General features: G+C 51.4%; 7 protein-coding genes across 14 annotated transcripts; all 7 read left to right on the top strand.

Moving 5' to 3' along the window:
* The first annotated feature begins 4592 nt into the window (after positions 1-4592).
* Positions 4593-24408, top strand: NCS1 (neuronal calcium sensor 1). Of its 2 annotated transcripts, none has more exons than XM_061477122.1 (8): positions 4593-4889; positions 17545-17569; positions 18824-18962; positions 19180-19258; positions 19374-19462; positions 19734-19811; positions 20163-20279; positions 20938-24408. In XM_061477122.1, exons 1-7 carry the CDS (start codon positions 4826-4828, stop codon positions 20259-20261), a joined length of 573 nt encoding a protein of 190 aa, XP_061333106.1. In that variant the 5' UTR covers positions 4593-4825; the 3' UTR covers positions 20262-20279; positions 20938-24408. The 2 variants fall into 2 exon arrangements, with proteins under 2 accessions (XP_061333106.1, XP_061333107.1); XM_061477123.1 differs by lacking the exon at positions 4593-4889 and adding an exon at positions 11504-11643.
* Positions 24409-27500: 3092 nt separating this feature from the next.
* HMCN2 (hemicentin 2) lies at positions 27501-62229 on the top strand. Its single transcript, XM_061476628.1, is given in 85 exon segments — positions 27501-27870; positions 28717-28787; positions 29654-29812; positions 29940-30062; positions 30829-31000; positions 31191-31297; positions 31461-31581; positions 31677-31940; positions 32111-32255; positions 32514-32635; positions 32728-33000; positions 33096-33237; positions 33855-33982; positions 34184-34297; positions 34403-34552; positions 35164-35358; positions 35683-35778; positions 36110-36234; positions 36511-36655; positions 36762-36874; positions 37079-37235; positions 37437-37599; positions 38453-38580; positions 38731-38839; positions 38964-39133; positions 39661-39756; positions 39863-40039; positions 40327-40481; positions 40822-40945; positions 41097-41272; positions 41522-41594; positions 42715-42834; positions 42995-43156; positions 43463-43744; positions 44328-44489; positions 44627-44740; positions 44912-44998; positions 45478-45657; positions 46059-46235; positions 46618-46731; positions 47238-47380; positions 47501-47651; positions 47866-48084; positions 48239-48352; positions 48420-48607; positions 48786-48882; positions 49132-49293; positions 49608-49721; positions 49814-49945; positions 50441-50584; positions 50678-50837; positions 51290-51414; positions 51497-51680; positions 51867-51964; positions 52279-52551; positions 52636-52826; positions 52902-52983; positions 53089-53225; positions 53354-53495; positions 53656-53803; positions 54026-54153; positions 54281-54437; positions 54552-54673; positions 54872-55036; positions 55122-55229; positions 55335-55469; positions 55733-55867; positions 55989-56173; positions 56502-56715; positions 56876-57010; positions 57081-57271; positions 57348-57368; positions 57370-57430; positions 57568-57837; positions 58703-58852; positions 59058-59195; positions 59368-59489; positions 59593-59830; positions 59963-59991; positions 59993-60032; positions 60117-60245; positions 60342-60659; positions 60891-61010; positions 61236-61362; positions 61471-62229. Coding segments are annotated over 85 exon segments (12711 nt in total). The 5' UTR covers positions 27501-27635; the 3' UTR covers positions 61814-62229.
* A 735-nt stretch (positions 62230-62964) lies between these two features.
* Positions 62965-88481, top strand: ASS1 (argininosuccinate synthase 1). Of its 3 annotated transcripts, none has more exons than XM_061476523.1 (16): positions 63008-63101; positions 64949-65001; positions 65586-65697; positions 66148-66216; positions 66477-66665; positions 68881-68937; positions 69408-69482; positions 71638-71708; positions 72076-72106; positions 75830-75920; positions 77669-77753; positions 78764-78828; positions 82680-82811; positions 86040-86196; positions 87557-87622; positions 88140-88481. In XM_061476523.1, exons 1-16 carry the CDS (start codon positions 63051-63053, stop codon positions 88192-88194), a joined length of 1359 nt encoding a protein of 452 aa, XP_061332507.1. In that variant the 5' UTR covers positions 63008-63050; the 3' UTR covers positions 88195-88481. The 3 variants fall into 3 exon arrangements, with proteins under 3 accessions (XP_061332506.1, XP_061332507.1, XP_061332508.1); XM_061476524.1 differs by having other exon boundaries at positions 63054-63101; positions 64866-65001; XM_061476522.1 differs by lacking the exon at positions 64949-65001 and having other exon boundaries at positions 62965-63101.
* A 12618-nt stretch (positions 88482-101099) lies between these two features.
* Positions 101100-138513, top strand: FUBP3 (far upstream element binding protein 3). Of its 4 annotated transcripts, none has more exons than XM_061476738.1 (18): positions 101100-101270; positions 107726-107831; positions 113853-113903; positions 114393-114423; positions 116344-116393; positions 117982-118053; positions 118790-118847; positions 121413-121575; positions 122457-122555; positions 124537-124641; positions 125036-125138; positions 125783-125883; positions 127006-127147; positions 131645-131805; positions 132501-132574; positions 133067-133143; positions 136438-136565; positions 137593-138513. In XM_061476738.1, exons 1-18 carry the CDS (start codon positions 101184-101186, stop codon positions 137599-137601), a joined length of 1617 nt encoding a protein of 538 aa, XP_061332722.1. In that variant the 5' UTR covers positions 101100-101183; the 3' UTR covers positions 137602-138513. The 4 variants fall into 4 exon arrangements, with proteins under 4 accessions (XP_061332722.1, XP_061332721.1, XP_061332724.1 ...); XM_061476737.1 differs by having other exon boundaries at positions 114390-114423; XM_061476740.1 differs by lacking the exon at positions 101100-101270 and adding an exon at positions 101653-102041 and having other exon boundaries at positions 114390-114423.
* A 9489-nt stretch (positions 138514-148002) lies between these two features.
* PRDM12 (PR/SET domain 12) lies at positions 148003-155337 on the top strand. Its single transcript, XM_061476670.1, has 5 exons — positions 148003-148516; positions 149349-149539; positions 150427-150582; positions 154275-154386; positions 154874-155337. Exons 1-5 carry the CDS (start codon positions 148303-148305, stop codon positions 155254-155256), a joined length of 1056 nt encoding a protein of 351 aa, XP_061332654.1. The 5' UTR covers positions 148003-148302; the 3' UTR covers positions 155257-155337.
* A 1755-nt stretch (positions 155338-157092) lies between these two features.
* EXOSC2 (exosome component 2) lies at positions 157093-161294 on the top strand. The gene is made up of 9 exons (XM_061476671.1): positions 157093-157404; positions 157482-157583; positions 157696-157741; positions 157992-158081; positions 158597-158662; positions 158809-158877; positions 159722-159898; positions 160084-160212; positions 160494-161294. Exons 1-9 carry the CDS (start codon positions 157280-157282, stop codon positions 160572-160574), a joined length of 885 nt encoding a protein of 294 aa, XP_061332655.1. The 5' UTR covers positions 157093-157279; the 3' UTR covers positions 160575-161294.
* Positions 161295-166939: 5645 nt separating this feature from the next.
* Positions 166940-245865, top strand: ABL1 (ABL proto-oncogene 1, non-receptor tyrosine kinase). 2 transcript variants are annotated; one of them, XM_061476668.1, is made up of 11 exons: positions 166940-168194; positions 222195-222368; positions 223010-223305; positions 229024-229296; positions 233441-233525; positions 233889-234066; positions 236214-236398; positions 238498-238650; positions 239273-239362; positions 239682-239846; positions 242127-245865. In XM_061476668.1, exons 1-11 carry the CDS (start codon positions 168059-168061, stop codon positions 243824-243826), a joined length of 3435 nt encoding a protein of 1144 aa, XP_061332652.1. In that variant the 5' UTR covers positions 166940-168058; the 3' UTR covers positions 243827-245865. The 2 variants fall into 2 exon arrangements, with proteins under 2 accessions (XP_061332652.1, XP_061332653.1); XM_061476669.1 differs by lacking the exon at positions 166940-168194 and adding an exon at positions 212679-212881.
* Positions 245866-247061: the final 1196 nt, after the last annotated feature.

The following is a 247061-nucleotide window of genomic DNA, read 5'->3' as shown; positions in this document are numbered from 1 at the left end:
ATATAGATATATTTAAAACCTCCTTTGTTCTGCTCCAGTTTTAGGGACATTTCTCTCAAAGAGGTTTTTTTCTGAGTGAAAACCTCTGCTGAAACCAAGCAAGGGGTGAATGGTGCTCAAATGACCTTGCCCATCGCATCGCTCACAGTGTCGGGAGCAGCCTCCCAACCTGGCAGTGCTGATGGAGGCTGCAGGCTGTCCCTGCTGCAAAAAAGCTGCTGCTCCCTCTGCGACTGTGATCTTATCTGAGGCAGACACAACTGCGCAGCGCTCGCTTGGTGCTTGTTATGAGGAGCCTCTTATTTTCTGTCCTGAGCAAACACGCTTCTTGCTTCCAGTACTGAGCCCTGGTTGGAGGCTCAGGGTGCCTGGGCTGAGCTCTGCAGTTCCTGCGCTGCGGGATGAGGGGGGCAGGAGCAGTAAAGAGAAGGTGGTTTCCCAGTTGCCAGCTGTGATTTGTGATGTGCCACATGAAGGGTAGCAACACCTCCTCCTGCTTGGCTTTGTCTCAGCCAACTGCTGCCTGCACGCAGCAGGCAACCGGGAGAGCTGCTGCCGAGTTCCCCACAGCCACCCTTTCCAGGTTCCCACATTAGCATGACAATTGCAGCCCCAGAGGCAGGGAAGGGAATGCAGTCTTGGAAACAACAATATGCTAGAAATGAAGAGAGAAATTAATAGCGTAGCAAATTGTAATGCTCAGCGCGTCGGCTGCGTGTCGGCCTTGAAACACAACAGCTCTATGTGCAGCCTTGGCATTGTGCTCATTTCCAAACCTTGCATTGCGTTTGGCCATCATTTCAATACCTGCAGTGGTTTCCTGGGGCAAGAGCCTGCAGGGCACCATCCCTGGCACCCAAAAACCTGGTGTGTTTTATTCCTCTTGCCTTTTGTCCACGCTGCGTATCGACACAAAGATGCTGTGCTATCTGAGATGAGTTTATAACAGTGAGAGCCAGTGGGGCTGCTGGAGTTCAAGTCTCGGGGTGTTTTGGGTTATAAATCTTGATTTCTGAGGGCTTTCTTATTTAGTGGCATATAGCTCAGCTATCAACATGGTTACAGCAGTGACTGCCAGCGCTTGGTGCTTGCTGTGGCCCGTGGTGAGCCCAGGGGCAAAGCAAGAGCAGCACTGCTCATGTCTTGTCAAGCTTAAAAGCTTCAGGACCACCCTGGATGAGGAGCTCGAAGCTGTGGAGTCCTATTTAAAGCTGCTCACATTGGAACCATACACGTATGTGTGTTGTAATCTGAGATTAGGGTGATGCCTGGGGAGCCGAGGTCCGGGCAAGGATGTCCCTGGCACTGGTTGATGCATTCCTGCATTCCCCATTTGTGGCTGTGGCACCGGGATGTTGAACTCATTCTAATGGCATTTCTTTTTCCAAACCCCTTTGAAAAGCACCTCCTTGGTGGCTCTCCGTGCCAGCCGTGACCACGGCTTCTCTGGTGGAGCAGCCAGCACCAGTGCCAACAATTCCTTTGGCTCTTCTTTGAACTGAGTCAGTTCACTTAAGCATTAACCTTAAAATAGCAACTATTTCTGTAGCTGATATAATTAATCTTGTGTGTGTGCGTTCCTTCCCCATCCTAAGCTTTGAGGCTTCACCACTCCCCAGCTGACCAACTCCCTGCTTTGGCACAAGAAGGCTCTTGGCAAATCCTGGCTTTTTCATGGAACAAACACCAAGTGTGGGCTGTGTGTGCTCTGCTCACAGAGGCTGTTTGCCTCCACCACCGCTGTCTCCAGTAGCAGATTCCTTGTTCCCGTGCACCTTCTCAATCTGCTTTTGGGTGGGTGGATGCAGAAGGGGGATGCCCACAAGTGTGGGGTAACACTGGCCCCAGAGGTGGCAGTAACGGAGGGATGGATGGGTGGGTTTAGTGATGCACTAGGGAAAAGGGGTCTGGGGAAGCCTGACGCTTGAGTGGCCCTTGCGTGGTGCCTCATCCAGCCCTGGGAAGGGGAGGAGAGAGGCAAGGGGTGGGCTGGGATGTGGTATTTCTCCTCCCCTTCCTGGGGCAGCTCCTCCATCAATGCACATCCAAGCGTGCAAGTGTAGGATACAGGTCACTATCCCCTCCCTAATTTCCAGCCCTGCCTTATGGCTCCAGCTGTGCAGCAGCCGGGCTCTAGACTGCTGTGCTGGGCTGTTGTACCACTGATGTGTCAGGTCTGAGCACATCAGCGAGGGCGAGGAAGGGGGAAAGCAAAGACCTTTTGCAATGAAGAGCAGAGAGGGAGTACGCTAGAGCGGGGGGGGACCGAGCCTGGCTGCTTGGATGCAATGCTGTTCCCATGGGGTGACTGGAATCCTGATCCATCAATGAGGATGCGTTGGGGAAAACCCCCGTGGTGGTGTCTGAGGATGCTGCTTCAGCGCAGCGAGCCCACGTGGAACAAAAGGCTGCGTGGCTGAGCCTGGCAGACTCGCTGTGTCCTGGGAAAAGGAGCTCAGTGGGTTTATTAAACACTTTGAAGTAAAAACCCGAGGAAGGAAAAGCTCCCTGCAGGCAGAGCAGCCCACGCAGCTCCCAGCTTTTACAGGCAGAGCATGGAGCATCCTCAAGATCCCATCCCAACCTCTGGCGTTGGCGTGGTAGGAGAGGTACCAGCTTCCCTATGAGCACGACCCTGCCCCGACCACAGCACCGGAGCCATCATTTCCATGACAGCACGTTGCAATATGGGGAACAGGCAGCGGATGCACACGCGGTTGCTTCGTAAAGAAGCCAGCCCAGGAGCCCCTGCTGCAGGCACTGGTGGTGGGGAGATGAGAGCACAGCCCAGGCTGCCTTGGAAAGGAGACACAGGGGCATCTGCAAAGCAAAGCTGCTCTCAGGGGCTGGCCCTGGGCTGGATTTTCCTCTCTGAGCAAACAACCCAGCTCCTTCCCCGACGCGCTGACCGCATTCAGCTGGATGGGAGTGTTTCGTGCCCCAGACACTGTTCACATTTCAATCCCGTCAGCCCCCAGAGCCTTTCCGGGCTGGGGCTGTGTTTCTCTGGCTGTAGAAATGTCGCTGCATCCCAGAGAATGCCGCTAGTGGTGTTATTTAAACAATGATGGGGTTAAAGCTGATCGTTAGGAGGAGAAAGTGACTGGCTTGCACAGTTTCCGATTACTTTTCTCCTCTCGTCTGTGTGAGCTGAGCTCTCTCTTCAGCGTTCCCTGTGGTGGAGGCAGGGAAGGGGTTTAAACAGAATTAAATCCCTTTAACATCGGTTTTGCAGCGGCAGAGCTTGTGTTAAAATTGCCTGTGCTGCATGGGGTGGGTTTGGGACCCTGCTGATCCTCTAGCCAGGCACGGATGCAACATGGCTACAAGATGAAGGGATATACTGCAAAAACCTGGTATTTTGCTGATGGACAGGGCTGCACAGGGCCTTTTGCAGCATATTTGGGGCTCAAACTGGAATATGCTGAGGCTTTCATCCCTAAAAGCTGTGCAAATGTTGGTAGTGACTGGGGAGGATGCTGGGGGGAAGGCAGGAGCCTTGATTGTGCTGCAGATCCCCCATGTCCAGCACCAGCACACCCCGGGGACAGCTGGTGCTGGGTGCTGATGGGGTGGTTTATACTCTTCTGCCTTAATGAGCTCATTCGTGGGAGGATGCGTTAAACAGGAGGATGCATTTTAGAAGCATCCACCTGGGGAACGTGTCCCTGGAGAAGCGAGCATCAAACAACCGTTTGCTGGTAGAAATCAGGGTTGAATCATTGCTCCTTTGCCAACCCCCCAGTGTTTTGTGTTGGGCTCTCTGCAGCCATGCAGACAGGTTTGACTGTATCCAAGCACAGCCTTTTCCCTCCTTGGCTTCACCCACAGAAGTCCAGGCATGCCCGGGCAGCTCCAGTGGGGCCTTCATTGCAACACAGGCAGGGAGAAAACTGTATTTATCGTTTGCATCGGTACAGCTAATGAATGTGTGCCCACGGAGGGCTTTTGTAGAGGCAGAAAGCCCTGCATGGTTTTGAGGTGGAAAAGAGCCGAGTGCCGCCGCTTTTAGCACTTGCATGGTTTCCTGGCTGTGCCACAAACCTGCTGTGGGTTCAGTCTGTGGGGTTTTGGGGTTGGTCTCTGTTTCACAATGAGACCTGAGGACCCTGGGGTGCGCAGCACAGGCCTGCCTTCAGCTGGGGGCTGCCAGGACTCGGAAGATGCTTCTCCTCCAGCTGAAGGTGTTGGTGTCTCACCAAGGTCACCCCATCCCCAGGCCCTGAGCTCAGCCCTGCTTGGAGCTGTGTGCTCCCACCACCAGCTCCCCTCTCCCCATCCTCCTGCCCCCAAACCCCCCCGGTAGGACACCCCTCAGCAGCGGGGCCCTGCCACCCATCATCCCCCCCACACTTCCCGACATTTTCCTCCCGTTCCTCCCAGCGGGGTACGTGTGTCTGGGATCCTCCCCCCACCAGGAATACCCCCGATTCATGGAGTGGGGCCGTGCCAGACCCCCCCCCCCTTTTTCCACTCCCCCCATCCCTATCCCGCAGCGCGGGGCGGGGCTCACCGCTTCCCCCCCCCTTCCTCTTCTCCGCTTCCCCCTTCCGCGCTCCCGCAGCGCGGCCGCGGCCGCTCCGCGCCTGGCGGCGGAGGGTGCGCGTAACCAGGGACACGCACACACAGCGCGGCCCCGCGCCCATCGCTTTGCGGCCGAGCCCCGGTAACAAAGACCCGACCCGCACCCCCCTGCATCCCGCTCCATCCCTAGCCCCAGCCCCGGCCCCGCCGCGGGATGTAGCCGGGCCGGGTGCTGGCAGCGAGGCTCCGCGGCGCCCCCGATGCCCCCGCAGTGAGGCCGGGCGCGGTGCTGCCGGCCACCATGGGGAAATCCAACAGCAAGTTAAAGCCTGAAGTTGTGGAGGAGCTGACCAGGAAAACGTACTGTGAGTGACCGCAGCGGGCCGGGGACCGGCATGGGGGGGCCTCGGGCTGTGTTGGGCTCCGCGGTGCCGCTCCCCGCGGCCGCAGAGCAGGGCTGTGATTGCTCCGGGCAGCGGCGGCCGTTCCGCGGGGAGGGCGCAGGCTCGGCCGGGCTTTGTTGCATGGATCCCGGGGTAATAAAGCGCACCCCACACCGGCAGCAGGGACGAGGAGAGGGGCAGGGAGGCGGTGGAACGCTCTGTTCTCTCATTAAAACAACCCTTCGTGGCCTGTTTCTCAGTCTCCAGCAACCGCGGGGCAAGGGCCGCGTCCTGCCTGCCCGGAGCAAGGCGCCTTCCCTTATTAACCCCCTGCTCCGAGCATCTTTGCTCGCAGGGCCCCGCTGCCAGCCGGGGATGCAGGGACCGTGCTGGTCGTCCTGCGGCGCTGCTTCCCAGGAGCCAGGGGGCTTCTTCATAAACAGGGAACCAAAGCGCCTGGGTGGGTGCCTTGCAAAGTTTGGGTGCGTTACTTGGAGGGTTTCCTTTGTTATTATGCTCTGAAGCGGAGCAAAGAGCCCGGCACCAGGGAGTTGGGTGTTTTTCTATGAGTATCTCAGTATCAGTTTAATAACCTGATTTTCTAAGTGAGTGGCTTTCCTGTCTGAACCTCCGCTGTAATCTTATTAACGTGGCTACTGTCTGAGCCATCCAGTTTTAGCACAATCAGATGGGTTTATTTCCCTGAAGGATGCACAAAGGAAACAAAGGGTTTGGTGGCTCAAGTTTCCCTCCCCGCTTGCAGGTCGGAGCTATTCCCCTCCTGTGTAGCAGCCCCGCGAGCTCTCCCCGCTGTCATTGCTGCAGTCCCACGGCAGCGCTTACCCAAAAAGGCAATAGATCAGGATGCAGCAAGTTCTCCCATATGGAGGAGAGGCAACACTGGTGCATTGCACAACCCTGCACGCGGGGCTGCTCTCTGGTCGGGCAGGTTGTCTGCATAGCCAAACCGTGAGCGGTGGGAGGAGAGGTTGGGTACCCCATTGGACTCGGGGGAGAAGAAACAGTGAGAACGTGGCGGTGATGCTGGGCTGGAGCCGAGCGCCGGGTCGGTTTTGGTGTCCTCGCTGCAGCGGTGACCCGCGGCGGGTGCCGCCGCACTGGGTCAGGGATGGTTGTTGCTGTGCTGCAATCACCCGTGTGGTTTGCAGCCACCACGATGATCCAGTCTCCAATGGAGAGGGATCTGGGAAAAGCCGGCCCCAGCGCAGCTGCATCACCTGTGTGCTGGGCTTTCACAGCCCGGGGTGGCTCCTCTCTGCGCAGGGAGGATACCAACCCCAGCGGGGCTGGTGATGATGCCCCATGTCCTACCAGCAACCAAACACAGCACTGGTGAAACCGTGGTCTGCTGGCACAGGGATGCATGAGGCCAGCAGAGGGTCATTGCCTTTGGAATCACTTTATTCCCAACTTTTAACTCCTCTCCTTTGAGTGCTTTCCCCTTTCCATCACACCCCATCCAAGAGCCACTCTGGTCCTTTGATTGCTCCATCAATGACTCTGTGGCCTGTGTGGGGTTTTGCCTGCCTGCTCCAGGCCTCTCAGTGCCTCTTTTTCAAGACCCATTTACCTGTGCAGGTGAGGCAGGAGCCCCGGCAGCCGTGCCGTGGGGCAGCACATGGCCGGAGCCTGGTGCAGCATCCCAACGTGCCCCAGCACCACGCGGCTGGCGATGCAGTGCCCGTCAGGGAGAGCCCTGGCTAATTCCAGGCTCAGTTTTGAGCTCTGCTCATTCCGTCTCTCGTCTCTGGGATTCATGACTTCTGCTGAGTGTTTCTGCCCCTTTTCTGCAGCTGTCAAGGCGAGTGCGTGTTCCCTTGTCTGGTGCCCTCCCAGGCACGTCTGAGAGCCTCTGATTTATCTCCAGGCCCTGGGAGGCTGGGAAGGTATTCATTTCCTTTTGCGCTCTGGGGAATCCAGGCAGGGGAGGTGCAGGTAGGAGTGCAGGGTTGCACTGAGTGCAGTGGGAGGGACTGATCCAGACCCCTGTGTCATGGCTAATGGTAGCTGTACCCACAAATCCATGGCAAACTCAGGAATTCCTGGGATGTTTCTGCTTGGGAAAGGTTTTACTCCACAGCACTGTGGTATTTTGGTACCTTTCTGGCAGTGATCATCCTTCTAAGAGCATCCTTGCCATGTGCTGCCCATCCCGTGTGCTGGCTGCAGGCACTGGCTCTGCCTCATGTGTGGTGCTCTTTGCAGTGCTGTTACAACACATCTGGGCAGATGCCTCCAGGAGCCCATACCTGGGTCCCACACTCATCCTGGGGAGGTTCCCATGGCACTGTGAGCTGTGGCTGTGGAATGTGCAGGGTTTCTCCCACAACGGGGTTTCCTTCCATTGCATCATTTTCTGTCTGTGCCATTTCCAGTCAAAACGAAGCAAATAACAGAAATCCCCTTCTTGGTTTTGCAGGACCAGAGAGATGGGGTTTTGTGGCAAATTTACCTCATCCATGGCACACAGAGGACCCACAGCCTGTGCTGTGTCCCCTCAGTGCTCTTCCAGTGCCTGGTAGCTTCTTGTGTCCCCCAGCCACTGTCCCCTCTGGTCTCTCCATCTCCTCTTTGTGGTGTTTCTCTGGCTTGCCTTGGTCACAGCAATCTTGGGGCAAGCAGGCGATGGGAGCGTGGCACTGTGGGTGCATGGCACGGTGCTGTGCCGAGGATGCTGCAGGCCCTCCATGAGATGTGAGACTTACTTCACTGCAGGTATCCAGAGCAGGTTGTCCCAGGCCCTGCTGGGGACATAGAAGGGCAGAGTCTGTAAACCTCATCTCTTGGCTCCCCTTCTCAATCCACTCCTGACTTACAGTGCTGAGGACCAGATTTGGGTGGCCCTTGGACACCTGAAGGTGCAGGAGGACATCTGAGGGCTTCTTCATAGCGCTGGCTGCCCCAAATCCTGTTGACTTGAGCCCGTCGTCGTGAGCCTTCCAGGATCTCCAGGCACCTGATGCCCAGGAATAGCTGTCAGTGCCAAGCTCACCTGTCTGGCTGCAGGCAAGGATTTAACCTTCCTCAGAGGCCAGGCCGGTGCCGTACAGGAGGGTGCAGGAGAAGCCAACGCTGAGTGATAACAATAATGAATAATAAATCGTGTAATGCCTTGTACTTCCATGGAGCCTTTCATCCCAAAGCTCCTAAAGTGCTTTATGATCATTCATTTATTCGTCTTCCCGATGCCACGTTGAGGTACCTCCGAGATGCAGTTTTGGCCTCTGTGTGTTTTGTCCCAGGAGGTGATAACACCCGAGGCTTGAAGGAGCCACCGTCCTCCCTTTATCATGGCCCCTCTTCGGCAGGGGTTTAAGCCTGGGCTTAACTTGGGCCAGGTGCTTGCTGCTCAGGGCCGAGGTGGGATTTGGGATTGTGCTTAAGAGCCTTGTGGGGCCGAGCGCGAAGGGTTCTGCTAAGCTGGAGCTTTATGAAGGTGCTGGGTACCGCTGCTCCCTGCAGCCTGCTTGGAGCTGTGTGAGGGGCACGTGTGCAGCTGTGGGTGCGGAGCATGTGTTGTGGGTGGAAGTGGTTCTGTATGGACCATGGGAGGAAAACGTGGTGCTGAGCATCCCTACTCGCAGCAGCGGTCCCAGCCACAGCATCCGCAGCCCTTAAAATCATGAAACGGGCTTAAAAATAAGAGGTTGTTTCAGAAGAACACATTTTAGCTCCTATTTTAAGTCATTTTGGGGTGGTTTGGGTTTCAGGGTTCATTTTCATCATGATTTCCCATGTCTGGAACTCCTAACGCTGGATTTTTCTAATGCTGGCTGCAACAGCCGTGCAAGCCAGCTCCCCTGGAGCCATGTAGGTGCAGCAGCATCACTGCTGGCACCGGGCACAGGGTCAGGATGATGGTCCTGAGGCTCTGGTGAAGGTGTGGGAGCCGTGTTGAAGGTACCAACATGATACCCACGGCACTGGGAGGCCCCGAGCTGCAGAGTGGGAGCAGGGAGAAGAGGATGCTCTTTTCCCAAGAACTGCATCCCACCCACTGTGATCTATTTTGTGGATTCTAAACTCACTCTGGCAGCATCATTTTCTGCTCTTTTACAATAAACTGCAGAATTGGCTCTGTGGCTCGACAGTAATGCTCTGAATTAATGGACATTAGTTTAAGAGCAAACTACAAACACATTGATCTGTAGTTACAGGGGTGCATCGTGGTGGGGAGCGTTCAGTGGGAAGGAGAATTCTCCAATTGCAGCAGTTTTCAGCCAGGAAAATGGGTCGGTTCTTCACTGGAAGCACTGGGATGGGCTTTGCTCCATGGTTCCATCCCGCTGGTGGGCAGGAGCAGAGGAGGGACCTCAGTGGCTTCCCGCTGCTGGCTTGTTTTTAGCCTCTGATGTGTTTGTCCTCGGGTGCCGAGTTTCTCTGCTAGGTTGGTTGGTGTTGAAATCCCTCCTGTTGCTCATCTGGCAGCAGCAGGGCAGGACACCCTGGTGGTTACGCACCCGTTGTTCCCTTAGCAGCAAACACTGGGTGAAATACCCAAAGCACAGAGCCCCAGAACAGCCCCAAAGCTCCTCTCGCCCTACAAGCACCCGTTTGGGGGCAGAGAACTGGGGGCAGCATTCCAGGCTGGGATGGGAGCGCCAAGGGACTTGCTCCTGGGAGAGGGGTATCAGGATGCTGAGGCGGATGCCTGCCTGGGTGTGAAGCTGGAGCTGGGCTGCTGCTCCCTGCCTCAAGTGCTCTCAGTGTGTAATAGGATTTGGAAGAGCCCAAAAGAGGAGTTCTGGGGGGAGGACGAGAGCATCTGCACAAGCACCCTCGAGATGCACCGGGGAGAGGGGATAAGAGCAGGTCTGCTCTCCTGTGCCAGCCAGGGATCCTGAGGGAGGGTGATGGATGCGCCGGAGGGATGCTCATGGGCTGGCTTCTGTTTTGGGCCTGTTTTTCCTGCAGCCATGTGGCACCCAGAGCTGCAATGATGGGAGCTGCGTGCAGGTTCACTGCAAGATTGATGTGGACCTGATGTGCTGTCCCCAGAGGGCTGTGGGGGGTCTGGAGGCATCTCAAGCCCCTTCCTCAAGGAGACCCCAACCTGCTCCCAGTGAATCTCGTAACTGGGTATCCCTTGTGCTTGTGGACCTGGGGCTCTGCAGGTAGATGCAAGGGAAGCAAGTTTTGGAGTGTCCTTGAAGCCACTGGGAGGTGGGAAGGGGAATACGTGCCCAAGGGTCCCTCGGGCTCCCTCTGCAGCACAGTGGAGCAGTGGTACCCACCGGCCACGCTGCTGCTGCTGCTCAGGCATCAGAAGAATCACATTTCATTTATCCCCTGGCATGTTAATGGATCTGCTTAACCACTCTCCTGACCTTTGCTGCTGCCACTATAATTAAGGTTGTGAAACACGAAGCTCTGAAGGCATCAAAGGAAGCGGCTGCTTCAGGGAGGAGCCCGCGGATGCACTCGCTCTGTTATCGGGGTGACACTTGCGGGGTCACTTTGTTCCTCCCTCCCCATCTCATCCTCCCGGGTCTTCTAGGGAGCTGGATGGGAAAGGAGCCAGGATCCATGCCCTGCATCCCTGCTCGAGGGCCAGGGGGACTGGGGGTTCTCAGCATGGTGAGCATCACTCCCATCACCACCATTGCTCTGTGTTCCCAAGCCCAGGAGTGCTGGCACAGGACTCAATCCCCACAGCTCCTGCACATTGTTCTCCCTTCAAGGCACGTTTTTGCTTCCTGCATGGCTGGAGAGCTGCCAGTGCTTCATCCATCCGTGTTGCCCCAGCATCTCCTGGTCACTGGCTGGACGTGTGGATTTGCCCTGGGTCTCTGTTACGTGCCATGGAGCAGTGGGTGTTCTGTGCCTCCAGCACCATCCCTCAGTGCAGTGTGGTCCCTGCTGAGATGGGGGGGTGGCAGAGGCCCTGTTTCCACCGAGGCTTCACCCTGCAGCATCCTCTGGACCTTTCCTTGGCTCCAGAGTCCCAAGGCTGAGTCACAGAGACTTCCCTTCCCTTGCCTGGGGCAGGAATCACTCCATGGGTTGGGGCAGCACCTTGGAGCACAGGGCCATGCTGAAACCCCCGGTTCAGGGGAGGACAGAGCAGGGGGACACAGTCAGTGGGGCTGCTCCATCCTTGCTCCCAGCAGCCCTGCGGATGCTCTGCCTTGCCATGGGGTATTGTTGTGTGGGCTCACTGGGAAGCCGGGATTAAACCCAGCCTAGAACAGACCTGAGCCACAGGCTCCTGCTGTGGGTGTGTTTCAGCCCGATTCATTAACTTCCAAACGAAGGCACCGTCCTTTGCCCTTCCTCTGCTGCCTTTGCTGCAAAGAGCGACTGCTGCTTGTTCCCTGAACCCGATCTCCAAAGCCTAATGTCGGGCCCTTAAATATTTAATAAAGTCTAAAAAGGATTTTAACTGCATCTTGGCTTTCCTGTTGGTGCCAGCCCCGGGGGAGATGAGAACAGAGCTGCTCATGGACCTGTTTATCCAGTCTGGGAGCAAGACAGACCACTAATGGCAACCGCCGGCGAGAAGGGTGCCAAACGCACATGCAGTTCTCTGCACATATTGCTCCCTATCTCAGCAGTAACTAATGACACCAATAACGCTGTCGGGTTTGTGCTCTGAACGTCTCGGAGGCTCCCGGACCCGCCGTGCTGCTGCTGCTGTCTGTGTCTGATGGGGAGAGGAGCCAAATTGTGCTTGGGGAGATGGGCAAGCTGGGATGGGGATGTTCCGCTCCGACAGGTAGGCAGCTGCGGCTGTGTTGTGCCTGCGGGGTGAGGCTGCTCCGACATCCCTTTGTGATGGGGTGCTGCAGGGATGGGTGCTTGCATGGGGGTGATCCCAGCACGGGGACACTGCTGGTGTATTGCATTGAGGCTGGGAGCAGGGATGGGGTGTGCAGGGCTGAGATGGGGGCACAGTGATTCGGACACGCTGCTGCTGGTCATCTCTGGGAGCAAAAGGAGATGTCACGGGGCAGGCTTGTGCCACGGTTGTGTCCGTTGGGGTGACCCTGGTGCTGCAGGAGGGTTTTGGTGTTTTAATGCTGCTTCCCCAAAGCTAATGAGCAGGAGCAAACCTCAGCCCTGGGGCTACCAAACCTCCCTGGAGCTGGGGCTGAGCCCTGATGGAGGGCAGCAGAGGGTGTGCTCTGTAATGTTTAACCAGGACACTGGTTGTGTACCGACACCTGAATTTGAATGGGCCCGAGTCACCAGGGCCAAGCAACCCACGTGCCCTAGGTGCCGGTGTGCAGTGTGTCTTAAAGGCTACCGCATCAAATGGGGACCCTGGTGAGCCAGCACAAAGCCACCCAACAACCCCGAATGGCCGGAGATGGTCTTAGCAGCAGATCCTGCCTGTCCCTGTGGAAGAAGCCCCACAGCTGCTGCACTCATGGGCACCTCCAACACCTTGAGGTGCTACTGTGCTCTTGGGTTTGTGTTTTGTAGGGATGAGGCCTGAAGCTGGTGATGACTGCTGAGGTTACAACGTGGTTACCCCCGGGTAACCTGCTCTGAAGGGCGCTGGGTCCATCTCTGACTGATGGGACCACTCTGGGTCTGTGTTTGCAGGAGCAAGGTGGGAAGCTTGCACTGAGCATCCACTCAGGCTGCTGTGCTGAGCTCTGATTGCTGCTCTGCGGGGACCGGGGGCTGATTCTGCTGGTTGAGCTGTGGTGCTGAGCCCCAAATCTGGGTCCCAGGACAAGGAGTGAAATCCAAAGGAGCGCATCTACTGTCACCTGCTTGGCGGGGACAGAGTGGGGAGCTCGTAATTGGTCAATATGATGATGTAAGTGGGGTTTGTAGCAGGTTTGTGTTCAGCCAGTCCTTAAATACGTGTTCATAGGGGCGAGGGGTGAAATGTGTTGGGTGCAAATTGCAGGGTGTGTGGGATCACCCCTGAGCACCGCGGCGTTTCATGCATGAGGGGCCCATCAGCTCATGCATGAGCCCCCGGTCATTTCCACATCAGCACCCAGTAAGTTCATGCATGAGCACCCGATCAGTACACACATGAGTGCATAATTAACTTAACATAGAGCACGGGGTGGTTTATGCATGAGCGCCCAGTTAGCTCACGCTGGATTACACACTGGTCCACGCATGAGCTCCCTGTTACATGCTGCATGGGTGCCCAGTTGATGCGTGTGCTCTCCATCAGTTCGTGCCCCAGTGTCCAATTAATTTCTGCATGAGCACCTGATCCATTCGCACCTGAGTGCCCCATTAGCACATGCACAAGTGTGTCACCTACTAATTACACTAATTCACCCACGAGTGCCCAATTAGTTCAAGCAGGAGTGTGCAGTGAATTCACACCTGAGAGCTCTATTAGCCTGTTGCCACTGGAGTCAAGAGTGCCCATAAAATGGATGCATGAGCACCCCTTTCATTCACACCTGAGCACCCAGGTAGTTCATGCATGAGCACCCAATTAGTTCACCTAGAAGCATCCAGGTATTTATGCTCAATTAGTCCGTGCATGATCACCCGATTTATTTCTGCATGAGTGCCCATCTGGCTCAGGCATGGGTGCTCAGTTAGTGCATGCGTAAGTGCTCCATTAATTCATGCCTGAGCACCCACTTTGCTCACGTGGGAGCACCCACTCTGCACATGCAGAGGTGCCAATTTGCCTTCATCTGAGCATCTGCAGCAGGTTTAGGCAGCCCCAGACCTGGATGAGAGCCCCAGGATGGGGCAATGCTGGCTCCCCTAGAGCAGGATGCGCAGGGACCTGAGAGGACCCCTATAAATGCTGCAGGACCAACAGTGCCGTGCCTTGGTGGGTGATGCTGGACCTGTTGCCAGTGGGTTGGTGGTGGAGGCCAGGCCTGGCAGAGCTGCAGTGCCCTGCAGGGGAGGCAGAGCTGCTTTGTGCTGGAAATTATTAACTGTGGTTCCCCTGATAAGGCAGCGGTGGCACCATGGGATCAAGGTGCTGTTGTAGTGGCTGGAGCACAGGGGGACATGCAGGGGCTTGGTGCAGGCTGGTGCTGGCTGCTACACTGGGGCAGTGCTTGCTGAGCCTGTGCGAACCCAAAGGGCTGGAGCATCATGTCACCTCCTGCATCCCACCACGGCCAGGGGTCTCAAACCATTCCGAATCCATTCACTTCTCCTGTACTCCTTACTGCTGTGGTCCAGCGAGCACCCAGCTCTCCTGCGGGCAGGGCGATGGACGGGGATTCCAGTCCCGGGTCCCTCCTCTCCTGCTGCCTGGCGAACACGAATTAACAGGCTTTGAGCACTGATTAACCAGAGCTGCTTGCTGCAGTGGCAGCTGGGTGGTGGGAAGAGAGGGGAGCACGCAGAGGGCGGGTGGTGATGGAGCTGTCAGTCCTCGCTGCGCCGTTCAGGGTTGATGGAAGGGTGGGGGTAGAGACCTGGGGGGGGGGTTTGGGTGCCGGTAGCTGTGAGGAGGGGGCTGGAGGCTGTTTGTAGTGCAGCCGCATCCGGGGCCTCTGCCCCTCTGTGCTGCGTGAGATGTGTGACTGAATCCCTGCTCCCGGATGAGGTGGGAGCGGGGATGGAAGGCCAAGGGGCAGCTCCTGTGCTGCCCTGGGGTCCCTGTCCGTGCCGGCGGTGCGAGCCCTGCACTCAGCCCTTCCCTGCGCTGGGCTAAGAGCAGCAGAAACAAAGGTGCTGCTGGCACGAGCTGTGTGCGGGGCTGGGCGTGCAGGAGGGTGCCTGCGCCGCGTACCCGGGGCTCCCGGCTCGGTGATGCCCCTTACAGCGTTGTGGCTCAGAATGAGCGCTGATACCCTGCCTTTATTCAGTGCCTTTCATCCCTAAGGATCCCGGGGCACGCTGCATCCTCTAACAAGCTGCTACGTGAACTATTTATAGGCATTCCCATAGCGGCCGCGGGAATGCTGATCCCTGTGGAGCGCGGTTCAGCCGGAGCACGGCGACGGAGCTGGCCCTGCTCCGGTGGGATGCTGCAGTGGGGATGCTGTGGGTCATCCCCGTGTCCTTGAGGAGTCAAACCTGGCGGAGGTTTCTATCGCCGCAAATTGATTTGCATGGGCTCGGCATCGCGCTGTAATCAATGCCAGGGGAGGGAAATGCAGCAGCCGCCACTGCACAGGTACCTTCTATGGGCATGGTTGGGCTCTGTGTGACAGGGAGCTGCAGAGGATGGACTGGGGAGGGTGGAGAGACAGCCCTCGCCCTGCATGTGTCCCCTGTCCCCAGCCCCAGCATGGGCGGTTTGGCCTGGCCAGGAGATTGGGGTCCCCAAGGCTTCCATGGCCACGGGTCCCTGCTGCAGGTGTGGATGTGAGCATCCCTAACCGGTGCCACTGGGATTGTTGACACCCAGCAGGATCAGAGCGGCTGGAAGTGGCAGCACGGTCGTCCTCTGCCTCGGATCCATAACAGAGATGCAGGTACCTGCTCAGCCCCAGCTTTGCCGTGGTGTTTCCTTGCAGAGGGAACACTCTGCCCTGGGAAGACGAAAAACTTGGTGGCAGCAAAGGGATGCATCCAGAGGTGGTGGTTTTCCAAGGGAGATAAGGCTGCATTCCCATCCCAGGGCAAACCCCTCAGCTTCCCAGTGCAGGAGGTGCCAGTGCACTGGAAGAGGGATGCACAGGAACAAATCCAGCCTCGGGAGCCCTGTGCTGACACCTGAACGTGCAGGTGTCACCACACATCCCTCTGCAGGAAAAGGGGAGCCTGCCCCATCCCTCCCCTCCCACCCCATTCCAAGTGTGTCATCAGCAGCATTTCTCCTGTACCAAAAAAAGCACAAATTCCTTAATTGTTTCCTGCTGGAGTTGAAAGGCAGCTCCAGGGCCTGAAATAGCCCAGTGGGAAACACAGCGAATGAGGGAGAGCACAAGGTGATTTGCCTGGAGGGGCTGAGCCCAGCGCTGTCCATAGCCCTGGGCTGCCCCTTTCTCCTGCCCCGAGGGCTGCCTGGAGCCCTGCTGCTCACCCTCCTCCTCCTCCCATCCACCTCAGTCAGTGTCTGCAGGCGACTGGGGCTGCAGAGCTGGTGCCTGGGGCATCCCCCGAGCATCCTTGGGTGGAGGGCTTGGCTGGTGTCCCGATGCTTGTGGGGAAGCCTGTTCCTGTTAGAGACATCGCTCAGCATCTTTCCCTTGGAAGGATGTTTCTGCACAGCCCTTTCTATCGGGAAGGGGAATCCTTCAGGACTGGCACGATTGCTGGTTTTGCCTGCCCCAGCTCAGCTGCTGGATGCAGCACATCCTTCCCAGCTTCCTCCTGCCAAGAGACCTCTGTCTTTTTCCCTTGTCTGCTCTTCCCCTGCCAGGCAGCCCTGCCAAGACAACCCTCCAAATCCCTTCTGCAGCACGGCCAAAGCCCTCAGTGTCCTTCAGCCCAGGTTCTGAGCATCCCTGCGCCTGCCTCCCTTCTCTGGAGGTGCTGTGGTCCACACACCCCATGGCAGTGTGGTGGGTGCTGCTACCCTCCCGGCACAGCCCTGCAGCCCTTTGCCAGCTCCCTGGGGAAGGGGGGGGGGAGATGCTTCCCCGTGCTGAGCCCTTCTTGAGGGGGTTTGCAGGCTCTGTCCCTCCAATGGAGCCTGAGCTGAGATGGAGGGACCCCTTGTATATAGAGGGACAGCAATTCCTGCCCATGGGGATGTGGGGCCCAGCACTGGTCTGTATGCGAGGTGGGGGCCAGCGTGTGTCCTGCAGCCCTTCTGCAGTGTGCACCTTTCGCCAGGCACGTTATAAATCTTTATGAGGGAGAATTGCTTTCTTCTCTTTGCCATGCAAGGTAATTGGCATCTGTTGATGTGTCTTGGGTCTCTGTTTTTATCAGCAGTTTGCACACTGAGACATCTCCTCTCTGCCTCATTATCCCAGCGCGGTCCAGACCTATTGCTCTTGTGTTATTATTTAGATGCAAGATGCAAAGGAAATGACTAATGGGGCTGTTCCCCCTGCCCCTGCCTTCTGGCACTAGGCTCTGTGCTGGCCGAGCACTGCTCTTGCAGTGGGACACGTGGGGACAGGTACCAGTGCCCTGCCCCATTGGGATCCCCAGCATCCTGCATCCCTTCAGAGCCCTTCCTCTGCTGAGGACGTTGGTGATCTCAGCATCTGTGCCCAGGCTGGGGACACTCGGGGTTGCCAACGCTCACCATGTTCTAGCTCTTCACATTTTGGGGGTTTCTTCAGAGCCCAGAAGAGCTTCCTTAGGGCCCTGGGATGGGTTTGGTGATGTTTCTCCGCGTGGTTTACATGCAGGTGGTGCTTGGGGGGACGCTGGCTCTGGGGCTGTGCCTGTGCCATGCTCAGTGTCTTGATGTCGGGGCCTGGCTGGTGCTTGGGCAGATGTTTCCAGACATGTTTTGGTCTGGCCCCTGCGTGATCCACAGCACCTCGCAATGATGGTGCTGCACTCCTGGGGCAGGGAGCAGCACATCTTTGTGCTGTGATGTGGGGGCTGGAGGGACCCCATCATCCACCCGGGGTTAAGCCAGGCTGTGCCTTGATGGCAGCGCTTACATGCAGGGAACACACGGCAGCGCATGGAATGAGTGAGTCCTGGCGCATCCCTGCCAGGGAATCCACTTATGGGAGGTGCAGAAGCGCAGCTGTCACTGGGCAAGCACTAAATTCCTTTCTTTTTTTCTCTTTTCTCCTGTTTTCTCTTGCAGTTACGGAGAAGGAGGTGCAGCAGTGGTGAGTGTCTGGCATGGTGGTGAGTGCTGGGGAGGAGGGATAGGAGCAGGCAGCGCTCAGCTCAGAGAGTCAGACAGCAGAAACAGAGGGGTTTTCCTTGCACACCTTATGGTGTGGCTTGGCTCTGGCTGCTCTTGGCTGCCCATATGGGACGTCGCACGCTCCCTCTTGCCTCTTCCTCCCCATAGGGGTGGCCAAGGCAAGCAGGGACGTAGGGACAGCCCAGCTGGTGGCCGTGGCCCTGGCTGGGGGATGCTGCTGCTGTCCCACCGTGTCACCGTCTGCAGCAGGGCTGGGGCTGGCGGCAGGCTCTCACCAACCCATCCCCTCCACCCCACCGCGCGCGATGCCCTAGAAAAGCCACCGCTTCCCTTTCATCTCCCCACCAGTCAAGGGTTGCTTTCTTTATCTCCTTCTCTCATCCTTCCCCCCCTCCTCGGTGAGTCATAGCTGCAGCAGCGTGAAAAAGATGTCACCGGCGCTTCGGTTTCCCACCTCGCCACCCCCTTCCCCTCCTCCTCCAGCCCTAGGCCTGCTGCAATGGGCGCCTGACAGATCTAAGAGACACGTTGCATAATGTTCACACACCCTCCGTGGTCCCTGGTGGTCCCTGCATGTCCCTGATGGTCCCTGCTTGGTCTCCTCATCCATGGAGCTGGCAAACCTCTTCCCCTGCACCCTCCCGTACGGCACTTTGCAGCATCCAGACCCAGACCGAAGCAGGGATCCAGGGCTTTGGGGGTGTTTAAGTGGTGATAGTGTTTGGGAGATGCCCTGGGCTGGACCACCCTGAGGACACGGTCATCCTGCTGTGCCCATAGCTCCTCGGAGCGGCTTTCACGTGGGGTCCTCCAAATAACGCTGTCATAGTCCTGGGGCTTCAGGCCACTGTGCTGTTGGTACACGGCTGCAGCTCGTGCTGAGTGGGGAGGCTGCAAACTGCCTGTGGGGTTGCTGCTGATCCCAAGTCCCTTTCCTGGCCATCTCCGTGCTGGAAAGCCAGGTGGATGACTTGGTGTAGCCATGGAGCAGCAGCAGAGGGGAAGACAAGCTCTGGCCCTAGGACGCAGCGTTCCATTTGCAGCTTCTTGCTCAGGAGCTGTGTGTATCCAGAGTTCTGAGAGAGGGATGTAAGCACTGCTGCTGACCCTGTGATGCTTCAGTGCTGGAGCAGGTGACTCTGTGCAGGGGCTTTTTGTCTTGCAGGAGGTTTAAAAGACCTCGTGGTGCCCATCCGCTGCCTTTCCTCCACAGGTACAAGGGCTTCATCAAGGACTGCCCCAGCGGGCAGCTGGATGCCGCGGGCTTCCAGAAGATCTATAAGCAGTTCTTCCCCTTCGGCGACCCAACCAAATTCGCCACCTTCGTTTTCAATGTCTTTGATGAGAACAAAGTAAGGCTGGGAGAGGTGGGGGGCACGGTGTGAGGGGGGTCAGGGGAGTGATGCTGGGATGGGTTCGGAGTGCGGCTGCACGGTACCGGGGGAGGACAATATTCCATCGTTCCTCCCTCCCCACGGCCTTTTGGGATGTGCCCCACAGGCATGAGCAGGGAGGGCTTTGCCGGGCAGGGGTGGCAGCGATGCCCTCACCCATCCTTCCCTCCCCCAGGATGGGAGGATCGAGTTTTCCGAGTTCATCCAGGCGCTGTCGGTCACCTCCCGGGGGACGCTGGACGAGAAGCTGAGGTGTAAGTGCTCCCCATGGACACCGGTGGGCTCAGCCCCATGAGGGGGGTGGCATGGGGACAGCTATGGGGGGGGAGGATGCAGTCCCCAGCACCTCGGTATCACTCTGCCTCGCAGGGGCGTTTAAGCTGTACGACTTGGACAACGACGGGTACATCACGAGGAACGAGATGCTGGACATTGTGGATGCCATTTATCAGATGGTGGTAAGTGGCAGAGGGTGATGGGGGCTGTAGGGAGGATGCTGAAACATCCCTGGTTCCTTCCCTGCGATTTTTTGGTGGGAGTTTATGGCCACGGTGGCCAGAGCAGGGCTTGGATCCAGCCACTGAGGATGGCTCTGGTGCCAGAGACGACTCCTTGTGCGCTGTTCTGACGTGGGGGATTTGGGGGAAGAAAACACATCTGCTTGCTTGGAGACACCATCCAGGCTGGGAACAGATGGGTGCGTGACCAGGTCCCATCTTGCTGCCACAGGGAAACACAGTGGAGCTTCCTGAGGAGGAGAACACACCGGAGAAGAGGGTGGATCGGATTTTTGCCATGATGGACAAGGTGAGGATACTTGAGTGTTTTTTCCCCTGCAGCCAAGGGATTTAGGGATCAGTTGTGCCCAATCTCAGCTCTTGCACGTGCCTTCCTTTGGCAATACAAGGTCTCAGCTGTCGCTGCAGACTGGATACAGGATCCCTGTATCTGGGATATCCAGGTCCCCAGTGTGGCATTGCTCCTCCCTGGCTGCAGGCACTGATGGCTTGACAGGGAAACTGAGGCTGCAGTGGTGGGGGGGGACCTGTGTGGGTCCTTGATGTGGTGCCAGGGCCCTGGGGTGCTCAGACCCGGGATGCTCGGTCCCGGCATCCCCCTCACCAGGGCAAGGTGATGCTGAGCAGGGGTGTTTTGCAGAACGCGGACGGGAAGCTGACCCTGCAGGAGTTTCAGGAGGGCTCCAAGGCTGACCCCTCCATCGTGCAGGCGCTTTCCCTCTACGATGGGCTCGTATAGTCCCGGGGCCAAGCGGCGGTGAGTGCAGTGCTGGGGAACCCGGGGGTGCCCCATCTCCCACCTGCTTTGATGCCATTCCCATCTTTCCCAGGGGTGGGTGGCTGGTTCTCCTTATCCCCCCCAAATCTAGCTGGATGGAGATGTTCCTACCCCATATTGATGTGTTTCTCCCAGTCCTCCTGTCCCATAGAGCACTCCTGGACCGCAGCAAATGAGGATGCGGTAGAGTCACCCAGCTGGCAGGCATTTGCCTGCGGCACAGCTCGGTTCTTCCCTGTAGATGTGGCTGCAGAGGAGGCAGCTGGTGCGCTGAGGGCATGGGGATGCTCCGGAGAGAGATTATATTAAATGTTTTATTTATATTGTGTCTCATTATATTGCACCCTGGAGCTGGCAGGGTTTGGCATGGCCGTGTCAGGGATGCGGTGCTTCACTGAGCACACTGTGATCCTCACCATCCCTCATGGAGCCACGCAGATGGGGTGGTTTTGGTCATCACAGCCCAGGCAGTGTCCAACCATGGGTGGCGACGGGGGTTTTTTAACCCCACTGGAGTTCTGAGCCATTCAAAACCATTACTGTGCTTCCAGCCTTGCCCTTCCAGCTGCGCTGGTGCCCGCGGTGCTTTCTGCCCTTATTCTCACCCTGTTTTTCTCCTCCCCACCCTCTCCCGCAGATGCCTGGGGGAAGATGCTCTCCGTGCCATCCGACCACCGCCGCGCCAAGCTTGCCTGCCCCTCTCGGCCTTCCTCTCTGTTCCGCGAGCAGAGGATGCCCTCGAAGCGCGAGCTCTCTCCCTTCTCCGCACTCCGAACCAGCCGCTGCCATTCGCCAACTTCTGCTTTTCCCAGTGCAAAACCCACCTCGGAGCCCGGGCTGAGCGGCAGCGAGCACCCGAGACTGCAGCGCAGGGGGGCAGCGGGTCGAGCATCGCTGCAGGCAGAGCAACCCCCCCTTACCCCGGCCTCCTCGCCCCCTTTGCTCCCCTTTTCCTATGTTTTCGGATGGGACTGTGGATGCGCCGGTGTTGTCCTCTCCCGGGAATCAGCTGGCTGGAGACGGAGCCCAAAGGTACCGGGGGACCCGCACCCCGGGGTGCTGCCTGCGCAGGGCAGGGGAGCCGAGGCACTGACGGCCATTGGGAACACGCAGCGCTGGTGTCGCCAGCCCGGCCCGGCTCTCTAGGGATATATATTATTATATTAATTTTTTTTTGTGAGACAGTATTGTGCTTTTTTCTCTTCTTTTTTTTTTTTTTCTTTTTTCTCTTTCCTTTGGTGGAAAAAAAAAGTGAGGTTTGGTTGTTTTTTTTTTTACATGCCTATCTCCGCAATGGATATCCTTATTTATTTGTTGTAAATGTTGCTGCCGTGTTTAGTCTCTCGCGTGTGTGTCCGACCACCCAGGTGATGATGATACAGGTTTACATGCTCGTACACTATTGCGGGGCACCGGGAGCCTGCAATAACAATGAAGCCAAAAAAATCTGCCTTCCCCCTTTCTCTTCCCACCCCCTGTATCCCGAGCTCCGTGGGCTGGCTGCTGTTTTAAGGGGGTGCTGTAGCTTCGTTTCCTCTTCCTGTTCCCCCCTTTCCCTGTGTTTTTCTGTTCACCCTTCCCTTGGCAATCTCAGCCCAGGCTCTGAGCAGACAGAGCCAGCTCCATCCCTCAGCTGGGCAGGGTGAGGGAACTGCCGGGCACCAGAACTTCCTCATTTCCTTTCCTTTTCCCCATTTTCTCTCTGCATGATGAAGTATTAATGGAACCGAGAGCTGGGTTTTGCTTTCAGGGGGATTCCTTTCCTCTTTTCTGTTGTGCTGATGGTGGGAAGGTCTGTTGGCACCCCAAGGGGGTGCCTGTGAATTGTCCCATATGTGACAGGGCTGAGGGGATGCCCATGGGAATGGCTTGCTCCATCTTCCCCATCCCAGCCGGGGTGATGCAGTAACTCCTGCCCTATGGCTGCCAGGCCAAGAGATGCTTGAGGTGTCTCCTTATCCCCTTGCTCCCTGTTTAGGACATGGGAAGTTTTGCTGTAATCCAAGGGCACAGCTCCAAAGCAGAGCCGTTTGCATCCATGGTGGGAAAAAGCTAGGGAAAAGTGACTGGAGACACCCAAGTGTGGGGCTTGGAAATGGTCCCCTATTCACAAGGGATAATGTGTGGCTTCTCCATCACCTGCCAGCACTCTGGATGTGCTCCAGCAGGGCTCAGCTCCAGGACACAGTTGGCATCTCCACTGGAGGACAAGATGCTGCCGCAGCTCTGTTTCCATCTGCCTTGGTCCCTGCAATGGGGAAGGAGAGATTTGCATCTCATCAGGAGCAAAGTGCAAGATGCCTGTTGGACCCCTAAAGCCACCTGCGATGGCTCTGGTGTGGTTTGTTCCTGGCCCTGTGATCCCAATGCCATGCTCCTACCACCCTAGGGGCTCACCCCTCTGTCCCTGCTCTGGTTGATGCTGGCAGTATCTTTCCACCCGCTGTCTGCTGGGATGTCTGCAGCCCCCATGGCTGGGATTTGTCCCCGTAGTGGTGGGAAGTGACATCTGGATGTGGAGGATGTTCTCCGATGATGTAGGGGATAAGGAAATACTCCAGCCAAGTGATGCTGGTCCTTTGCCATGCAGCCCTAATCCCCAGTTTCGGGGCCCATGTGCTGGTGGCGTTTTCTGATGCCCATAAAAAACACCCTTCCCCATTCCCCAAGGAGAGAGACCTCACGTCCATGTGCAATATTTCTGCCTCTTCTGCAGCTCCTGCCCCTGAGGGTGCCCATGTTTCCCTCCTGGAGGGTGTCACCTCGCTCCCTCCCATGGAAACCCCTTATCCTTGATGCTTTGTGGCCAAAACGCAACTCTCTTGGGTAGATCTTTGCAGTGCCTCCAACTTCTCTAACGCTTGTCTGCCAGACCGGTCCCTTTCTGGTGCCAATCAATGTTCCCATTGAACGTGACACTGCTGCAATCTCCTCTGCTGATAAATGATGGACCCTGTGGTGTTTGACACAATTCCCAGGCAAAGGCAAACCTCATTTGCTCTGATGCTTTGCTCTGAAAGGCTTTTAATTTTCAGAGGACCTGCTGTGCTTTGAGCTCCATCAGTGCTCGACAACGTCTGACCAGGAAGCAGCCCCATCACAGGGGGGATGAAGGACCAACATCAGCCTGGGAGAGCTTCAGACCCCCGAAATACTGACATTCAGTGCCCATCAGGATGGTGCTGACATTCCTACCAGCAACCTCCTGCTGCTGCTGCTGCTGCTGGGCTCAGGGATGGAGCCCAAGGCCTCGGCCTCCCCTGCCCCTAGTTAAATATTTGCACATTATCCAAGAAAAAAGAGCAAAAAGGGAAGAAGTTTTTGGCTGTATTCAAAGCTCTGTGCTGGCTGTGAGGACCCTGTTGGGTTGGTGGCAATGATGAGTGTTGCTGGGCAGGATTGGGGCTGGCTCTTGTCCTGGGTCTTGGCTCTGGCCCTGCAATGGGTCTGTCCTGCCCTGCTCTTGGCATGCTCGGTGTCCCCATTCACATCACTTTGCCCTCAGTATTCCCCCCTGGCTGTGGATCTGGGGCTCTGGTTGGATGCTTCTGGCCTCCCTTTGGGGAGCATTGGTGGCCCTGACTCCTGAACATCACCAGGACCTGCAGCTTCTCTGTACCACCGTCAAGGCTGGAAGCATCTCTCGCTTGGCAATGTTGGCCTTAACCTTCTCGTGCCTCAGTTTCCCCATCGGTGAACTGGCCTGAGGGGTGAGCCATCCCCTCTGCAAAGCGATTCAATGCCTGTGCCCAGGGAGGCACCAGCACTGGATATGGCTCATGAGCTCACGAGGGTTTGGCAGGAGCCACCAAACATCAGGCACACCGGGAGCAGTGCACGAACCACTGCATCGGAGCTCCCGTCAGTGAATAGTTACGTTTGCTCTTCTTCCACCCGCTCATGGTTAAAGCCAACAGCCAGAAAGACCTGGGTCGGTTCTGTTCATAGCCAGCTTCCTGATCCCTGGATGAAAGCAGCTGCACCCTGGTGATGGGCAGGGGACAGCGCAGGGTCCAGCCCCGGCAGCTGCAGTGTCCCCCCCACCTCTCATTTGTCCCGTCGGTGTTGCCCCATTAAACTGCAGTGTCTGCACTTCCCTTTCTTTTCACTCTTCTGTTCGTGCGCTGCCTGTTGCTGCTTTGTAACCGCCTTCCCTTGAGCTCTGGGGCTGGGCTGAGCTGTTCTCTCCCTGCACAAGGCTCCGGGGGCAGATTCCAGTCCCCATCATGGCGCAAACGAGGACCCAGGAGAGATGCAAAGCGGGTTTTTCCTCCACAGCAGCCCTTTAATTGCTGTGATTTGTAACGAGACCGGGTGGCCCCTGGAGTGCTCCCCATGGGGCTTATTGAGGTAGGGGAAGTTTGCTTATGGGGTCCCCAGACCCTCTTTGTGCTGGGTACCAGCTGCATCCCACAGATGCGGGTGCCTGCCTCCCATGCCACCAGGACATGCATCCCAGTTGGATGTTGGGGAGGATGAGGCTGTGGAATCGCCATCCCAGAGCCACTGTTCCACTGGCATGGGGAGGGATGGAAGTAATACCACTGGCTGTGGTGGGGCTGTGCTAACCTGGAGGGTGGAATGGTTTTGGATCTGGGGCTTTGAAGCAGGGCCATATGTGGCATGGGGGCAGCCAGAATCATTGGCATGGCTGCCCTCTTCCCATGTATTTCGGGTTGGGGGGGTTGGATGGGATGGAGGGGTGACCCACAGCCAGCTCGCTGTCCCATTGTCCCCATCCTGGGCTACACAGGGAGACCTGGGGCATTTGGGGAGGGTATCACACACCTTCACAGTGGCATTAGAGGGGATAGGTTCACCTGGGGTGGTGATGGTGGCAAAGGGTTAGGTGCCCTGGTCCTGGTGCACAGTTTGGGGGTCCCCTTGCAGAGCAGTTCTGGGTCTTGGTTCCATGTGCCAGCCCCAGCAGCACTGCAGGGAAGCCGTTTGCCCCTCCTCTCTCTGCTCCTGCAGCCACCAGCCCCGGGTTGGGTGCTGTGTCCTCTGGGACCCCTGCTTGGAGCCCCGGGCTGAGAAACAGCAGCTTCAGCAAAAGAGCCTTTTTTGTAAAGATGAAGCCTGTTTGTGCGTCCGTGCCGGTGTCTCGGCTTGCATGCCCTGCTGCCTTGTCTTGAGATGAATTCAAGAGCAAACCAAGCAAACGAAACGGTTTAATAACGACAAAGAAAACAAAACAGAACCCAGGAACTTTGTGACAGTGGAAATAAAAGCTTAATGACTGTAACGAAGCACCCGTGGTCTGTGATGCGCGGCTCGTGGTCAGGCTTAGCCCAGCCTGGTTTGGGTTGACGGCACCTTAAAGCTCATCCAGCTCCAACCCCTGCCACGAGCAGGGACCCCTTCCACTAGAGCAGCTTGCTCCAAGCCCCTGTGTCCAACCTGGCCTTGAACACTGCCAGGGATGGGGCAGCCACAGCTTCTCTGGGCACCCCGTGCCAACGCACCGGGCTGGGAGCCATCGGGTCGCTTTGGGCATGCATTGGCTGCTGAGGAAGCTGGATATTAATATCCCATAATAGTGCCCCAATGGAGGTGCCCCTTGGCAATCCCCCGGGGCTGTCGGGGTGAGCAGGGGCTCCCATCGGGCTTTTCACGTGCGGTGGGATCGCGTTTGCCGCTCTGCCCTGCCAAGTCCAGAGCCCAGGGCCTCTCTGCCCGCCCCTCTTCGTTTGTCTGCTCTCCTAACGAGGCTGGCTCATTAATTCCAGGCCAGAGCTGGTGTCCTGATGGCCTGAACAAGGAGGCTGTGTTTGCAGGGGGGGGGGCTTGTTCGGGGGTGCCCTGTGCCAGCACATGATGGGGGCACGCAGGGGTTTATCCCCTTGTGCCGTGGAGCGGGTGAGGAGGAGCGCAGGCTCCAAATCACAGCGGTGACCCAAGGCTGTGCCTTGCTTTGCTGTGCCCACCAGCACAAAAGGGGTTAAAGCCCAGGTAGTACAGGTGCTCCTGGCACTGGGAGCACTGGTGAGTGTGGGGAGGGATTAATTTGGTAGTGGGGAGGAACTGCTGGGTTTCTTTGTGCCAGCAGCACTGGAGAGTGGTGCTTGCTGCTGGGGCGCAGGATGGAGCTGGGTGCGAGGTTAGTGGGTTTGGGGGCACTGTGGGGTGGGGGAGCCCCCCTGGGCTTGCAGTGAGTGTGGGGCTGGGGGTGCCAAGCCTGGGGGGGACAAGAGGCTGCAGGTGGGTGGCTGCCGGCAAGCCTGATGGGGGACAGGAGGAGGACAAGACTCCAGCACAGCTCATGGCTCAACCCCATGGAGCAGAGGTGCCATCCCCTGCCCTGCTACACGCGGGGTCCTTACCCCCCCTAAGACTGTGCTGGGCTAAACCCTGCCTTGTAGGGACTTGTGGGGCAAAAGGATGCACAGGAGGATCCCATTGTGCTGTGTGTGGGGTGTGGGATGGGTGGTCCCTACTCTCCCCCAGCCCTGTGTGTGCTGCCAGTGAGGCGCTGGGGCTGGAGGAGGTGCTCAGCCCCCTGGGCTGGATTTGGTCCTCAGTGCACAGCTTCATCTGGAGCCAGCCCTTGGCCGTGGCCATTCCCTGGATCCCGTTGGGAGGGAGTTGAGCAAGAGCAGAGCATCCCTCGGGAGCAGCCATGAGCTCAGCACTCCGCTTTGAGGGGAGCCAGGAAAAGCTCCTGTGCTCTGTCCAAGCGCTGCCTTTCCCAGCCAAGGGCTGCTTTTCCCACCCCTTGTCCTGGCTCCGGCTTTGTCTGTGCTTTACGTGGCTGTTTGCTCCCTGTTCCGAGGGCAGCTGTGCTGGGGAGCACCCCCCGAGCCCCTTAATCCCCACCAGCCCCATCGCAGACCCCTATTCCAGGGAGGCCCCTTTGCCTAGCAGAGGCAGGGTGATTCCTCACTCCCTTTCCCAGCTGGCTCTCCCGCTGCCTGCGTTTGGCAGGGTGTCCCTGCAGGTGCTCAGCTCCGAGCCCCCATGTCCTCCCCTAACCCCCCAGTAGAGCAGGGGCTCTGTGAGCTGGGGTGGGGGGGGCTCTGAGATGGGCAGTGTTTCTGACGATCCTGTGGGCTGCAGGACCCGCTTCCCAATCCCTACATCCCCATCCCAGCTCCCTCCAGCTCCCACCCACCTCCCTGCCGCGTCGCTGGCTCCAAAAGTCCTGTTTTCCCTCCCTCCATCCCTGCTTCCCTCCCAGAAGCTGAACGCTGGAGGAGCTGGTCGGTGGCTGGGTGTCCCCTGCCCGGGGTCCCACTGTGTGTGGCCCCTTGCACCCTGTATCCCTCCCTAGCTCAGGGACGGTGACTAAGGGGTCTGGGAGAAGGAGAGGGCAAGGACAAAGGGGTGTCCCCAGCCATGCCGCCCCATGGAGGGGTGTTTGTGGGTCTCTGGCTGCTGCTGGCCCCCAGTCTCGCCGAGCACCCCCCCAGCTCTGGCTGGGCCACCTTAGCCTTCGTGTTCGATGTCACCGGCTCCATGTACGACGACCTGGTGCAGGTGATGGACGGGGCTTCGCGCATCCTGGAGCGGACGCTCCGCAGGAGCACGAAGCCCATCAGCAACTACGTGTTGGTCCCGTTCCATGACCCAGGTACGGCTGGGGCACAGGGAGGGCACGTGTCTTGCTTGGGGATGGGGCTGTGGGGAGCTGGGGTGTGGTGCTGGTGGAGTTTGGGGCTGGAACACGCACTTCACAAGTGCCTGCGTGTCCCTTCTCTCTGTTTTAATGCCCTGATGGGGATGGCACTGCAGGATGAGCTGCAGCTCGAGGGTATGGTGCTGAGCAGGGCTCCCATCCCAAGCCACCCTGCAGGCACAGGGCAAGTTGGACCTCTCTGCATTAATCCAGGTGATGCTGGCTCTCACATGTGGGTGGCTCTTCTACTTCCAGCCTGTTCTGATCTCCCCAGACTAATCATGGGGGGAATTTCTGTGCAAGTCTATAACGTGCTGCTGCCAGAGGTTTTGGTAACTTACTGCAATCCCAGAATCATTCCTGTCTGTCCCAGTCTTTGCCTTGGGATTTTTGTGCACACCCGTAAATAGCAGTTGCTCTCCAATACATCTCAGATTCCCTACAAAGAGAGCAGGACAGAGGGTTTGTCCTCAGCAAAACACTGAGTTTGAATGAAAGTCGCTGGAGCTGGACAGGGAAGGAGGCAGAGGCAGTAAATGGGTTTCAGCATCGCTTTGGTGGGAGCCTGCCCCAGCAGGGAAGGGTTTGCAGCTCACCCTGGCTGGCTCCACTGGTGTGTTGAGGAGAGCTTTCCATGGGAGCAGCGTTCCCACATCCACGTCTCGCTGGGAGCCAAACCAGGGTAGATGCTCAACCCCGAGTTCCTGCAGGTCCCACCAGGATGTTCAAGCCCGGGTGGGTGCTTGGGAGCATGGCACCAAAGGTGGGAAGGCTGAAGCAGTGTTGTCCATGTGCTTGCAGAGGTGGGACCCGTCACCCTCACCACCGACCCCCGGCTCTTCCAGCGGCGCCTGCGGGAGCTCCATGTCCAGGTAGGGGTCCTCAGCCCCACGGTGCTGAGCTTGGTGCATGGCCCTTGGCACTCAATGGGAAGCCTGGCCCTGCATTCCTGCATGGTGGCGGGCCTCAAAACCAGTCCTTGGTGTCCCCTGGGAGTGTGGAGGGGCTCGGGGCTGACCACACCAGGGTGGGAGTAGAGAGGATGGTGATGCTGGCGCTGTGCCCCAGGGTCCTGCGATGGGGCAGAGCGCTCCCAGTTCACAGCTCAGCCACATAATGGGAATGCTTTCCCCAGGAGAGTTTGCACAGGCTCTCCATGGAACCAAAAATGCCTTGTTCTGGAAATGCTCTTTGAAAATTGAGTTGTTTTTCATATATTTGTTAACGATTTCAAAACACTCTCTGGGAATTCAATCATGCTTTATCCATCCCTGCCCTGCCTCCCATGCATTGTTAAATATCTGTGGTGTTTCCCTTTGGATGCAGCTGTGTTTTGGCAGGAGGTGTGAAGCTGTGGCTGCAAATTGTTTCCCAGCCCTTTGGAGTGCAAAGCCCTGTGGAAACAGGAGCTGGTCCTCTCCGTGCCTCTGTGCTTGCCTGGGGGGTGATGGGCAGGGGTGGGCATGAATGTGCTCACTATGTGAGTCTGTGGGAAGCCAGCAGCATCTGTGAGTCTGGATCCCAAAATGAGTGCTTTAATCACCATTAGTAGTGAGACAGGGACGGGTCAATGGGATCCTGCGTGTCCCTGAGGTCCCATCACACTGCTTTGGCTGCGCTCGGGCTGATTGCATCGAACTGGTGCAGTTCCTCCCCATGAGCAGACGCTGGGTGGGATCCTGCTGGCAGCGGAGCACTGGGTGTCTCGGTGCCTGTGCCACATCCCTCATGTGTGCAGGGTGGAGGGGACTGCCCGGAGATGAGCGTAGGAGCCATCAGGATGGCTGTGGAGGTCTCGCATCCCGGCTCCTTCGTCTACGTCTTCTCTGATGCTCGGGCCAAGGACTACGAGCAGCAGGAGGAGCTGCTGCAGCTGCTGCAGCACAAGCAGACCCAGGTGAGCTGCCTGTTAACGGTGGGGTTTGAGCATCCCCATGGCCGGCTCCACAGGAGCTGGTGGCTGCTCCCTGGATGCACAGACACCCCGCGGCTGTGGGGTGCTATGGGGACCGTTGCTTCTGCAGGTGGTGTTTGTGCTGACGGGGGACTGCGGGGACAGGAGCCACCCCGGGTACCGCGTGTACGAGCGCATCGCTACCACCAGCTCGGGGCAGATCTTCCACCTGGACAAGCAGCAGGTCACAGAGGTGAGTGGAAGCCTGAGGGAGCAGGGATGCCGTGCCCAGGGTGCGTGTGGTCCAGCCCAGTTTGGCTGCTCTCGTATTCTCCCTGGGGTTAATCCTCATGCTCAGAGCACCTCCAGATTGATTGGGAGCCCTGCTTCAGCTGAAGCTGGAGAAGGCTGGCTGCTCTTGAGCGTGCTGCTCCTATGATCCCTGTGATGAGCCCTGTGCAGGGGAAGTGTTTGCTTGGGGCCGAGGCTGGCGTGCTCCCGCTGCTCTCAGCATCCTGGGAATCAGGCAGGTGTCATGGTCCTAGGGAGAGGAGCCTCTGCCTATCCCTGATCTTGAAGCTCTTGACTGCCATGACATCTTGGAGACCTGAGGAACAGCAAAGCGCTTTTCTGCTCATTACTGGGCAGCATCTCCCTCATTGCCCCTGCCCAGCCTCCAGCCGTTGTGTGTTTTAATGGTTTCTATTCCCCTAAGAGAGCTGGGGGTAATAACATCACGCCTGCTCTGAGTGTCTGAGCAGGAGCCACCTGGCAATAACAGTGACACCAAACTACTCAATTCCTTTTGCAACTGCTTGTAGCAAAGTGGGGCTCAACAAGGGCTGCCACCTTGGGCCCACCGGTCCCTGTGCCACCCTTGTGTTGGCATCCAATGGACATGGCTGGGGCTGGTCCCTTGCCTGGGCACCGTTTTGACCCAGTGCAACCTAACCCCAAAATGGTTGTGCCTGGTGGTGAATGGGAATCCAGGTTAATCCCCCCCCTCCCCGTCCCTCCAGGTGCTGAAGTGGGTGGAAGAGGCCATCCAAGCCTCCAAGGTCCATCTGCTGTCCACGGACCATGAGGATGGTGGGCAGCACACATGGCCCGTCCCCTTTGATCCAAGCCTGAAGGAGGTCACCATCTCCCTGAGCGGCCCTGCCCCAGGGATCGAGGTCCGGGATCCAGCAGGTAGGAGCCCAGGGGATGGGAATGGGCAGGGTGTGATGCTTTGCCTCCTGGATAGCCCTCATGCCAGAGGGGAGGCTGGGTGATGGGCTCTGCACTGCAGTGAGCCCTGAGGAAGGGGGCTTCTCATTAGCTGTAGGGACCAGGGGATGGAGCTGGGTTGCCCATCCCAGGGGTTCACTCACTGTTGTAGGAAAGATCCTTGAGAAAGGCCAAGGTCTGAAGGAATTGCTCAGCATCCCCAACTCAGCCATGGTGGTGGCTGTGGAGCCCCACGAGCCAGGGACATGGTTGGTCACGGTAAGCTGGTGGCAAATCCCTCACCCATCCCCTGAGGGACGTTTAGCTGGACAGGCTTTGCCACCCCCAGCTGGGCAGAGGATGCAAGAATGGGCTGGAAGGGGCTTGCTGTTGGCCTCTCCCTTCCCCTGCCCTTGATACATGCCTCTCAATCCACTTCCAGACCCAGAGCAGCGGCCGCCACTCTCTGAGGATCACAGGCATCAGCACCATCAATTTCCAAGCCAGCTTCTCCACCCAGCCGGACCTCGATGCCAGCCAGCCTGGAGAGCGGCCAGTGCACGGTGAGCCTGGTGCAGCCCAGAGCCATGGATGCTGCATCTGGGCTTCCTGCATCCGGGAACGCAGCTGGGTTGTTTCTTCCCTTCCCTGTCTCCAGGTCTGCCCATCTCCGTGCTGGTGAACTGCTCTGGCCTGAAGCCACCGGGGCACTTGCAGGAGGTTGAGCTCTTCAACACCTCCGGCCATGCCCTGCTCTCACTGCCCATGCGGCCCCTCTCCAACACCTCCTCGGGGCAGCTCTGGGTGGCCTCGCCGCTCCACGTCCCCATGGGTGACTTTCTGCTGAAGGTGAAGGGTGAGGATGCTGAGGGCCACCCCCTGCACCGCCTCTCCGGGGTCACCTACACCAGTGTGGTCGCAGGTGAGTGAGTGGTCCCCACAGCCCCCGAGGGTGCTGAGATGGGATCAGAGGCCCCAGCACTGCCTCTGCTTTGGGTTTTGCTTGGGAATTCTTTTATCCTGCTTCCCAGCGCAGCTCTTGGTGAGCTCCTGATGAGTGCAATCCGTGTGTGTGTGTCCAAACACTTCCAGGTCTACCCAAAGTGAACATCTCCAGCAAGATCCAGGCTTACAACCGTGAGCCACAGCTGATCTCCTGCTCAGCACGGAGCGAGGTCCCTTTCCGCCTGCAGCTCAGCCGCGGTAGGACCAGGCTTGGGGAAGAGCAGCTCTTCTGGTGAGCCTTTGGTCTGACCCATGATGGACCTGTGTCGGCATTAACAGCCCTCTGAGCTGTGCTGGCCAGGGGGACGCTGTGTGTTGGATGGATGCCTGCAAGCCCTGAGCATCCCAAGGCAGCAAAGGAAAATCCCATGGGATGTATCTGCACCCTTTTGCCTGACTTGGATGGAAAAAATCCCCGGGATTTGGAGCAGGGTGGTGCCATGGCAGCCATGCCAGGGGGGTGACCCCTGTAGTTTCTCCCTTTTCGTAGGAATTTGGGGAACATCAGCTGGTTGATCCCTGCGGTGTCCAAGAGTGATGAAGGGTTCTATGAGTGCACAGCCAAGAGCAAGGTTGGGGTGACACGGGCTCGTGCCTACATCTCTGTCTCAGGTGGGGACTGCTTGTGCCAAGCCTCGGTGCCCACCAGTCTCTGCTCTGCGATGGGCACAGCCCCATCTCACCCTCACATGCCGTGCTTTCAGAGCCACCACCGCGTCTCATAGCTCCGGCCAACATCACCGCTTCCCCGGGCCAGGACGTGGTCATGTCCTGCCCGGTTCTGGGTGACGTGCCCTACAACCTGACGTGGAGCTGGGATGGGAAGGCGGCAGAGCCGGGGGACGGCCGGACCCGGCTGCTGCTGAACCGCTCGCTGGAGATCAGCCACGTGCAGCCGGGGGACGGGGGCCAGTACGAGTGCACGGCACAGAGCGCCCACGGCACGGCCACTGCTTCCCTCTGGCTCTTCATCGAGGGTAGGCTTTGCCCCGCTCTGGCCCTGGTGATGCCTCACCCCATGGATGGGGGATGATGGCACCCGAGGGCTGAGCCCTTCTCCAACCCCATGCAGAGGCTCCGTGGGTGATGGTCGACGCCAGCCCCCAGCGCTTTGGCAGGGGCCAGGAGCTGCGGCTGAACTGCACGGCCGGGGGCCACCCCCTGCCCCGCACCGCATGGAAGCGCTGGGGATGGGCGCTGGAGCAGGGCGAGAGGTATCCCATGGGGATCTGGGTGCCCCCATCCTCCCTGTCCCACCGGGGATGAGCTCCCTTTATGGAGGTGTATTGATTGATGGAGAGGAGATTGGGGTTGTCCATAGTGCTGGAAGGAGGAAGGCACTGCGATACCCCCGCACCCTGCACCTGAGATGCTTGGCGCTCTGCTAGCCTTGATTTCAGATGTTTATTTTTAAGCCACCCTGCCTTATCCAGGTCACTGTCCCCACCGAGGGCTGTTTGAGGTGCTTTGTACACCCGGTGTGTGCTCCAGTCTCAAAATACTCCTTGTGCTTTCCTTTAATTTCTTCTGCCTTTCGGCTTCCACCTCCCTGCCCGTGTCAGGCTGTGAGTGCTGGAGTGGGCTTTGGGGAAGGTTTCTGTTGACTTTGAAGATGAAAAAGCCCAATTCTCAATGCTTTTCCCTGCTTCAAAGCAATGTCCTTCCCTGCAGCAGCTGATGGGGCTGGCTTTAAGTGCTAAGCCACATCCGTCATACCCACCGCTTGCTGTGTGTGTGGGATGGCCTTAAGCTTGCTCACTTATTTCAACCCGTTTTAAATTGGCTCTGTTTTCACAGGGCTCGTTTTCCCCTCTTTCCCCGTTTGCCGCAGGGTTTTCACGGATGCTCAGGGTACCCTGCACATCAGGGCCGCTATCCCAGAGGATGCAGGGAATTACAGCTGCTACGCCAGCAGCGCGCTGGGCTGGGATGAGCAAGTCATCACCCTGGAGTTCACTGGTACCTGCTTCCCCTTGGGAAAAGCCTGGGCTCAGGGGGATTTATTATCCCTCTTTGCTTCCCTTAGCTGCCAGCTGGCACCTTGCAGCATGCAAGCTATGGGATGGGGCTGTCTGCAATGGAAGTTCCCTTGGGGGGGGGAATGGCACCACACCAGAGCTGCAGGGGGTCACTGGAGCCATGTGTCTCCCCATGGCACAGAGCCTCCTGTCATCCTGGCACTGACACCCAGCCTGAAGGCACTGGCTGGCGAAGACGTGACCCTGGAGTGCTGGGTTTTTGGGGTCCCCCCACCCTACGTTGCATGGTACAAAGGTGAGACTGGGTCAGACCTGGGGGGGGCAAACCCGCTCCATGCAGGGACATCACGTACCGGGTCCCCTGGGGCACTGTGGTGCTGACGTGGGGTCCCCGGGGCAGGTGAGCAGGCAGTGGCCACGTTCCCCCCCGGCACGCAGCGTGCGGTCCTGCGGCTGCAGGCGGTGCGGGAGGAGGATGCGGGGCGATACGGCTGCGAGGGGCTCAGCGAGGCTGGCGTTGCCTTTGACAGCACCGTGCTGGATGTGGGGTGTAAGTCCCTGCCTCTCCTTTTGAGTCCACTGCTCACCCTCCAAGCTCATCTCCCACTTGTTGCTTCCCAAGGGTCCTCTTGCCCCCGGGTTCCTGGGTTTCCCAGCATGCAGCAAACTCAGTGCAAGCAGGGCTGAAGCCTGACAGGATTTCCAAGGGTTGGGAGGATGGATGAGGCTCAACCAGTGTCTGAAGACTAGTGTGGATGCTATTGCATGGGGACGTGGCAGCTGGGGACCAAACTGGGAATGCAAAGTACAAGCAGTGGGGATAGGCAGAGGTGGAGACTTGCTTCTGGGTGTCTGAAAAACAAAGTACTTCAACTGGTACTCAGGGGGGCAGAAGGGATGGAAAAGCCTGGGGAGGAGGAGGAGATGAGGTGGTGTGTTGAGGAAGCAAGGTCTGAAGCAGTTAAAGGTGGAAAAGTGCAAGAGCTTTTGCTGAGTGTAACTAAGGGATGGAAACTGCTAGGGAGAAACACCAAATGCTTTAAGTCAGTCTCAGAACCCTTCAGGGCCCTGCTCGTGGGTTCTGCAGTCCCATCTCTCTAGGCTATGGGGACACTGGGGTGCTGGAGCTGCCTGACCCCTTCTCCGTGCTGTCTCCTCCAGCTGCCCCTCACTTCCCCGAGCCCCTGGGGGACGTGGTGGTGGAGGCCGGGGAGCCCCTGCACCTGCTGTGCCGTGCCGAGGGCTCTCCAGCACCGCGGCTCTCCTGGTCGCGGCAGGATGGGAAGCCCGTGCCGGGCTGGCACGAGCCTCATGGTGTTTCCAGCCGGCTGGAGGCTGCCGAGCTCCTCATGGACAGTAAGAGCCATTGCATGGCACACAGCCCGGGTGATGCTTGCAGTGTCACCCATGGGTGCTTTCTCCCTGCCCACTGCAGGCTGCTGTCCCAGCAGTGGGATTAGCCCCTGCACCCACTCTTTCTGTGGTAATAAAGCATGGACATAGCAGGTTTATTGGCACTTTTGACTCGTGCAAGCTTAACAGCCTGCAAGCCTTCAGCGTGGCAGGGTCTCTCCTCCATTGGATGTGGTGGTGGGGCAGGGAAGGGCTGTGTCTCCCCATCCTGGAGCTCGCCCAGGGCTCTTCAGCCCCACGGGGCTCATCCTTCCCACCATGTTCCAGGCGCCTCGCTGGATGACCAAGCCATCTACATCTGCAAAGCCCAGAATGAGTTTGGGAAGATCCAAGCAGAGATCAAGCTCACGGTCACCGGTCACGGTTTGCTTTTACATGCTTTTCTTGGTGTGTTGACCGTGGCTGCTGCCAGCACCGGCACCCCCGTGCAGCCACGTCTGCTCCAGAGCCGGCCAATGATGCTCAGGGTTGGGATAATGCCCTTCCATTTCTTTTGACTTAATGCACTGACACACACTTGAACCCAAACCATAGATTAATATCCCCCAAAATCTTGGGGGAACTGAGTATAGGAGCTGGCTTATGCCAAGCCAAGGTCTGGACCTTGGAAGCAAGGCGATCCAGAGCTGTTCTGAGCGTTCTTGGCCAGTTCAGCTCCAGTTAATATTGTTTCCCCTTCCTGTCTTTCAAGCAGCCCCAGAAATAGCTCTTGCATCCCCCATGGTCCAAGTGCTCCTAGGCCAGCCCGTGTCACTGCCGTGTGTGATCCTGGCTGGGAGGCCATTCCCGGCCCGACGCTGGCTGAAGGATGGGCAGCCGGTGAGGTTCCTGTGCCCACTGCAATGGTGGGAGCTGCAATCATGGCCCTGTGGCTGGGGCTTTGCTACAGGATGGATGCCCCAACCTCCTGGGGCCAAAACTAATGGTGAAAGATGCCAGGGAAACCCTTGGGTTGGGAGGGTACTGTGGCTTTAACACCACATCAGGATGCTCCTGCTGCTCAAGGTTCAGTTTCTAGCTATGCCCCAAAGACACAGGGGTATGGTGATGTTTGACCCCCGGTCTGTCCTGTTTGTGCTCTCTGCCTGTGCCCAGGTAGCCCCAGGTGGACGCTACTCCATTAGGGCTGATGGAAGCCTGCACATGGACCAGGCATCGCAGGGGGATGCAGGCAGGTACACTTGTGAGGTGACCAATGCCCTCGGCTCACACAGGCAGAACGTGTCCCTGGTCATCCACGGTGAGTGGCAGGGTGCTGGGTGTCCCTGCACCTCCTGAACAGCAAGGCATGGCTCTGGTAAGTGTGGCCCTGGCCACAGGGATGAGATGCTTCTCTTCCTCCCCAGTTCCTCCCAGCATTGAGCTTGGCCCTGTCCTCATCACTGCCACTGAGGGAGCAGCCATCACCCTGCAGTGCAATGCCACCGGTGTGCCCCCCCCTACTGTCACCTGGACAAAGGTGGGTGACAGGGCCAGGCTGTCCCCCTGCCAGGCAGGCTGTGAGTCATCCTTGGTGCAGGGCAATGTGTCTGGAGGGGGTATATATAGCTCATCACTGTGGCTGTGGCTGCCTCTGATGGGTCCAGAGCTGCTGCCTTGCCCTTGGGATGCTCAGCTCATGGGAGACTCTCTGCTGTCTTCCTCCCTTCCCTTTCTTCTGCAGGGCACAGAGACCATTTCACTGAGCTCACGCTACCACCTTGACCCCAATGGGACCCTCCTGATCCCTTCATCCTCCCCTGAGGATGCTGGGACCTACTTCTGCACAGCTACCAATGCAGCAGGCTTCTCCAGCAGGGAGACGCAGGTCTCCATCAGCAGTGAGTGCCCAGGGCTGGCTCCAGCTCCAGTTCCCAGTAAAGCATCTCCAGAGGGTGACTGGTTGGGAGAGCAGGACCTGGGGACTCTCCTTGGGCCACCTAGCTCAGTGCCAGAGGGGTTTGTGGGATAGGAACAGCAGCAATGACGGCTGTGGGGTACCTGAAGCTTTCCTGCACCAGCTGTGTTCCCTTTCCACCCAGCAAAGCCCAGGATCAGCGTGAATGGATCACAGGCATCAGATCCCATAGCCATCCTGGCTGTGCTTGGGCAGGAGATCACCCTGCCCTGCGAGGTTCAGGGCTATCCACCTCCCTTGGTGGTGTGGACCCGGGAGTCCCAACCACTGCCTCTTGCCACCACAAGGTAAGGAGAGTTGTGGGTGCCAGGGCTACGATCCCTTAGGATTGCGTGTCTCTGGGAAGGAATTTTGGGCCATGACCTCTTGGGATTGTGTGAATCCCTTAGAGGGATGCTGGGTCCATGAAGGGACTCAGCTGCTTGGTAGGGAGGTGCAAAGACATCAAGTGCTGATGCTCAGTGCTCTGGCAGTAGCTGAGACAAGCGGTATAGCATTATCTCTGAGACAAGGTATAGCATTATCTCTGCTCCTCAAGAAGAGCAGAGCAAGAACTTTTAATTTCATCAGGGTTTTAATTCCATCATACAAACATTCATCATACATTCTATAATTTCATCATACAAACATCTGCTGAGGTGGAGCAGCTGTGGCCTGGGGAAGCAGGAAGGCATCTTGGGTTTGCTCTTCTTGAGGGACCGTGGTGCCTTGTGGTGCGTTCTTGGTTGACTTGTGCTGCTCCCCACATCTCAGCTGCCTTGTCCTCACGTGCCCGGGTGATTTATGGAAGCACAGGAGCAGGGATCCACAGCCGTGGGCTGAGATGATGTTATGTCTGTGGAACACAGCGCTGGGAGGGAGAGCATGGCCAGCTCCAGCTGCAGGGGCTGTGCTCCATGGGGAACCCTGTCCCCCTGCATCAGTGGCTTGTGCACTGCCTCGTGCTGAGCTCACATGGGGGCTGAGCAAAGGGGATTTGCCCCCATGGACAGCTCTGCCATCCTCCTTGTGCAGGAGGTGACCCTGCTCTTGGCTGTCTCAAAGCAATGGTGATGTCCCAGCCGTTAGCTCCTGCCTAGGGTAGGTGATGGATGACATGCCTGTTCCTCCCATCCAGCTTTTCTGTTCCCTTTCCCCAAGCTACAGCATCCTTCCTTCGGGGTCCCTTCATCTGGCAGAGCCCCGGGTGATGGACACAGGCCTCTACACGTGCACGGCCACGAATGCCGCAGGGAACGCCTCGCTCAGCTACAGCCTGCGCATCCAAGGTCCATGTCTGCTGCTTGGAATGCTCCTCCTGTGGGCTGCGGGTCTTAATGTACCACCGGGATCCTGCCTCCTCCAAGCCCTTGGTAGCTCTCGCATCCCTGTGCCAGGGTCCCAGGGTGATCCCAGGCTAACAGCCTCTTTTCCACCAGTTCCCCCCCAGATGCTGATCGGTGATGGGGAAAGCCGCCTGACGGCTGTCACCAATGACTCCCTGAGGATTCACTGTCGTGCCATGGGCATCCCCCCACCCCGGATCCAGTGAGTATTGCACTGGTGGGTCCTGCTCCTCTTCCCCCTGACCTCCCAGAGGGGCTGCATAACTCCCTGGGGGTGCCCTGCAATGAGAGCAGGGTGGACTTGCAGCATCTCCTTTCCCTTGCAGGTGGCTGAAGGACGGGTATCCGCTGCACGAGCGGGATGGTGTGGTAGTCTCTGAGGACGGTGGGACTCTGCTGATCACCCGTGTGGGGCTTGATCATGAAGGGCTTTACATCTGCCAGGGAAGCAGCCAGGCAGGGGTGGCAGAGGCAGAGGTTCAGGTTTTGGTGCAAGGTGAGCACAGCATCTGGGGTGAGACCCACTATCCATCCCATGTGCCAGGGAGAACGTGGCTGGCCAAAAGGGTGCATGTTCTCTGCCCTGTTTTAGGGAAGTGCAGGGTCACTAGCTTGATCCATTGGGAGCTTTCCCTTTGCCAATGAGGCTGAGAGCTGGTGGGTGCTCTCCAGTGGAGGCTCTTCTCCCAGCCCCATTTCCCCTTTAGCCAGGGAACCCCTCAGTCAGCATTTCAGGATGTGATGCTGAAGGGTGTTGGTTGAGAAACCAGGCAGGGAGTGGAGATCCCTGTGCTGGAAGGATGAATAGCTCATTAGGGCAGGGAACAGCTGCTATAGCTGACTTGGGGAGCAGCACTGGCACCGTGTGGTGATGTGATTCCCCTTCCAGAGCAGGGAATGAGCTCCGGCTGCTCCCAGGACTCAGTACATGCTGAGTGCCCCCGTGAGCCTGGCCATGCCCGTGCTGCTGCACGGTGTGGCTGTGGCCATGCAGAGCTGCTGACTGCGTGTGCTGTGTTCCAGTGCCTCCGAGCATCGAACCCAGCACCGTGGACCTGGTCGTCCTGGAGAACAGCACGGTGTCCCTGGAGTGCCTGGCCTCGGGGCTGCCTGCTCCTGGTGAGCTGCTCCTCTCCTTCATCTCCTGCATCCCTGAGGCTTTCCCGGGTCCCCTTGGCGAGATGGGCAGCAGCATCACTCCTGACAGCTCCCTCCTTCCCTCCAGACATCACCTGGTACAAGGAGGACAAGCAGCTCTCGGAAGGAGCAGGCATGATGGTGTCCAGGGATGGGAAGCACCTGGACATCCAGCATGTCCAGCTCTCTGACACCGGCAGCTACCGCTGCGTGGCCTCCAATGTGGCCGGGGTCACTGAGCTCTGGTACAGGCTGCAGGTGACCGGTGAGTCCCTGGTGAGCAGGGGAAGTGCCTGCTTCCCCCACAGCATCTATCCTATGTGCATGGGACTAATGTGGCTGTACCAGCCCTTGGGACACATCCCTGGAAGACGCTTTAGCAGAGCCATTGTCCTCTGCAATCCCAGCCATGCCATCCCCTGTGTTCATCCCAATGTCCTAGAAAATCATGGCCCAATGGATGGGTATTGCCTGGTCTGCACCAAGGTGTCTCCTACCTGTCCCATCCCTTTTGCACCCTGCTGCTCCCGGTGACACTTCTCTGCTTCCCAGTGCCCCCACGGATCAGAACTGGCCCAAGGTCCCTCAGGGTGCTGGTGACAGAGCCGGTGACACTGGAGTGTGATGCCACGGGGACCCCAGCTCCGGTGCTGCTGTGGCTGAAGGATGGCAACCTGATACCCAACGAAGTGGCGGGTGGCCCACAGGTGAGATAGCTCCTGGTGGAGGGGATGTCCCTCCAGGAAGAGGCTGCTTTGCCTCATTCTGGCCTTTAAAAAAGCAGTTGCTGGAGATGAACAGGTAAAATGTCACCCAGACCTGCCCCGTGTTTGGTCCATGGGAGCATGAACCTGCTCAGTCCTGCACTGGGCTTCCCTGTCTTGAGGGCATAGACGGGCAGAGGGTCCATGGGATGTGACAAAGACGGGCTCAAGGCAGGCTTATGCCCACCCATCCCTGTTCCTGCTGGCTTGCAGCCCAAGCTGCCTGTGAGTTTCTTTGGTTTCATGCTCACCCGGGCTCTCTCTGCATCCCGGGGAAGCACAGATCCTCTCCGATGGGCACGTGCTGTCCCTGCCCACTGCTCGCCTCCAGGACTCGGGGACGTACACGTGTGTAGCCAGCAGTGCTGTGGGGGAAGACAGACACGAGGCTACCCTCGAGGTACAGTGTAAGTACCCCTGTGCATCCCCAGCCCCTTCCCGCCTCCATGACTGTTGGGTTGCAGGTGATGCTCGGGATAATGGGGCTGTCCTTGTACCTCGCATGGGTACCAAGGGGGTGTCTCGGGGAAGGTGTTGCCCTGTTGGTCTGTTTTCCAGTGCCCCCCGCCATGCTGGGTGAGGAGGAGAACATCTCTGTCATCGTCAACCAGACGGTGACCCTGGAGTGCCCAGCTCCGAGGGTCCCCGCTCAGGGGTCCCACTGGCTGAAGGATGGGAAGGTGCTCACACCAAAGCCAGGCATGCAGCTCTCTGCGGAGGGGACCGTGCTCCAGGTGACGTTTTGGGGTATTGCAGAGGATGGGAGGGGAAATGGGGCTGAGAAGATCCCCCCATTTCCCCCTTCTCACCCTTGGGTGCAGAGGGAATGGGCATCCCTCCTTACTGCCTATGTTCAGCGCCATTCACACCCCTCACACTGATCCCATCCCTGTGGCTGCTTCTGACACCAAATCTTATTGGGGGGGGCTGTGTGGGTCCAGCTCTACTGCGGATCATCTCAGTACCTCTACTTGTTCTGGTAGATCGAGCGAGCCAGTGTGCAGGATGTGGGCAGGTACACATGCCAGGAGAGGCACTACAACCTCGATGTGTGGGGTAAGGTTGAAACAGCCCACTGGGGCAAAAATATATAGTCTGTGAGTATATATACGTATACTTTATGCTATGCATATATATACTATATGCTATACTGCGTGTTTGCATTTAAAATATGTACCTGGAGTACCTGAAAAACACTAAGAACACTTGGAAAACACTAGGACCCGAATATTTCAGCTCTGCAAACAAGGTGGTAGGGAATCCCCACCAGCATAGGTGTCAGAGGGGAAGACCCCGATGTTTGCACGAGTCTTGAGGGGAGAGCTCAGTGATGATGCAGATGTGGTGTCTTGGCAAAATTTGGGCAGGAGACTGAAGGGATTTCCTTGGCATTGCCAGGACCCCTCTGTCCTTTCTTCACACTCAGTCAGTGCAGTGGTCACTGCAGGTATCGCTCCCCTTCTCTCCCAGTGCCTGAGGTGTAAGCCAGCGATGATACCCAGGATGGGCACCAGCCACTTTAGCTCTGATTTGAGCATCCTGCAGCCTCCCATCCCATTCAGCACGTCTGCAGCATCGGGGGCTGAGCCAGGGCCTGGCTTTTCTCAGGGATGCTCTAGGCCAGTTGGTGGAAGTCCTGCAGGCAGGTAGCCAGAGAGTGGAGCAGATCCAGTTTGCCTGATCCGGGCTTGTTCCTGCGATCCCTTCCCAGGGAAACGTTTGCACGTCTGGCGGCCTGGCTCGGGTGGATTGTTTGGGTTCTGCTGTTTTTGTTTTCATGGGGTTTCTGGGTGTTGGGGTTTTTCTTCTACGAACTGATATCCCTCCTGGGAAGGAGTTACCATTTGCTAGCCAGCTGTATTTATGAGCAACTCAGAACAGCATCCGAGAATGGAAAGAGTTAGGTAACCTTCCCAGCAAGCAGTGCTACCTAATAAGGCTGCGTCTGGCCAACCAGGGTGGCTGGCATGGGATGCTCGGTTGTCCTCTGCTGTAGGCCACGTGCAGTTGAAAGCATCACTTGCTTAACAGCTGCAGAGTCAAGGTTATTGCTTCCACATGGAACCAAGTGCAGGGGAGTCTTGCTGGTTCTTTATGCATAGCCCAGCTAAGCTGCAGTGGTCAGGGCTCGTCTGGTGCTGTCAGCGAACTGCTCCTCTCCTCTCTTCCCCTGCAGTGCCCCCGTCCTTCTCCTCACTGGAGCCCACCACCATGTCCGTGCTGGAGGGACAGCCCGTCAGGCTGGCCTGCGAGTGCCATGGGATCCCCTTCCCCACCCTGAGCTGGTGGAAGGACGGTAGGGTCCTGCTCCTCAGCCTCATCCCTGCGCACTTGTTGACTCACCAGAGGGATGCTGGTCTCCTTGGAGCAAGGAGTGCTTTGTGTTCAGCAGTATCCAGGTGGGAACTGCTCCTGCTGGGAACCTGAGAGGAGGTTGCTGTCCCTTCCCTGGGTAGGTGAGCCCCTCTCCACCCATCCCGGGAGCCCGAAGCTGGTGGCTGCAGGAGGGAGCGTGGTGTACATGGAGAAGGTGCTGCTGGAGGACAAGGGGACGTACACCTGCGAGTGCAGCAATGCTGCCGGCAGCAGCAGCAGGGAGCATCACCTGGAGGTGCACGGTGAGCCAGAGACACAGAAAACCTGTAGAGGTGGCTGAAGGTGCCATGAACCACCTTAATGCAAGGTCCAGATGGATCCAAAAGCCCACAGCCATTGCCTGCTGCCTTAGGTGCTTTGGAAAGGATGCTGCTAGCTGGGCTAGCTTTGCCCCCGCAGTGTTCCTCTTGACTCCAAGCTGGTTGCAGTTGGTTGTACCTGCTTTGTCCTCTTGCTGTCACCATCCAGAGTGATGCTGTTTGTATATCCCCTTGCACATAAGGGAGTAGCTACAGCATCACCTCCACCGTGTGTCCCTTTGCCCGCAGCGCTGCCGAGGATCCTGGGCAGCAGCAAAGCCCTGAGGAAGGTTTCTGTCATCAAGGCTGGCGAGGTGGTTCTGGAGTGCGAGGCCATGGGGACACCGACACCCACAGTGACGTGGGTGAAGGACGGGCAGCCCGTGGCCGGAGGGGACGGGCTCCTGCTTACAGAGCAAGGGAAGCGGCTGCGCATCCGCAAGGCAGAGGTGGCCCACGCAGGACGCTACACTTGCCTGGTGGCAAACACAGTGGGGCAGGAGCAGAGGGAGTTTGATGTTGCAGTGCATGGTAAGGGTGTGGGATGGGGCTGGTGGTTGTGGGGTAGGGATGCAGGCAGGCTCAGGAGGGTGGCCGTGCCCCAGCATGTGTTTGATGTAACCTGATGTGGAGGAGATCTTGGACAACCAACACATAGGAGGTCAGAAGGGGTATGCTGTAGGAGTAGCCGTAGGACTGGCTCCATCAGGCAGGAGTTTCTTTCCAGGGCCATCACAGCAGACCATGGCACACTTTATAAAGTCATCACTTCCTAAGGCCTTGGTGAAAACTCAGGGGTGACGGCACCAAGCACTCGAGCTGAGAAAGGGCTGAGGTGGCTCAGAGCCTGTGGCCAGCTCTGTGGCACACCTGTAAGCATGGCCTTGGAGAGCAGGTAAGTGGCACACACTTGCTGTGGGTCACCTGTGCCATGACATCTTCAAAGCTGACAACTTCAGATGATGCTGATGGTCCTTCTGGGCTTGTGTCCTCAACGTCTACAAAGCAGGAGGGTGGGAACAAGCTGGATTTACCCAGTTTTCCCTATGTGACTTGCTCCTTTGCTGTCTCGGCTGCTTTGCAAATGGATGCCCATTGTTTTCTGCATCCCCAGTTCCTCCTGAGTTCATTCAAGGACCGACAACCAATATCAGTGTCTCTCTGCAAGGATCCCTGACACTGACCTGCGAGGCCACCGGCGTTCCCTTGCCCACAGTCACCTGGTCCAGGGATGGGTCTCCCATCACCCCCAGCGAGCACACACACGTGCTTTCAGGTCAGGGATGAGGCACGGATGCTGTAAGAGACGAGTGCTTCAGGAACACGTCTTACCCTGACGCTGATGGGTTTAAATGTGGGATGTGCTGGTGCCTGGATTTGGGGCCATGAGACCTCTCTGCTCCTTGCTTCCAGGGGGCTGGCTGCTGAGGCTCACCCATGCCCGAGCGCAGGATGGTGGCCACTATTCCTGCCTGGCCAGCAACGTAGCTGGGGAGGCCAGGAGGCATTTCTACGTGGAGGTCCTAGGTAAGGAGAGGGCTTCAAGGATTTCAGTTTCATCCTTGCAGGAAGAGGCACAAGTTAAGACTGGGCATGGCGGGGGCTGCAGTGCTGGACTCCTTTGTGCCTTAGCATGTGAGCTCAGAGGCTCGGTGAGGCTGTCCAGCTGCTGAGGTCCCTGGTGCCTTGTGTTCCCAGCTCCTCCCCACATTGAGAACATGGGTGAAGAAGAGATCACCAAAGTGCCCGAGGGTCACCCCGTCACCTGGTCCTGCCTGCCTGCGGGTGAGCATCACGCGGGGTGGCACAAGGAGGTGGGAGCTGACCTGGGCCCCCCTTTGGGGTGCAGAGCAAAGGGATGGCTCCAGCCAATGACATGAGAGCAGTTGAAGAGGTTTTTTGGGATGGTTCCTGGCTTTGCAGTTGGGCTGTCCGGGAAGTGCTGGGGAGGGGGAGCCCACGTGGGGAACTTGGTCCACGACATAAGCTCCGATCGCTCCCAGATGGAGCTGAAATTCCTCTAATCTGGTTTCTCCTTTAGTGGTGGGGATAATCAATCACCTCCTACTCAGGACAGTTCTCTTTCTTCTTGCTGGCGCATCCAGCAGCCTGTAAAACCCTGATCCAGATCATGACAATCTTGGATTTGGGCTGATGTTCCGGCTTCCCAGAAAAGCTCCGGCGCAGTGACCCCGGTCAGGCTGTGCTCACACATGGAAAAACTTCACTGTTGAAGGCTAAAACCTGCTTTCCATCCCACACAGGCAGCCCCCAGCCCCAGATCACCTGGCTGAAAGACGGCCACCCTCTGCCCCGTGGGGACACCTTCTCCATATCTCCTGATGGCTCCATGCTCCACATCCCCCGAGCCTCCCTGTCTGATGCTGGCCGCTACTCCTGCTCTGTGGCAAATCAAACCAAGCACTACCTGCTGGACGTTTTGGGTATGAGATGCCTTTGGATGGAGACAGAGTCTCAGGTGTGAGCAGGGGACATGGACTTAGAGGGCTTTTTCATTGCCTACCCCAGGTAGGGGATGAGGATCCCTTGGTATGGGATGACATAAGGTCCTGGACCTGACCCAAAGCATTTGTGAGACCTCTTGGAGGGTCCATGTAGTGCAGGATCCATTTCTGATGTTGGTTTATGGGAAAGGGGTATATACCTTCTGCTTTTGGAGGGCAGCAATTCGGGGCAGAGTCTGAAGCTGGACTTGTGTTGTACATGCTGTGGGGTCAAGTCCAACTCCCAGATCTTGGATCATGCTCTCTGGTTGGGAGGTGAAGCAACTGGGAAGCCTAAGTGGGTGCTAAAGCTGATCAGCTACACAAACATGTCTCTGCAGCCAGTCCTACCTTTGCTGGAGATGCCCACAGTGGTGCTGCTGCAGAAGAAGTCACAGTGATCATCAACAACCCCATCTCCCTGGTCTGCGAGGCTCAGGAATACCCATCTCCCAGTGTCACCTGGCTAAAGGATGAGGTTCCCCTCAAAGCATCTAGAAACATCCTCCTGCTCCCTGGTACTGTGCGGGCATTCACTGCCTGCATGACCACAGTGCCCCCTTGCTGCATGCCTGTGGGATTGGGAGCGGGGCCTTTTGTTGGTCTGGCTGCGGACCAGGGCAATGGGATGGTGAGGTCACCATCCTGCAGGACCCATCAGGTGGATGCTGCTTTTCCATGTGCTGCATCATCGGATAATGGATAGAGCATCCTCAGCAGCATCAGTGGGATAGCACTGATTTCCACAAACCTGGAAACTGGGCTGCAGAAGAGCATTAAACCCCCTTGGGTCAGGCTTGCGGGTGGTCAGCAGGTCCCTTAGGATGCCCTCCGTGCTGCTTGGGGGCAGACAGCTGAGGCTATGAGTAGAGACCCTCTCAGGAGATCCCCTTTGCCCAGGTGGCCACGGGCTGCAGATCCTGAATGCACAGGAAGAGGATGCAGGCACATACAGCTGCATTGTGGCCAATGGAGCCGGGGAGGCCATGAAGAGCTACTCTGTGAAGGTCCTGGGTGCGGGAGCTTTCCATGTCCTTCTTAATTCCTGCAGCGATCCCACCACTGTAACCAAGGCAGTGCTCCTTCCTTCCCTTCCCATGCCTTCATCCCGGGGAACTGCACATTGTGTAGCTGGTGCTGCCACCCGAAAAAGCATCTGGTCTCCCCTGTCAGGTTAAAGCCATTCCCCCTTGTCCTGTCCCTACAGACCCTTGTCAAAGGCCCCTCTCCAGCTTTCTGGTTGGCCCCTTTAGGCACTGGAAAGTGCTATAAGATCTCCTCGGAGCCTTTTCTTCTCGAGGCTGACCAACCCCAACTCTCTCAGCCTGTCTTCACAGGACAGGGTGCACCTGCTCCCACTATGCCACTGACGTGGCACAAAACAGTACTGGTCCCAACACACCCCCAAAGGACACCGCTTGTCGAGTCCATCAGCACCCTGAGGTGCTGCCTGTCATTGACTAGGGCAAAGCAAGGGCAATGAGAGCTCCTCTCTCATCTGTGCCATCTCTCCACACTAGTTCCTCCCTGGATTGCCAGAGACGAGCCTTCAGGGGAATATGCTGTGAAGGAGGTGAAAGCCCGGGTCAACAGCACAGTGATGCTGGAGTGCGAGACCTGGGCTGTGCCCGAGCCCACCATCCGCTGGTACAAGGACAAGCAGGTGAGGCCCTGACTGTGACTCCTAAAAGGAGCTGCTGGCTGGGCTCTGTCCCATTCCTGGCTGTGTAATCTCCTCCTACCATCGTTTCTTCTGTGCCTTGGGGCTGGCGTCCCCGTGCAGCTCCTGGAAAGTGATGGTCACCTCCAGATCCTCAGCGAGGGGCAGGTCCTTCAGATCAAGCCAGCCAGTGTCTCAGATTCGGGCCATTACAGCTGCGTGGCCACCAATGCTGTGGGTGAAGACGACAGGGACTTCATCGTGCATGTCCAAGGTGGGCCAGTGCCCATAGCAGTGGGTGTCTCAGCAAGAGGAGGCGGCCTCGGTGGGGTCCTTGTGGGAGCAGAGCAGGGTGTGCAGGAAGGGAGCTTGTACCTGCAGGAAAACCAGCATCTCCTTGGCCCCGGTCAGGCCTGGGCAGATGCTCTGGTTGCATGTGGAGGTGTGAGTCCCCGTTCCCCACAGCTGACCACAGCCTGTCCCCGCAGTGCCACCCCTCTTCCAGCAGCAGACAAGCTCCAGTGAAGCCCTTGAGGCCTTCTACAGGGAGGAAGACCAGGATGGGGAGGTGACGGAGCACCGGCAAGCTGTCCTCAACCAGCCCACCGCCCTGTACTGCGACACCAATGCCATTCCACCTCCCCAGCTCACCTGGTACAAGGACGGGGAGCCCCTCTCCCCTGGCCCGGGCGTGCGGATGCTGTTAGGTAATAGGCATGGACCCCCACTGTGGGGTTTGGACGGGGCTCCTGCAGAAGCTCTGTGGGTTGAGAGCATCCACAGGATGGAGGAGGTTGGATCCTGCCTGTGGGACATGCAGGGGTGCAGAAGGGACCCTCTGACCGCTGCTCTTTGCCACAGGGGGCCGGGCGCTGGAGCTGCTGGCAGTGAGGGAAGAGGATGCGGGCAGGTACACGTGCGAGGCAGCCAGTGCAGCGGGACGGGGCCGCCTGCACTATGAGCTGGAGGTGCTGAGTGAGTACGGGGCTGGGGCAGGGAGAGGATGGAGGCACCCGGCAGCCCCATAACCGCCTGCTTCCAGCCGCCCCGGCCATCCACGGTGCCACGGGGGACCTGGCTGAGGAGGTGACAGCCACCATCAACGGCACCGTCCGCTTCCAGTGCGAGGCCACTGGGCACCCGGTGCCTGCGGTGTCCTGGCTCTGGAATGATGTCCCCGTTGTGGCTGGCCCACGGCATCAGCTCCTGGAGGGCGGCACAGTACTGCAGGTCCGTGTCCCCCTCGGCAGGGGGGTTGTGCTGGTGGGGGAGCACAATAGAGATCAGATGGAGGGGATGAGATGCTCTTCCCTCCCTTTGGTCTTGCCACGTGCCGAGGTCCCTAAGGGAGCCCCAGCAGCTCCATGGGTCAGGGCAGCCCTCAGCAGAGCTCTGCTCCCCTTTTCAGGTGGCTGCAGTGGAGGTGGGTGACATGGGCAGCTACACGTGCGTGGCCGAGAACCCGGCTGGGTCAGCTGAGAAGCACTTTGCCCTCACTGTGCAGGGTAAGGTATTGCCAGCAACCCTTCCCTGGGTTGCTCATTTACCACCCTCCTCCTCCTCTTCCTCCTTTGCCAGCGGTGGCTCCCGAACCGAATGGCTGCCTCCGTTTCCTTGTGCTCTCACGCTTTCCCTGTGCCAGGAGGTTGAGGTGCCAGCACAAGATGCTCGGTGTGCATTTCCTCCTGTGGAGAACTCAGCCTCTGTGGTGATGGTTCCCCTTTGGCTCTGTCTTTTGGGGTGTTCCGGAGCAGAAGCTCCTTGGATTGCGGGCACAAACCCCGAAAGCATCCACGGTGTCATCAATGGCAGCATCTCGTTGGTGTGCGATGTCCGGTCCCACCCCACAGCAGAGATTGCCTGGTACAAGGATGGCCGCATCCTGCAGCTCGGTGAGGAGGTGACCATCACTCCAGGTACATCAGGAGGAGAGCCTCTCCCCTGGTGGTGGGCTCTAGCTCTCCTAACCAGCCCTTCTGTATGCCACACATGGGACTCAAGCTCAGTTTTAGCTGTTCCATGCGCTAACAACCTGCTGCCCTGGACAGCACAAAGGGCTGCATCCTGCAGACTCTTCACTGCTGCTCTCAGGAGCTCAGCACCCTTTGCTGCTGTGCACCTCAAAGAGGGGTTTGGATGGTCAGATACCTCTCGTACAGAGCTTGGCTGCCTGCTTTCCTCTGGGGTGGTCCAGACCTGCTCCTGGCTCCTTGCTCTCTGCTTCCTGCAGGCTCTCGGGTGCTGCAGCTCTCTCGCCTGCAGCCTTCCAGCTCGGGCACATACACGTGTGTGGCACTGAACGTGGCTGGCCAGGACGAGAAGCGCTTCATCCTCACTGTGCACGGTAGGTGCTGAGGCCTTCGGAGGGAGCTTTGCCTCCCGAGGAGCTGACAGCGAACACCACGTTCCTTTTCACACATCCCTTCTCCTCCTCAGAGCCCCCTGACGTCCAGGACCCGCAGCAGGAGATGCTCGAAGCTGACATAGGGACCCCCCTCGTCCTGACCTGCCAAGTCACCGGCGTGACCGCCCCTGCCATCACCTGGCTGAAGGATGGGAGCCAGCTGGGTATGTGCACAGCACAGCCTGTGCCACGCTGCCATCCCCACCCTCGCTGCCACCCTGTCTGAAGCAACCCTGCCTCAGTTTCCTCATTCCTAATCCTGCTGCAAGAGACCTATAGGGCCTCACAGGGGAGGGGATAGAGCATGAAGCGGCTGGTATTTTGCCTATATGTTTTTAGCAGGCCTCAGATTTGTTCCTGAGGCTTAAAGCAATGGGATGTGGGCTTAAGATGTCATGGAGGGACGTGGGAGTAGGCCCTATGGGTACCAGCTTTTGGGGTATCTGCTTGGACAGGGATTTGCCCCAGAACCAGTGGCCCTTTTCTCCTGCAAAGCTCTAGTGATGCCCAGTGCTCTGCAGACCCCATCCTCTGCTTTAACAATGTCCCCAAACCTGGGTCCTGGGGGTAGGAAGAGGGGAGCATGATAATATCCCTGGGAGAGGGCTTGGTGGAGCATCGCTGCTGCAGCCACCTTCATTCACCCTCTCTCCTCGCAGACAACAGCCCGGAGCAGGGCCTGGTGTCCGGAGGGACCCAGCTCCAGCTCAGCCCCCTCCAGCCCTTCCACCAGGGCCGGTACACTTGCCTGGTGCAGGGCACAGGCACTGAGACACGCAAGGACTTCCTGGTGCTGGTGCGAGGTAGGGCTTCCTGCGGCGGCTCCTCCATCAGAGGGAGCCTTCATTCCCTTCCTCTTCCTCCCCATCCTCATCCCCCCTCTCTCCCCGGTGCAGTGGCACCCCGGATCACCAGCGCGGGGGTCCCCAGTGAGCACAGCGTGCTGGAGGGCGGAGGGGTGATGCTGGAGTGCCAGGCAGAGGGGCAGCCCCCGCCCCGGATCTCCTGGCTGAAGGATGGGCAGCCCCTGGGGCTGCAGCCCCCTTCCCACGCCCGGTGAGTCTGCACCGTCCGTGCCTCAGTTTCCCCGTGTGCAGTGCGAGGCAGGCTGAGCTCTGCTGCTGCTTCCCCCTCCGTCTGCTTGGGCTGGGACATGCCTGAGCTGTGGCTGCCCCATCCCTGGCAGTGTTCAAGGCCAGGTTGGACACAGGGGCTTGGAGCAAGCTGCTCTATGAAAGGGGTCCCTGCCCATGGCAGGGGCTGGAACTGGATGAGCTTTAAGCGCCCTTCCCATCTAAACCACTCTGTGATTGCTGAGGAACACCATCATGCGTTAAGCCCTGGTATCCTGCATGGCCCTGCACCCTGGCAGAGTCCCAGCCACTGCCCTGGCCTTGCAGCGCATCCCAAACCCTGCAGCCTGGGTTTGAACCAAGCACAGAGCATCTCCGCCCCATGGGCACATCAGGGATGGACACACAGGTCACTGCTCCATCCTCCCCATGCAGGATGTCCCCGGATGGCAGCTCTCTCCTCCTTGAGGGTCTCCAAGCTGCCGACTCGGGGGCATACACGTGCCTGGCCCGAAACAGCGCAGGTGAAGACACACAGCTGCACACAGTGAGCGTGCTGGGTGAGCAGAGCCGGGACCTATGGGCAGTGCCAGGGCCATCAGCCCCTTACAGCCACATCAGGCCCTCTGTCCCCCTGCCCAGTCCCTCCTGCCATCCAGAGAGGCACCGATGACTCAGAGGTGGTCCGGGGTGTCCTGTCTGCAATGGTGACACTGGAGTGCCAGGCACAGGGGTCCCCTCCACTGCACGTGACCTGGCTGAAGGATGGGCTGCCCCTGCCCTTGTCCCCCCGTGTCACCCTGCTCTCAGCTGGGCACGTTCTCCGGTAAGAAGCCGCCCTCGGAGTGATGCTCGGATGCAGTCTTTGGGGCTGGTACCCAGGTTTGATGGATGGGGGTGCCTATGGCTGCACCCCGAGGTGGCTGCACCTCAGTGTGGAGGCTTTGGTGGGCAGAGGGGGACCTGGGGGTGATGCCTCCACCCCATCCCTGTTTCCCATTCCATGGGATAGGATCTCCAAGGCACAGGTCTCTGACGCCGGGCTCTACACCTGCATTGCTTCCAGCCGGGCAGGGGTGGCCGATCGCAGCTTCGTCCTGCAGATACGGGGTATGGGAAATGAGGAATTCGGGGAGGGCAGACCAGAGGGAGCCCAGGCACTGACTCTGCTGTCAGAGCACGTGTTGTGCTTTGCAGTCCTATTTCCAAGTGGGGTCCTGAGCCATCCCTTAGTCAGGGTGTGCTCGGAGAGGATGGAGCAAGGCAGGACCAGCTTGAAAACAGTCCCAGAGCTCCCTGTGGGGATGCTGAGACATCTCTGGGTGCCCACAGGACAGCAGGGACCTGCCAAGCACATCCCCAGTGCCTGGGCACCCACCTTTCCTCCCATAACCCCCCTGTAAAGGGAATTCCTCCCTCCCCAGTGCCCCCCGTCCTGGACAGCCCAGACAGCAGTGAGGAACAGATGGTGGCCGAGGGCTCCGATGTCACCTTCACCTGTGATGCCACCGGGTCCCCAGCACCAGCAGTGACCTGGCTGAAGGATGGAGAGCCCCTGCAGTGGCAGAGCACCAGGGAGCCCAGCGGCCCGCGGCTGAGCCTGGGGGCTGTGGGGCCGGCTGATGCTGGGGTGTACTCCTGCCTGGCTGCAAACGAAGTGGGGGAGGCCAGCAAAGCCTTCCACCTCCTGGTGATGGGTGCGTGCCGGGGATGTGGGAGCAAGGATGTGTTTTGGGTGCAAGGAAGGGATGAGCGCACCCATCTCATTGTGTGCCTTGCAGAGCCACCCCGCATCAAGGCTGCATCCCAGCCCACCAAGATGTCCATCACTGTGGGCACCCCGCTAGAGCTGACGTGCGTGGTGACGGGGGTCCCCATGCCCACTGTCACCTGGGAGAAGGATGGACGGCTGCTGGCAGGGCCCTGGCTTGTGTTGGGGAATGAGAGCTCCCTCCACATCGAGAGCGCTAAGGTAGAGGCTCCTCTTTCTTCTCCCCACCTGCACTTCCTTTTTGTGCCCCAGTGTTTCTCTCTCCTGGCTGTGTAGGTGGCTGATGCTGGTTTGTACACCTGCCTGGCTACTAGTCCTGCTGGGGAGGACAGCAGGAGCTTCCACATCAACATCCAAGGTAACATGGCCCTAGAATGGGAGCCTTATGCATGATGTATGGGGACAAATATGTGGGTACCCAACCCATTCACCACCCCTGACTCCCCTGGTGCGTGCCCCACAGCACCTCTCAGCATGGCGAGCATTGGAGGGACCCCCAGCATCACTGCTATGGCAGGGGGACAGCTCATCCTGGAGTGCCCAGAGGATGCTGTGCCGTCCCCCCACATCGAGTGGCACCGGGAGGGCTCCCCGCTGCAGGTGTGTGCGATGCGATGGGACCTGGGCTGGTGCAGGGGCTGGGGTGCACCTTAACCAGCCCCTTCAGGTTCGTGGTGGTGGTGACTGGGGAGAAGCTGCTGATGGGAGGTTTTTGGGGGGGGTGTCAGGAGGATTCCCGCAGGCAGGTCCTGGCCGAGGGACGCTTCCTCCAGATCCAGGCTGTGGTGGCAGCGGATGGTGGGGAATACAGCTGCAGGGACACCAGTGCACTGCGGGGCACCAGCCGGAACGTCCACATGGAGGTCCATGGTGAGTGCCACCCTGTCACGGGGCTTTGGTAGCAGTGAATGCTCCCCGTTAGCTTAGGGGTGTGCAATGTTATGGGGTGCCCTGTGCTTGGGGTAATGGGAAGGCGGGGTTGGAGCTGAGGTTCTCCATCCCCTGAGCCCTGTCTCTGGCTTTGCCGCAGTGGCCCCGGAGATCCAGCCGGGCCCCGAGGAGGTGAGAGCACTGCTCAATGGCTCTGCCGTGCTGCCGTGCCGGGCGCAGGGGTGGCCCGAGCCCCGAGTGACGTGGCGGAGGGATGGACGGCTCCTGCCCCTCCACGGGAGCAGCAGGTACGGGGCTCTGCGGGCACCAGGAGCTGGCTCTTGGTTGTGCCACCCTCCCCATCAGTGGGTGTTTTGGTGTGCCTGGAGCACTGCCCCCCTGTGTGAAGAGCTGGCCCCACACGAGCTCAGTGGACATGTGCTACGTGTCACCCTCCCGGATGCCTGTCCCCATGTGTTGCAGCCCAGACATGCAGAGCCTCAAGGGGCTGCTTTGCTCTCCTTCCCCAGGCTGCAGCTCCTGCCAGGAGGCTCCCTGCAGATCAACCCCGTTCAGGTCCAGGATTCAGGCTATTACCTCTGCATGGCATCCAGCCCCGCCGGCTCCGACTGGCGAGGCCTGGACCTCCAAATCCTGAGTAAGTGGACGAGCCAGATGGATCCTTCCTGGGCTCACCCCAGTCCAACCCATGGCTGCTGGTCAGCTCTCATCAGTGCAATGATGTGCTGCTGTCCTCTGCTCATCATCACCATGTGCTTCCATAGTCCCTCCTGCCATCACCCCCGGGCCCACCAACCTCACCCTGCTGGCTCAGCAGCCGGCCACACTGGCCTGTGATGCCAGGGGATCCCCTGAGCCTCACATCAGATGGGAGAAGGATGGTAACCCCCTGAACCCACACCTCCCGCCCGGCGCCTACAGGTACCCACAACACCAGCCGCTTCACCCACCAAAGGGTCGCACCATAGGACCCTTTCTCCCCTTCTCCCTGTTCCTCATGGGGCAGAGGTTGACCCCGATGCTCTGCCCATGTAGCTTGCAGTCATCTGGGTCACTGCTCATCACCAGCCCTGGTCCCCGGGATGAGGGGTGGTTCGAGTGCATCGCTACCAATGCTGCTGGAGAGGCACGCAAGGCCTTCAGTGTGTCCATCCATGGTGAGTGAGCTGTTAGGGCTGTGAGTCTTGCTGGGAGCAGCTTTCCCAGGTGACACGGATCTCCTGTGGGCTTGGGTCCCCTCTCTAGACCTGGGCAAGAAGGAAAGCAGTCAATGTCTATGCTCAAGTGCATGGGGATGGAATCCCCTTCAGCATCTGCCATGCAGCCCTGCTCACCTTCTTGCCTCCCCTCCCCAGTGCCTCCCACCATTGCCAATGACCTTACGGATGTGGTTGTCACTCGGCTGTCCCCTGCTGTCCTTACCTGCTACACCTCCGGTGTGCCCCCCCCTGCAGTGTCATGGAGCAAGGAGGGGGCTCGGCTGGGCAGCCGCGGAGCGGGGTACCGCATCCTGCCCACAGGTACAGGCATGGGGCAGCGCAGCCCCAGCGGGGCAGTGGGTCCCTGTCTGCCTTCTGCCCGCTGCCTCCCTCTGCTGCCTTCCAGGGGCCCTGGAGATCAGGCAGGCGCTGCCCACACACGCTGGTCACTACACATGCACTGCGCGGAGCGCTGCTGGCACAGCCCGAAAGCATCTCCGGCTCATGGTGCACGGTACATCCAGCTCCGGGGGTGTCGTGAGCCTGGGGTCCCGCTCCCTGTTCCTTGGCACACCTTGGAGGGGAGCCCTGGTGAGCAGCACTGCCCTACTGCTTGCAGACCCCCCTGCCTTGAAGCCCCTGCCTGGCATGGTGATGGTGATGGTCAACACCAGCACGGTGCTGTCCTGCGAGGCGACCGGCATCCCACAGCCGGAGGTCACCTGGCAGAAGGATGGTGTTGGCATTGCCGGAGGTGAGAGGGAGCCTGCGGAGCCCGTGCTGCCTGCAGCCTTTGTCTGGGGAGGGGGGGAGTGGGTGCCATGGGTTGTGGGTGTCCTAGCAGGGTGCTGGGTGACACTGTGGATGGTCCTCCCAGCTCCTGACCAGGATGGGTGCAGTGGTCGCTGGAGCCATTCCCTGGAGAAGCCCCAGGAAGGGTGGGAAGCAGCCCCTGCACACCATCCATCCGCACACCGGCATGGCTGCATGGCACATCCTGCCCTTCATTCCCCGCAGGGCCTGGGCTGAAGGTGCTCCCCAACGGGCAGCTCCACCTCCTCCGAGCCTCCCCAAGGGATGCAGGCACCTACCTGTGTGTGGCTCGCAACCCCTCAGGCACTGCTGCGGGGAGGACCAGGCTGATTGTGCAAGGTAAGGCAGCAACCAGAGCCCCATCACTTGCCCTCCCCTCTTGCTCTGCTCCTTCCCCTGCACCTCACAGTGAAATGTGGCTGCCAAGGTGCAAGCAAGTCCCTGTCCTTGCCCCATCCAGTGCCTCCCGTCATTGCTGCTGGCCCGGCGGAGCTGGAGGGGCTAGAGGGGCTGGAGGTGCTGCTGCCCTGCACTGCCCGTGGTATTCCTGAGCCTCGAGTGTCCTGGAGCCGGGATGGAGCCCCAGTGCGGGGCAGTGGGGGGAAGATCCTGCCCTCTGGGGACCTACTGCTCCGGGATGTCCAGGTAAGGACCATCCCTTCCTGCTGCCAAGCCAGCTGTAAGGCCAGAGAGCTGAGAAACAAGTGTCTGCTGCTGCTGAAAGGAAAGGGTTGCTCTGCATCGTGCTGTGTCCCTGGCTGCTTTCAGAAACACTGGGCAGAGGGAAAACCCTGTTTGGTCCTTTGCAACGGGCTGTTGGGTTGGGGCAGTGTGGGCTTGCTGATGTGGGATTCACTAAGTGGATGACCTATGGCTTTTGGGGTACACAGAGCCACAGCCCAGTGAGCCAGGGCTGCAGCTGGACCCCAGACTCAACCTGGCCCCTCCTTATCCTCCCTTTTTCCCCATGCAGGAAGAGGATGCCGGGAGCTACTCCTGCACCGCGGTGAACTCGGCCGGGAGCGCTGCTCGCTGGCTCTCCCTCTCCATCCACAGCCTGCCCACCTTCACCCGCCTGCCCCAGGACGTCACCCTGAGCCGGGGCGAGCGGCTGGAGCTGGTGTGTGCCGCCACGGGCAGCCCCCAGCCCCGAGTATCCTGGATGTCCAAGGGGCAGCTCATCACTGGTGCGAAGGCAGCGGGCAGGGGATGCTGAGCCTGGGGGAGGATGTGATCCTGCTGCCATCCCAGGCCTTGCTCCCCTTAGTGGAATGCCGGCATGCCTGGTTGTGTAGGGTTTGTAAGGCTGGTCCCCAACCATGCTGTTTGGGTATTTTGCACCCACAGATGGCGTGTCGGGACAGAGCGGCTGGAGCACCCTGAGACGGGAGGCAGCCACACGTGCCGACAGCGGGACCTACATCTGCCATGCAGAGAACAAAGCCGGTGCCATCAGGGCCACCGCCTTTGTCTCCATCAGAGGTAGGTGCTGGCAGGGAACCCGGGGTGCTCAGCTGGCTCCCTACCTCTGCCATCCTTCTCCCTTTCCCAGAGGCACCCATCATACAGGGGGACCCCAGCACCTACCAGGTGGAGCATCCCGGGGATGATGTCCTCCTCCATTGCAATGCCCGGGGCCACCCCCTGCCCCTTGTCCGCTGGAGCAAGGATGGGGTGCCGGTGGTGGCTGGTGGGCGCCTGCGTCTGCTGCACAACGGCTCCTTGGCCATCCGTGCCGTGAGGGTGAGTGGGGCTTAAGGGGTGCCAGTGCTTTCCACGACAAAGCCAAGCACCGCACTGATGCTGTTGGTACCGCTAGAGCACCGACGCGGGTCACTACCCGGTGTGTGGCAGAGAACGATGGAGGCACAGCGGCAAAGGTGGTCACCCTGGCCCTACAGAGTGAGTGCTGCCCCCTCTGCACCCACTTTTTGAAGGACTGCCCATCGCATCACCCCTCAGCCCCCCCAGATCACCCTTTGGGCCCTTGGGGAATGGCCACAGTACCACCGGGATGCTGCACTGCTCTCCTTGCCCAGGTGCCCCCGTGGTGGTGGTGATGCCACGGGTGGCGGTGGTGCGAGCCGGGCAGCGGGTGCTGCTGCACTGCGTCGTGTCTGGGGAGCCCACCCCATCTGTGGAATGGCAGCGTGATGGGGAGCCATTGCCCGAGGGTCCCCGTGCCCGCATCCTGCCCAATGCCACGCTGCTCCTGCCTGCTGCTGCCCGCCGTGATGCGGGCAGGTACTCCTGCCTCGCTCGCAGCACCCTGGGGGCTGCTGTGGCCCATGCCTCCCTGGCTGTGCAAGGTGGGTGCACTCCTCTGCTGCTTCATAGAATCATGGAACGGTTTGGGTTGGAAGGGACCCTTAAAGCTCATCCAGCTGCATGGGCAGGGACACGTTCCACTCGATCATGTTGCTTAAAGCCTGGGGGCTTCTTGCTGGCTCAGGGATGGGGCTGCCCCTAGTGCTGTTACACCCCAGGGTGAGACCTCCTGCAGGGTGGTTGGAGGGATATTGTCTTTCCTTGCTTGCTCTAAACCCCTTCAGCCACAGAATCATTGAATAGTCAGGGTTGGAAAGGACCTTAAGATCATCCAGTTCCAACCCCCCTGCCATGCTCTGGTTTGCCCTCTCTTCTGCTGCTCACTTAAAGGTCTGAGCCCAGGCAAATCCTTATCCTACAGCTGCCGTGTGCTAGCCCAGGTTCCTGTTTGCATCTCCTCAGCCTTCCTGCCTGTGATTAAATTCCCATTTCCCAGGGGCTCTGCTTAATGTACAGGCACATCCTCTCCCCCTCGGAGGGCCAGGCTGGCCAGCAGCACAGAGGATGCTCTGCATGCTCCTTGCATGGCTGCTGGCATTTGATGCCGGATATGCCAGAGGAGAAGCAAAGAAAAGCTTAGGGCTGTGGCCAGGACCAGGGGTTGAGACAGAGCAGAATTTGGGGGGTTTTTGGTGCGCATCTGTGTGTACAAGATATGGAGCCACACTTGCAGCATCCCCTGTCGACGTGGCTGCCCAGACCTATGGGGTCTTTGAGGGCCGTGCTTGCAGCCTTTACCTCCAGAAAACAAGGTTTTCTTCACACACAAACTATTGAGAGGGCAGATTGCCCACTTCCCAAGGGACAGCAGCCCCAGCACCACCACCCCTGTCCCTCCCACCCCAGAGGAGCCGCGCCGGGTGCGGGGAAGCCTGGCCGGGGCCATCAACACCCATGAGCTCGGTGTCACCACCCTCGATGCTAGCGTGCTGGATGACCCGCGGTCCGGCACCACCGCCATCCGGAGCAGCATCGGTAGCATCCCACCCGCTGCAGGTAGGTCACCAGCCCTGCCCTCACCCCAGGGAGGGTTTTGACCTGTGTCAGGTGTAAATTTGGAGGGAAAGATGCATTTTAATGTTTTGCTGCCCCAAAGCAGCGCTCCACAGCTGTGCTGTTCCCTAGGGGAGAGGAGCCTGGGGTAGTTGGGGAGGGCTGGGTGCATGTTAGGAGGGTGACCCCTTTTCTCCCCCGTCTTCAGGGCCACTGATGCGGGTGCTGGTCGCTGTCATCGCCCCCATTTACTGGTCCTTGGTGCACACCAGCCGTGAGGCCCGGAATGGGTTCCTGCTCACCCGGGGCACATTCCATCAGGAATCTCAGCTGCAGTTTGGCACAGGTGAGCAGTGTTAGGGGCCCCAGGCCCCTAAAGTCTGGGGGCTCTGGAGCCTCCATCTCCCCTATGCTCCATCCCTGGGACTCATCTCTGCGCTGGGCTGAGGCTCCCATTGGAGATGGAGCTGTGTTTAGGGATGCTGTGGGCTGCTGCTCACTGCTCCTCACTGTGGCAGGAGAGCTTCTGCGGGTCACCCACCTCTCCCGGGGCACGGATGCTGCTGGTGCTCTGCTGCTGGACACCGTGATCAGCGGCTCTGTGCCAGAGAGCATCGGTGATGCCGCAGTGCTGCTGCAGGTGCCGGTGCTGCCCATTCTCTCTGTGGGGCAATCCCTCCCATACTGGGAGCCTTGAGGGGGGGGGAGTCCATGGCCTGACCCCGCTCCCTGCCTCTCCCCAGGACTTCAGTGAGCAGTATGTGCAGACAGGCACAGGGCAGCTCTCAGGAGGCTCAGTGCAGAGATTCCTGCGGGATGGGCACATCATCCGTGCCCGCTGCAACCACACCATCGTATATGACCCCCCCTTGGGCCCACAGCCCCCCCAGGTGCAGCATGTCCGGGCCAGCGCCATCAAAACCTCTTATGACCCAGCCTCGGAGCAGCTCCGCTTCCAGCTCCGTGCCTCTCTTGATGCTGGTAACGGGGGGATTCATAGGGATGGGGATGGAGACACCGGGATCCCTTGTGAGCCCTGAGTGGCTCTGAGGGCGCAAAGGCTACGTCCCTGCAGTGACCTGCCCCTTCCCATCACCTCCGCTTGATTCCCAGCAGCTGATGGAGACCAGTGCCCAGTGGGCAGTGGGATTCATCCTGGGCCCTGGGCAGCTGCACTGCATTGGTACGGACCCTTCCCAAGGGGGTGTGAGGACGGTGCTGCATGGTGCTACCTCCCCATCACCCCAACCTTGTCTCTGCTGCCCAGATATCGATGAATGTGCCGTGGGGTCCCACGCCTGCCGCTACAACCAGCTCTGCCAGAACACTGCGGGGACCTACCGCTGCGTCTGCCCTCCCGGCTACCACTCGCTGGGCACTGGCTGGCCATGCCTGGGTACGAGCTGGGCACAGGGTCACAGTCGCTCTCCTGCCCTGCTCCAGCCTCAGTTTCCCCATCCAGCTGCAACTCCCCATCTCTTTCCTCCACCAGACATAAACGAGTGCCTGCAGTTTCCTCCACCGTGTGCCTTTGAGTGTCGCAACCTGCGGGGCTCCTATGAGTGCCTGTGTCCCTCCGGCAGGACCCTGCTGCCGGATGGAGAATGTGGGGCAGCCGAGGTGGATGGAGGGGACACAACGGACAGCACCCACCGGGACACCCCTGTGGGCAGGCTGGGGCCAAGCAGCCCCTGGGGAGGGTCCTTATACACCCAGCTTGCCCTTCGCCGGGTCGCAAAGGATGTGGGGCTGGGTGCCCGGGGTCCTCCATGCCCCATGGGCTTCATCAGGAAGAATGGCACCTGCACTGGTGAGTGTGCATCAGGGAAGGGCTTTGCAGGGAGTTCGGAGGCCATAAAGGCAGCTCCTGTGCCAGTTGCTGCCCTGTCTCCCATTTGTTTGAGCCCCTGCCCATGGGGTTGAGGTCTCTCTGGGCTTGGCTGTGCTGGGGATGGTTGGTGAGAGCCAGGATGCTGCAGGGCAGTGGGCACCAGAGGGGACTGACACCTCCCAGCTTGCCTTCACCCCTCTCACCCCACAGACCTTGATGAGTGCCAGATGCTGAGGCAGTGCCAGCACGACTGCAGGAACACCCCGGGCAGCTACCGCTGCGTCTGCCCCCCTGGGTACCAGCTGCTGCCCAATGGGAAGAGCTGCCATGGTCAGTGTGGGGGTGCAGGGAGATGCCCCTGCTCTGGTGGATGCTGTATGCCTTGGGGTGTGAATGCACTCCCCATGGTGCCCTTGGTGTCACCCCTTTGGGGCTGCAACTCTTTCTCCTTCTTCCTCCTTTGGTCTCTCTGCCCCAGTGTCTGAGGGCCCCAGGCAGGGGTTGGGAGCTGGGGACACTCCGTCACCCTCAGGTCTATCTCTCTTCTGCCTACAGATGTGGATGAGTGTGCAGAGGGCACTGTGCAGTGTGGCTCGGACCAGATGTGCTTCAACACCCGTGGAGGTGCCCAGTGTGCGGATGCGCCGTGCCCAGCCGGGTACCGGAGAGGCTCCAGCCCTGGGTGAGTGATGCTGCGGGGCAGTGGGTGCCCATCCCACACTCCTCATGGCACCATGGACCCCAGTGTCCCAGCTCTGACACCCCTCTGCATCCCCCAACTCTCGTGCAGGCTGTGTGTGGGTCTCTGCACCCCAGACTGCGGCTCTGCTGGTCCCCCCACGCTGCGGTACGAGCTGCTCACCCTGCCCCTCGGCATCGCTGCCGGCCGGGCCGTGGTGCACCTCACCCAGGCCTCTGCCCTTCCCCGCCATCCCCTCTTCACGCTGCTGGAGCGGGAGCCGGGCAGCCCCTTCGCCCTCCGCACCCAGCACGGACGCGGCATCATCTTCACCCTGCGCCCGCTGCGGGACCCCGGCACCCACCGCCTCAAGGTGCAGGCGCTGGCCCCGGGCAGGCAGCGGGCGCCCAGCATCTTCATCCTCATCATCTCCGTCTCGCCTTACCCCTACTGACACAGCCGAGGGACAGGAGGGGATGTGGGGTCTTATCTCCTCCTGTCCCTCGCCACTGCGGCTCAGGGAGAGCTGAGCTTGCACCTTTCCTCTCCCCCCAGACCCCTCGGTTGCCTTCACCCTTGGCTGGTCCCTGACTCAGCAGGGCCATGGGGGGGACGAGGTTCCCCACCAGCCTCTTGCAATCGGGGTTTGTCGCAACCTGCAGCTCAGAGCAAACACAGCCCTGAGTGGCCTTGGCCGTTATCAGTCCTTGGATAGGGGATGAGCTGGGTGACAGAGGCCAGTGAGGGTCCCCCTTAGGGTGCAGGGTGGGTTTCCCTGGGCTGGGGCAACCTCAGGCTCCCTGGCATTAACCTTGTTAAATTGAAATAGCCTTTTTTCTTTTTTAGCCCACTTGGTTTCTGTGTACTCTTAATTATTTATGTTTTTTTTTTTTTTCCTAAATAAAGGTGTTTTGTGGCTAAATATCAGCTGTCCCTGAAGAAAGCAGCTTCCTTCCGCATGCGGGAGGAGTGCCCTGACTTGCTGTCTTAGACACCTCCCTGTGTGGCCTTGGACCATAGAAGGCAGATTGTCTGTATGGGGCAATGCTGCATGGCCAATGTCCAGCATCTGAAGGTGCAATCCTGCCCCATGGTCAGATCCTTTGGTCAGCATGAGCAGAACGTGGTCTCTCTGCACATGGCGCAGATTGAGGCTGGTCCCAAACAGCTGCTCAGTCCTCCTTTACAGTGCTGGCCCCAAAGCCCACAGCTCCCCAGGTTAGGGCCATTAGGTGTAATGATGGGTGAGGTACTAGGTGAGGGTCACATCCCCATCACTGGAGCTCACAGGTGTGCAGACATTCCCTATAAAGGCTGTGTCCTTGGGGCTAGGAGCTTCCTGTCCCTCAGGACCGCCTCTGCTGCTGGTCTGGGGTCCTCTGGGTACGTGCAATGGGGAAAGGTGGGTTTGCCCTATGCGCAGCCCCCTGCCCCATCTCTGCCTGCCCCATTCTCTCTCCTTGGAGCAGGCGGCTCTGTGGGGTTCCCTAGAGCAAGGGGTGCTCTGTGGAGGTCAGGAATGGGAGGACGCTGGTGACAGCACCAAAAGCAGATGGATTACAGCCGGGCACATCCTCCCCCTGCTCGCGGTGGGACCGGCCCCCCTTAGCGCTGGGGATGGTGCCCACGGAGGGGACAGTCCCGCGGCGACTCCGCCTGCCTGTGCCCGGCTATAAGGGAGGAGGAGGAGGATGCTCCAGGCACCGGACCGGAGCGACCAGGGCAGCCGGGCCCCGGAGCGGGTGAGTGCGGGCATGGCATGGGGCGAGGGGAAAGGGGGCCCTTTGCCTTGCGGGATCTGTCCCCTCTCCACCCAGCCACGGGTCTCCTGCACCCCTGGGTGCTGGTGGAGAGCTTGCTGGCCCCTGTAGGAGCAGGGCAGGGGGATCCCAGCCCCTTCCCTGCGCTGGGAGGTGCAGTTAAGCCCCTTCTACCTCAGTTTGGGGTTTCCAAGTGAGTCCCATCTCAGCGAGGGGTCCCCTTGTCCACCCCCAGGGAGGGGAGCGGGGAGCTCGGCTGGGGATGCGGGGGGCAGGATGGGACCCCCATAAGATGGAGGAGTGATGCTAGGGTGAAACCCAGCACCAGCAAGCACAGCCCCACATACCTCTGCTGCAGGGACCCCTGGGGAGCCCCTGCTGCTGCCTGCCCCATCCTCTTCCAGCCTGGCTGGTGAAGGTGGTTCCTCTCCTTATCAAAGTTTCAGGCTTTTTATTCCTCTTCCCTTTGATTTCTTACTTTTCCCTTGGTTTCAAAGCAGAAACGTGGTGTTCCTGTGGAGCAGGGCAGCCGCAGCTGCTCCAGCCAAAACCCTGCCCTAACCCACAAGGAAATGGCTACAGAATAATAATCAGGGCTGAGAAAGTCCCGGCCACATTCCCCTCCATTGAGCTTTGTTTGCTCTGATTTATTATCCCCTACCACCAAAAATCTGGGGCTCTCCCTTCCTGAGCAGGCAGGTTTGGCACAAGCCTCGTTACCGGAGCTGGAAATACTGGTGGCCGCACACAATTCCTGGGATGCAGGATGTGTCCCCAGGATAAACTGCCCCTGGGCATCATGCGGGCAGCAGGACATGTCTGAGCAGGCAATAGTTGGATGTGTTTCCTTAACCTGCCGCTTGTGAAGGGAGCGTGCCCAGTCTCAGAGGTGCTGAGTCAGGACAGTGATGCTGCGGCGGGGATGGGGTTTGGGGGTAAAGAAGGGAATTTGCCCAGCTGGTGCAGGGCCACGCTTGGGCTGGGCCCTTCTGGGAACTGTGTTTGCCTTCCTGTAAACGCCCCGGAGAGGAAGGGTCTGGCTGAGCCTCCCCAGCTCAGTGCATTGGCTGCAGGGAAACACGGGTTGCACAAGCTGGGTGCTGTGCAGGCAGCACAACGGGCACGGGCAGGCTCAGGGAGCTGAGCTGTGGTTACGGGGCTGCCAGATCCCTTTGCTTTTCAGCAAGAAACTGGCAGGAGCACGCCGGCTCCAAGCCTTGCCCTGTGGGATGCTGACCCCACACTGCGCTGGCAGGACCGGGGTGCTGGGTTACACCCTGCTATAACCTCATCCTGCTGGGAAAGGTGCTGGTTGGGCCAGGCTGGGGAGCTCGGCACCGTGCCTTCCCCACTGGCAACAGCAGGATTGTGCTGACTTGGCGGCAGGAATGGGATGGGATTTGCCTGGCTCTGTGGTCCAAGGGTCACCTGGCATCGCCTCCTCAAGGGGCCCTGGGATTCAGAGGACTGCAGGGACAGCCCCGGGCCCCTTCCCACAGCAGGACCCCCATCACTCCCTAAGAGCTCTGGGCTGCCTCATCCTTCACCTCTTGGCGTTGGCTGAAATCCTTGATATCCTTGCCTGAAGGGTGAGAGGCACCGAACCCCCATGTAGGTGTTTCAGGCTGGCAGAAACCTCAGGGCAGTGTAATTAAGACAAATGCCCAATAAGCACTAATCAGACTGGGGGCTGGGCAATGCTGGTGGGTGCTGCACCCATCTGCTGCGGCAGTGCCTCTGGCACAGGGCTCTGATGTGCCTTGTCGTGCCTGAACAAGGCATTGGGCTGCATCTCCCCCACGGCTGAGTCCTGGCCCCCGGTCTTGCAGGGTACTTGCAGAGCACAGGGCAGGCTGTGCTGGGAGAGCTGCGTGGAGCAAAGGTAAGAGCAAAGGGGACCTCTGTCACTGTGCTGGCGTGCTCCATCACCCTGGATGGCATGCAGGCAGGGTGCTCTCCACGGCTGGGAGCTGCAGCCTGGATATGGCTCTTCCTCCTGTTCTCACTCTTCATCAGAGAGCCTGTCCCAGCACCGCCATGTGCTCTTCTACCTACTAAAGCCACTGATGGTGTTTAGTTTGCTGTGGGTTGTGCTTCTTGCTTCCTGGTTATTCACCCCCTAGGTAATGTTTGTGATGCCCAGAACATCTCACCCTGTGAGAGCCCTCAGCACCTGGCTGGACTGTGATGGCCCATGGCCAGTCCAGGGCACTGGGAAGTGTTTCATAGCTGCTGGCTGCAGCATCCCTGCACCGAGCAAGTGCAGGGGCTGGTGCCATCATAGAATAGTTAGGGGTTGGAAAGGACCTCAAGATCATGCAGTTCCAACCCCTGCCATGGGCAGGGACACCTCACACTAAACCATGCCACCCAAGGCTCTGTCCAACCTGGCCTTGAACACTGCCAGGGATGGAACATTCACAACTTCCCTGGGCAACCCATTCATGAACCCCTTTGCTTTGCTAGCACCATGGCTCAGACCAAGGGCACGGTGGTGCTTGCCTACAGTGGGGGCCTCGACACCTCGTGCATCCTGGTGTGGCTGAAGGAGCAGGGCTATGGTGTCATTGCCTACCTGGTGAGTTCTGTGCTGAGCACTGCCACGTGGACCCTGTCCCCAGGGGCTGGGGAGGGAGGCGATGCTGAGCTATGGGTCTGGAGACCTCAGTGGGTGACAGGGGTCCTGGTGTGTGCACATCCATGGTGTGACCCTGCTCTCCCTGGTTAACCCCAGTGCAGCCTGGGTGCTGCTCTGCTGAGCTGTCAGTCCTGGGCAGTACATCCAGTCCTGCCAGCAAATAACCCTTTGCTAATGAGGGCAGTGCACTGGGCACAGCCAAGGGGCTTGGCAGCGGGTGATGGGGCCCCATGGGTTGTCATCCTAGGGAAAACCCATCCTGAGTGGCCTCAAGCCTGGCCAGCAATGGGCTCTGTTGTGCCTTGCATGATGCCCTGTTCCAGGCTGGGCTCACACTGTGTTTTGTGGTCTCCTTTCAAACTCGGCTTTGAGCTTTTCCCCCCATTCCAGGCCAACATTGGGCAGAAGGAAGATTTTGAGGCAGCACGCAAGAAAGCTCTGGCACTGGGGGCTAAAAAGGTAACAGTGCCCCCTCCCTCTGGTGCCTGGGGGGGCTCTGAGCATCCTCTGCTCACTGCTGTGGGGCTGAGCCTTGGGGTCTCGCATCCCATGGCTGGGGCCACTGCAGGGAGTGTGGACAGTGCCAGGAATCCCTTTCCCAGAGGTTTTGCTCCAAAGCAGTGGAGGAAAGGGGAGGTGAAGGGACCCTTGGCTGCACTGGATGAGTGGGACCTCCCTGCAGCCACCCTCCCATCACAAGGCTCCCTCCATCCCCGCAGGTTTACATCGAGGATGTCAGCAAGGAGTTCGTGGAGCAGTTCATCTGGCCCGCCGTGCAGGCCAACGCTCTCTATGAGGACCGGTACCTGCTGGGCACGGCGCTGGCTCGGCCCTGCATCGCCCGCGGGCTGGTGGAGGTGGCCCAGCGGGAGGGAGCCCAGCACGTCGCCCACGGGGCCACCGGCAAGGTAAGGGAGGATGAGGGGTATCAGGGTGGGTCTGGTCAGTCCATTGGCCAAGCTGTGGGTGCCAGGAGGGGTGCACAGTGTTTTGTGTAAAGCCCAACCGCGTTTCGACACTTCCTTCTTGTTTCGGGGAATCCTCTGCCCAATTTCGGTTCCATTTCCCCATCGGAAGGGTTTTTGGGTCATGGCCAAACACTGCTTTTGGTAGCTGCTGTCTGAAAGCTGCTACGGACAGGAGCCGAGCCGGCACCCCGGGCAGGATGCGGGGATCCCGGTCCTCATCCCGATCCCCATCCTGGCTCCCGTCCCGTTCTCCATCCCCCGTTGTCCCCGCCGGCCGCAGGGAGGCTACGTTGCCACTAGAGGCAGCCAGAGACCGTGGAAAGGATGCTCGGGATGGAGGAATCCTCTATGTGGGCACCCCCCCAGCACCTCCAGCCCCTGCCCTGTGCTAGGACACCAGGAGCAAGGTGGCACTGTCACTATAGAAGACTGTGCAGGGCCCTTGGGTGCTGTGGGTGCACACAGGATCTGGCAGGTGCCCCTTGCTCCCCATCCTGAAGGGACTCAAAGTGTAGACCTTGCTTGTTTTGTACCAGGAGCAAAGGTGAGGTGTCCCTTTAAGTCTCAATGCGAGGGGCTGGGGTTGGGGGGGCTGGTTTGAGTGTCTCCAGGCCCTACTAGAAGAGGGGTGTTAGGTGCAGCCAGGAGATAGCCAAGGGGCATGCTGGCAGGGGGAGATGGGGCAGAGAAGTAACTGTGGGGCCCCAGGGCTGAGATAACTCATTCCTGCTGCAGTGGCTTCCCCATATCCCTTCCCCATCCATGTCACCCATCTCCAGCAGCCCCCTCTTGAAAGCCCTCGCTCAATGGGAATAGACTCCCAATGCGATGATGTCCTCTTTGCTCCTGGGTACCACCAGCATGTATGTCCCCACTCACAGGGGCACCCTCGGGTGCTCTCCAGGCTCTTCCCACTCCCCAAGCCATTAAGTCACAGGCACAGGCAGGACTGACTGTGGGTAACTCAATCCTGGCCCTGGAGCCTTAAATGTGACCATCTGCGGTGTCCCCACTGCCCGAGCAGATGGACTTGTTTTGGGCCTGTAAGGGAAATGAGTGCTTTGGTGGATGTACTTGCTTGTGTGTAATAGTCCTCAGGGATTTCCCAGCCCGGTTGTAAATGTATCCTCCAGAATGGGGCCAAGAGGAGGTGTGGAGGGGGGTCCTTAGGCCCCTTGGAGCTGGTGGAAAACAGGTTTTGGTGAGCGCTATTCCCTTGGAAGCAATAAACTCCTCACCCCTTCCTGGCTACCTGCCCTCATTAGGGGGACCTCATCAGCATGGGCCAATTAAGATAAAGGGATGTTCAGAGCTATTTAATTATGAGCTGCTGCATCCTCCAGCACACCATGGTCTTCCTCCCCAGCTTGCCCTTTCCTTCCGTGTGTCCTCTGATGCTTGCAGGGGTGAAATACTCCAATCTGGGTGTCTGCTCGTTCAGGTTTTAGGAGTGTCAGCCCAGGAAAGAATTCCACGCTTGGGTGAATGAGCTGCATCAGGGTTCTGCACACCCAGCCATCAGGAGTACCAGGAAAGGTGATTTTGGGTTTAAACCAGCCATAGAGAGGGACCAGGAGTGATCCCACTGCACAGAGCTAGACCAGGTCGTGGCATCCTTCATCCCCTCCTGCTGTGGGAATGGAAGACATCGATGGGTCCTCATCCCTGGTTTTCCAATGAGAATTGCCAGCAATCCCATCCCAGTGGCATTCTCTGCTGAGGGGAATTTGGTCCTGGCCTTGTGCAAGAGTGGGGAAACGGTGGGTCCTTGCCCACCGTGCCAGAGGTCTCCAGTGTTGCATGGAAGACTTCAGGGTGTCAGAGGCTGCATATAGGTGCTGTCACACACACGTGCTCTGCCGGCACCCATCAGCTCATTAACCTCCAAGCTCCATGGATGAAGCCACGGAGCTGCTGTTTCATCATTTGCACTTTTAATGCTCCTTTCCTTTTTTTTTTAGCAGTTCCAACCGATTTTTCAGCTTCTTTCCCCAAATCCAAACCTGCAGCCCTGCCAGGTCATGCTCCTCTCCTGAGGGTCCTCTATGGCTCTGAGTGAGGTGGTCCAGGGATGATGCTTCATCCCCCATCAGTTGGACCAGCTTGAGGGCACCCACCTCCCATGCACCCTCAGCATCTCCCATTGATGTTTCAGGGCAACGACCAGGTTCGGTTCGAGCTCACCTGCTACGCTCTATGTCCTAAGATCAAGGTAAGGCCCCCAAAATTGCCCCCTGGGACCCCATCCCTGGGCTTTTATCCCCCTCCCCAGCCGGTGGGGAATTTTAACACCGATGCAAGTGGCTGTGCTTCACGTTAACAATCTGCCAGCTGCATGGAGCCACGTTTTGGCATTTGAGGGGGCTGTAATGATCCTTAATTGACCTGTTTTTACCCCAAACACCATGAGGCCACGGAGGAAACAGTACCAAGGCAGCTGCCAGATAATCGATGCTGCCTGTTTCCCCCTTGCATCCAGCGCCTTGTTAGGGTCAGGGGTTTGGGTTACTCCATCCCTGAACACTGGGATTAGATTTCAGCTGTGGGACTAACAGCCTGTGGGACCTTGTTCCCCCAGTGAGCCCTTTCCTATGTGGGAGCTTGGGGGGAGGAAAAGGGGACCAAGGGGCTGACAGGGGGGCCGGGAGCTTCTCATCTCATGCTGCTGCTTCCCACCACCAGGTCATCGCACCATGGAGGATGCCTGAGTTTTACCAGCGCTTCCCCGGGCGCCGCGAGCTGATGGACTATGCCAAGGTAGGAACCAAGGTTGGGATGGATGCGGGATGCTAGGCTCAGCTGTGGGATGCTTGGGATGGATGCGGGATGCTAGGCTCAGCTGTGGGATGCTTGGGGATGCTCACCATGGCTTGCAAGCCCTGCACAGCATCCCTGCAGCACGACGCTGGAGCTTCTGGTTGGGATTTATTCCCCCCACCCCTTCTTTTTCTCTTTACTTTTAAAAGCTCCATAATTACCTGGCTATTCATGTAACCTGCTTTCCAAGGAAACGGGTCCCAGCTCCCTGACTTGCGTAACAGACAAAGCAAATCCATTCACCTTTGTTGTCCCTTCCTTTTTGAAGTACAAGTTGCAATAAAACATATTAGAAGTTTTGCATCAGGTTTTTACGCGCCCACCAGGGTACCTTTCTTCCTCCGCGACTTCGTGGCGGTGCTTGACAACTCGGCTCAATCAATCAAAAGGGAAAAGGCAGCTCTGTGCATAAACCAGAAAATTACTTGAGCTCTTAAGTAGCTGCCATCGAGGCTGCCTGGGTGAGCCCTGCGAAGGCGAGGTGTGGAGCCAGAGGGATGCAGTGCGGGGAGAGGAGCCCTCCGAGCCCATTAGGGCCGCTGAGAGCGGCGTGTCGAGGATTGTGTTTGCCATCTGCTGTTGTATTATGAAGGGGCGAGTTTACGAGAGCTTTCCATATGTTGCCAAACAAATTGTCAAATAGGGGAGTTATTAAGAGCGCCGCGGTTTTATTATATGGAAAATGGAACATGTGTTTTGGGGTTGGGGCGTTTGTTTGAGGGGGTTTTCTTCGGGCTTTGTTTGGAAGTTGGGGGGAGGAAAGGGAAATGGAATGGGTTGGGGCCCCGCTCAAAGAGGAAAGGTTGAGGGTCTGTAGTACCTTTTGGTTATGTGCAGTGTTAAAAACAACAGGGGTTTCCCTTCTCTTTCATGCTCAGGAGAGGGTGGTGAGTGGCCAGGTCCTTGATGTGCTCGCCTCAGTGCTCAGGGAGTTATAACATGATGACATCTGGGGCTCTGCCGATGCTGGGGAAAGAGAGGATCCGTGTTGTTGTGGCCCAGCTCTTGCTGTAGATTTGCTGCCCAGGGGCTGGACCCAGCCTTGCTCCTGCTCCCAGTTCATCCCCACAACCAGCCAAAGCCAAAACACCTTCATGAGAAAGGTGAAGCTCTCCTGGATGCCGCTCCAGGGTGAGCCATCAAGCAGGCAGAGCCCAGTGGGATGGAGCAGAGCTGTCAGTCCCTCTGCAGCCTTAGGAGGCACCTCAGAACCTTGCTCCTATCTCAGGTGATTGGGTCGATGACCACAATTTAACGACCACAAGCATTTCCTCCACTCTTCCTGGCAAACAAGGAGTCTCCTCAGCTCCTGCTCCTCTATTCCTGGCAGAGCCCTTCGCTGACATCCCTGCTGCGGTGACACTGCTCTGCCCGGGGATGTAGAGACCCCACAAGGCACAGCAGGAGCCCCGTGCTGCATCCTCCATCCCTGGCTCGCTGTGGCAGGGTGGGCGATGTTCCCGCTGGCTCCGGTTGTTGCTCACCACCATCCCCTCTCCCTCTAATTCCCCGGTGTCTTCACCTCGTCTTCACAGGCAATTTCCCCCATTGAAATGTCAGCGGATAATGGAGCGCGCTGTGACCTTGTTAGGGAGCTGGGCTCGGCACCGCGCCGGGAGGCAGCCGAGAGGGGCCGCGTGTCCGTGGGCACCGTGGGCTCCCGGGAATGCCGCTGCGTGTCCGCATCACCGCATGAGGCTGTGCGGATGAGCGTGCTGTGCCCTGTCCTCAGCATCAGCCCTGTGCAGGCTGCAAAGGATCTGGTGGTTGTGGGGACTTCTGTCCCCATGTCACCTCCTCTTGCTGAGGAGCCCAACTGGGGGAATGCACCATACTGGACCTGGGAAAAGCACACAGCATCCCTGCTGGCATCTCCATCACTGGGGTTCCTGGGGTGCTTCCTGGGCTCCTTCTCCTCCCAGTCACAACATGTCCCTGATCCCCAAGGCAATCCTCATGGATTGCAATTGCCCAGGGTCAGGAACAGGGATGCCCACCTTGCTTTTGGGTTGATCCCAGCAGGAGCTGGTGCTGTCGTGGGCTGGTTTTCCCTGTGGGCTGTCTCGCTCCCTCTCTGTTCCTCTTCCCTTTGCAGAAACATGGGATCCCGGTGCCCGTGACGCCCCAGACACCCTGGAGCATGGATGAAAACCTCATGCACATCAGGTGAGAGGCCAGGCAGGTGGGGAGCTCTTATGGGGTGAGGACCCAGATCCTGAGGGCTCCATTTCCCCTTGTGCTGCATGGCCAGGACAGCTCTTTGTACCCACAGAGCTGCCCTATCACATGCTGGGTAGGAGTGACCTCAAAACCTCCAACCTCCCTTTCTGCCCCGTTGACCATGTCCCACATGGCAGCATCCATCTCCCAAGCTTGGTACTCCTTGCAGGGTTGCTGCTAAAAGCCCCTGGAGACCCATTACATGTATTTACACCCATCCTCATGAGGTTGTTGGGACTGGGGGGGGAATTGTCCTGCTGGGGTTTGGGGTTGCAGGTGCAGTGATTTCTTTCTCCTTCCCTGCCTGCTGCAGCTACGAAGCCGGGATCCTGGAGAACCCCAAGGTAATGGATCACAGCCACAGGGCCGGGGTGTCTCGTGTGTTTGCAGCCTAATTGGGAATTCCATGGTGCCGAGGCCCTGCTGCCTCTCCCAGCACGTTAATTGCCACCGATGTGAAAAGGGGAAGGGACCGTTTCAGGGTGACACTGGAGGGGACAATGTCATGGGGCAGCAAGAAAGGAGCAGTTAGACAGATGAGGTGCTGGTGGCAGAGGTCTGGGTTGGCCTCTGCAGCTCGGGTCCCTTGCTTGTGCCTGCAGGTCCCTCCGTGCTTTCCCATCCCCAATATCAAAAGGGATGCGGGATAAAACATCCTCTTGCATGGAGCGATTCTTTGGACCCTTGGGACCACCAGATCCCGGGCAGCATTGCCTAGCAATAGGGCTGGGAGCCTGGTGGCAATGGGTGTCTGTGAGCATGGCACATCACTCCTGGATGATCTTAAAGGTCTTGTCCGTATCTGATCCTATGTGTGGGACCAGCCCCGGCTGCCTCCAGCAGTGCTCGTGGTCCGGCTGCCTGCTGGCCCCTGCCTGCACGGTTCATGCTCCAGCGGGTCACGATGCTCCTGAAACTATCCATCAGTGCTAATTAGACAGTCAGGGAGAGGAGGGGGAGAGAGACAGGAGCTGGATGGAGCTCAGCGCCCGCAGCCTGCGCACCACAGGCGCGTGCCTCCGGCGGGGATGCGAGGAAGAGGAAGGTGGAAAAGGGGTCCCGCTCCCTCTTCAGTGCCCTCCGGAGGGGTGTCTGTGGGTCAGGCTTTGCAAAGCTGGGTCCTCGGGGATGGGGGGGCTCTTCCTCCAGCCCGGTTGGCACAGGGGTGGGTTTTCATGCCTGTAGCTGGAGCTAGTGGAGGACTGCCCGTGCCCTTCCTTGTGCACCCATCCTGATCCCTCTACATCCAGCACCTCTCTGGGAAGACCCCCAATCCCAAGGCTTTGCCAAGCCTGCTTCCTTCCCAAAGCCAGCTTGGAAAACAGGGCAAACCAGTGCCCTGACCCCCTTGAGCATCCTCCACTCGGGTACCTCTCCCTCCACCAGCCCCTGAGGTGGCTTCCAGGAGCATGGCATCACCACCATCCCCTTCCCCACCCCGGGAAGCAGCACTGGGCACCGTGGCAGGATTCGGGGTGCCAGGCACCGTGGGTTCCCCTCCCCAAACCCCCGGGACCTGCCAAACGCAGGGATTTGAAAGCAGATGGTTGAGCTATTTTCTGCCTCTGTGAGGCCCGATTGAAGGGCAATGAGGCAGCTAATGCGGAGAAAGATAGAAATTTACTTGCTTTAACTTCATATGGCACTCTGAAAGAGTTCATTCAGGCCCGGGCACAACAATATCAGCCGGATGAATAAACCATTTGCGGCATCGATAGCTCTGCATCATGGTTTACTTCATGGACCATTTGCTTCCAATTTCTTCTCTTCTTGCCCCGTTTTTCTTGCTTCTTTCTTTCTCCCCCTCCCTTTCTCTCTTTCCACACACTCTTCCCCTTTTTTTCCCCCCTTTCCCCCCCTCCTTTTCCCCTTTAAAGATGACATTGCAGGACTAGCCCCCCTGCGGGGAGGGATAAATAGAAGGCATTGATACACTGCAACAAACTATTTGTCATTTGAACTGTGCTTTTAGGAGGGAGAATAAAAAGAGGACAGCCTCGCACCCGTAATGATGGAATGCAAGCCAAATGTCACTTTTATTTCTATTTAGTTATTTTATTTAATAGGGGCTTTCATAGTTGGCTCGGAAAATTGGAAACTGCCTGACTTTGACTTCCAATGTTTAGTAAAGAGTTTTTAATACTTTCCAGTCTTCCCCCCCCACATCTTTCCTTTTGAACTCCAAGTTTTCCATCATCTCGTGCAGGTTTGTCTGGTTAATCAGTGTGATCAGGGCTAGGAAAGGCCAGCCGATGTAAAATTGAAATCCTCAGCGCGTGTAATCTGTGCGCGGGGGGCACTGGGGAGGCGCTTTGTGGTTAAAACAAGGGGAAAAGGGGCAAAACCGAGGCAAAATGGGCACCTCGGAGTGGTTTTGCTGGGGATTTGCGTCTGTGTTCCTAGGGTTTGGCAGCAGTTGCTGCTGGGATGTGTGTCCTGGGTGTGCGGTGAGGTGAGGGGTCCCTGGTGCGCAGCGATGGGGCTTTGCTGTTTAGTGAGGGACAAAAAAAAGGAAGTTTTCACTGAAATGCTTATTGCCCATCCTCAAAAATATCAGATAAAAAACAACTTCCGCAAAGGAATTTATTTTCCCTTTAAAAAGCTTGAAATTGTTTTACAGCAATCACTGCTGGTTTTCTGCTCTCCCTGGCTTTCTACCTCATCCTTTAGTTGGAAAGGGGGAGAGAAGGGAGGAAAAGAGAGCAGGAGAAGAGTTGTGCTTTATAAAGGAGAGGAGAAACCAGGGCAGCCCCAAGTGCAGGCAGGGCCCTGCTGCCCAGGGATGCTCAGAGCCCCATCTCCAACCAGCCACATTTTGAGGGGAAATACGAGGTTACCATCACTAAACCAGTTACAGGAGCAGCTTGATTTGGAGAACCTCCACCTGTGGTGCTTACACAGGGGGTTTTAGGTCAGTGGAGGCTCCTTTGAACGTTCCAATGTTGGTCAAGCACAGCCTTGCTCTGTGGTTCGCTTGCTCGCTGTTTCCTCCCTTCCCACAGCATTGGATGCTCCGTGCCTCAGTTTCCCCTCCACCTCCCATAGCTGTAGCTGCATGGTGGTGGGGGGGTGGGTGGAAATCCCTTTAGAGACAGGGCTTTGCAAACGCCGGTCCTAAGATGTTTTGGGGTCAGACGAAATTGCAAAGCATTTGCTCTCTGGGATGGAAAGCTTTTGCTTTTAATTACATTTCCCCCCCCTCTCTTCTGGCACGCACTTCAATTGCAGCAATTCAGCACCCGAGCCTCCGGTGGCCTGGCTCCGACAGCGATAAGATGCCACTTTCCCATAAATCTAAGGGGAGGGGGGGGTGAAAAAAAACCCCAATATACATAAAGGTTGATGTGCTCTGAAATGGGTTTTTGTTTCGTTCCTCTATTTTCCCCCGTGTGTATTAACCCCGGGGACACCATGAAAGAGCCGGTGTGCCTGGAGCACCTGCTGGGGTCAGGCCTCCTCATTAGTTTCTTCGGTCAGCTTGGAATGAGCCGGTCCCCGACGCGGGGACGTGCGGGCGCCCGCCCTGCCGCTCGCATCCCGCTTTTCCCTGCCTGACTTGCTTCTCCGCAGCCATCCCGCCTCCAGCTGAGGGGGCGGCGGAGGGAGAGATGAGATCAAGTTGAGGGGAAAAAATGGCTGATTCTTCCAACCCCTTTGTTCCTGGGGCCCGGGTAAGCACCGGTGCTGTGCAGTGCTGGCCCTGTGCTTTGGGATGGGGGATTCGCACCGGGGACCGGGACTGTACACTAGGAATGGGGGATGCACATCAGGGATGGAGGTTATACACCAGAGATGGGGACTGTACACTAGGGATGAAAGATGCACATCAGGGATGGACGTTATACACTGAGGATGGGAACTGTACACTAGGGATGAAGGATGCACATCGGGGATGGAGGTTATACACCAGGGATGGGGACTGTACACTAGGGATGGGGGATGCACATCAGGGTTGGAGGTTATACACTGGGGATGGGGAATGTAGGCCAGGGATGGGGTTGCTGGTAGTGTTGGCCATGGCAATGCCATTGACTCTCTTTTCTTCTCTTCCCTTCCCCTTCCTGCAGAATCAGGCTCCCCCTGGGCTCTACACGAAGACCCGTGATCCAGCCACCTCTCCCGACACCCCAGATGTGCTGGAGATCAAGTTTGAGAGGGGTAAGAGTGTCCTTACAGCCCCTTGTTCTTCTGTCCCCCAAAGCCAAACACCAGTGAGGACCAGAGGCAGCCAGGGCGAGCCCCAGCTTGTGGCATCAGGGCTTGGGATGATGCATGCAGGGTGTTGGGGGTCTCTGACTTGTGCAGAGGGTCTTGGGGACATCTCAAGGGGCTTGATGTGACCCCCCCCCAAGAGCAGAAAGGGGTCCGAGCCCCTTCCACAGCCATCAATATGCAGTGGGCACAGGGTCCCTCTCTTGCTCTGTGGCATAAAGGTGTCCTTGCCAGTGCCACAGCCTGGGAGACGGTCCAGCAGGACACATCCAGCGGTGCCACCATTTTGCATGAAGACGGGGAGACCCCATTCCATCCCCTGGGACGAGCAGCAAGGCCCAGCCCTGGAGCCGTCACCCAAGGGAAGGGGACATGGGGCAGCCACGCAGTCCCCATGCCACTATCCATCCTTGGCAGCAGCAGCAGCAGCGAGCCCAGCCCAAGCAGGATCACCCCCTCCCCTCCACCAGCATCCCTGCTCCATGATAATGATCCCCCTGCACCGAGCAGCACCCCCCCCCCTCCAGCGGCCCATTCAGCCCCTAGTTAATTTATTTGAAGTTTTAATCTAATTATTAACTATTTTAAAGGCTAAGCAGCTTTCCCCAGCCCCGTCGGCTCTCTGCCGAGCGCACCCCGGCCAATTCCCCACCAGAGGATGCGAATAGAAAGAGCCGGGGCGAGGGGAGGGCGCAGAGTGGGGGGGCCCGCGCCGAGAAGCAGCTTAAGGTTCATTATTGCCGCGAGTTACATTTAATAGTAATTTACAACTGAGTTTATAAACCCCTGGAAAATAGGGGGTTTAAAGGGAGGGGGGGGTGTGCTTTGGTGCAAGGCGGGGGAGCTGACAGCCCCCATCACTAGACAGGGCTGTAGCGGGGGTAATAAAGACTAGAAAGGGAGGCATTGAGGCTGATTGGCAACTGATAGCGCGTTAAATGGTAATGAGGAGGGCAGATGGAGGGGGGATTAGCCTCCAACTCCGCACCGCTTTTCTTTGTGGGCCCCGCAGCCCCCTTGTCAGCTTCCTAATACATTTATTGCTCATTTCACACCGCTAAAGAAAAATGCCTCTTTTCTATTCAGCATCACCCCCCCCACACCCCCCCAGCTCCTGCCCAGTGCCCTTCAAATAAAAAAATTAAGGGAAAAAGAAGGGGGAAAAAGGGAAAAGAAAAGGTGCGATAATGAATTCATGGCGGGGAGCACCCCGCCGCGGGGTGCGTGTGCGTGCGTGTGCGAGCGCAGGGGTCCCCCTATAGACACCCCCCATGCTGGTAGGGGAAGGAGGAGGGGGGGGTACGGACACCCATTTGTCACACTCCCCCCGTCCCCAACGCGGGTAGGGGCTGGTGGGACAGAAGGTGCTGCGCCGTAAGACAATTGCGGAGCGTGAAATTCAATTAGTTAAGGGCCTGGTTGCAATTTCATAGGCCCTAAAAAAGAGAGAAGGAGAAAAGAGGGGGAAAAAGGGGGGGGAGGACAGACATTTTTATGGCCTTTTTTATTTATTTATTTCACTTCTCTCCCGAGGTGGGCCCCCCCCCCCCCCCAACCTCCCCCCTGTACCAGCTTGGATATGCCTTTTTAAGAAGTTATTTAGAGTTCATATCTGTCACATCTATTTAACGCCTGCGGGGTGATGTTCCAGAGGGGGGATCCTGACACCGGCTGATCCTGCCTGTCCTCCGCAGGTGTCCCTGTGAAGGTCACCAATGCCGGGGATGGAGCCACTCGTTGCACAGCACTGGAGCTCTTCGTGTACCTGAATGACATCGCGTGAGTGCCACGGTGTCCCCTGCATCCTGCCCCCCACACACACACACCCCGGATGGCAGCATCCCCGTGGTACCCAGTGTGTGGGGTGGAAGCGGGATGCTGGGAGCAGGCACACCCCAGTGAGCACAATGGGTAGTGGTAGGCAGTGAAAGGATGGGATGGCCCCGGTTGGGTTCTAGTTGTGTCCCACTTGTATCGGTCATGCCAACAAGCGGAGCTGGGCACTGAGGCTAGGAGCACAGGGGGTATTTAGGGCTTTGCTCCCTGTGCATGAGGAGGGGTAAAAAGTCTTATTAACATCCCCTGCATCTACTGTGTGCCCCATCCGCATGGCTGGGTGAGGGGGGGCTTTGGCACCCTTTGGCACCCCTACCTGCAGGATACCCTTCAGTCCAGACTCTAGCTCCTGCATCCTGGGGGCATCACCTCACCCTGCATGCCCATGGGGACTCCATGTGCCTTTTGGGTGTAGAGTTGGGGTTTTGGGGGCATGGACACACACTTGGCTGAGTCTATCACCTTGTGATTTTCTGCCCTGTGCCACCCCATGCCCAGTTCCTGCTAGCTGGCACAAGAATACAGCAGCACCCACGAGGGCACCCGCTCCTCCCATCCCATGCTAAATGCCATCCTCCTTTGTGCCTCTGCCTTTATCCCCCCGGCACTGAATAGGAATGAACTTTTCCCATTCACTTCTTAAGTGTTAATTAAGTGGTTTTAAAATGACTTTGGCCATTGGGAATACAGCTGTGGAGCATCCTGCCTCCTCACTTGGTCTATTTTCCAGTGGCCCAAGTGGCAATCGAGGATGGTGGCACAGCCAGGAGGAGAGGAAAAAGAGAGAGTCCATCTCCTTGTCACCTGCCCTACGCGGGGGTCATTACTGATGGGCACCAGTGCTCTCAGGGGCTGGCCACGCTGTCATTTACGGTTTATCCCCTATTGTTCACCCTTCTCACCCTCTGCTTGTGTCCTGCTGTGGATGCTGCAATCTCCCTTCTCCTTGGCAGGGGCAAGCATGGGGTCGGGCGCATCGACATCGTGGAGAACCGCTTTGTTGGGATGAAGTCCAGAGGTGAGCAGTGACCCATGGACAGTGCCATCCCTGCCCTAAAATCAGCACAAAAGGGAAAACGCTGGTGGGATGTGGAGACAAGTCTCACCCAAGACCTGCTCGCTGCCAGTGCCACTGCTTGCACCAGCCTCGGGACCACCAAAGACCCAGGTCTTGGGTGAGACTTGGCTCCAGTGAGAAGATGCTCATGGGAGGTCCTGGAGGGCGCAAGGCTCTGCAATACAGGTACAAAGCACAGAAGGCCAATGCGAGTCACTGAGGGATTTTAAAGCCAATTCTTTGATTTATCCATGCTTTTGAGGCTGTGACTCTTAGTATTGATCATCCATTAGGATCAGCTTCATTGGCAATCTCTGCAGCCCCGTGCAGAACTAAGTATCAAGATTGCTCAGCATCATTTCCCATCTCCTCACCCCTGCTCTTTCGTTTTCAATCTCATTAATACCTAATTAAATGCTCCCTTTCTTTACACTTGCCCTCTGTGCAGAGCAGCAGCACATATTTTGGTAAGGCTCAGCCTGTGGTCCCCCTCCCCACTGCAGGCCACCAGAGAGCATCGGCTTCGAGAGGTGAGAACTAAAACCCCAAATCATTTGATGTGTGTTTGAATAACCAAATTAAAGCCAAACGAAGGAAGGAAAACGAAACCCCAGCCCCGCACGCACCAGCCCGTGCATTTGCATGCAGGATGCTGAGTAATTTGTCAAAATCTGGTTTATTTTTCTAAGAGGCACTGACAAGCTCTAGTGACCCTTCAGCATTCAATAATTTCTCTAAACCCCATTTATCTGTCATGTCTGTCTCCTGTGTGACATTGCCAAGCGATCGGTGCTCTGTGTGTGCCGGCAGATGCAGGAGGACCGGGCTTGCTGTGGGGATAACAAGGTTGGGTGCTTCATGTACCAGAACCAGACCTTGACAGTGGGGTTTCCCCCTTGCTGTGAGCAGCATCCTGCCCCCATTTTGCTCTTGGGGATTAAGAGAAACGTCCCAGAAATCTGCTCTGAGAGATGGGGCAGGAGCAGGAGGATGCTGCTGGTACCCACCTGGTTTTGGGATGCAGAGCAGCTCGGGGCGGCTCCACCAACCCCCCTGCCAGGAACACTTTGGACCCCAATAGTGTTAGAACAGAAGGAGACAGGACCTGGGTTTGCAGGTGGGACATGATCCCTTAAATCCCAGCAGCATGTGGAGGCCCTATGGGCTTGAGTTGTGCAGGTTACTTGGGGCAGCACAGGGAGCTCCTTCTCTTCAGGGAACCCATTCTGCAGGGGAAACTGAGGCACGGGCAGCACAGCAAGACTCCTCCATGACCATGACCTCCTCCAAGGCCATAGAGGTGGCAGCAAAGGTGCCTCCTCTCCCTCACCTCCCAGACCCGGGGAGTGGGAGAAGAGCAAAACTCATTTGCATTGATTTTTACTAAGCTCCTAATTGAACTTCATTAAGGCCTAATGGGCGAGGGGTGAGCTGAGCGTGCCCCCACCACCCTTTCCAGCCCTATTAACTCGGTTTTGCCATATTTGTTTTACTGGGAGGACGGTGGCTAATTATGGGGTGCTGGGGAGCGGCGCTGCAGCCGGCTGGGGGGGGCACGGCTCAGCCGGGGGCTCTTGGCTGCAGGCAGGAGCCTGGTGCTGCCTCCCCCGCCTTTCACATCCTCATTATCAAATTATCTTTTTAACTCCGAAGGGGGGCTAATTAAGTGAAGTAAATTGAATCAGTGGGGAGGAAGCGGGAAGGAGGGGACGGCTGCTGCCAAAGGAGCCGAGCGCTGCCTTCAGCTGCGGCTTTTCCTCCCCTCAGCTCTCGCCTTTCCTTTTCCCTTTTCCTCCCCTCAACGCACTGATGGAGGAGGAAGGGGGGAAACCCTTTCCCTGTGATGAACCCATAGCAGGCCACGCTTGGCCCCAACCTTGCACCAGCAGCATCTTCCCATGGGCAGCATCGCCGTCCCCTTCCCCTCGGGAAGCCACCGCATCCCGTCCTGTCCCAGGGGTGCCAGCCCGCACTCAGCACAGCAGAGCGGCTCGGATGGAGCTGAACTGACAGCAGAGGTTACAGATTTTAAGCAGCAGCAGCTGTCTCCTTGGCTGCCCCCCTGCACGTCCCCCCCCCTTCCCCAGCAGTAATTACGGGGTGATTGAAGCATCGCCAGGCTGCGGTGCTGACACCTCTGTCTTTTCCCTGTAAACACGGGGAGATGAAAATAGACACTTGGAGACGCTGCGAGTGTCACTTTGAAGGTGTCTCTTGTCTCCTCGGTGGCTGGGAGAGCGGATGTCAGCCCCTCTCCCCTCTGCCCTGGCTGTCACGCTCTGCTCTGGGGTCCTTTCGCATCAGGTCAAATGGGACAGGCAGGGGTGCAGGCAAACGGCAGGAGGTAGGGGTCAAGACGTAAACCCGTATCTTCATTCAGTCCAAACTGGGTTTAACACCTCCTAAGGGGAAGGAGAGGGAATATGAATTGTGTTAGTGGCATCTGGGCTTCATGGTCAGGGGCTGGAGGGGGCAAACAGCAGCCTTCTGTGCTCACCAAGTCCATGGGGATGGCTGGATTTGGTGTTAACTTGGCTGTCTCCTGCTGTAGCACTGTGGGGATGGGTGGATGGTGAGAACCCTGCAGCTGCCTTTGGGGACCAGGCTGCAGCACTGCTGGGGTGGCCTGAGAGGAGGGGGTAGCTCTTCTTTGGGACAGTCGGAGCCTGTCCCGTGCCTGTAGGATGCTGAGATCATGGACCCTGGTAGGGATGAGGTCTGATGGAGGGGCTTGGGCTGCCATGGTAGACAGGGCTCCTGCCGTGTCCATGGGACTGTGGCTACCCTGGGACAGGACTCACTTGAGCCTGTGCTGCTCTCCAGAGCAGAGTGGGCAGATCCCGGTACAGGTTTGAGCCCCCATGGGCTCCTCTCACCCGTTCTCTCTGCTGTTTGCAGGGACATCCCCTTTGGCAGGTACGGTTTCCTATAGGGTTTCTTTATGTGCCAGCAAAACCCAACTGGGCAGGTTTCCTTCAGCATTCCCATGGCCGTGCGATTGCACGGGTGCCCGGCACTGGGAGGGGACAAGCAGGGGACGTGCTGGTGGAGCAGCCATGGGCAGGTACCATCCACACCAGTCTGTCCCAGCATTCCCCCCCCTCACCTTTCCACCCACATCCAACCTGAAGCCACTCTATGGCCACCCTCATCTTCATGGTTGGACTTGATGATCTTAAAGGTCTTTTCCAACCTGGTTGACTCTACGATTCTATGATATTTAAGCGCCAAGTAAACACATTGTGCAGCAAATAATCCCCGAGCAGCTGCAACAAAGGGAGCAGCTCACCCGCAGCGTTAGCCCCCATCACCAAAACAATAAGCATCCCTCCATCCCCAGGCCTCATGCAATGGGAAGGGGGGGCCCTGCCATCCCCAAATGAGGTTGCCCTCCTCAGCCCCCAGGTAGCCTCATTGCCTCCCAGCGGCCGAGGGGAGAGGAGGGTATTTCAGGCTCTCGCTCCCCGTGCTTGTGCCCCGCATCGTTCCTTTAATTACAGGTTTTCAGCGGCGCAGCGCTGGGCAGGGATCGGCGGGGGGATCGGTTCCCAAAGGCTGTCATTTACCCTCGTCAGAGTGCCTCTTCAAAGAGGGGAATCTAGACATTTTCTCCGCAAGGTGCGGAGTGGACTGTCTCGGCCCCAGCATGAAGATAATGACAGATGCATTTTACAGCGAGCCGGGACTGAATGCGCTCGACCACGGCTCCTTCTGTCAGCCAAGTCATTATTTTTTGTCATTTGCTGACAGTTTTGGCCTCATTCGTTTCTCTCTCTTTTTCTGTTTTTCCCCCTGCCTGGCAAAATGGCTAGGTATCTATGAGACCCCAGCGGGAACGATCCTACACCACGCGCATTTAGATATCGAGGCCTTCACCATGGACCGGGAAGTACGGAAAATCAAGCAAGGGCTCGCCCTGAAATTCGCCGAGCTGGTTTACAATGGTAACGTATGGTCCTGCAGTCCATCCCTGCCGCCGCAGCATCCTCCCAGCCTTCCTCCTCTTCCTCCCTTGTTGCTACTGCGGCAGGTCCTACTGCTACATGTGCTTCGGGCTGTAAAATTCAGGTGTGGATTTTAAGGCTGAAAACGGGTGAAAAATAGGGTTGCTCATGCCAGGGGCTGAGCTCGACCCCATACTCTGCCTGTTTCTGTGCCATAAAAAAGCTCTATGCCTGCCTCCAGGAGGTGATGTTGCCTTCCAGGAGGGTTTGCAGACGCAGGATGCTCCAGGCATCTCTCGCAGCCCCATCCAACACATTCACGTCTCACAGGCTCTAATTCACGGCTCCTTTGTGTCCCTCCAGCCACCGTGGTCCAGGGTCTATGGGACAGCAGGGTCCCGGCCGTGCTATGCGACGTGCAGCCCACACAGCGGCACTGCGGGTTGTGGCTTTGCAGGGATACAGGAGGGGCTCCCAGCACGGCCGGGCTCGGCAAGGACAGCACTGTCTGTGATGGGCAAGGGGACACTGGCTGTCAGCAGCAGTTAGGGACAGAAACAGGCCCCTTGCCCTTCCTCCTGCAGTGCGGATCTGCTCACGTGTGATGAGTTTGAGGGGGTCTCAGCTCAGTCCCTGCCCTGCACTGCTGGGGTGGGTGCTGCCAGGTTTGGGGGACTGGGAATGGCACCCCCGGGAAGGGACATCAGCACTGCCCCAGGGTCTGCTCCATGGATCAGCCCCGATCTCATTGCTGGTGCTAAGTTGAAGGATGCAGGTTTAGCCCAAAGAGCCGTAGGTGGGTTCAAAACACTGCTGCTCATAGCTGGTGCCTGCTGCGTGGCTCTAAGTGGTGTGCCCCATGTCCTGTGCCCGGTCTAGTTCAGAGCTGATGCCCTGGGAACCCTGCACTGAGATATTCCTGTCTCTCAGCCAAACAACACTTTAATCTTTCGTATGTCCTGATCTCTCAGCCTCCCAATTCCTTCTCCCATCTCTTTCTAGGCATTTCCCTCTAAGCCAGGTGGCTGGCGTGATTCCCTTGTGATCTTCTAGGGGAAGATCCCCCAAAACCAACCTGACTCTGGGAGCTTGGGCTTCAGGAGCAGCAGATCCAGTGGGACTGGGTCAGGCTGCCTTCTCCCCTTTAGTTTCTGATGCCTGTGCTTGTCCTCAGCACCTTCCCCTTCAAGGATGCTCCCTCCTGTATCTTCCTCTGCAGTGCCCAGGCCTCTGCTGCTTAAACCATACTTAGCGACCTGGCAGGGCAAGAGCTTCTGAGGCTGCAGGCATCACAGCCTCTGATTCACTCTCTGCTGCTGCTCTTGCCTCTGACTGGTTTTATTACACTTAGTCCTGCACTGCCTTTATTTTGACTGTTTTATTTCTTAGTTTGAGCATAAACCCATTGGTTTATTTCTCACCACTCACCTGTGAAGCCACCACATTAAAGAGCCACTCTGGGAGTCGTGATTCTGCTTCTCCCTCCCTGCCTCTGCCAGGTGAGGGCTGCTGTTTCCCTGGCTCCAGATGCTGAATCCCCAGGGATTTTCAGCATGGTCCCTTAGCAGCTGAGCCAAAATCCAAGGAACACCCTCAAAGGGGTGCAAACAGCACCCGTGGGTCCCCATGCCGGAGGCCAGGCTTTCAAGCTCACCTTCCTTTAACACCTCATTATTGCAACTAGTCCTGATGTTAGGAGAATTAGTGTTTATCTTCCCCCCCATCCTATTGATCCCATTGTGGAGGAGTGGCTTTGAAGCCGGTTCCCCTCCCGCAGGTACAGCCAGGTGTGGAAATGCCATTGTCCCTCCACTCGCACTGTGATTAGGGCAGGATGGAGGTTACAAGGCAGGAAGGTCATTAAGGGGGATCGGCTTCCAATGGGGAATGTGTGTGCGGTGGGGGGCGAGGAGAGGGGGGATGCTTCCTCACACCTGGAGCTGTCAGAGTCAGGATTTAAGTACCTGGTTATTACTTCAATGTGTCTTGGGTTGCTTTTTACAGGGATGCGGCAGCCCTGCATCAATCCTGATGGCTGAAGAGTTGTGGGGGGGGGGGGGGGGGGTATTACCTAAATAGGGGTGTATTTGCCTGGATGCGGGCTCCCTGCCTGCATGGCAGTGCTATTGATGGGGTCCCCGGAGCCCTTGGATGTGCCATGGTGGGGTTTGGGTCAGGGATGTGGTTTCAGTGGTGAGGGGCTGCAGGGCTCTGATGCCGTGCTTTGGATGGGGCTGCACGGATCACAGGGATGAGGCTGCAGGACACGGCCCGGCTCAGGGGCTGATGAGGGCAAACACAAAAGAAACTGTTTGTTGCTTTAATGGCTTCGGTGGGAGCGCAGCTGGGAAGGGAAAGGTGAGAGGGCACCGGTGTGCGGGAGCGGGGGGCGATGGGGGAGATAAAACCTGGGGCTGACCGGAGCGTGGTGAATGGGCTCTTTCTCTCTCCACCTCTATCTCCCTTTCCATCTCCCAGGCTTTATTCCAGGTATCCCCGGCTAATTACCCCGCTTAGGGATAGGAGGGGACACAGCCCCTCTGTGCACCCAAGGTGGCCTCAGTGGATGGCAATGCGGGGGGCTGCGATGTGAACACATCACCCCAACACCCAGCCTGGGCACTCATTGTCTGAGCTCTGGGGGACCTGGGGTGCTGGAGGGCTACAGTACCATGTGGAGCTGGGGTGGGGAGGGGGGGCACTTGCCATGACTGTGGGTTGGATGGAGTTTTCTGTGGGTGTCAGCACCAGTTCCGTGTGTCCCACCAGCCTCTTGCTCCGGGAGTATAGGGAGAACAAGTGAAACTTGCCCATGAGCAGAGCTTATGGTTGGGGTTGGCCCTATTTCAGGGGAGAGCGGCTCAACCTCTTCCTGGGGGCTGGGAGTCGATCCCCCCCAAATCTGTGTCCCTCTGTCTCTACATGACCCTCCCGAGATGGTGTTTGCTGAGTGGCAGTTTCATACTTAACAAAGCTGAAAGCAGAATGGCCTCGCTGACTCTTCTTCACCAACCAGTTCCAGCCTCCTTTTCCAAGTGGGAACCCAAGGGCCACCAAGGGGAAGGGACACACGTGAGGTCCCCATCCCTCAGAGCTGAACCTGGGTGTCCCAGCACCTCATCTCCCTCTCCCAGTCCTGCAACCACATCCCTGCTTCCCTGCTTGGTCACCCTGTCCCCCCCACCCCATCCTGCCCGCTGTCCCCATCACCCTTCCTCTTGCCCGCAGGTTTCTGGCACAGCCCTGAGTGCGAGTTCCTCCGGGAGTGCATCGGGCGCTCGCAGGAGGCTGTGGAGGGCACCGTGCGCCTCTCTGTGCTCAAGGGGCAGGTCTACATCCTGGGCAGGGAGTCCCCGCGCTCGCTGTACAACGAGGAGCTGGTGAGGTGAGCAGGGTGTGGGGGACCAGGCTGGGTGGCAGCGAGCATCCCATCCCAGCTCACTCCATCCCATCCCGTCCTACTCCATCCCATCCCGTCTTATCCCATTCCCAGTGATGCCATCCTCCCAGCCAAAGCACGAGCCATGTTTTCAAGTCAATATTATTCTTTTTCCCTCTGGCTTTTCCCTTCAGGTTGTTTTCTCTTTCTCTCTTGCACTCGCTCCCCCCCAGCCCTCCCTCAACCCCTTTCAATCTCTCTAAACACTTTATAAGCCATAAATACACCCGAATGAGTTTAGATCAGTCGGAGTAAATGTCAAATTATCTTCTCTCTTTCTCTTCTCTGCCTTTTTTTCCCCCTTTCCCTCCCCCTCGAAATCAACAGCTCCTAATAATCTGTCCCAACCCTTCATTATGCTTCGCACTCTCACTTGGAGAGATTAAATGAATAAAGTATATAAAAAAAGCAGGGGAAAAAAAAAAGAAAAAAGGGAAGGAAAAAAAAAAAAGGAGGATGGAGGGGGGGTGGGATGGAGGAAAAAGAGAGAGGGAGAGAAAAGCAGGGGCACTTATTCTCCCTGCGTCTCCAACCATTTTCCTTTTCTTTTTGATTTCTACATCGCTGGTTTGAAAGCTTTTGAGTGACGGCGTCACAGGAACCCGAGAGAAAGCTGTGAGAGGCAGAGCTGTGTGGAAATGCCTCTGCACAGTAGGTAGAAAGTAACGTAATTATAGAGCAGGTCAGAACCACTCGAATGAGCAAAAATAAAAGCACAGAGGTTTTTCTGTAGCCCGTCAGGGGAGGTAAAATCGTTGTAAACTCTTTCTGGTTTTTTCTTCTTCTTTATTTCCCTCCACTTCCTCCTTTAGGGTTTGTGGCTTCTGGGAAATGAGCCGTGTGTTTGGGGGATGTAGGAAAGCATCGGAGCTGGGATGTGGTGGGTGAAGCACCAGCCACTGTGGCCACAAACACTATCAGTGCCAAGGGGTCCAAAGCACCGCTATCCTGCCCTGCACACTGATGTCCCTGCCTGGATGGGACAGCCCTACCCAGGGGACAGCTCTGGGACAGGGCAAGTATCCCTGCTTGATGCAAGGGGGGGAATGGCGTTGATGCACACGAGGGACCATAGAGGGAAATTTGGGTCTGTGTCTCTAGGAGTGACCTTGTGTCTGCTGTTCCCAAGGCCATGTGCCCCTTTCCCAGGGGATAACGGGGACCCTATCCCAAGCCCCCAGCAACTGAGGAAGGGCGGCAGCAGCAGGCACTGGACCAGGGGTCACCCATATCCTCTCCTTACCCAAACCGCAACCCAAGCCCCCCAGGCCCTCCCAACCCATTGCTGGTGCCTTTCTCTCTGCAGCATGAACGTGCAAGGGGACTACGAGCCTGCCGATGCCACCGGCTTCATCAACATCAACTCACTGAGGTCTGTGGGGTTGAAATGGGACCCTCACCAAGGGGGCAAACCCCCCCCCCCCCAAGAGGCTCTTCCCCTTTGCTTTGGGGGTGCACCAAGCCGTCCCTCTGAGCCCTCACCAACCAGCCCTGCCTAATTACAGCTTTCCCCAGCACAGCATCATGTTATTTGACTTACTCCTCAGACCCCACTATACAGATCATCCCCCCCCAACACCGGGGCTGTAAAACATGCCGCATTTACATAATGGGCTCTTAATTTTTCCATTGCCTGTTAACTGCTTTGTTCCCCCTATCCGCCATGTACCCCCCCCCCCATACACACACACACTCCTCTAAGATAAATTAATTACATTATCTCGTGGAAAAGGGAACAAAAAGAATTAAACTGTACAGGCCTTAACAAACGCCTGCTCTTCACGCCCCTCATTCTGCTCCAATTAACTGAAAGGAAATGGGTGTTATTACTGTTAATTTACAATTAATTCATTTAGGGTGTTCCCCCCCCCCCAACCCCTGTTTTCCAGGCTGAAGGAATATCATCGTCTCCAGAGCAAGGTCACCGTACAGCAGGATGAATAGCAATCAATCGCTCGGGAGCCTTCCCCGCTCCCCTCCTTTTCTGTTTTCCCTTCAGAACTAGCGCTAATTGTGGTGGTAATTTGTGATTGTAACTTGTCCTTCCAGAGGTGATGGCTTTGTTACGGGGCAAGCAAGTGAAATGCAATCATTAAATAAAGGTGCTTGGCCGGAGGAGAAGTGGGGGTAAGGAATAAAACCCCAGGCACACGCGCGCGGGGTCCGCTCATTGAGAGCCAGGCTTTATTCCTGCCTTGTTTGTTTGCTCTTCTGGCCCAGCGCTTCCCCGAGCCAGGCTTTGTGGAATTCGTAATGGATTAAGTGGCTCTGAAGGACGTGGGGGGGTTTGGTGGTACCTTGGTGGGAAGTTGGGGAGCAAGGGGACATCGCCCTGCATGGTGCTGGGCCAGAAGGGTGAGCGGGGCGATGGGGATGGGTTAAGAGGACTTGATCCTTTTCCTTTTGTCTTCATTTTGGTGTGTTTGAAGAGCAGAGCTGGGGCTTGTTGAAACGGGAAGGACAAGGGGGAATATCTTTGGATGGTGTTGCAGGACAGGCTGGGCGAGTGGGTTCCTCTCCCATCCATTGTGCCTAGGTGGGTTGTGGGTCCCTCTATCCCTATGGCTCAGCCAGGATGCAGGGATGGCTCAGTGAGGGACACGTGCTGCAAAACTACAGTGAAAGCAGGGGGAAAGAAAGCAAATGCTTTCTGACCCTTGCAAACACCTAGGATGTGCTTCTGCTGTGATGAGGATGGGGAAGGACTCGCATTGGAATGTCCCCATGGTGACTGAGAGCAGAGATGCTCTGTGGGACTGGGAGTGATGCACCCTGCGGTGCCCAGGACACAGTCACAGGGAACCAGTCCCCCCCCATCCCATTTTCCAGCACATTTAGGGAGCAAAAGCAGCGTTGCCACCAGAAAGGGGAACGTTTCTGGAGCCTGCAGGGGACAGCCAGGCCTCGTGGCCATTTGGGGACATTCAGGAGTGCCCTGCCTGCCCTGCTGCTGAGCCTGTGAGCGTGACAAGCTCTGACATCACAGCTGGGAAAATAACATGTTATTTTCCCAGCTTGGATGTGACTTTCCCTGCTATTACCGGCAGCGACCATCTTGGGAGGAGGCAGCAGCACAGGGCTGTCAGGTGAGGGGAGAGAAATGGGTTTCTGGGCTGGTGGAGCCTGTCCAACCCCTGTGGGGTGTGCAGATGCTGTGTGGGGCCGCCCCATTCCCTACATCCTATTGCTTATGGCAGCAAGTCCTTGCTGAAAGAGCGGCTTCATGTGAGGGTCCCACATGAGCTGCATCCCAGAGCCCTGCAGCAGCTGTGATGGTCAATGGGGATGTGGTGCTCAGCCCACATTGAGCTGGGGTCGTTCATCCCGCAGCAGTCCTCTTGCAGGTAAAGGAAAGGGCTTGAAACCTCATCAGGAGCCATCTTCTGGGGGGTATCATCTAAAAAAGCAAGATGGGAACATTGCTGCTACCCTTCAGGGTACCGCGCTGGTCCATGGGACCTCCACTACCCACCCTCAGCAGCAACAAGGCTGGGCCATGCCAGAGGGCTCAGCTGGCAAAGTGGAGTTTGAAATAACTTGGTGCAATGAGGAGATGGTGTCTTTTTCTTAGGGAAAAAAACCCAGTCAAACAAGAAAGTGTCACAGGAGGAGCTTCCTATGTCCCAATGCTTGAGAAATGCCAGCTGTGCTCCGGGAGGGCTCATCGGACCAAGGCCACCTCGCCCTGGGGTGCTCAAATCCATGTAACTTCAAGGTTTCAAACTGGCTCCAGCACTTGTGCTGCAGCACTGTGGAGCCCAGACCTGAGGGTCCTTGGTTGTCCAAGCCTTGCTGCACCCACTGGGGTGTGCAATGAGGTTTTTTGCTGAGGACTGAGGATGCTGTGTACCGTGGCATCCAGCTTCTTGGGCAGCACAAGGGGTGCTCTTGCAGGTGGTGATGGACATGGCTGTGGTCAGCCTTGGAGGAGCCGCATGTGTTGGCTTCTAGTGAGGCTGAAAACACATTGTGCTGGTAAAGCAGAGCTCAGTGTGTTGGAAAAGCCGAGTCAAACCCAGCGTGAGGAAATAAAACCTCTTGAAAGACATGGGCTCATAGGATAGAGGAGATCTAGCACATAGCCTGCCCTTTCCCCTTGGTGCAGCAACCAGGGGCTGCAGCAAGGGGATGCAGTGAGTTCAACACCACTTGTTTACTTACTCCTTTAATTACCATCAGCCCTTCCAGGTCTCAGGATTTGGTGGCTTCTCATTATCCCCCTTGCATGTTCCCAGCATCCTTCCACCCCTGGTGCATACTGGGGAGGTATTTCAGGGGCTGCCAGTCTCACGTTGCAGCAGGAGGTGAGCAGCATGGTGTGAGAAGCTCCTGAACTGCCTGGTAACACCCTTCCAGAGGTATTTTGGGGTAATATAGTGGGTTTTCAAGGCGGCAGGCTTGTTTCTGCAACACCCAGCTTTAAAAGCAGTGAGTATGGGCTCTCCATCCCCAGGGCAAAGCATCCCCTGGGAAGGGACCTGCATCACTGCTGGGCTTCGAAGTTCTTCCCTGCATCCCCAGTAAGCATCACCCAAGCTCCAGCCTGCCCCAAGGCAGCCCCTGGTGCTGCGGGGTCCCTTGGGGATGCCCCTGGGAAGCTGCACCTCCTCTTTACACCATGGGCCATGCTATGGGGCTGCTCTGCCGCCCTCCCAGGCTGTGGGGAAGGGCTCGTTCGGGGTCGCAGCAATCGATATCTCATCTGCAGGCTCTCCTAGCGGAAGTGATGGTATATTGGAACATGGTAATGGGTCTTGTCTAGTGGAAAAGGCTAATCTTCCCCAGCTGTACAGGATCTCCGCAGGTGTCCTCCGGCTCTGCCCGCTGCCACCAGCGCTGCAGCCAGCCAAGGAGCACACACGCTGCTTTAAAGCTGCAGTGCTCCAATTTATCCTGGTCCCAGTGAGGGAGAGCTGCTTCCAGCGCAGCCCCAGGGGGTGCAGAGCCATGGCTGGGGCGTCCTGGTGAAGGGCTGGCCCTCAGGGTGGCATCATGCAGCTCACATTTGCTGGCTCAAAGCGGATAAGGTGATGTGGCCTCCAGCCAGGCTCACACAGGGATGGCATTTCCCCAGGGAGAGGAAGAGGATGTGAGGATGATGGCAGGAGGGATGTGGGTCCCCTTGAGTGCCACCTGCAAGCGTAGGTGGGAGACATGGATGTACCATAGGGAAAAGCAGGGGTGAAAGATCCTTGCTGTTAATTTGGCTTCTTTAGCAATGCACTTGCTGCTCCATGGGGCTCACCGCGTGGGGCTTGGTCCTTTTTGCCCATCCCTAGGGATTGCAGAGGCAGATCTCCCCTTCCTGGATAGCTCTTGCACCCAGTTGGGCTTTGTACAATCCCAGGGTCCTGGTTTCTCTAAGCTCACCAGCCAATGCTGGCTACTGCAGCCTGCTGCATCACTATGGCAAAACCAATATCCCCATTTCTCTGGAGGTTCAGGTAATAACTGGGTTTAAGGGTTAATGTGCGTGTGGGGATGAGCACAAGCATTGCCAAGAACAACTCAGAACAATGCACAGGTTTGGGCAGCGCATCCTGAGGGGGATCAGGTGTGGTCATGGTGTTTGGAGCCCCTGGATGTGGTCTGCAAAATGGGGGGCTCTGGGGTGCCCATCAGAGGCTGAGATCCCATCCAATCCCACCATCTGATCCCATGGTTGGGCCAAAGATCGCACTGACCTTGTCCAGCACAGTGATTTTTTCCTGCAAAGGGCAGTAAGAATAGATGGGGTTTAAGAGAAAATTCTCAGGGGAACAGAGCAGCTGTGGGGCTGCTGAGTTTTTTGCTTAAACTTTACTTTATTAGGGAAAGAAAGGGTCCATGTAAGCAAAAGTGATGATGCTTTGCAGGAGGGAAGCAGGGAGGTCTTGTGTGGCTGTGCCCTGTGGGACTGTGTCCCCATTACATCCCCTCCTGGGGCTCCATCCCTCCCGGATGAGAGACAGAAGATGCTCTTGTGCTGCCCAATACAATGTAGTGCAGGTGGTGGTCCCGGATGGAGTCCCCTCGACAGGGACACTGGTAGTGATGGTGCACTCACGGGAACACTACGGAATCCTCTTGATGAGCATCTGTCTCCCCTTTTCCTTCAGAGACGTGGCTCCAAGCAGTTCATGGGAGCAGGGAAGGTGCCCTGGGCCCTGCGCACAGGTCACAGGGCTGCAGCACAGCACGGCTATTGAGCGTTCCTATCTTTCCAAGGGAAAGCCATCCATCCCCCCGGTGCGGTTGGGAGTCGCCGGTCCTGAGCTTCCCAGGCAAGGGGGAGATGGCTGCCTTTGTAAACCCCTTAACAAGGTGGCTTTGTCTCCCCGTTTAACAAGAAGCTCCCTTGCTTCTTCCCGGCAGTTTCCCAACGCCGGGTCCCTGAAAGCCAGCTTTATGCTCCGGCCAGGGACGCACTGCTGTGGGGCCGGCAGGGATCAGAGGGACACAGGGGCCCTTCTGCACGCCCCTGACAAAAGGCTGCCCCGGGGGGACACAGCGTCAAAGCTCAGCCGGCACAGGGGGGGGGACAAGGGACCCTCAAAGGAGGCTGCGGTGTGAGCCCAACGTCCATCTGGTCAGTCGATCGTGGCAGGCAGCGAGGCTTGGGGAGGGCCAGGGGGGTCCTTGTGGTTCATCCCCGTGGAGAGGGGCACAGGTAGGTTTTGTTGGCTGCAGGTAACCGGATCTGCAGCCGTTTGTGCCTTCCTGCCCTCCCCTCTGGCTTTGGTGGGGGTTGAGAGATGGGAGGTGGGAGCCAGGAGCTGAAGGCTGGAAAATGAGACCTCTGTTTAGAGGGGATGGAAATGGGTTTGGAGAGAGCTCAGGGTGCCTCTGCTCCAGCATCCTTCAGCCCTCCCGGCTGGATCAGGCTGCATGCAGCAGCAGGAGGAACCCCTCAGAGTGATGCTTGGCTCTCGGCTACAGGGAGCATCCCAGCAGAGGCATCACCCAGCATCCGAGCTGTCCTCTCCCACCTCCTCTCCCTTCCTCTGCTGGACTCCTCTCGGTTTGGAAGCTTTTGCCCTTCTCTCATCCCACCACCAAGTGCCTGGTCTCACTTCCACCCTCCAGCCATCTGCCTCTGAGCCCCCTGCCCAGATTTACTGTCACACTTTAAAGGCAGGGCTCAGCACCAGGGTCACTGTGTCACAGCGGCCCCTCATCGATTTGTTTTACCTCCCCTTGGCTAAAAAGCACTTTGGCCCCAGCCCCCTTGGTGGCGTAAGGGGCTTCCCAAGGCCCTCAGTGCTCCCCTTTGCCCATCCTGGTCCTGCATAGCCAGGCCCTATGGGCACGGGGCAGCGGGCGGCCAGCTGAGCCGCTGATCTCCTGACCCCAGGGGCACCTAATGTGTCTCCTGGTTTATCTGGATCAATATTACTGCAAGAGCATGGATGACCCTTCCAGGGAGGGTGGAGAGGACGGGGGTCCTGCTTGTTTAGCACAGATCCATGGCTGGTTTAAGTGCTTGGTCAGGAGGAAGACCTCAATGAGGATGACGGCTCAGACTGGGGATGTTCGGGGTCTCCTCCTTCCAGTTTGCAGGTCTTGAGCTCTGTTCTGGGGTGCAAATGGTCTAAAACCTGAGGAGCAGGTGTGGCTTCAGCCCTTGAGCACCCGTCCCTGCAGGCATGGGGCTACCATGGGCAGGGAGGTGGGGTGAGTAGGGATGCAGGTTGTTCACCGGGCTCTATATGAATAGAGGGATGTAGGCAGCTGCAGGGAGAGCACTTGTTGAGGTCTCCTTATGGCACGTGGGGTTGGGTGAGGGATGTTTTAACAGTCTTATTTGATGCTGAGGGTGTTTCTACAGGAGCCTGGAAGTGAAGGTAAAGGATGCACGTCGGCTTAATAAGGCCAAGCAGTAGGCTGCTGGGGGCACACGTCCAGGATGGCAGCCTCCAGCCCTTCCTGGTGCGCACTGGGGATGCCCAAGGCATGGGGGTGTCTTTGCTCTTATGGCTTGGCAAAGGGAATCAAGGCAGAGAAAACACGGACTGCAACCACCCTGCTGAAGGCACCACGTCCTCGGAACCCCTCCTGTCCCCAGCCCTATCCCACAGCATCACCCCCAGCACCACCGGGCCACAGGTACCATCAGCCAGGGCAGATGCACAGCAGCACGGGCAGCGTGAGGAGAAAGCAGGGGCTCTTGGCATCTCTGCCTTTTGCTTTCAGCCTCGCCCTCTCGCTATTTATCAGTGACTTTTGTCCTTGGCCAGCTTAGCGGCTGAAAGGGGCTGTATTATATCACATGGAGGCAGCTCCTGGGGGGAGAGGACCGCGCTTTCTGCTGGAACAAAGCACGGGTTGGCTAATTCCCCTCTCCTCCCGCAGCACCCGGGTCCCATCTGGTTGACACAGTTTGCTCCAGTGTCTCCTGCTATTAAGCCCCCACTCGCCTTCCTGAATCACTCGCGCTCCCCCCGCCCCGGTACCCTCAGCCCCTTTTTCTTGCTTTATTTCTCGTTTTCCCCCAAGCCGGGCAGAACTTGCTCCATGCAGTGATGTCAGATGTGCACGGAGCAGGCCAATAAAACCTAATGCATCCCTGTCTTTGTCTGCCGGCCTCTCCAGCGCCTCACATTTTCCACTCAGAAAGCCACTCAAAACACATCAGCAACAATCCCTCACAAAACAGCCACTTGTTGGCTAATTGTGCCGGGGACCTGCATTGCGCTTTCCTGCCGAGGAGGGTCTGTTGAGCAGAGGGTGATGGGGACCCTCAGTATCCACTGGGATTGGCCTTAGCGTCTCAGCTGCTCCCCAGGGTTTGGTCAGGCAGGGGTGCGGGATGGGGATGTTGCTATTCCTCGTGGCCTCGGGTAGGTCCAGGTGAGCTGGGGAGGGTGGTTGCAGAGGCAGGAGTGGGGCTCAGCTCAGGATGCAGCAAGCAGATGGACCCTGCTGGAGCTCTGTGTCCTACCTGCTAACCCCTGTGCAGGCAGGAAAGCAGGTAGGTATGATGCCAGTGGGATGGGAGCTCGGGGAGAGATGAGAAGGATGCTGGGACCCCTCCAGGCTCAGTGCCTGTGATCCTGGGTGATGTCCCTGTGTCTGAATGCTGAGGAGAAAGCTCCTTGCAGCTTGGAAGGATGCCGGTGGGATTCACCAGAGGGGATAGAGACCCAGATGTGCATTGGAGGGCAGATAGGGTGAGAGAGATGCTCCATGCTGGGAAGGAGACAGAGGGGCTTGGACATTTGCCTAACAGAGAAGCATCCAAAAATCCCTTTTGAGGGATCTTTTGTGCCCTTTGGGACAGAAGAGAAGGGATCAGCAGGTGGTTAGTCTCCCCCTTATGCATCCCAGGGGTGAGAGCATCCCTGTGGCGCAGAGGATCCCTAAGCACACCCGTCCTTTTCCCAACACACAAAGTGTGTAGAGTGGATGCATTTATTTTTCTGCCGGAAAACTCCAGCAGCTTTTCCTGCTGCCACCCCGAGGGATCAGGACCGGAGCTGCATGTAGCCGAGGCAGCCTGCTCTCGGGGGGTATTGTCATACCTTTTAGCTTAAACCTGCTCAATTCCTCCCCATTTGGGGGTAACTGGGAGGCAGGCGAGGAGGTTCAGTGCCAAAGCCAGCAGCCAGTGGTGGCAAGAGGCTGCTGGTGGGTGCTGTGCTGGGCAGGCAGCCCAGAGCCCTCCCATTGAGCACCCTGCTGCAGAGCGCATCTGCCTGCACTCACCTGCCTGCACTCACCTGCCTGCACTCACCTGCCTGCACTCACCTGCCTGCTTAAATGTCACACAGGCAGAGCAACACGGGGAGCCCAACCAGAGCAGGGTCCCACATTCTGCTTTCCCCACAGGGACCTGTTTTGGCTCTGTTTGGTGACCAGCATGAGCCTCTCTCACGCTGCCCCATGCAGTGATGCAGAGGGAGCTGGAGGGAGCTGCTTCCTCTTCCCAAGCGCTTTCTTTGCTGCTGCACTCATCACATCTGGATGTGGGACCCCAGGGGCAGGTTGGACCCCACATACCTGGGGGCCAGGGGAATAAGGGGTTAAGCTGCGCCAGTGGCAGAAATCAGAGGATTACAGGTTTGTTGTGGGACTGTCCCATCTGTCACCAGCACAAAGACGAGCCCTGTCTCGGGCTGGGCTGTCAGCAAAGAGCCCACCACTACATTAGGACTCCATTAGGGGAGCCTGGCGGTGGGAAATGGCAGCTGTCAGGGCACTATCATTTCTCCTGTAATTCCTCCCGCTCTCTTCTCAACGGCACTTAAATAGCAGGTCTGCCCACTGGGCCAATTGTGCGTTTTCTTCCTCCCGCTGCTCCTCTTCTTTCCTTAAAGCTGCAGCTCCCCGTGCCCCTTCCCTGGCAGCCTGTGTGGCCGGTGCTGCTGCAGCCCATGCAAGGAGAAGGGCTCATGAGTGTTGGCAGCATCCTGACTGCTGTGATGGCTGAGGAGCCAGCCTGCTCTGCAATGGGACCGGTGGGCTCAGCAATGAAACCAGTGACTCCTGACCTTGGCACAGGGAGAAGGGGAGGTGGGATACGATCTCCAAGGGTGGGCAGCATCCTTCCATCTCACATCTCTGAGGTGGTGAATGATTCCTGGTCTGTTCTGCCCTTGCCTAAAAGCCTGGATGCCCATGCAGGGCTGATGTTGCTCTGCAAAGAGTAACAGGATGGGTAGGACCCCTGGCCGGTGACCAGGGTTGGGGACCATGTCCAGTGACCATGGGCTGTGCTGGAGAAGGGTTTCTTCCTCTTATTTCCAAATCTGTTCAGTCCTTCAGCACTAGGCAGAGCCTATTGGGCTGTATCCCTTGTGCCATCGTGGCCAGCTTGGGGTGAGATGCTCCCCCAGCACCATGTGGTTTTGGGATCCATCTCACCATGGCATCCAGGTTTCCTAATGGAACAACAGCATCGGGAAACTCTCAGGAGCTGCAGACAGCGTCTGCTCCAGGAGGAGCCTCAGGGAAGCACCTCAGCATGACGGGGACCCCCCTCATGTGCTCAATGATGGTCTCCACACTCACACCTCTCCCAGGAGCCCCAAGGGCTGCCCACACCTTGCCCTATGCTCACCCCATCTCCCGCCGGACCCGGTGTTGCCACCACGCTGGTTTTCCCCACGGAGCCTCCTTTTCCAGGGAGGGATCAAAACAAACACTTCTGCAGGGGAAGTGCATTGCAGTGGTGCTCGAAATAAATAACTAATTTCTCCCTACATGATCTCAAGGAGCAGGAGAGGCGTGAACAGCAGGGCCCGGTGTCGGGCTGACTGGACTCCCCGGTGCGGTAATTCAGAGGATGACAAACATAAGCCAAAGAAAAATGTTGAGAAATGGGCACTTCCCGCAGCCCTGAGCAAAGGAGCTATTGCAGGGTTTGGAAATAACGAAGGCAAAAAGAGGGAGAGGGGGGAAATTTTCTCATTGAGACCAAGTGAAGTGCCAAACAAGCTGCTATTATGGTGGCTTTGAGAGGCACAGGGAGGGGGTGATGGGGAGGAGAGGAGGGAGGTGGGGGAGAGGAGAGGGAGAAAGGGCTGGAGGGATGAGGATGGGGGATGAAGGGATAAGGGGGACACAAGGAGCCAAAGGTGGCATAAGGGAGATGGAGAGGGGACCAGGTCGCGTGATGCTGGCAGGGTCATCGCATGCCAGCGCCGCATCCCTCACCTCAGATCCCCCGTATCTCCCCATCCATCCCTCACCCTGGTTCCTGGCCACCTTCCAGCCCCCGCACCCATCGCCACCGAAAGGGAATAAAAACCAAACCAAAAACAAAACAGGGAAAAAAAAAAAAGAGAGATGGAAAGAAGGAAAACAAAATATCTCCAGTTGTCGAGACAAGGGGAGAAAAATAGAGGCAAACATCCATAATTTTCTCTGTGGGGCTTTGCAGTAATTGAGCCATTTGGATAAAAATAAAGGCAGCAGGCCCTTTAGGTAAGAGGAGCTTTTGCAATCCAAGAAGCCTGAATTATGCGCCTTGGATCACTCGAAACCCCCCCACCCCATCACCCCCCTCCGCCTTCCCCAGGCGACACCAAACCACTTTCCTTTTTCTTTTCCCTCTCCTATTTTGTGATGGGTTTTTTTTGGCCCCTCCTTTTTTAAGTACCCTGTCAAACGGCGTCCGACGAGGGCAGAATTTCAGCTGTCACAACTAATTTCAGCATGTGTGTGAAGGTGTGTGCATCTCCGGAGGGGGGGATGCGGGGGATGGAGGCATAGAATCACTCCTGGCTTTTTTTTCTCCTTCAAAAAGGAAGATTTACATCAGAAATTTGTTTCTGGAAGTGTTTAAGGCCTGTAATTTCCCTCTTTTCCATTGCTGCCTGATGTCTTCTTCGCTCCAGGCTCCCTCCCAGCCATCCCTGCCTGTTCAGTGCTTGGGGTTGCTGTCACCCTCTTGGCAGCCTGGTCCATCAGCCCTGGTCTTCAGCACCAAGGAAGTTCCTTCATCCCTTATTAGGGCTTGATGCTGCCAAAACTTGGCTCTCCCAGTCCCAGGTGCGGTGCTGGCAGTGGATGCTACTGCTTCTCCCAGCCGGCATCCCAGCACTGGGGGCTTTAGGGTTTAGATTTGGGCACCTCCCTTTGTAGCCACCTTGAGGTTGGCATCAACTGCAGGGTCACAGGGTGAATCTTGCTCAAAGCCAAGAGCTGAATGGGGTTGTTGGGGGGATCCCCCCCCCCCCCCTCCCAGGACCTGCATGGAGAAAGAGGTGGCTGGTGCTGAGCCAGGGTTAGGAGGGGAAAATCCCTGCATCCAGCAAAGTCTTTGGGCTGTTTTCAAGAGAGGAAGAAGCAAAGCCCTGGGTATGGCTGGGGAAGGTGCCTCCACCATGGCTGGAAGATGATGGGTGGCTGCAGTGATGCTGATCTTAAAATCCTTCCCCCATGGGCTCTGCTCCTTTCTCCTAAAATAAACGGGCATTTTGCTTAAGAAAATGATCCCGAAAGGAAGAGATCAGCAAGCCCACTGGTGTAATGTAGGTGAGCAGCAGCAGACTGTGCATCCCAGGGAAGAAGCGTCTTCCCTGCTCTTGGAAAGCCACCAGATAATTTCATGGGCCTCAGCAATTCCTGCCTACTCATGTGGGTGGGAATGAGATGCATAAAACTGGAAAGAGCAAGAAACAGCTGAGATGGGGCCGACACAGCTTGGGGCATAAAATACTTGGTGGCTTTGGGAAAAGGGGTCTGGGATCAACGAAGGTTGGGCTATTCCAGGCAAATCCAGCCATGGCGGAGCTGGATGCGGGCTCCAGTCTGGAAGACTGCATCTCTCATGCAGCTGCTCTGCAATGGGGGGGGTTAGTTCAAGGCCCTCAGTGGGTCTGGATTGCAGGGGAATCACCAGACCGGGGTTCCCATCACTGCCCCTTGTCGCCTCTGTGCCATAAGCCATGCCACCACCCCACAGCCTGGCATTGCTCTCATATCCTGAAGGAAACATGAACCTGCAGCCAGTGTGTACCCCCAACAATGGGATCTGTGCCCGAGCGGCAGGTTGGGTGGCAGCACTCATGGGACATCCCAAAAACCCCCACATTGCACAGATCTATGAGACCAAAAGGGCTGTACAGGGGCCCTACAGCAGCACCTTGCTCAGGGGAGAAGCTCTGCATGTTCTTTGCATTACTCCCTGACTAACTGGTCCTTGCGTCATCCCAGAGCCTTCTGCTCCACTGTGCTGGGAGCATCGTGGCTGTATTGGACCTGGGGGCTCTGGCACTGGGGGTGCTGGGCACCCCTGGGGGCTTCAGCTCTCCAGGAGCTTCATGCAGTGTCACAAGCACCATGGCAGGGTCCATTCACCATGAGCCAAAACCATGGTCCCCGAACACCGGAGTGGGCTGGAAACGGGCACTGCAGAATGAGGTGTCTCCATGGAAGGTGTGAAACGGTGCGGCCGCATCTGCAGCCACGCTACAGCAGGGATGGAAGGGCTGGCACGGGCTGGCACGGGGTGCCAGAGGTGGGGACACACGGCACGGGCTGGAAGCTGTGCCATGGGATGAGAATGGGATGTCACAAGCAGGACAGTGCGGGACGGGCCGGAGGGATGGACCATGCTGGGAGCGGGAGGGCAGTGACCGTGTCCGTGCCCATGTCCCTGTCTGTGCCCATGCCCGTGTCCATGCCCGTGTCCCTGTCCCTGTCCGTGTCCGTGTCCGTGCCTGTGCCCGTGTCCATGCCCGTGCCTGTGTCCATGCCCGTGTCCCTGTCCCTGTCCGTGCCCGTGCCCATGCCCGTGCCCCTGTCCCTGTCCGTGTCCGTGCCTGTGCCCGTGTCCATGCCCGTGCCCGTGTCCATGCCCGTGTCCCTGTCCCTGTCCGTGCCCGTGCCCATGCCCGTGCCCCTGTCCCTGTCCGTGTCCGTGTCCATGCCCATGCCCGTGTCCATGCCCGTGTCCCTGTCCGTGTCCGTGCCTGTGCCCGTGTCCATGCCCATGTCCATGCCCGTGTCCGTGCCCGTGTCCCTGTGTCCGTGTCCCTGTCCGTGCCCGTGTCCATGCCCGTGTCCCTGTCCGTGTCCCTGCCCGTGTCCCTGTGTCCGTGTCCGTGTCCGTGCCCGTGTCCCTGCCCGTGTCCCTGTGTCCGTGTCCGTGCCCGTGTCCCTGCCCGTGTCCCTGTGTCCGTGTCCCTGTCCGTGTCCGTGCCTGTGCCCATGTCCATGCCCGTGTCCGTGCCCCTGTCCCTGTCCCTGTCCCTGTCCCTGTCCCTGCCCGTGTCCGCGTCCCTGCCCGTTCCCGTTCAGTCCCCGCGCTCTCCCGGCGCCGGCGGGAGGCGGTGTCTCCGCCAGGCCCCTCCCCTCCAGCACGTGAGCTGCCGGTGCCCCGCTCCGCGGCCCGCCCCCCGCCGCCTCCCGGCCCCGCCTCTCCGTGCCACTTCCGGCGGAAGTGGGGGGCTCTTTCCCTTTCCGGGTGCGGGTCCCCGGGGCGGCGCGGCGGCGGGTGGGCGCGGGCCATGGCGGAGCTGGCGCAGGGGCAGAGCGCAGCGCCCGTGGGGATCAAGCCGGAGGGGTTCGTGGACGCGCTGCACCGGGTCCGGCAGGTAGGAGCGGTGCGGGCGGGCCGGGGGCGGGAGGAGCCCGCGGGGCGCCGCTAGGCCGAGGCGGGGCCGCTGTGAGGGGCTGGGCCGCGACACCGCTGCCCCTTCGCCTGCAGGCCCCGCTCGGGAGCTCGGGGGCTGTGAATTGCGGGCAGCGGGGAAAGAGCTCCGGGGAGGGGGGAGGCGGCGGCGGCGGAGGGGCTCTGTGACAGGGCCCTGCAGCGCGGGTGACACGGGGGAGCGTTGCGGGTGCAGCCGGCGGGAGCTGTCGCCTGTGGGGCTGTCGCCTTGCGCTTTGCAGTGGGTGGGTGGGGGATAACGATGGTAATGAGGCTTTAAGTGCGAGTTCGGCTCATCGATAGAAACCCTGGCAGAGGGGGAGGTTTGCGTTCCGTCCTGCGAGGGAGAGACAGTGGGAGTGAAGCATTTCCCAAAGGAATCTCTGAGTTTACGCGGTGCTGAGAAGCAAAAGTTCCCGGACCTGCAGAAGTTGGCACCCTCGTTGTCAGTGCAAGACATTCCCAGAGTTTGTGCTCCTCAGCAGATGGAAAGTGGTTCCAGAAACAAGAAGCTGCTGCTCACAGCACAGATTTTGTGACTGTTCGTTGCATCTCTTGTGCCGTGTCTGTCACTGGTGTTTATTCCATCTCTGAACAGGTTGCACTTTATTCATGCTTAATAACTGCAGTGAAATGTAAGACAGCTGAATACCAGGACCGCAGCCCAGCTGGTGCTTGAAGACCTGACTTTATTCCTTCCAGTATTAAAGGCCAGGTGGGAGAAATCTCCTTGTTGCCCAGACTTGCTTCTCTCATGTCATGGGGAAGCTTCCAAAGAAACTAAACTGGGCCTTTCAAGCGACCGCTCGGATGGAACTTAAGCGGTTCACCATCACTCATGGCTCACTGGTGAATTGGTGTGGCAGCAAGTCTGTGTTCTGTGTGGCCTTCAGGAACCTGTACTGAGGCGCTTGCTGTTCGAGACAAAACACCCTGGGGACAGAGGAGACCACGAGCTGCTCTGCTCTTTGGTTGTCCATATCTTTCTCAGCATAGATCCTGCAGTAGGCAGGTTGTGTGTTAGCTGTCTCTTGGAAGACATTGTGCATCACTTTCTTCAGTGCTTACAGAGCGCTGTGGCCTTGGTGCTATGTGATGTCTGAAAGCTTTGCTGTTAGTCCAGCATTATCTACTTGATGCAGTTAAATTGAGCGGTGTTGCAGCTGTATTTGTCTCAACCTGGTTGTCTGGTACCGAAGGCCTCTCATTGCAAAAACATCTCCTTGAGTATGTGATAATATTATGCCTGCTAGCAGCTGGATAATCTTTGAATAACCTGTTTATGTAGAAAAAAATGATTTTCTGCTAAGTTGCAACTGATCTGAATCAGCATTGAGTGGTTGCAGTTGTCATGTTTGTGGGGTGACTCTGAGAGCCCCCTAAACCCTCATGTAAAGGAGATGGAATATTAAACAATTCTGTAACCTAGCTATGCTCACTTACTTCAACTTTGCTGTTCTGAAGTTAATCAGTACTTGTGAGAATGGGTCAGTTTTCCGTTAGTCTGAACTTGAAGTTAGTCTGAACTTGAGTTAGTCTGAACATCTTGAAGCCAGGCACTGCAGTGTAGCAACCTGTCTGCTGTCTTTTCCCCTTGGAAACAAGCGTGTTGGGAGGTGTGTGTGCTCTACATGTGTTCGTGGGAGCACAGGGGCCTACATTTTTGTGCAGCGAGTTGTATGCTGTCTGTTGAACGTGACTTTTTTCCATTGATGTTTGTGGGATGAAAAGAATTGTTGGCAGGCACTAAAATATTTCCCCCCCCTCTGCAAAAGGACTTGGTTTAATCTGGTTCTATAGAGACGTTGTTGGTAGTCTTCTACTGCAAGGAATGGCAGGACTGAATCGTCACTAGTGACTTGTTTGCAAATGTGAATGAAGATGGTCTTAATTGCTCAGAGGATGGATATTTACCTCATCACCCAAGCAATCTGTGATGGAACTTGCTGGCTGACAGTCAGGTGGGATGTCAAGGCAGTTTGACCTAACACTTCTCTGGAGGCGATGGCAAAGCTTTCACTGTGTGTGTTTAATGCTGTATTTGCCTGAACGACACTGATCTGGTGCATAGGTGTCGGCTTTAGTACTGTTCCAGGCCAGTGCCATGGCCCTTTCTGAGTATTACTTTTGCTTTAAGGGGACGAAGGAGCAGAGGAAAAAGATTCAGTTGTAGCTCTTGCGTCGTGTGTTGGTGTGGCATCCCGGGGTTGACGTTCAAACTCTTTCAAAGTTTAATATTACACTTAAGACGAGTCATCAAATTGACTAACTTCAGTTCTCACGAGAGCCCTAACACTAAAATCTGGCTTAGTTACTAATAACTAAATAATTCAGGCCAGGGAAGACTTTTCTGATCAAAGGAAAGTAACTGCTTTCCTCAAAGTCACTGGGGTACGAGATGACAATAAGAGTAAGAAATTTGGAATAGCTTTGAAAGAAATTATTTGGACATAGCTTGCAGTGTTTGTGCTGGACTTGCTTGGGTTTCTTGTGGACTCTTCAGTACTTGAGATGTATGAAAAGTTACTTATTCAAGTGAATGCTGGGACTTTGAGGTGGTCTGTCCTGTGTCTTCTGCACCGTACATCAAGTGAGGGGATTAGTTTATGGATCACCAATGGTGACTGGTCTGTCTGACTGCTCCTGGGCAGGGTGGCTTTTCTTCTGTGGCATTTTGGGGTGGGGGGCACAGAGAAAGAGAATATTTGCTCCCGTTTGAGAAATGGGGTCTGAAAATAAGCAAAGCTGCCTGTGCTTCAGACAGAAATGGATTTGTGTCCAACTGCCCTCGAGACTTATTCTGACAAAATAGCATCTTGCTTGTTTCTTACCCTCTCCTGTTCTTCTTGGCAGTCTCATTTTCCATACAGCACAGGTGTTTGCAGCACTTACTGGTTCCCTTTTCTTACATTAGCTGTTCTGGTAATCCACTGTATGTACATTCTGAATCCAGATTTCTGAGAATGCTCTAAAGAGGAAAGGCCGTGGCTTGGCAAGTCTGATGCATTCCAGCTTGAGTACCTTGAAAGTGGATGAGTATCTTCAGAGTTAACAGGCTGTATCTTTTTCTGTTATGAGTGTCTAACTTCTAATTTCATGGGGATGGAGGACTCTTAGACTAACTTTTCTTTATCCCTTGCAGTGTACTTGTTCAGCTCATCCTCTGGTATTTAGGAAAACCACCTGCAACATGAAACTTCAGTGGTTGTGGATGGTTTTGCTCCTTCCCACAGAGCTTTGGTGAAGTGTCTGTCACACAAACCTGAGTGTTCTGCTTGACACATGGAAAGAGTAGCAGAAGCACTGGAACTGTTTGAAGGGTCAGGTGACAGCACCTTGGTGTTTTGTATCCTGTCAGTACCTAGAATTGGTTATTTTATCCGTTGCAGTTCTTTGACAGGACAGGATGGAGGGATTCTCCTCAGAAGCTAGGCCCTTTCTCTTCAAAGCTGAATACTGCAGATAATGGTGCTTGAGTCCTGCTGTACCTAGCAAAGAAGCTTCGTATTTAAAGCTGTTTTCATATTATACCTTTCTTAGAGGGTGTTAAAGGTATAGGAGGACAGAAGTGCAAGGTGTAGGAAAACATATATTCTTCATGCAACTTTGTGGGCTATTTTGTTTTTATTGGATTTCCTGTTGCAGTTTGTGCTGTCTCCTTTAAAGTGTTTGTTGGAGACACTTACTTGGGGGAAATAAGGTCCAGAAACAGGTAGTAATGTGTTTTTTTCCAGTGTATTTCAGAGCTTATGGATGTATTTGGTTTAGGAAAAAAAAGGGAGGGAGGAGGAATAAGACTGGCATAGAGCAGGACAAAAGCAGTGGCTAGCAGTACATCACTCAAGGTCATTCAGCCAGATAAGAGCTAGGTCTGCTTACTTTTGCTATGTCCTAACTTTTGTGCTTATCTCGCTGCTGAACCTGTAGTAAAAACTGAGGCTCCCATTTTAAGTTGAACATAAGAAGTTAAAATGCATTTTAACTGCCACATCTACTTTAAAAGCTCAACTCCTGAATTTTGCAGGGTGTTTTTCCCTGCTATTGTGAGGTGCTGTGTTGTGTGCCTGTAATCCGGTGGCAGCTGGGAGGCTGTAGAGATAAGAAGGCAAGTTTAAATAAAGTGTGTATGTGGGATATATCCCAAAAGCTGATAACATAAGGATTGCTTTGACTCTTATTTTGCCTTTTAGTTGCAGGGTTCTGTGTTGGGGTGGTAATTGTGTGCTTAAGCACGAGTGGGGTTTGCCAAGCTGTGGGAGCAGCCAGCTTCAGTGCCAGTGATCTGTTCATGCACACCTTTGTAGTCCATGCTAGCTGCCTGTTGTAGGCCAGCTTCTGCTGTCCATAGGCTATTTTTTTCTTTCCCTTAACATGTAGTGGGTGATTTCAGCTCAAAACTATCAGCTGGCAGTTTCCACAACAACAAACATACTTAAAATCAAGTGTTCCAAAACATGCCAGGGTATGTTATACCTGACACTCTTTCTTTTAGCATCCTTGTAAGTTGTGTGAAAGCTGCTGATAGATTGTTATAAAATATGTCTTAAAATTTATTTTTCAGCATTGAAGTAGTCAGGAAACATCAATGCTCTTTGTACCTTCATTAAAATCCTCTGCATCCCAAATGTAAGGGGAAGGCAAAGGGCTGGAACCAGGGGTGCAGTTCAACAAAAACCAAGGCATCACCTGACACTCCCTAATATGAAGTGTACAAAGTGTGTTGATGCTTTTAGAATCAGATTTCTATGGGCTTATTAGTTTTTGGAGATGTTAATGTACAAGATGCTTGTCATTAAAGCTTCACTACATGATCACTGTGCTGGTCCTGCAGGCAGATTTTGTTCTCTAGGTCCTGACATTTCTGACACAACAAAGTTGTTGACTTCCTAAAAGAGGACAGGACAGAATGGGCTATGAGATGAAAATGTTCAGAACTTGGAGCCCTTTTCGTGCAAGGCATTGAAGAGAATGTTTTCTATTCTCTTTCTAACAGCAGTGCCCTCAATCTTTCAAGATTATTTCAAATAGCTTTTTTCACTACCCTGTGGTTCTGAATCTTGGGCAGTTGTTTATTCGACTGCAGCAGCCGATAGTGTCAACAGCCACAGTTACTGTAGATGTCTTTCTGTTGCAGCAAAACTCAGATTTTAGAAACACCTATAGTTATATTTGTCATTTGCCCTTGTCTTCATTTAAAACCTATCTGTGTAAAATGCTCTTTCGTCTGTTCCTGTAGCTTATTCTCTGGTGAAATCTCACTTATAATAGAGTGAGATCAGACTCCTAGTAAAGATCCTATCCATTGATTTTCTTTTTGCTGGAAAATGAAGCAAAATGCTGTAGCATACACAGTGCTTTATATTTGTTCTGTAACTACTTTGTTCTGCAAATGCTTATTAAAGTACTTTAGGTAGTCAAGGGGTGCTGTGAGACCGCAGCTTCCCTGTCCCTGCAGGGGGTATTAACGTAGGTGCAGCACCAAAGTAATGTACCTGTGTTTTTCTAGGGTGATCTTGTATCAGCTTGGAGAGCAGGTGAATCTGTGAGCACCCATCTGTATAAGTATCTCCCAGATGTCATTAAAGACAGGCTTAACTTTTCACTTCTGTTGAGTGATGTTTAAGTGTTTCATCTGGTTTGTTTGCTTACCTCAGTCCCCTTACTGTGATACTTGACTCTCTCCTCTTTCCTGGAAATATCCTCCTTGCATCCTGGCTTGGCAGGGAGTAGCAGTTACCCCTCTGTAAGGGATGAAAACAGGGGCACAGGCAGCATTAGTCCTGTTTATGCTGTACTCACCACTGCAGGAAATTGAAACTGATTCTGGGCTTGTAGTTTGCCCACTGGCTTATTCTTCATTCAGTAAACACAGGGTGATCCAGCCTCTGTGACAAGGAGCTCTCAACCCTGTCCTTGTACTGTATATTTTCACATTCTTCCCCCTTCACTCCCCCTGCTAATGTGCATTTTGGTGTATCTGGATATGCATGGATGCAGGAGGAGGCTTGTGTCCTTCTACACAGCTACAGTGGTGACAGCTTCACCAGGACAAAGCTGGTGAGCTAGTTAGAACTCTCCTCTTTGCAAGATTTAACTTGTCAGCTGTTCATCAAGTGAACAAACCTGAATATAATGTTCCAGGGAGTAAATACCTGGAAAGAGGAAAGAGGAACTGAGTGAATGTGATCCTAATTAAACAAATATGAAAAGCAAGCATTAAATTGTTTACTTTACAAATGAAGCACTGCTGCTTTGGAACTGTTACAAAGCCACCTGTATAGTAAATAGCTGAGAGAAGATTGGATTGGGGTAAATGCCTTATTGCAGGAAAGAGTGTTTAGCTGTGATGGCTGAAACTTCAAGTATGCTAATCATGATTTATCCCCTGTGTTTTTATAGATTGCTGCTAAAATTGGAGATATTCCTCACTTGAATAATTCCACAACACTTGTGGACCCATCAGTCTACGGTTATGGAGTGCAGAAACGGCCCCTGGATGATGGAGGTAAGCTGCTGTGATTAGTCTTGTGGATGCAGCCCCTGAAGTTCAGCTGTGGAGGCAGTTGTCTGCTTTAAGGACATAAGTCAATGCATCTTCCTGTGTATATACGTTTTATACAAGGTGCCCTGTGCTGTTTAGTGTTACCTAGATAGCATGGACCTGCTAGGCATTGGTATTATTAATGTAAAGCAATTCTTTCGTAGTTCATGAACTTTGGGAATTAGCAAATGAACTCTGTAGTTAAAATCTTGTTCTGTGGTAGTTGTGGGAGGGAGGAAGGAGGAGGATGTGCTTACTGGAACTATGATGGAGCCTGTATATACAGTACCCGAGGTACATAATAAAGCTGTTTTTCCCTGGTGACCCCTATTTTCTGAGAACAGGGGGTGTACAGGGGCAGCACTACATGTTCCTTGCCATGTGTAGCAGTGGCCACAGCATAGTAGTTGAGTCACTGACAAGAGTTCTGATGGGTTTGCACATGAATTTTAAGGACAAATGTATTGATGTAAATTGATGCCAGTTGGAAGGAAACTGCCTGCTTTTTTTCGTAATTATTCTTTGAGATTTCTTCAATCTCTGAAGCATTTAGCATTGGCCACAGCCAAAGAAGAATTTATTGGTGTACCATACCTGCTAATTGTAATGAGTTAATAATAAGCGTTATACTGTTAAAGTAAGTTATTAGTTTTTTATCTTTGGGAGCCAAAAAGTGTTAGAGCAGGTGTTTTCTTTATTACAGACTAATGATGTGCACTCTTACAAGAAGTGTTTGAACTGTCTTGTTTGCTGCTGTACAGATGAGAAGAGCTCACTTTTTCCTGTGGTTGGTTATTAAAAATAAATGTGACTACATCTCCTTTTGCTATCTCGTCTAGTATGTTACTGACGCAGGTAGCCCTGCAGGGTGATTCTCTCCCCCACAGATATGTTCAGGAGTACAGGGGAGATAAGCAAAGTTACTGCCTAGCACTTCGTTTTGGAAATAATTTGGGTTTTGTCTTAATACAAAGGCTGAAAAATACTGCGTGTCTGCTTGTCATACTGCGAGCTGGAGCATGGGGGGAAGTTTCTTTCATGTGGAGCCTTTGGCTTGCTAACTTCTGAACACATGCTACAGCCCACTTTGTTCTCTGGTGTTGGCTCTAGTTGAGCAAGAGGTTGCAGCTCCTTTGATTTGGTGTTTTAGGAAAGCATGGGTTTATCTGGGGGAGCCCCTGTGCCTTGTATCTCAGGCTGGAGCATCACTGTGTCCGTGAGCAGCCAGAGGCCTGGTATTACTGGTATGTGTTGATAGCCTTCTAGGAACTAGGCATTCGTCACGTGAGCCCTGCCCGTTTCTTTCACTGATTCATCAGACTGAGCTAGGAAACCTGACCTCTTGATAAAATGTTGTTTTGATGAACTTTTAACATGTGAAATGGTCACAGTGCTTAATGACAGCACAACTTAGACTTTGTACCTAAACTTTTACTCGTGAGCAGCCCTATTACTTGCTGGGCCTTGTTTGTGTTGACACAACCAGTGTCAATACAGTTGCAGTGTGGTCTACAAACGCACGTTGCTGCTGGATTCTTGTGTTGTGATAGACAATTGCATGGAGCAGGTGTCATTCCTGGGAGCGCCTTCTGGAGCGGCTGTACTCCTCACTCTGGTTATTCTGCCGGTGTGAAGACCTAGGGGTGTTTGCTCACCCTCTAGTTCAGCACTCAGCCTTGTCCATAACTCTTTTAAAGTAGCTCCAGTGCTGTATTTGCCTTTAGGTTGTTCATGTACATCTGTAGGTTTTATAACTTTGTCCAAGATCTTAGAGGAGGAGAGAAATGGTGGAAGTAACATTTTCAGGGGCTGGAATTTCACAAAGAAACAGGAACTGTCAGGGTAGGAGCAAGGGTTGTATCGCTTCTTTCAGCTTTGCTCATCTTACCTTTTATTTCTAAAGGTATTAGTGAGTCCTGTACTGAAATACAGTTGTGTGATGAGTTGCCCACCTCACAGCGTGATCCTCCTGTGCTGCTAAGACTGCATACCCAGAACTGCAGCCTGGCAAAGGACCTCTTGAAAGCCACAAATGCTTCTTCCTCTCTGTGGTATGATCCATAACTTAGCCTTAGACTACCTGCTCTTGCTGCCTTGGCATTAAAAGTCTATAATGCAGCTTTAACTTTAAGCATCTGGAAGATGGCAGTTGCTTTTAATAGGACACTTAAATTAGGAAAGCACTTCCCATTTGGATGGTCTCTTAGTTGTCTGTTAGCTGCAAGCAAAGGGTGTCGGGGTTGCTTGCCCACACTCCTCCATTTTCTGCTTGTCTGTGAACCACAGATTGGAGACATGGTTGTCAAGAAGCAATTATTTATGTTGTTATGCATGCTCTAGGAATTTTATGGTGCGGGGGTTTGGGTACATTCTGCTGCTCTGGACAGCTTGGAAACAAACCTGATGGTAAAACATTTGATTGTTTACCTCCATATACTGTGTGTTCACGGCTGAGTGCAGGTCTCGCTGCTTCCTTATCCCCCTGTAGCTGTTAGAAAATCGCTTCTCTTCCTAATAATCCTGAAAAAAAGGGGCCCAGAGGAAGTATTTAAGGTGACAGGAAAACTGTCTGTCTTTCCAGAAAGCCTTATTCTGCCTGTCCATTTTTGTAAGCAGCTGCTGGTATGGCTGATTGATGTCAGCTTAGGAAGTGGTCTTCCGACAGGGTGACAGTGCACTGTCAAAACAAATCCAGCTGCTTTTAGAGCATTTCCGGGAAAAATAGGTTTGTCATAGTGTTGGAAACCAGAACATGTGGGTGCCTTTTGCACTTCCCTTAACATAACCTTCATCTGAAACAAAGAGCTGCTGGGACTGGCCCTGGTGACCTTGCCTTTTGGTATTAGATGGGGCTCGAGAGTGATTCATTTCTTTTTTCCCTGGCTTCTTTATTTCCTCTTTATGGAAACAACTTTAATCCTGCAAATAGCTACAGTGCAGGGAGGAGATCAGGTTTGTTTGTACTGCTCACAGGAAATCGTAGTCTGCATTTACATGGCCACTTGCAGGGGTTAATGTTTCTCTATGGAGGTGGGCACTAGAGATGGGGTAAGTCTGAGCTGTACAGAGACCTGGTGGCATCTTGCTTGTGACCCACAGCTGAGGATGGATCTCGGCCCTCCTGTAATGGCCATGGCTGCCCTTGGCCTCCGTTCTAATTAAAGAGTCTCTCTAATTGCTAGCATGATTTTATAAGTTTATTCAACGCTAAATAATCCTTAAAGAAACAGGCTCCTTTTGTTCAAAGGAAACAGGGATCTAGCCTGCTGGAAAGAGACTGATCACCAGAATGATGGCTTTTGTCTGCCCTGGTTTCAACTGCTTTGCAGAAGTTTCCAGCGATGCACATAGGGTTAAGCAGCAGTGTTGCAGCTGAAGGCTGGGGTATCCTTGAGGCTGGGGAAGTAAAGGTTAGAGACCTCCGAGAAGCCTCATGTCCCTCTGCCTTCCCCCAGCCTTTGTGGTGTAGATATGAAGGTGGCCTGTTTTGGTGTAATAAAACTTGATTGTAGTAACCCTGTATGATCCTGCTGTACTTTATTCTTTTGCTTCAATGTGTTTTCAGTGAAAATAGTGATGGGCAGAAGAGAATCTTACCTCTGTCTTACTGCTGCTCCAAGTTAGTGGTAATGCTCCTTGACACATCTGCAGCAGCACTAAGACCAGGGCAAAAGTCCAGATCTCTTAGCAAAAGGTTTAGTGTAATACACAGAATGGCAGTGTTCTCTGAAACTGCAACTTCACAGTTCACTGTTACTTAAATGGGGCAGCTTAAAGGAGGAGGAAAAAAGCCTATGAAGATTTGCAGTGAAAAATATTAGGTTGTGAGCATTTAATGAAAGAAAAGTCTAGCAATATTTAATGGTGAAGAATCAGGGTCACTAACGTCTTCCTTTCTAAAATGTACAGTGATCCTATTTTAGTTCCAGAGTATGAAATGAACCCTGTTCCACTGCTCTCCAGGAGATGTGTTGCTCTGATTTTATTCTAGCCATGAAGATATTCTTGATGAGATTGTATATTCCCTCTGTGCACATTAATTTAGTGGGAGGCAGTGCTCTGTTTTATGGGGTGGAAAAAAATCCTCATTTGTTTTGAGTGTCTGTTAGGTAGAATTCAGTTAAGGAGAAGCCTAAAGAAAAGTGAAGAGTTTTCAACCAGCAGGTGCCGTTAATAGGAAATTGTGCTGATTTTATTCAGTATTTTTCCTTATTTGCAGTAAAATGACTGCAGTTACGGTTAAATTGTACTCAATAGATGTAAAAGGGGGAAATACGTGCGTGGCTTGTCAGAGTTCAGCCCCCTCCCTGGCGTCAAGATTGAGATAGTGGAGCCAGTACCTCAGTTTTTGGTATTGCAGAGAGCAGCCCTGCCTCTCTATTAGTCCCTGGTTTTCAGAGCAAAATGGGCATGTTGGAGAAGGAATGGACCTTTAGGTTATTAGAACCACGAGTTGTTTCTTTTTTCCCCCAAATCAGGGAGAAATAACAACTGACTTCACGTAAATCACTCCCAGCTCTCTCCATCTGCCTTCTATCTGAGCTCATGGAGGGGTTGTCTGTGAAACGTGGAAGGAATGATCTCATCCATAAGCTATTGTGGCTTAATTGTTGTTAACTGATTTGTAATACCCCCACAGTGAGGCTGATACCTGCTTGGGGTGGTGAGTGGCTCGCCGTATTTGCGTAGTGCTTGGAATGGGTTGGAGACATTTAGGTCCATGTAAAGCATTATTTCCCTTTCTGATTTAACTTCTCGCGCTCATCCGTGTTTCCCCGATGAAGTTGTCTTTTTCAAGTGTAGGATTGTGTTACAAAATGAAGGCTCTTCCGTTCCTTGCGTGAACTTCAGGAGTTGATTATAGGATATGTGTCTGTCTCGTAATTTGTGGGCAGCGGCTGCAGTGGAACAGGCTGCTAAAAGCTGTTCTGGTGAGCTCAAATGTGAAGCGGATATTTAAATACAGCCTTGTCGTGTTAAGACCACTCTTTCTGGCAGCTTGGGATAATGAGTGGCCTGGTCTGTGGCAAGGGCAATCCCAAACACAGCCACCAGACCTACTGTGCATACCCAGAGCACAGTTTCAGGCACGATGGTGTGATCCTGGATTTGGTTTTATTTGCTCAGCTCTGCAGTATTATCTTATGAGCTAGAGCAAATATTCCTCATTACATCACCCACCTTTTTCAGCTGCTGTATTGATAGTTATCAAATTAGGGCTTTTTATATTCAGGGTGAGAATATGCAAAGACAAATCTAATGGAGTCAATAACACAGCAGTTGTCTTATCACTGAGCTGGGGAAAGTAATAAAATATATATGCTGTCAATATTTTGGTCCTGAACTATTATGAATGTATTGACACACAGCAGAAACACAGTATTGACTCTCTTTGTCTGTTTTATTTGAGTGAAGTGTTTGGCTACAAACTTTATCCATCTTTCTCCTGGTTTTAGAGAAAGTGGGATGCATCCGCTTTCTAACCCTGCCAGCTGATTGCCTATTTATTTCAGGTCAAAGAATGTGTAAGTTGCTGCAAGGTAGTTTGAAACAGCATCTTTATTATCACAGCTCACATGTTGGCCGGTTTCATTCGGTTTGCTGCTTGTGCCCTCCAGGCATGCAATATAATCTTTCAACTGGTTGTTAGGACCAAATGGTCTGGTTTTTAGCTGGTTTGCTGCAGGCAAAGTCCAGTAGGAAGCCCAGCAGGGCGTGTGTTCCCACTTTGCATGAGCTGGTCTAATGATATTTTCCCCATTAACATTTGGAAGAAAGATCTAATCTGTTGAGGCTGGGTAGTGGGGGGGGCAGGAATCTGGTTGAGGGCTGTCAGCTGGGGAGACAACTGCTAATCATAAACGGACCACCAGCTAACACAGCAGATACGTCTGGAATGCGTGCGTTCAGGAAGATGTGGTGGGTTTAAAAGCAAATACTGTTTGGGTGCCACAAGGTTACTTAACAGACGTATTCCTTTAACAGGTCTCCGTGTAAGTGGGCTTCATGGAGCACAGATAAGAGACGCAGAGAGAAGTACGTGCAAGCAGTCTTGAATGCTTTTTTGCCTTGACAAATCTGAGTCTGCTCGGCTTTCATTTTGGTTGTTCTTTTTTTCATGCACATCAGTCTGCTTGAAACGTCTTTTCTCCCTCCCCCCTCCCTCCCTTTTCTTCCTTTTTTTACTACTCTGGGCTTAATTTGGGAAGGGGGGAGGTTACTTGCAGGGATTTGGATTTGGGCAGGCAGGATTTTCTCCCATGACTCTCAGCATGGGGAGACGCAGATCAATTCCCTATCCTGTGTTCAGCTGGACACTGCGTTATGGTGTGTGTTGATCAAGAAATCCCCTCCTGTTTTGCACCACATAACGCATTCATTTCAGCCACTGAACCTAAATTACTGTTTTGCTTTTCTTTCTTTTTTTTGATGAAATGGTAAGAACTCTTTTTCTATAGGGATGAAGTTAGTTTATCCGTGCTAATGCTTTGATTTTTTTCCTTTTTTCTCTCTCTGCCACAGTAGGTAACCAGTTAGGGGCCCTGGTACATCAAAGGTAAGCAGTGGGTTATGTTTTATTATTTATTGATCAATTCTAATTGTTTATTGATCCGCCATCTGTAGTAGTGTTAGCAAGTCAGAGGTTGAGGATGTGGAGAAACTGTCAGCTTGGGTTTTCTCCAGGCTGGGGTTTCTGCTAAGCCTTTACTGTGGTTTGTTACGATGATGAAAGAAGAGTTGATGTGAAACTTGGATTTGGTTCCTGTAAATGTGCAGGACTGAGAAGAATAAATTCTCCCTCTTCTCCCTTTTCCTGCCCTGGTGTGGGGGGAGAAGGAAGGAGTGAAGAACAGCTCTGGCATTTAGACAGAAGTTGGAAGTGTTAAACGGGCAGGTAGATGTTACTGTTGGTGATAGTATTCGGATTTCGTTTTGTTGGTGTAATATGACCTGGGATGACTCCTTTGTCAGAGACGGTCTGGGGAGACTGAAGCGAGTGTGAGTTATCATGTCTTAGCATCAAAGGTAAAAGTAAAATTCTTAGTTCTTCTTGAATCCTGGTCTTAAGGAGTTGTCTGTCTTGTTTTGAGTAGGAAGAGGAGAGCACTTCTAAAGTTGGATTTGCCTTTGGGCTAATAGTAGTGCATTTCCATCATCCCCAGCTGCTTACTGGGGGCCTCAGCAGAAAGGACAAGCAGTGTATGTGAAGACTGTAGAACCTTCCATTTGTAGTGGTTAGGTTAATGCTGATGTACAGCGTGGGCAGCACAGAAAGGGGTGAGCAGTGTCATCTTGTGTGCTGCTACCTGCCACCTCTCTTCCGCCAGGAGCAACGTTTGTGCAGGGAGTTGATGAGGCTGAAACACCTGAATTGGTTCCTTTGTGGTTTTGGTGGTTGGGTTTCTAGTAGGTTAGGTGCTTTGCCTGCTGCAACTGCTCCTCCAACACAGGGTGGCTAACAAATGGTGCAGGATAGGACATTTAGGAAACAGGCGTGTAAACCAGCAGTAATTCTGAAGCTCCCTGTAGCAGGTGAGTTCTGCAGTGAGTGAAGTGAGGTGAGTGTGTTCTCTTGCAGGTATGGATGGCACTGGTTGGCTTAGCATCACTGCTAGTGAGCCTCAAGACAGTGGAGGGTGCTTTATCTGCAACTCAGTTGGTGAGGCCTAATGTGTATTTTATACCTTCCCTAACTGATACGGAGCAAAACAAAAGGGAAGATTTTAATACACCTCACCACAAAACCTGCATTGAGCTTATGCAGGTGTTTCATTGCTTTGGAGATTGCTGAACAAATTGTATATGGTTCATATCTAAATATGTGCAAATTCCATACTCATTGTGTTGTGTTTTCTACAAGATAGAAATGCTAAGCAAAAAAACCCCAAATTTAATTCCTTCCAACCTGCCTATGGTCAGGTCTTACGAAATTGGAGAGACACACTGAAAATGTCCAAAGAACAATAGATATGGAAGTCTTGAGATAGTGATGCTTCCAAGCATAATTGAAGACAGCTGTTATAAATTCCAAGAACAAGAATTATAAGGCCAAACAGGTCCTTATCTCTGAATACTGGAGGGTACGTTCGTATCAGGATTGGCTTTGGTTAGTGTCCGTTGTCAAGAGCATATCCAGGAGTAGAGGCAGAGACTACAGCTTGGAAGGTCTAGGGTAAATATTAAAGACGGTTTGCTGTTATTGTGTTAAACCTGTCTGGAGCAAGAATAAAGAGGTTCTTCCATTGGCTCTGTTGAAGATGGTGGAGAGTAGACTGGAGATGTGTCCAGCACAGGAGAAATTAGGTGACCACGAGATTTCCCTTCCAAAACAAATGATGTTGACTTGACATGGTGTTTATTTGTGTGCAGGAGCTTTAATGCTGTGCCTGTGCAGTGGTTTCCGTGGCAGGGACATAGTTGTCTTCCAAATTGTTCTTTGTAATGACTATTTGATATTTTTTCCTTCCTTTTTTAGGGCTGTAATAACAGAAGAGTTCAAAGTGCCTGATAAAATGGTTGGATTTAGTAAGTACCTTGGTTGTTTTTGATGTTTCTTGATGTGCTTTCTGTGCGGGAATGCTGTTTATTCTGACATGGTCACAAGATTTTGTGTTTATTAGCCTTGGATAGGCCTTGTCTGATGCTGTCTTCGTGGGGACCAGATGACCTGTGTTTAAAATCCAGGTGCATACAGCATGGAAAAGCTTCATGTCTCAGTAATAAGAACAAGACCGTGGTACAAGTTACTGAGGGTTTTAGTGATTCTCTTCTTTAAATTCCCACTAGTGTAGTACATAAACAAGTCAAAAGTGAATTTATCTCCCCTCACTGAAACATTTCACTTCTGTTGAGTATGCAAAACTGAGAGTTGAGGGAGGAGAACAGCATTTAAATGTTAAATTGAGTTGAATCAAGGGAAATTAAACAGAATTTTGATTCATTAAGAAAATCTCCTACATTTGCTGCAGGGAAACACAAGCAGCATGCAGTGCTCAGATGAGAATTTTTCCTAGATCTGCATTCCTGATGCTGTTCTCTCTCAAGCTTGATCCTAATTTCTCTCTTCCTCTTTATGATCATTACTCTTCCTTTCAATGGCACCTCCTGCTGATGCGTTACTACAGCGATTGCATAGATTCTTCCACTGCTACATCTGTGTGTATCTTCAAATTTGATATATGGAGAGTAAAAAGGAAAATAACAGGCCATGATAATCACCCCTTAGTGCGTGAAGTTTGTCCCCATTCTAAAGGCACTATAAAACTGTAACTCAAATTCCTGCAAAGGAAACACTCACTCTTTGCCTGTCAGACCTCTTGATTTATTGGTCCTTGTGCCACATGTGGGTGAACATTGGAAGGATGCTGTAGCTCTGAGAGAAGGGAGCTTTCGCTGTTGGTGCATCATCTTTGTGTTAAGTCTAATCTTGGTTTAGGGCCAGACAGATGCAGGAGGGTGGCAAACCCACAGCTTCTGTGGGAGCATCTTGAGCCAGGCATAGCTGTTTGACATGACAGTTTTGCTCTTTTTGCAGTCTGGGAAGGATGTAAGTGGTGATTGGCACATAGTCTCTTCTCAGTATCTTGCTGTGAAGCAATGATGTGCCAACTCCAAGAGTTAAGGGAGACGGGTATTTGTTTTCACTTAAAGTTGATAGAGCATTTGAGTACATAGCAGTTCTGTTTGAGTGCAGACCAGCCAGATAGCATTGAAAAGAGGAAGAAAAAGGTGAATTTTAAAGAAATAAAAGTCTTTGCCTTTTCTTAGTACCCCAAATAACTGGTTTATTTTTCAAGCTGAACAAGATATACTTAAATGACTCTTCTAGCAGCACTCAAACTACTGCCTTATGTCTTGCATACTGTGTATTTCCATTCCAGTGCAAGACAGGCTTTTTTGCTTCGTTTTCTTTTTCCAAGCAAATAGAATAACTTTCAGCAGTATTTTAATGTTTTTCTGCTGTGATAAATCTGGTCATGCTGTGGATGCCTCTTCTGCAGTCCTGGAGTCAAACTGTTCCTTTATAGCTAGCTGCAGCAGAGTTAAAGGGGGAAGGTGCTCTGCAGTTACTTGGGGAAATGGTATGTTCTGATGCTTGTTGAACTCGTTTCAGTAATCGGCAGGGGAGGAGAACAGATCTCACGGATTCAGGCAGAGTCTGGCTGCAAAATTCAGATTGCTCCAGGTAAGAGCCACTTTGTATGGTGGGTGAACAGGTTTTCATGTTGAAGGATGTTGTGTCCATTAGAACAAGCGTCTTGCCATGCTCATGGCATGTTTCTCGACTAATAAATACTAGGCTAACATGCAGGGGGGGGCTGTCCTGGGACTGACCTCCCAACTAACATAGAAAACAGGTTTGTCAGGTGGCTTAGGGAATGAAACAATTAAGGAGCTGTCTTTAGCCAACAGATGGGTACAGCGCAAACAGACAATCCATGTTGTACTTAGACCTGGAATTGGCAACTGCTGAGTTTTCTCCTAGCTGACCACTTGGCTCAGCTCTGCAGTTTGTCTCTGATAGTCTGGTCAGTTCCAGCCCTTGGCAGAAGACATCTCAGGAGGGTGGCAGCAGCTCATAGTGCAGCTGGCCTTGCATCGAAAAACTGGGACCTTCCATTTCTTTCTGTGCTAGTGCCTGTTTGCTTTGGGAAAGACTTCTGCAGTGCTGCACTGGGAAATGTTGATGAATGTGGTCTAAGTTCTTACCCCTCCCTTTAATTGGTAGGGAAGGCTTTCAAAGAATGCAGACATCCAGCAAATCATTTAAAATATGTTGACCTTTGCATGTCTTAGAATTCATTAGCATGCTCTGTGTGTGGAGAGGGGGCAGTGCTTCCATTAGTGCTTGGTAGTTACTGAAACTGCTGCTGTTTTCTTAATTCCATGTATTGAAAGTTTCCTTCTTTTTTCCTTTGTAGACAGTGGTGGGATGCCTGAGAGGCCCTGTGTACTCACCGGGACACCAGAGAGCATTGAGTGAGTTCTGATTTCATTTCTCTCCTTTTTCCTTCTTTCTCTTCTCCCTAATGCTATGCTCTGTCAGTGGTGCTACTTAGTTAGCCACACCAGCAAATGCTGGCCTAGAGAAACTTGAGGGTCTCTGGAGCATAGAACCTCGTGGTCTGATGCTTTAAACTGTGCACCTCAAAGGCTTTTTTCCAGTTGCAGTTTGAACCCGCTGCAGAAATTCCCATGGAATTCCCTTTCGCAGGGCAAGGTTGCTCTTAGGGCACCTAGGATGCAGTTTTCCAACTGCAGCTTTCCAGGATACTGAGCTAAGCTGCTGAAGGGCATTTCTCTTTTCCCCTTCGCTTCCCTACTCCTATTGAGATGACCATCCTTCCAGCTGAAGAAGGGCTGCATGAGGCCTCCAAAGCCTGTTGGTGCCACTCCAGAATACTCTGGAGATGTTGGTGTTGCAGAGCAGCATGAGGCCCATGGGTGTGTGCTTGCCTCTGCATCGCTGCCAACAAGAAGCAAAGGGCTGAACCAAAGTCTTGAATTCTGATCCCTGCATGGTAGAGACACGTAGCCAGCCATCAGGGGTTTCTACTCTTTAGTCCTATAGAAACTTTAGGGACAGTGTTTCCTCCCTCCCCCTTCCCAGGAGCTGAGTTTGAGACTCTCACAAACCAGTTGAGGACCTCCTGCTGGAACTGGATCCAGGATCCTCAGGCTTACAGGAACACACTTAACATATGGAGCTGCTCTTTCTCTCCCCAGCCTTTGGGTAGGTGGGTTTTTTAAAATCCATCTGGAAATCTTTGAGTTGCATTTGATAGTGAAAATACATGGGCGCAAAGACTGTCTCTCTAAAGAGAAGACATTCATCATTCTTCCATTCCTAAGAGATTTAAGGCTACTTAAATCTCCTTATTCTGCCATAATACTGCAAGCAGTGAGCCAGAATAAATATAATTGGCAAGCTCATATTATAGGGCACGCAGTGTATTCTTGGTGATATTGAAGTGCTTTTCCCCCTATAGCAAAGGCTTTTTCAGAACAAGAGCAAAATATTAAAAAGCTGGGATGCTTTATGAGATGCAATTGGGGGAAAATGGGGGAGAAGCATAGTTAAAACTTCCTGGTTCTGAAATAAGCAGTTAAATGTAGTCATGTCCAAGGCTTGTCTTTAAATAAAATATAGATAAGCTTTCAAAAAGTGAGTACTCAATTTGTGAAGCAGAAAAAGTGTTGAGGGCATGGAATTAGGCAAAATTTAGTTTACTTTTGTGCTAAAACTCATGTCAGGTTGGTTGGTTCAACTGTGTTTTCGGGCTACGTGTAGGAAAAGGGAATATAGTATGGAAGCCAGTCTGGGTGTTAGAGTTCTTTGTGAGGATTCAGAGAGGAGTGTTTCCATTAGTCATATCCAGTAGCAAATTAATAGGTTTAATTTCCAAATGACCTCTTCTTATCTGAAATAATTGTGCATTAACTGTTGTAGTCTTTATATTGTCACTAGAAGAACTTTGTGCAAGATATAAAGGTAGATGAAGAAAACCTCTTAAAGAGTCTTGCAGAATATTTGAAGTGGGCTTCTGGAACTCCCACCTTTTGAGAAGGCAGTGCTCTGATCTGTGCAGCCTCAGACCACCACCCTCTGAGCTGTTTTGGGTGATGTCTGCTTGCAAGAGGTGACTTTGTAGTGTTCCTTCAACTCACCAGAGTGAAGGCAGTCATCTTAGAGTGCCTGATACGGCTTGGGGTGAATTGGAGAAAGGGGAAGATGCTGCTTTAGGCTGAATAGGGAATCAGTGGCTTTCTTCTACCCTTTGAGAAGGGTTGTGGAAGAAGGACAGGACAGGGACGTGTTGGTACTAGGAGTCTTCAGGATGAAAGGAACATGGCCTAAAGGTGTTGGAAAAGAGATCTCTAATCTCCCAAATGCTTCTTTGTGTGTCTCAGCAGGAGTAGAAGAACCCAGGCCTTCAGTGGTCGCTGCTGCAGTATCCTTGCCTTGCTTTGCGATGTAGCTTCAGCACCTACTGCTTGGGGCAGAGGCTGTGTTAGAGCAGTGTTCTGGTGCTGCTGGTAAGAGCAGGCAGAGAAGAGCAAGGCAGTTGCCTGTAATCCGAGGGAGATTAACCAGTGTGCTGTGTTAGTATCAGGGCAGTGTGTGTTTTTTGTCTTGACCAAGCAGAACAGAGCTTGAGTTTTACCAAATATTACATATATATATATATATATATATATATGTTAAAAAGTTTAGAGAAGTTTAGAAGCTAGAGCATCTTTGTTCAAAATAAGCATCCCAAATGGTATAGCTCAAGAATTATCCTTAACTTCCAAAGAGGTCAGAGCATGCTGCTGCTCTTCCTTCTTTCTTCCCCTTTCAAAACCCGAACTGCTTATAAGTAATCATGATAGGGGAAAATACACATTAAAGAGTTAAAAGCAAACATTGTGCTAACTATGGTTTCCTCCATCTTTTCACTTCTTCTCCTCTCCCCAATCGCTTCCCATTCCGCTGGTTCCTGGTCTCTTGGTCCCATGGAGCAATGTTGTCTAATGGTTGTTTCCCTCGATTCTTTTCCAAAGACAAGCAAAACGGCTACTGGGGCAGATTGTAGATCGCTGTCGGAACGGACCTGGTTTTCACAACGATGTTGATGGCAACAGTACGATTCAGGAGATTTTGATCCCGGCATCCAAAGTGGGTCTAGTCATCGGCAAAGGAGGTGAAACAATAAAACAGTTGCAGGTGCGCAAGATGCATTTCCTTTAGGGCTCTCTTCCCTACTGCAGCTTCTCTAGATGAGCAAGAGCGTGCTGAAGTGGAGAGCCTTAAATGCTCTAACCTTCTACAGCAGGGACTACTCTTCTGCCTTCGGAGAGCTGGACTCAAATCCAATCTTGTATTACAAACCAAATCAGTTTGGCCCCAGCTACGCATGTAGTGGAGTTCTGCCAGAACTGTGAAAGAAACTCATGTGCTTTAGATAACATTTGGTGCGTGCTGTTTAGGAGGGGATCCTTGTAGCCAAGACAAGGCTATGTCTAGTCTGCTGCTGCAATAGTTTTTCATGCCAGCCATGCTGTTGTAGAGTGCTGTGCTTCTCTTTCGTTGCTGATCTGTGATAACGCTGGCGTGTGTCTTCTTTTTTTCTCATCCCACCCCTTTCTAATTCAAAGTATTGTGTTACGTATAAATCTGTGTATTTAGACATTCTTTATTGCTCCATTTGGTGCAAGTTTCATAAAGGACAGGGCTTTGGAAGAGCACCTAGGTCAAAAATGTAGGTTTTTTGAGTGCCCTGATTAGGCCGTTGTCATCCAGTAGTTGTAAGGCTGGTCACTTAATAACGATTATATGCAGCCACAGATTTTGGAAAGGGCTGAAAAATCAGTTGTTGAGGTAGAAGGGATTCTCTTTGCAAAGGATTCAGCTGTTAGAGAGCTTCAGGAGCAGCACACTTTCTGGCAGTCCTTTACACTCTGGGACTATTACTGAATTTGTGCTATAACTACCTGTGAAGAGCCAAAGTAGCGTTCTGATTTCACCTACATAATGTTTAGTAACCGAAATGTAGTCCCTTGCTTTAGGGACTCTGCTTAGCAAAGTGCTCTGTGCTTTTTCTTCAGGAGCGAACAGGTGTGAAAATGATCATGATCCAAGACGGTCCATTGCCTACTGGAGCAGATAAACCTCTCCGTATTACTGGAGATGCATTTAAAGTACAGGTATGTAATGAAAGTAAGCAGTTGCCCCAGAGAACTGAGGAGAAATTGAAACTTTAGCCTATTTGTGAGCATCTAAAGGAGTTGAATCCAGCTGTAAATGTAATGGTCCTTGTTGGTTTTGTTTGGTTCGTAAGGTGAAGTTTGAGTCAAGCAAGTTAAACTACCAGACTAGCAAGTGCTGGCTTGTTTACAGCACAACCTAGTTCTCGCTCCACACAGATGTTACACATGGGGAGGAGAAGAGCTGAGGAGGAGAGTTTGGAGAAAGTAGCTTTGCAATGCTTTCCAGTCTGTGTAAAACCATAGCTCTGATACTTGAGCAGATGGGTTCTTAGTGACTTAATCCCGCATTTGAGGAAGTTCTGTGGAGGGTTTGCTATCTCAGACAGCCAACTGACGCAGGTAATTAAAAAAGTAATCCCACAACAACTCCTGAAACCAAGGGGTTTGCTTAATAGTGGTACCTCAGTCTCCTTGTGTCAGGGTTCTACAGATACATTCATACCTGCGGTTCAAAGCAAAAACCCCTGAGCAGCCGGAGACTGGAAGATTGCAGCATGATGGGAGTGATTGAATTACAGAATCAAAGTTTAGCTGTGGCACGTTCCACTTCTCAGCAAGTGCTTTACATACCTTGCTAAGCATTAGATTGAGCTAGTAAGTATTAATTTAGTCTGTTTCACAGCATCTCCCTAGTCATAAATAGCTGCAGAAGTTGATGGTGTGTAGGGTGGTGTGTTTGGGTTGCATTTTACAAACCTCTTATTGCAAGTGGGCTTTTAGAGTTAGATTTTAGATTTAAATGATTTCAAACTACTTACTGTGGAGGTACAGAGATGCAAGAAGGTGGTTAATGGCAGTCTTGCTGCTTCTAACCAAATCATACTTCAAGTGTGGCTTCTTCTGCCTTGCAAAGATTTGCTCTTGTCACATCTTCCATGCCATAAATCATGCCAAGCAAGCGTGGAGACTGCATAGGCTGGAAAAGGTGCTTTGAGGCGCTTAGAAAAGCTGAGCGTGCTTGGAAAGCACTGAAGAAGCTTGATGAATCCGTGGGTTTGGTGGGATTCTCTGGATGCTGCATTGCCCTTATTCCTGCCTTGGCTTCTCTGAAGTGTCTTGAGTTCTTTGCTTCTGTAAAAAATACCGTGGGGGCATGGAAAATGTGGAAGGAATCAGATTCACCGATGTCCCTCAACCATGGAAATAGAACCAAAATGTCAAAAGCTTGACTGGTGTTATATAGACACAAAGGCTTTGGTTTTGACATGTAGGCTTTTACTTGTTTTTTCAAATGGTGACTACTGTTGGCTTATTTCCAAGGTACACTTTTACTGGCAGGGTTATGTGCAAGCTTGTGAATAGCCGTGAGGGCTGCAAGTAGGTAGGAGGAATATTCATTTGTCTCAGGAAATGTCTTAGAATTACAGGCTCACAGAATGGTTTGGGTTGGAAGGGACGTGAAAGATCATCTATTTCCAGCTCCCTGCCACGGGCAGGGACACATGCTGGATTGCTGCAGATTTGGACTTAACTTTTCCATGTCAGTAAGATCACTTCTGCCCACCTGCCTCCTCGGTATGTGCGCTCTAGCTCTTAGTAGATATGATCTCTGCTGTGTTGTCACAGTTTCTACTATATTGGGTTCAGTTCTGTGCAGTAAGAAAGGGCCTTTGCTTCCTTTAATTTAAAAACAAACCAGATGTTTTAAAAGCTAAAGGGCCTTTTTTGAAATTCTGAAGGAAGCAATTGCACACAAGAGACTGCCACCTTGCACACTGGGCAGGTTTTGTTAGACATGGAAGATGCCATCAAGATCTCCATTGACTGTGGTTAAAGATTCTAAATCAGAATGCTATTTCCCTCACGCAGATGGAGATCACCTTGCCTGAAGCCTGACCGTTAGCCACTGTTGAGGCCCTAACACCAGGATGGCAAGCAGAATCATTTGAAGCTAACTGTAACTTCTTTCCCCATGTAGCAAGCGAGGGAAATGGTACTGGAGATCATCCGAGAGAAAGATCAGGCAGACTTCCGAGGCGTACGCAATGATTTCAGTTCTAGAATGGGAGGAGGCAGCATAGAGGTATGTGTTCTTCACGACTACTCTGCTAACCTCCCTGTGGGACGGGTAGTGGGTGGAAGTCATCAAATTGCACATGTAACCTGTAAGCTTGCTTTCTAAATGCATTGTGTTCTTGTGCCAGAAGTGAGAGTCTGGCTGCAAAGAGGAGGAGTTCTCCTGGACTCCCAGATGGCACTTTTCTAATTGACTTTTTAAGCTGCATTCTTGTAGTGCAGAGTTCATTTAGTGGGGAAGGAATTTGTGGCCACATGTTTGTTTTTCTTAAGTGGTACGGTTCTGTAGCCTGGAGCTGCCTAACATGGCCTGTCCTCGTAGTTAAGAGCATCTCCTTGTAAAATCAGAGTCATTCAGTTTAGTTCTCTGAGCTTTCATACTGCTTTGCCTTTCCCATCAGGTCTCTGTGCCCAGGTTTGCTGTTGGAATTGTGATAGGAAGAAATGGCGAAATGATCAAAAAGATTCAGAATGATGCTGGAGTTAGGATTCAATTTAAACCAGGTTTGTGTGAGGATGGAGAGCCCTTACTTTCTGACCAGTGTTCCAGTTTGGGATTGCTAAAGTGAATCTGATCTGAGGTTACAGCAGCTAGGCTTTCCTAATTTAAAGGTCCATTGTGTCTCTTTCCGAAACCCATTTAAATACGATGTGCTGCTTCCTCGTGCACTTTCTGGTTTTCAGAGTGTTAAGATTATATACAGCTGATTTGGAAGCATTAGATGTCACAGCAGTCATGTCTGGATAAACAAAATAACAATAATAAACCTTTTATTTCCTGTTAAAGAGCTCTCCTTCAGGACATTAAAGCCTTTGGGGATCAGGAGTTGATTAATTCTAAGTAACTTTCTCTGGGTCCTTGGCTGTCTGATCACCTATCAAAGCTGCCTTTGTCCTCTTAAAATTATATCAGTCTCTTTCATGGCTTTTTGACATTTGGAAGTGCTGCCTTTTGAATATTGTTCCATGTGTGATGTGGGTTGGATTTTGTCTTCTTTCAGTCCGTGGAAGAGGGGGCTGAAGGTGGAGGGAAGAGGTAGTTACGTTGTGTGAAAATGCTGCTAGCAGCGATGGTGCTAGAAGGAAGCTTTTATTGAGGGGTGAATGTTTTCTGCTTTTAATTCAGTCTTTGCCACCTCTCTTCACAGATGATGGGATTAGTTCTGAAAGAGTCGCACAGGTCATGGGGCTTCCTGATAGGTGTCAACACGCAGCACACATCATCAGTGAGCTCATTCTCACGGCACAGGTGGGTTGTGGAGGCTCCCAGGAGCAAAGTGCTTCTTTGGGAACGTACTCTGCATGTGTGCAGCTGTGTGGATGGATGCATGCCACCATCTGAAGAACAACACTGTGAGATTTTCCCTCTGGTAGGCCACATAGGCTGCCCAGGACAGAGCTGCTAGACTTGGGTTTTGTTAATGTAATACGGGTTAACTGAGCTATGGAAGGTCTTCAATTCTTGGGCACTGTTATGAGGCCTCATTGGAGCTCCATGTTTACCCCCTGTGTTTAGCTGTTCTTAAATTATTTAGAGATGATGACCTGGTAGAATGGAGTCCAGCAGTAGCAAGAGAGAGCAACTGGAGTCTCTGCTCAGTGGGGCTGGGTAATGCCTAGACAGCAAGGCATTAACCGTACTCTGATGCTTCCACCTCAGACACCAGTCCTCTTGTCTAGTGGCTGTGGGAGGCAGGGGAAGGCAAGGAATGCTCACTGTCTCTGAGACACCAAAGTATTGCATTGCCCAAGAGCAAGAAGTACAAAGATGGGTGAAGTAGTAGGGCAGACTCATGAAGGAGAGAAGTGAAGATGTTAGGTCATTTCAGTTTTGAGGTCTCTCTGACAGCCTCTAGCTGCCCATGGCCTTTGCTTTTGGAGAATGCAGTTACCCAGAATAGGAATGTCCTTTAAGTGTCTTTGAACTTAAAAGCTTCCTTTGGAAGTTTTGGAAGATGTGCATTTCAGCTGAGTAATTCCAGCAGTTCTTTAAAGAATGACGCTTGAAAGGGTTTGGAAGCAACTTCTGTGTCAGTGCCAAGATCTATTGGTTGCTCTAAGGAAAGCCCCCGTCATAAACTAAAAGTGTTTTAGTAGATGATGCTTATTTATAGGTTTATTTCAGCAAATATAAAGGCATGCATTTAGAAAATACAAATATCTTCCTGAGTCAGGAAGGCAGCTGCACCCTACGTTACTTGGCATTTCTTTAAAGTGCTTCAAAATCTTGAATGTGAAACTGGAGACCAAGAATATCTTAATTCAGTGCTATTGATTATAAAGCAGTTTAACTTACCTTGCTTTATTTGGGCTTTAATGTACATTGCACCAGCAGAAAATACCCACTGACACAGTTGTTTTGCCTCCCAAGGAAAGAGATGGCTTTGGAAGCTTGGCTGTTGCCCGAGGAAGAGGTCGTGGCCGTGGTGACTGGAGTGTTGGGACACCTGGAGGCATGCAGGAGATAACCTACACCGTGCCAGCTGACAAGTGTGGTCTCGTTATAGGCAAAGGTAGGTCTGGTGACACTAAATACATCTTGCAGGCTTCTGCTCTTGGGATGGACGCATTCTTGCTGCCTGCCAGTGAGGCTTTGGAGTTTTCTGTAATTGCAGGTATTTAGTGGCCAGTGAATGCAGCATAGGAATAAGCTGTAAGTGCTTGTGGTTGTTTTCTTTGTGGTGCTCTCACTCATAATTGTACTCTCTGGGCCCTTGTTCACAATCTGTAAGTGGGGCTCTTCATGCAGAGCTGTCAAGTAAGCTTGTTATAACAAGCAGCTGGCTGAGAAAAGGCAGGTTCATTTGTGCATGCTTTTTATAGAGAATTCATTTAAAGAACAGTTTATCAGGGACAAACAGAACAGTCATTTCGTCATTCTGGATGGCTGTGAGTGACGTCTGATAAAACGGAAGGTCTTTGAATGTGGTAATAACAGGAGCAGCTTCCAGCCACGTACCTGAAGTGTGTGATGAATAAAGTGAAATAGCAGGATCTAGGTGTATCCAAGCTTGCACCTGAGCAAGTACAATCCCAGGACAGTTTGGAAACCAGAGGATCAGTAGCAGTCTCAGTTTGTCATAGAGCATGAGCTACACCTGGGGTAATGGCAGTACTTAGATTAGAGCTAGGAATAGAAGAGCTCTATCGCTCTGAATTGTTGTGGTGCTTCACTGACTTGTCAAAGGAGTTGTATTTAATTTTTTCTCTCTGCTTATTTCAGAAAGAGTGACATATGCCTTAACTAGTATTTAAGTAATCACAGTTGGCTTTTAGCCTCAGCAGAGCTGAAGTGAATAGAATAGGAACCGATTAGCTACAGCGGTAAAGGAGGCAGAGACTTGAGGGCATTGTGCCATGTTTCAGTGGCATTTAGTTTCCTGCTGTCCTGTTGAGCAGGAGTGAGCTTGCAATGAAACGTGCTGTGGCCTCTTTCCCCTGCTGCACAACCCTGCTGTTCCCTTCCATGCGTCCGGCCCCTGTAGCACCCTGAACTCCTGCCTTATTGGGTGACAAGGGATGCAGACATGTCAGCAGTGCATCTGCAGTCATTTCCAGATGATGTTCTTTGCTGTAAACCTGTTCACAAACCTGACAGCTCTTCCCAGTATGTAAATACACCTGCTCTACTTGTTACACAGAAATTGCAGAGCCATTGTGCTTGATCTCACTGAACAGTCCAGTTGGGCAAAAGATTAAGCTAAGCAAATTTTAAACCCACAAGTGAGAGTTATATGTATGGAAAACTCAAATTATAATGAAACTTTATTGCCGTATCCATTAGTCACCCTTAATAAAAGATCAGAAAAGGTCACTTGTTGTTCTGCAGTGCGCTGAAGTGGAGCGTTTGTGACTACTGAGAGCCCTGTGTGCAGTAAAGATGAATGCAGGTAGTGGAGTTGGATGTCCCAGCGTTCAAGTGCAAGGCCTGGCACAGGCTCGCTGTGGGGGTGAAGTGTAGCTTTTTACCTTTGTTTCCACAACAGCAAAATAGGGATTCTTGCCCAGCCAGATCAGAAGCTTTCTGGAGTGACTAATTGCTGGTTGTATGGTGATTTGAGTGCTTGTAGCTTTGTAATGCCACCTTGTAATCGGTGTTCTTACAGTGCCTCTGCTCTTAGTCTGTTGCAGCCTTCATTTTTGTCAAGTGAGTGATGGCTGTAGCACTGCCTTTCGGGGCCTGGACCAGGATGGGTGTACTACACTCTCTGTCGATTCAAGACACCTGATTGTTCTTATTTCATCTCCCACTGCCTGTGGGGCAGTGAAGGGGAGGGGGGATTTTAGTGGGGTTTTCTTAACAGTGACCAATTGTAAAAGCTTTGCTCCCCACTTGCAGTTTCTGAGCACTTTCCAGCTTGTTTTGGTTTTATCCCCTGTGATACAGGTGGTGGCTGTCAGCCTCCTCTGTAAAATCTGGCCGTGTCCTCTGGGCACAAGGTGGCTTGGTCTCTGAGGTTAGCACCAAGCAACGGGTATCTTGGGCATAGTGTATGTGATGTGCCCGGGTAACTGCCACTGTGCTTCCAGCTCCATGTCACCACTCAAGAAGAGAGGGAATGAGGCAGTTCTCAGCTCAGTTTCTGTGGAGTATATGACAGAAAGTTTAGGACCCTTTTCTGGTGGGCATCACTTCGCAGCTTAGGAGCGTGAGCCTTTAGGAGCCGACAAGAAGCGTTCGGCTCCCTGCAGATCCTGTGCGTAGCTTTTTCCTCTAGAGGGTGGGTAGGTGCAGCTTTTCTTCCCTGAAAGACTCGAGGAAGGGTGGAGAGGAGCGCCGTGCACATGTCAGGGGCTCTCTCTGTTTGGTGGCGCTTGGAAACAAACCGCAGCCTCTCTGGGCCCCCACTGGATTTCCATGATAAATACAGCAATATTGACAGGTACCGCGGCCGGCCTGGCTCTTGTCAGCTCTGCCTTTTAGCAGCTTTGATTAATTGCTTTACGATTTCACGTCCAGCTGGGGGGCCACTCTTGGATCACTTCTGCCCCCCATCAGGTAGAAGAATGGAGCGGGCTGCTGAATGCGTCTGTAGACAGCCACCATGTGCCGAGCGGGTCACCTCGCCGTGGGGGAAGATGAACTCCTTCCGGCACCGTGCAGCATCGTGTTGACTTCGTCACTTCATTTGCATGCTCTGGAGGCTGAATTGGAATAGCTTGGATGGGAGGGAGCACTTTGGTGTGCTCCAGGCTGGAGGGTTAGGAGGAGAAGAGCACCAAGTCCCAGTATGGCGATAACAGCTTGCAGCCTCTGAGCAAACCTGGAGAGCCGACTGACTTGATCCTGCAATATGGTCCAGGAGGGACCTGATGTGGCAGTGATCCCAACAGCTACGGACTTGGTGCTGAATGTTAAATGGGAAAATTACTTGAAATCTATATTCTCCTTGCTTCCAGTTTGAGAATGCTTTAATTTTTAATCCCCTTTGGAAGGAGAAACCTGGTCTGCTGTGTGAGTACCAGCCATTGGTTATGACTGTTGTCCAGTAAAGAAATTTTCCCCCTCCTTCATGATCCAAATTGGGAAGGGGTTCTCTGTTTTCATTAAGCTGATGAAGCGGCTGCAGATTCAGATCTCACCTCAGTATGTGAAAACCAGAGCTTCAGACAAGTCTGCATCAGACAAAAGCATCGCATTAAAAAAACCTTCTTAGTTTAGAAACTTCATCTCACCCTTTCCCATGCTTGACTTGAAAACAAGTGGGTTGGCTTTTCGCTGCGCAGTACAATCACTGTTGTGTGCCCAGGGATGTGACACGATTACCTTTTGTTAAATGCATCTTCAAAAATTCATTTAGAAAGAGTTAATTGCCCTTTGGCAACTTTTCCTCCTCCCTTCCCCAAGAAGGCTTTAAAATGTTAAAAAGGTCACGAGTCCATTACAATGAAATGAACAAGTGTCTGCAACATCCACAGTTTGTTTTGAAGTTGTGCTGGATGTATAGAGATGGAAATGCAGCAAAATTGAGGCGATTGCTTGTGGAGACTCTTTAATTAAAACCAAGCAAAAAGCTGGGGTTCGTTTCCTTTGCTCTTCCCTGCTTGCTGCATCCTTTTGGCTGGCGATTGTGGATCTGCGATTTAAAAGTCATAGAACCCCTTCCATCCCTGCACCCTTTGATTTCTCCAGTTGAGTGGAGCTGGTCCCTAAGTTGTGTGAGCTTCCAAAAGAAGAATTGAACCATTGTAATGTTGGCGAAGGCTTTTGTTAAGCAAATTTCATTAAGAGACTGAGACATAGCAGGGCTTGAGGAAAGCAGACCTACTTGGGCTGGCCCTGCTGCATCCTGCTCAAGGCGCTCCTGCACCCAGATACGTTCACTGCACACAACTAATGCTGCAATAGCAGAGGACAGCCTGGAGCCCTGCACTGCTGTGCTTGTGTGAAGGGATGCATGTGCTGCAGTGCGAATAGGGAGCGTGGTAAGCAGAGACTTCCTAAAGGCAACAACCTGAGCAGCACATGATTGTGGGAAAGCTTAAGCTTTGTTTCTAAGCTACAAGTTACATAGCTGGTCATTTTTTGCCTTAGTGGAATGAAATGTGTAGTGATGGGGGGGTGAATAAAAGTCTCACAGAAGCAAGCAGCAGCATTGGTTGCAGGTGACTTTTTTTCCCTTGAGGATTGTGAAAGCTGTGCAAAACCCCAGAATTCAGTCAGTTTTGGCATCTGCTTTGTCCAAGTGTATCTCAGCCCCGCAGCAGCTTGCTGGGAGCCTGGCAGCGTGCACACAGCAGAGCTGTGTGTTCTTACAACAGCACCAGCCATGACTCCAGGAGCCATTGCAGTAGCTCACAGTTTTAGGTTATGCTTATGAAGCAGATTAAAAGGAGCAACACGAGCTCAGGTACTGTTGTTTCTTACGCTGTTGCCATCCTCAGCCCACTTCCCTTAAGGCACTCAGAAGGTAGCTGAAATATTCCATTACCAGAACCTGGCTTTGATACACTTTTATTGGAAGAGATGCTGGATATCCCTCCTTACGTCTTGGTTTTCTTTTCTTCAGGTGGTGAGAACATCAAGAGCATAAATCAGCAGTCGGGAGCCCACGTGGAGCTGCAGAGAAACCCACCTCCAAACACAGATCCTGGTGTACGAATATTCACAATCAGAGGAGTTCCCCAGCAAATTGAGCTCGCTAGACATCTCATAGATGAGAAAGTTGGTGTAAGTTCCGTCTCTGATCTTAGTCTTGTCTCTTTGAGACTTGGTGTTTTCACTCTTAGGTGTACACGTGGGCCTGGACTTGGAGGATGGCACAGAACACACACGCTTGCATTATTCAGCTTCAAAACCATTTGCCTGTTAGCAGCTGTCTTGAACTTTGGCCCTCCAGGATCCATTGGACTAATTTGTGCTGTGGTCCCAGAAGGATCTAACTGTTTGCTGACATGATCATGGGTATTGTGCAGCTGTGTGAGAGGGAAGAACAGCAATAATCAGGTGTGAGAAGGCTGTCAAAGGAGATTTTTTGAAGGGAAGACAGTAGTGTCACTGCGTGAGAATGACACAATCCTGGCATCATCATCCTGAAAGTAACGCTCAACTCCTTGCTCCAGTAAATCCAGGATGACTTTAACTTCCACTTAATGCAGTGCTGTGGTATTGAAGCTTAATAATGTCAGGCTGGAATACTGCTGAAGGGGGACACTTGGGTAAAAGAAAGTATGGAAAACACTGAACTGGGGCATGGTAAAGCTGAAAAGCAACCTTTGTGCTGAACTACCTGAGAGGAGAAGGCTTGATACCAACCTCAGGATCCACGTGTCCCAGGCTGTCTTCTCCCCTTTCTTACTGCTCATACTTGCTGCCTCCAGCTTGTGCTTAGAGCTGCCATTAAGTATTTGTGGATTCTGTGACAGGGTACCAGCATGGGTGGACCTGGAGGATTTGGTCAAAGTCCGTTCAGCCAAGCACCCGCTACACCTCATCAAAAGTAAGCTGCTTCCTCTCCTCATGGATGGGCTGTGGGGAATGGCTGGGAGCTATCAAAGCATTGGAGAAGGGTGGAGGGCCCTGAAGGGGTGGTGTGTAAGTGGAGCCTTTTAAAGATGGAGTATTCAGAAGCAGGAAGCAAGTGAGATTAAGCTTGAATACAGGAAGGATTTTATCGATTAAGTTACAAAGAAGGTGGGTATCAGCATCTCCCAAATTCCTGACTCTAGTGGGACAGTGAGAGCATGGAAAGAAACCTGAACTGCTTGCAACACAAGGAGTGCTGTTCAGTGTGATGTATCTTCATCTTGGCTTCATGTGCAGACCAGTGTCGAGGCAGTCACACCTACACAGCTCCCTTGGATTCCCATGTTCACCTGTTTGCTCAGCAGCTGCTGACTGTAAATAACTTCAATTTCTGTGGGCAACTTCATGTATGTGGCCTGTGAAGTGTTTTATTGCCTACTTCAGCAACCCTTTTTGTCCCCCACAGTGGTCCTCAGGCGTTCATGACGCAGGGTTGGGGCAGTACCTACCAGACGTGGCAGCAGCCTGGACAGCAAGTCCCAAGTAAGTGTCTAGGACCTGGGTTGGAGAAGGGTTGGTGCTCCCTTAGCAATTGCTGGTTCATGCCTGCCAAACACAGGTTCCCCCACGAGACTGCTTTGTTTTCCTGAGCAGAAGAGGTACGTGAAGACGTGTTGCAGTGTTTGAGCTCAGAATAAGCTGGAGTCCATTGAAAACTGAAATGTATTTGTGTGCTTAACTGCTTACTGCCTGTTTCTGCTGTCTTTGTGCCTGTCCCTCTCTTAGCAAAAACATTTCTGCCTTAGGATTCTCCCAGCAAGTGCTTGCCAACCCCACTTCCCCCAGCAGGCACGCAGTGGGCAGTGGTGAGCCTGCCCTTCTCTTTGTTCTTGACCTTATCGCTTCTTGCTTACTTTCTTTTGAGGATGTTCCTTTTGAGTTCTTCTCGCTGTTCATTTCCCGGTCTGATAGAAAAACTGGGAAAGGAGATACAGAAAATGCACCCCCAAGAGCACTGGACTTCCCTGAGCTTTGGGAAGCAGAGCAGTCAGTGCAGCAGGGAAAACTCTACTAAAAATGGAATCTTTATCTTCCCATAAAGCCTCTGAATAAATCATAGAATCATAGAATAGTTAGGGTTGGAAAGGACCTTAAGATCATCAAGTTCCAACCCCCCTGCATGGGCAGGGACACCTCACACTAAACCATATCACCCAAGGCCTCATCCAGCCTGGTCTTGAATGCTTATCAAATGTACATTGCTATTTGCCTTTAGAGATTCACTTTAGTAACTTGTCTTTTCTCCCCTCCCTGAAACATCCTCTTATCCTGCCCACCAGCCACAGGGGAAAAGAAATCTCCCTTCCTGCAACATCAGCTCATGTCTTGAGCTCGCACATCCTGGCTTTGGAGCCTGTCATCATTTGGTATCGTGGTGACAGACCCTTTTAATCCCCTGGTTACCAATAGTGAATTTTGTATCCCAATGGATACACGGCTGCTTTAGAGTGAGTTTGTGGTGGCTCTTAAAACTAGTGAAGCATCCTGCCTTGCCATTATCCTTCCCCTCTATGGGTTTAGTACCATGACACCGTGTTTCGGGGCAGATGTTTTATTTCTGCTGTTGAACCCAATGGAAAATATTGGCTCTCTAATTCCATGTCTACTTAGGACCCTCCAAGTTCCTGTTTGTAGCCAGGCATTCTGAAGGCAGTCTTGGTAAGGAGAGAGGACAGACGGGATAACGCTGTGCTTTAAGCAGCCTTCGCCGCTTTCTCCTGCTGCAGATCGCAGTGGTACCCAGTCAGGCCAGGTGGAGTGCATGGAGGGTTATTATAAAACACTGGGTAAATACCTGCTCTTGCACTTTAATTTGCCAACAGGCTCGAGGAGGCTCCTTTCCCTGGGAGCTGCAGCCTGTTTGCCTGCGGCTGTCAGAGAGCCACCGAGTCCTCCAAGTCGCTTCCTAGGGACCGAGCCGAGAGTGCCCTTAGCATGGGAGGAGGGGCAGGCCCCCACCCCCTACACATGTATTTAGATTTTAATTACTTCCCCCATCTCCAATAAATGAACTGGCCAGGGAAACGTGTTAGAGTGAAGCGCCTTTGGCTGCGTGTCCTTTCAGCCCGCTGCCGACTGTAACGCTGCTCGAAGAAAAGGCATTGAAGGGAGGGCCTTTGTTGGCGTTAGCAGGTGGACAGTTGAGGCAGCCTTGACCTCTGCCAGAAAAGGTCCTGACTTGTAGCGTTGGTCAAGTCTTTTAACCCGCTTTTATGCCTCTGGACAGCACACTGCTGCCCTGTTCCCTCCACCCACTTCACGCTTGCAGTGTATTATTGTCCGCCTTTCCCCCCCCAACCCCAGCTTCAAAGCCCCCCCTTAGGCTGGTGTCGCAGGGCAGGGCTGTGCCTGGAGCACGGATGGGCTGGGAAGAGCTCTCCCCACTCGTGTCTCCTCTCCTTGCCTGCTGCCCGTGGCTCCTGCTCAGCCTGTGCCTGTCTCTCGCTGCAGTTTCTGTTTGCTGTGTGCTCTGTTCAGGGCTTTCTCTGCTGGCTGTGTGTGCTGCTCAGGGCTCTTGGCTCTGTGGCTGAGGGAAGTGCAGGCATCCCGTGGCTGCACCCAGACTCACCCCTGCGATAGCACTTGGATGTGCTGGGGCTCTGAAGAGGGGTCTCTCTGCTAGTGAAGCCCAAGGTTTTGGGGTCTGTGAGGTCTCTCAGTGCAGGAGATGTTGTCACAGAGCTGGCTGTGGCTGTTAGGAGGGTGTTGTGGATGTGCAGACTGAGCAGCTCCCAACCTGCGTGCTTCAGCTCGAGCAGGTCTCAGCATGGGGAGGCTTGGCTTGATGCCCTTTAACTGTGCACAGGTGAAGTGAAATCAGGAGCTGGAGCTTTTCCTTGGCTTTCCCAGAACTGAAGATTCCCAATACTGTAAGAAGGTGAAAGCTGCACTGAGAAGTCTGGGCAGCAGAGGTAGATCCAGGGCCTGTCTAGTGCAAAGGTAGATGTCACTGGCTGGAAACTTACCTGTTCCACACTGATGGGCCCTTTGTTGTCATCTCTGCACAGGCCAACAGAGCCAGCAGCAGAACAGCCATCCCGATTACAGCAAAGCATGGGAGGAGTATTTCAAAAAGCAGAGTGAGTGGAACAGGGTTACTGGAGACGAACAAACCCTTGTTTCAAACAGTTACTGTAATCACATAACTTATGTCTCCATTCCCTGCCATAATTAGCTTCCAATCCTCTACAGAACCCTTGGGTCCCCTCCTTTTGGTGATGGTGCACGTAGTTCTCCCAGTGAAAGCTCTCAGTTGTGCTTTCTGCTGTTGCAGCTCAGGAGAGCTGCTCCCATTGAACCACAGTCCACAGCAGACCTCGTGTCCGTGCTTGCAGTTGTTCTGCCTGGGGAGAACATAGTGCACAGGGAACAAAAGCCAGGAACCTGAAGCTGGGCTGTTGTGAGGGCAGGAGAGCTCTGTGCACGTGGGGTGACGTGGGCCTGGCTTTCTCCCTCCGTTAAGAAGCGGTGGTGCCGACTGCTGGATCTGCTTTTGCTGCTGTGTTGCTGGAGCCTTTGGGCCGAGGAGGAAGGGTGCAGGTGCTCAGACCGTGTCCCTGCAGCTGCAGGAATGGTGTCTTGGTGCTTGCTGGCTGCTGTGGGCTTGCAAGGCCAGCTCAGAGCCTGTCCTGTCCTACCCACCCAGCAGGGAGCTGCTGCTGTTCTTCCAGATGTCTGCTGGCTCTTCTTTAAGCTTTACAGAAGGAGATCCTAAGCCTGGGCTTGGTCTTAAGGAATTGTTCACCTCTTCCTTTTCCCTTCTTTTCCTCCATCCAGGTCATGCTGCCAGTGCTGCTTCTCAGGCAAGTTCCCAGCCGGACTACACAATGGCTTGGGCAGAGTATTACAGACAGCAAGCTGCTTACTATGGGCAGACACTAGGGCAGGCTCAGGCCCACAGCCAGGTCTGTATTCCTGTTCCCTGAACCCCACTGCTCTTTCCTGTAGGGAATTGGGTGCATTGGCCTTGTCCTGGTGTGTGGACTCTGCTTTGGGCTCACATGGTGAAGGCAGAGGTATTTTGTGGCTGAGGAACGAAGTGCTCAGCATCAGAATCTTATTGCCCTGTACAGAGTGAGGGGGGTTTTGGGAGGAGATTAGGAGGTTATTTCCTGGGGGGCTTTCCTTATAACCCCCTGGCTACTTTGGGGAATAAAGGAATGATGGTGCCAGGCTGGCGAGGTGGCACAACACTAGCACATCACGCAGTGCAGGTCTGTATGTGCAGGCTTTGCCTTTCCTCCTGCGGGCTTTGAGCAGGGATCAGGGGTGCTCTTGCTTGGGGAGGGAGCAGCCTGTCCTGAAAGGGAGCAGAAATCTGTTGGAATAACAATTCGGATTAACCAGTTGCCAAGTAAAATCTCAGCCCCGTACAGGGCTGAGTGGGATTTATCCTGCTCGCCCCCGCAGAGCTTTCCCGCGTGCCGGGGTTGCAGGGCGAATGTCTTAGCGTTTGGCAGAAATCATGTGCAGAGCACACGCACACCTTGGTGCGATCCAAGCTCCCCACTGATCCATGCTTGCATCCTGACTCCGTGGGGCAGGAGGTGGTTGGGATGCCCCTGGGCTGCCAGCCCTGTCCTCAGGCAGCGGCTGCCGCTCGGCACCGCCGAGGTCGAGCCTGGTGCGGGAACCGGCGCTTGCCGCGGGCGCTGGCCAGGGGTGAGCTGGAAGTGGTGATGAAAGGGAGTTCTCTTCATTCCCCGCTCAACGCCTGGCCCTCTGGAGAAGAGAGATCTTGTTCCATGGGAGCCTTGCGGAGCCCAGGGCTCAGATCTCTTCCATAGCGGCTCCGAGCATCGCTGGAGGTGCACATCCCGCTCGGCTGGAGCGGGGAATGAGAGACCTGCCTGTGTCCGGGAGGGAGGAGGCTTGCACAGCGTAAAGAATTGGCTGCCGCTGAGTAACTTTTCCTTTTCCCTCCCTCTTTAGGAGCAGTAGAACAAGGTCCTCGTGGCAATTTTATTTGGGGGTTGTTTTTTGTTTTGTTTTCTTTTTCCTTGGAATCATTGTGGAAGAAAAACCTTTTTGTAACAGAGGTTTCTAGATTTGCAGCCTTTTGATGAAGACTTTTCCGTCTGTGAAACACTAGTGGTAGGATAACCTATACTGAACTTCGCTAAGGAATCAGGAGCAATTTAGTCACGTACTAAACTCATGGACGCGCTGGTCATTTTTGTTTCCAAATTTGTTTTAAAGAGAGAAATCATGAGAATCAATAATAATAATAATAATAAACCTCCGGGATCCTTTTTGGAGAGAAGCCAGAGAATTTGCCGGCACCAAAACGCACCCCAGAGCTGTGACATTTCAACACGTTGGGTTATTTTTGTGTGTGTGTGCTCTTATTTTGGGGGGGGGGGGTATTTCCCCCTCTTCCTTTTTCATTCTCAATCTTTTCTGTTCTGACAGAAAGTGGCTTGGAAGTCTTAGGTGGTATGTAACAAATCCTAAAAAAAAAAAACAGGAAAAAAGAAAAAAAAAAAAGAGAAAAAAAAAAGGTTTTAAACAGTATTTAAATATTCTTAAATATGTAAATTCCTGAAATGTTTTACTTCTAATTCCATGTTCTTTGGCTGTCTTTTTGATTTTTATTGCATTATTTTTTAAGGACTATGTATTGTAATTAATGATGTGAATTCTGTATTGAGACAGGGACCGTTTCGCTGTCAGGCAAGTGAGGGGCTGGGAAGGGGGGGGGGTACCCACACGTTTTGTAGGGTTTGTATAATTTCTAAGAGTCTAAAGGGGTAATATAAAGCGGTGTTGATTTTGTAGCAGTCCCGTTCCTCCCTCCCGTTGCATTTCTGGATCTAAGACCTCCAAGCTTGGTTTAAAAAATAATAATAATAATAATAAAAAAAAAAGAAAATAAATTAAAAAAAAAAGAATTTAAAAAAAAATAAAACTTTCCTCTATGCTCAGAAATATAAATACTGTTATTTTTAATATTAAAATGAATCTGCTATTAGTACCTTTAACAAACACTGTGGAACGCGGAGATTAAAAAAGAAACCATATAAAAGGTAGTAACTATTTTTTAATTCCAAGGTGGTTTTGTTTTGGGGGTTGGTTTTTTTGTTGGGTTTTGTTTTTTGTTTTTTTTTTGGCTTTTTGTTTTTCAGTTCTTTTAAATATTTTCTTATCTAATATTTGTCAGATTACCTAGAGAAGAAATGAATCTAGTATTAACCACAGTACGCGCTGAGTACTTTTGATTTAATAAAAGGGATAATATGATTTTTCTGATGTTTACTGTAGTGTTTCTTGTACAGATAACAGTGTATTTTTAAAGGAGAAACGGAATCGAAGCTATTATTTTCTTGCCTTTCTCATTGCCCCGCGGGACATTCCGTTTTGCAATGTACTGAAGTTACCCCTCTTGGGTTCTTTCCTTCTGTTTTCTGGTTTCCTTATGCTTGAAATGTCTAACTATACAAAAAAAAACCCAACCAACTGCAATTGGGTAACGTCGAGCATGGTGTTTAAACACAAAACGTGTTCTTTTTATTTGACTGACAGTTGCATTTTACACTCTATATAATAAAATCTCCACAAGGTGTCTTGTGGCTCAAGTTATCTCCGGTCTGGTTGCCTCGCTTTACTCCCCACGGCCCTCGAGCCTTGGTGCTCGGTGAAGTCGGCTCGAGCCTCGGCTCTGGTGAGGCTCCATCAGTGTCACATCCGAGCATCTCTGGGTACCATCACAGTGAGGTGCTGTGATTGCAGCTGTTAAAGAGCTGGTTTAATCAGGGGCTGGTTGCTGTAACGGAGGTTTTATTGCTTGTTGAGGAGGTGGCAGCACCGGGTTTTAATGCCCTGAACCTGTTGCTCTTCCCTAACTTTGAGGCTGGATCCATTCAGGATTCACCTTCCACGCTGCACACAGTGGGGGACCTGGCTCTGGCCATCCCCATCCATTTGATCGTGTTACGGAGCAGTAACTTTTACTTATGACCAAGTTTGGCCAGGACTCCAGCAATCCCTTTGTTATAAAATACAAGTTTTATGCTCTTCCAACCTAAACCAGCCCCATCCACTGCTCCCAGCCGGCTGTAGGGGCTTCCAGATGGGGGGAGGGAGGAAAGAAGATCCCATCTGCAAAGCAGGGAGCGGGAGGCATGTTGAGAGCCGGAAGAAAAGGAGATGTAGCATCTCTAAATATACCTCCAGAGAATCAAGAGAGACATTGAAAGATGGGATAGTAAAAGCCACTTGGAAAGAAGGGAGAGGGGGGAAAAAATGGCTGGAGGAGGGCATAAAGGCTGCTGATGGGAATTGGGAGTGGGCATTACCGAGAAGACTTCCTTCTAATTCATCTTCCAAGCTCTGTGCCAAAACAGCATTTGGCATGGTTCACAGGGAGCAATTGTGTGATAATGAACCCTAAGGTGTCCCTTAATTGAAGACTGAGGATTACAGATTGTGCCCATGGTCGTAAATGGCGCAGGATGGTGGGAGGATGCATTTTCTTAAATGTAGCTGTAAGTACAGATGAGAGAGGCTCCCCAGTGAAATACCCGCCCGATGAATTATGGAAATATCTCTTTCTGATGCAAGCTTTTATCGAGGGGGTGGGGAGGCCAAAGAAATAGTTTGCAAGGCTTTGAAACTGGGCCTGTCATTAGGATGGTGCCGGCAAAGCTGAGGTTTCAGCAGCACTCTGCTGCCCTGGCAGCCCAAAGGGCTTGAAACCAGCCCAAGTTCTGCAGTTTGTTGTTCCATTACTGCTGCCTGCTCGGGGCAGAGGGGCTGCAGGCGTTCAGCCTCTTTCTGTTGGGCTGGAGAGGAGGTAAAGAGAGGTTTGGGCATCTCACAGGGACTGGTGGCCTCTGGGTTCCTCCAGATGCTGCTGCCTTCTTGCCCTGGGGGCTGCTGTGATGGCCAATCCCACCCCATGGCACCTCGTGTCTTGCTCAGGGGGTCTCTGGCAGCTCCTCATTGCACAGCTCAGAAGCTGCTGTGGTGCCTTCAAGCCACATCCGTGGTCTCCAAGAGAGGAACTGAGTGTCCTGCTCAAGTTTAATCCCCCAGTGAAGTGGGTCAAGCATCGGCTGCATGAGGGCCTGTGACGGGGGGGGTTTGTCTGCCCCTTGGGCAGGAGCTGGGCGCTGCAAGGAGCAGGTCCTCAAGGAGCCATGTAGGAGGATGGTGGTGGGGACAGCACAGCCCTTTCCCACTGCAGGGACCAGCACGGGGCCGTGCCTGGGTGTTAAACCCAGGGGACCGCAAGATGCTCCCGCAAAGGAGACCTTCAGCTTGGGGAACGCTCTGCCTTCGGATCACAGCACCCAGGGATGGAGGGACCATGCTTAAAGGCCACCCCAGGTGAGTCCCTGTGCATTGGTGCAGCAGCTCTTCAGGCACAGAGAGGCCTCTTACTGAATAGAAGCTTCCTGTGCTCCTTCTGTCCCAGCAGCAGCCTCCCAAAGCACATCACTGATGATGGGCTCACGATGACCCCGGTGCTCTCCTGTGCTCTGTATTGGGTGTGCCTGAGCAGGCAAAGGCTCTTTTGGGAGCAAAAGGGAGACTTTAAGGCATCTGAAAGATCTAAAAAGAGCCTTCAGATCGCCTAAAATACTTCCTTTAATGTTGCATGATTTGAGAGCGAGCTGCGTCATGGACGTTGCAGGTTAAACCGAGACGGGGATTGAAGGAGACGAGCAGGCACGAGGCTGTGGGGTTGGGATCTTTCCCTCCCCAAGTATTAAATATTTAATTGCATTGAAGCAACGGTGTAGTTACAGTAAATCTGGGGGTGATGGCGGCGTGGGCATGGGGAGAACGAACACAGGGTGTTTTAACACGAAGCGTCTTGACGCGATGGGGATGCTGGCGAGGTCCCACTTGGTTCATCTCGCCCTTGAGGGGATACTGGGGGCTGTTGGTCCTTACAGGTTGTGGTGCAGGTGAGGAGTTGAGGTCTCACAGGGACCTGTGCAGGTGAAGGCATTGGTGTACCCTTTAGCAGGGTTTTATTCCACATAAGGAGCTGTTGAGCCTTTATTTGGCTGGCTTGGAGGGGGTTCCCCTGGGTTTGCAGTGAGGTGCAGGGTGCCCATCGCAGAGGGGGCATTTCTCTGAGCTCCTAGGGTTGGGAAGCACACAAAGGGGATTCTCCGTGACTTTTCATGCTGGAAATCAGCAGAAACTGGAGCTGTGCGATGTGAAGATGAAACAGCCACGGCTCCTGCTCTGTTGGTGAGAGGAGATGGCAGCCCCAGAGCGAGTGGGCACTGAGCCTTTGCCCTTGTCCCAGCAGCACCTCGGTGGGTGCTGGGGATGGAGGGGGGGTCATGGGAAGGGATGAGGACCCTGGGACAAGGGGGACCGGGCAGCAGGTGCCCAGATCCCCCCCCCCCCTTTGTCTGGAGCACCAGGTTCCAGGCAGGTGACCCAAAAGAGCATCTTGGTGTTGATGTGGGACCCAGGTTCCACACCCCCCATCTCCCCCCAGTTTAACTTCCCACCCTGCCCCTCATCATTGAAGAAATCCCATTTCAAGGCTATGAAGCAGCCTCCGATGTTCACAGGGGCCGGTGGCTCCCTTTAATCCCGGCCGGGTGCAGGTGCCGCGGTGCCAGGGGATTCGATGGTCCCTTCCCTTTGTGGGAGCCATCACTCGCCGCCGGCCGAGCCCCGGTGAGCAGCACCGGTACCAGGGCTCCTTGTTGGGCCATTCACCTGCTGTGGAGTCACTGCATGGGGACACAGGAGCTGCTGGGGAGAACAGGGCTGGGAAGGAGCAGGAGCTGCAGGAGGCTTGTCTAAGAGTGGAGATGAGGAACAATTCCTTCCCCAAAGGGTGCTCAGGCATTGGAGCAGGGCAGTGCTGGCGTTACCATCCCTGCAAGTGTTCACAAACGGCCTGCCCCAGGTGCTGGAACACTCCAGGCTGGTGTCTTGGTACAGTCACCGGGGTGGATTTCAGTGCAGCGGCACAGGCTGGTGCTTCAGGAGGGGTTACAGTGGGATGCAGAAGAGATGGTGCTGGGATGTGACTGTGCCGGCCGCAGGTCACTGCCCGAGGGGAGGAAAAGGTGCAGGGATTTTCCTGCTTCTGCATCCAAATGGGGCTGAAAGGCCCTTGTGGGGCTGTTTCACACTCGGTGCTTCCCAGCAGCTCAGCAAGGGCCTTGTGATGCTGGCATCCAACCGCCCTGTGCCTCAGCACAACGCATGGCCAAGGAGTTACACCACAACCGTGTTCCTTTCCGTGCCCCATGAAGCAGTCGGATGCAGCCGGGAATGTCGTTTCTTTGCCTCCCATTTGCTGTTGTGGCACCCTCGCCAAAACAACCCTGGAAATGCTGCTGAAAGGAAAGGAAAAACAGGCAAGAAATGAACGGAGGGGAGAGCTCTCAGCATCCCTGATCGGCTCCGCGGCCTCCCGCAGAGAGAAATGGAGGCAAATAATGCCCTAAAGCTCCTTTCCCATCAGTGCAATCAGCCCGCCCGGTTCGCATGGGCTGCAGCGTTCCGTGCTGGAGGGTCATGGCTCCACCGCCCCAAACCCTTGCCCAGGGTCACCCTGAGCCCTCCCGCTGCTCCTGGCCCCTCGGAGGGCAGCAGGGATGGGCAGCACGGCACAGGGCTGTGGTCTGGAGGAGATGCGGGTCTGTTCGGCTCCATCCCGTGGATGTGACACCTTGGGGATGGCCCCTCTCCGTTATGCCCCTGGGGAGGTGGTAGCGCATCCTCTCTGCCATCCACCCGCATTGGGACAGGGAGGGGGGATGCTGAGGGCTGCCCTGGCACAAGGGGTGCTCCCATGGGACTCTCCTTGGTACCCCAGGGCAGCTATGGCACATGATGAATGGGGCAGCGGGGCTGTGTGTGCCCCACAGGGGTAGGTGGAGGTGCAGAGCAGGGGGTCTCACCCTATAGGGGGACATGGGGATGGGCAAGGGGCAGCCACGCCAGCCCCCCCAACCGAGGCTCATCCCGAGCATCGCCTCATCCCAAGCATCACCTCATCCCCCCCACGGCTCCTGCTGCGGGCGGTGGGAGCGCTCCCGGCCGCAGGTAACATTTGGGCACATTCCCATAACCGAGTGCTGCCAACTGGTGCAGCAGCAGGGCCAGAGCCCCCTCTCCAGCGCTGCTGTTTGCTTTGCAGCCTCCTTAGCCCCTATTGAGGCTTTTCAGCTCTGGCCCCTTCAGAGGGTTTAAGTAGGTAAAACCTGAGGAAGAGGCTATTTTCCTCCCTCCCTTTTGAGCCCTGCCTTGTGCCCAAAAGGCCCCCTTGTTTCACGCGTGCCAGTCACCTGGCTGGGCCCCCAGCCTCTTTCTCTCCCAGCCTCCCTTTTCTTTCTCCTTTCTCTCTTTTGACTTTTCCAGGAGCCCTCGCTCTCCAAACGAGCTTCAGATTGGATCCAGATTGAGGTCCCTTTGTCTTTCAAGGGTTGTACTAAGCTAATTAAATGTGATCCCAACAAATAAACGCAGATCTCCCCATTACATTCAGGCCTGCCTTTCAGGCAGCACCGGGCGGCCCCTCGCCCCCGCCCGCTGCGCACAGGGTCCCCCTCATTGAGTCCTGGCCATTGAAAGCACTGCCAGGATTTCTTTTGTGCCGGGGGTCTCCGAGCCCTTTTTCCATCAGAAAAGACCCCCAAACAGCAGCTCGGCCTTTGTGAGTTCGCAAGCAAACGCCAAAGAAAAGCCCCCTGAATGCTTTAATAAATGACACATTTAGCAACTTCGGAGGCGCCTGGCTCCTGCGGCAGCCGCAGGGGTGCAATGATCCCTCCTGCCCCTCCTTCCCTCCGGCTCCCGGGGCATTTGCAGCCCGTGGAGGTGAGGGGGATGCGGCCAAAGCAGTGACCGGCCCCGCTCCGGGCCTGGCTGTCGCCGCCGTCCTCCTCTCCCGCGGAGCTCGGCGGGCAGTACGGGGCAGGTGATGGGGTCGTCCTCGCCGCACTGCTCCGGCCGCGGGTACCAGGGCCCGGGGCAGCGGGCAGGGCGCAGAGGGGCGGCCGGGGACGGGGAGGTTTTGAACTCAGACCCCGTCTGTGCCTTCGCCTGGTGTTAGCGCTGGCAAATCCAAACCCGTGTTTAATGACACGCAACCCCCCCCTCCTCATCGGGGGCTGCGCTGGACTTTTCTCAGCTCAACTAATATCTTTTTAATGACTTTGGGAGGGGGCAGAGCCCGGCTCTGCCCTAGAGCCTGGATTGCTCCAAACAGATGTTGGGGCAGAGGGAGGGGGGATGCTCTTCCCTGCCAGGGACTTTCTTCTGGAGTTCAAACGAGAGGGGAGCTTTCAATCACCGCTAAAAATGTATTTCTCCCCATTGAACAATGGGCTCCTTTCTGCGCCCGGGGGACTCGGCTGCGATCGCGTTTCTGCTGCGGGGAGATGAAACCTACGGGTTTAGGGCAGGAAAACTCAGCTTCGAAAAGGGCTCTTCCTTGCGCCGGTTATTTCGCAGCTCCGCATACCGCCCGCCTTCACCCCCCCCAGTCCATCTCCCCCCCCCCCCCCCCAAATGATAAATTAAAAGAGCGCAATAACGAAGAATTAACATTGATTCCGCGGCCGGAGCCGTTCCCCGCCGCGCTCGGGAGCCGCCGCAGCGTTCTGCGGTAGAACCGGGCAGGGGGAGAGGAGCGAGCATCCCTCGGCCCGGGGCAGCGGCGGCCCCACAAGAGTTAAATTTTAAAGCAAATCAAATTCCCATTGGCCACTGTATATTATCTCAGCAGTCTTCATTTGATACCTCTTTAATACAGAAAGGAGCTTTTCAAGCCCCTTTTCTCTCTTTTCTCCCCGCCGCTCTTTAAGAGCAATAAATGTTCGACTGCAATAACTATAAATCAATCTCCGCTCTGTTCAAATCCTATTCATGCGAAGGGCTGGAAGAGGGGCGAGAGCTCCCCCCCTTACCCCCCGCCCCCCAAAAAGCAGCTGCTGGGCTCTAATCTCCTTTCTTGCACTGTCATTCACCCTCATTTTTCCTCCATCACCCCATCCCTGCAATCTTTTCTTGTTTTGCTTTTCTTTTCTCTCTTTGCTGCATTATGATCCCATGTCTCCCCTCATCAGACCCCAACCTTGTCCAGATCCTGACCATCCCCTTGTAGGCTGTGAAAGAAAAGAAGAGTCCATGGATGTCAAATTGGTCTCAAAAAGACCATGAAAGATTGATTTGCTCCACTTTTCTTCTGCCTGACATTATTTCTGAGGGTCCTGAATGGGAAACCAGAAAGTCTGGGACTGGAATAAAGATGTTCTCTCTGTAAGGGGGAGACGGGGGGGAAAAAATGCCCATTTACTCCTGGCCCATCAACCCTGCAAAACAGAGCAAAAGAAAAGAGGACTGTGGCTATTCAAAGTCAGACCAATATGTACACCTCCCAACAATATGCCAATATACTGAGGGCTTCTCTATTAACACCCATGAATATTAAAGTGCTCACTAAACGCTCAGAAGGAACTTTGGGAATATACACATGAAAATACAAGCAGCATTGTGCGGGGCTCAGAACAATGGGGCGGCGATAATGGCCCTTCTCTATTAACAGCCATGAATATTAAACTTGTTTCCTCTTAAATGTTAAAAAGGAGGGATAGCTGCGATATTAAAAAAAAGAGAGGGATGAGGAGGGGGCACACCAAAGCACCTTCCTAGGACCGGGAAGAAGCTTTGGGAAACAGCTGGGGATATTTAAAACCACGCGGAAAATGGAAGGGTTTTTCTTTCCCATCTTTTCTGCCATCACCCCCCTCCCGCATCCCCGCATCCCCGCATCCCCCGCAGCCGGGCCGAGCTGCAGCGCAGCCCCGCAGGGGTTTTAAGGGCATCTATTATATTTTTTGTCCCGGGATAACTTGAGGGAGGGGGGGAAATCCTTAAGGAAAAAGGCAACGCGAGGGATCGGCTGCTCGGCGGCCGCAGGAAGCGCTGGCTGCGGGAGCTTTCCACCTGATGCGTTCTATTTAGCGAAGCTGCGATGTTCGCACGCGGCTGGCGGCTCCCGTAGCCAAAATCCAGCGAAATAAACCCAAATAAACTCCTCTCTTAATGCACATTAAACCCCAAAGCAAGCCCGGCAGGTTGTTAACCTCCCCTTTCCAGGGGAGGGCTGCCTGTCTCCGGGCAAACACGCTCCGTAACCGCAGGTTTAGGTTGATTCCTGCCATTTGCCCCTCTTCTTGATTGGGCTAATAGAAATAATTGCACCTGGGCTGTAACATCATTTTCGCCTGACAAGGGGAGAAGCTGCCCGACAGCCTCACCCGATAAATACCCACCGGGGCCGTGGGGTTAGAGGGATTGGATTGTGCCAGTTTCTTGCCCCGGCCCGGTTCGGCCCCGCGGGGCTACAGTTGCAGGAGCCGACTTTGAGAGCTTGAGGAATTTGGGGACCCATCCTTCTTTCCTCCCCCCCGAGCTCAGCCCTTTACAGCCCCTCGTCCCCATGAAAATCAAAAGAACAAGGCTAAGGAGAGGGCTCTAAGCTCCGACACAGCAGGATTGGGTTTAAATCCAGCAAAGATTAACCCTTTGCTGAGTTGAAAGCTGCGGGCCCTAAGCGGGGGAGAGTACTGAGTTTTGGGGGGCCATTCTAATGTCACCTTCCCGGGGAGCAGGGTTGGCCGGGGAATGGTTTTGGGTGCGGGAATGAGGGTGCTGTGGTGGCAAAGCCCCGGAGATGCTCAGGATACTGTTGTCGTTGTGGGGAAGTGGAGGATCCACTCTTGCCCCTTCCACCCGTAGGCACAGTTCGCGGTCGTTCCCACCTTCCCTGGGTAAATGCAACGGGGATGCGGGATTCGGAACGGGCCGGGCTGGAGGCTGCATCCGGGAGAGCCCGGCCCCGGTTGCATGCGGGAAACAGCCCCGAGGGTGCGTCCCCTCTCACTCTGTGCTTGGGGACCCTCCCTAGGATTTGGGGGGCAGCGCCGGCCCCTCCCGCTGTCTCCGGTACCGACGCTTCGGCTCGGGGATGCGGGGTGCAGTGGGGATCCGCGGCGGCTCAGGGCTCACCGGGGGAACTCGGGTCCGTTCTCCCGGGGCCGCGGGGGCCCGAAGCCGCTGAGCAGGGCTGGGAGACGGCCCCGGCTCCTCTGATTTCGTTGTGATGCGCAGCGGCCCCAAAGCGCCGCGTTTCACCCCAAAAAACGAGCGCAGGGACCGGGTGGGGAGCGGGGCCGGGCCGGAGGGCGCGCCCCGTCTGTGGGGCACCGGGGGGCTCATTGCTGCCCATTTCGTTGCCTTTTCGCCGTTCCCGGAGGGTGGCCGGGGGGCAGGTGCCCGGGTTTGCGTTTGCCTGGGCCAGGGGGGTGCGAGGGGCCGAAGCGGTGCGTGTGTACATGTGTGTATATACGTGTGTATATATATGTATATACGTGTGTATGTGTGTGCATGCGTGTGTGCTCGCCGTGTCCCTCCCTCCAGCCACCCCACCCCCGGGGAGGGGAGGGAAAAGAAGAAGGGGAGGGGGGGGCTCCGACGGCTCGCCTCGCTCCGGCAGCCCCAGTCTCTCCGCCAACGTCAGGGAGGTCATTAATAACCAATTAGGAGGGTCAATGAAGCTCATATATAGCCGGGCGGGAGCCACCGAGCCGCACGGAGCCCGGCCCGCCGCCTGCGCCCCGCCGAGCCCGGCCCGCCCGCCGCTGCCTCGCCCCCATGATGGGCTCGGTGCTCCCCGCCGAAGCGCTGGTGCTCAAGCCCGGGCTGAAGCCGCAGGGGCTCTCGCTGGCAGAGGTGATCACCTCCGACATCCTGCACAGCTTCCTCTACGGCCGCTGGAGAAACGTCCTGGGCGAGCAGCTCTTCGAGGAGAAGAGCAGCCCCAAGACCGCCTTCACTGCTGAGGTCCTGGCTCAGTCCTTCTCCGGAGGTGAGTGCACACCCCACACACACACACACACCCGGACCCTCCGGACCCCCTTCCTCATCCTCGGGACGGGCCCCCCCAGTGCCCGGCGGCGGGACGTGGCTGCCGGCGCCCGGCTCTCCCCAGCCGTGTAATAGCAGTTGACTGGGGAAGAAGGGCTTTAAATTCATTTGGTTAACTTGGGCTTGACCTGAGAAAGTTCCCACTTAAACCGCGGGCTGGGGGGAGCCGGGGGGGGACGACCCGTATTCAGCCGCCCGGGACAATATCTTTTCTCTCGCCCCGGCACCGCCGGGGCGTCCCGGCTCCCTTTTCCCCCTCTCGGATTTTCTGTTCCTCTCTTAATTTACCATGAAGGCTAATTCCATTTCCATTCACTATATGTCAACCATCTCATCTCCCCATTTTGTAAGAGGAATTCCTGGGCCCTTTTAAACAAGCCCTTGCGCCATTCAGGCACAATGTACCGCTACAGCATTCCTAAAGGACTAATGAATTTAGAATTAGCAATTTCTTTCTAGTTGAGTTTAATGAATGCAGATCACTTTAACAGCATGACAAATTGCTGGATGGGGCGAAATAGACACCATTTAACCTCCTTTCTCAGCCCCGTTCCCTCGCCCGGCCGGGGCTGCTTTTCCCAGGTATCTCCTCAATGCCCCGGGGGGAACCTTGTACCGCTTTGTAGGAGCCCGGTTGGGCGTTTCAAAGGCTCAGCCCCGGGATTTGGGTCCCCTCTGTCCCCTCCTCGGGCTTCCCCGCGGTGGGGTGGGCAGGGGGTGAATGGAAGGAGGGCGGCAGGTCCCGGTCCGAGCCCCCTTGCCGCTGCCCGCAGAGGTGCAGAAGCTGTCCAGCCTGGTGCTGCCGTCGGAAGTGATCATCGCCCAGAGCTCCATCCCCGGGGAAGGGCTCGGCATCTTCTCCAAGACCTGGATCAAGGCTGGCACCGAGATGGGACCGTTCACGGGCAGGGTCATCTCGCCCGAGCATGTGGACCTGTGCAAGAACAACAACCTCATGTGGGAGGTAACGACATCCCCAGTATCCCCAGCCCCGGGGAGCAGCAGGGATGTGGTGCCGGGGCCCACGGGCTTTGCCCTGTGCTTGTGTGCTGTCAGGCACCCTCCCTGTGCCTCCCCGCCCGTGCGAAGGGCTGGCTTCCTCCAGGGAAGGTGGGGTTGGGAGACCCAAGGCCTTCTTCATCCAGCTCTTGGACGAGCCCTGAAAGGCTGCTGCTCATGTCCCGTGCAGCAGGATCACACCCTGTCCTTCCCCGTGCACAGCGCATGAAAACAGCTCTGCCTTGTCCCCTGCTTTGTCCCAGCCCCGGGGCTCTTAACCTCAAATGAAGCCATGGGGTTCTGAGCTGCCAGGACATCATGCTGGGTTGATACCCAGCGGGTAGAGGTTTTTTTTCCTCTAGTTATATTTGTTTCACTCGGTGTTAGACTTGCACTTCTTAATGATTATTATAAATTTATGCCTAATAGAAACTTGCCTCACCTTTCCTACCATGTTCCAAAGCTTCTTCCCCTGAGGTCCAGGTCTGGCAGGCACCATTCCAGGGATACTCTGGCTCCCATGGGCAGCAGCAGGGTGTTGCCCCCCCTTCTGCAAAGGGGCATTGAGGCCGGGAGCTGCGTTATCCCCGTGGGCATGGGCTGGTAGGGCCAGCTGCGCCTGCAAAGCAGAAGCAGAGCTCCTTTCTTCAGTTCCCATGCGGCTGTGTGGTCCAGCACCATGAGCAGGAAGGGTTTGGCAATTTCCTGGCTGCTGGAGGGGTCTCAGCGCTGATGCTGTGCTGGCTTTGAGCTTGTCCCTGTCCACCCAGGGATGTTATCCCAGGTGCAGGAGGTGATGAGGTTCATTCCACTGTGGCAGCATTGCTACCAAATGTTCTTTTCCCTTCCCAGGTCTTCAATGAAGATGGCACTGTGCGGTACTTCATCGATGCCAGCCAGGAGGACCACCGCAGCTGGATGACCTACATCAAATGTGCGCGGAATGAGCAGGAGCAGAACCTGGAGGTGGTCCAGATTGGGAACAGCATCTTCTACAAGGCTATTGAGGTAAGCGGGGCAAGGAGCAGCAGCAGCAGCAGGGGACCCCACAGACCCTCCCTTTTCCTTTTGGGCTGCTGCTGTGTGTCTGTGGGAGCACAGGGCAGCTTTGCCGTAGCCGGCACCCAGACCCCCTGGCACAGGCGGGCCCTGCAGGGAACAGCCATTGCATGAGCTTCAGGGAACAGCAAAGGACCCTTCTCTCTGTCCCCTTTCAGTGGGTTCATGGGATGATGTGTGCTGAGCAGAGGGAGAGCAAACAACACCAAGCTTGTTTTGGGGTGTAAAGCATAAGAGCCGGAATCCTGGCCCAGGAGGGGATTTGGTCAGGAAAGGGGCGTTGATGTCCTCTTGATTTTTGTGCAGAACCCTCTTCTCTGCAGCAGGGCAAGTATGGGGAGTCCTGTGCCCCTGCAAAGCTTTTGCCCAGGGTCATAAGCAACTCTGTCTGTAAACAGCAGAATCAGGCCTTTGGGAGCCAGGCAGGGAGTGGTGCTGGTACCCCCATGCCTTGGGCTACCCACAGTGGGGCTGTGGAGAACGGACCGACTCTGCCTGACTCATCCATGTGCTCCTGTATCAAGTGCTGGCAGAGGCATGGGGACAGGCACTGGCTCCCAGAGCGCAGGTTGTCATGCTGTGGGATTAAAGGTGGAGGTACCCACAGCTCCCTACGGGAGATGTTGGGATAGAGATGGGAGCCTGGCTCCCTAGCTTTATTGATGCCACCTACGTACAAGTCACGCAGCACCAGTGGTGTGACAGTGGGGACCAGCCCTGCTTGTGTTGAGTGTTCCCGTAACCCGGTGGTAGCTCGGGGAGGTGTCACAAGAGGGAACATCTCCCAGCACTGTGGGACTGTTTCTGGTATTGGGTCCATACCTGCATGGGCTGCTGCCCTGCCTGCAGCTGGGAGAGGCTCTTGGCTAGGAAAGAGTGCAGGTGCCACTGGTTCTTTGGAAGGGCAGCTCCTGGGATCAGCCTGGGCTCCTAGGCTGTCTTACAGAGGAGTGGATGCTCAAACGCTCCTCAGCACAGGACCATGGCCCAATCCTGAACTGAGATAGCATCAGCGCTGGGTGTGGGATTGGTGCAGCAGGATGGGAAAAGCATATTGGGTGGCTGAGAACAGGTATTGTGCTGGGGAAAGTCCCATATGCCTCTCGGTTCTGCCACCTTTCCCCGCACAGCGCTCAAGCAAAAGCGCCAAGCGCTCCTGTGCTGCTCTCCCCATCCTGAACAACCCTCCATAGGCTTCAACTGTGCCCAGTTTTGAGACCTGATGCTCCCCTGGGCAGCTGTACAATAGTGACAGCAGCTTAATTGCTTCTTATTACTGTTCCTATTCTGCAAAGAAGTAAAATAATTCCACGTGGCCATGGTGTAATTCAGCCATGTATCTCACAGCCTGTGTGAACATGGATGACGGGGCAGATGAGCTGATATCTGGGGAAGTGCATGTAGAGGCCCTCTTATAATCATGGTCAGTTTGCAGGCTTGTTCCCAGGGCTGAAGCAGTGAGCGCCAGAGCAGGACAAGTTTAATTCTCTTTGTCATGAGCAGATATGTTGAGAGTGGTGAACCCCAAGTGATGGGGAGAACTAGGTGTGGGGATGAAGGGTGCCTGTGGCATGGTGCTCCTGCTCCCACTGCCACCAGGTCAGCACAAGAGGAGCAGAAGGGCTGAGGCTTTACGTGTTTGACTGCAAGAAAGGGAAGCAAGGAGTGTTTGAGGAGCTGGGTCACAGCCAGGCATGACGGGCTGAGGATCTGCATCTTCTGTGGGCTCTCTATTCACCCCTCTACAGCACACATGTGCATGCACACACACATGCGGTCCAAAACCACTTGTTCCAACTCATTGGAGTTTGTGCACCCAATAAGAAAAGGAAAAGGAGAGGATTTTCCTTTTGTGCTTCTCTCTCCATTTGTTAATCCCCTAATGTGGAGTTGCGGGCACACAGATATCTGTACCTCGGGCCTCAGCAGCCCCTGTTGTCACCCGTTTTCCTGCCTTGTCACTTCTCTCACCACAAACCCTGAACCGAGAGCACAGCATCACCCTGAGACCAGCCAGAACTGCTCAGTCTTGGGCAGGGGATGCAGTGACCTGAACCTGGGGGTGCTGTGCATGGGCACTGTCACCCTCCATCCCCTGCCAGCCATGAGGGGCTTACTGATCTCCTTATCCCCTCCCCATGCAAAGCTTCCTGCTTGCTGCATCCCCTTCCTAGTGGGCACCATGAGCTGGGCCCATCGCTCTGTACCCACCTCTGCTGCACCATCACTGCAGTGCAATATGCCTTAGGGTCTCTTTCTCATCTACCCTCCACAAAATCAGGTTTATTTTATGCCTTTTTTTGCCATTTGTCTTTAATATTTCCATGTGTTTTTTTCTGTTCCTGCCCTCAACAATTCCAAGCTTCTGCTGCTGGAAAATAAAATGAGAGCAGCAAGTTTTAGCCTTTGGTCTGAAGGCCACGAGATTCCTGCCAGGGCAGTTTAAATTGCTTTGGGGCATAAGCACACGTGTGCTCACCTCCTGCTGGTGCTCCAGCAGGATAAAACCTGCACACACATGTATGCACCCCTGTAATGTGGTGTGTCCTTTCAGCAATCTTTTATTCTCTTTGCTTCTATTAAAAATAACTCATTTTCTGCTAAAAGAAAATGAAACTGCACCAATTTGGGATGCAAGATGATATAGCCTTTCCCGTATACCTACTCTGCAGCCCCAGTGAGGTCTTTAAGCAGATGGGCACTTAAGCATATGAAGTCAAATTCCTGCTTTCGGGTGCTTAAAATTAGGCACATTATCAGTCTTTGAGTGATGCAACTCGTGAGCTGTGTTTCATGTGGATGATGCTTTTCTTGGTCTACTTGCGTATGGAAAGCTGTTATCTGAAATGCAGGAGTCTCCCATTTCTAAATTACGTTCTTAATGCCAGGGACCTGCAAGGGGAAAATGCATATATTTTGTAAAGTGATGTTATTAGTGTTGCCTGAACCGGTGTCGGAGCACCCAGCTTCCCAGTCATGGCCGCTTCATGCGGGGAGGCTTGAACGGCGTTTTCAGGCTGGTTGCTCCAGCTGCCCCAGCAGTGCAGAACGTAACGGGAATAACAGAGGAATGAGAAGTGCCATCATTTCAGGAAAACTGGAGCATGGGTGGTGCACAGACCTTTTCCTGGCCCTATAGATCTTGGGCTGTTGCAGGCACCGTGGCTTTGGTGTGGGTTGTGGGCAGCATCTCACACCTGTACTACGCTCTCCCATACCAGTCCCTGATCCCTGGGCTGATGAGCCCTTTGCTGGCTCCTTGCTTTGGTCTGTCGCTTGTGCATCCACGCAGTTCGTGGGCCCACAAATGGTTTATTTCTCTATGTCTCTGAGAGCTGCAGGGACCCCAGCTCCACCTGTGTGCTCTGTAGCTGCTTATTTGCTGTCATGTTTGTGGCCCAGCCTGGGGGAGAGCCCGGTGCAGGTTTGTGCCGGCAGTGGATGATGCTGAGCTGTGGCATTGCCTCCAGTGCTGCAGCGTGGGCTGTGCTGAGTACTGGGGACTTGCTGGCAGGTCCCAGACGGCAGCAGGGCCTCGCAGGATATGGGCTATAGCCAGGGTAGGTCTGAAGTGACCGTTCAAGGGTGTTCATCTCTGCTCATCGCTGCTCCCAACATGCCATCTCTATTTCTTTTTATAGATGATTCCTCCAGACCAAGAGCTGCTGGTCTGGTATGGGAACTCCCATAACACTTTCCTGGGCATCCCAGGTGTGCCAGGGCTGGAAGAGGAGCAGAAGAAGAACAAGCATGGTAGGTAACATTGGAAACAGCCTTGGGTGCAGCATCTCTGCCTGTTCTGCATCAACCATGTCCACAGTTCTGAGGCCACAGGGTGGGCATGGGGCAGGTGTATCCCAGAGGATATGTCAGATTCTGAAGGGAACTGGGGATGACATAGGGACTATGAGACAGATCCATACAGCTTGAGTGGACCCCCAGTAATTCTGGGGGTTGCCCATGGCTGCTGTTAGTGCTGTGGTTGACTGCCTGACACAGCTGGGTGGGGAAAACTGCTTTTTGTGCCCCTCTACGGGGCCACATGTTGGCTTCAGTGTTTCCCCCTCACCTAAATTCGCATGAGCCCATTCCCAGCTCTAGTCCCATCCTGAAGGCCCAGGAACCAGCCTGTGACCCCAAAGGGAGCCAGTGAGGGGGCTCAGGGTGGTTATTTAGGACTGCCCCATTGGGGTTCAGGCTGTGCCCTGGAGCAGCTCCTGACGGTCCCTATTGTCCCCAGAGGACTTCCACGCGGTGGAGACGGGGGCCAGCACGACGGGGCGCATGCGCTGCGTCATCTGCCACCGCGGCTTCAACTCCCGCAGCAACCTGCGCTCCCACATGCGCATCCACACGCTGGACAAGCCCTTCGTGTGCCGCTTCTGCAACCGCCGCTTCAGCCAGTCCTCCACCCTCCGCAACCACGTCCGCTTGCACACCGGCGAGCGGCCCTACAAGTGCCAGGTTTGCCAAAGTGCCTATTCCCAGCTTGCCGGGCTGCGGGCGCACCAGAAGAGCGCTCGCCATCGGCCCCCCAACGCCTCCCTGCAGGCTCACTCGCCGGCACTGCCCGTGCCCCATCCTGCTTCTCTGGCCCATCACATCCCCACCATGGTGCTGTGAAGCCCTCAGCGCGGCAGCGGGTTTTGGGACAGCAAAGACCGGTGCTGAGGCATGCAGTGGACTAGGGGTGGTTGACCCGTGGCAGAGCTGGGGGGCAGAGGCAGGGCTGCTTTTTGTGTTGGTGGGGTTTTGGAGCATTGCTGTTTGTGTGGGGTATGGTAGGGGGGGTGGTGAAGGACCCCCCCCAGCTCTGAGCCGCACCATGCAGGATGCTCCCTGGGGAGATGCGGTGTAGGATGGGTGCTGCTGGTCCCTGGGGTGAGCAGGGGGACAAGGGCCACAGCTGGATGGTGTGTGTGGATGTGCTGGTGCACTGGGGCAACCTAAAAGCTTCCTGGTGAGTCCTGCCTGGGTGTGACACATAACCTGATAGAAGGAAAAGCTGCTCTTATCCCTTCTCCTGTGCTCCAGCAAGTGTCCAGCTCATGCATATCCCACTGAAAGACTGTCACAGCCCTATTCGTGCCTGTTTGGCTCCGGTGGCTCTTTCCAAGCGACCCATTTCCCTCCTCATTGAGCAAAGGGTTGCGTTTGCCCCCACCCTTGCCTGCCCTCCTCCAGCCCTGAGCCGTGCACTGGGGGTTTGCCAGACCCCACGGAGCGATGCCATGGGCAGAGGGGAGGGGGGGGGGGGGGGACAGGCCATGTTCCACAGGGATGCTCCCCGCTGGAAGTGCCCATCTACGGGCAGGTTTTGTGGGGTCTGATCCCCGGAACGCTTCGGCTGCTCCTTCTGCTGCCCTCCGGGGACAGAGGAAACCGGTCCCTGGGCCAGCTCTGTCCCCAAGGACAACTCCAAGCGCCCTCTGGAGTCCTGCCATAGGCGAGAGGGGAGGGCTGTGTATCATAGAGCTCGACAGAAGCTATTCTAATCTTAATTCTAAGTCTAAGGTGTATAAAGTTCTCACTAAACGGTGTTTTGACTTCCCGAGAAGAACAAGTGTCACTTTAACCGTGTAAATATTTATGTAAACATTATTTACAGAACTTTGATATTCTATATTATTTGATTGTATATGTACACAGTGTAAATACATTTGTACCTCTCTCTTGTATTCTAAATAAAAACTACTTGGAACATTTATCGTTTAGAAGAGGGGACAGTATGGAGAGCTTTATTTGGTTAAGGGGGGGGGGGGGATGTAGTGGTTGGAATGAGTGGAGATTTCAACTAAATAAGAGGTGAATTAGGAGATGTAGCATCATTTGTTGGAGCGAATAGTGCAGTTGGGAAGAGGAAAGACCCGTTTCAGGTATGAAAGAGAAGAGGTGGGTGCTGGCTGCAAGCAGGTACCAGTGTGAGGTCTGGTACCTCCCTGTGCCCACATGTATGCTCTATCCGAAGCAACAGCTATTGAGATCCTTCAATATCTTCCATGAATTAATGGTCATATTCCAGCTGTGATGGGCTACACACACAAGTCCCGCTTGGAGGAATAGTCTGATTTTTGGTGCTAAGGAAAAGAAGGATTTGCCGGAGGTCATTGCTGCCTTCTTTTTCCTTGGTATTTCCTCAGGACCTCTCAAATCTAGCTGGGCTTGAATTAAATGCTCAAAACTTCCACCCACCCCTATTATTTACCATTAGAAGAGCTCTGCCAAGGGAACTGTCAACTCACCCCTTAAGCCAAGTCTAACCACCACCCGGGTGTACGCCTTCCTGCAGTCCCTACATGTGGGCTTGCGGCATTAAACACTGGGTTCCCCAATGCCCCTTGTCCTGCCTAATGCAGCAGGGCAGGCTCATGGGTTAGGGTTAGCCGGAGGTGGCCTCCCAAAGCGGGGTGCTGGGCCCCCCGTGCAGCCGGCCCCCGCTCAGCCCCACAGCCTGCCCTCACTAAACATGGCCGCCCTCTGCCTTTGCTTCCCTGACAGGAACCAATATGGCTGCCCGGACACCTCAGCGCCGCCCTCAGTCAAGATGGCGACGCCAGCGCCTTCAGGTTCTTCCCGCCAGTAGCCAACATGGCGGCCGGAAGGTGCCTGCGGACGAGGTCACGGTGCTGCACCGCCCTCAGTCAAGATGGCCGCGGTCACCATGCGGTTGCCAGTGCCCCGCAAGCCGGCGGTGGTGACGGCGCCTCAGGGCCCCGAGAAGCACTTGGTGGCTCCGGGGGACACGATCACCACGGATACGGGCTACATGAGGTGAGGCGATGGCGAAGAGGAGGGGGCGAGGGTTGCCTGTCCTCGGGCTGTCCTCAGGCAGCCGCTTGTCTCCACAGGGGCCACGGCACCTATGTGGAGGATGACAAGCTCATCGCCTCGGTGGCCGGCGTGGTGGAGAGGGTGAACAAGCTGATCTGTGTCCGAGCGCTGAACACCCGGTGAGCGCGGGGAGGGTGCGTGCTGTGCGGGGTGAGGGCTGGCTCCCGGCCGGGCCTGGCGCCGGGCACGATGAGGTGTGTGACGGGCTGCTCTCCCTGTCCCCGCTCCCAGGTACAACGGTGAGGTCGGCGATGTCGTGGTCGGGAGGATTACGGAGGTAAAGCCCAGGGATGTGCCGCGGAGGAGGAGGGTGTCCCGCTACGTGTCTGTGCCGTGGTGTGACCCGCAGCGCTTGTGACACTGCTGGAAGCACGTTGTGCGGAAGCGCTGGGATGGGGTTTAAAGCAGGCGAGGCGGCTGGAGGCAGCCTCAACCCCTGCAGCCTGGGCTGGCCGCAGGACATCCCGCTCTGCTGAAGAGCTGCTCAGCTCTACGTGCGTGTCAGCAGATGATCCTTCCTTCTCCAGGTTCAGCAGAAGCGATGGAAAGTGGAGACGTATTCCAGGCTAGATTCAGTCCTGCTGCTGTCATCTATCAACTTACCTGGTGGGGAACTGGTGAGTGTAGGCCAGCAGTGCCGGAGCCCTGTTGTCCTCTGCTTGCTTGGAAGCTGTGGTGCCTTTCGCACAGTACCCAAGGGCAGTGTTGGGTCTGGGGAGTGGGTCTGCAGTGCTCCGGTATCTTTAACTCATGGTGTTATTTGGACATAAACACTTAAATGTGCTAGTCTGGCTTTCCTTTGGCAACCACACTGTGTTTTGCTTAGCACCCAATGGTCCCCCTGCAGTGTCTTTAACTGATGTTTTCTCTTTCTGAACTACATGTAACTTGTCTTGCATTCTGCTAGGAAATCATGAGGGGAGAGGTGGGGTGGCCATGAGGGGTATGAGCAGCAGCTGTATAGTGTGGGCCACTATAGGGGGTGGCTGGGACTGGAGATCATGAGGGGAGATCAGTTTGTCCTTAGTGACATGGTTTAGTGGTGGGCTTGACAGGCCTGGGTTGATGGTTGGGCTCAATGATCATACAGGTCTTTACCAACCTGGTTGATTCTATGATTCTGTGATTTCAGAGGAGGAGATCAATAGAAGATGAGCTTGCAATGAGGGACTGTCTGCAGGAAGGGGACCTCATCAGTGTATCCTTCCACTGTTTGCACTCAGAAGAACCAAGGGTGCAGGGAAAACAGCCTGGCTGGTAGTGAGAGCTCTCTGCTGCAGGCAGTCAGTGGCTGTTGGCACCGGGCAGCAGTAGAGACCTTGTTTCCTTAAGTGGCACTGACAGGCAGAGGTGCAGTCTATATTTACTGATGGGGCATTGTCGCTGCACACCCGGAGTCTGAAATACGGGAAGGTAAGTTGTTCAAAAACACTTGATCTTGGCCTAATTCTGCTCCATGTGACATCCTTTTGGAGGGACTTTGAAGAAAGCGGCTCTGGAGTAGAGCAGATGTTGTTATAACCCATTCCTGCAGGTTAAGGAAGAATATTAGTTCCTATGTGGTTACACGGATTGGAGTTTACCCAAAGTAGAGGACGTGCCCTTGAGGTGCCCTTTGAGCTGTTGTTCTCTCGGACCACACTTACAGCCTGCAAACCCCCACTAGCCACTTGGGAATTAAACCCTGGGGAGAAATCTTCTGACTCAAACTTCATCACTGCTCTTCTGCAGGCCATTGCACCTGTGACTTCTTTCTTTTTCTCCAGAGCTCTATTTTGGGCTTCATGCAGTTGGCATTTATCTCTGGTTTTGTGCATTGAAATAAGCCAAGGGGCCACTGGAGTGCAGGCTGCAGTTTGGGATTACCAGACCAAGGGTATTAGCACTTAGAAGATGAAAGGGAAGTGTTCTTATTGCACAAAGGGCGAAGGACAGTGATTGGATTAAGAGGGAAAGTGTTCTGCTTAATTGGGCCTGTCCTCATTTTTCTGCAGGGATGGTTGATGTGTAGTTACGATCAAGATATTAACATTTGTGCCAAGCACTTAGAGTATTCTTCATCTTCAAAGGACTGCACAGGCACTAGCTAATCCTCGCAGCACTCCCAGAGGCAGGCAGGTTTTATATTCACTGTTTCACAGGAAAAGGTGTTAAAATTGACTGGTTCCTAGACTGGGAACAGAGTGTGTATCGGTGACTTGATGTGATCTGTGGTGGCTCATGTCTCTCATGCTGAGTCTCGTGGTCTCCTCTTCAGCTTTCCCAGGGTGTGCTCATTCAGGTCTCACCATCTCTTGTGAAACGCCAGAAGACTCACTTCCATGACCTGCCCTGTGGTGCATCTGTGATCCTCGGCAACAATGGTTACATCTGGATCTACCCAACTTCAGAGCAGAGAGATGAAGAGACTGGGGGCTTCGTCGCCAACTTGGAGGTGAGGGTTCAGGGAAGATCAGCCTTCTCCTACCAGTGATGTTTTCTTAGTCTAACATAGTCAGAGGCATGTGAACAACCTGAGGGCTTTCCAGATTTGGTATTAGGTTCATGGCAAAGCTTTTTTTACAGTAGGCTTGCATTATTTCCCTATGTATTAATCTCTTTTCCTTTGTTCTTCCTCAGCCTGTTTCCATGTCTGACCGGGAGGTGATCTCACGGGTCCGAAACTGCATTGTAGCTCTGGTTACTCATAAGCTGATGCTCTTTGACACCAGCGTCCTATATTGCTACGAAGCATCCCTTCCTCATCAGGTACAGAAACTGGGGGTGTTTACTTTATTCCATGCTGTGGGGAGGGAATGGAAGGGCCTCCTCAGCTGCTGAAGTTAGGTGGTGAGGCTTCCTTTTGGCTTTCCAAAGCATCCTTGTAGTAAGTGACAATATGAACTTCCCCACTTCTGCCATAGTCTTGTTTGGCCACAACCTACTAAACTCACTGCTCATTGCTGTGTGTCAGGGATCCTTGTCCCCATCGAGTGTGCAAAAGTAGTAGTTGGTTTTTGGTGCCAATGTTACTTTTCTTTCCACTCCAGATCAAAGACATTCTCAAACCGGAGGTGATGGAGCAGATCGTTCTGGAAACCCAACATAGGTTGCTGGATCTGGAGGGATAGAGCTCATGCCCAGAAGCAGTCATTGGAAGTTCTGACATGGCAGCTTTTGATTCCCAGTATTTTATTTTTTTTTTTCAGTGTTCTAGACCCCAACATTCATTTCATGCTTGGGAAACCACCAGAATTCCTCATTTTAACTCCCAGGATACTTCCTGAGCTCTTTTAGTACAATAGTACTAAGCAGTACTTAAGTACAATAGCCTTCTAGTGCAGCATCCTGAAAAACTGGTATCTGACCTTTGTGAAGATGCAGGTACAAATGGGACATATCCCATAGCACTTGTGGCTGTGTCTAGTGCTCCTGAACCTCCTGCAGAATGATGGAGAGGAAGGCATGTGTTTTCTGATGCTTCTCTCTCCCCAAAAGGTTTCTGAATGGTTTTGATTTTCCTTTTCTGTGATACAGATTTGCCAGTGTGGCCTTTGATTGACAGCTCTTGTTCTTCTCTTTTGTACCTCTGATACACAGTCTTAGTCTTTAGGAACAGGAGTATCCACACCTTGGCTAACCACATTTTGGGTCTGGCTGTTTGTGGCTCAAGGGTATGAAGTTGGAGGTGCCACGAGTCCACATGAACGAGTAGCCGTGGGCAAGCAGTGTCTTCTCTGCCTGCGTGTTCTGCTGGTAACTTTATTACGACTACTGTAGTGAACTCCTCCTATGAGGAGGCTCCAGTATTGTTTTCTGTTAAATATTTTACATTCAATAAATTTTTGGAACAGATCAGTCATTCAGGAGTGTGTGCATTACCTTGTCTTTCTCCAGAATGAATTAGGTCTAACTGGAGAGCTACAGCTGGTTTGTTTCCTTGTGAAAGGAGACGGTTGCACTCAGAATGGTTGCAACATCCTCTTATCTCCCCCTCAACACCTGCTCTTCATCCCATCCAAGCAGGACATAACCTTCCTCTTCAGCATATCCTCTGTGAAGAATTCCTGTGTAAGCAGATTGCCTGCTGTTGTTCACAGTGGCTCTCTTAATACTGCTGCTCTGCAGGATCTCATGGAGGTGAGTCTTGCAGCATCTTTGTCTGGGGGGTCACAGGGAGCCAGCCCAGTATGATGCTGGTGAAGATCTCAGGCCAGTGGTTAGAGGTGTGCATGCTGAGCCAAATGCAGGCAGCCACTTGCCTTCTCTGTACAGAATGGATGTGATGCTTTCCTTGGTGCATCCTCTCAGATCTCTGGTGCTATATTAGGTCTGTCTTTGTTATACATATTGTGTATATCTATTGTATTTGCATTGTATTAGAGCTGCTTGAACCACAGTGTGTAATTCTTTAAAAGGATGAAAAAGCAAAATGTCAGCCCTATTTGTCCCTGAATCTAATTCTAACATTGCAAATTCTCATGCTTGCCCCAGGCAAAAGGAAAAATTCTTTGCTCAATCTTTTGCTGGGAACTAGAAATACCCTTCGGTGCATGTCGCCTAATTGAGGCTGCTCTGCTTCTGGTCCACAGCAAGCACTAGGTGGCAGCTTCGGATCGTGTTTGTAGCATCCCCTTTCCCCGGCAGCTCTGCCTCATTGCCCTGCCGAATAGCAAAGGCTGGATGTCTGCCACCCCTACTGCTACCTAAACATTCGAGCATTATGGAGCTCAGTGGCTAAGGACAAGCAAGGACATGGCTAATCCGTTCTGCTGCTGCACAGCTCGAACTTCTGTCCGTGCTGCCTCTGTAAAATAAATTCTTGGGGATATTCCTGGAATGCTCAACACAAGACTTGGGAGTTGTTAATTTTGAGGTTTTGTGACGTTTCCTGAATAAGTGTTGCAACTATTGCATCCTCAGGATAACTTGGGACATCTGAAAACTAAAGCTTGATGGTGACACTTCCAGGTCTATGCATGAAGCTAGTGGCAGCATTACCCATACCTGTGTGGACAGGAACAGTGCAAAAAGGCTGAAAGGTTTCGCAGCATCTGCATATCTTAATTAGAAAAGTACCTCTTTTTTTCCCTATCCAGTTGCTGTAGTTTAGCAGCTGTTTATCTTACTACCATATGGGGAGATTCAGGGATTTCTGCTGTGAGGCTTCTAGCTAATAAGCAGATTGGGGATATATATGCAATGAGATAAAGTATTTGACGTTCACTTTTTTAAAGCATTTTTGAAGGCTGATGGAGAGCTCTGTAGTTAATCCAGGAGATCTCTTTGCATCTTTGCCGCTTAAATTTAAACAACTGTGTGTCAGTTAAAGAGCAAAGGGCTGAAGAGACTATACTTCACTACCACCTGGAGAGATGTGATACCTGGAAATGGTTCTGATGAGCTGGCACAGGAACGCAAAATGCTTCTTTGTCCTCAAGCAACCTCTTTGCAGGCACCTAACAGGTCAGAAAGGGCTGGGGAGGGTGGTAGTTATGAGGTGTGAAGCACTGTTGGTGATGTGCTGAGGAAGTGTGCTTTGGGGGTTAATTTAGAGTTGGATCATGCTCATGTATTTAGCGTGAGCTGTCAGACCTGCAAGGTGAAACAGCACCAGGTTCTCATAATACAGATCTTGATAAATGGGTGCTGGTGTCTGCAGCAGGCTGTGTGGGCTGCACAGCTGAGTTCTTACAGATATTCATTTTCCTTTTTCCTCTATTTGTTTTTTTTTTTTTTTTTTCTCTCTCCAGGGCAGTCTTTAAAACTGTGGTCCATCTCCAGGCTTCTTATGCTCGCCCTCTCTCCACATTGTGAACCTTCTTTGGTTATTTATTATCAATAAATGAATATACAACCTGCAAACCTGCTCAAGATCTGGACTTCAGATGCTTCAACTCTGAGCTTTCCAATTCCTCCTGCTTGCTGCAGCATTCCTGATATTTTGGCCTTAGGGATGTGTTAAATGGGGGGGGGGGAGTGTGTGACTCATGCAGTTCCTATGCTCCTGAATACTTTCATTTTTAAAACTAAGCTGGTAAGGTTTGGTTATGGATCTTTCCTGATGTGGGCAGAGAACCAAAGGTACCAGTATTTCGCTCCTTGTCCATGAGGGGGTAATTGCTGTTCTTTGCAAATTCAGCCAGTGTTGTATCAAGCCCAGACCTCAGTTCTGTAACAAGCCTTCCATGAGGTCATTGCTGGCAGTTCCTGCAGCCCCATCAAGCACAGCTTTGCAAACCAGCAGGTAACAGGTGATGACAGTGACAAAACTGCGTGGGGAGGGAGAAACTTCCTGAGCAGTTTCAAAGGTGTCTGAGAAATGCACCAGGGCAGCTGCCATTTACTGTTGATTTGGCTGCGTCACCACTTTTCTTTCTCTTGACAAATGTCAAGGGCCAACAGTGCTCATCCATCTTTAAAGCAACTGGATGTGCTGCTGGGGCTTCTGGTTTCCATACGGAGAGGTTTCATGTTCAGTCATGACCCACAGTATGGCAAATGGCTCTTCCTTAATGCCCAGCAGGTATTAATGGGTTGCCAGATGGGATCTGGGGGAGGCTTTGGCAAACAGTGGCAGCACGTGTATTTCAGGTGGGGGGAGCTGGGGCCCCTTTTTCCATAGGCAGGTCCACACAAAATGGTAGGCAGGCTGTATAAAAAGTTTGAAATGGGAAGTGCTCAAGATGTAAAGGAGGACTCCAGCAAAAGCAGTGCCCTCTTTAATCCTTGAAGTAGTCTGTGGGATTTTGCTAGGCATCTTCTAAGCAGGAAGGGTGAAAAGGAAGAAACCATGGCTTCTCCGGTTTGAGAACAAAACCACAGTCAGAAGCAGGGTGGGAAAAGCCTAAGTCGTCTTTAGTTTTTATATGAGAATCTAAATGCCAGGCATTAAAGCAGCTTAGAGCAATCTGATTTCTTTGGTCACCAGTGTGTGACGGTGTGAAGCCTGTTTGTAAACAGGCTGTGGTTCCTGCCTGTGCTGCTTACTCCGGGGTTAATACAGGGCACAGATGTGTTTGAAAAGTGGAGCTAATAAATAGTTCCCTCGCTGGTGAGTGCTGCCTGCAGAAAGGAGAACACAAAATCACTCATCTAAAGGAATAATTTTCCAGTTTCTTGGTGCCAGTGTTTGATTCATTTACTAATATGAAGAACGGCAACTCCTCCCTCTACTCCCAGTAATAACCATTGGGACTTTAAATTTGTGCTAATGGGTTATTAATCCAATTACTGCTGCTCATTATGTTACTTCTGTATCATCCGCATGCAGTTTTGCTGTTCAGTTGAAGTGAATGGTATAAATACAAAGCTCTGAGCAGACTTTAGAAGATACCAAAACCCCACTGAGATTATCAATCTTGAAATGGTTGTCTTGGGTTCCTGAGGACTGTTAATTAATATGCTAAGGTTTATTATATGGTTGAAGCTTAAAGATACTGTTCTGGAGGAAGGGGAGGAAACCTCCCTGGAGCTGCTGGGTGTAACAACTCACACTTAATGGAAGTGGGAGTGCTTCAAAAGGAACTGAGATTTGGTATGAAGTCCGTGGGATGTACACAGGCCACAGGTAGGGCTCGAGTGACAGAAACAGTCTGTAGGCTTTTTCATTTATTCTGCAGTCACCCAAGCTTCTGTCTTTGTCTTTAACAATTTCTAAATCCATCAGGCAGCTTCAGCTTTGTTAACACGAGACAGTCATGTTCACAGAACTGGCAAGCACCTGGTCTATTAGTTAGCACATTCATCTGCAGAGATCTCAGTGAGGCAGCGAGAAGCCTATATGCAGCCTGTGTTGTCCAGAACACAAGTCCTACTTATTTGCAATGACTTGTAGTGTATTTTGGTCAAGGTCTCCAGAGCACACAGACCTTCTGGAGTTCACTCTGCTCTGGGATTGTTTTTAGGAACAGATTTCTCTGAGGCTGCTTGGCCTGTGTTGACAGACAGCTTTGTTCCTTCAGTTTCCTTCAATCCACGGGAGCTGAGCGGGTGTTAGATCACAGCAGTGAGAGCTGATCTCCATTAATGATTTAAATCTTCTGATTTAACTCAGAAATTCTGAGTTTAAGAGCTGTGACCCTGGATTTATCTCAGTATAACGCACCAGAATTTCTCCCTCCCCCGTGTAACACAAAGAGCCTCAATGCAATTTGAGTCACTGATAGAGAAATGCAGTGGGAATGGGTTGGGATCAGTCTCAAGGCTAAAAATGAGTGAGGTAGGCGCAGGCTGGCATATCAGAGGTGGAGAATCCCATAGGGCCACATGAAGCTCTATATTTCAGATGCTGTTGTTGGAAGATGAAGAAGACACGTCTGCTGGGGACCTTGAATATGGCGCAGGAGACACGGAGTCTGTTTGGATTTGTCACAAGGGAGGAGTCAGTACAAACAAGCCGCTCCGTGGCCAGATGGTTACCCCGAGCAGGCGGCTAGGACATGAAACTGCATCTGTGTGTTCTCCTGTTGTGGAGCGGGAGCAACCACAGACCTTTGACCAAACCACCCTGACCTCAAGCTGCTGCCTCAACCCTCTTCTATTCCCAGGGTGAACCGGAGTACATACGAGAAGCTGAGTATCTCCAGCGTCACAGCGTCTTTAGCTCAGGGAGTGCTTGTGTTGCACACAAGGGCAGCACAGCACAGGCTGAAGAATTCGGGGTTTTTACCTCACCTCTGTACTAAACGGCACCTAAAAGCAGATTAACAACTGCCATATTCATTGGCCTCTATGGCTGGACTTGGGATCAATGTGCTCTGAAAGCATCAGTAAGGAAGCGAAGTCCTTTGTGCAAGCAGGGTGACAGATCCCAGCTGTGAAGCTGACGGTTGTGTGCACAGTGACACCGGGAGCACCTCTTCTTCCCTGTCTGTCTCAGCAAGAAAGCCAGGGGCCTCCCCAGCCTCTGTGCAGGAGGGATTCTGTGCCTATCTTGAGGGCCACCGAGCTCTTGTTTTCATATCCGTAAGAAAACAACTTAGGTCGCCCATACAAAGGGGTCAGGGAGTTGACACGGCATTTCTGGCTCCTGAGCTAGCACTTGCTAGCGATGTTACATGAGCAACCCTTGTTCCACTTGTCATTTCCACCACCATCCTCCCCTTCATCCCACTTCCCTCATGGTTCCCCTTCGGTTTTTCTCATCTTCCCTTTCATGCCTTTTCCACCCACCCCGTTTTCTCCTCAGAACCCTTCATGGCACCCCCACTTCCCTCATGGCTTCATGTCCCCCAGCCCCCTCTCGCCTCTCCATTCTCCTCACGTCCCCGCTCACGGCTCACCCCCAACCCCTGCTCGGTCCCTCACAGGCTCCCCCATCCCTTCAGGGTCCCCCCCTTCGCTGCCCCACACCGCGCCCCTTCCCCACCGGGCCCGCCATGGCGGCGGGCGCGGCACCCAACCGAGGCCTGCAGCGGGCAGCGGCCGGGCGGGAGGCGGGGGCGGTGGAGGAGGAGGGGCCGGAAGGGGATGTGACCGCCCGCCCCGCCGGCCGGGGACGGGGCTGCGCCGCGCCGGGGGTTCCGGGATCTCCCTCGCCGCCCGCAGCCGCCCCCCGCCAGTGTCGCTGCCCTCCCTGGCGGCACCCCCGGGGCACCCCCGGCCCTTCGCCCCTCTCCTCCTGCCAGGCCTGGAGGGCTCCCCTTGAGCCGCCCGGCCCCGCCGCCCCCAGCCCGGGCCCCCTCAGCACGTCCCGCCGTGGCCGGGCCGGGTTCGGCCCCGCTCCCGCTGCCCGCCCGGGCCTCGCCCTCCGCCGGCGTCCCCCGCGGGGATGCAGCCGGCCCGCTCACCCCCGCTTGACCTCTTCTGGCTGCTGTGCAGGAACCGGCCTCCTGGAGCGCGTCTCCGGCCTCGCTCCGCGGCTCCGGGCTCGCTCTGAGGCGGGCAGCAGGCCACCTGCGCCGGGCCCCAGCACTGCTTCGACGCCGCCATGACCCCCCGGGCCCGCTTGGCCTCCGGCGGGGTGCGGGAGAGGAGGTAGCGGCGGTGAGGGCGGCCGAGACCTGCGATGGAAGGAGGCGAGGCGTGGTGAGGAGCCCCTCGCCCTGAGGAGCCAGGCCCGAAGCTTCGCCTCGCTGGTGGACATGGTGCCGGTGTGCTTGATCCTGCTAGACTTCGGCGATACTTGAAGCCAAATACGTGGCTCTTTGGCCTTTGCTAACTCAATGCTATGCAAAAGAAAAGGAGGAAAAAAAAAAAGAAACCTTGACACTGATTGCAGTGGGAATGGCTGTTTCCTGCCCTGGGTGAGCCTACGTGTGGTTTCTTGCTTGTGAGATGAACTATTAATTCTCCTTTACCTGGTGGAAGACGCACTACACATGGCGACCTGAACCTTTGGTAGCGCTTGTTCGTTGTTAAGCAGTTGGAACTTTTACTTGTTTTCTTTGCATAAAGCCACCTAAGGAGCCTTGCTGCTGTCTTCAGAAGCATTGGAGAAACCTGCGCTTGTCTTAATTCTTCACCTCAAGTGACTTTATCACCCAGTGTGTGCACCCAGCGCACCCACCTGAAATACGTTTGTCTCCAAAGCTCCTTCCCAGCCTGCAAGATCAGGGATCACAGACTTCTTCGAACACTTCTCGTCCTGGGAAAGGCTGCCCATAGTTACTTTATGGGGCAGCAGCCTGGAAAAGTTCTTGGGGACCAAAGGAGGCCGAGTCTGCCTGCCCTGCACTTTATCAAGGGAGCAGGGAAGAAGGAGTCATCAAGGCATGGGGGCCCACACTGTAACGTCTTCGTCGAACATGGTAAGAGGTTTCTGTGGGTATTTCTTTTGGTTTAACTTTGATTTGCCGAGCTAGATGTGATACAGATCTACTGAAGGGCATGGTGCGGATACAGGGATGCTGTACTTTATGGAAGTCTTCTGTTTTCTCTCCCTTAATGCAAATCTTTTGTGATTGTTTAGTAAGAAAACACTTGGGGCAGATTGCTTGAAACCTGGGGCGAGATTATTGCAAAGCTAAATGTGACATACAAGGAAGTAACTTTTTAACTTTGTATAAGCTTCTCATTTCTGCCTTAGCTGTGTGCTGGTTTACAGTCTGGGAAGGTGTTTCATCCTTTTAGTTGCCTGTTCTGGACGTATAGACCAACCACAGTCGATGGGAATGCTGTGATCAGGGACAAGTGGCTTTTAATTATCTTTACAAAAGGGACTCTGCAACTTGGGGAAAAGACTTTTGCAAGGTTTGTGGCTATTGCTGCTTGAAACTGGTTGGAATAGAAGTTTCCTGTTGATTTGCTTCATGTGGTTACAGCACTTCTGGTTAGTGGTTTCTCAGAGTGATTTAAACCTTCATTTCGTGCAGTGATGGATTTCAGTGCTAGAGGATAAAGGTGGCCAAGTTAAGAGTGCAGCAACCCCTGTCACTTGCTGGTCTTCTGCAAGTTAACAGGGGACTGAGAATCTCAGGTAAGAAGCCAGATGAAAAGCTCAGTAGGACTCAGAGACAGGTTTAGTGATGGCTTCAAACGTTGCTTTATTTGTCTTTAAAAAGTAACCAAAGAAATTATAAACTGAAGGCATCTCTACCAAAGTGTGGCACAGAAATGCATTGTTTTGCTGAAACTTCTTGAAGCAATCCTTGCTTTTGCACAATGCTTTTTAAATTCTAATATTCCTTGAGAAGACGTGCTCCTGGCTGCTCTCTCCAGCTGGGGAACGGGGTTTTGCCAAACCTTTTTCCATAGTTTTTGTCCTGTCGAGGAAGTTTATCTGTGGACAAAACTGCATCTGTAATCTCAGCTAGAAACGGAAATATCTGCTGTGTCTGAGAGCACAGTGTAGTTAATGGCAAAGTTTTGATTTAGTTTCGTTTTAGCTGGGCTTTGCTTTCAAACTGGCTCTTATTCTGTGTTTCTAGAAGGGCCCAAGAAATCCCCTGCAGGGTTCAGCAAAGGCAAATCCTGTGTATGTACTCCTGCACTGACATACTGGTTTGAGTTCCAGCAGGGTTCTTTCTTTGAATTTCCCATACAATGTTTGTGCACTGAGGAAACTGAAGGTGATTAAGGGAAGGTTAAAGAACATAACTAACTTGTAATGAATGCAGCTAACTCGGCCCTCTGATGATGAACCCACCGCTGCATTTTCCCAAACCATGCTGTCAGTCCTGGAATACACCCGCTCCTCCACCCGCAGTTTGGTTGCTTCTTTCCCTACTTTGGACAGAGTTTCGAGGTCAGATAAGATGCAGCGAGAGCACTGGCTGCAAGCAATACAATATTAAACTACCTTTTGGTGTTTTGATGTAGCAGAAGAGCCAGAAATGCTCCTTTTTGATCATCCAACAGCAGTAGGCAGATGGTAACTTCTTGCCAGCATGACCTGAGGTCAGAAGATCCGAGCACTGTTGCAAAGAAAAATGGCGTCTATCATGTCCATACACCATATGTCCACAAGAGAGCTCAGTGTGTGATTTAGAAAAGAATAATGTTGAAAGGGGACATCAAGGCTAGGACATCTGTTAAAAGAACTGTAAAAGATCAGTCTCGCTTATCCACATGAGGAAGAGTTTCTTCCTTTGAGTGTATGGGATGGTTCTTCGAAGTACAGACAGAATCTGTACCGCTGTCGTTTGTTCAGCTCTTTTCTGAGTTTGGGTTGCTCATACCCTGAAAAATGCGATCTTAAAATGATGTGGAAAAATAAAAGGGGGAACCAAGTTAATTTTAGAAAGTTCTGTGTTTCTCTCTAGTTTTCTTGATAATTTCTTTGAAGTATACAATCTGACATACTTTATAATTGGTAGGACTGAAAACATTAAATACTATTCTGCCTATTCAGGTCTGGTGCCATGGGCTGTAGTTTGTAAAAATAGCTGGGTGTTTTTTCAGGGCTTGAATTCTTGCATGTTTGTTGTGCAGTATATTTTCATTACACAGTTTCTTCTAAATGCCAAACACTGTATCTGGCTTCTCTGTCACACTGTGCAAACTAGTTTGTCCCAGGAAAATAATGTTTCTTACTTTTCATAATTAAGAAATGCTTAAGGAGAAATTCCAGGGTGGACTTCTTAAAGTAATCCCCTCGGGATAGTCCAATTCTTGAAATAACTTCTTTGAAGTTCTTATATATTAAAACTCATGATTAAACAAAGAAAAAGCAGAGCTGGTAGTAGCGTGGCTCTCCTGTTATGGTTGTGTTTTGGTAAAGCCATTTCAGGACCCTGTTTCAGTGGCATCACTACCTGCTAAGTTCTACTGAGGCTCACTCAGCAGACCCTAAGCAGTGATTTTAGAGCATTGAAGACCTTCATTGCTCCAGTGGTACTGAGTCTTAGCTGAAAGGGTTCGTGTTAGCAGATACTAACAGTATAAGGCAGAATAACTTTCAGGCAAGTAATTCTGTTTCTTGGTCGTCGCACTCTTTGTGGCACTCAAAGCAATGCATCGAGAGCTTCTGAAAAGCGAGGAGGCAACTGGCCAGAAGTCGGCTCTGCTGGTGATCAAATGTGCTGTGAGAATAATGCAGAAAGGCTCTAAATTGTGTCATGAGTTGACAACTGAGGAGTGCAGTAAGGGGGGAAAAAATAATCTATGGGCAAGTTTGGTTCTTCTGTCTTTGTGTTGCTGCTTTTTCCACCAAGGGTGTTTTACAAGCTGGAGTTCATGCTGGTGTGGTTTCCCTGGGCTGCAGAGCAGGCCCTGATGGGATTTTTACAGATTTCATCTTGACACAGATTACTTCATCTCTTAGACTGCTTGTAAGCTTGAAATTGAGAGCAAGTACAAAGGAAATGTTTGTGTCTACCCCTGTGCTTTTCTCAGCTGCGAAATGAGTCTGTAGTCGCTGCTTTTTGGGTCCATCCAACTGAGAGAAAAGCTGTGGTCAGTAGACAGTTAGTGGGAAAGACTTTGTCAACACATTTCAAAGTTTGTGTGCTCAGGTATCTTGTGCCTTTCTAGAGCATGAACCTCAGCAAAACTCATATTTCTGAAAAGAAAGGTGTATTCCCACAGGGCTCAACTCAGATCCTGGAGTTTGCAGCGTTTGACTGGAGTGATCGGCAAACATTATGCCTTCTCTAACTCTTGGGTAGGCGTTGCTGTGCTGAATGGTAAGCAGATTCCCTGAAGCATCTTGGTAGAACAGTACCTCCAAGTAAAAGCAGCACTTGAAGGCTTACAAAATGAATTTGAATCATTAGACCTGAGATGCTGAGGTGAAGAGAAGATGCTGGGATATCTCTTCAGTGAGGTGATGGTGATGGATTTGGTCCACAGCTTTGAATTCTGTTTGCTGTCCTGTTGCTGCTATGGTCAGCAGCACAGCTGTGTTCGGAGAGGTGAAATCCTGAGCAGTGTCTTCACTTGTCAAGCCAAGAGTTTTATACATGTATTCCTTGCTGTGTAAATCGTGACAGTGATCAGGAATGGGGCCATCTTTTCATGGGCACATTGGTGGGAACTTAAGTGTAGGGTTTTTGATTTAATAATGCAAATTTATGGTAAATATGTTGATATATATATAGGTCTTTAAAATGATGCTACAGATGTATGTATTTGCTGTCATTGGTGCTAGTTTTGCTGTGGCATTCAGAGAAATTATGTGGGAGGAAGAAGAAACCTTCTAAAGAGGTTTTCATTATGAGATGTTCTTATATGCTGCTGCTTGTTATATAGAATGGATCACTGATGGATAGCAACCTGGTCTTACAACATTTTTGTAGTTTTGTGGTGTTTGAGTCATTCTGTAAAGTAATTACAGCTATGGCTAACTATAAAGAAGGAACTTTGTTTTTGAAAGTGTTACACCTTTACACTACCAGGAAGAAGCAGTTGTTGAGCTTTATTTTAAGTACCTTTAGAATATACTTAATAAAGTACTTGCACAGGAATTTTCTTTTCTCAGTTTCTTGTAGTGATAAAATGTGGTCTTTGTGATAGCTTCTCTTCCAGCAGATAAGTGATAGGGAAGCATAAACAAACTGTTTACCTTGCCGTAGAGACAGACTTCAGGAACTGGATCCATTTTTCGTATTCCTTTAATGCTGAGTATGTACCTTATACCTTTATAGCTGAAGTCAGCCTACTACAGTCTCTTTCATATTGGGTCTGAACTCTTTCCTTACAAGGGTGCTGAAAGTTTTAATTAGGCTGTAATTGGCCAAATCAGATCTATAGCATGAGCCTGCCACAGCTGCTAGTTGCAGAAATGCCCCATGACATTCACTAATAGACAAAAATACCAATTAAAAGTATATTTTCCTGTATTATTGGAAAATTTATTTTTAAGAGTCTTCAAGTTTCATAATCTATCTTATTTTTGCTGTTAAATTTCATGTTTCAACTGTCTGGATTGTGAAAGTGAGTAAATTACTTTATAATTGGTTTCTTCATCAGGACTTAGTGATTGACCAGCATATACAGGTACATACTACAGTATATGCCGTTATAATTACATTGGCGTCTGTTATTTTTATGAAATGCCAATTGTTTCATACCATATTTTATCTTATTTCTTTTGTTGTAAAGTCTTACTAATAACTATGGCTTTGGATATACTTTTTTTCAGCTGGGCTGTCCAGGGCACGTTGTGATCTAGCAGTACTATATGATTTTGTACTCATTATCCTTTACCCATCAGATGAGCTCAATAGATCTTCTTTATATGCAATATACATTTATTAGGTAGTCAATTGTTCATACATAGAAGTGATTTCAGTGAGATTCCTTCCATACTAGAATTCTGTTTCTTTAAACCCGGGTAGTTATAGACCCTGCATTTATCTCTTTCCATTGTTCCTCAGGGTGTTTTTATACCCTATCTTTGCTTCACCAGCTCCAAAACCTGAGACTTGAAAGAAACTGCTTTACTACACCCAATTCCACTTTAGGCCATTCATCTGAAACTGTATGATTCGCACTGGCCTGATAGAGGTCTGTTATGTAGAGCCTGCCTTCGGTATCTCAGGACTGCATTCTGAACTGACAAACTTTCCCTGTAGGTAGGTTGGAGATTTGTCAGCTCCCAAACTTTAATTTCCATCTCTATTAGGAGAGATTTATCCCCAGCTTTTGAGATCAGTTGCTTATGTATCCAACTGCCATGTGCTTCAGTACTAGTCTGGTTAATGCTGCTCATTGAATGCAGACTTGTTTACTGCCTCTGACTATATCCCTTTTCATTGTAAAGCTCTTGCTATATTTTTTCCTACTTCAATTTTCAAATACCAGTAGATTTTGCTAAGATCCTCCACAAAACTTGATCTATGGCTGGGATGTTAGGAAAGAGACCTAAGACTTGATAAACTGCTCTTCTGCAAGCTGAGGTGGAAGATGACAATGATGGGGAAAGGCTAATCCTTTTCCTGGGCAAAAGCAGTTCTGTTTTGTGCACTGACTAATCTTTGAAAACTTGCCATGTTTAAGCAGTTTATCTCTGTCATGACAACTAGGTAGTGCTTGCTTGTATTCCAGACTTCCATTAATGGATTGTGCTGGTTCTGCGTTCTTACTTAGAGATTTTAAGAGGAATGCTGTGTGAGAAGATCAGGAAAGGGAGGCTAGGAAAGCTGCAGGGTATTAGAATAGAAATCACTGCTTGTAGGTGCTCATCTCATTCAGCACACTTCAACATTTACCAACAAACGTTTGGTATTTTAAAATGAAGAGTTGAAATCTGAAGCTTGAAAGTGGGGAGTTGATGCTCTTGAGAGTTGGGAATCCCGAGTGTCATCCCTCGTGCTCTCCGCAAGCATGCGGATGGAGCAAGCGTGTCCTGAATACCAGCTTGCTTTAGTTTTTGCTTAAAGTACTTTCTGAAGTTGGTGTTGAAATTAGTTTGAGGGCTTTTGTGTTCTTTCCCATCATTTCTTTCTTGCTGTTACTGGTTAGGTTGTGAAAAGCATGAGCTTGCCTTTCCGCAGAGTGATTGCTGCTAATTTACATGGGCGCAAGCAAGATCATCATTCTTTCATGAGCGAGGAGGCTGCTTGATTTATGTTGTGTCATTTCTGTGCACTGTTTTTACCTAATGAATAGAATTTCACAATGGATTATTAATCACTAAGACTTTGGTTTCATTGTGTGTATTAAAGAATCCATACTGCTAGACGTTACCTGCCTTGAGAAGCTTCTTATCCATTAGTGCCGCTTCTCCGCAGCATTCGGGTGCGTTCATCTTCTAGACTTCAGTTCCTACCATACCTTCTCAATACTTCTATGCCTTTCTAGAGCCTGTGTTGTGTCCAGTCTGCCAGAAGCTGGGGTTAATGTGTGATGAAGACCCTATTGAATTATGTATTGTGCTGCCTGTTAAATTCTTGGGGTTTGGGATGGCAAAGCTCACTGAAGTACAGGATTCCCCCCTTTGCTGTGTGTTCCATATCCAGTGTCCATCATCATTGGAAGTACAGTTTGATCTGGGCATGTTTCCTGTGTTTGTCTTCACACTGATGCCGTATAGGTGGAAGTTTCACTTACTCTAACCATCCAGAATCTAATAACACACATGCATCAGCCCTATCAGGTTTTTGCAGTGACCCCAACAAGCTGATCAGCTCCAATCCACATCTGGTGTCACTGATAGCTTTTTCATGGCCTTTTTATTGGGGCGTGTGTTCCCAGAACAAACAGTGTTGTTTTCCCAGAGGTGGAATGTGTGAATGGCAGTGGAATAAGGACATGGAAACTTTAAATAGGAAATTGCTTGGGCTTTCAGGAAATATTTGCTGTTTCATTTGTTTTCAAGTTGCACAATTTCCAAGGCTGCTTTTGAGGTGTTGTCTGATCTGTTGTAACTCGGGCTGTTCTCGAGGTCTCAGTTTCTTGTGGCATGACCACAGTGGGCTGTCAACAGGGCTGTTCTGCAGTAAACTCCACTGGTTTTATACTAGGGTTTTTGGTATGCCTTTATAATAAACCTGGAGAAAACCGAACTGTCATTTGATGCATTGGCCACCAGGTGTCTTCTTTGAATCTTGTTCAAAATGTGCTTTGGTTAAATCAAACCCCCTGCAGTAAGAAGCGTCTTGGAAATGAGCAAAAACTAATGGCAGGAACGAGGGTCAGAAGTGTCAACCGTGAATTTCAGGAATAGCGGCTGTCAAGTCCCTTTAGTTACTTTTAGAGCCTATAATCTTCTTGAGCTTGCTTGCTGATGGAGAAAGAGGTTGGTAGGTGATGTTTGCTTTTGCTGTAATGGGAAAATCTTGCTCCCTTGCCACCTCAAGCTCCATTTCAGCCTGTTCTTCATTTAAGAAAAACCCCAACCAACCAGAAATAGTTTTCAGTGCTGTATTCCTTTTCCCTCACTGCTGTCTTCTACATTTAATCTCATTCCCCTGTCTCTTTTGTTATGCCACACTGACTCTTTAGAATTATATACATATTTTTAATTTCTTTTTTTTATTAAATTCTGTGGTCCTCTCAGTACAGAAATGGATTCTGTAAATCCTCTCATAGCATTGTGACTGGCATTTCTAAACATGTGAGCTTCTCCTGGTGAGGGTGCTCGGGGAATAACTGAAACCAGATTCAGCCTGTTACAGCTATTTCTACAGTTGGTGTTGTCTGAATGTCAGAATCGCTATTGCAGAGCTAATTGTGGAGTTAAACTGTTAGGAACTCATAACAATGCTTACAAAAGCAAAGCTGTAATCTAGTAAGCCTCTATTTTACTCAAATCTCTTTTGGGTGGGAGAATTCTATAATAATGAAGAAGATTTACTGCATCTAGCAAAACAGTGTAAGCTATAAATATGTATGCTTGAATGGGTTTTTATTTTTATTAGCTCTAAGTTCTCTTCATATATTCTGTAAATCTGACAACACATAATGTTCATTTAAAAGGTACATTCTAGTTTAGCCAGAATTACTGGAACAGCCATTAGAGCTATTGTTGTCTGGCTACACCTTAGGTTTGCAAATAACTTGGGAAGGCTCAAATGAAAGATTTTGAATTAATGCCAAGCTGTTATTTCGTCTTTAATATATTTACCTTGATGGATAAGAAGATGCATTTAAAATTCTCTGCAATCAAACCTTTACTTCTTTTAACACTATTGATGGATTGCACTAAGTGTGCTTGCTGTATACATTCTTACCCCCCCCCCCCCCCCCCAGTGTGCAGCTATTTAATACAAAATGGATGTTCTTTACAGGAAATTAACTGGAGGGAAGACGAAGCTATTCCCATCACTTGATACTGTTGATGTTCATGTAGAAGCTGCAATTCATTTGGGTTCTGCGGATTGTCTGTTATGTCTAAATAGAGCCTCCCACGCAGAGATTTGGATGTTAAGGTGCTATCACGTTTCAGGTGTTAAGTAGTAATTATTGTGATGAGGTGATCACATAAGACAGTGAAAGTGTTGCTCAACCTTTCACATTCCATGTCATGAGGAGAAGAAGATCTGTTGGGGAAACTTCAGTGTAATTAGACCTCACTGAAAGAATTACTGGTGCGTTTTACCTTGCTCTTGTTAGAGAGTGGGTACACAGTGAGGCTGTGTGATGACAGGTTCACCACCAGATGTGTGTTGTGTGTTGATCACCAAGTACAGCTTGGAGACATATTCTGAATGGCTTTAAACTGGAAGATTTAGGCTAGATATAAGGGAAAGAAGTTCTTCCCTGTGCGGGTGGTGACGCCTTGGCACAGGTTGCTCAGAGAAGCTGTGGCTGCCCCATCCTTGTCAGTGTTCAAAGCCAGGCTGGACAGGGCTTGAAATAACCTGCTCTAGTGGAAAGCGTCCCTGCCGGTGACAGGGGGTTAGAAGTAGCTGATCTCTAAGGTCCCTTCCAACCTAAACCATTCTGTGATTCTCATTTTGAAATGCTAAAGGCTGTTACTGGTTAGCAAAATGCAAAGAGCTAGTAACACCTCTTAAATAAATGCGTAATGTTTTGAGCCAAGCAAAACGATGAATTAGAATAATAAAAGATGGATGTTCAGAGGCAACTACTAGCTTTAAATGCTAATAAAACCATCTTGATTACTGCAGGTTTTGCCTCTGCAAAGCAAAGGTACTGCATGACAGTTCATTGAAGAGCTGCCACAATGTTGATAAGCAGAGCTCTCCTGAGAGCAATTGTGAACTTCACCGAGTGGTAGCGTGGCTTGGTAATTGTAGTTAAAAACACAGGATTTGAAGAACATTAAATAAAATAGTGCTGCGTTTGTTATCAGTTAAGGATTCAGGGAACCATGAAATGTTAACATGAAATATTTGCATCCCACTCATTGGAATAAGTAGCACAAATCCATCAAGGTGGTTTTTGTTCTAATTTGATAGCTTGGGTTACTTTTCCCCCAGAAAAGTGAATGTTGTAGTGTGTTGGCCACATTCACATCATTTAATCCTGCCTAGCTACAGAGGCACTAAAACCACCAAAGTGAAAGATGCAGACGCCAACAGAGGAGATGCTTTCCAACTCAGACATCTCTGTCCTCTGCAAGGTCTCCAAATTAGGAAGTGGTGGGCTTCAGATGGCCTTCAGAACCTGATGATCTGGAGCCCCTGGAATGAGAACACGTTTCATGGCCACCAAAAAGTCTTGAATCACCCGGTGTTGCGGGTGCCTCATCACCCTGGTCTCCGTGAGTCATGGTGCAGCGGTGGAACGCTGTCTGCTGGTTGATAAAGGGTGGATGTTGTGGCTGAGATGGGGGAGATTACTGGTAACCTGCTTCTGTAATCACTGATACTGTGTGGTACCTGAAGTGCTTGGTTGGGCTGTGGTATTTTGGCTGCTCTACCTTTAAATTAGTTTGCATAGCTCCTTAGATGTCACTGTTTTTAAATCCCAGAATTAGAAGGACAGCAGCTCTTCTGTGGTTACGAGGCTTTCATCTGCTGAAGTTGTATTTCAGAAGGTTGATGAGCTGCTTGTGGAATGCTCCCCTAAGGCGAATCAAGCCCTTTGGGGAGGCGGACGGAGGACTGGAGCCAATCAGACAGGCATTTTACGTTTCAATTATTAATGTGGCACTTTTTTGTGAGTCTCAAATTGGAATTGCTGGCAGCTGAATTTTAAAAATGTACCACTTCTAAAATTTTTAAAAGTTATGCTAACCCCATGCAAGTAGAGGTGCTTTCTTCTACCTCAGAGACCTCTTTACTACACCCATACACAATCCCACTTGGATTTGAGGGCTCTTTATCCTTGCTTCTGTATGTACTTTGCCCCCATGGAGGTACCCAGTTGAGCAGCGTACATAAAGGATGAGTCAGTGAGAGCCCTGCAGCCTCCTTTGGAGAATAAGGTCTTAACTTAAGGGGAGATGCATTGAAAAGGTAATTGTAGGGTGTTTCCTGACATGTAGTGAAACTCTGATTTATCTAAAATGGATACAAATATGCAGTTCAGTGTAAAAGGATCACAGGGATGCTGAGCACAAAGCTGAACAAACGGCTTTCTTCAAACAAAGTGGAAGAGAGGAGGTTGGATGCTTTCCCTTGCTCCTCTCTCCCCATCCAAAAAGTGCTTACAAGAAAGCATCTCGGAGTAATTCTTTAAGCAAAGTGCTATCAAAAAAAGGGGGCGAGGGGGGCAAAGGAAGCCTGTGGGTGAGCTTTTGCTAAGAAGTTCTGTCAGCGCACCTACACCCTCATGCTGTATTGCTGTGGGTCTAATGAAGCTCTGTGAACGCAGGTCCTGCCTGAATGAAACCCCACCAGATCTGGGGACACTGGTGCCAGGAGCTGCCTGTGTTCATCTTCTCACACCACACAGCCCCTCCAGCTCCTCTTGAGAACAACCTGTCCTGAGTCTTGATTTCAGAGGCGAACACCTCAACCTAAGCGGGGAGGGAACTTGGATCGTGGCTGAAGTTCTTATGGAAGGTTTGGCTTGAAGAGCTGGCCTTGCAGGGCTTGGCCTGGGGGTGTTTTATGAGACTCACAAGCAAAAGCAGATAAGAGGGATGGGGGAGGAGGAGGGAAATGTGCACGGCTTCTCCGGGGCTCTTCCGCCACTTCCTGCTGCGGGGGCGGTTATGAGCCAGCCGGGATGACAGAGCTCCTGCTATTTGGAAACGTAGTGTACCACAGATAAACCACCATAAGGACCTTCATTCCTGCTTTCCCTTGTGCCACCTCTGCTCTTCCTCCCACATCTGGCTCTTGCAGACGGTAGCAAGGAAAACTTGCTACCAAACCAGATAAAACCAGGGGAAATAAAAGCAGCTTTCCTCTATACCTGACATCAGTTTGAAAGTATAATTGAATTTGTTTCAATTGTTTCCTCTCAGTGCAGGGATTGTCCTTGGATAAGCTGGATGTCTGTTTTCAGGCTGGGTAATTGAGGTTTATGGAGGTAGTGATTCCAGGGATGTGCCAGTGCCGAGGCAAGTGAAATGCTGCATTCCCCCTTGCAGCAGGGAACAGCAGTGTGCATCTTGGGTAGTTAACAAGTACCTGCTTGGCTTGTTCAGAAGTGGAAAAACATCATTTGTCTTCATGTTCTTTAACATCATAAAGCTGCAGCTTCTTGCTCTATAAGCCCCTATAAATAGGTAATAAGACTTCTCCGTAGGAGTGGAAGAGGGTTAAGTAGAGGTGGAAGTGCTTGAAGGTACTCAGGGATGGGATAATTTGTGTTTGTTGGCTTAAATTAAAGCGCTGCCTTTTGTATAAGTAATAGCTCCGATACAGAGTGCTGTGCACATTCATTCTGCTTTGATTTTTCATTAGGGTAGGAGAAGATTTAAACTCTTAACTGTATAAGGATCCCTAGTAGATGCCTATCCAATAGCCACCTGGCCTTTGCAGGTATGTAGTGTACCCTCTGACATTTCCCACTCATCTTGTCGCTGCTCACCTTTTATCTACCATTTGCTGAAGCTGATCTATTGTTTGTTTTATAATTGGTTTTATCCGTACCAAATTGTCCCTTTTCCTCTTAGGGAAACAACCGTCTGTCCTCAAATTGGATGCTCTTGCAGGTTGGCTGATCGCTTTGGATTCCATTGGACTGTGAAAATCCTGCTGTTGAGCTGGAGGAACTGAAATCCTTGTTTACAAAAGAAAACCATCATTTCTTACTGCCTGCTTGAAAAGCTGCTGGCCTGTGCTTGCAGGTGACCTGCCAAGGATTTAACAAAGAAAAATTGGATTTTATCCTCTTTTTTCTTCTACCCTGGTTTTAAGATGGTCAAAGCTGGCGTAAAAAATGGTGGTGCTCTGAGAGGGGCTTTGTCTGCCCTAAGCAGCAAAAAAGAGCGAACTTAATCTTGTTTTTCTTCTTGAGTCAACTTTTAAGCTCTTGGATATATTAGTTTGCTATTGAAAATACTACTTTTTTCCTCTCTGCCCCTTTATGAGAAGGGAAATGGAGCCTTGCCCACTCAATTTGCTATTTTGACATCTTCTTTCTATAGTTCTGCGTAGTTGTTCCTTCCTGCTGCATTTTGGGAAGATGGTGCTTAGAGACTGGTGGTGTCCTTTTTGGACATGAAATGCATGTGAGATGCCAGTAGCACTAAGCTGACGTGCAGATATCCCTGCTCTGCTCTCCCACCACAGCCTGTAACTCTTCAGCTATTGCTCTAATCACAAGTGTGTTGTAATCTCAGATTGCTGCTTCTGTAATTAAATGTACAAGTTCATGTAATTTGTGAACAGTTTGATTTAGGGAAGACTTTGGCAGTCTCTAATGTGCAAAATATTACCTCCAACTGTTTAGTGGGAACAAAAATCAGACCTGTTCTTGGGAAACTTGCTCGTCAGCTTTCCTGGTGCCACTGATCAAAGTTTTGCCCAAACCCATCTCTATGACTGGATCATACTGTCTGAGTGAGGGATTATGTAGACAGAAAGGTGTTGTGTGCTCAAAATAATCAAATAATCAAAAGCTTTCTTTTGAAAACCTGTATTTATTTTCCTCTTAGATTGCAATTACATGGGGTGGGTCTTTGATTTTCACTTAGTTCTTCCAGCTCTTGAGATCTGACCTGGAGCTTGCTGGGAGGCTGGTGATGTGATTGCAGCACTTCAGTGTGGGGCAGACACTTATGACTTCTATTTCAGACACTTTTTCTCATCCGGCCTGTTGATTTTTATGTATTTTAACAAATAGTAGTAGCAGCAGCTGAAGAAACCAGGTTCACCTCTGGCAATCTCCCTTCTTCCATCAGCCCTGATCAAAACAGGGATGGGAAAGAGCAACGTAATTGTAGGGAAATGTTATATGTCTCCTTCATACCATAAACCCTGTACTTTAGGAAAGATTGTATTGCTGGGCTCAACAGCCCAGAAACATTGTCCTTCCATCTTTATCATGTTGTCCTTTCACTGCAAATAAGATTTTTGTAAGATGCTGTCTGAATTAATGCCATTTGGGTTTTTTTTTTTGGTATGTAAGGTTGTCTTCCTAGTGTTGTACAATGATCATTCCAGCTGAGATTGAGGTCCTCAATCAGCATCCATGTCTCAAAGATGACAAACAGCTAAAGCCAGGAGGAGACTCCATCTCGCTGTTGCCATCCTTGGGGCTTTGAGATTTGGGTTCATAGCACTTGGTATTTTTTCTGCCTCATGTCTAGGGACATTTTATCATCCTCCTCTTTCCTGTTCCAAGCAATTACCATTTATTTTATCTTCAAGCAGCAGCCTGTGGCAGTAAATTTTAGGAGATTCCTTCCCGCCCTTTATTAAGCCCTACATAATAGCTTCCGCTACTCAACTCACACATTCATTAAGAAGAATTAAACGAGTGCTGGCGGCCATTAGCAGAACGTTTAATAACCTCTCGGAGGGAAGGTGCAGCAGATTGGAATAGATGAACAAGGAGCAAAACCAAATGAAATAACATCATGCTCAAAGTCCTTAAAACCCCAGCTTATTTACATGAATGCAGCACTTGGAAAGGTGCCGGTTTGAGACCCCTGGCAGGAGTCCCCAGTGTGGGAGGTCCATAGGTGGTGATGGTGAGCGCTTGATAGTGCTTGGTGGAAGGGTTGTGGGCTTTTTTACAAGGAGAAGGGGCATTTTAGTACGTTCTGCCCACTTGCCTAACTGCTGACGCTCTCAGCGAGGCTGATGGCTGAGCTTATGGACATCTGTCTTATAGGAGCTGGGCCATAACTAATAGTTCATCTCATCTGATATCAACCACACCACAGTCTTTAGATGCTGATGATGGCTGATCCCTGCTAGGTTGGATTACATGAAAAACCAAGACATCACCAGTGAGCAAATCACTCCTTCGTTGGTTCTAACTTCTGGTTTAAAGAAGATGCACTAGCTCTACTCCTTTCCAGTGTTTACCAGTGTTTTAATGTCTGTGTATGGTCTGATCTGTGTAGATGAAGGAAAGTCACTGGGACTTGTGTGAAATGTTCTTTTAGCAGTTTGGGAGAGTGGTTATGGATATGTACTTCCTCTTGTCTTGGTGGAAGATAAAATAGAGCTTTAAGTAGACACCAGCTGCTGTTTCACCAGTCTGGTGTCTACTCCTGCATGTAAATTGTGATAGCTGCGCACACCGGCTTAAAACACTGTTCACGTGCTGGGCTTCCAATGGTAAGTGTATCTTTGCCTTTACTCCTCCAGGATCCAATATTGCCACATTGCTTTAGCACACTCAAGGCTTCAGCCTGACTTTTACTTGCAAAAGCAGAAAATTTCTAATAAATAAAAAAGGTGAAGGCTTTACAGTAGTACATCTGTGGCTAGCATTTCATAATGACAATGCTGAAAACCTTCATTTCACTGTTAACTTGTTCTAGAGAGAAAACTGATTCAAATATAATCCAGGTATTGTGGATGGCAGATTTTGTTGAGGTTTATTTTGTGGGGTGTTTTTCTGCTGTAGTCATTCCTGATCTCATTTGAGGAGCTCAGCAAGTTGAGAACAGTGACACAATAATTGCTGTTATTGAACCAAAGATGCAGCTTAAGACTTTTACCTGGATCACTAGATTCGATTGATATTTTAATTTGATTTTCTGGCAGATGAAAGATAATGAGAATCAGCTCAGTTGGATGTAGTTGCACTGGAGAATTCCAAATTTTTTTAATTGCTGTTTATTCCCTACTTCCTAGCACATGCACGTTTCCTCTTTTAAACTCTTCATTATATTTTAAGCATCAACAGCATATGAATGGAGTGAATCTGCACAAATCACTTCAATACACAATATGTTGCTAATACACTCAATAACTTATTTTAGTCTCTGTGCCAGATAATAGCTCAGATAATGGATTTCAGACACGTTGTAAATAACACTGGAGTGAGATGGTACAGACATTTGTTTTTAATGTACAAACGTGTATGTGAACCTGGTTATCTGCTTTTTAAATGGCCTCATCACCTTTCATCAAAGGGAAGAAGTAACAGGGAGAGGGGAAGACTTTGAGCAGATTGGTTTTGGATCTCTCTTGTTGTTTGATACATGGGCAACAAAGTGTTACTGACAGCAGAAATGGAGTGGAAGAGCTTAGTGAAAGAGCAGGATGAAATGCTGATGGTGAGCTAACATATTCTTACAGGGTCACTCCCCTGCTAGTAGGAAGCAGCTTTGGTAAGTCTTGCTGTTTTCCTCCAAGTTTGCAGTATTTCACAGTTGAGCCCTGCCTTCTGAATGCAGGTTGTCAAAGCTTTAACCACAACCAATGAGCCGCCCTACCTCCATCTCCAGTTTTTCCTTCTCCCCTTACCCTTTTCCTTGTGGTGTGAGCTGCTAATACTGGAGCAGATCTCTCTCAGTTTTAATTCCACTGGCAGCTTTTGTCCCAGATTGGAGAAGCTTGGTTCAAGGGGCAATGTAAATTGAAAATGGCTGCCCTCATGCTAATAAAAGCTAAAAAATTATAATAATATCTTTATCAGCTTGAACCAATTCCCTGAACCTTTCCTCCTCTCAAGTAATAGAGGCCATTCAGTGCTCTGACATTTGATCGGGAGCTCAGGCAGCCGCAGAGGCGAGCAGCAGCTTGCTAATGGATTTCTGATTGTCCTCCTGGTCCATTCTCCTCCTGATGAATGGTGCAGTCAGCTCTTGCAGTCTGGGGAAGGGATAAAAACACTTTGCCATCATGTCATTACATTTCTCTGGGAGAGGAGAAGAGCAGATTTCCTCTGCTGTCCCAATGGCTTGCTCTCCTGCCCAATTAGAGAGATATATTGAGGAGCAGCCTCCCTATTGAAGCTGAAATCAGTTTTACAGCTTATATTGGGTTTTTCCTGGGTGGCTGGTGGAATCTCTGCTTGCTCTGGGGAAGCAAGCTAGATCTAGCTTTCCTACCACTGTTCTTGTGACTGCCTTGAAGCACTGATGTTACATAGCTGACCGATGGGGGTCTATGTGGGGAGATGTGTGTTGGAGGGTGGTTCTCTGCCTCCTGGACAAAACACCTTTTTATGCCAGACCTCTGTTTCAGGTGAATGTAGCCACCTCTACCCAAAGTCAGCAGAGAGGGTCCCCCTGCAGACCTGCCTTCAATAGGGCTATTATGCACCGAGCTCTGAAATGTGCTGCTGTTGGTTTAGTAACACAGGTTATATAGGCTTGGGGTCCTGTTGTAGGACTTGTGAATGCTAGTGGGTAAATTAAGGATGAGCTTTTTATGGGATAACAAGCATGTTGAAAATGAATAACAACGTGGAAAACCCCCTTAATCTTAAGAATGATTCATTAGAATGTTTTTATCAACTTAAAACCAGCATTTGCAGCCCCTTTACCATCCCTAACAACCTGAACCAGCTCATTTCTTTCCCTTGAAGGATTGATTCACTTCCCTCTACTCCCGGTGAGGTGTGAAAGTGGATTTTGGGCTTTGTAATTAAGATATCTTGAGTTATTTCTGATTTGTCAACATGACTAATGAAAGGGCTTGTGCATTACATCTCCTTTCACTGCTGTGCTCCTGCATGTGGAGGCATTTTGGGGGCTTGGTGGGAGTAAATCAGCTGTGTGCCAGCCTGTGGACTGGGATCACTGGAGTAATGGCACAGTTTAACCCGGTGAGATCCCCTTCAGGCTGTGTTTTGTTTTGTTTAAAAACTCCAGGCTAATTTAGGCCTGGGTTTTGAGCTGCTTGAAGGTAGCTGGTGATAAACTGTGCTGTAACACACCTGCGTTATGAACATTAATAATGCCTTACAATTCGTTTTATTCCCAGGCATCTGAGAAACACCTGCTGAGTGATTTAGCTGGAATTTCAATAGACAGATCTTCTTCTCTACTTTTAGAAGAAATAACTAGTGTATTGTTGGCTTAGTGCTGTTTTGTGGCTTAAAGGTTCAGGCTGTGCGTTGCTTTCCATCGCAATCTTCTTATGTTCCACAGCTACCTCTGTTGGCCTGGTTCAGATAAACAGCATTAACTTGTATTAAATCCCGCACCCTGCATGTGTAAACTGTGCTGCCTTTCGCTTGCACAGAGAAGTTGTACCAAGGGTAAGTCCTTTCCATTCAGGCAGTTGCCTCTAGGGAGAGCTGATGTACAGTACAGGAGCACTCTGTTCTTGGTGGCTTTTCAGGAACAATATTTATTGGACTCATCTGCTTGTGAGGAGAGCACTGTTTGCTCAGCACATGTTGTCTTTTGGTAGGATTTTGAAATGAAATTCCCTTAGTTGTAAGAAGCTTCTAAGTGAGATCTTCATGCTTCTCTAGAAGGGAGAAGGCCAGTTTATCTTCTTCTCTTGCTGTTCCTCACTTGTTTTGACTGGTTATTCCCATTTTTCCTGTTTTCATCATCTTTCTGCTTCTTTGTTTATCTCTAGTCACTTCAGAAAATGCAGAGCTGGCACGATTTCCTGCAAACATGGATCAGTTTCAAGGGCATCTCATACAGACCTACTGAGCACTCATCACAGGAGGGCTAATGTTCAGGGCATAATACCTGATGGTGTCACGTTGCCCAGTCCCATCCCTGCTGAGACACGCAGCTGGAGCTCCCCTCTCTGCTCTTTTGTTTGACTCCTCCATAAAAGCAAGTTGATTTTATTAACTTGTAATAGTTATACCCCTGTCCCGTGGACCAGATATCTGTACAGGCTTCCATTACCTCTTTGTTCATAGTGCGGAAACGTGCTTTTCTCCTGTGGATCCATAATGCTTTGATTTAGTGGCTGGTCTGGGGCCTTGTTTGCTGTTTGAGCTACAGCCAGTTGGGTTTGTTCTTTTCTAGACAGGGTGCCAGCAAACTGCTGTAGTCCCATGTTTCCAAACTTTCCCAATGACGTAGGAAATCACCCCTGTGCCAGAACCACCAGGAATCTTCCTTATCAAACATGGCTTTTTCCTTTCCTTGTGATTACAGTCTTGCTGAAAGGCAGTGTTCAGGCAAACGTTCCTCTTTGTGATCCCTGGGATGGGTTGTCAGTTTGTTAGGCTTCCAGCAGTCCTGTTTATTCACGTGTGCCTCTTTAAGTCTTGGGATGCAGCAGGTCATTTTCTGCTTTTGTTCACTGCAAAGCAGTTAGATAATAATTTATGGCTTTGTTTCTGCTTTCAAATCCCTTCAGAAAATGATGGCATATTCTTAACCCAAGAACCAGAGCACTGAGTCCCCTGTACCAGTGAGAAGCTGTTTCTCATCTGCCTTAGCACAGCACTGGGGCACTCTGCTGCTGATTGGGCCCTTTGGCTCTTACTTAAATGAATAATGAATTTTCCCATTCAACCAGAACTGGGTAAGTGGTAGAAGGGATGTACGTGCTAGATCCCTGCCTGGGAGCAGCAATGTGACTGGAAAATCAACTGTACTTCAGGCTTGCTGGCTGATGTGAAGGAGTATTTGCCAGTACGTGATGCCATTAGTACTTTAGGGTCTGTCTGCCCCCCACTAGCAGGTAGCTGTTGTGTGTAACAAGCAGTGGAGGTTTCATCCTAACCCAGTAAAACGTTTGTGTTGCAGGTATGGAATTAGTGCCTGGGTTTATTGGTTATCTAATAGCATGGTCTTCTGCTGTTTAACCTCTTGAAGGGTAATTAAGGAAAGGAATGGCAGCATAGCAGCCTTATTGTCAATCTGAATATGACTGGGTACAAGTAAGCAGTACTTTGTGTGCTGAAATTGGGTTTTTAGCCTTCCCTCCACCCCCTGCTCAGTGCCTGGCATTTTTTTCCCAGCTTGACATAAATATTTGGCTAAGGCTGAAGGGATGAACAGAATTACGTACTATCAGCAGAATTAGAGGGGGGTTGGAAAAGCTCTGCCAATCACATCATGCACTGGGTGCAGCTAAGGCTTGACTTAATGCATTTTATTGTATTTGGCATATGCTAAGCAGGATGAAGATACAGTGGGTGCAGGTCATCGCCCACTGCGCGTTTCCCAGGCTTTGGGAGAGCCCTCCATCCAGGAGTTTGAGCAGGCCTCAAGCCTGGAACGAGCGGCATGTGTCGGTACCCGCTCTGCAATGTGACCTCTGCTGCATTCCCCAGGCTCATTCCTGGCATAACTTGGCCTCTCCATCCCCACCCCCTGTCCTGCCTGGTTCATGGTCAGGCTGGAGAACCCTGGTAACCCCAGCAGCGTGACTGCTTCATGGGAGAGCCAGATTTGAGGCACACTTAGCTGTTTGCTTGGAGGGTAGAGATAAGTCAGGGGCTGAACCCACCGTGGTACAACAGAAATACTGGGACAGGAGGGGCTGGGACACAGGGGGAAAAGGCTTTCATCCCTTCACTGGTGTGTATCATGTGTGCTAAAGCAGACACCAGCATTGCTGTCCTAGCAACATAAGAGCTCATGTAGCAGGAGAGGTGGAGAACACCTAAAAATGGCCTGGTTTAGGCAATGACTTCTGTTAAATTTTATTTATGTGGAAGAAAATAGCCAACTGTACTTTCCTTGGCTTGCCAAGCTTTAGATCTGTGCAACCTCCCCATGTGAAGATGCTTGTCCTTGTTAGGGGTTGGGTAACCTTTTCTGCAGTAATTTAAGCAGAAGAAGAAATCCATAATGGAGTGTCAGCTAATGGGTTATGAGTCTTTATGTGTGACCTTTGGATTATAGCAAAATGTCTTAACAGGGAAGACCTTTTGCCTTGGGTTTTCTTCCAGGGTGTGCTCACCAGCCTGAGAACAGCTGTTGGAATGAGGTCTAATTAAGGTTTAACTGGAGATATCCACTAGAAGGACAGAGATAGGAACACTGGGAGAAATTAAAGAGACTAAAACGTGAAGGCTTTAAAGAAGAATAAACTGAGGAATGGAAGCTGATGCAATATTGGTGCAGTGGAAGAGCAAGAAAGGGTTGAGGAGCCACTCTGAAGCCAAAGGGCATTAGAAGAGCTGAGCTGGCAGATGTCAGAAGTCCAACTGGCTCAATTATTTTGGGCTGGAAGAGAAAAGGAGGTGAGGAACATCAGGGCAAGAGTTTGAAGAGCTAGCAAGTGAAAAGGGGTGGGTTTTGGATGACGGAAGTATAAATGGAGAAGGGCAGGAGGCATGTTGGGGTGAAGTGACAAGTGGAAAGTGGTTTGCTGGAGGGCCCTGCAGTTCTTGGAGGATGTATGGTAATGCTCATGCCCCGATGAATGGGAGTGGGTGTTGAATTACTAGCAGAAATGCCTTTTCTCCAAAATATCATTGTTAATCTCTTGCAGTGTCAGTGCTGTTTTTAAGTAGAAGTTCACAGCCCTTGCTTTTGTCACGTCAGAGTTCCAGGGGGTTTTGTTGCTGGCAAGCCTATTTACAGTGGCACAAGGGAAGTAAATTGCTCTTCAGGTGTCCCTGGTGCTGCTCTGGGAAGACAAAACAAAACCCCACAAATCAAAAGCCCTGCAGCAGATCCTGGTGGAATTGTTTGGGTGGGAAAAACCTGAGTGAACGCTCCTGATCTTCCTTGTAGCTCTGCAGAAACTGAGGCATCAAGAAGCGCAATGGGTTGTCCTTGGCCGTGCAGGTATAGTGCAGAGGCTGTTGTGCCTTGCCTAGGAAGTTCTGCCCTATACATTCTAGCCATAAAGAAAATAGGGCCCTTAAATAAAATATTCAGTCAGACTCTCTTTAAGCATCCCCTGGAGTTTCCTTTCTGTTCAGTTGCGTGCCAGAATGGGTTTGAAAGTTCTGCTGCTGAAAGTGGAAAACTGCACATTAGCACTTTCCATTGAATTTTCTAATTGTGAGCATGTGCATTTAGTGCCTTTAGGTTTTCATCGTGCCTTTAGAGTCACTTTGGGCTCTTTATGGAGGGAAGTGCCTTTTTCCTAGGAATCTGGGAATGTTTGAAATGTTGAGGACAGATTTAGTGTCTTTTGATGAGGAGGTTAGCCTGGAGCTTAGAGCAAAGGCCTGCGGGCTGTGAAAGTGCAGGGCTATTATGCTCACTGAGCCAACCGACTTTCCTCTCTGTGTGACCTCCAGCAAGTCCTGAGACCTCTTTGCGTATCATTCAACCCAGCTGGAAAACCTAAGTAAACAGCAGGAACCTTGCTGGAAGCCAGAAGCCTTGACTGCATGAGTTATTCTGGGGAAATGGAGTAAGTCATGAATGAGAATCAGGTAAACAACATGGAGATCGGATTGTTTTAAAGAGAAAATCATTCTGTAAATACCCAAAACCACTTTAATTTGGCTGGGTTTGAATGGGTGAAATGGTGGCTCTGTCCTACTTTACAGCAAGGGGGGGGGGGGAATAATAGATAACTGCAGTTTTCATCAGTCTGTTTACAGAGTCTGTAGAAATCAAGTTAATATTTCTATTAGACACATGCTTGGGCCCCATGCCACAAGCACTCATTTTTAAACCCTTCAATCTTGTATCATTTATGGAGATTGTATTGTCAGAAATAGCACTGTAAATAATTTATTTAGCTGCCAATGCTTTTCTAAAGGTCTCTAGGCATAATGCAAGATTTCCTCCAGGAGCTGTAACGCTTCCAGATCAGTTTGCTGTGGCAAAGGGATTCTTTATTTTGAGACAGACAAGAAGGATGGTGGAAATGATGGGCTATTTCAGGGGGTGGCTGGCGCCTCTTTCTTTTGCATCATTATTTTAATCTACAGCAGAGCAATTAGTAAGTGAAATTATTGGTATCTCATTGTTCCACGGGTTGAATGGAATGAGTCAAACATCTCGGTGCACACAACCTCCTGCAACCACACTGGTGCTGTAACAGGTGACATGCTTCAGCATACATAGGCTTCAGTTTACGTATTTGATGTGTTTTCCCCTCTGTCAAGTGATGCCATTTCTAACTCTACTGTCAGTTGTAGAAGAAACGTGGCACTGTCTTCTCTTTGTACCGTTCAGTGCAAATCCCTCGTGGGCTGCCTGGTTTCCCCTCTCCTCCAGGCAGCTGGTGAACACTCATCCTCACATTCTCGGCCATCCAGACCAACTGCAGCTGGGTCTTGCGGCCTGCAACACAAGACTGAAATCAGTCAAGTTTCTCTGACTTCCAGAGACCAGAAACTTTGCTGGTTGAAGGGAAAGCCCAAATAAACATCAGCAATGTACTGGGAGGCTTGCAGGAAAGTCACTATTTCCAATTGACTCTTGAAAATCTTCCCAGATCTTTAGCGCCGTTATGGATTTCTGGGTAATGAGCAGAGTGCAAAGAAAGTTCCATGTAAACTGATTTGGTGCACTCCCCAAACAAATTAGAAGGCAAGAATCTAATAGGAAAGCAGGCAGAGGTAGCTGAAATTGCCTCCACAAGCTTTGTTTGCTGAAAGTTTAGACCCAGAGAGCTGATTTAGCTTTAGCTGTGGTACATCAAAGCTCTTTCTGAAGCATTGGCAGCCAATCATGCGGAGACTACGTGGGTATCAGCGTGCTCTGCTGGTCTGTACCCACCGATGACCCCCAAAGATCAGTGGTTGCTGATGGAAATCATAGTGATTCCTGAAATCTTGTCCTTGAGGACCCTTATGTCTCCTTATCCCCTTCAGTTATGTGTGGAGAAATCAGCAGCTTCGCATGAATTAAGATTATAAGCAATGTAAAAGAGAATCCCTAGCTTTGGAGGAATAACAAGCAGCACAGCCTGGCTACGGTTGTGTTGGAGGTGGCGATTTACAGGTATGGGATGAAAGAATGGATCCTGTACTTCCTACGTGAATCGTGATGTGCCTGATGCAGCCCAGCAGCCTCCTGTCCCTGTGGGCACGATGTTAGTGCCGTTTGCTAACAGCTTTGCCAGCCAGGCTCCAGCTTGATTAATAGATGAATCCTCAAACGCCTGTTTGGCGTAGATGTATGTATGCTTCAAAACTGCCTTTTGGAGTGCTTTGGGAAAACACTATAATAGTTAAAAAATAACTTGTATCTCTTCATGGCAGGTATAAAACATTGCGTTTTGACTCGAGCTGCAGATTAAAGCAGGAGGCTGTGTCTTTCCTTCTTTTTGTTTTAAACAAGCTGCATCCTTTATTGGCCTCCCCTGTGCGCCTCGAGGCCCCAAGGCGGCCGTTTCATATGAAACGGTATCGGTAGACTTTGTTGTCAATGATTTTTGTGCTTCAAAGGAAAGGATCAGAAACTGAATTTATCAGTTTTTAGACTGAAAGAACAAACTTCACAGTATTTGAAGTTTCTTTCCGAGATGATTTTTCTTTTTCAGGGCTCATTTTGGATTTGTGGTGTGATCTGTCCCGATGTTTTCATCAGTTTGCTTCCATACACAGGGTGTCTGGGGAGGGTGAACTCTGTGCTCGTGTCCCTTCAGCTGATGGTGTCTTTGTGGCTTTGCTTTTCTGCTGGTCCGCTGACCCCAGCACAGCCATTCGTAGCTCTGCCACTTGGTGACAGTCTTTTAAAGCAAAACCCTCACCGGTGAAACGAAGGTTTGAACTTGACTGACTCCTGTGCCCCCCTCCGCAGCAGATCTTGGTGTAAATAAGTACTGGGGCATAAGAACTTATCTGTGCGCCAAGCAGCGGTGTGGACACCCAGCTCTCCAATGCCAGTTTGCTCTAAATGCTATCAGTTATCAATCCCCATTAAATCACTCGCTGGAACATCCTGTGCAGGTAGGATTTGTGGAGCAATCGAAGGAGTAAATGACAGGTCTGCATCACTGGATCTTGCTGGGAGGGGCTGTGACCTGGGATGACACATACCCACATGTTCACACCTCATCGGCAGCCTCTTAAGGCTGCTCAAGCCATATTTCTCCTCTCTATAGACTCATATAAAGGCACAATGTTAGGTGGGTGAGGGTTTCTGCTAATTTTTCAAGTGAAGAAAACATGCTTTAGGCAGGTTTCCTGGGTGGTGTTTTTCTGTCCATGTGGTAGCTGGTGCATACCTAGTAGAGAGGTATCTCACCTCTCTATCATACTCTATCAAGAGTAGAGAGAGAACTATGGAAAACTCATCTGAGCAACCTGGTGTAGTGGAAGGTGTCCCTGCCCATGGCAGGGGATTGGAACTGGATGAGCTTTAAGGTCCCTTCCAACCCAAACCATTCTGTGATTCTATTTGCAGTTATGTATTTGCAGCTGTATGTTTTATATGTCTGTTTGCAGCTATGTGGTTTATAATCCCAGGCTCATAAAACAGAATACCTGAATACCTGGTTAAGACTAGAGTTTCTTCTAGAATAAACCAGCTGAATGGGGATGCTGAAGGCAACAGAGAGATCCTGATGCAGGGCCTTCTGCTCACCTAATCAAGCTTTTGATGTAAAACATAAATGTTACTCCCTTGCAGCTCCCTTGTTGGATTTTTCTTGTTTCTTAAATTCCCAGGACAGGAACATTGGTATTACAGAAAATGGTTCTCCCTTTTCAGCACTGAGACCCCTGTTTCTGAGCTGTGTGACCAGGGAGAGCAGGTCCCACACACCACTGGGAGTAGGTGAGCAGGAGACATCCAGGCTTCTGCAAGCCACAGGAGCAATCTCCAAATGCTTCCATCTTGCTCAGTTCCAGACAAAATGTGGTTCCCAACACAAACTCTGAGGGATTCCTGTTGGTTTTTTTTACAGCCTGAGATGCACCAGCCTCTCCTGGTGCCGTATGTGTCTGCTTGTCACTGGAGGACAGCAGTCTCTCTGAGCCATCTTTATGTCTCTAGCAGCAGTATCTCCTCTGTCTGGGCAAAGGATGCTGTCTGCAGTGCTGCTTCAGCTGCTGCTTTCAGAGTCGGTTCTCTGCTTCTGATTCTGAATGGTTTTTAGAGGACAGAAGGGGAAGGAGGGGCAGAAATCCTCCATATTCCCAGTTTTGACACAACACCAGTGATATAGGTTAGTTTTCATGCTCTGTGATTAAGGCAGGGCATGCTTCCCTTCTGTAAATCTTCTGATGCAGAGTAATATTCATAAACCAGATCTTTATTATATATAGGATGCTTTTGGGTTTTCTTGTTGAGCTCAGAATTTCCATCACAATAAAGTGTATTGCTGAGAGCTGTGGATGAGCACCACCAAGGGCACAGTCTTGGCTCCCTTTCAGTAGGTTGGTACCTAACTTTAGGTTGTGTAAGCAATTAGTTTGGGACATCTGGCTTGTGACCACAGCCGGAGGACAATATATTGGATTATTTAGGAGGACTGATGTGCCAGGGAGATGAATTTTGAACTGCATTCCTTTCCATCTCCCTTATACACTGGAGGAGCAAAGGAGCAGCTTCTGCAGCTCAAAACTGGTCTGCTCCAGCTGACCTGAAGGAGCCCTCGCTTGTGTCAACACTGAAGACTCAGCCCTCTTGGAAGCCAGGTTGTGAATGCTGGTTTTTTTTCTGTGCTTTTCCTCCTTTCTGTATTTCCTGCAATATTAATAAGCTGTTTTGAAGTTACTGCCATCAGTTTCTCATCTGCGGTGCCCACGAGGCAGCGCTCCGTCGCTGGCTGCGATGACATTGTTTGGCACAAGCAGCTGCCAGGTGAGTGAAAGTCGATCTGGAGTTGTGGAGTGAGTGGAAATAATGTGGCCTGGGACATGTGTATGTAATTTGTTCAGATGATTCAAATGAGAGCCATGGCAACTGAGATAAACAGAGGAAAAGATACTGGAAAACCAGCAGCGGCTTCATTTTAATAGCACAGCCTTTCCTTCAGACAGCTCAGATGTTTACTATAAGAGCTCCATCTTCCCGCGTGGCTCTTCCTCCCCACCACCCCCACTGCTTCGCATGCCCTTAGTCATGAGATCAGATGGCTTCTTGGGTAAAGCACCACAGGCCAAATTCCATAGTTTCTACTTGAGCTAAAAGCCATTGGCTCCCTTCAAATAGGGGCTGCGGAATTTTTCTCCCTGTTTGCACATAGAATCATAGAATGGTTTGGGTTGGAAAGGCTGTTAAGATCCTCTAGTTCCAACCCCCTGCCATGGGCAGGGACACCTCACCTTAGACCATGGCTCTGTCCAACCTGGCCTTGAACACTGCCAGGGATGGGGCATTTACCACTTCTTTGGGCAGCCTGTGCTAGTGCCTCACCACCCTCCCAGTAAAGAACTTCAGTGGTTCAAAGGAACCTTATCAAAAACAGATCTCATTTTAGTTTCAAAAGGCACTTTGTGAAAGCATTATGGATTATTATGATGTCTGAGCTCGGGATGTGCTTTTGCTAGAGATAAAACTATTGGGCAATCATAAAGTCAGTGCTGAACAAAGGTAATGTCTGAAATGTAAAGAGCGGAGTAAAGCACAGCACCACCACTCCTCCAATGTAAAGTTAAGGGTAAAGTTGGCTAATCTGTGGCTGTTGAATAACAAACAGCTCTTGAAAAGATCAAGTATGACTCCCATGCCAGGGCTCTATCACATGCTTGGCAGCGGGGCCGTCCTGGTGTGTGGCTTCTGGGCAACTGAAACCTCAAGCTGCAAGTGGAAATGACCCAGCGAGAGCAGCAGCCGCTTTGTGCTGCGCTGTGAAGAGAGGACTGGGGATGAGGACCCGAGTTCTGATCCAAGTAAATGATCCGGATGGCTGTGCTCACTCTCCGGGGTTGTGTAATCTTGCGTTGGGCTGCACTTGGGTATGCTTATCCCAAATCCCACCCCCCAAGGGAGCTGGTGGTGATTCACCTCTCTGAATCACAATTCCTGACAGCTTTTCTAATCGCTGTCCTTAGTGCGTCCTTGCTTCACGGGCTGCACATCCAGTTGGATTGGAAGAAACAAGCTCTCAAGCAGTTTAAATGCTGGCCAATTTCCTACACCAATACATTAATCCTGCATCAGAGTTCTGTCTTTGTGGCTCGTTTCTTTCTGCAGTTGCTTCAAGAATGAGCTAGGAGACACAGAAAATTAACAAAAGCCATTTAGTTAGCTGTAGAGATGTGATAAATATCCAGTAATTTGACTGTGAGGAAAAGCATGCCGTGGATATGCTTTTCAGTTCACGCTTTAAAACTGAATGTATTTATTTATTTAGAAAACCTGCTCTTTTTGTCATGGTTTGGCAGATCCTCAAGTCTCTGCCATTCCAAGATGCTGCAAATACCAATAAAAAAGTCTAAATAAAGTTATTTGAGCATACTTAACACTCTAAATACCTTCTTCCACATATGGTTCAATATAAAACTCCAAGTGTCTATACTGGGAATGCTAAGCCATGTGTGCTTTTTTTGAATGACTGAAAATAAGGATTAGAGCTAATTTTGCATCATTTCACAGTAGGAATGGAGCCAGGCTGCTGGTGGCTGAACTCTGGGTTAACTCTGTGAAGCCAACCTGCGTTTCTTAGCAGGTACATGCACCAATGCCTCTGCCTGGTGGCTCTGAGCTACCTGCATGCTCTGTAAGGTCACAAATACTGTGATGTCTATGACAGATGAATGTTTGGTGCTGCCTCCCTAGGTGCAGGTCTGGAGATGCTGCCTTCATTGAGCCAGCAAGGCACCAGTCAGGAACCCTCTGCTAGCAAGGGATTTGCCTGTGTGTTGTGAAGTTGGGTTGGTCCTAGACATTTATCTTGCTTAACTTGGCTTGAAGTGAATAAGCAGGCTCTGTAGCAAGGATGCCTTTTCCCCAGGACGTGTGTTATCGGTGTTGGTGTAGGTGATAAAACAAGACACTCTCATCTTTCTCTTGGGTTTTCTTTCTCCACTTCATTATTCCATCTTATATGTTTATGTCACTTCCAATTCTCTGCTCTGAAAGATTTCACTGTGTTGAAACCTGAAGCCTACAAGCAGGACGCAGACTTTTTTCAGCTGCCTTTGCTATTGAGCAGCGAACCTGAGTCAGAAACCCAGTGTTTATTTTGCTTTTGGTACCATTCCTGTGTGAAAAAATTTACATAAAAGGGCTGTTTGCTCACTTGCAGTGGCTGGGGGAGCACAAGGAGCTGAGTGAAGGGATTCAAAAGGAAGAGATACAGAGTTCAGTCTTGACTCATGGAAGATGCTTTCCATAATCCCATGTTTTTGCGTTATCTATCTCCATGGTGGCTTCATGGAGTCCACCACTGGCACAAGTGCTTGGCCTGTGTGAGTGTTCCCTAAACCATAGAATGGTTTGGGTTGGGAGGGACCTTAAATCTCCTATAGGTTCAACCCCCTGCCATGGGCAGGGACACCTTCCACTAGAGCAGGTTGCTCAGTGTCCCCTCCTGGAACAGGTTTTCACTTTCTTTTTCTGCCTGCCCTTGCTGTCAGGTAGAACTGAGAACCAGTGGGGAGAACTTGGGAGGGATTTTCAATTTGTGGGGTGCTTTGAAAGGGGGCAGTTTGAGAGCAGAGCTTTGCAGGAACAGTCAATGCCAGAACTGGAACTATGAACCAACAGGGCCAAGGGGCTGAGCTGGATGGCTTGGAGTTAGTGGTGGGCCAGCTCTCGTAGGTGTTCAGTCAGAAGCAAACTATTTTCCATAGGATTTCAGAGTGGAAACTTAAGCTTTCCTAGAAGTATTCCGGAGGAGCAGGACTGCCAGTGATTAATGCCTTTCCAATAGGGATAGGAACTGCAGCTTGCTCCCTGCTTCACGGGGGTGATGCCTACTCAGGAAGAACACCTGATTTATTGGGTTCTTTGGTGGCCAGTTTCTGACTGGAAATGTTTGGAGCCTGTTTTGAAGCTGTGCAGAAGAGCGTGCTTGCGTCATCCAGAAAATGCAGTGAGTCAGTGGAGTCCTGAGGGAGCTGTAACGGCTCAAACAGAAACTTGGAAAACGAAATGGGGATGGATTTAAAGACACAGCGTTTGCGGCCTCTGCTCCGTTCGGGGATGGTCTGCGCTCAACCAAGGCATTGGTGGTGAAGGGGTTCGGTGAGGGCTTTGCTGCTGCTGTAAATACAAGTGGAGCTTTATAAGAACGATCCACCCGGGGCAGGGTGTGGAACTGGAAGAGGGTGTTAAGCTAGTTCTACTTGCCATTATGCTCAGGATTTTGGTATTTGGGGAATCTCCATGAATTCCTCATTGATTATGTGTGTTTTGGTATGTTAATGAATAACTTATTGGGAGGGACAGGAAGGAAGGCGGGGGGCAGCCTCTCCGTTTGGACCCCACTCATCTTTCTCGTCAACGTTTTCAACCGCCTTCAGATTTGGGATGGTCTCTACAGAGTTGCAAACTGTGCTATTGCAGCAGTGCAGCTGTGGTGGGGTGGCTCTTGGGCCGTTTCATCTGCCCGGGGAAGACAAGGTCCTGTTAAGGAACCACTGTGGGGTTTGTAAAGACATGCCCAGCTCCTGGCTGGGTCATAGCGGGTGTTAGAAGCTGGTGCCATCACTACGGGGAGGTTTGCTGTTAATAGACACTGCTCTTTTCATGTCCACCCACAGCTAGATAAAAGGGATACAGGATATACCCTTCCTTCAGACCAAACGCTGAATCACAGGAGGTCATTTCAGGAGTTAGGTATGCTCGTCTGGTTCCTATCCCAGGTGAAATAACCGAGGGCTGTGTGATACTGTTGGTGCATTGGCTGTTTTATTTGAGACCTTTGTAATTCTGGCCACTGCAGTATTTGGGCACCTCGAAACCACAGCTGAATTCATCTTTATGTTTCTGCAGGGAAAAAGCATCCATACAGTGGCACAAAAGTGAAGTCAAAGATAATGTCTTGTGCTTTATGTATTCCCTGTCGAATCCCTATTGGTTTTGCTTCAGAATTCAGAGCCTATTTTCTGCACTTACAAGACCAACAGGCTGAGGCTGTTCCTCACAGCAAAAGTAATAAAACACAGCAAAAAGCCCTGATGAATGTCCCCTCTGGGTAGGCTTTTCCCTTACTGGGACAGAACATTTGTAACCCAGCTTCAGGTGCTGAACTTGGCTGATTTTATCTGAGCATGATGTACCAAAGCTGGCCGTCCCTTGCAGGTAAGGCAATCCTCCAGAGAGAGTGTTCTGAAAATAAAAGAACCAGTTTCTGGAGAGCCAAGAACGAAGAAAAATGAGAAAATCTGTCTTTTCCTGCTTATTTGGGGGTTTTGAGCTCAGTCTCTGGGCTCCCTCAGGAGTCCTCCCATGGTATCTTGGTAGCTACGTGGCTTAATAGGGTGCTGAAGTGTTCTGAATGAACATTCCTGTTTGTCCCAGCAGCTGCATCACAAATCTCCCAGCTCCCAGGGTCTGGAGCTGTCTCCCTATGGTTAGATTGTTTGAATGAATCATAGAATCCCAGCCTGGTTTGGGTTGGAAGGGACCTTAAAGCTCATCCATCTCCAACCCCTGCCACAGGCAGGGACCCCTTCCACTAGATCAGCTTGCTCCAAGCCCCTGTGTCCAACCTGGCCTTGAACACTGCCAGGGATGGGGCAGCCACAGCTTCTCTGGGCACCCTGTGCCAGCGCCTCGGCACCCTCACAGGGAAGGGCTTCTGCCTAAGAGCTCATCTCAGTCTCCCCTCTGTCAGTTTAAAGCCATCACCCCTTGTCCTGTCACTACAAGGCCTTGTCAAAAGTCCCTCTTCAGCTTTCTTGTCAGTTGTTTTAAGTACTGGGAGATTGGGCGCAGCAGGATTCCATGCCAGGCCTTCGGTTCCATGCATTTCCTAATTCACTGCATATACCCATTGCTTGAGTTCGCTTCCATTGGGTTGTACACTGACCTGCGTATTCTTCTGTGTGTGCAGGCTCTTCTGCCGCTTTCTTATCAGCAATATAAAAACATTCCGTGGCTGCAGCGTGCATGCACATCCCTGTTACCGTTCAGCTTTAACTCTCTTGCTGTAGCCAGTATATTGAGACCATGAAAGCTTCGTTAGTTCATTTTGCTTGAAGAGCGATACGGCCCCAGCGATGCTTATGCAAATGGATGATTCATTTATATCTTCAGAGTTGAATTTAAATACCTATAAAATTTTAGGTTTAGGCAAGTCATTGCATTATAGTTTTGCAGCTTCTGTGAAAGAGAGGTTTTTTTTTTTTTACACCCAGGGCTGTATTTCAGACCTGTGACCTTCTTCCTACAAAGCAAAGCTATTTCATTACATCATAGCTGTGCAATTTGACTTCTGATAGCTGACATTTGCATTTGTGTTGAAGCCATTAAATATTTGTCTGCTTAAAAAGCTGTAGAGGTTTCCATGTTAGCATGTAAATGGTAATTAAAAAAATAACTTAAAAAGTGCTATTCTTTTGGCCTTTTTGTTGGAAACAAAGGAATCATAGTTTTCCCTTCCATCATCACCCTCTGCTAGAAGAAATGATTAATGACTTCTTTGCCTTTGCAGCTGCAGTATTTGGTTGCAGACTGGCTTCACTACTGATAAATACAGAAATTATTTCTGCAGTTAATCAGATGTTATCATATCCACAGCAGGTGACTAAGACCATACTCAGATGTAGTTGCTCTCCCTCCGCTGCAGTAAGCATCATCTCTGAGGGCAGGTTCCCCTCCGTGGCACTTTCCCCCTTTGTATATTGGTACCAGTTCACAATTTACATTAGCTTAAGTAATTGAGGAGCTTAGAGCCCAGGATCTGCTGCCATTCACTGTGGTTTGAGGCACTGTGGTTTCCGTGCTGCTCCCAGTAAAGTTAGATTTCAGGTAAATTGGATGAGACTTGTGTGAATCCTTTGGGGTGGAATGGATCAACGTATACTTGAAGCAGAATGATGTGTCAGTCTCTTACAATGTGTGTGCTTGCAGGCTTAGCATAGATGTTGAATATTTTAACTTAGTATTTATTATCATTAGTTATGGCCAACAGTTTTGAATCCTGCTGGATTCCAGCACTTGCTTCTCCCCCTGAACTGGCCAAAACGCATCTTTGGTCTCTCTGTAACTTTAAATTGCCTTTTTGTTCCTTCCTTGAACCTCTTTTGTCACCTATCTTTTGCCAGCAAGTCTTGTGAAAGCAGCACCCCTTGTGATTCAGATCAACTGACTCTTTGGCACAGGGACTGCAGCAGTGCTAGGGAGGACCCCTCCTGCTGGAGCCAGCCAGGGGCCATTGCCTACCCCCCTGTGCTGCGATGCACGTTGCTCAGTAGCAGGATGCTGGGTGAATGGGATGGAGAAAACCTTCCTCTGCCCACGCTGGAATGGGTAGCACTAAGATCCATAGGAATGTGTTCTTGGCATGGCAGGCTCAGGTCCTGCAGAGTTAAATTCCTCGCTCAAGCTCACCCCTTTGGTAACACCTCCATGCCACTGATTATTCATCTTAAAACCCACAACAACAAAGGGGTAATTGCCCAGGTTTTGTAAAATGGCTATTTTTGCACATTCAGCCTCAGATGGCGTTTGACCCTTAATACAGATGGTTTCACTTCATGTATTTTGTTTAAACAATCCCTGTTCCTGGAAGTGGTTTCAGAATAGGCTGTTCCTCGTTGCTGTTTGTGTTTGCTTTTTCTTATGGTATTAGAAGAAGCTTGAAGAGAGCAGATTCAGGAAAGGGCAGGAATCAGCATTAACAGGCAGTTGTGGAAGCCTTTGTGTTTTCCAATTACAGTGCTGCAGCTTTGTTGACTCCTCACAGCTTTCAGGACTGAAGTGGTTTGGAGCGCTTCGGTTAGCCTGTAGAGCTCACTGCGTTTGTATTACTCCTCTGACTATGTTGTAGACCTCAGGGAGTCCCAGCACGTTCACGTGGAACAGTTTGTCATCTGAAATACCTGCTTTTCCCTAGTGTTCCCCCATGGGACAGGATTCTTGGTGTTCCAGCACACGAAAACCTCCCCTTTCTCTTGGGTACAAGTGAAGCGTTTCTGTGCGAGGGGGAGAAAAGTTGTCTGTTATCCTTGGATCTATCTCCTTTTCATGTCTGTTCTAATCCCTGCATGTGCAGGCTTCTCACAGGTTGTGCAGGATGTGGCGTTGATGCTGAACGCACCCTGGGTGAGCTGTGAAAAGCCTGCATCAAGTTCAGCCTCAGGAGCCTTTCCATGCTGCCCTCTGCCATAGCCACACTGCTGCCGAGGCAGCTCCACTTGATGGAAAGAATGCGAGTGCCCTCGAAGTACTTGATAGATGTGTTCTATAAACTGGAAGCTGGTGAATTGGGTGTGTTACAGAACGCTTCACGTTCACATGGCACCTTCTAGCAGTGGAGCTCAAGGCTGCGACCTGATTTATAGCTGGCTTGTCCAGAAGCCAGGTGCCATGTGAGTCGTTCATGTCTGGAAGACAACAGAGGCACAAGTCAAGTAATTGGTTTGTCTGCAGTTACAGGAGAAATGTAAACCAGAGTTGGACATACCCGTGGCTTGTCTGTTCCTAGAGCGTATTTTTAAGCTGAAAGGTTAATTTCCCCTTACTTGTTTCATTCCTAAAATCATTTCATCTTAAAATACAGACCCAGGGCTTGACAGTGTTAAGCAAAAGTGAGCCAAGCTATTATCAGCTCTTCCCAAAGCAATAACCTGCTAATTCTCCCAATGACACTGTGACATCCTTCATATAACACTTCAGGTACAGTTGAAAACTGAGAAATCACATAGTCGGTGGGGTTCTTCCTCTTTGCTTGTTCTTGATCTTACAAATGGTATGTTACACAGCTTAAAATCTTTTGTGTTACCTCTTCAGTATCTTCTATTACCCAATGCAAGTGGTGCACTGGCTTCATTCCCCCTTGCCTCTGGAGCAAGTCCTGTTCCTTACCCCAGACCTTCCTCTGCTTTGAGATTAGTTTTAAAATAGGCTCTCCTGGCACTCGAGCTGCAGCGTGTGTTGAAGGAGGGCTTAGGGGAACACAGCAGCTCTTTCACCCTCCGAAAATCCTCTGGCCACATTCCAGGAGCAAGACTTACAAAGTCTGAGCTGAACCGGGAGAGGGGAGTAAACGGGGACGTGTGGCCTAACAAGAACCAGTTGGTTTTTGTGCTGGGTTTTCCCACTTCTTGGTTCAAGCCAGAGCTTTCCTTCTCCTTTAGTGGTACATGTTCTAGACTGCTTTGGTTAGTTCACTTTGTAGGCTTGATGTAACTTGATATAACGTACCAAACTTGGCTGGGCAGGCAGAAGAGCTTGCACAGGAGGCTTGAATACACTGTGGACTAGTAAGTTAAGTCTTCCTGCACTACATTTAGAGTAACCCCAAATTTTTATATCAGATACCATCTGGTAAAGTCAAATGAAGGTGTTCTACCAGGGTTATACATGGCAGTTTCCATTCCTTTTACAGTATGTTGGGAGAGAGATGCAGTGTCAGGAAGTGTTGGATATTTGTGTTTACTGGGTGTGTTGTGTGACTTCTGCTTCATGGAGAAAGCAAGAACAAAGTAAGAGCTTGTACTAGAGGCTCACAATGTGAAGAAATAACATGGAGTGTACCCAACTTACGTATCACTGACATGAGACCTCAGTATGGACCGGGGGTCAATCAGAAACAGGAAAAGGTGTGAATTTAATAACGGAGTGGTGGTTTATCTTCTGCCTGGAACTTCATGGAACACCCCCAGAATCAGGAGAAGCTCATAGAGGAGCTACAGAGGAACTTCCTACTCCAGAAAGGGTTTCTGTATTTTCAGAGAGCATTGTCCCAGCTGCAGCACTGTTGCATATCTGGGTACCTGTCAGCTCTCCAGGAATTTGAGGCATTGCCTTTCCTACATCCAGGCTGGAGCGTGGCCAGTTACTTGAGGCTGGCTAAAGTACTTCCATGTCAGATGGAAGCAGGTCTTGCAGCGCTGAATGTCTCCATGGTCTGTTTGATGCTCTCTGAATGATGAATGAAATGCATCTATATCTCATCCACTCCTACATTCACATCTATTGCTTCTGGATTCGTTTAGAGGTGTGGGAATGGTCGGTAGGATTAAGCTGTGCATACAACTCACTACCAGTGATATTCTCAGTATTTTGAATTAAGAAACAGCTCTCTGGGCCCCTTTTGATGCCAGCACTGTATTTGTATGAACATGTCATGAGGAAAGTCCTCACATTCTTGAACTGGGTCACCACATGGTTGTGTGAGCACTGGTGCCAACAAGAGGGAGAAGATGGGAAAGGTTGGACCGAGGCACTGTGGATTTAGATGGGGTTAACTGTATGAGGACCTTCGCTCCATGTCAGCGTGATCTTTTCCCAACTGATCTCCATGTTTGCCTGTAGCACTCTGTTTCCTACCACCGTGCTCCATTGTGCGTATTTTCAGAGCTGTGGCAGGTATTTTACTTGTTCATTTGCTTGTTCAATCATTTGTGCACGTCCTCAAAATCCAGTTCTCCCCCCCTGAACAGTGGAGTGTTCAGTGAGAATCAGCTGAGCCTGCAGTGAAAGCTGTGGCAGCTCCAGGGCTGTGTGGAGCAGGGTGGGATAGCTTATAGGGTGCTGACTGTTGCTATTCAGTTATAGTTCCGCACTTCTCTTTATTTTCTGTCTGGTATGTGGGCAGACAGAATCTACAGCCTTTATTCACGCCAGCAGCTGTAAACCTCAGACCACATGTAATGTATCTGCTCTGTGAATGGCTCTGATTAATGATGGGCAGGTAGAGTGGAGAGGGAATGAATAGAAAGGAACTTTGGATTTCTCAGAACCCACGGAGAGGCAGAGTTTGGGGTTACTGGAGACCAGGAGCACTGATTTCTTTTTTACACCTTCGTTCTTTATCTTGCCTCTTTTGACTGGAAAGACAGAAAACATGGAGGTATTCCACAGTCTCATGCCTTTTTCTAGATCTAAATGCAGATACGACAAGCATTATACTTTAAGCATACCAAAGAAACTTATCCTGAAAGGGTTTAACTTAAGAACTTTGCCCCTGACGAATTCAACATCAGACTTTTGTGTTGTTGTAATGGTGCAACCTGGAAGGAATATAACTTTTGGCTCTCGCCCCAAAGTTCAAATTAAAATGCTTCTTTTCAATGTGTTTACTGTTTAGGACTTGAAATACTGCTTTTAAATCCTTGTGAAACTTTAGTGCTAGGTCAAGTGCTTAGACTGCATTTGCCTATGCTCAGCAGTGCATGAACAGAATGGGTACCACTCTCTGCATCCTTGCTCTGGTTGGACCAATGCATCTTTGTATTTGCCTTTCTTCACAGTGAAGTTGCTTATTTCTGTCTGAGGTTTCTGCCTGTTGGCCTCATTCTTCACAAGGAGAAATTACTAGTCCTGCCTTTACGTCATAGTCCCAGCAGGACTCTTAAAACTTCCCATATTGTGTCTTGACAACAAAATAAAATGCTGGCCTGTTTGGAGGGAACCATTGCTGCGGGCAGTTGCATTTAACTGGATTTACTCCTTTCTGGGAGCATATATTGAATTTATTACAATGGGAATAAGAAGCCATTAGTGCTACGGAGCACCAGGCACTTCAGCTGCATGTCTGACAGAGGCTGAGAGTAGATGCGGAGGGTGGATAAATAGTAATTCCAATCAAGTGATTGTAGATGGTTTTATATAGCATCCTTTAGACTTCTGTAGATGCTTTTTTAGTTATGTAGTTACAAAGGGCTTCTGCTTTCTCCACATAAAATGTACTCCCCTGTGGCTGAATTAGGAAGTCTTGAGTTTCTGATTGGAGGAACTGTTGGGTTTTGTTTTTCATTTGGGTATGTTATTCAAAAAAAAAAAAAAAGAAAATACACTCATTGCAGCGTCAGGAAAGGTTTATGCTGTGATCCTGTACAGGTTTCTCTCTGTCAATACTGATGTATTTCAAAAGCATAACTCTTCTTGGGATTAGATCCCTAGAGAAAAATGATCTCTGCAATTGAATTCGTCCTGGTCTCTTGGTGCTGTGTGTGTTGCTCAACGTTACGCAGTTCAGAAAGTGATTGTAATCTTTGCTGAACTCAATGCTGAAAGAGCCTAGGTGAGCAGGGACTAGATGAGAGGTGTCTGGCTGGGCAGGGAGCCCTCCCTCACCCCAAAATAGCTGTGAAAGTGTCTATACTGCTGTGAGACCTCCTTTGTGTGGTCAGCTCCAAGGCAAAGGAGCTGAACTGCTGCTGGGTTTGATGGATTATTTGTTTATTGACGGGTTATTCCTTATGTCTGCTATGCAGGAGGGATTTTATCCTTTGCTTTTCAAGTACTTTAGTGACTCCTATACCCATGGCAGCACAAGTGTGCTGGCCACGTTCACAGACCCGTGCCCCACATTAAACTCTCCGCTTAGGAGATAAGATGCAGCCCAACTGCATGACTTGGGTGGAGAGGGCAAGACAGGAGTTCCAGCGATTCCACTTATGTTAATTCAATAGCTGATGCACAAAAGGGGTTTTCACACTGGCCAGGGGTAAGGCGCTCAGTGTGCATTGATGTTCCCCCAATGTGGATGATGAGATGTGGATAACAACCAGGCTTCAGGCACCTCATGCGGTGATGCTCGGCAGACCTCGCCTCCTCCATGCGCCTCCCAATCCCTGCTGGGTCTAGTGCAGCAGTGTCTCAGTAATACTTGTTTTCTTTTCTCCTTCTCCCCTTCCACCCCCTCCTCACGTGTAATCTGAGCTCTTAGGCCTGCTCCTCTGCTTTGGCAGATTTTGCAGCTCTTGAATGGAAGAAATTAACCACTTCCTTGCTGTCAGGACTGAACCATGTTTTACTGGTCCTCCTGGCTCTTCCTGCCCAGTGCGGTCAGAATTACACAAGACAGCCCCTGAACTCACCAGCTTGGAGCTCCCCCTTTTAACCTGTTGTTTTAACTTCACTTTTTCATCTGCATTTCCTTGCCTTTTCATTTGAAAGAAATACGGAAACGCTCCCACTCCACATCTGAGTCAGTGTTTGGCAAAGCAACGCCTCTAAAATTTATTTTCTGATACTTTCCAAGTATGTATCTTTACTGGTTGTGTCCTGGCTCTCTGTAACCTCTCTCCTCTGGTCTGGCAGGAAATTACTGAACTTCAGTAGGATCCCTAAACTGATGTGACTCTACCTATTGCACAGAAACTTTGAGTCTCCGCACCCTTTAAGGGCCTTAACAGACTGTCCAGGCACTGGAAGTTGGGTGGTTATAGTGAGCAGAAGTTTGTGTGGTGGTTGTGGGTTTTAGGTACTCTGCCATTTTTATCTTTTCAGATCTGAATAGTGCAAGATGCTTCTTTTTTTTTTTTCCTTGCCTGCAGATGTTTCACAAAGCATTTAATGGAAGAGGCCCAAAACTTTCCCAGTGATTTGTGAAGAGCCCCTTTGGACTTGAATTTAACCTCGCAGGCTTCAAATGCAAACACCCCAGGCAGTTCCCTGTGGAGCTCGCATCCCAGCTTGCTTCTTTACATAAGTATGGTGAGGACTGAGCACCATTGTAGGGATTCAGTTTGTACTCTCTGCCTTCTGCCCTGCTGCTTGAGAGGAGGTTCATGTAGTTGAACATCCCATCTCTGAACTCCCACTGCTTCCAGCCGCCTCCTTCACTCAGGAAAAGTGCAAATAACAAACATCTGTTAAATCAAGGATTAAAACCAACAAATGCACATGTTTTGTTGCAAAATCCCCTGTTTTCTGGTGGTGTTTGCAGTGGACTTTCTGTAACCTGGGTTTGTTGTTTCTTTCTTTTCTCTTTTTGAAGTTTCTTCCTGTGGGAGCAGGATGTGTGAAGTGCAAGAAGTGTTAATATTTCATTGTATGTGCAGATACTTCTCTGTGCTCTTGCAGGGCCTTTCATGCTGTGCTGGATGGTATCTGAAGGAAGGAAAACACTCTCTGCCCTCAGGTGTTAACTAGCCTTTGTTCAAATTCATGTGTGGGTTGGGCTTTAATTTACAATATTGTCCCTTGTCGAATGGTCAAAATAACAGAAAGAGGCTTTTGTTTTCAATGTGCTATTTGAACTAACCCGGTTGAGTTTTGGGAAGAGCTTTAATGGCAAAGTATAATAATGGTCTCTATAGAAATGCTTTGCATGTGAGCTGGAAAAGGAGGGATGTCTACATAAGAGCTGGAAGAAAACAGACAGTAGCATCACTGGTGGAGTGGTTTTGAGGTAGGGCAGCACTAGAGAAACTCGGGGTGGCATTACACAGATCACTGAGGGCACAAAGGTTCGTCTGAGCAAGGCAGAGCCAGAAAACCACTTGAGCCCTCTTTGTCTTTGTCTGGTATTACTAATCCCAGGGGCATTGCTCATTCCCGGTGATCACCAAATAAGTGGAAGTCGGAGATCCTTCAGTGTCTTGGGCGCTTGGCCTTTGTCCTGAAGTGCATGAGCCAACTTGGAAAGTTTGACTGGGCTGATGTAGTCATTCCCTGTGCAGACACCAGTAAGGGCTTTTCTCCCCCTGTACCTGTTACGTGGCAGGTATTACAGCTACATCACAAACGTAACTCCCTTTCTGCGTAGTGCTGCCATTGCCAAGTCAGCAGGGAACGTTGGAGTATCCTGGAAGACTTGTCTTTGCTTGTGGTTTGGAGGAGTTACAAGGTGTCAATGAACAATTAGGGAGACTAAGAGGTGATTGACTCAAGTGATGGTTGTTTAAATCAGAGGTGGCTTCTAATGGCTGGGTGTGGGATGTGCACTCCGGAGGAACCCTGCCAGCCTTGGACTCGCGTAGTGCCGTGCTTTCTTTGGCATACCATAGTAGAGCTCTCATGACTTAACGTGCATGACCCACTGAGGCTGTGCTCATTACAAACAGTTTTAAAAGACTCCACCAGACTGTGTGTTGTGCTGCATATGCCAAGAAGGTAGAGCTCAGCAGGCAGGATTTCAAAGCTTCTAGTCCTCTCAATCGAGTACATACCAGTATCTACCCAAACGTTTGGCACATTGTATGCAAGAGTGGATGGAGGTGTTTAATGATGGAGGATGTGAAAACAAAGGAAAACTGGAATGTGTCAGACAAGCAGAGACACTGGCACAGGGTGCCCAGAGAAGCTGTGACTGCCCCATCCCTGGCAGTGTTCAAGGCCAGGTTGGACACAGGGGCTTGGAGCAAGCTGCTCTAGTGGAAGGGGTCCCTGCTCGTGGCAGGGGTTGGAGCTAGATGAGCTTTAAGGTCCCTTCCAACCCAAACCAGTCCGGGATTTTATGGTTTGTTGTTACATCAAAGCCCAGCTTTGTTATGGATGCATCTGTACCAGGTCCTGTGGTCACTTGTGGATTTCAACATAGGCTTCTTTGATCATTTTCATATACACATACATTTGTAATCAGGTAATGGTGTTTGAATGCGTTATTCCACTTTGTGAAAGATGCTATCAGAAGAGAGCTGTGTGGTATGGCACTGCTTTGTGGCATGGACCTGTTCTTAAACCTCAAGACAGTGACCTGTGAATGCCCAAAATCACGTGGAACCTTATCCCTTACTAAGAAAAATGCATCTTAGAAGTGAAGTGATTCTACATTTCATTGCTTCAGATAACAAAGTGCTTTATAACTGGCACAGAGTTAGTCTTTAACACATGTGGGGATGTTCCCAGCTGCATTTAGAGAACAGCAGGATAAAGCGCAGGTAATGCATAACTGTAAGCAAGAATCTTTCTTCCTGGTGCCCTCCTGTACTCCTTTGCTTTAACTACTGGTTTGTGCTGCTTCTGTTTCACATGGCTTTTTCCATCCCACAACAGCTGAACATGCCTATCAAAAAGCACCCGGTGTTTGGGGCTGCAAACTGTTTTCTTTCTGGGTTTCAAAAAAGGATTCTGAAACAAAATGAAGCTCTGCTTTTCAATGGGTGATGAGCACTCAAGCTGTTTTTAATGGTATCGCAGCGCAATTCACTCCAGCTGCAAACGGCATGGGATCGTGCCAAAACTCACTTTCTGTTCATGGAGTCCAGTCCTTTCACTGCTGCTGGTGTGTGTGTGTGATTGTTCCCTTTTGGAAGAATCATTCCTCAAGCTTCGGGTAGCTTTAAGAAAGTAAAGAACAAATAGTTTTCTGCTAGAAGCAGCTCAAACATGAAGGCAATTGGCTAAATAGGTTTATGCTCTTGTATGAGCATGGCCAATAAAGGCTAATGGATACTGGATTGCATTAACAAGAGCAGAGCCAGCAGGTCGAAGGAAGTGATTATTTCCCTCTTTTTGGCGCTTGTGAGGCCACATCTGGAGCATGGAGCCCAGCTCCCTCCTTCCCCTGCAGCAGAGGCTGATGCTGGAGCAGGGGGTGAGGGGACTGAAGGGGTCCCTGGGCTCTCATAACCACCCAGCTGGGGCCTGGAGAGGCTTTTAGGGTTTGATGCTGCCCAGGATGCTCGGTTGAAGTTTAGGTGCAGAAAGCCCAGAACAACCTGGAATAGATACCTCGGAGGAGGAGGTACAATTGGCGACTGTCTGCTCCCAACCAAAATAGTTTTGTCATTCAGCAGCAGAGCCTCAGTTGAAGGCTGCATTGGTCCTTTGGATTCTGTAGTCCAAAGGCTGCATGCTTTTCATAACTGATTTTATTCTGAGATGTCTATATGACAGGCAAGCATGAAAGGGATTAATAGATGTCAGCCATAAGAGGAGCAGAGTTCCCGTGACACTGGCAGTGTGGCTTTTATTCTTCTTCACCAGTTAATTTCATGGCACTCAGGAAAGGCAGAGGGTGTTTGCTCAAAGTATTTACAGCCTGGTTTGCCATAGTACAAAGGAGGAAACGTTGAAGGATGATGTTTGTGGCAGAGGGACCACACAAGCTTGTCTGCATGGAAACATAAAGGGAATTAATTGGTAGCTCTTTGTGTGTAACTCCCCAAGTGGATGCGTTTCTCCTACAGTGAGGTTCTTCTGCGGGCGGGTTAATTTCATTTCAGATGAGGCATTCTTCTTCGGGAATAAGCACCCCAGGAGTTCATCAGGAATGTAATCCGCATTAATTCTAGTGGTGCTCATTGTATTAACCTTAATTGTAGCGGCTGGGTGGTGTTCAGGGGAGGCAGCCTTTGTACTGCGGGAGGAATGCTCTGGGGACTCTGCATTCCTGCAGCTGCAGCAGAAGGAGAAGCAGGATAAGGATGCTCCTCATATGGAAAAGAAGTTGTGTGCAAGAGGCCTGGTCTGCTCTTACAACGTTTCTTCATCCCTAGCTCCCTAAACGCCAACACTGGGCCTAAACACGTGATGGCTGAGTTCCTCCTGTGATTTCTGTAACCTTTCTCCTCCAAATCTGCTTTGAACTTCTCTTCCTTTTATTTTCCCCTCTCCCCAGTGCAGTTCTGCACAAGCTCTCTGTTGCATTCCCAAATGAAGGCAGGCAGGCAGGGAACAAGTTAGGTGCTGGTGTCTTTTGAAACTCTCGTGCTCCCGTAAAATAGAAATCCTTCTCCAGAAGCAAAGGGAGACGTGGGGAGAACCGCATCGTTGTCTTTCTGATGCGCATGGAAGCTGCCAGAGGTGGGGGATTGGGTCTGTGGCCTCTTCTCTTCTCTGGGCTCTCTAAATTGAGGAGAGGTTTAAGTTCCCTCGCTGCTCCCTGGTTTGTTAAATGGTGATACCCACATCCATCTCCTCTTTGGAAAAGTGTGACAGCGCTTTGTATGTCAAGCTGTCCTTGCTGTGATTATTTCTTTGCTAGAACTGATGTGACTTGTAGTTTAAAAAAGGCAAATGCTATTATTGCAGTTCAGTATGGGTTGAGAGAGTAAGGATTTCCTTCCAAGCCGTCTTTCATGTGTATACCCCATGGATCAGAAGAACTGAGGCAAAGTATTGCTGTAAAGCAGTGTTTAAGGAGTCTGAGCAGTGTTTGCTGTTTCAGAAGCATGGTCCTCAGATGCTGGAAACACAGAGAGTTTCCCCTCAAGTATTAAATGTCTGAAAAGATTGAGGGCAAAAGAGCACTAGCTAGTCAGTAACCTTTCCAAAACACACTGCTAGCTGTGCAGGGAAGTTTCCTAGGACAAAGATGAAGATTTGCTGCTTTGTTGATCCTGTGTGTGACACACAAAGTGCTCCGGTTCCAACCCACTGCCATGGCCAGGGACACCTTCCACTAGAGCAGGTTGCTCCAAGCCCTGTCCAACCTGGCCTTGAGCACTGCAGGGATCTCCTTTATATATAAATATATATTCTTTTTATATATATATATTCACACACGCACACATAGAGAATGCAAGTATCTAACAAAAATGCTGGCTGTTCTAAAGGAGGCACACAATGATACTAAAAAGTAATCTATACAAATGTAAAACTGGGGTCAATAATTAACATGTAGCCCCGAGAAACCTGCAATGGAAAGGCACAGTTTGCAGGGGAAAAGAATAGTTGGTAGTGGGAGAGTGAAAACTTGCCCCCTTGTGCAAGAGGAGTCATATCCTGTGAGTGTCATTGCATCAGCTGAGATTTCAATCTGTTTGCCTGTAATTGCCACAGAGCTTCTCCGACAGCATCCTTTGGGAAGGACCTCCAGCTCCCCTGCAGTTTTTGTGCTGGGTTACAGATGGGCACAGCTCTGTTTGCTTTTCCCTGTTGCATGGCACGGTATTTGAACAATTCCCTTAATACACTGTGAAATGACACGCTTTGAACTGTTGGCTATTGCCTACAATTCACTTGGTTTAATAACAGAGCCACGCACCACAAACACCAAAGCAGCAGTGCTGTTACCGCTCAGTCCTGCCTTTCCCCCTTCCCCAGGCTGGGGGAACTTGTTGCTTGTTGGGAGAGGAGGCAGCAGGGTGCAGGCAGGAGGAGGGTTAAGGAGCGAGGGCGTTGCTCGCCTGCCTGATGTCATGGAGCAGGCAGGGCTGAAGGGGGCCCTTTGTTGGCAGCAGAGTCCCAGAGCCCTGCCTGCACCCAGCGCCCCGCATGCGGGCAGCTGCCGCCGACTGCGGGCAGCAGCCACTCTGCCCGACTCGGTTGGTTTGGCTTTTTGCCTTCTCTTCTATTTCCCTTCTTTAATTCCTCTCCTTTCTTTTCCCCCCATCTTTCTCCCGCCAAAAGAGTTGGGAAGGAGGGAACATGGCTGGAGTTAACTCCCCGGGAGAGGAGATGCGGGGCCCCAGGATTTTCCGCCTCCCGGGCTCGCCCTTGTAATGCTTTTCAGAGCGCTGGATTTCTTAAACTTTTCTTGGATGTTTTGATTTAAACTTTCCTGGACATTTTCTTTTTAAACTTTTCCTGGATTTTTGAGACTCTTCCCAGATTTTTTTTTTTTTTTTGTTAGACTTTTAAAAGACTTTTACCGGATAATTCCACAGCGCGAGAAGAAGCTGAAAGGGGGGGGGGGGGGGGGGAAGGGAAACCAGACAGCCGAAGCCAAACTCTAACAAATGAAAATGTTGGAGATTTGCTTGAAATTGGTGGGTTGCAAATCAAAGAAGGGGCTTTCCTCCTCCTCCAGCTGCTACCTGGAAGGTGAGTACCCAGAGGGACCAAGGGACCATCAGCTGGGGGGGGGTTCTGTGCTTGCAAAGGGCATGGCCTGATGCTGCCACCATCCCAGACGTGAGTTTTATCCCTTGCTCGCGGGTTGTGGCCAGGATTGGGGAGACGTTTGGTGCTGGCTGGGCTTTGGCATTCAGGGGACCGTGGGGTGTTCGTGGCATCCGGACCCCAGGTGACTTTCATTAGGAGCAGTATACAAAGGGAGCGCGGCTCTACCATTTATGGTTGTAAAATGTCAAGTGATCTTCTTGCCGAGCCCATAAACAAAGCCCTATCTTCAGGCCTCGGCTTCATACTTGCTTCACCAGGGAAGATTCTCCCTTGTTTTGAACAAGGGGGATGGTAAAACTCAACCCCAGGCGCAGGAAGAAAGTTTAGATGAGCCCATCAGTAAAATATTTTCAGCGTGCGTTCATACATGAGCTGTTAGTTCACTTTGGTTGTTCTCTTCAAACTTTGCTCTCCACTCATTTAACTGAATTCTTTGTGTTTGCTTTTAAAAGGTGATTTTTGACTTATATCCGTGGTCATTTGTAGATGTTAAACACATGGACCCGTCTAGTTCACATTGGAAGCCTGGGTGATGGAGGTACTGTGCTGTGCTGGAGGACTTGGGGCTGAGGTCTTGCTTGGCCTGACTTCAGGCAAGTTCTTCACCCCAGCCCCTTCGCTGTGCTAGCGGGGCTGTGTCCATCCCAGGACTTCTCCAACTTCTTTTGTGTTGCTGGATGTTGCTGCAGTAAAAATAATCCTCCTGCCAGGAGGACCGTGCTAACTCATCAAATCAGAAGCACGCAAGGCAGCAGCTGATTTCCTGGGGCCTATCGCAAGGCACTGTTGCTCAACTCACAAATATTCAGCGGAGAAATGGTCCTCAGAAATTCATGGGTTAGGAATCCAAAAGCTACAAATGGCTTCTTGTGGCAAACCCACTTGAAGGCGCTTTGGAACGAGGGGCTGTATTTATCAGATGCATTTAGTGGCTCTGAAGAATTTTCTACCCTCTAAAATCAAAGAAGTTTCCAAAGAACTTTCTTTTACGTATTTAAAGTTTCAGAAACCCAATAGCGGGCAGATGCACGTGAATAATAACTTTGATCTTTCCTACAGGACTGAACTCTTCTGTGAACTTTTTAGGTCTTTAAAACCTGTGTGTCCCCTGCCTCTGGCATTGCTCAGGCTGGGTGTTGTGGAGGAGCTCTGAGCCGTGCTGGGCCTCCTTTCTGTGCCCTTGGATCTTTCAACACAGCCCTGGGAGAAGAGGCAGAGCATATGGGGCCTCTCTTCCCTGCAGAACTGAATGCGAAGGGATGATGTTACAAGGGTGTTACCCTGGCTGTTTTTGCAGCTTTTCTCTTTTGTTTGTGTTACAACCACTCCCCCTCTCCCCAATTTGCAATGCAGTTGCATAATAGGATTACAGCAGGGGTTGACTTGAACCATATAGGTGGTATCCAGTTAAAACCAGGGTCATTGACACAATAAGTACTGGAGTATTTCTACTTTCTGCTTCCTGAGGACGTGGTTGCGCATTTGCTTTTTATGGTGGGATGGGAAATGAGCATTGAAACAACTTTTAAGTGATCTATCAAAGTAGCTCAGTCTCATTTCTCAGCCCAGCATGGGGCAAAAGTGAAGGCAGCATCCATGGGGTGTATTAAAGGTGAACAAAGGTGGCAACCATGACTTTAGTGCTGTGGCAGTTAGGGCATAGGCAGCCCAGGACTCACCGCAATCGACTGTGGATCTTGTGGAGGGTGAGAAGTGAGGGTCTATGCTTATATGGGAGGGACAACCCCAAGGGTAACACAGGTAGGATTTTCTGTTATGTCTTTCTGAAGCTGAAGGTCTCAGCCTTTCTTATTAAAGTTGTTGCGAATCTGAAAGCTCAGTTGAGGGCTCTTCAAAAGAGTGGTGGTGCCTTGCCCCAAACCCCTGTACTACAAGGGCACAAGTGAAAACCACTTGTTTGCACTACCCTTAAGAAGGTGAGCTTTTCTATACGGGTTTGTTAATTTGGATAGAAGCCACTTCAGTGTGGCAGAAGGTGAGAAGGAGGCAGGTTTGTGTCAAGAGTTAGAAACTGGGGACCATTGGTCCTGGATCCCTGTGAGCAGTGTGTGATGGCTGGTCCATTCCTGTGCACATCTCACAGCCTCGCTGAAGCTTCTGAAAGGATTAAGGAGATGATGGTGCTATCATTGGAGGATTTAACTCTGTTCCTGTTATCTTCATTGTATGGGAAGCTGTTGAGGACCTGAGGGGAAAGGTGAAAGTGTCTGTACTATAGTAGACTATAGAACTTTAGACATGACTGCTTAAAGGTCCATTAGTTGTGTGGGAAACCAGTTGCAGCCAGGAGGATAGATTAAATTTTACCTAATTCAATTTCTTCTCTTGGTTTTCATGATTGAACACAAACACGACAACGTTTGGTTCATGAAGAGCGTGGGGCTGTAACAAAATCAAATCTGTTTATTGTATCTTTAAAGACACTTCTTGAAAATCCTGGGTTGAGATTGGGTTTGATATAAGGCTGATTTAATGCCAGGTGCATGTAGGTGTGCGTGTCTTTAACCAAGTAATCAGGAATGTTTTGTTTCCGTGGTGGTCCCCTTCTGAAAGGCTTTTATGCTCTGTTAGTTTGCAGGAGCAAGGATTATAGAGTGCTCTGTGGTGGTGTGGAGGGATGGCAGGTCCTGCATCCCTCTGCTGTGCTCTTTGCTGTGCACAGGCAGGTTTGCCTGCCAAAAAAGTTGAGACCTTTTCTTAACTTGATCAAAAATAAGTTTAATCTGGTTCTAACCATTGCTGAGATTTCATATTGATGTTTGAGCTGGCCATTTTTGCCCTCGTTTCTATTCCCACTAGTAAATACTATTTTAAAATGTGAGAGATCTGAATTCCTGTCATCTGCTTTCTCCTTTCTGCCTTTGCCAAACTGAATAATTCCTCACCCACTTCACACCAAGAAAGGGTAAAGAGTAGAAGGGAAGAGGCACAGCAAGTACTGCTGCCAATCTGATCTGGAAAACAGAACGTGTCCATGTCCCAAATAGGGGCTGGAATAGTCTTGCTGCCTTTTTGGGCTTGTTCTACCACCGAAAGGCAGAAGCCTTGTATAAAACCTGTCAGCATTCTCTGTAAAGTTTAAAACCCATTTTGGGGACACCAGTAAAAGTCCCCTGTTGTCTGTCTGCAATGATTCTGCTCTGCCAGCTGTCAGATTGGGTGTCTTTTCTCTTCTTTTTTCCCTAGTGTGTCTTGTTACAGCTCCAGCAGACAAGCCTGGGGAGGAGCAGCAGCCTGTAGCCATTGCCCCATTCCTAGAGAGTTTCTCTGTATGCACTGGGGCATGTATTGAGCCAGACCCAACCTGCAGTGCCAACGACTCGCCCTGCCCTGGTTCGCTGGGATCGGCAGGCAGGTCCTTGGTTCATCAGTTAGGAAGAGTGAGTGCTTTAAGGCAGCATTGCTGCCTCCCAGGGAAGAGCCTTCTGTTTGTTTCCTGCCTTCCTTGGCTATTTTCTGCTCCTTGCCTCTTGGCCTCTCATCAACCATCACTCAGTAGAGTCCTTGCATTTAAATGTGTTTCTGGCTTTGTAATGGTTTGCTGGTTATGTGCTTGTTCCAGCGGTTCTCGCCTGTCCCATCCTCATTAAAAAATCTAGTGCTTGCTACCATATCCCATGGGATGTGGTGAGGAAAGGATTATCATTTCGTAGCAAAAGCTGTAAATGTTTTCAGACCTAAAATTGATCATCCACAGGCACATTAATCCTTCCCTGAGCAGTCTGGGGCTGCTTAGTGAAGCAGGGAAATACGACAGTAAATCTTGATGATTCTTGCTTGGTGCTTTCCCTCCCCAGGGCAGAAACAAACTTCCTTTCTTCTGCTTCCTACATAAGGAAACCAAACCAAAACTGTAAAGATAAAGCTTTCAGAAATACACACGTCATTGGGGTTTGCTTGGATCCTGGTTATTCTTTCCCCTTCCTCTTCCAGAGGTTATATTTTAAGGTCACGCAGCAGCTTAGTAGCAATTTTGGGAATAAAATCCAAATTTCTGCCATACCCACTATTCCAGCTCCAGATGTCTATAACTGTGATTAGCTGGCTGGAGAAAGATGATGTTTACCATGTCACTAAGGGGTTGTAAATGGAGTAAACAGAGTGGTTGACCTTGAGTGGGACCTGCAAGCTGATATAAGAGTGAACTTTCAAAAAGAGACACAACCAGAACAACAAAACCAAGCCAAAAGCCCACAACCAATGAAAAAAAAACAATTACAAAAGCCCCAAGATGACAGATTCATCACTTGGAGGACCAGGAGAAGCCACATCAGGGATTCTTAGTGTTAAACAAGAAGGATGTGGACCTGTTGGAGCAAGGCCAGAGGATGCCACAAAGATGCTGCGAGGGCTGGAGCAGCTCTCCTCTGGAGCCAGGCTGAGAGAGCTGGGCTGGTTCAGCCTGGAGAAGAGAAGGCTCCTTAAGGGGAGACCTTAGAGCAGCTCCAGTGCCTAAAGGGGTTCCAGGAAACCTGGAAGAGGGGCTTTGGACAAGGGATGTAGGGACAGGCCAAGGGGAATGGCTTTAACCTGCCAGAAGGGAGACTGAGCTGAGCTCCTAGGCAGAAGCTCTTCCCTGTGAGGGTGCTGAGGCACTGGCACAGGGTGCCCAGAGAAGCTGTGGCTGCCCCATCCCTGGCAGTGTTCAAGGCCAGGTTGGACACAGGGACCTGGAGCAAGCTGCTCTAGTGGAAGGGGTCCCTGCCTGTGGCAGGGGTTGGAACTGGATGAGTTTTCAAGTCACTTCCAACCCAAACCATTAGATGATTCTATAATGTCAGCCAAGAGCAGAAGCAACAGCCATCGCCTGTGTTACAGAAGGTTTCATGGCCTGTGCTGTGGAGCAGTGACAGGAGAGGCTGAGCATGATCTCACTGAATGGGCGAGTGATGAGTCTGAAATAAAACATGAAACCTGCCTTGGTTTTAAAATCCTTGTTCCATCAGGCATAGGGAACCTGTGAAGGCCACTAAGGAAATACTGGCACAGAGAGGCAGCTGCTCCATCACATGTGCTCAAGAGTCGGGAACATTTGAATGCCTTAAATCTGCACAACAACGATTCTGCCATTTATCATCATTTCTTACAGGGGAAAAAGGAGAACGGGGAGAATGTAGGGTAAGGAGAAGCTTTAGACAGCAGCATGTGCTGTACCTCCAAAGACATTACTAGATGTATTCTGCACTGCCTCGCTCTAGAAACCTCGTGATAAAAATGCCGGCACAGTTTGTAAGACCACAGGATGTTTGTTCTGTAGGGAGACAGGAGGTCTCTTCTTCCCTTGGGACTGCCCCACGGTCAGCTGTGGAGGAGCTGAATGTCATTCCATGCTTTTGCCTGTTTTCCAACCCTTCCCTTAAATTACTAAGGGAATTTTACTTGTGTTGGCCTGGACCAGAGCTATTCATACCTGAGAACAACTTCTTACACAGTCACTAGCAGTGATTCATGACTTCATATAAACAGTAATTAGCAGGAGATGGTTACATTATGAAACCTTGTAGTGTGCAAACATAAATATCTCCTAGTAAAAACTTAATTTAGAGGGGAAATGAAGATGTTCTTATGGTTAATACCTTAAAATAAAAGCTGCTGCTGTCTTATTTTGAAGTCTGCTCTGGTGTAATTAAGAGTTGTCATTTAGTCGGTGTTAGTGTTGAACTGAATCACAGCGCTGCTTTGGGACTCCTCCTGGGAATCCAGGTGCCATCCGGAGCACAGTGTGATCAAAGTAATGAATTGCAGTCTTGCTGTGACACAGCAGAAGACAAAGTGGATGCGTGGAAGGAATCACAGTGCAGAGATAACAGATTGCATTGCGCTCACTTCCTGCCCCACTGCCGTGGCAGGATACCCTCCTGTAGGTATAGCAGCCAGGCTGATTTATGAAGGAGGAATCTGACCCATTGGAGAGCTCAGCAGTGCTGTAAAATTGTGGTTAAAACCAGCAGTAGGAGGTGAAAAGGCTGTAATTTGTTGAAGAAGACCCTCAATATGTATGAACAGCAAGGTCTCATTCCTGCTCTGAAGGACTGTAATGTCTCAGCAGATTTGCTAGGAATGAATACTGCTGACAGCCGGCTGTACGTGCCTCCCAGATGGACGCGTCCTGTCTGCTTCTCTCGCTTCGTGGGTTTGTGTCCCGAGCCTGCTGACAGCCTCCTCTTGGGGCCCAGGCCTTTAAAAGTGTGTTTTGTCATGGTCTATCAAGCTTCTGCTACGCTCGGGTCATCGCAGCTCCACTCTTTCCTTTACACTCTTGTCTGTGTTGACTCTGGGCCTCATCCTGCCTTTCTGGCTGCCCTTCAAGCTTCATTCAGTCACCGCCTTCCCTACCTCAGTTCTTAACTTGGGGTTCCTGCCTTCTGGAAATACCAGCCCCAGCCCAAGAGCTGGGTCTTGCATCTCCCCATTGTGCTCTCCTGCACAGCGTGCACCTCTGTTTGGGGTACCAGTGGCAGAGCTGTGCAGTTGGCTTGAAGGATACAGAGGATATGAGGCTATCTGTGTGTAGCATCTTATGTATTCACCAGGGGACTTGTGTGGTTTTCCAGCTTAGGAAATTCTCATCCATTTATTTAACAGCCCTTGTGTGTTGCTCTTGCTGATCCTTGCGTTTGCAGACAGTTATCACTGAGTCAGTGTTGGTAGGAATGTCACCAAGCAGAACCAGCCTTGCACCGCAGCTTGGGGGTGGTTTTGGTGGTTGACACTGTGTTATCTCATGCTCTGAATCCCAGCGCGTACCTTGGCATCCGTGTGTAATGAATCAGGCCCAGCATTGCCACAGCCTGGGCAGGAGGGAGGGATTCTTGTGGAGTGCTTGGCTTTCTTCCCGCATCCCCATCCGTGTCCATGCATGAGCCTTCCTTTGCCGGGCTGTGATCGCACTGGAGTTGTAGGGGAGCCTGGCTTGGATTTCCTGCCTTCCTGTCGAATCAGTCCCCTGTGGTGGAGGCATTTTCCTTCCTCATGGAGGGAGGTTATGGTCCATCTCATTGTGCTGGTTTAGGGGGAAAGCATCGCAGCGTAGCTCCTTGCTGAGGTGGTGTATCTGCTCCTTGCAGCTCTCTGCTGGCTGTCTGTTCCAGGTGTTACTGATGGTGTAACTCCTTGGAGTATCTTCAGTCACTGCAGCACCCTGTGATAAGGGAGCTTAATGGGCTTGACAGGATCAAAGCGTTTTCATGGTGAAATGATTATAGCTTAATTTCTGAAAGTGGATTTTCTGTTTCTTATTGTCCCTCTTGAAGCAAACCCAGGCTGTTAAAACACATCCTCCTGCAGGAAACAGGGGAGGGAAGAAAGTATATCAGGGTGCTTTAAAACACCACCCAAGAGGCCACCACCTTTTCTGACAGTGGAATCATTTAGAAAGCAGAATCATTTGACTTTCCTGATTCACTATAAAAATAAATCTCCCTGCAGATACAGTTTGGGTAGGAAAGCAAGACCAGAAGTGTGTATACTGCTGTTCTGTGCTCTGCCCGCATGTGTATTACCTTTTCCACAGAATACAGTAATATTCATGTTCATAAATAATCATTCAGAGTTTAGGGCAGAGAACCTTTACCAGTGGTGATCGGACCAACACATGGAGGATGGCAATTTCTCATTTTTTTTATTGGCACTTTTCACCATCAAAGCTTAGAAAATAATGGGATTTGTTGTTGTTTGTGGGGTTGTATTGAGTGGTGGTTGGTTGGTTTTATTAACATGTCCTCAGTGGGAGGTGTATTTTGGTCCTGTCCCACTCCACACTTGATTTCATGGGGTCAATCTGATCAGTTCTTCACTGGTTTACTCGTGCAGCTTAGATATCCAGACCCAGCAAGCATGACTGTTGAAAACATATTTTGGTGTGATTTCATCTACATAGCAGCCCCTCTAGTGAGTATTACAAGTATAAAGAACAAACTGTGCTCCTGGGTGACCTGATAATGTAGAAAACACTTGGCTTTGGATTTATCCCTCCGAATCCCAAAGAGGGATTCAGCACTGGGTGAAGGGAGTAGGCGGAGACTGATGCTGAGCAATGAAAAGCAATTTCATGGTGCAAGGGGCTGGGTGCAGCAGGGCTGTTTCCTGTCCCCATGGCTTGGAGCAGCTTGGTCTAGCAGAAGGTGTCCCTGCTGGTGGCAGGGGACTTGAAATTGGATAAGCTTTAAGGTCCTTTCCAACCCAAACCAATCTGATTCTATGAAAGCCGCACTGATGCGTTGCTTTGTGTGAGGTGCTGTGACCCCACTCAACAAACTCATCCAGAGGGAATATAACCCCTCAAAAATTCCAAGGTTTTCCCAACTTGTTGTCCCGGGTTTGTGCCAGCACAGCTCCCCATGGGCAGAGTGGCACATCAGAGTGAGGGGGCACAACTACCTGGAGCATCACTGCCCCAAACACTCGAATCATGGCCCAGAGAGGAGGGCTTGTGGGAGCAACCTCAACAAAATTCCCTGGTGGACTTGGACTTGCCTGGTACTTCCTGAATATTACAAGCCTGATGTGCCGCAGTGTGCAAAACCCTTCTGCAGCTGGGTTTTACTCACTTGTGAAGCTTAGTTTTTAGGCATCTCTTTTCCTGGAAGTGTCTTAGGGTTCCAAAAAATGTGGAAAGCTCATTGTGTGAGCCTGCTCACTGCTGCTCTCTGCTTCAAGAGCAGCAGCAGGAGGGAGGGCAACTAAAAAGGCACAGCCTTCTGCTCGAATAAGAAGAGAAATGATAAAAAAATACCATGAAGAATAGATGTATCTCATTCTTAAATACCATGTCTCCTGTATCTTGCCTTGCCTGCCTCTCTCTGCTGCACATTGTGGCCATTTCATTTATAGCCTAATTAAGGGATTTACCTTTTAAAGGTCTTGGGTTTGTTTTCAGATTGAAGCATGCCAGCAGTTAGGCATGAGCCAGAGGATTTACCAGCAGCAAACAGCCTACGTGAGCAGCATTTACTGGAGGGACCAGGGAGAGGGGCTTTCCTTCTGTGTCATGAGAGTGGGAGCTGGGGGCTCGTGGCAGCCTGGGGACAAGGGTGTCTTGCCTATGTGGCAGGAGATGTGCATGGAAGAGCTGTCTGTCCTGTGATGCATGAGGAGCACACGTGTCAAGAAATAATGCAAATGAGGAACTCGGAGTGTGTGGGTTAACCAGATGGCTTTTATCAGCAAAAATGAACCTGCTTTCTCCTCTCTTTCTCTCTTCCTCCTCCAGAAGCCCTTCAGAGACCGGTAGTGTCAGACTTTGAGCCCCAGGGTCTGAGCGAAGCAGCTCGCTGGAACTCCAAGGAAAACCTTCTGTCCTGCCCTAGTGAAAATGACCCCCATCTCTTTGTTGCACTGTATGATTTTGTGGCGAGTGGGGACAACACTCTCAGCATAACTAAAGGTAAGGTAGCTGGGCAGAATGGTGCTGGGAGGGTGTTTAGGCATGGAAGTCACTGTGGAATAAGTTATATGCTAAACCCTCAGGAATTTTTGTTTCACTGGGGGAATTCTTCTTAACCAAATACAGATATCTTACAAACCGTTTGAAGGTTTTGCATCGGGCAAGAAACGGATTGAGATATTAAACTAAGCTGGTTTTAGACACTGGCCCCGATAATTTTCATCGTTCAGTCCCGGTATGAAAATGACTGTACCGATACAGCATTGTCTTACTCAGTCCTGTTCCTCATGTGTACTCCAAGTCACATCTGCTTACCTTGCTAATTGAAATGCTTGTACACTGTTTAACCAGTCCTGTTCTCTCCCAGCCCCATGAAGCCAACTCAGCTCAAACAAAATTTGCTGGATTAAGTTTTTAAGCTCAAGCCATGTCAGAGCTGGTGCAGAACTGCTCGAGAGCTTAACAAGCTCCTGAAGCATGTGTGTGACTTCATTTGGCTTCGAGGGGACTACTCAAGCTTAAAGAAACACACATGCTCTCCTGTAGGAGACTATTTCATGACCTGTTAGCCACAAAGAACCAGTTGTTGTGCTCAGCTTCCAGCTTTGCCATGTGTAAATGTATTTTCTTCTTGTGCCAAGGTGAAAAGCTCCGTGTCCTGGGCTACAATCATAATGGGGAATGGTGCGAGGCCCAAACAAAGAACGGACAAGGCTGGGTACCCAGCAATTACATCACCCCAGTGAATAGTTTGGAGAAGCATTCCTGGTATCATGGACCAGTGTCACGTAACGCTGCGGAGTACCTTCTGAGCAGCGGCATCAACGGCAGCTTTCTTGTGCGGGAGAGTGAGAGCAGTCCAGGACAGAGATCTATTTCACTGCGATACGAAGGAAGGGTGTACCACTACAGAATAAACACTGCATCTGATGGAAAGGTAGGCTGCAGGCTATCCAAACCATGAAAGAAAACCTTCCCTGTGTACTTTGTCCACTGACTGCACAAGGTCAAGCAGTAGCACTTGAATTGATCAGTTCTGAGCTCTGATCACAGTGTTCATCATCTGCAGTTATAATAAACTTGGGAGATTTCAACATGGCTGTGACAAAACAGTTTTACTCCTTTAGAAAACTTCTGATGAGCTATAATACAGCTCAGTTGTGAAGCACTTTAGGGTAGGAGATACTAGAGTTACATCAGAGGTGAAATGAATAGATAACACTAATGAGAGATCCTGAGGATGGATTCTTATCCCACATATTCAAAAGATAATCTCTTTGACTGCCAAATCAGAAAAGTCAGTGCCTGTTGCTAATAATCTTGTACTTATTAGAGGCAGAATGCTTTCTGAGCTATTCTGCAGTATTTTTAACTACTGTTTTGATTTCTCTACAGTATTTCAGCGTGAACATTGGATACGGGTAGGCATTTTCACTTCTATATGGGCCCTGTCTCTAGTTTCTTCATTTTCCCCCCAGCTAGCTGTGTGCTGTGGCAGTGTTGCAATGCTACGCTTTGTGGATGCTGCAGAGATATATTAGGATAAAAGTGTAGTTTTCCACAGATTTTTGTTTAGATTTTCACAGAAACATTTCTACTGGCATTGGAGATTGGAAAATCTTTTTCTTTTTTAAACAAATCTATTTTAAGCAGTGTCTCTTTAGATCCTGTGCAGAAGCTGAAGTGTGAGTCTGGAGCAAGGCTGCTGAGGCTCTTCTTGCCAGCATCTCGTAGATGACAGATTCTATGCCATTAAAGTACTTCCACAAAAAAAAGATATTTAAGAATCAAGTATAGCAGGGGCCCACCATGGCTGATGTTCTGCGAGAGCTGTGGTCTTCTTACAGCAGTGGCGACAGCAGAATCTTTTATATGAGAACAGAGGGAACCAGTATGGATATTTTCTATTTATCAGACTCATCACTCTAAAAGCTTTAATAAAATGAACAGATACCATTCAATAGTGAAATGCTTTGCATTTGCATTAGCAAACAGATTGTGAGACAATTCTGACCATGTTATTTAAAGCAAAGTATTTCCAAGTTACGGTGCTTTGATTCTTCCTTTTCCCTCCCATGTAGACACACTCTGTGGTCAAAATTGCACTGGGAAATGCTGACGTGCAGCATACTTGAAGAACTACATGGCAATCTGGGGTATTATTCCTCCTCCTGTCTCCCTAGTTGATATCCCTTCTATTCACATGGATGCTGGCAGACAAGCAGTGTTCACATGTGAACATCTTGAACCCGGGCCTCCTTCAGCTGGTGTAAATAAGCATGTGTCTGTGAGGTGGTAGCACGTGTTCTCCGTTTTAGCTGTAAAAGGGTTTGGCATATGAAGGCTTTCATCCCAGCAGAGCTGTTTTTATCCCCCAAAACCAAGTTCTGCAGGGGTACAATAAGCTCTTCAGGTCTGTCTTAGCCAGGTTAACTGTTCATTTTCCACAGTGTTGATGAACTGGTGGTTTTGAGCAAAGGTGCAGGTCAGTACAGTTCACTAAAGCAGATCTGCAGCTCGTGAGGGTTGGAAGTACAAAATGGAAAAAGTGGCAATAACAGAGAGCTGTGGTTCCTGGGCTTTGGCTCCTCATGCAGGGGCAAATGAAGAGGTAGCCCCCTTCCTCCTGGTTGCCGTTCCAAGGCCCAGCATCCCTGCAGAAGGGGCAGTTTGCCACATCCCTGCAGAAGGTGCAGTTTGCCACATCCCTGCAGAAGGGGCAGTTTGCCACATCCCTGCAGAAGGGGCAGTTTGCCACATCCCTGCAGAAGGGGCAGTTTGCCACATCTCTGCAGGAGGGGCAGTTTGCCACATCCCTGCAGAAGGGGCAGTTTGCCACATCCCTGCAGAAGGGGTAGTTTGCCACATCCCTGCAGAAGGTGCAGTTTGCCACATCCCTGCAGAAGGGGCAGTTTGCCACATCCCTGCAGAAGGTGCAGTTTGCCACATCCCTGCAGAAGGGGCAGTTTGCCACATCCCTGCAGAAGGGGCAGTTTGCCACATCCCTGCAGAAGGGGCAGTTTGCCACATCCCTGCAGAAGGGGTAGTTTGCCACATCCCTGCAGAAGGGGTAGTTTGCCACATCCCTGCAGAAGGGGCAGTTTGCCACATCCCTGCAGAAGGGGCAGTTTGCCACATCCCTGCAGAAGGGGTAGTTTGCCATCCCTGCAGAAGGGGCAGTTTGCCACATCCCTGCAGAAGGGGTAGTTTGCCACATCCCTGCAGAAGGGGCAGTTTGCCACATCCCTGCAGAAGGGGCAGTTTGCCACATCCCTGCAGAAGGGGTAGTTTGCCATCCCTGCAGAAGGGGCAGTTTGCCACATCCCTGCAGAAGGAGTAGTTTGCCACATCCCTGCAGAAGGGGCAGTTTGCCACATCCCTGCAGAAGGGGTAGTTTGCCATCCCTGCAGAAGGGGCAGTTTGCCACATCCCTGCAGAAGGGGTAGTTTGCCACATCCCTGCAGAAGGAGTAGTTTGCCACATCCCTGCAGAAGGTGCAGTTTGCCACATCCCTGCAGAAGGGGCAGTTTGCCACATCCCTGCAGAAGGGGTAGTTTGCCATCCCTGCAGAAGGGGTAGTTTGCCACATCGCTGCAGAAGGGGCAGTTTGCCACATCCCTGCCTCAGGTGCTGCGGTGTTAAACTGCATTGGTTTCAATCTGTGTTAATGAGCCAAGCAGTGAATTGCGACAGCTTAAGAGGCAGGCGTGCTGCCTGCTCTACTGCTTCTGCTGCCCTGTCCCCAGCTGTCGAAGCAGAGGAGCTAGGAAGAGAAACAGCTAATATCCCTTGCTTTTCCCACTGCAAAATAGAGACTGCTGGAGCAGGTTCCTTGCTCCAAGCTGCTCATGTCACACTCTATTACCCACTTCACAGCAGAGCATGGCTCTGATGGAGGAAAGCTCTTACCTTCAACTCCCTGAGCACCTGAGGCCTTCTCAGCCTGCTGTATCATTAGTCAGCTTGTCCAGGGAATTTAGTGTCTGCAAGTGCTGCAGTAAGGATGAATGGCTTTGGTGGACCATATCCTGTGACTGAGAGAACGCACTAAGGGGAGAAAGAGGTATTAGAGGGACATGAGGAGCAGCTGCTGCTCAGCATGGAGATGTGCCATGCATCACACAGCAGTACCCAGGCTTTTTCCTGGAGGAAAATGGAAGGGACAAGGAAGAGATTGGAAATGTGTACACCTTATATTTAGCACTGTTCATACTGAATGCATCGGGGTTCAACAACTTAAAACCATAAAATCCTCAGGGTATTTTTACTTTCTTTCCCAGTTTAATGGGTTGTATTCTTCTGGACTACCTTTTAATGTTTTGGTTGGTTGTTTTTTAAGGAAGGCATTCAAAATGACCTTTCTTGATTTGGCTGGCACAGTCCAGCTAGTCATCTGGTAAACCACTTCCGTGGTGCACAGGACTTGGTTTTCCTGACTTGATAATACTTGAGGCAAAGCCTCCTATTGAGTAACCCAACTGAGTAAACAGCGTTGTCCTTCCAGTTCCTCCAGTCCTGCTATCCTCAGCATTCAGGGTGATGGATGCATGACCTGTTTGAGTCTCTTGGAGCCCCCAGCCGCTGACCTGGATGCAGACTTGCACCTTTGTCATGGACCTTCATGGATGGTTTTTTGGTGTGGCTGTTCAGTTTTGTCTGTTGCCTGGGGAGGGGGAGTCCCATCATGGTAAAGATGCACTGGAGGTTTGCATGGAGCAGTTTAATCATCCTTGTAAAGCACAGGAGAGAGAGGTGTGATCTGGTGGCAGAAGCTGCAATGGGCAGCCCGCTTGTACAAGCAGAGCCCCTTGGAACAGGACTGGTGTTATGGTTTGACTGTTGATGTATAAAGATTACCCAAATAACCACAGAATCATTGGGGTTGGAAGGGACCTTTGGAGATCATTTAGTCCACCCCCCTGCCGAGACAGGGCCACCCAGACCAGGTTGCACAGGAACATGTCCAGGCAGGTTTTGAATGTCCCCAGACAGGGAGGCTCCACAATTCCCCTGGACAACCTGTTCAGTGCTCTGCCACCCTCACTGTAAAGTTCTTCCTCATGTGGAGGTGAAACTTGTGTTTTAGATCTCCAGGAAGCAAACTTTGAGAGTCCCTACATAGCCTCATGCACTGCAGAAACGCTGAGTCTGTAACCTCTGTATGAGTACAGTTAGCAGCACCAGATGGTTTTCTTGGGGGAAATTATCCTGCAAGCAGCTTGAGTTAAGGCTTGGTAATGGGGTCAGTGGAGAAGGGAGGTTGCAGTGAACTCATTGGGCTGCATCTCAGCATGCCCTTCATAGCTGCTCCTTCCTTCGTCTTCTTGTGATACGTGCTTCAAATTCCAGATGAAGGTTTAAACACAGCATAACTCTGATTTCCAGGAGTGCTGATGGGAAGTCAGGCCTTCAGGAGTCAGTGTTGAGATGTGATCAGTGACAGGTTAGAATCTGCCTACAGAATGAGCACATTTAGTGGGTGGATGTGGTTTTTTAAGGTAAATGGAAAACTTCATGTGTGTTTAAGGCATGGAGTGTTGTCTTGTGGGTTGGACAGGGTAATCCTCTTCCATTCCCCATCCTGCTGCAGGATTGCTGTAAACCCTTTAGCCATGTATTTAATTTCTCTCTCCATCTGTAACAAATCATATAATCTGTCACACAAAGTACAGATACCTCTAATTCCAATGAGATTTTGAGATCATCAATACAAACCATCATAAAAGCACGGCCAGCTTCCCTCTCCATACTTCTCTAATACCTCCAAGTGATCCAGGAGGTCTGCATAATTTTCTACATCCACGCTTACATATTTTAGTCCTCAATGTAACGTGTGAACTGCTTTTACCACTGCCAATACTAGAAGTCGTTCCCAAACAGGTATGGCTTGGTTTAGATTGTGGTTGTACTGGGTAATTCTTGGTGGTCCAAGCCACACAGCTGTACAAACCTCTCCTGTTGTCACTTTTCTGTTCTCAGACCATCTGTTTTTAAGGTGATTTCACCTCTTTGATCAGGAAAGGCTTTTAGGCTTAAAATGGATCTTAATGTAAATGTTGAAATGGTAACAAATACAGATCTAACCTTACAGCAGGTTTTGATTCAGTGGTAATGGTTTTACTTCTGTGTTATTGACCAGTGCCCATCACAAGAATGGAGCAGACCACTTCCCTTAACTTCATGCAAAATGCTATGCAGAAGCTTCGGCCAAAAGCAGGGAAGCCACCAGTTTGCTAGTGACACTCCAAGGAGAATTTAGGCAGGTGAAAATGTCATAACCCAGATGGCAATAATGGCATCAAGGCACTGAGGATGACAACTCCCTGTTCTCCAGGAAATGTCCCACAGTCTTTACTGACCAGCCTGTTGAAAAAAGACACTTCAAGCAACAGCATGCCAATCGAATGCTGTTTGCAGCCATTCCTCCCATACTGTTTCAGTGAAGTGCATGTGTTTTCTCCTGAATCCATACCCTTCCCATGAAAGCACTGATTGTTCACAGCTCTGAGAGCTAGTTCCAGAGCTTGTGGAGCTCATGGTGCTGCAGCTCAAGTGGAAGCAACTTTGCTTTCTCAGTTTTATAATGTAGTTTCTGCGTATGGATGCTCCAACATGCATTGTGTGTATGAGCTTCCTCTTTCTCTTTGGTTCCTAGCTGTATGTCTCTTCAGAGAGCCGCTTCAACACCTTAGCAGAGCTGGTCCATCATCATTCAACTGTCGCAGATGGGCTCATCACCACGTTGCACTACCCAGCACCCAAACGCAACAAGCCCACTATTTATGGTGTGTCTCCAAACTATGACAAATGGGAGATCGAGCGAACTGACATCACCATGAAACACAAGCTTGGTGGAGGGCAGTATGGAGAGGTGTATGAAGGAGTCTGGAAGAAGTACAACCTTACAGTGGCTGTGAAGACTCTAAAGGTAGGACTCAAATCTCAGAGTATTCCAGTTCATCTCCGTTAAGCAAAGCATGTTCAGGCTGGCTGCTGCCCTGGTTAAACAGTTTGGGTCAGTGACTCCCTTCCTTTGTGTGCTGTAGGCTTGGAAGAGAGTATCTTTGTAAGACCTTGATCCTGTTATGGTTTTATGTGATACCCAAAACACCCGTATCTAAACAAAGGAGGACATTAACAGCATAATTTTTACTTTAGAATAGATGAAACCATAGCAAAATAAAATAGAGTCCTAATGTCTTGCGTTCAGGGTGTGGCAAAGGTGAGCTGTTCATGGATGGATACACTAACACAAGCTGGTGTCTTAGGGAAAATTGTGGATTGTGAGTCAGTCAACTTGAAATCCAAAGGCTGTGCTTCAGGGAGGCTTTACATGCTTTGGTTTTGTGTCTTACGTGGCATCTTTCCCAAAAGACAAGCTCTCTGTGTACCTGGAAGACTTAAGCAATTCTTCACAGCTGCTTCTTCTCAAAAGAGAGAAGTGGAGGAAAAAGTGTATCCAAGCTAAAATACACTCAAATGTATAAGTGGCTTTAATGAAGAGCTGGATTATCAGCTCTGTTTCTGGCTCTGCTCCCTGATTTGTGTGCCTTGGTTTCCTTGCCTCTTGAAATGCAAATAATGCTTTAGGAGTTCATCAGGTCATTGCTTAATTCATTTATGTTTATAGAAATGTCTTGCGATCTTCTGGCACCATCCACACACATTGCATTTGATTGCTTAATAAGAGTTTATGTTAACTTGACACCGTGTTCTCTCCTCTGATGGGGATGTGGTTTGGTCTTGCAGAAACAAACAGAGCAGGGGATTTTGTTTGTTTCTTTTCTGGTTTTTTTTTGCAGTGGAAAATGTGAAGTGGAGGGAACTGTGGGGATGCGTTAGGGTCAGGGGAAGAGCGTTTCCTTGATTTGGGGAAAATATTTCTTCCTTACTCTCTGAGCAGGGGCTACCGCAGTATTTCGGGGTTGCTATGGTTGCAGGAAGTATTTTCGTTTTGGCCTTTTTTGTGCTCTGAAGATTCCTGTTGCTGCCTGGAGGAGAGTCCAGCTGCTTGCTTGCACAGGCAGCGAGTGACACCTAGTGTTATCCCTGCTTGTACCCAGCGCTGGGGACCGGCAGGGCTTACTCCGGAGCATGGCAGTGCAGGAGCTGGGATGTGACCAGGTTGAACAAAATGCCAGCGAAAAGGAGAGAGCAGCTCTTTCCTGGAACATCTTTTGCTATAACATCTCCTTTCCTGCTTCTGGTTGCAGTGTGAGGATACTCGATGTCTTCAGACTTCTCACTTCACTCCAAGCCAGTCATTGCTTTCATTCTCTTCTCTCCAAAACCCATCAACAAATGCAGATTGCATGTTATCCCATCAAGGTTGTTGTGCATAAGGAGAAACCTTAATACATACCATGGCTGTTTCAAATACATCAAATAAATATTTAATGAAACATGACTAAAAGTGCTTCATAATGTAGTACGGAGCAGCACGTTCCACTGGGGAATATAAGAATAACTAAGGAGAGAGTTGCGAAAACACTTCAACCTGCAATTATGCATACTAAAATCATCCTTAAAAGCAAATTTATAATCTTACCTTCCTTGAATCCATCAGTCTGCTGCTTGACAGGTGGGATTGTCGCTTGCTTCAAAGTTTTGGGAAACACTTTAAAATCCCATTTGTATCCCAGTTCTACTGGGGAAAACAAGCTCTGTGCAGCTTCTGCACAAGCATTCGAGTGACTCACTCTGTTTTCCTCAGAGATAATATCTTTCGAAACTTTATATGACTCTGCTTGTTCCTTCCCCATCTGTTCCAGATACCTCTATAAGATAAAGGAGATGGAAGAACTAAAAGAGGAAAAGAAGAATCCTTGCAGCATCTTTTTTAATAGCAATGCTTACGAACACCCATTTGTTGTTCAGTTTTCTATCAAGTGTCTAAACGTAGCTCATAGTTGGCGCAGAACTCTAGTTCACACAAGAAAGCAACCGAAGCAGCACGCGCTGTTCCTCGCTTGCATTTAACTGGGAAGTGCTAGACAATGTTTTGGTGCCTAGATGTTTCCCAGTAAAACGTATCAATGGAAGCTCAGTTTGTTGCACAGGACACAAGGGTCTGCTGCTACGACAGGACACACTCTGTGGGATTGACACCTGGTGTTGATGGAAAGGGGCAGGAGTGCAGCTTTATGACCTGCATAGCATTGCACCAGTGCATCCTGCTGTGACTGTGGGCAAAGTATGAGGGCCATTTAATGGCTGAACTGTTGTGAGCTGGTCACTTCAGCACATTTCTTACTGCGCATCTCAAGTCTGCATTCATTAGGGCTGCCTCTTCCTTAGAATCATAGAATAGTTAGGGTTGGAAAGGACCTTAAGATCATCCAGTTCCAACCCCCCTGCCATGGGCAGGGACACCTCACACTAAACCATCTCACCCAAGGCTCTGTCCAACCTGGCCTTGAACACTGCCAGGGATGGAGCATTCACAGCCTCCCTGGGCAACCCATTCCAGTGCCTCACCACCCTAACAGGAAAGAATTTCCTCCTTATATCCAATCCAAACTTCCACTGTTTAAGTTTGAACCCATTACCCCTTGTCCTATCACTCCAGTCCCTAATGAAGAGTCCCTCCCCAGCATCCCTATAGGCCCCCTTCCTTCCATTTCCCCTCCCTCTTTTACACTTTATTTTTTTCCCAGCAGAGAAGCCTGTGTTTTAAATGAGGCAACTTGTAGCCCTGATGTCTCTTAATGCCATGGCAGGCTCCTGTGCTCTGCTAGGAATATATTGTATAGCCACAACTGTCTTCCTTCTTCCGTGGGTTTGTGCAGTGGAAGATGGAGGCTGGTTAAGCTTGGTCCTTTGCATGAGATCAGATTTTCAGAGAGATCATTGTTACAGTAGTTCTCTGTATGTGTCCTTCCTATCAATTTGGTCACTGTGAGGTAGGAGATTTGAAACAGTGGAGCAGCTATGCAGAGGAGCAGCCTTTCAGAGCCTGTAAAGCATGCACAAGATAAATGCATATTTAGGGTAATTTTGCAACCTGGATTATTAACCCAGTTTCCTTTGCCAAAGAGAACACTTTAAGGTTCTGCTCACAAGGACCTTTGGGCTATTAGTTTTGACAGAGTGTGTTCAGCAAATCACAGCTGCCAATCAAGTTAATTGGCAATGAATAGTAAATGATTGAATGAAGCTGTTGGAAAAATGTTCCCATTGCTAACTGCAAAGCGGAGAGCTGGCTGCATCTTGCAGCAGCAGCCCACTGTTATCATTCTCACCAGCAGCAGTAAATCCTTTCCAATCCTTCCTTAAAACACTTTGTCCATGTAGCCTGTCAACATTAATCCATCACTGAAAAAATATATGGATATAGAAAGAAACATTGCTTTCGGAACAGATCTGTATTTTTGCACCTCTTTGGAACGACCTTCCGGCCATTTGGGTCTTATTTGAGTCAGAAAATACATGTTTTGAGCAAGATTGCATCTTCCTCGGTTTTGTGTTGTGCCAAGTAACTTTATGGCATTCAACAAATAGGTAGTGACACGTCTGCCCAGAGCAGTTACGTCATGGGTCAGGCTCTAAATGCCAGGAATGAAATCTGGGAAACCTTGTGCTTTCAATTACGGAGCCATTGGCCTCCCTGTCTGGAAGGGAGGATTTCTTGCTCTTACCCAGTGAATCTGGGGACCCAGCTTCTGGAGTGTTTGATTGTGCCATGTCCTTCCTTTTATGTTCATTCTTATTTCTTCTCTTTTCTGTTTCTTGTCTTTTTGGGTTTTTTCCCCTGTTAAGAACAAGCACATTTTTCCTTTTCAGCTGCTGAGTGGTCCTGTGAGAGGCCCTTCACAAAAGGGATATGGATTTTCTTGCCCCCCAAAGCTCCATTAGAATAAGAATGATAAAAAAATATATATATTTTCTAAATCCAACAAAAACCCGCAGCGTTCTTAACTCCCTGGCATTGTGATGTGGCTACAGGGGAAATACTACCTTGAAAGAACTATGGCTTATGTTGTCAGTTTGCAGTTCTTTTTGTGTCCTCATACACAAATCTGTTCCTCCTCTGTGCATGCTGTCCTTGCCAAAGCTTTACCATTGTTCTGCAGGAGGATACCATGGAGGTGGAAGAGTTCTTGAAAGAAGCTGCAGTAATGAAGGAGATCAAGCATCCGAACTTGGTGCAATTATTAGGTAAGTGCTAAATACCAAGCAGAGGGATTTGGACTAAACCCTTGTGCAGTGATATGGATGTTAAGGAGCAGATAAGCTGCTTACCATACCAAGGCTTTAAATACAGACACTTATTGTCTGGCAAAATACACAGTTTGTACCACTAATGCATGATTTTTAATGATCTGGTCTCCCTAATGTTTCACTTGCCAGAGCTCGAAGCAGGAAATTAAACTTCTCTATTAACCAATTCGATGCAGAACTCATTCTTTCTGTGAGCCCCGTATTTCCACCCTCTGCAGGTATAAATTGCCCTAGAGGACAAAACCTGAAGATTCACTGATACTCTGAAACATTCATTGTAAACTTTATGTTGGTCCCTAGGGGTGTGCACACGGGAACCTCCTTTCTACATCATCACTGAGTTCATGACGTATGGGAACCTGTTGGATTATCTGCGTGAGTGTAACCGGCAGGAGGTGAATGCTGTGGTGCTGCTCTACATGGCAACTCAGATCTCCTCAGCCATGGAGTACCTGGAGAAGAAAAACTTCATTCACAGGTAGGAAGGGCGGTGAGCACCCCTGAATCTCAAGCACAAAACACCCTGTGACTTATTTTCCTGCCTTTCAGATCACCATGGCATTGACTTTGGTGTCCTGTATTTAACATATGAGTGCATTGTGTTCTGATACAGTACATTAACCTGTCTATAGGTTGGTCTTCTAATTGTTTTTCTCTCTGTTTTTCTCTTACCTTTGAAGTAGATGCAGGTGAAAGACATATCACTACTTTCTTCCTTAAGTGTAAATGCTTCCCGAAGTAACGGGCTCTTAATGGACCAGATAAAGTACTGCTCTTCCTTGATTCTAACAACCATTAACAACTGCAGCTGGTGTTGCTGGATGCGTGCACGTGCTCACAGCAGCAAAGCCACCCTCTCAGTGCCTTCTCATCCTCTGTTCTTTCTTATTTCTTTCAGTTTTTCCCATCCTCTGTAGGGATTGCTTCCCGCTATTGTCCAGATTGCACATTCGCTTTAATAAGCATCTCTGCAGTCGTAAAAGTCTTGGAGACTCTGACCTTTAAGTGTGCTGCAATTATGGCTGGAGCGTTGCGTTCTTCATCTGTAGAAATGGCCTCCTAGCAATATAATGACACATCCTGCGCCGAGGTTTGAGAGGCGCTGAGCTTTATACAATATGCTGCCTCTGCCACAGCATGACCTTTCCTGCCCAATTAACTGCAATGTGAAATTAGCACACGTTTTTTCATAGAGACAGATATGAAGATCGCGTGTAAAGTTGTAGGTGCTCCTCCAAGTCATGCATTGCCTTTGCTGCCTGAAAGGCCTCTTTAAATGCGTCTGTCAGTCAGTGAAGCGAACGGTGATTCTGCCAATTAAAATTTCCAGCCTTTGATTTGGATGTATTTCACCCCTTCAGCCTGTAGGAAGCAAACTTTATAAACTGCTTTGTATGAATCCCATTTGTCTGCTCTCCTTTTAATGTCATTTCCTCTTATTTCTGATGATCCATCTATCTAAAATAAATAGTAGTGATTTTCCTTATCAGCCACCCCCGTACCCACCTACCCAATTATTTTAAGAGTGTTGTCACAATTCACATCCATGGATTCAAATGCTGGGCTGTGACCTCATTTAATGAATCGGGAAGGAGGAGGAATTTGATTATGAAGAGGAGCTTTTATTTAGGCACACATTGTAGTAATCAAGCATTGATAAGAAGGTGTATTCAAAAACACTGTGAAAAATTAATGGGTACGTAGTAAGACGTGCTTTTATTTATTTATTTATTTATCCCAATTGAGCAGAACAAGCAAAAGAAGCAGCAGTGTCTGGCTCATATCTAAAGATCTCACTTGAGCCTGCTGGTAGAATCAATTTTTAGTTCAATGTGACATAATTTGGGATACTTAACAAAGCCTGCTATTAGGAGAAGTGTATTTGTGCTTTGTGTTTTTACACTCCAGAAGCATTTCCAGGGGTTCTAACAGCATTTATGAGCCAGGGAAGCAGTAAATGCACCGTGCACATCTCTTGCCTGCCAAGGCAGAGGCAGGTAAAAAAACGTGGAGGAAAAGCTCAATTTGCTTCTTGCTCAGGTCTTTAAAAACACAAGTACTGATAGCAGGGGCTACAACAGGTTTGAAAAGGCCAGAACAAGCTATGAAAAGGTTGTGCTGTAAAACGTGGTATTCTTTGGAGGAGGAAGAGCATTGCTGGGAGCTAAACCTGGTGCTCGAGCAAGGCCTGGAACAGGAGTTCTGGAGAGTGACTGGTGTTGGCAGGGGTGACCGAAGTGCTGGAGAGGTGGGCAAGAAGTGAGGCAGTGAGACTTGGTTTATTCAGTGCTCATCCTCAGCTATTGATAACTTGAGCACTGACATTTCTTTAAATTATTTTTATCCTGAGGGTGGCAGCTTTTATTGAAAGTGAGGGGGCTTCTTGAAGCTTTCACTTCAAATTAAATAAAAAAAAAGAGAAAGAAAAAGTTTGGATGACAGTCTTACAGAGCTGGAATGGAAAATAACTTTCCCTCTTACATAGATGTGCAGAACTACATAATTTCTGTGTATGAAAAATAATCACTCAGGCCCAGGTTTCTTTGGGAACGGCAAGTTTCCTTGCTGTTGCTGAAAGTGAAATGGTATAGGCTTCTCACTGCCTGGTTTTGCTCTTATTTTTAGGGACCTTGCTGCCAGAAACTGCCTTGTAGGGGAGAACCACTTGGTGAAGGTGGCAGATTTTGGCCTCAGCAGGCTAATGACAGGCGACACGTACACTGCCCATGCCGGAGCAAAGTTCCCCATCAAGTGGACTGCCCCAGAAAGCCTGGCCTACAACAAGTTCTCCATTAAATCCGACGTCTGGGGTAAGACTTTGCATGTATGAATTAATGCAGATTATTGTCATCTTGTCCAGGGCTGTGAGCTGAGAGCGCTGCTGAACATTTCAGGAGGGAGCACGTTCCCTGGTTTGAGCCCTATTGTTCCATGAGCTTGTCAGAGTGCAGGAACTAATCTCTGCTAAGTCAGTCCTTGAGTGGAGCACTGAGAATGCCAGCCTGGCTTTTTGTGCTTGATTCATTGGCAAATATGAAAATAAAGGATACTGTAGTGCTTATAGAAATGTATGAAATGGGGCTGGGGGCACCAGTACTACTGCCTTAATAGGCACAGGACTAGGAAGCACTATGCTGTTGTACAGCCAGGAGCTTTCTATTTCAAGGAGGAAAGCAAGAATCTGGTTCATTCTGCATTAAAAAAACATACACAACTGTGTGTGTATCTGTCTGGAGATAGCTCCAAGTTCTTCTTTCTGCATTTTCAAAGAATAATCTTTAGAATGAGATGAGGAAAAATCAGAGTGAAAATTTGATGACAAATGGTTATTGAAGAGCCCTGAGGTGCTGGTGATAAGCGTAGGCTTAACTAAATGGAGCTATATTCTATCAAATCTGACTGCAGAAAAACTCATTGTACTTTTAATCAGCCTTTCTTTGGGTTTTATATCTCTGCCATAGCTTGGTCAAATCCTCAAAAGTGCCCAGTGACATGAGATAGAAGTCTGTGGGATGTGGTCCCAAAGGCACTTGGAAAATGTTATCCTGAGCATCTTCTATATAGAAAACCACAGACAGTGGTGAAGTAGCCATGAAGTTTACTGGAGTCTGGGGAGAACTGCAAAGAAAGGCTTTATTTTGAAGAAACTGATGCTAAATATTTGATAGGCAGGGGAGGAAACCCAAAAGAGCCCCCAAGGAGTATGCGGTTGCTGACCAGGGTGTTTCTTCTGTTTTGGACTTGTATACGGTGGTGTTGGCTGCTCCTGGTACCTGCTACAGTCTCAAGGATGGATGCTGCTGTATCACTGCGGTGGCTGCAGGATCCCTGTTTCATTCAAATAGGAGAGTACTTGGAGAAGAAAGATCCAAAAGGAGTATTGGATATCTTTAATTAGGGTTAACGTAACCTCGCGTGGTGAGAGCTTGGGCAGAGGACTTTGAGATCTGATTAGAGCAAGCCAGCTGTCCCCAGAGGCTATGGCTGCTGCTGGGCACGCCAGAGTTTAGATGCTTTCACCTCAGTGCCTCCAGACAGCAATCAAAGAAAATCGTGCACAGAAATGTCTAATGTAAATTGCCCTTGGTGGTGTTACCATGTAATGTGATGTGATTTCCTTACTTATGCAGAATTGTAATCGCTTTCTCTTCAGGTTAAGAACAGAATAGGGTGACTGAACTAATTACATGCAGGTTGTTGAACTGCTGTTGAGCTTATTCTGTGTGCTCGACTCCTGGGTTAGCTGCCTGACCCTGGGGTTGACCTGCATCCCCATCAACTCTGGGGACTTGAATGCCTGTTTCAAGACCCTTTTTGTACTCTCCCTTTTCCCATTCAGCTTTCCCTGTGCCCAAACTGTCTCAGCCTCACCCTGTCTTGTCGGTAGCAATTGCTGGAACTTCCTTCTCATGCTGCTTCCAGGGTTTCCCCTCTAGATCATGCTGCAGCTAAACAAGGGCACCCCAAAACCAGTGAGCTATTAAAGCGTGCCAGTCCTTTAGGGAGAGATTGCAGATGAGAGGAGCTGTCAAACTGAGGGAGAGACTGCAGTGCAGCAGTGAAACCCTTTCAACTAATCCACTGTGAAGTCTCTTAATTGTGCCTTTAATAGGACTTGAAGGATCTCAAGGCATTCAGGTTTGAGACAACTGATACATTGAAAATTAGTCTAATTCTACCCTGTCATATCGCAGGAGACTTGTCTGTGCTGACGAAGAGGCTTGTTACGCTTCCTTAACGTTTAAGCTGCTGCTGAGCATGGGATCTGAGCCACCCGGAGCTGGTTTAAGTGTGCAGCACTGTTTAGTAACTAGTCCCACTAAACATTCTCTCACATTTAAGATGAAAACAAAGGTTATTGATTTATGTTATCCCCCTTTCTCTTTGGTTCTTTCTTTCTCCACTGCAGCCTTTGGCGTTCTGCTGTGGGAAATTGCAACCTACGGTATGTCCCCTTACCCTGGCATTGACCTGTCTCAAGTCTATGAGCTGTTGGAGAAAGACTACCGCATGGAGCGCCCCGAAGGCTGTCCTGAGAAAGTCTATGAACTCATGAGAGCATGTAAGTGTTCCTCAGGCCTGCAAATGCTGCTTTTTAGCTCTGCAGAAGTGCAGTAAAAGTGCCAGGATCTGGCCACATAGATCAAGGCATGAAGAACCCCCTGCCAGTTGTGTAGAAATGTTTGGTTCAAGCTGCTTTCCCCAGAAGATGAACACATGATGAAACCAACTATTCTTCTCTACTGGGAGCACACAGGCCTGGGGGAGATGTGTGTTGTTCATCTCGCTGTTTTCTTTGTCTCCTTTTCCCTGACAACTTAAAGAAAAGCTTGTGCTGTAAGGATGAAGCAGGAGCTTTATTAGGCTTCTTGCAGGACTGGCTGTTATTCTTCCACTGTGGCCCTTTGGTACGTGACTTAGTGCGGTACATTTATTTTCTTCCAGCAGTGCTCAGCGCCTGCTGTTCTATCCTGCCATGGGAATCTGATGTAAAGGGTGCTAGGTGTCTGCAACCATCACTGAGCTGAAGTGGTTGCAGGCACCCATATGAACCACATTCCCATGTCAGTATTTTCTCTCACTCATTTTATAAAAAGGGAACTGCAAAGCCAGCTCCTCCTGGTGCAGTGCACTGAATGCCTAATGCTGGTGGGAAGTTCTGAGTGGTGGTGTTTCTCTTTCAGGCTGGCAGTGGAGCCCTTCCGATAGACCTTCCTTTGCTGAGATCCATCAGGCCTTTGAAACCATGTTTCAGGAATCCAGCATATCGGATGGTAGGTGTGGGTTCCTCTCGGACCGGCAATTCCAGGGATGGGAAAAGGGCCACATTGTTCCTAAGCTGTTTTGTAGTGAAACTCAGTGCTAGGTTATGTACTGCCTGGTGTAAGCAGCATAGAAAGCAGAGGTGCCTTTATATGAGGGCTTTGTTTCTGGGCATACGATTGATTTTAAAGGGCAAAGTGGCTGAACAGCCTCAAAGAACCTCTGCTTTGTGTTGTTTGCTTTTCTCTTGTGCTGTTAACTCTGAACAGCGCAGTAGGGCTTTTTATCTTCTGTGGATTGTAGTGATTGTTTTTCTTCTGTGTATTGCAGAGGTGGAGAAGGAATTGGGAAAGAAGGGCATGAGGAGCGTAGTGAGCAATTTCCTGCAAGCCCCAGAGTTACCAACCAAAACACGAACATCGAGGAGAGCTGCTGAAAGCAAAGATGCCAATGAGGGCTTGGAGGCTGCACATGCTCGAGGCCAGGGGGAGTGTGGTAAGTTTTAATTAAAGTCATTATTCCTTCAGGAAACACAGAGGGAAATAAAATGTGTGTCCTGCTCCAAGTCTTCACCTAGGCAGAGCTGTGCCTAATAACAGGTGCCATCTCTCCGTACCAGTATTGTGCTTCTGGGTGACAGGCTGCTGAGCTTGCTTCCACGGGTTCAGAACTCCTTTTATTATCTTTTGCAGAGGTAGGTTGCTAATCCTGGGACCAGATCCAGCAGCTGAGAGTGTGAGTCCTTAACTGCAGCGGGATCGGCACTATACCTGCCGTTGCTTAGAGAAGCCCTAGGAATTCTTTCAACTTAATAGCTGTTGCCTGCAGCTCCCTTTAGACCAGAGCCTGAGAACAGAACTCTCTGATCATATCCTCTCCCAATTCCCTGTTAGGAGCTATCAGTGGGGTCTCCCACTGCATCCAAGTGTTGGGTAATCTGCTGTGTTCAAGCCACTTTACACTACCACGTTGCATTATTTAAAGCAGGACGATTGCTCAGGTTTAGCAAACCCCATAAGGGAGGTTTCTTCACTGTTCCATCCTACCAGATTTGTGCTTGCAGCACTGAAGAGTATTACTCTTGGCAGGTACCAAATATAATTTCAGCAAGGGACAGAAAGGTATTTACAGAATCTTCTATAAAATTAAACTCTCATTCAATCAGTTCCTTCAAGCACTTGCCTTCCCTTCTGAGGTAATAGAAGCAGTGATAAGATGCAGCATGTAAACAGGAGACTTGTATCTAGTTCATTTGGAAAATAACAAGGTAAAACAAAAGACAGTGTATTTTCCATCCCCTGTTGAGGCTGCCTTCTCTGGCCATTCATGTGACTGACCTTTTTTGTGTAATGTCACATTCACCTAGAAGTACATGTTTCAGTAGCAGATGTACATCCAGGCAAAGAGAGGAAAAAAGAGGGGATGTAAAATGTTGGAAAAAAGGAAGTATCAGTGACTTAAGAAGGTTATTTACCATATATAGGAAATATAATTGCCTACTATTACAAGCTTTGAAGTAAAATAACTTCATTTAAATACTTAAGGGCTTTGAGAGATTCAGGTGCAGCAGGAATAATACGATTTTAACATTATGCTGGGAATCATTTCACTCTTTATTGTGAAAGAAAATATTTCACATTAAAGTTCCGTTGCAGTTCCCCCTTCTATTGTCAGTGTTTCCATAGCAAGGAAGCTGATCCTCTGTGCAAGCTGCTAGTTTTCTGTGAATCTCCACAGTAAGGTCTTGTAGAAGTGTACTGTCTTCTCAGAGTACACAGCTATTTTTCTTCCATTCTCTCTTCTCCACCAGAATCCCTTCCTCAGCCAAAATCCTACCCAGAGCATGATAATCACCAATATGTGACTAAGAAGCATCCTCCTTTTCCCCTATGACTCTGCCTCATCTGCCTTCTTGCTGCCTAGTTGAGCTGTAATGTCTATGTGCCCTGAAGGCATTGCTCCTCTGAATTATAATGCCATCTGAGTGCCTGGTCTGGGAATGAGACCCCCTGTCAGTCAAATACAGGGACCTTCAGGACTCCATATAAATTTATTATAAGCCACTATTCATTTTTAAATACTTCTTGTAAGTGGAGAAAGGGTCACCCATCATTTCCTTTTGGAGCAGTGCTGCTGGAGGAGGCTGCTATTGCCACTTCCCTCCGTTATTGCACGAAGCTGGCCATCGTCATGGTGGTAGGACCTGCAGTGTTCAGCTGTCAAAGGGTGCCATGATTCCTGCTTGTGAAAAAGTTATTTCCATTCCCCACAAAGGATAATGTTAGGAAAAGAGGTTAGGAGTATCAGAATTTAAATGCCCAAGGAGGCTGGGGATGGAGGTGGGTTACAGAGATGTCTTATTAATTCAGATGGTCAGCTGTTCGAAAGACAGCAACAGCTCAGGGACTGAAAGTCTCTTAATATTTATCTTCTTCACAGTGTGATGTTTAGACAAGTCTCCAGATATGAGGGTGGAAATCTGAACATAAACATTTCGTGTTTGTCTGTCGCTGTTTAAATCAGAAGCCTACAGGGAAAGTAGTTTGGCAGCCAAATCCTGTAGAAGCCACCTTAGAAGTGAATGTATACAGGATTAGGGACCACGTTCAGTGCAGGCTTGAGTGTGGCTGTACTTGCTTTACTCATGGTCTGAAGTTGTCTCTCTTCACAGAACCTGCACCTTTTGGAGGTGCTGCAGTGGTTTCATCCTGGAAGAAAACTGATTTTTGTGGCTCTTGAAGCAGCACTCAGTAGACTCTTTTCTGTCCCTTGCAGATCCTCTGGATCATGAACCTGCTATTTCCCCCTTACTCCCACGGAAGGAGAGGGTGGCCCTGGAGAGCAGTTTGAATGAAGATGAGAGGCTGCTTCCAAAAGACAAGAAGCACAACCTCTTCAGTGCCCTTATCAAGAAGAAGAAGAAGACTGCCCCTACCCCTCCGAAACGGAGCAGTTCCTTCAGAGAGATGGATGGCCACTCAGACCGCAGGGCAGGTGGGGAGGAGGAGTGCAGGGATCCTGGTAATGGAGCTTTCATTGCACCCCCTGCAGACCCAGCTGACCCCTCCAAGTTCCAGAGCCCAAGCAATGGGGCTGGTGTCACCAACGGGGTTGTCCCTGGGAACTCTGGATTTCTATCTCCCCATTTAGGGAAGAAGTCCAGCACGATGAGCAGCAGTCGAGGGGTGGCTGGTGAAGAGGAGAGTAGTTCCAGCTCCAGCAAGCGTTTCTTAAGGTCCTGCTCAGCCTCCTGTGTGCCCCACGGAGCAAAGGACACAGAGTGGAAATCTGTGACTCTGCCTCGGGATTTGCAGTCCACAGGACGCCAGTTTGATTCCTCCACTTTTGGGGGACACAAAAGTGAGAAGCCAGCACTGCCTCGGAAGCGGGCAAATGAGACCAAGACTGACATTGCTGTCAGGGGAACAGTGACCCCTCCTCCAAGGCTGCTTAAGAAAAATGAAGAGACCACGGATGATGTGTTCAAAGATGCAGAGTCGAGCCCTGGCTCCAGCCCTCCCTCCCTGACGCCAAAACTTGGCCGTAGGCAACCTGCTGCCCCTCCTTCCTCCAGCGTGCTCCACAAGGATGATGGAGTCAAATCCAGTGCCTTAGGTACCACTGTGACGATGGACCAAGGTTCTGCTGCCAAACCCAGCCCTGCTGGGTTCGTGGGTGCCAGCAAGGCTTCCTCTGAGGAGCCACGACTGAGGAGGCTCAAGCAGACCTCGGAGTCAGCAGGGAAGGACAAAGGGAAGTTGTCGAAGCTGAAACCAGCACCTCCACTTCCGCTCTCTTCATCCTCCGTCAGCAAGCCTGGGAAGGTTTCTCACAATCCCAGCCATGAAGCAGCAGCAGAGGTGGTGTCTGGGCCGAAATCCAAACAGTTGACTCAGGTTGGAGAGGCTGCAGGCAGTGATGCTGTCAAGCCAAACCAGTCAGGGGAAGGTGTGAAAAAGCTGGGGATCCCTTCTGTACCAAAGCCACAGTCCTCTACAAAGCTGCTGATGAGCACGGCAACCCCAGCTGCCTCTTCCTCAGCAGTACCCTCTGCCTCAGGTGGGGACCAGCCATCATCTACAGCCTTCATCCCTCTCATATCCACCAGGGTCTCGCTGCGAAAGACCCGGCAGCCCCCGGAGAGGATCGCCAGTGGCACCATCACTAAAGGGGTGGTGTTGGAAAGCACGGAGGCCCTGCGGATCGCCATCAGCAAGAACTCTGAACAAATGGCAAGCCACAGCGCTGTCCTGGAGGCTGGCAAGAACCTCTACACCTTCTGCGTGAGCTACGTGGACTCCATTCAGCAGATGAGGAACAAATTTGCCTTTCGGGAGGCCATCAATAAGCTGGAGAACAACCTACGGGAGCTTCAGATCTGCCCAGCAACGGCTGGCAGCGGGCCTGCAGCCACCCAGGACTTTAGCAAACTTCTCAGTTCAGTGAAAGAAATCAGTGACATTGTTCAGAGGTAGCAGAAACCAGGTTAAAAACCAAAATAATAATAATAATAATAACATAAAATCACCATGGGCCAAAGCCAACTGTGGAGAGAGCGACATGTGGACTGGCAAAGGACTGTGGGCGTTCAGCTTAGGGCTGTGAGAAAGACACAGACTGTGAATGGATGCCCCAGCTCCAAAGGGCAGGGCTGTGTTCAAGAGGCACTTTCCACCCTCTTAACTCAGTTTCCCTGTGTTTCTTATACTTGTAATCGTCTTATCTGTGGAGTTCTTGCCTTGTGGACTACAAGTCTAAATGCTGATGTCACACCATGCCTTTTTAGTAATATTTTATTGCTCTGGACAGACCATTAGGACTGAAGCCAGACTGATGGACACTGAGATGCCATCCTCCTCAGGAGGAACTTCCTAATGCATTTTCATCCCCTCCTTCTGCCCCACTGTACACATGGATGAGTGTTTGAATAGCAATATACCCACTGTGTTACTTGGGAGAGCTGCAGCAGGTGTGCCTGGCCCAAGTCTGATGTCTACCTGACATTAATGCAACAGATTTGGTGCTCGGGAGGGAAGGGGGGAAATGGTTAATGTAAGGGGAGTTTTAATGACAGAGTGCTACAAGTGATGTTTGCTCAGATTCTCCCTCTGATTCCACCTGATGCCCTTTGTGTTTTGTTTTCATTAATTTCTTTATGCTGTTGAGATGAATTGCTTGGGCTCAAAATGTTGCAGGCAGCACTTGCCGATGTAGTGGCACTGGAGCCTCTTTGTGGATCTCCCTTGGTAGTGAAAAGAGACCACTGAAGGTCTGAAGAAGGATGTGCTGTCACACTCTTGTGATATCCAGTGTTAACCAGGCTGGTGTTTGGGGTGGAGGGTTGCAGAGACCGGGGAGCAGGAGGATGGTGCTGAGCAAGGCATTGCTCCCTGGAGGACCAGAGGGTTGCAGCAGGGGAGGTGGCTCAGGATGGATTCAGAGACACCACTGTGCCTCTAGCACTGGTTTCAGCTGAGCTCACCCATCACGGATGGGTGAGAACTGCTGATTCTCTCATTGACTTTCCAGCTCTTTGTTCTGGCAGGGGAGGTGAGACCTGGCTGCTGCCCTGCCACAGAGACCTGTCCTTTGAGGGGCCCTGATGCCTCCTTGCCTGTGCCAATGAAGATGCCAGTACTTTGGGGTTAAAACCGTCACTACCCTCATGCCGGTGCAGTTCCATCCAGCATCAAACAAGGATCTGTGAAGACTGCAGAGGCTTCTCTTAGGTGCATCTCCCAAGGAAACTGCCACAAAACGCTGACAGCAGGACTCCTGGGCTTCCTTTCCAAGGTCCTGCGACCTTCCCAACTAATGCAACAAGACTGGGAACTAACTGTGACTTGGGACAATGGTGAAAGAGCAAGGTTTAGGGCTATTAACAGTGCAATTTAACTCCTCTTAACAGTTCCAAACATGAGGAAAAAAAAAGCGTTTTCCATGTTCCTGTTCCCCTATAACTCTTGTGACCCCTCTTGTGTATCTTAAACACTAATTGCCTTCAATTGTATTTTATGCTGTTCTCTTTGGGACTGTTTTTGTATATGATTTCTAGTAGTTCACTCGTGTGTGTTCACGCCATTTCTCGCCCTCACAAACAGCCATGACTTAACACATGACAAATGGTCAAAGGAAAATACACACTTCTGCCACAGGCTGCCTTGAAAAATGTAAGGAGAAAAACCCCAGCCCAACCCTTGGACTGTCTCTTTCCTGGAGGTACTGTTTTTACTTTGATAACATATTGTGCCACTATATTATACATTTGTATCTCGTTATTACACACTTTTGTAGACTTGTCTTTTTTACAGTGTGTAAATAGCTCTGTCCTTCGTCTCTGTGATACCTAAGGGGGCTGTTTCCCCTTGAATTTGGTCCAGTACGGATTGTTTCTGTACACGACTTTCAATTCTTCCTTTTCTCTCTCTCTCTCTTTCGTTGTTTTGATTTATTTTTTATTCCAGTCTCTCTTGCGTAGTATATTTAAAAATAAATCAATGTTGAGGAAAACCTGCGTTTGTCTGTTGGAAGCCTCTTCTAACCCTGGTACCTCCCCTTAGACTCTGTCCAAAACCAGCTTCCCTGTGTAGGTGGTCAAGAGCTAGACAGCAGCATCTTTTCCGTGTCCTTTTTGATCTGGCCCTGAAAAGTCAGGAGAGAAATAAGATGCACAGAATAAAGACTGCGTCGTCATCTCTTTTGAGTCACTTTGCTCTTGTTTTTGGTGAGGTTTAAATCAGAGATTTGACTTTAAACTTTTCAGCATAAATTGTTATAACAGACTGGTTTGGGTCGGAAAATACCTTAAAGCTCCTCCAGTTCCAACCCCCTGCCACGGGCAGGGACACCTTCCACTAGAGCAGGTTGCTCCAAGCTCCATCCAGCCTGGCCTTGAACACTGCTAGGGATGGGGCTGTTCATCTTCCTGATAACTGTTTGTGTTCCACAGTTCAGCTGCTGTTGTATTTTCCTCTTCTGCTATAAAATGATCTGTGGTTTCTTTCCTCAGACAGTTCTGGCTGCTCCCTCCCTCATTTCTGGTTGTCCACGCTTATTTCCTGTTTTCACATCACCTTCAGCCTTCCCAGCAAATCTTGAGGGAAGGACATATCCAGGTACTAAGCAGGCTCTGAAATGAGGTACTGCCTTGATTAACAAAGATGCAAAAGATGGAAAAAGGATGAGAAGGGAACAAGGGCAGATGGTGAATGGTGTGCCCGAGGTCCTGCAGTTACTCAGTGATGGTTTAGGGTTATAACCCTGCTCGTTTGTTTTCTAATCCCCTCAATAAGTCTGTCCTGGCACAGGGAACTGCTTGCTCGTCAATGGGAACAAGGCTCATTGGAAACCTGGTCTTGCTTGTGACAGCAATTGCATTGAGCCATTTCTAAATGAGCCTGAAGAAGATGGAAAGAGGAGCGGGAGGATACTGTTGGCAATCATAAACGCAGTAAATGGGCTGCACTTGGCAAGGCTCAGGCTGCCTCTCAGCACTGTGGTGATCTCCATGCAGAGCTACAGGGGGTTCCTGGTGGTTTTGTGACTGTGACCCTGGTAAAGAACAATGTCCAGGCTGCCCTTTACATGCAGCTATAGTGTAAAGCCTTGAATAGTGGTGGGCTGAGGGAAGATGAAGCTTAACCTGCCCCTAAATACAACTGCTCCCCATGATCTCCATCTCAGTGTGCTCAGGGACCAGACCATGGTTGC

The sequence above is a fragment of the Pezoporus flaviventris genome, unplaced genomic scaffold (assembly GCF_033815535.1).
Source record: "Pezoporus flaviventris isolate CSIRO_AGI_PZ_B2104156 unplaced genomic scaffold, CSIRO_AGI_Pfla_v1 ptg000097l, whole genome shotgun sequence".
Taxonomy (NCBI): domain Eukaryota; kingdom Metazoa; phylum Chordata; class Aves; order Psittaciformes; family Psittacidae; genus Pezoporus; species Pezoporus flaviventris.
Note: the sequence above shows the minus strand (reverse complement) of the source record. Positions and strands in the feature narration are given on the sequence as shown.

Excerpts from the sequence above, each read along its gene's own strand:
- NCS1 (XM_061477122.1), top strand. The coding sequence starts at position 4,826 with ATGGGGAAATCCAACAGCAAGTTAAAGCCTGAAGTTGTGGAGGAGCTG. Across the intron at positions 17,570-18,823 it reads GAGAAGGAGGTGCAGCAGTG|GTACAAGGGCTTCATCAAGG; the intron begins GTGAGTGTCTGG and ends TTTCCTCCACAG. Across the intron at positions 18,963-19,179 it reads ATGTCTTTGATGAGAACAAA|GATGGGAGGATCGAGTTTTC; the intron begins GTAAGGCTGGGA and ends TCCCTCCCCCAG.
- EXOSC2 (XM_061476671.1), top strand. The coding sequence starts at position 157,280 with ATGGCCGCGGTCACCATGCGGTTGCCAGTGCCCCGCAAGCCGGCGGTG. Across the intron at positions 157,742-157,991 it reads TGGTCGGGAGGATTACGGAG|GTTCAGCAGAAGCGATGGAA; the intron begins GTAAAGCCCAGG and ends TTCCTTCTCCAG. Across the intron at positions 158,878-159,721 it reads GGAGTCTGAAATACGGGAAG|CTTTCCCAGGGTGTGCTCAT; the intron begins GTAAGTTGTTCA and ends TCTCCTCTTCAG.
- ASS1 (XM_061476522.1), top strand. The coding sequence starts at position 62,977 with ATGGTGCCCACGGAGGGGACAGTCCCGCGGCGACTCCGCCTGCCTGTG. Across the intron at positions 78,829-82,679 it reads TGTTGGGATGAAGTCCAGAG|GTATCTATGAGACCCCAGCG; the intron begins GTGAGCAGTGAC and ends CAAAATGGCTAG. Across the intron at positions 86,197-87,556 it reads TACAACGAGGAGCTGGTGAG|CATGAACGTGCAAGGGGACT; the intron begins GTGAGCAGGGTG and ends TTCTCTCTGCAG.
- PRDM12 (XM_061476670.1), top strand. The coding sequence starts at position 148,303 with ATGATGGGCTCGGTGCTCCCCGCCGAAGCGCTGGTGCTCAAGCCCGGG. Across the intron at positions 149,540-150,426 it reads ACAACAACCTCATGTGGGAG|GTCTTCAATGAAGATGGCAC; the intron begins GTAACGACATCC and ends TTCCCTTCCCAG. Across the intron at positions 150,583-154,274 it reads TCTTCTACAAGGCTATTGAG|ATGATTCCTCCAGACCAAGA; the intron begins GTAAGCGGGGCA and ends TTCTTTTTATAG.
- FUBP3 (XM_061476737.1), top strand. The coding sequence starts at position 101,184 with ATGGCGGAGCTGGCGCAGGGGCAGAGCGCAGCGCCCGTGGGGATCAAG. Across the intron at positions 113,904-114,389 it reads GATAAGAGACGCAGAGAGAA|TAGGTAACCAGTTAGGGGCC; the intron begins GTACGTGCAAGC and ends TCTCTGCCACAG. Across the intron at positions 116,394-117,981 it reads TGATAAAATGGTTGGATTTA|TAATCGGCAGGGGAGGAGAA; the intron begins GTAAGTACCTTG and ends AACTCGTTTCAG.
- ABL1 (XM_061476668.1), top strand. The coding sequence starts at position 168,059 with ATGGGGCAGCAGCCTGGAAAAGTTCTTGGGGACCAAAGGAGGCCGAGT. Across the intron at positions 223,306-229,023 it reads ACACTGCATCTGATGGAAAG|CTGTATGTCTCTTCAGAGAG; the intron begins GTAGGCTGCAGG and ends TTTGGTTCCTAG. Across the intron at positions 234,067-236,213 it reads AAGAAAAACTTCATTCACAG|GGACCTTGCTGCCAGAAACT; the intron begins GTAGGAAGGGCG and ends TCTTATTTTTAG.